A 243,793-nucleotide genomic window follows, 5' to 3' on the forward strand; every position below is an offset into this window, starting at 1 on the left:
TAAACACCCATGGTTGACTCGTGTCAGCTGACTTGGGCTTACAGGGCTGGCACTAAGGGGCTGTTTCATTGGTGTGGAGACATTATGATTCAGGCTAGAGCCCAGGCTCGGAGCTCCCATGATGGGGGTATATTGTTGCACTGCTCCAGGAGGACTGTGATTCAGAACTCCTTCCCTGCTCCCTGTTTGCTCTGTAAGTGAAAACGTTTACTGCAGCCCTCCGCAAGTGCTATTTAACCCACTGTCTGGTGTACAGGGAAGGATGGAATCAAGACAGCCCACTCCTGGCTTTGCCAGGCAGGGGTGTGTGGGAAGGGCTTACTCCAGTGGCTAGCCCTAGGAACCAAGCCATTGGTGCCTACAGTACATTTTTTACTGCTTTCTATTCCTGTCAGCCCTGCAGAGACAGTACAGTGGTGGAGCTGGGTTCTGTGCCGTATTCTGCACCACCCTCAGAACGGTTTGCAGGAGGCAGCAGGTTTGCACAGGTGTCCCTGAGGGGATCATCTGAAGCCAGTGGGTTTGCTCAAACTGGAGTACCTCATGCACTCCCATTCTCAGCCATTGCATGGTCAAGAACACCCAATGGAATAAAGCATTAGCAACTCATCGCAGCTTGGGTTCAGTCACTGGAATATGAACCATTGGATCTGGGTGCAACGGGGTGTCATTCACCTAACTGCCTTTGCTCACTTACACCAGGGAGGGATCAGGCCAGGTGTGATCTTTTTAATGTGGTGGAAATCATTACCCTCATCTTGGGTTACCAAAAGAAGATGAATTTACAGGAAAACTCAGAAACATTCACATCCTGAGTGGGTAATGCTGGATTCCCTTACCTCATCCCCATGGCCCATGCAAAGACACAGCCAGAGAAGATGAGTGGCCTTTTGGCTTGCTTTTCCCCCCACTGGTACTAGGCAGTCATTTCTCTCTTAGTAACACAGGTGCACTGTATGCTATTGCGGATACACTACCTTGCTCTCCAGTGAAGAGGGGCAATGAATAAATTCATCCTGGCTTTTCTGTACTTTTTACCCATTATAACTAGATACACATGGGCGGTGGATTCTGCTGTAGCTGTAATCATGGGACAAAGGGAGACAGATAGGGGGTCCTCCCTCCTCGCTCCCCATGTGGAGATGGCAGGAGGAGGAAGAACTTATTTGTGGGGTCTTCTCTTGGTAGAGATGGCCTCTCTTTGCACTTCCACCATGAGAAATCTACCCAAGCCCCATCTGGAATCCCTTTGTGAGGAGACCTCTTCTTCCCTGGGCTCCTGCCTGAGTGCTGGCTGTGTAAGGAATGGTCTGGGGGCTGGAAGTTCTGGTGCTCCTTGACTACCCTGATCTCAGTTCATATTTTTAGGAAATAACTCACCATGGACATTTGCTTAGCTGAATACTGTTTCAGATGAAGTGTTCCTGAGAGTCTGTCTCTATAGCCTTGAGGCCTGCTCTGGAATTGAAAATGGGCATCAATGCACAGCAGTCAACTACTGGATCAGGGCCATGGCTTGAAATCTCTACCCCATTGAAATCCTTAACACACCTGTAGGCTCTTGGCATTTCCAGACCAGATATCCAATGCCACTACCTAGCATTTGAAACTCCATCTGCTAATGCCAGGAGACATGTTTGTAATGCACACGGTAACTAACAAGGGACTACGGAGGCTGTGCTCAGGTCTAACTGGCTTGGGGTTACTCTAGGGTTTGGATTTGGGACAAAGGCTGGGGGTCACAAGCAGAACTAAACAAGAGATCAATCAATGTGCCACAATCAGAAAGAAAGAGCAGAACTCACTCAGACCAGAAATATCAGGCTGCCTGATCCCCCAGTATTGATCTGTTGAGCGGAATAGCCTTCCATGGATGACTGAGGAGAAGGAGACAGAGGCAACAGAAGAAATCAGAGCTGGGAATGGTAATTCAAATAGTGAGGTAATACCTTACTGCCTCCCTTTCCTGACATGTCCCATTGCCTGACACAATGTTTGCTGGAAATCAACAAAACAATAATCACAACATGTAACAAAGGAGAAAAGTCCACATGACATTATCCATTAGGCATGGAGTTATCAAAAGATGGTTGGGCGTTGAATGAAGGAAGCAGTGATTTCGATACCCTGGTGTGACATGGATTTTTTTTTTTTTTAAAAGGCTGTCGAAGGAAACTAGTTAGGATTAACCAAGGAGGGCTTACTGGAATTTGGGTTGTACCCCTTTCAGCCTTATGTAAATATTATTTTATGGCATTTTGTAACGAAGCACAGGGTGTCAGAGCAGTGGATGGCTTTTATCTTTATAGTTTCAGTAAGCAAATTGCAATAATAGAAACTCAATTTCTGAAAGATCACTTCCTTGTTTGGAAAAGATGCAACTGATTTCTAGACACACTTGGGATGCGGCTGAGGGAGTGAACCAAGTGCAAGTGACAGCCAGCTATTTCAGTCGCAGCGTTTAAAATTGGCCAGGATGTTGGAAAAGGACACCCTCCCCAGCCACCTATTACACTTTAATATCAGAGCCGTGTGAATCTGTCTGTGATGTGAATACTTTGCTATGTCACTTCTTGGGGTTTGTTACAAACTTTCGAGCCCAGATCTTGAGAGTTAGGCAAGGAGCTCTCTGCCCAGCTCAGGACAGGGGGAGCACAAAACACTGATTTTTACACTCCTCCAATTCTGTGACCACCCTGACTCTGGCAGGGTCCCATGGCACTATAATGGCAATTGAGCATCAGCCAGATATCAGGTAGCCTTGGAATTGTCTCTTTACCCCCAGCCATGCCTCCTGTGCTAGCCAAAAGGAAGGGATTGTACAGAGGCCACAACAGGTGGTTGGCTGCCTGGCTTTAGGGTAGCAATTTTGAGCCAGTGGAGTAGCACAGGGCTGCCCTAGTGCACCTGGGAATCGGGCTCTGTCTTGGCTGTTCAGTCCTGTGGGTATGCAGAGTGTATTTGCAGGGAGTTAGGTGTCCAACTGCAGCTAGGAATCCATTTGCATGTTGGCAACAAAATAGATGCCCACAGAAAGCAGGCAGAAAATGTGGCCCGCTAAAGATAAGCAGCCTGGGGAATTTGGAAGCTGGTTTGAGAGCCCTTGAAAATGCTCATCCTTGAAATACAACCCCGAGAATGTGGCCAGCTGGAACAGGAATATGGCTGCTGTTCATGGTGATAAAGCCTGGCAGAGTTTTTTATTTGGATTTTGCACACACAGAGCATGTTCCTTGACTTCACTGCAGGGTGTTACCCCTGATCTGTATCTTGCTTTTCCCCATCTATCTGATTATGGGTTGCAGACAATGACTAGGACAGTACATGTTACTAATACAGGACTGAACAGAGTGCGTTTACCTTATAGGTGTGAGGTGGGGGCAGTGAGGAGTTGGTCAACACAAAAAGTTAATATTTCTAATCAAATATTTGTTTCATGTCTTTGTTTTCTCTCCCCCCCGCCCCTTTGTCTAATGGGAAAAAAATGAGAAAGCGAGAGAATGAAAGTGGGGGTTAGAAAAATGAAGTGAAACAAACATTTCCAATGAGAGTTAAAACAAAAGGTTTTGGTTCCAAATGAAACAAAATGAGAAACTTCTTTTCAAATCATTTTGGTAAGAAATCACATTTCCAAGAAAATGAAATTTTTGTCCAGTTTTTTTGTGCAAAACAATGTCACTGAAACATTTTGACCCACTCTCGTACAGAGTCAGTGTTGTCCTTGGCCAGACACACCAGTACGCTAAGTGACACATCTGGCTTTGCACCAGTCACTTAACCTTTCAGTTAAGTGGGATAACAATACTCACCTGAGTGTGGGGTTGTGAGGTTCAGCTCATTGATGTTTCCGTGTTGCTTTAAGAACTTGATCCTTCACTACTGAAGGCAATAGGAGCTTTGCTACTGATTTCAGTGGGCATAGAATTAAACCTTAAGATACACAGGCAAAGGCCTTAGAGAAGGGCAAAGTATCAATGCAGTGGATGGCTGGTGGGAGGCATCCCAAGATGTGACCATCCCTATGATGCTGCAACAGTGACCCAGAACATGGAAGACTCAGAAAAGGGTGATGCAGGGGGCATGGCCTCAGGAGGAGGGGTAGCACTGGTGGCCTACCCCACTTTTAGGGAGCTTCTCCTGCTCCTGCCTTGGGCTGCTGTGTTAAGAACTCTTTATATTCCCATTTTAGGGCAGGGTACCTGGAGGCTCCCTACTCAGAGAAGGGCTGGACATGTCTATTGATAACAGGAATATCTAGACCTGTAATATTAAAGATTTAAAGCCCAAGAGCTATAAACCTCCTGCTCGAGGGCATAAACCAACCTCCAACCTAAGGGCCGTTGAAACCTTCCGAGCAAAGGCTGAAGGGCTGTTTCAGCTCCCTCTGGCTCCAGTTTCCAGATGCAGAGAGTGACTGGCAACAGCTCAGGCCCCTATAGCAGCTGATCATTAGCACAATGAAAAGGAATACTTACACAAAAGTAATTACAAATTCTCTCCTATTCAGTTCCTTAGACCGCCCTCATACTTACAGAAGCTGAGTGCATTAAGCAATGTGACTAGCATTTGTCTTGTATGGTTCTCACTTTCTCTCCCCTAGGGGAGAGCTGCAGGCTAGGGGTTAAATGAAATCTATGACAAGCACGCTGTGCTCTGCATTTTTCTTAGCAAAGGCGAGGTTTCAGAAGTGAGCCTCAAAGTAGAAGCTGGTGAGCTTTGTGGTGGTTTTTAGGGCCTGCAGGTGTATGGGCCACAATCTCAGACTGGCTCATGAGCAACCTATGTCTGCTGAACAGGTGAGAACATAAGCTTTGCCCTTATGGTGAACAGCTCCATTGTACCTAAAGAGGCAAGTTGTCAACCCTGGTTCTCATCAGAGAGCTGCAAATGTGCAGGCCCAGGCCACTGAGCACCTAGGTGATAAGGATCACCACCCAAAATCAACGTTGTTCAGTACTTCTCAAGACACAGGATCTTTGTTTAATCCTCTTTAAGAACATGACATAATTCTAAATTTTTAAAATATTTCCTATTGCAGGAAGCATGTACATGAAAACACTGAATTACTAAAGAGAATTCAATTGCATTAAGGTATACAATGGAAACACTGAATTACTAAGGCGAACAGTCTTGTAGACAGTCAGATGAGTAGATTTCTACCTCAGATATAAAGGTCTGGAAAATACTATTGATGGAAAATGTGGGAACAGCTAGAAAGGTTTGCTGGTTTATAACAGCCTATGCACAAGCCTAAATTCAATGTGACTCCTCGCATGAGTACAGTTTACTCAGCTGAAGGATGCAAGTTCTGGCTGGAAGAATGACCTGGAGGATAAGGCATTGATGTGAGACTCAGATGACCTGGGATAAAGTTCTGTGCAATGCCTCCACAAGGTGCGACACAGCACTCACAACCTGCAGATGGGGAGGCTAACACAGCTTGATGCTAATTTTGTATCCTCCCAATGCAGGGCTGCTTTGCTGCCCCAGTGTAATTTAGACAGCCCAGGCTGTCTCTGAGCACCCAGAATCGCCACTGCTCTGCATGATGCAGCCCTGCCCCTGTCATGCCCCATCCCACTTAACCCCAACAGGGTCCCTACACCACGTATCTTATGGTGTCTTCCTCAGTTTCTGCACTGAAGGAATATCCCAGCCAGATCTGGAGCTTTTATAGCCACTTTACACCATCCCAACCCTTTTATCTGCTATGAAGGGGCCACAACTGGGGATCTGACCCTGGCTTGAAAGCTCAGCCCCAGGTTTTCTGTGTGACCTTGGACAAGTACCTGGATCAAACCTGTGCTTTATCCCCATTTTACAGGAGCTTACACTTTCGGGAGCATTACAAGGATAAAATCCCTTCATGATTGCATGGCACACAGATACTGCAGTAACACGGGCTGTAAGTATCCAGCTGGACCCAAGATCTTCATATAAATTAACTGGAGGGAGGGGGAGAATAAGCAGAGCCAGCAGGTCAATTCCCATGTAGCCTTATAGAGTTGAACCTTGCATCACTGAGGTCAATGGAAGCTTACTATTGGCTTCAACGGGAGCAGGAGCATAATGCAGGAGGACATATGCTGAGTGGCTGCACTTAATGCAAGAGAAGTGTGTGAAAGTGAAATGAATTATATTAAAGAAATAGAATGAATTAAAGAATGCTGTATGTGCCTTTAACTGGAAATGAAAAGAATGCTGCGATGCAGGTGTCAGGAAAGCAGACATTAAGGTAAAACAATTGCTCCATTTAAGGGCAATTGGTGAAGTATTAGCCTTAGATCGATAAGAGTTAGCAAGGAAGTAGGATATGCATGCTGTGCCTCAGGTAATTTTACAATTTTGCTCTCTTTGTCCCTTTGTTTAGTTCCCGCCCTTTTATCTGTATAAATAAGACTGTTTGTATCTTGCATGGGGCTCACATTATCTGGATGTATTAGCAGAGCGCTGTGCTAATAAAACAGAGTGGTCTGACAAACTGTGAGTCTTGAGTCTAACTTTGACAATTTGGAGGTGCCACAGGGATGGCAACCTTCTTCACTGGGGCCATGTGATTCCTAACCGTTTTTGTGGGACGACCGTGGCAGCCGGCACCTGGCCATTTGGCCCAAGCGGTCCTTCACCAGAACGGAAAGGCAAATGACCACAGTGAAGTCTACGCCATCAAACCTGTTGGTTCCCATTCTGTTCTAGTAGGGATCCCGGGATCTGACATCAGGAATCTGGTCAGGTAATTATTTCTGTGTTTTGTCCGGACTGAGGACTGTCCTGTCTGTGTCTATCCGTCCTTTTGTGGAGTGTTTGAGTCTGAGCGCCGTCTTCATCCGGGGATCGGCCGACCAAGGGGTTCCTGTCCCCGCGGTCTGAGTGAGTGGAATCTGCACAATCGCAGCCGCACCGCACCTTGGGTAAAACCCTTGGTGTGAAAGCAAGGGCAATTGAGGCAGTAGCCTGTGGACTCCTTTTGTGTGTTGCACCCAGCATCACTCTGACAAACCCAAATTTCCTTCTTATGCGATTGGTGTGTGAAGTCTTCCTGTATGGGTAACCAGACTTCTAAGTCGGGACAGTTCCCTAAACGAACGCCGGCTCATTTTATGTATTTTAGGAAGGGTCCAGACTCTTGTAAATTTCTGGAAAAATGGTCTAGGCTAACTCAGGGGGATCCCAAAACTCAGTGGCCACTGTTAGGATCTTGGGACAAAGACCGAGTGGATGTCTTAAAAGACAAACTCGGCTAACCTAAAACTAAATTGGCTAAAGGAGAGGTTAATTGTTTCATGCAGTAGAGGGAAGAGGCAAATCGTAGGTGGACAAAATCAAAACTTGCCTCTCTCAAATATTCAGATAAGCTAAAAGCTTTATTAAAAGCCTCCTTTCCCACCATCAGACTGAGCGCTCCCCTTTACCCCGTTCTCCAAACCCCGGATCAATCCCAACCCCCTTCATACTCCCATCCAGGGCCGGCTCTAGGTTTTTTGCTGCCCCAAGCAAAAAAATTTTGGCTGCCCTCCGTCTCAGCCCTGGACTCCCCCCCGCAGCCCCCTGCTGCCCCAGTCCTGGGCTCTCCCCGCACCCACCCACACACACCCCTGCTGCCCCAGCGCTGGGCTTCCCCATTCCCCCCCACCAGTGCCCTCCTCCCAACCCCCTGCCGCCCCAGCCCTGGGCTCTCCCCCCACCCCACCTACACCCTCCTTCTGCCGCAGCCCTGGGTCACTGGTAACTCGCTCCCAGGGTGGGTCATTCAACAGGAATTTTAGATGTGCACAAAACACAGACAGGATTGGTTCCTATATGGTTACAGAACTGCAGTAAAGTGGGACAATTTTCAGCTTGTGTGATTGGAGGATATCTGGATGCATATTATAAGACTGTCCTCCAGAAATGAGGAAAAGTTGAGGTGCCTTTATTATTCTTTTGTTCCACTCTTTCCTTCTATGGGGAATTTGCCAATGCAGTATCACTGTCTTCCTTTTAAACAAGCAAACAAAAAAAAAAGGCAATGGCTGTTGAAAATAGCAATTCCAGTCCTAATAACCACTGGGAAGCATTTCTTGCTCAGTTTTATCCTACTTTTTCTACAGCAAGTTATAGTGGATTAGTATATTTGATTTGGGAGAAATGAAGTAACAGCTGCCCAAACTGAGCCTGAGCACTCTTGAATTTTGAGGTGTTCAAATCTGGAAGGCAGGTGCTGGGTGTAGGGGGTGGGGGGGCTGTGGACTCCGCAGGAGAGCACGGCAGCATGTATGCAGCAGCGTGTCTGGAGCTGCACGGAGCCAGACACGCTGGTCTGAGTGGCACGGTAAGGGACTGGGGGGTTGGAGAAGGGGTAGAGGGTTCTGAGGGGGCAGTCAAGGGACAGGGAGCAGGGGGGGTTGGATGGGTCAGAGGGGCAGTCAGGAGCAGGGAGAAGGGAGGGGTAGATAGGTCAGAAGTTTGGGGGGCAGTCAAGGGACAGGCAGTGGTTGGATTGGCATGGGAGTCCCAGGGGTTTGTAAGGGGCTAGGTAGGGGGTGGGGTCCTAGGGGGAAAGTTGGGGGGAGTCTCAGGAGGGGGCAGTTGGGGACAAGGAGAAGAGAGGCTTAGATAGGGGGTGGTGTCCCAAGGGACAGTTGGGGCAGGGGTCCCGGGAGGGGACAATCAGGTGACAAGGACCAGTGGTGCTTAGATAGGGGGTCGGGTCCTGGGGGGCAGTTAGGGGCAGGGGTCCCGGGAGGGGGTGATCAGGGAGCAGGGAGGATTGGATGGGTTGGAGTTTCTGTGGGGGGGGGCAGTCGGAGGGAGTGGATGGTGGCAGGGTGGGGCTACTCCCTCTCCCCGTGGAGCGTCCTGTTTTTTGAATGTTAAAATATGGTCTCCCTACCCTTCACAGCATTCACAGCACACTGCCGCATGAGGTCCCCCTCGTTCCTTTCCAGTTGGTAGTGGCCAAGGGAATGCTGGGAAATGTAGTTCTTTCCCTGCTCCAGGGCTGGCTCTATAGACAGGGAGCTAACCAAGGAACTACAGCTCCCAGAGCCCCCTATTGGTTCTCAGCTCCCATGCAGCCCCTGCAAAAGGGCTGCCCAAGCAGGTGTTTGCTTTGCTGGTGCCTAGAGCCGCCCCTACTCCCATCTCATGGTAAAAAGGTCAAAAAGCCCCTTGTTCTGTTCCCTTTTGTTCCACTACCAATTCATCAAGGAGAGTGGGCTCCTCAACTAGCCCTCACCCTTCCTGGTCCCTTTCCTTGAACATTTCTTTCAAAATTCTGAAATGACCACAATATCACTCACAAAAACAGTTCATTGGATAAAGCAGGATCGGGGCCCAGATAAACAGGTTGGAAGCCCTAAGGGCATAGTGTCAGGAGTAAGAAAAGCAGTAAGTGCAGGCATGAACCCCTGGAACAATACCTAAAATGGTGAAATCTGAGTTGATAAAGGTGTCATTTTGGGCGATAAAAAAATGATTTAAGAAAAGAGAGTGAAAAGTTAACTCTATAGAGGCTGGACAGAATTAAGCAGTTAAACTTTGTGAAAATGTTAAAATGGACCATGTTAAAAAGAGAGAATTCTTAGTTTCTTTGCAGCCGTTCTGAAGGGAAAATGGGCCCTTTTCCAAAAGAATGCCTGTAAATAATCCCAATTTTGTGCCCTTATTGCCAAGAAGGCTAAGGGCATTTTGCGCTGTATAAGTAGGGGCATTGCCAGCAGATTGAGGGATGTGATCATTCTCCTCTATTCGACATTGGTGAGGTCTCATCTGGAGTAGTGTGTCCAGTTTTGGGCCCCACACTACAAGAAGGATGTGGAAAAATTGGAAAGAGTCCAGTGGAGGGCAACAAAAATGATTAGGGGGCTGGAGCACATGACTTATGAGAAGAGGCTGAGGGAACTGGGATTGTTTAGTCTGCAGCAGAGAAGAATGAGCGGGGATTTGATACCTGCTTTCAACTACCTGAAAAGGGGTTCCAAAGAGGATGGATCTAGACTGTTCTCAGTGGTACCTGAGGACAGAACAAGGAGTAATGGTCTCAAGTTGCCGTGGAGGAGGTTTAGGTTGGATATTAGGAAAAACTTTTTCACTCAGAGAGTGGTGAAGCACTGGAACGGGTTACCTAGGGAGGTGGTGGAATCTCCTTCCTTAGAAGTTTTTAAGGTCAGGCTTGACAAAGCCCTGGCTGGGATGATTTAGTTGGGAAGTGGTCTTGCTTTGAGCAGGTAGTTGGACTAGATGACCTCCTGAGGTCCCTTCCAACCCTGATATTCTATGATTCTACGATTCTATGATTCAAATAAAGAGACTATCTGATTGAAATCATTTGACTATAGACAATTTAGTCAAATTCTCTAAAAAAACATGAGGGGGTTCCATGGAACTTAACTGCCTCAAATGTATAAAGGGAATTTAATCAACCCAAATGTATAAAGAGAATGTAATCTATGTACAGGATGTTAAAAACACTGAGCCTTAAAATGGCTCTGTGTAATCAGACTGTCACTTTGATACGGGTATATGAAAACTCTGTAAGAACAAAAGAAACAGTTACACCTTATGTAAAAATTAATATGGCTAATGTTTTAAAAGTTATAGTATAGAAGGAATGTGCATTTTCCCTAGGACATGTGCAGTATATATTGTAGAAAGGGGTAAAAGAAATGCAAATGAAACATGCTACTAAGGGTATGGCTACACTTGCAGCCATACAGTGCTGCCATAGGAGTGCTCCCGCGGCAGCGCTTTGAAGTGCAAGTGTGGTCGCAGCGCCAGTGCTCGGAGAGCTCTCCCAGCGCTGCAGGAATTCCACCTCCCTGTGAGGATTACCTTACAGCGCTGGGAACCACGCTCCCAGCGCTGTGGCAGTGTTTGCACCCCTGAGCGAGAAAGTTGCAGCTGTAAAGCACCAGTGTAGCCAAGACCTGAATTAAAATCCTATTAGGGCTCCAAAAATAGCAGCAATAGGCTGTGTTTTCTTTTTCAGATCTCTCTGTGTTAAGACAGAGTCTCTGAGCTCTGCTGATGGCTTTGAATCCAAAGGCCAAGCCTGTGTTGATGCAAATTACCTAACTGATAAAGAAAGGTGAGAACTGCCAGCACAAAAGAAGCTGCAAATAAAGGACATACCTGGTCAGCAAACAACTTGCCTACATAAAAGGCATGGTATAACAAGATACTTTTAATATATTTGATGCTAATGTTATTGTCAATATTAAACATTGAAATAAATTTTATGTTAATAAGCACCCCTGTAACAATGAATAGTATGTATGATTTTTGGAAAAATCCTTTAAGGTAATATGGTAATGATGCTTCTGAGCTATTACCTGTGAATAAACGTAAAGCTTAACACAGCAGGAAAAACATTACAAACTTGGTCTGCTATATAAGAAAAACTGAGGTACACCACCTCATGGATTTAATGACTAAACAGTGGGATAATTTCCCCATAACCCTTAAAAAGTTGAAGCCATTAAAACCTGGCCTGCTTATAGAACAAAAACACAGGAAAATATGGGGGTAATTCCTCTGTTTTGCCTGCAATCAGCAAGAAAGGAATCTTTTAAGCAATAATCCCGAAAGGAGTAGAAAAATGTTATTTTTGTCTTTCAGAAAATCAGAAAAAGCTAATACCAGCTGCAGAACAACCTATTACAAAAACAAATGAAAGTAAAAAAACATACTGTGATAGCTATGGAATGTACTGAAATGCAGATATTTAGAACATAAGATGTTTTGGGTAATATCAGAAAATATTAAGGTTTTGATGCATCTGTTAAAGCAAAGGAAAAGATCATTGTTTAATACCTATCAATATAAATGGATGCAGTCTGTCTCCAGTATGGTGAGACCAAATTTGTTAAGTGAAGAAATTGTAAAATCGCACACCAACAGGCTCTGGAAGCAAAGATATGGAAAGTTAGCCCACTCCCCAGATTGCACCTGGGATCCTTCTGGCTACCCCGGACCTCGAGCCAGTGGGCTGGGGAGGGAGGCAAGCTATTGGGCACCAGAAGTAGTACTAAGTGGACTCCTCAAAAGTGGATATGCTTAGCTATGCCTGTTGCTCCAAAGGCCTGTAGTAAAGACATTTCACTAGAATCCTGTATGTGGGATAAAATGAATAATGAGACCAAAGTACTGTTTAATGGGCTAAGTGTTTGTGTTAATTCTTGGGGAAAAGTGTTTTAAAAGGATAAAAGTGTTAGCAACCCACCAGTAGACAAATGTAAATGTGATATAAGTACTGAGTTTACCAATAATCACATTGACTATTTGCAACAACCAAAAAAAAAAAAGTCTCAGCTTACTGTAAGCACTGATTTAGCTGAGTTCTCTATCAATCTTGACATTGAATGGCAAAAAGTTGCCAATCATCTGTTAAAAGGCAAAAAAGTAACATAGTTCCTAGAAAAAACAATGTGGGAAACCGAACCATTCATATTATACACACAAATGGGAACATGTTAAGAATTGCCACTGCAGAAAGACATAGCAGCTTACCATTGGTATAACATTTTTTCTGGATGGTCTCCCACAACTACTGGCATACTAATGTTACTACCCCTAATTGTTTTTGGTTTTAAATTGTTTGTGTTTAATTGAAATGTTTGGAATGTGCTGTTGGATAAAACAAATGTATGCAAAGGTAGAGCCACAGGCCCAAATCACCTCCCAGTATTTTCTATTACGGAGACTAAATAAGAAGTGACACTGCCGATTAATAATCTTAGTGCCAAAAGGGGGATATGTAGGAGCAGGATTTTATAATGTCCCATAAGAATTAATGTCTGATTTGATTTCATCCTGCTAGCCACCCTTTTTGAACAGCAGAAAGAAATGACCATCTAGGACTATAGGATTCTGTTTTCCCGTATGCATTACAAATTGGGCCCTCTCTAACTCTTTGTTTTAAGATTTAGGGTATGGCTACACTTGAAATTTCAAAGCGCTGCCGCGGCAGCGCTTTGAAGTGTGAGTGTGGTCTGAGCGTCAGCGCTGGGAGAGCTCTCTCCCAGCGCTGCACGTAAACCACATCCTCTACGGGTGTAGCTTGCAGTGCTGGGAGCCGCGCTCCCAGCGCTGCGGCACTGATTACACTGAGGCTTTACAGCGCTGTATCTTGCAGCGCTTGGGGGGGTGTGTTTTTTCACACCCCTGAGCGCGAAAGTTGCAGCGCTGTAAAGTGCCAGTGTAGCCAAGGCCTTAGTTAGTAAGAGACAGGATTCTCTATTGTGTCTATGTTAAGTAAATTAGAGAAACATTGAAGGCCTGGGTCTCAATGTAAATTGTCTTGGTTATCAATTGTAAAACTTAGCAAGGTTTAATTTGCAATGCCTTTTTTTTGCTCGATATAAAATACTACTGTTTGTATTCTCAATCTGTTTGTGTGAAAGCGGAATGTATGCATCAGGAAAAGATAAGGTGTGAAGGCCATTGTTATAGCCAGAGTCAAGGAAGAAGAAGTAAAGAAACTTAAAGAACATCAAAGAATCATCAGGTACTGCTTACTACCCAGATGGCTGTTAAACTGTCTAGCATCGCAGAGTAGATACATGCTTCGCAGTGTAAGAATACACCATCCCCAGCAAACCAATCATCACCTCAGGACCACTCAGAGTCAATTTTGACTCCAGAAGAAGAGGTAGAGGAACAGCCTGCAATACCTTACAATCTGTGTTCTCGTAAGAGTTGCCAGAAGCAGATGACAACCTAAAGCAAGGCCCAAGAAGAAGCAGTAGCGAGCTTAGCACCTGCTGCCTGGTGGACATAAAACCGTGACTGTGGTTTCCTCAGTTGAGGCTGTCAGAACCAGAAGGGCCGTGCCTCCAACATGCGCCACTGGTGGCACCTGTTCCTCGGCTGCTGGTGTCTTAAGGTCTGGGGGATCCACAATGACAATTATTTTATCCAGCAGCAAGTGTGGATAGCTCAGACCCTTAATATTTCTAAATGCTGGGTCTTCAGCCACATCCCAGCCCACTCTCAAACTGGTGTTCCTGTCCTGGCTATCCTACTCAATTCCCCAGACCTCCCTGGAGGACCTCGTCCATTTAACACAATATGGAACAGCAATAACACTTGGGGGAGTAATACACCATGCAGAAAGGCTCCTGAGGATACAAGCTGTGGTTAAAATAATGGCAAATAAAACTGGAGAAAGTTTAAGAGCCCTGGCCAAAGAAACAAGGACAATCTGACAGGTGACCCTCCAAAACCGTCAGGCATTGGACATAGTGCTGGCGGCCAAAGGAGGGACCTGTGCTCTCACTGGAAAAGAATGTTATGTGTTTATACCTGACAATACCAATGAGGTAATAGATTGTGCTAGCCACTTAGAACAAATCACGTATCTTCCCCATGAAGAGCCGAGTTCTTTACGGAAGTGGCAAAGTAACCTGTTCAATTTCTCTGGCATAGGAAACTGGTTGTTTCAGGGAACCCTGACTATACTGTTTGGAATCCTAATGATTTTTGTATGTTTTCAATTAATCTCTTTTGTATCCAGAATTGTGTAAGGTATGCCACCCAAGTGACTGCCCCAAAACACAATGCTAATATGATGATGTTAAATATCACTGATGAACGAAGAGATAAAGAACAATTAATATGTGGAACCCGGTAATTGTTGATCTTTGCATAAGCTTGACCAAAAGGAGGGACTGTGAAAGTGAAATGAATTATATTAAAGAAATAGAATGAATTAAAAAATGCTGTATGTGCCTTTAAGTGGAAATGAAAAGAATGCTGCGATCCAGGTGTCAGGAAAGCAGACATTAAGGTAGAACAATTGCTCCACTTAAGGGCAATTGGTGAAGTATTAGCCTTAGATCGATAAGAGTTAGTAAGGAAGTAGGATATGCATGCTGTGCCCCAGGTAAATTTTACAATTTTGCTCTCTTTGTCCCTTTGTTTAGTTCGCGCTCTTTTATCTATATAAATAAGACTGTTTGGGTCTTGCACGGGCGCTCACATTTTCTGGGTGTTATTGGCAGAGCGCTGTGCTAATAAAACAGAGTGGTCTGACAAACTGTGAGTCCTGAGTCTAACTTTGACAAGTGTAATAACAACAGCCCAGGAACACATCACCTGGAGAGTCTTACAGTAGCTATAAAACGAAATGCAGACATGCAATAAAGGGAACTAGACACTTCTCCATCGCATCAAACAAGCTGCCTATCTGTATCTCCAAGGCCCTTCGTGGCCTATCCCCATCTTACCTAGCATCTCTCATTCACTGATTATAACTGCCTTCCCCATAATTCCTGTCAAGTAGAGGACTCAACCTTGGCAAACGTGCCCTCACTGCACCATTCCAGGATTCTCAAGCCTTTGAGCACGCTGAGTTTTCATGGTTCATTTTTAAGTCAGAGAACAAGCAAACAACGTGTGACACTTTTATTCCTCTGGGTTTTCTTGGGATCCTTGGCCAGGAACCCTCTCAAACTGAGCCTGTATTTTCTACCTTTACTCACAGCATAAACATGCTGCATGCCCAACATAGAGCCTTTCATTCATCACGCTCGGTGCTGTAAACATGTTTGTGAGGAAATACCTGGGGATGTTTCCATTTATATATCAGGTGCCAGTTATCCTGGACCAGAGCATCTGAGAGAGGAAAAGGGGCCCTGTTCTTGTTCCACGTGTGATGGGCAAACAGGGGACTTTGGTGGCATGGTGTTCATGACTTTATTTTCAGTGCCACACAGGCTAGCTTGCTGGTTTTCTCTGGGTGTTATTACTTCTCTTCCACAAGTTTCACTTCACTCGGTAAGAGGTTTCGGTGGGGGACAGGGCAGTGGCTATGGATGGTGAAATCTTACACACTCTGAACAGGAAATAACAGCCTGGAGTGGAGCTAAATGGTTGGACGGCATCTCAGGGTCCCAAGCTTGAGTGGAAACACCAGGAACGAAAGGGAAGCTTATGTAACTTTTCAGCCTTATGTACGTTAGTGAAAGTCTTACTAACTCCCAACACTGGTTCAGCGGATAGAATCCAAATACAGGGGAGGCTCCCACGCTGGACTATCCAGCCACTCTTTCTGATTAGATTTACTTTGCAGCCTGAAATAGCTCTGCTCTGCTTTTTCATGTCCTTGAGAGGCCAGAGAAATCCTTTGGGGTTTTCATACCTGAGCATGAGTGAATCAGAGTCTGGGGAGGGGAGTCACCATCCTGCAATAGTCCAGCCCAGCCTCCTTGTTCATGTCCAAGCACGTCATCTTCTGCAGGTCCTCAGTGAAGCAAAGAGTTCTGAGAGGGAGACAGTGTGAAGGGAAGAAGTGCCTAGGAGCCATCCCATCAACTGTGGATCCACCTATTGCTCCTCCAACCCAGTACAAGAATGGTCCAATGGGTGACGGGGAATGGATCACTTGATGATTAGCTGTTCTGTTCATTCCCCCTGGGGTACCTGGCATTGGCCACTGTCAGAAGGCAGGATACTTAGCTAAATGGCCCTTTGGTCTGACCTGGTATGGTCACTCTTATGTTCTTAATGGAGAGTGTGGAAATCTTCCCTAATACTCTGCTGATGCTCATCTGGGATCATCAACTCTAATGTGCGGCATTAGTCAGGCATTACCAATTGCCAGATTCCACCTGATTGTCTCTGAGCTATGCATCAGCAGAGCAGGGAGGAATGAAAAAAGGGAAAGAGCTCAGAGTTCTGAATGTTCATGGAAGTGGTCACATGGTGAATTGTAAAGTTCTTTATGGGTTCAGGAGACATCCATCCAAAAGAAAGAAACAAGACCATGTGACTTAGTTTACCAGTCACATAGTGTGAATTATTTTGAAATTATGAATAGCAAAGACTCAAAGTAACAGTCACGGGATGAAAATCACCCCTAATGTATATGGCTAGCACAAAGCCTATGGGCTACTTAGATGAAAAAAAATCAAACATGTTAGCAAATAGAACCTGGTGCTAATTTTCTTGAATGCATTGTTCTCAGCATACAGTTCCCCCCAGCTAAAAAGCTCAACAGCTCAAGAGATTGTGTGTTTGTTTTTAAAGGAAGCATTTTAAAAAAAAGATGAACATTTACAGGAAATCTCTACAGAGCTCTGCAGAATAGGATGGGAGTTTCTGGTTTTCACGATCTTGCCAGGTTCAGCCCCTTACATGACACCAAAATTGTAAATATTAACAATTCAGAGCCATATCTTCAGCTGGAGTGAGCCGATGTCTCTCCTTTGTTGTCACTGGCAATATGCCAATATACATCAGGCTGCACGGGCCTGAGCTCAATTCTGTGCCTTCTCCAGGTTTTGCTGGCTTCGTGGTAACTACTGAGCAAGAGATGTATTTGTTACCAGCTGTGATCCTCCTGATGTGATCATGAGGACAGTGTATTGCCATCTTCAGAACAGCTTCAGGGTTTTAAACCACTGTGTGCCCATCAGCAGAACGAAGCAGAAAATGAAATACAATGTCCAGGTTAACTGAGTTGTCCCTTCCAGTCCTAGAGTCTATGAATCTATGAGTTTCATCATGGGTGAGGATTGTTATTTTGTTTGGATTAATGTTTGCTCAGGAGTGGCTTTGAAGGTGTAATCAATGTGAATATCTGGGTGATTGCGCTATAATACCTGAAACTTTTCTGGTAAGCTAAGATAGGCATTTAACCAATTAAATTCCTACATCTGGCATAGAAGGGCACTAATTGTAAACCAATTGTATTATAGACAAACTCTTGGCAATTTATTGGAGATCACATTTGGCCACTGTCAGATCTCAGTGACTAACAGTCAGTCTTGTCTTACCTGGACACTTCAGCCTCTACTTGACAACAGAGATATATAATTCCTCAACAGATAAACATAGGCCAAATCCTCAGCCGTTTACTGAGTATCACCATTGGTGTAGGTATGCTGAGAGGATCTGGTCCATGAGATTCCAACATACGGACCAATGATTGATCTCAGTGTCAGACTCCTAGCTAGTCCTCTTGCATAATTATGTGTATGGTACTACCCCATCCATGGGTGTGGCCAACCATTTACTGTAAAAGCCATTATATACTTGTATAACTAAGGCCCTACTTAACCTGTGATATTGCAGAAATTGTGGATTCTGCAATATTAGACAGCAGAAGAACCCGCTTTTTGCTCCAGGTGGCCAACAGTGGAAAATCACAGAAAAGTAATAATATAAATAATAATGTCCATTATTACTTTCCTGCAATTTTCCATGGCTTGTCAGCAACTCAGCTGCAATTTTTTTGACAATCATCCCACAATTCAAGTAGACCATTATTTATAAGTATTTGGAATAAAGCAAGGATTTCTTGTGATGAATACATTGTAGCAATAAATATTTCCACAAATAAGCTTGTACTTCAAGTCTTTATTTTGAAAGAGCTGTATAAATAAAATGACATGAGAGTCTGGATTAGCAGCAATGTAGACAGTTAAAAAATAAATACGTGGCAAGGAAATTCTGTGTTTCCATGAAATCCCCCATGCTGGCAAAGGCACACGTTTGGAACTAGCCCACATCCTTAACTACAGCAGAGAATCTAGCTCTATCAAAATCATCACCAAGTAATAATATTCTGTACACGTAATTTCATCCAAGTGATATAAAATATGCCTGCATGAAAAGCATATTGGAAACATGTAGCATTACTCAATAATCCCATTTCTGCTCAATGAGCATGTTGTATACATTGTATATTCCTATATCTCCTTATATAAAGAGTGATGTGTGTCTTACCATACAGTATATAGCAGTAACCTGAAACAATGCAAGATTTTTCAGTCAAAGATTAAATTATCATACATTACATTGATCAATAGATTTACAGATCAGTTGTTGGGTCTAGAATACCTGGCTGTTGACCCTAATGCTGCCATATTTTCTGTTTGACCAGCAAAACTAACTAATAATGATCTAAAAGATGACTGGAAGAGCAGAGATGAACATTAAGAGAAATGTAAGAACATAAGAATGGCCATAGTGGGTCAGACCTATGGTCTGCCTAGTCCATTATCCTGTCTTCTGACAGGGCCAATGCCAGGTGCCCCAGAGGGACTGAACAGAACAGGTAATCATCAAGTGATCCACCCTCTGTTCCTCATTCCCAGCTTCTGGCAACAGAGGCTAGGGACACCATCCCTGCCCATCCTGGCTAATATCTATTGATGGGCCTATCCTCCATGAATGTATCTAGTTATTTTTTGAACCCTATTATAGTCTTGGCCTTCACAACATCCTGTGGCAAAGAGTTCCATAGGTTGACTGTGCAGGTGAACATTAAGATAAACACAAATTTTGGTGTTGAGAATCCTCACTGACTTATTTCTGCACAGAAATAAGTTTTAATTAATCTTTTTGGGGAAAAAAAATCTTCTGCCCCTATTGGAGATGCTGGTTCACAGATATACCAGAATGCATCATTCTTGGAGCTCAGTAAGACTTCTAGGTATTGTCTTGGGATACCTTCAGCAAATCAAGCAGCACCAAGTATTTGTTAAAACATTTTTCTCTTTCTCTTTCTCGCTCTCTCTCTCTCTCTCTCTCTCTCACACACACACACACACACACACACACACACTTTCACAGCCTAGCTAACGGGGTCATTAGGTGCTGAAATCTGTGCTTGGACTTCATTTTTGCTCTGCAGTTCACTTTGAATGATAGAAAGACTCTGTCCTTGAAAGAAGGGAATTAGTGTTCCAATGTGATGATGCTTCACTCATCAAACATCGTGCTCTTACAGGCTGGAGGCCAGCTGGGAGCTGTCTGGCAGGTTCTCCAGGTTTTCCACTGTCGTGATGATGCTGTTCACCTTGTCCTCTGGGAGCACATGAGACGCATTGGATTGGAATTTCTTCAGGAGCGATTCTCTGCTTAGGGGCTTCCTCCAGTGCCCATAGAAAGTGTCACATCTGCCTGTCAGCACATCTCCATTCTCCAGGACCAGTGCTACCTCCCCATACATCTTGTCGAAATTGGCTAAGTTGTCTTCAGGGTGCTCTACCAGCACCTTGGCGAGCAGTTCCATCAGCTCCCGACGATGGATGCAGCCATCAGTGAAGGAGTTGAGGCCCACCTCACCATCCAGCAGGGCAGTGCAGGCATTGAACTGGAAGGAGTGTCGAGCCTGGTGCTCAGACTCTGGGAAGGGCCTATTGATGTACTTGGACACTGGGATCCTCAGCAGAATGGCACGGATCAGAGAGGGAGAAAAGGAGCCGGAATAGTTGATGAGCAGGTTCCTGGCTGACGCGGCAGCATCCACAATCCAGTGCATCCCTAAGTGGGCTGGGAAACGTTTGAAAGCAACGTCTTGCTTCTCCAAGAGGAACTCGTGGCTGTTTGCTGGCAGGGGCAGCGGTTTGGGCTGATAGTCGCCATAGAACGCACTGAATCCAGAGCACCCGGGGATGTCATCCAGAATGAGGGGGCTGGCCTCCATCCCCCGGGCAGCCAGAAGCGCTGCTTCCAACCCCAGGCGGGTGGCATTGCCAATATGCAGGGGCTTGGCTTGAGTGGCTGCATTTGCCATTGGTGCCCCTGCCAGGGAGGCAGCAATTGCTAAGGCATGGGCACATTGGGTCACATTCAGAGAAAGAAGCTTTGCTGTGGCAGCTGCACTGCCCATGGTGCCCACCACAGAGGGAGGATGGAACCTGAAAGGGAAACCACAGCAATGATCTCACCACAGCAGGGGGCTGGAAAGGCCTGCCTGCCTCTTGCATAGGGAGCCCTCAAGTGCCACTGAAGGGCATGCCCATGGCATCAAGACCATTGCAAAACAGCGGGCCAGACCCTCCGCTAGTGTAAGCTGTTGCTCCACTGACACTGATGCTGATTTCCTATGAGAGTGGGAAAACACCAGAGTGAGCCTAGGCATCCCATTTTTGCTTTGAGTCATAAGAATCTAAATACATAGGGCCTGATTCCCTGCTCTCTGGCACCAGGTATCATCGCTCACATTAGCACAAAGTGGATGACAAATGCTACCGTTCTGATCTGGTGATGTTTCACACCCACGCTTGGCAGGTGCCAATGACACATGGAAGGAGACCAAGCCCTGCTATCTAATGGTGGATGTGAGTGAGTTGACAGTACAGATCCACTCTGTGACAGAACCTCTGAGGACATTAAGAACAAAGGACAAACTAGAGTGAACGGAGTGTGACTTCACCGTGACCTCGTGTTTGTTCCTCAGAACTAGTTAGCTGGCACTTGCCCCATCACAGAGGACTATAGTAAGGTCATCAGAGGTCCTTAAGGTGCAATACTGGATTAATGATGCCTAACCACCCACAAGTGTGTGGGCCAAACCATGAGTTCCTTAGTGTCAGCAATTTGGCTTCACTGGGAATTATTATTGATCAAGGATTTGGACCTAAATTTGTACACTCCTCGCTGAATCCTTTTATAAGCCCGCTAGCCCTTGTTCCACACACTGTAGCTATTGATTAAAATAGATCTGGGGAAAATTTTTCACCCCAAACTTCTTTTCAGCACAAAAAAAATGTATATTCAGTGACACCAATGTTTCATTCAACCCAAAACCAAAAAAAAATGACTTTTTGATCAGCAGAAAATTTCAAAAATGTTTGTTTTCAGGCTGACCTGAAAACAATTTTTCCCTGTTTTTCAAAATCACCAACTAACCAAAATCTCTGTTGTTCATGCAGACCTATAGATGAGATGACTATTATAATATCATTTACTGTGAGAGAGACTGGCTGTTTTGGGTTAGTGTCTCTCCTTTGCAGATTCCCAAAGACTTTAATAAGGTGGCCTCTAGACTGCAGTGCTAAGTGAATCACACATAGAATGGGTCTGGCTCTACTCCAGAATTTCTGATTTAATTTGCTATGTCGCATGCTAACTCTTGCTAAGCTGCACTGCCCTGTTCACTGAAGCACAATAGATTTACCTCTTAGGAATATTGTGAGCCTCTGTGGAGAAACGCATGAGCCTTCCTTGCACCTCAATGCCCACATTAAATGCTAGCAAGAAGTCCAGGCCATTGGGTTTGGAGCTTGGAGGTAGCATCTGTGAAGCTGCTAGAAGAGCGGGCAGTACAGCTCCTGAGGGGTGAGTGGCAGGGTGCCAGGTGTCATCAAAGTCCATAGAGTGAGCCTGCCACAGGGGAGAGGCAACAGCCAGGTGAAAATCATGTTTGTACAGCACCTAGCACAATGGAGTCCAGGTCTATGATTGGGGCTCCCAGGTGTAACTACAATACACATGCAGCTCCTAATATTAATAATGAATTTTATAACAACATCATTGGGGTATTGGTGCTAACTGGCACTCTGATAAAAGTGCCACTCACTGGAATGCAGAGCAGAGACACATGAACTTCCCTTCGGGGTCCCAATTACCTCTCCTGGTCCCAGTCACAAAAGGCCCATACCTCAGTCACGTGACGGGCCAGTACCAGTGTTTGGTGTTTCGGGTACATCATGGGGTGTGGCTATCCCAAAGCATTTTGTCCCATTAAACAGCCTCTTCTGGAAGAGAACGCCTTACCGCAATCCCATTAGTGAAGGCAGCCAGTGTAGGGGACAGCTTTAGCCCTTTCCTGCCATAGACAGAGCTAACGGCATTTGAAGCATACAGCTGCTGTAGAAAGGAGAGAATCCAGTAAGGGAGAGCAAGGCACTGTTGCATTCTGAGATTAGTAACCTAAAGCAGTTGTGCTGCCTCTGTGCCATTTTTACCACGTGGGATTCCAGGCAATGGGCACCTCTCAGGTAAACAGAGTCTTATCATAATAAAAACATAATGAAATTTCAGTTAAAGGGCTTAACTTCTTCCCCCATTAAACTAACCTGAACATCTGAAAGTATGTGGCTAGCAAAGGAATTTGCTATCAGTATATGCAGGGAAGCCAAAAACAACAATGACTTTTTCCAGTCATTGATCTCTAGGAATTTAATATCAGCCAGCACGTCCTGTTTTCTCCCTCACGGTGTTACTTGCTGCTGTTCCATAGAGAAGAGCTGTGATCCATTTGCTGGCAGCCAGAGCTTTGGTGTCAGTCTCGACATTTTCCAGGGGAAATGAGCCCATGATTGTGACTTTGTGCATTAAAAGCGCAATTTATCCTGCTGCAAGGGCTATGCATGATTACATCCTACTTACACCACAAAACAAGAGGCTTAAGCACTGCATTGACTTTGTGCTGGTTCTTTGCCCATGCAGCACAGCAGTACCATATTAATGGCAACAAGGGCATGGTTGAGTATTGCTCCTACCTGACAATACCGCAGGGCGATATTGAACACACGAGTTGTGCTGCCCACAAGGCCGACCCCAATGCTGTCAAGGATCATCCTCTTGCTCCGGTGACGAACAACTTCAGATAGGTGCTCTGGCCGGACTCCATGGATGAAGGACGCAAAGCTGCTGGTCACAGTCTCCTCTGCAGCAGTCTTCTCCAGCACTGTGGGGATAGGGAGAAAGAGGCAAGGATCAGCCAAGTTGTGGGACTGGACCCAAAGCGTTAACATGTAGGCCCCATTGTGCCACTCCTGCTCCCATGAATTAGTTCCCTGCTTGTCAAAGAGTCCTATTGTTTTCAATGGAGCTGCTCAGGGAGTGAGTCACTACCTAACGTGAGTGAATGTGGCTGAACCTCCATAGCCCTTGTTTGGAGAGGAAGGATGGTCTAGTGGTAAAGAGGTAAGCCTAGGAGTTAGGAGACCTAGTTTGTGTTCCTGCCCTGTGTGACCTTCAGCAAATCACTTAGAAGCTCTGTGCCTCAGTTTCCCATGTGTGGGGCAGAGGAGACAAATAAGATGCCTGCTCCTTTATCTGGTGAATGATTAGATATGTTTCAATAAAATAGGCTCAGTCCTGCTCCCATTGAGTTAATGTCAAAACTTACCTTGACTTCAGGAGAGCAGGGTTAGATCCAGCATCTTCTGTTGGTTTAATATGGAGCAGCATAAAGGGCTTAATCCTGCAAGGTGCTCAGCACTCTGGACCAATCCAGCAAAGCACTGAAGCCCATGATAGCCCTACTAAAGTCAATGGCGCCGTGTAATAGAAAACCCTTCCTTAAGTGCTTTGCTGGTTCAGACCAGAGCTCTCATCTCCAGGCAGGAACAAACCGAAACTGAAGAAATAGATTCAGATTGCCCAAATCTGTGTCTGTGCATGTGCGTGCGTGCATGTGTGTGTTTGGGAGGGGGGAGTCCAGTCTCTAGGTCTATGAGGTCATCTTAACGGCCAGACAAGAGGTATGGCATCCAGCCACCATGCACTGTCATTTCTATTTCTACTTCTGTTTCAATTTTAGAGTATAGCAGGTTGGAAAGTGGAATTTCTAATCTGTGGGAAACTGACATTTTGAAATTTGTTTTCATTCTGAACCATAAAGAAAAGCCAAAATATTTCCAATTTGGGACCATCAGAATGTTTTGGTTTAATAGATGTTGAATCATTTCATTTTGATAATGTCAAAACATTACAATATGATGTAACATATTACATATATAATATTACATGTATTGCATTTACAAACATACTGTTATATTGGAAGTAACATTTTATTTTAAAATTGTAGGGATTTTATTTTGAAAAACTGAAATTAATATTTTAATATAAGACCAAAATGAAATGGTTCTAAATGAGAAAGTCAGAATGAAACATTTCAACATTATTTAAATGAAATGAACATTTCATCACGATTGATATGTTCCCATAAAACATTTGGATTTTGATAAAATTGCATTTTTCGACTGAATGCTGTTCTGTCAAAATGTTTTTGAACAGCTCTAACGTGGATTAAAGTCACATTTGAAACTTTCACTTTCAAATATCATGGCAACTGATCCACAATTTGTCTAAAAATATGTATGAGTCTCACTCAAATCCAGAGGCTCATATTCCACTTGTGAAGACAGCTGTGAGTCTCATCAGTGATTCATACACGTATAGAGATTGTATAAAACATTGCACTATGAACCTACCACATGTAGCAGTTTGCAAACTTCTGCCTTACACATTTGTATCCCCTCCATAGATCTAGAGTGCATCCCATGCATGGTACAAATAAAGCATCAGTTCACTAAAAGGCAGGGAAGCAATGATGCAAAGCAACATTGTAGATATAGTAAGAAAAGCATGACTGCAGCTGCATTTCAGTAGAAATTTCTCATAGCTTCCTTCACGACAGGAAAATGTTCTCTGGGAATTCCGTGTAAAGTAATATCTATACACCCTTCCATCAGTATATAAATATTGAGAGCAGCATTTTTTTTCCCATCTGTGATATGCGCTCTATAAAAATAAGAGGTTAATAAAAAGTTCATATTTGGCTAGAGTCAATGGTTGTCCGAGGATTTTTTTTAATTACTGTATTTTTTTATTTAGTCACTTTGTTTGATCAACATTTGCTACATCTAGTGTAAACATGAAAAAAGGTAAAATGACCAACTATGAGAATCTCTAGTACTTAAAAAATATCTATACAGAAAAATTCTGCTCTCTGACGTTAGTGGAGGAACTCTGGATTTATACAACTGTAGCTGGGAATAGAATAACAGGATCATACAATGAGTAGGACCACATAGTGAATTATTCTAAACAATTTTAATAACTAGTCCTAAATCAAATATATAATAAATGACAATGCAGGAGCATAGGATAGGATAGGATAGTTACCATTTAAACATTGAAGTACATGGTTATAGTACAAGTGAAATATTCATAGTCTTTTTCCAGGCAAGATTCCCTATGACATTAGTGGGAGCTCTGCCTAATTAAAAATGGCATAATTTGGCTCTAAAATAGGTAAATGTGTGTTTTGATACAGGGCTGATAATCACCTTTATTTACCTGTATGTTATATTGTTCATGTTAATTCAGCTTGAAATGTAATAGTAATTTACTTAAACTGGTCTTTAAGTGAAATCATAACAACAATCATAATAATAATCATAATTAATACATTTTGGCTTCCAAGAATTTAAGATACTTTTCTAAGTTTAACCCAGTTCCTGTGAATTGTGTTTACATATTGACATATCAGAAGACTTTAAAAAAAGAGAGAAAGAGAAACATTTCATTAACTGAGAGATACAAACCTTGAACAGAAATTTTGTGTACCTGTCGGGAAGCTGCTAAAACCTTCTGGGATCTCTAGAGACAAGAGAAAGATACTGCTTGTCATATAAAGCAACCAGGCATTTTAAGAACACTTACATTGCTTGCACCGTAAATCCTCAGTTGTAAAAAAGTGACAGCTCAAACAAGAAGTAGGTAAATTGAACCCTGTTCCAAAGCTGTTAGCTAACTAGAAACCAGTCCGGTAAGGGTGCCAAGAACAATCAGGGAAAGAAAGCACTCTGTTGGAATTTGCAGGATCAAGTTTTTAAGATTCAGAACTGCCAGGCAAGCCCTTACAAGTGGGAGCAGGACAAATTCTGAATAGATATTAAGAATATGAAGTACAGATCATTCATAAAAACATTATACCCCTATACAGAAATACATGGAATACATTGAAGAAATAGATAAAACATGGACCATTTTAGTAGGTCAAAAGGTAGGTCAATGAAAACCAGCTAATTTTTTAAACATTGGTCAGCTCCCCAGTTACTGTAAAATTAAATGATCATAGATCCAGTGAAGTCAGTGGAATTATGACCATTTAAATCAGCTGAGGAGCTCCCCAAAACCTAATTAAAATCAAACCACCTAAACAACTGAATGAGCTAGGGATAGATTTTCAGCATGAAATAGCATTACCTGTAAAGTTGAGTAGACCATTCTGATGGTTCTAAATGTGTCTATTGATTTCTCTTAAGCACTGGGAAGGTCTCCTCAAGCGATGGTAGAGGTGTCTGTTTGGTGTCAGGGTTTATATACCCTTCCAAAGCCATTTGAATTTTGCCTTTGTGTTTGTCTACAAATGAATTTCAACACTGATGACATCAGCAGCTGGGCTGGTAGGGGCTACATATTGTGGTTTTTTCCAGTTGTGGGGCAGTAGATTGAAGGAAAACCCCTATCTTTTCAGGAAATACTAAGAAGGACAAAAACAGCTAGGACAATAAAGGAGTGATCGAATTCAAGGAAAACTCAGCTTCTAAAATACCAAAGGTGTCAATGTGTGAAGTAATCTGCCCTGACTCCTCCTACTCTCTGATGAGGACTATAAAACTGTTTCTTACCAGGAAATGATAGGGAGAAGAAAGGTTGCTGCCACTCAGCTGAAGTATCTTCATTGCAGGTAACTCATGCATGAGAGACATAGGTTTCATATGAGCTATTCTTTGCTGCAGGTTCTATTGTATTATTTTGTTTTGTTATTTGCCTTCGTTGTCTCATAATTCTGTTTCTTTCCATCATAAGCTCTTCCATTTTAGCTTTTGAGGCTCTGCAGGTTCATCATCAGATTCATCTAGAAGTCAAATCAATTTTATGTTGTACATTATTGTGGATTTTGTTTAACATTTTATTCCTATTTAACAAGTACTGTAGTCATGTCTGTACTTCAGGTCAATGACATTTTGTTTCACTGGTCCCAGAGGCAAATGGAATATGGGAAAATTTCATATTAAACAAGTTATTATATATACAGTGCTAATTTAACACAATGATTAACTCCACAGTATGACACACAGATAACCTTTAATTCCCTATCAAACATCTGCCATTGGCCAGCTCCTCAGCTAGTGTACATCAATGTAGCTCGGTTGACTTCATGCTAATTTATATCAGTTGAAGATCTGGGTCATGATACGCACTTCTTTTTTTAACCATTGTATAGTGTTGCTGTGCACTGTTAAACACCTGTCATGTAATTACCCAGAAATTGTTTAATTTCACGTCTTTGCATAGCTCTATAAAATGTCATTATCTTTATGATATAAAATGGCAGCAAACAGTCACTGGAGATAAGTGTCCCACAGTGAAACATGTGGAACAAAATTTCACTGGAATTAAAATGTATCTGATGATATTTTATGCTCTTCTATTCATCTTTGCATAGATGTACAATATTTTGTGTGAGCATCCCATTTTCTTCAGTGCAGTCCAGTAAGGTGCCACTCACTAGTAACGGTGGCAGATCCTGTGTCATTACATTTTCCTCCAAGGATGATACTGTTTGCAATGTCTTATCAGCAAGCAACAGGTCTGTCATACTTGTGAAATGTCATTGAACCAAATGAAGCTGCCGAGATGTAATAGAGAGGGATGGGGCTGGGGGGAGGAAGAGGAGATTCTTATCATAAAGATGGCAAGTTAAGGGACAGTACGGGCTGTCTAAACTGGGGAGGTGGAGATCTGCGTAGCTCATGAACTGCATAAAGGAGATACCCTCACCATAGAAAACTAAACTATATCAACCCCATCTGAGTTCAAAGCTGGGGATGTTTGTGGCTGAGGTTTGATGTTTGTGGCTGAGGTTTTCACTCACAAAATGCAACTTTCCGACTTTAGCTCAAAGGAGAGATGCTCTGGGAACCCCATCCTCACTGTGGTGCATAAGAAAGCAAGCAGAGATGTTATCAGCACTACTGATGTGCAGGCAGAGGAACAGGTACTTAGGAAGTGCCAGAGGCAGTGCCTGTCCTAAATGAAAGGTGTAGCAGTGATTAGTGACCCTGGGCATTCTTTGAATCAGCAAGTGTCTCTAATGTTTCCATGAAGCCGCTTGTTTGACATACCCCTAAAACCAGCCCAGGTCTTTCTTTATGCTGTATCCTGGACAGTATAATCTAATGAAAAGTGACAGAAGGTGTCTAGTGCTTTGGGTGAATATCAACATGCCATATGGTGTGTGATGCAGAGGTAGGACTAGTCTCTATTACCTAATGCTGGTCTCTCAGCATGAGATGGATGTAGAAATGGGGAGTCCTAGGAACCTGAAAAGGGGATGAAGAGGATTGTTATACACACATAAATGCCAAATTCCGTTTCCTGTATTTCTGTGTACCTCCTCCCACTCCCTTTCCATCTCCGCTCCCTTGCATGGGGACCTGAAGTAACAGTGAATTAATTCTCAGTTGCATTAAAATCAGTTCTACAAGAACTCAGTGGGCCTTTAACAGACTTTATCATACCCTCAGCTTTCTCTAGACATCCTATCAAACAAATGTCTTTTGCAGCACGCCTGGAAAACCACCAGATTTGATCTATTTCAGACCAAAACATCTAGAGGAGCCTAACTCTGTGGCTCAACTCCAGGTGGGTTTGTACTCAGGTGGCTAGTCCAAGCAACTGCCTATGCTACCTAGGGCTATGTTGTAATTTTTAGGATGCTAGCTCAGGCAGAGCTAGCACATGGCTATCTACCTGAGCTGGGAAGTACACTCCCAGCTGCAGTGTAGATGTACCATTCAATCCCAACTCAGGACAGCACCTAAGTACCTGCTTAAAATTAAGCATGTGTGTAAGCACTCTTCCTGAACCAAGATGCTTTCTTGAAATGGGACTTTGAAATGCTCCGTTATAAGAGTACACTCATGCAGAGGTCTAATCTTTCTTATAATTAAATAATTAACAGAATGATTACAAGGTCATAAAAGGGCAAAAAGCAGGGAGTGGGGGAGCTATTTTTAAAATGTTAACCAAAGGTTTGGGTTTTTTTCAAACTTCATGAAAGTTTTGGGTGCAGATTCGAGTCAGAGTTTTAGGTAAAGATCTGTGCAGTGTTTATTGCATCCAGGCTGGTCCATCTCTACTTAGTTTCCTGATTTTGTGAAAATACGAGCCCTTGTAATGCGTGTGAAAGGGAAGAAAAATGAGTTTTTTGTGCAGCGCACTAAGCCAGGGTTCCAGTCATTGCAATAGCACTGAGGCGTCAGTTCAGGAAGCAGAAATACTCACACATTTAAAGTTAGGCACATGCTGAAGTACCTTTGCTGAATTGGGGCCAAAGTCATTCAATTTTCCCTGCTTGTTCCTTGCCCTAGAGAAGCATCTTCCATATGCTATTTTCTCTTCTTGTATCAATAGCAGCTCTGCTTTCTTTGCATTCTTTCCAAGAGGCATATTTGGAAGTGGTTGGGAATGGGATACCATCCACCTCTCCCACTGCCAGCTCCTTAAGGTCACCTACTGCTCTAAAAACAATAATAATTTTTAAAAAGTGGGATTTTATTTTAGGCTTTGTGTCCTGAGGAAACCTCCACAGAACAAACTCCTGCTCATGAGACAGAGATGTGCAGGTGAATGGAAATTCTGGGTTTGAAATATAAGTGTTACTCATCAGGGGCTGGGAAATTCCAGCTGAAAGGGGCGGGGGGCATGGGGAAAGACAGAGAGACTAGCGCTGTACAAGGCACTATAAGCTCACAGCTCAGAATGAGAATTTAACTCTCAGCTCCAGCTCACCCATGATGGATTTATCATAACTATAACAGTCAAGACAAGAGGAAGCGATAATCAAGGGAATGAAGAGGGTCTCTCTGTAGGATTGAGACAATGCTAGAACCAAGAAGCTCTGAACTGCATGGGGATTATAATTATTTATATTGTGGTAGCAAGTAGCAACAGGACCCCATTGCGCTAGCAACTAGCAACAGGACCCCATTGTGCTAGGTGCTGTACAAACACCAAACCCAGCCACTCCTGTTCTCAAAGAGGATTCTGAATTGCTTTGATCTTGCTTCCCAAAAACACTTCCAGGAAAGCTTCCTGTTATTTGTAAAACAGGACTGGGTTACATCATGTCAGACAGATGACACCTACTGATCAAGTTATTTCTGTGACCTCCATCACTATAATAGCTGGCTCCCAGATCCAAAAGTATTTAGGCACCAAACTCTCAGTGAACTTCATGGGAGTTTGGCACCAAAATATCTTTGAGGATTTGGGCCTAAACGACTACCAAGCTTTAATGGTGTTATCCTCAATGCCCCAGGAGGCAAGGGAGTAAAAGCCCCATTTTAAAGGTGAGGGACTGAGATACAGAGAGGTTAAAGCCACGATTTTCAAAAATAGAACTGTAATTTTAGGGTCTTAAATCTTGATTTAAGCTCCTGAATAGATGAGCTAATTTTCCAAAGTGCTTTGCTCCCCAGTTAAGACTGAACCAGGATTTTTCCTTTGACCTGATTTCAAAACTTCTCTGGAGCTGAAATAGTGGCTCATTTTGACAAATATTATATTGTTCTCCTGGAAGTGGTTAATGGCTGCCCTCATGTGGGTATTTGATCTATACAGAAGCACAGGCCTGGATAAATCTGATGGGTGTGGTAACCACACTTCTTTCAGGCTAAATGGAAGGAACAATTAAGCCTACTTATGGAATAAGATAGCTAGAGCCAATAGAAGCTACTGCCCAAAGCAATGGGTTGCATTGCAAAGTCAGAGCTGGACTAAGCCATATGCTCTGAGGGGTTTCCCTGAGACTGATTATACCAAGCAATCTCCTAGACCTTGCATTTGTAAAGTGTGTATGAGAGTGATAGAGCCAAGAGACAGGCAGCAGACCATGAGAGAAGCAGTGGTGAGCATGGCCCTGAGAGGGAGCAGAGAGACCCAGCTTCTTGGAGCACAGGAGCAGCAGACTGGGCAGGCTTGAGCAAGGAAACTGCCGTAGCTGTTTATTTCTACTGTGTTCAGGGAAACAAGACTTTATATACATTCTCTGTGATTGCATCACAGAAATACCTGACTTGTATCATCAATTTCTCCTCCAGGAAACAACCCAGTAAGGTCCCAAATATTGGCCAACCATGCAGGCAAAAAGGGCAACCATGTTTTATATATATATACACACAGATTGATTAGTGATGTGACTCATTGACATTAGCCATTGTTTTGTCTGGAAGGAAGACAGGTCACAAGCGAGCATGGAGGGGTTTGCGGCTGTGTTCTACAGTGAGCCATCGGTGCTGGGGCTCCTCTCAAATGTGATCAGCGCTTTCCTCGTGTGCCTGCAGAACTTTTCCTTTGCTCACACCAACATCAGACCTGAGGGAGTAGAAAACATCCTGGCAGGTGAGTAGGAGATGGGCTCTCTTCTGGAACAATGGATCACAGTCCAATTGGCCTTAGTCTAGCAAGAAAGGCTATAGGTGAATTCTTTCTTCTGGGAGGATACACAAGAGTTGAGCCTAGACATATGTAGATTGAAGTATACAGGTTATGCACATGCTCTAGAAGAATGTCCCCCATCTTCCTGGGCGGCTGTGCCCTCCAAATTAAACCCTTGCTGTACCAGCCAGTGCCTTCCCATCTTCTGCTTAGCTGTGTGCACTAACCCACAATGGAACTTGGACTGATTGTACTGGGGGGGGGGAGGGGGCAGGAGCATTGCACCAGAGCTCAATTTAGAGACTCATCATTAAGGTAGGAAGAGAGGCTTCAGAAAACCAGTTGCCAAAGACTGCAGGACCAGTAGTAATACATGCATCAACTCTAAGTAGCTCCTGTATATTTGGCAACAGTGTTTCATTGTGCCTGTTGATTGTTTATTTGCTAATGACACTTCTATGTCATTTTGTTTGCCTCTCTTAGGAGTCCACCTCATTCTGATTGGAGGCCTGTCTCAACTCTTGGCTGGGTTCCTTGCCTTCCGGAAGTATGACCACCTGGGTGGCACAGCCTTCCTGGCATTTGCAGCTCTGTGGAGCAGTTATGGGGCCACCCGGGTCATTTCAGGGGCATATCCCCCCTTAAACAACACAACGCTAGCCTCAGAAAATGCCAGTTTTCTCCTCCACACTGATGCAGCCCAGCCCTCCACCAGTGAGAGTGTTGTTGCTGGGTTGGTGGCTTATATTTTCATTTCATTTATCCTCTCCTTCTGCTCAGCCACTGTGAACTACATCATGCCCTTCGTGTTCGGAGCCATCACCCTCACTCTGGTGTTTGAAGGGGTGGGGCTGTTTGGCCAATGGGCGCTGGTTGTGTCAGGGGTCCTGGAGCTGGTCATTGTTGTCTGTGGGCTGTACGGAGCAGTAGCTCTCCTTTTCAAAGGCATCACCCAAAGGTATGTTCTGCCAGGCTTCGGGAACCCTCTCTTCAACGTCTTGTTGCTGGGCTCAACTAACAGTGGCTCTTCCAAAACTATTGGGGAGGAGAAGAAAAAGAACACAAAGTATGCTGAGCCAATGGCCCTAAACCACTTATGTGACACCATTTCCCCCTTCATATTTGCCTTCTACGCTTTTGGGTACATGAAGACCTTCTACGTAGGAGCCATATGGGTTAGCATCATCTCCATCTGCCAGCTCTTCTCCAGCTTCTATAGCTACTTGCGAGACGATGTTTATCATACCACCAAGTTTGGTGTCCACAGTCTGTACTGGCTGGTGATGTCTTGGGAAGAGTTCACACTGACTGTCTTCATCAGCCTAGACAATGTGCAGCAAAGCAGGATGGGAATGATTGGGGACTGGTTCTTCCTGGCCACTGCTTGCATGCTGTTCCTGATGGCCTTCAATAAGGATGTTCTAGAGGTGCTGCAAAATGCTGCTTTCATTCTTCTCACTATCTCCACCATCCGACAGATTCCACTCAGAGGCACTTATGTGTTCTTTGGGGTTTCCTGTAGCCTTTACACGGCTATCTCACTCTACGCCACTTTTGCAAGCCTCATTAACTCAATAGGTGAAAAGGCACTGATCCCTGTTGGTGCCCAAGTTATGTCCAGCTCAAAGCTCCAGAGTGTACTGATGAGTGTCAAATGCTACCTCATGAGGTCTAAGAATATCCCAGGGGCCACCATCTGCGAGGTCCCTGATGCCTTGTTCTACATCTGCAATGGCCTGGCTGCACTCTCTGCCATCCAGGGTACTTTAAATGACCCCATCAGACAGCATCTCTCTATTCCCTCCGTGCTAATCCCAGGAGCCATATTTCAGCTCTATGTGTGTAGGATCCAGGTCCAAAGAGGAAGAAGATTTGGGTCCATTCTTCCATTCTGCTATGCTGCTATCTGGGCAACATGGACCTGGCTCCGGTTTGCAGGTAACAAAATTTCTTACCTATCTTGCTTATTCAGACCATGCCAATGCTTTTAAGAAGCCACTTGCCAAGTGGAATGTAATTTTCATGTCTTCTTTACACTAGCAACCTGCTTGAACCAGAAGAATTCCTATAACTTGTCCATTCAGCCAGGAGATTCCTACCCAAACCATTGCAAAGAGGCAAGAAAGTGATAACACGAGAAGTGTTCTGATTTGTGTCCACAGAAATGACCACAGCAGCAGTTGGTCTAATTGCTTCATGTTCTGACAACTTCAGAATTCTACAGTGAAATCCTGGTCCCAGTGAACTCAACTGAGTTTTGCCTTTGACTTCAGTGCAGCCAGGATCTCACCCCTAATGATTTTTGAATCAGCAATCTGACTCTCCTAAAATAAGACCTTATAAAACTTTGATTCAGGCACCAGGAAAAACTTCAACTTTATGCTTCAAAAGCCTTCCAATATTGAGTACACTTAGCTACCGTCACCAAAGCAGCTCTAATGAGGAGTGACCTTGGAAGCCAAAATTCCATTTTGTAACTCAAAGTTAGCAGCATGCTCATATAATGTCCACCCCAACTCCCATTAAAGTCAATGGCTTATCTGGAGCTGGCTGAGACCCATAGGGAGTATGGGAGAAAGCTGAATTCCTCCAAGAATGAACTATGGACTTTGTATTTCTGTCTCCCAACCCCTCTGAGAACAGCAATTCACTAAGGCTTGTCTCACCAAGAGAAGTTGGTCCAATAAAAGATATTACCTCACTCACCTTGCCTCACTTTTTACAAAGGGCAGGTAAAATGAAGTGGCTTTCTTAGCCTTCTGGCTCATTGTCACAGAATCACCAGATACTGCTTCTGTGTTAAAGACATTACACTCCAAATGCTTTTCACCTCAGATATATTCTCATCCTTTGAGTTTCTTTAAAGAGGTCACCATACACTAATTCAGATTACAATTTCCCCCGGTTCTGGTGTTGCACTGTACTTGCTTACAACCAAGTTTGCTGATGCTATTTCAGGTCACTTACTGAACATTGATGCTGCAAGTGATGGAGGATTCACAGCAGGATCCATAGCCTTTTTGGTAGTCAACATCTTTTTAATGGTTATAGGTAAGTCTTACTGCACTCATGGACTTATTTGTTTTAGGTTAGCACCAACATGCCTCAGTCTCAGCAGGGGCCCCATTGTGCTAGGCGCTGTACAAACATACCAACTCTGACTCAAAAATCTTTCATTCTAAATAGAGAAGAGACAACACAGAAGCAAAGTAACTTGTCCTAGTTCACAGAGCAGCAGAGCCAGGATTAGAACTCAGGTCTCTTGACTGCTAGGCAAACACTTTAACTATTGGAGTGGAAGCTCTTGGTTACAAAGGAATAAGCCTCTCTGAAGGTGGGTTTGGAAGGGAAAGTCACATGAACCAAGTATCATTTCAAGAGATAAGGTTCAAATAAGATTGACATGCTAGACAGAAATAAATTTCTCTCTGGTGTAACTCCACTCCAACTTCATGGCCAGCTGCTGTAAATCAGTTTATAGCCATTATACATGTTTCCATAAAATAAATAAAACAATAGAAATGAGAAATTGTGGGTTCGGTAGCATTGCTTTCAAAACCTGAGGCTTAACTAAACTGGAGCCAGAACTCATCTTCCCCCACCAAAGGGAAGGTTGATAAATACACTGATGGATCAGAAGTCCTAGGTTTGCTGTCCTCTGATTGGATTACTTTGAGTTAAGAAGTGTGGGTGTTACTGTAATATCTTTGCAGACCTTTCCATGACATGGGCCATGTTCTCTCCTGCCTCTCTTTTCACAGCTTCCTATTCGAACCTGGTGCTCCTTTGCCTGACCTTTGTGATGGAGGTTTTGATCATTTGTTTTCTGCTGTTTACGGTGGAACACCTCCCAGTGCCCCTTGAGAGTAAGTCTGGGTGAGAAGTTGCAGATCATTCCTAACTTAAGGAACACAGCACACTGTGTCTAGGTGGGGAAAGTGTTCTGAGAGTGTTCAGACTGAAAAAGAAGTAGGAAACTGCTGTGCATTCTCGATGGGAAACAAATGGTTAATGCTGTAAAATAATTCAAGCTTGCAAGAATGTGATATGCTTTGATTCCAACATGTTGCCAATGCAATTTTGCACGGGAGAATAAAAAACAGATTAATTTGCAATTATATGAAGCTGCCACACATATAACAAAGATTCCTCCAAGGAAAAGGCAGAACCTGATCCCTTCCCCACTCCCCATCTTGAGTCTTCTGTTTTTCTAGTTGTGATGCTATCTATCTTCAGTGCTATCTGCATCTATGGAGCAACGTCATCACTAGCAAACTGCATATTTGGCAAAGACCTCATAATGATGGGACCCCCTCTCTTCAGGGTAAGAGTCCAGCTACATGATATAATGAGCTTACCCTCCATTATGGATATACTAAATAAACAGTTATCCTGAGATCATCAAAACAGCCTAATGAACTCCAGTGGGATTTGGATATCTAACTCACTACAGCTGTAGCATTGCCATGTTGTAGTGGGCTATAGACTGAAAATAAGCTTTTTTCTTTCACAAATAAAGGGACGGGTGACATGGAGAGAGGAGAGGCACATTTACATATAGTTCCCACCCCTCTCAGACTCCAAAACCAGGACTCCAGGACCTAGTAGAATGAGTGGACCACAATCCAGGAGTTTTACAGTTTAAGGAATGTAGGATGCCACAAACTTTTGGGGAATGAAAAGCATCTTAAATGGGATGTTGATTCTCTTCCCAGAGTGTTCCATTGTCTCTGTTAGCTTTAAATATCCTTTACAGTATTGTAGGCATGACCAAGACTGTCCCATGTAATTAGGGTTGATTGATCCTTCCTTCCTGAGGAACTGCATTTCAGTTAAACAAGTTGGTTGTTTCTTTATGTTTAGACTAGTAAGAAAGCTCTTGAAATACAACCCTTCAACAAATATCTATGGGAATCATATGGAAATTTCCTTGACCATTTCTTTAGGACAATTTTGAATAGCAGTTGTATCCTCTGGCCACAGCATGGGATACTGGATTTAATGTGTTAGCAAGTTCATAGAGTTATGCATTTGTTGTTTCTCTGACCACTTCCAGGTTGAGATGACTAAGGAGGACACTAAAGATCCTCCACCCTGTTTCTGCCCCAGCTCCCATCGAACCAGCAGCCTGAGGAGCATTGCAAACTTGCTGAATGAAGGTGCAGTGTGTGGAGTGCCCACAGACACGGTGTATGCTCTGGCAGCTTCCTGCAAACAGCCAGAAGCCATTGAGAAAATCTACAGAATCAAGGTGTCAACACAATATCGGCTGCTGTCTTTCAACCTAGAACTTGTGCACCTATCTGTAAACTGGCCAGACCTGTACAGATGTGTGAACAGCATGCCCCTCAGTCTGTCAGTTTGGAGTCTGCCTCAACAGTGTATTTTTACTATGAAGTTTGTAAATAAGCATAACAGAAATCCATGAGCCATATCAGCTTTTAGTTACAACACTGTCAAACAGGATTCACTCATTGATTTCCATGGAGTTACTCTATACACACAGCTGTGTACTGAGAGCAGAATCTAGTCAGCTAAGAGCTGCTTCACTCTAGTTTATCTGGTAAACAGAGATGGGCCCAAAGCTAATGCCTGAATCCAAATAGCCCTAAAACTTGTGACATCTGGATCCAAATCTGAATTCATCCTCTTCCTCTATAAAGGGCTGAGCCAGAATCCTGGTTCTTAACATCCCAACATTTTGGAAAAATTCAATACACTGGATCCAGATCCAAACTTTGCAGCTTAAGCCCATCTCCACTAGTGTTTGCCTCCCCGTCTGTTCTCCATTAGGCACTTTCTTAGCTAGCCCAGAAAAACAGGAGTAATAGGCTCTCTGACCAGACATCTAGAGTAAGGTCACGTCCAGACTACCCGCCGTATCGGCGGGTTAAAATCGATTGCTCGGGGATCGATATATCACGTCTAATCTAGACGCGATATATCGATCCCCGAGCGCGCTTATATCGATTCTGGAACTCCATCAACCCCAACGGAGTTCCGGAACTGACAGGGAGAGCCGCGAACATCGATCCCGCGCGGTGTGGACGGGTGAGTAATCCGATCTTAGATATTCGACTTCAGCTACGTTATTCACGTAGCTGAAGTTGCATATCTAAGATCGATTTCCCCCCCGTAGTGTGGACCAGCCCTAAGTGTCAATAACACAGTCTCTCTTTATATTTCCTCTTTCAGTGCCAAGTCTAAGCTCTTGCAGTCAATGGGGTAGTGTAAATAGAATGTAAATACATTCCTGCTGGGTTAGTCACCTGGCTTCACCAAAAGTTATGTAACTCAAGAACTGAGCGCTCCAAAGTGTCTTTCTTTTCTCCTCCACCACAGCCTGATCTATGATATACATCAAAGCAGGTTGTGAAGACTGAGAAGTATAACTAGTACATGCTAATGCCACAGGGCTCTTCTCATGTGTATAGGTCAGAGCAGCATGGAATTGAACCAAACAGGTTTCCAGGTGCAGAATAGTTTATGAGAACTAGTGGGACTCAGTGTCATTATAGCTGATTTACACCAGTGTAAGAGAAGAAAACAATGGTCCTGGATACAAACTATTAAGAATTTGCTTGATGACTACGGGAAGGTTATTTTATACTATGCTAGTTGGGTCTAGAAAAGGGGATTTCCCATCTTTATCCAACTCAGGGCCGTAAAGATAACTCATCAAGAGCCTGAAATCTGCACCTAATGTGCACAAAATAGGGCAGGTGACACCTCTCCCTCTTCTTTAATATCCATGTATTAAACCCAGCAATGACACAAGTCCCAGTATGGAATTGTCCCTCATGCTCTGAGTATCAAGATGGTGCATTGCATGCTGGAACCCACTGTCCCTGGGAGTGGTGGCTGCAGTGCACGACTCAGCAGGTTGTGTTTGACTGCAGGGGTGCACTTTGCAGAGATTTTTGCTCTCTTTACATTTTTCTTAAAACATCTTCCTCCTCCTCTTTTTGGTTTTCACAGGACAGGCCTCAAGAGAAGCCCATATGCATCTTCATTTCAAACCTGGACCAGTTGCGAGCTGCTGCTCCCCCCTTCAGCCCTCTGCTTTGGGAATTTATGGAGAATGTTTACCCCGGAGGCATTGGCTGCATCATCAAGAAAGGAGAATGGCTGAAGAAGTTAGGTGAGTAAATTGGGCATCTTCTCTCTCATTGCTTCTTTCCTTTTCCAGGTCTCTGACTTTGCATCTTCAAAGTTCACATCTCCCCCTGGGCAATGACTTGAGAGTATTCCATCCATTGCAGCCCATGGCAAAGTTAAGGCATCTCCAGCACTGCTCTCATTCCTCTTCCTAAAAAGTTTAGCTGGAGCTTCACCACGTGTAGGTGGAGTGGGTCGATGAGGGTCATGACATCAGGAGCCAAATCAGCCTCAGCATTGACCTTTATAGGAAGGTTCAGTGTACCTGGGGCTCTCACCCCGCTGCTCTTGCTTACTGCTACTGACCTCAAGACAATGACTCCAATGTGTGGTTCAGAAATATAGGACCAAGTGGACTCTTTTATGGGGTGTTTCATACTCCTGTTTTCCAACTCAACTCCTTTAGAGTTCCCAACGAGATGCAACACCCAAGATATTTTAAAATCACATTTCTGTCAGCAGCATGAGTCACAGTCTGACCTTGTTTAAAGATGTTTCAGGGGATTATTTGAAATAAAGAATAATTAACTATTTGAGGCTAGCTCCTCAGCTGCTGGAAGTTAGCACTGTTGTGCTCAGTTCAGCTGAGCCATGCTAACCTACAGTCGCTGAAGATCTGGCTCTTTGTCTTATGTTTTATTTCACAAATTCTTTCCTCATATTTACAAAGTCACTATCCGCCGTTTCTGTTCTATGTTGCTACTAATCCTCAGCAATTCACAGTTGTTAACTTGAACAAAGATACCTGTAGTATTGGGGACTGCAAATTTTGAGGAAGTAGATATGATGCATTGTATGATGATGTACAATGTACTACCCCAAACTCTGATTTGCAAACTCGGTCTGTTTCTCTGGCAAGGGGTTGGAGCAGGCTATGACCGAGTCGGGACCAAAGACAGCATAATGATCAGAGTGCCTGACCAAACCATCACCGTCCATCTCATAGATATGACGGGCCCCTTGGCCATCACCTCTGCTAATCCTAGTGGAGAGACTGACAGCACCCACCATGACATGGTCATCTCGTGAGTATCCTGTGAATTAATCAAGGGCTACAATAGTAGCTGACATTTCTATAGCCAACGGGAAAGATAGAGGAAGTGCTTATAGCAATAGGCCTTAAGTGATGACTAGGCCTTGAGTTAGCCCTGTGCAGAGGGGTAAATCTCACCCTAAGACAGTATGAATTGGTTTGTATTTTCTCTCCTTTTTTCCACCAGGCGTCTTGGCCACAAGCTAGAGGGGGTTCTCTGTGATGGGGAATCCAACGAGGTGGTGGCATCCACAGTGGTCAACTGCACAAAGATTGATGAAGGTGAGTTTTAGAGCCACTTCGTTTTTTCTTCAGCTGCCACCATTAGCCTCAGCCACTCAGAACAGTGTGCAGAGAGAAATGGCTCTCAAGCTCTGTAAAAAAGGGAATCTCCTCTGGGATCACAGCACAGGGGATGGAAGGTGGAAACTATGGGCCATGTGAAACTTAAGGCTTATAAAAGGAACAGTGTTTCAAGTATAGAGCTAGTTTTTCTGGGGCCTGAGGAACACATCCCTTTCCAGGCTATTGGAGTAATGGTAGAACTTATAAGAGCTTGAGGACACAAGGACATAGGACTTTGCTAGCTCTTAGAAGAGCTGGGCTGTATCACTGCTAATGAAAAACTGAAGTCTAGACGGAAGGGCTGGTTCACTGGGAGGTGCAGTGTACCCTAACTAAGGGTTGACCCAATGTGTTTGTATGGTGTGTGGGGCTGCTGGCTTTCTAGAGGAGCCATCTTGCTCCTGGGTCAGCTCCAGATCCTCATGAGCTTTTCAATTATTTGCCCTATTGGGGGGTCTTTGAGAAAACTTGGCCCTAATTAACCCTTGTGGTGCTGTCTCAAGCATGCTTTCCTCCATGGGCCATTTCCTTTCCCTGCTTCTGTAACTCAGGGATCAGCAACTCACCTAATTTTCTGGTGCTTCCTCTCCAGGTGGCATCACTATCCTGAGAGAAGGCTGTGTGCCCACAGCCAAGGTGCGGCAGATATTTGAAAAGGTGAAGAACGGAGCTGCATGAAGTTGAAAGAAAATCTCACTGAACAAAGAGCAAGATGCTCTCTCCTTACACCAAGGGGGCCAATCCTTGTTTGAAAGATCTGATTCAATTAGCCTACAGTTTCTTCTACAATGTACAAGTGCATTGCTATATGTTACCTTCGAGATCCCACACTGAGGGACCTTGAGAAAGTCACAGCTTCTCTGATCATCCACTTACCTACTTTTGAAATAACAAAACCCATCCTCAACATCTCACACAGATTACATGAGGTCTAATTCATGAAGTGCTTTGAGATGCCAGGATGAAAAGTGATTAAGCAACAGCCCAATATGACTTGTAGAGGTGAACATATTGAAGTGGAGAGTCTTATTTGAGGAATTCAGACACAACTGTGGTGCAGCAGAGATCTATGTAATTCACAAACATAGGAGCCTTCATTGTATTTCTGTTTTTAGAGGTGATTCTTTTCTAGGACCGCACGCCTTAGAGCTTGTTGGAAACCAAAGTTGCCATCCCACAGGAAATTCTGATATTTCAACATTTGTTTGATCCCAAAATGGGACAAAGTGTTGAAAATTTCCACAGAATGAAATGTTCCAAAAAGAAATTCAGTTTGGAACTGTTGAAACGCAAACATAAAATTGACATTTCTAATAGAAATTATATGTTTCATTTATATATGTTATATAGGGACACTCTGGGAAGTTAATCCAAATTAACTAGAAGTATGAATTTAACATCTATAATTAACTACATTAAACACCTGTGTGGACAGTATTAGAATAAAAGTGGCCTTAATTCAGCTGAGCTTAATTCACTGGTTCTCCATTGCCCTGCACCTTGTGTTAGCATTGACCTCAATGCAGAGCAGATATAAAATGCTACCAGATCAGAGTAGTTGTGTTTTGGACCCACTTTTCACTAGTGTAAATGATTGCAAATGTGCAATGGAGATTCAGGTCCTAGGTATAGTCCTTAAATCACATCCCCCCAATCTTTCATAAGTTTATTTGGGTGCTTAGTTCAGATTTGCCTCCCTTGTTTTAAAACCATCCATGATTTTATTGCAGTCTGTGCCATGGACTCTCCCTGCTCACCAGCTCGCCTTCATAGCACTGACTTCCTCTCTGCTCTGTCACACAGTCTCACTGCTGGTGGGATGAGAGCACTGCCTTCTCTACAACCGTTGCCATCTAAAACAGGCCCCATTAACTCTCTGACTCCCGACTCATCCCCTGTATTATTGCTGTGACATTCACAGCTAGAGCCCCAGTCAGGATCAGGACCTCTGTACGCAGAAAGACAGTAGCTGCCCAAAGAGCAGGCAATCCAAACTTCCCACCTCCCTTCACATTGATACTGAGGTATCAGCTAAAGTCAAACAGATCAGAGCCCCACCCACTCGGCACTGCATACTTGTATTCTAATCTCACTTGGAAGCTCACTTTTCCTCTGTCTGCTACGTTCCTTGATGCCTCTCTCCCCTCTTATTTATTATTCTAACCTCTTCAGTACCTGAAGTTGATGTGAATTCACACGCAGCGGGCCTGCAGGATCAGGCGCTATAGTTTTATTGTGTGCATTCCCAGACTGCCTATATTTTGTGTATACCTTGGCCTGCGTATTTAATGTATATTGCTGTACTTGTTTCCATAGCACCTGAAGCCTGTATTATTTAAGGCAACCAGATTCTGTTCAATAAAATCTACTGGAAATCTAAATAAAAATCTAAAGGAAATGTTATTTCAGTTTAATTGATCTTTATAGGGGGGTTTCATCTTTTAAAAGTCATAAGATTCCCATGGCTGAAACCAGGAGCAAAGACAATGAATAAGCAGATACATTCCTTGAAAAGGACTTAGAGCAGATGATGTATTCGCACCCTGGGAAATTGAACAATGACTCCAGACACAGGTGAATTAACACAGAAGTGATCAAAGCCCTTGGCTTCAGAACCCTGATCCAAAGCCCACTGAAATTAATGGAAAGATATAAGGCAGAGAGTATGGGGAGAAAAGGTTCCACAGGGCTGCTACTCCTACTCTGTGCAGATGGATGGGGCGTGGGAAGACTGGGATAGGGGACAGGTTCAGCCACAAACTTCACCCTCAAGCACTGGCCATCAAAGCTGATACACCCTTGAGCAGGATGTAATCTGTTCCTGGTTTGGGGTAACAACCAATTAATTTCCACTGGGGCAAATGGCAACCAGACAGGAGAATGGGACTCAGAGTCAAAAACTGCAGTGTTGCCAACCCCCAAGCTTAAAACAAAACAAACAAAAAACCCAATGAGTCAGGTCCCCCCAAAATCAAAATATTGGCTTAAAAATCATTTTTCTATTTCCCTTCTGGTTTCTGAGCCTTCAGGGGGCCTTGTGTTCAAGCATTTCTCTGCATGCCCAAAAGCTAGAAACGTACTTATTAAAAAACAAACATTGAAATTGTCATCTCATCACATGATTCCAGGAGTTGGGGCTTTCAGAAAACACCAAATATCACAAGACTTACAATAAATTTGCAAAATCTGATAGTGTTATTCCTTCCCTGTGGCTGGTCTTGGGACAATGCAGCTTACGCACTGCCCTTAGCCTTTAGTAAAGGACTGCTGGCCAGGACCGTTCTTGTACTTCTCTGTCTAAACAGACATGAATACAGAAACAAGCACCATTAAAAAAAAAAGTTTCTTTCCCCTGAAATAAGGCCCCAGATGGGCAATATTCCAACCTGGAGCAAAGCAATAGCTCATAAATCTAGTGCTGGAAATGGATTCTTTCTACCATGCAGGAGTTAGGAATCACACTTTTCTGAAGGGATATGCACCCCTTATTTTCAATTCCTGGTATATCATGAGATGTTGGAGTACATGGCCCCATTATTACATGGAGGACTAGGGTGGGGCTGATCACTTCCCCCTACCCCAAGGGCTGGGCCCCTCTGCCCCACTTGTTTTCCTCCTCTTGTTCATTCCCACTCCCTTGAACCAGGCAGGGCTTATCCATCAGGAAAAGAGCTTGGCCACACTACTTCTTCTCCATGGGGCTCAGGTTACTCCCTCATCTGCTAGCTTGAAAACCCCCAGGGGCTCCTTCCTTCTAGGCCCCGCTCTCTCCCATTACCCATCTCCCTTGTAGAGCTCCTGCACTGTAAAAGCTCCTGCACTGATGAGTTGATTTGTGGCGTGGATTCCAAGTGAAGAATTTGTCCCAGGCTTTAGAATACAAGGTTCTATATAAATGTAAACAATTATTACTCCAGTTCTATTTAGCTCTAGTGTTGTTGTCCAGTTGAATTTCATGTCTGTGATAGAAGTATCCCAAGACTTGGGCCACAATTCTGTTTGCCCTGAAAAGGCACCATAAACAACAACATTCCCTCAGGCTCCAGGGGATGAGCTCTTGTTTTACTCAGGCAGCTACAAGACTCCTGGCTAAGATTCAGGCCTTGGTTTTGGTTTGCTCCTGGTGTTCCCTGCAGTCTTCAGGGAGCTGCTGTCTGCCCCCAGACAGCCAGAAGCTTCCAGCTCGCTTCATTCTTTCCAACCTGTCCAGGGCGTTCACTGCTGCCTGGCACCCAAAGCAGACATGGCAAGGAACTCCCAGCCACTCTGGGGTTTGCTGGTTCAAGCCAGCTCTGGTGGCTAAAATTAACACTTCCTGTTCCTCTTCACACACCAGCCACGAGTAGACAAGCCAACCACACCCAAAAGGCCCTTTCCCCTCTGTTGCTTTGGCTTTCCTGACCACTCTTCTATCAGAGCACGGACCTCCGGGGGATACATGGGCCCAGCTTCCCTCCTGCTCCCAGGATTCTGAGGAAATTGTGAGCAATAGGCTTATAACATGGCAAGTTGTGAGCGCTCCTCCCCCATACTGGTTTAGCTCTGCTTGCTGGCATGGTGGGACACAGTCAAAGAGCCATTCTTTCCCTGCCCACCTTGGCTGGGAGGGGTGCAAGCAGGTGTGCACTGCCCCATAGCCCTGTGCACCTCAACCAGGTAGCCCATACAAAGCAGTAAAGGGGTTCCTTACTCCCCTGATCAGGTGCTTAGTCCAAGCTCCATCTGTCCCACTGGAATCAGACAGAAAGCAGAACTAGACTCTATGGAGTTAGGCAGCATAAAACCAGAGGGAAAGCGAGGATAATCAGGTCCAATAGCAGCAGCATCACCTCTCCAGTTTCTAATCTGTTTTACCACAGGGCTCTGCCTTCCACAACTCCTCATCACTCAGACTGCTCACTTACAGTCTCACCCCCTTGCCAGGATAAATCAAGTCCTGTACATCTGTAGCCCAGCAACAGACTTATATCATTTCCAGGGCTTCTCCACCACCTTTGTCTGTGGCCAAGGAGGGGATGTAAGGGGGAACCCAGGCCCTCCATCTTCTCTGGCTTCCAGCCTAGCAACCTTGTAAGAAGTAGCCAAAGTCTGTCTATCCAGATACACTGCTTCCCACCACAGCCAGCCTCTAGGCCTTTTCAGCAGCCCCTTCCCAGGCTCACTGCTCCACAGAACCCAAAAGGAAAAAGCCCATAGTCCTGGGAACAAAGGACCTGTAAGAATCCCGTGCCAAGCCCAGTGTCTGGTTATCTTCCAACCTCACCTAGACCTTCCTTCAGTGAGCACCCACAAAAAAAACCTGTTTCTGTTTCCTCTCCCCCCCCCCCCCCGAGCTGGGTTTTTCCCCTTTTAACATCCTCCTTCCAGGCTTGGCCACTCACAGGTGAAGCAAAGGGAGTTAATTGAGCCCACAGGTTCTCATTAACCCCTTCCCAGTTAGTTGTATTGGGTTCCGGGAAGTGGGCAACTTCCCACTTAGTGCAGGGTTTGTACACTGTATCACAGCCTGAAATAACCTCATTTGAACAGAACCACTGCCACCAATCCTCTCAATTCTGTTTGCAGCCAAAAGGGAAATTATGTTATTTCAGAAACAAGTCAAAGTTTTGCTGCTTGATCGCTCCAAAACCTCTGCCTCCCACATACTCTGTCAACGTGCAGCATCTACTGCATTGCATTTAAAGAATCTCAGAAAAAATTCTGTCAAAACATTTTTTCACATAGAAGCTGGCTTTTTCCAATGCAGAATTTTTCACACACAAAAAAAATCCTTTTTCAATGGAAATTTTTGTGTGTTCAGTGAAAACCTAACATTATTTGACAAAATAATTTAGCTGAAACTTTTTCACAGGAAAAAGATCATTTCCTGGCCAGCTGTAATTGTGTTGCATCAGGGCACTGTAGTATCATCTATGGAATGTATCTGTGCTAGCCACCATCTTGGCTGATAGTAGGGATTGAACTGGTGGCCTACAGAGCTAAAAGAACAAAATGTTGTAGCTTAAGCGGTAGGCTCTAAGGTAGAGGGTGGAAAAGACTCACATCCACAAGTTGTTCATGCTCAGCATGGGCCAAGTAATATACTCACTAGCAGTTGTTATATATGCAATGTCTACTATAAAAATCATATTGCCTTGCAGGGAATGGTAAAGGAATTATCATTTATCACGCTTATAGTATGAAAAAACTGTAATTTAAAGCTGCAGCATTTTGCCTTTAGCAGATGCAGTCATAACATTTTTGGTTAAAAATGCATAAATAAATTAGATAAATAGATTAGACAGACAAAGAGCTTTAACGATCACTAATAATTAAACAGAGTAGTATGTCTTTAGCACAATGAGTTCCTTTCAGAGGACCCAGTTTAGTAAAGCATTTAATCCCAGGCTTAAATTCATTACTGTTCAGCAAAACACTTAAGCCCATGCTAAACTTTAAGAACATGGTTAAGTACCACATGCTTAAACTTAAGCACGAGCTTAAGTACCTTCAAGAACATACATAGACTGATGAATCAGGGCCATAATTACTAGATATTCAAAAATTAACTGGGTCTTTCTAAACTGTTTCTATACTGTTACCATGAATTATTGGAGCAAAAGGAGTAGCTGATAACATTTCCCTTCTCTGCCTATCATGTTGGTGGCTGTGTTCCTATCCTGGGGGAATGCCAATCAGTTATGCATCCATTCCCAAAGTCTGTTTGAAATGCTCACTGTGCTATTGGGGGGAGGGATAACTCAGTGGTTTGAGCATTACACTGCTAAACCCAGGATTGTGAGCTTAATCCTTGAGGGGACCATTTGGGGGATTATAGTTAGGAATTGGTCCTGCTTTGAGCAGGAGATTGGACTAGATGACCTCCTGAGGTCTCTCCCAATCCTGATATTCAATGATCACATAATACAAGTCATTTGCTTCCTTCAGAACCTCAGGAATTCTACCATACTTAATATAGCATGACTCTGCTTCTAATGGGATCACTGAACTCAAAGGGGATACAGTTAACATACAACCAGTCTTTGGTTTCACACTTTTAATGTATTTATTTAATAAAGCTTTTAACATTATTAATCAACTCAGAAGATTAGGGTTGGAAGAGACCTCAGGAGGTCAACTAGTCCAACCTCCTGCTCAAAGCAGGACCAATTCCCAACTAAATCATCCCATCCAGGGCTTTGTCAAGCTGGGCCTTAAAAATCTCTAAGGATAGAGATTCATCACCTCCCTAAGTAACCCATTTCAGTGCTTCACTGCCCTTCTAGTGAAATAGTTTTTTTCTAATATCCAACCTAGACTGCCCCCACTGTAACTTGAAACCATTGCTCCTTGTTCTGTCACCTGCCATCACTGAGAACAGCCTACTCCATCCACTTTGGAACCCCCCTTCAGGGAGTTGAAGGCTGCTATCAAATCACTCCTCACTCTACTCTTCTGCAGACTAAATAACCCCAGTTCCCTCAGTCTCTCCTCATAAGTCATGTGCCCTAGCCCCTAAACATTTTGGTTGCCCTTTCTCCAATTTGTCCACATCCTTTCTGTAGTGGAGGGCCCAAAACTGGATGCAATACTCCAGATGTCTCCTCAGAAGTGCCAAATAGAGGGGAATAATCTCTTCCCCCGATCTGCTGGCAATGCTCCTACTAATGCAGCCCAATATACCATTAGCCTTCTTGGCAACAAAGGCACACTATTGACTCATATCCAGCTTCTCGTCCACTGTAATCCCCAGGTCCTTTTTTGCAGAACTGCCACATAGCCAGTCAGTCCCCAGCATGTAACATTGCATGGGATTCTTCTGTCCTAAGTGCAGGATAACTTGTTCTCCTTGTTGAACCTCATCAAATTTCTTTTGGCCCAATCCTCCAATTTGTCTAGGTCACTCTGGACCCTATCCCTACCCTCCAACATATCTTCCTCTCCCCTCAGCTTAGTGTCATCCTTGAACTTGCTGAGGGTGCAATCCATCCCATCATCCAGATCATTAATGAAGATGTTGAACAAAACCAGCTCCAGGAGCAATTCCTGGGGCACGCTGCTTGATACCGGCTGCCAAGTAGACATCGAGCCATTGATCACTACCCGTTTAGCATAACGATCTATCCAGCTTTCTGTCCATGTTATAGTCCCTTCATCCATCCATACTTTTTTAACTTGCTGGCCAGAATACTGTGGGGGACCTTATCAAAAGTTTTGCTAAAGTCAAGATATAGCACGTCCACCACTTTCCCCATATCCACAGAGCCAGATATCTCATCATAGAAGGCAATCAGGTTTGTCAGGCATGACTTGCCCTTGGTGAATCCATGTTGACTGTTCCTGATCACCTTCCTTTCCTCCAAGTGCTTCAAAATGGATTCCTTAAGGACCTGCTTCATGATTTTTCCAGGGCCTGAGGTGAGGCTGACTGGTCTGTAGTTTCCTGGGTTCTCCTTCTTCCTTTTTTTAAATATGGGCACTACATTTGCCTTTTTCTAATCATGCAGGACCTCCCACAATCACCACGAGTTTTCAGAGATAATGGCCAATGGCTCTACAATCACATCAGCCAATTCCTTCAACACCCTCGGATGCATTGCATCCGGCCCCATGGACTTGTACATGTCCAGCTTTTCTAAATAATCCTTAACCTGTTCTTTCACCACTGAGGGCTGCTCACCTCCTCCCCATACTGTGCTGCCCAGTGCAGCAGTCTGGGAGCTGATCTTGTCTTTGAAGACCGAGGCAAAAAAAGCATTGAGTACTTCAGCTTTTTCCACATCCTCTGTCACTAGGTTGCCTCCCCCATTCAGTAAGGGGCCCACACTTGCCCTGACTTTCTTCTTGTAACTAACATACCTTTAGAAATCCTTCTTGTTGCCCTTCATATCCCTTGCTAGTTGCAACTCCAGTTGTGCTTTGGCCTTCCTGATTACACCTCTGCATGCTCTAGCAATATTTTTATACTCCTCCCTAGTCATCTGTCCAAGTTTCCAATTCTTGTAAGCTTCCTTTTTGTGTTTAAGATCACCGAAGATTTCTCTGTGAAGCCAAGCTGGTCGCCTGCCATATTTGCTATTCTTTCTGCCCATCAGGATGGTTTGTTCCTGCTTCTTCAATAAGGCTTCTTTAAAATACAGCCAGCTCTCCTGGACTCCTTTCCCCCTTGTGTTAGCCACCTTGGGATCCTGATCATCAGTTCCCTGAGGGAGTCAAAGTCTGCTTTTCTGAAGTCCAGACTGCTCTCCTTTCTTCCTTTTGTCAGCATCCTAAACTCAACAATCTCATGGTCACTGCTGCCCAGATTGCCACCCACTTCTACTTCCCCTACCAATTCATTCCTGTTTGTGAGCAGCAGGTCAAGAAGAACATGGCCCCTAGTTAGTTCCTCCAGCACTTGCATCAAGAAGTTGTCTCCCAACACTCCAAAAACTTCCTGGATGAAATGAGGGCAGCAATACTTACCTGCCTCATAGAAGGTTTGTTAATTAGTATTTGTACAGTGCTTTTAAGATGATCGGATGAAAGGCACTAGAGAAGAGCACAGTATGCTCATGAATGCTGGGACTGGGGAAGATATGCAAGAGGCTAATGCAGTAGCTTACCTGTCACTAGGCGTGTATAAGACACGTGCTTTGAGCAGTACACTGGGAGACAGTTGCAGTTTGAGCTATAGTCACAAATTTAAATGCCATAACTTTTTATTAAATTTAATTTTGTTAAATGAACTAGCCATCACTAAGACAAGGGCACTATATTTAATTTCCCTGACTCATCCATTTGGGTGACTAACATGTGTTTGGTTTATTTTAGCCCTGAATGTGAGGTGTGCCGCTGTCATGGCAATGGGTGCTATACAAAATCAAATAGACACATGCAAATACAACTCTATGGAATATCCTGAATGATTCAAGATAAAAACATTTCTGGCCCTTCAATCTATGGTTCTATGCTTACAATGAATCAAATTTGCCCCAGTGCAGAAGGCCAGGAAGACACCAGGGTATGTTTATATTGCAGCTGGGAGCATGCATCCTGGCCCAGGTAGACAGACTTGTTCTAGCTCCACTCGAGCTAAGGGCTAAAAATAGCAGTGTTGACACTGCAGAATGGGTGTTAGTCCAGGCTTGCCACCCACATATGGATCCAGGAGGTCAGACTGGTTGGTTCTCCATCAGCTAGCCTGTGTCACCTCCCATACTGCAACAGCCACACGGCTATTTTAGTGCACTGGCTCAGTGGAACTAGTGTGTGTCTATCAACCCAGGCTGGGAGCCACACTTCCAGCCTAAGTGCAGATATACTCCAAGGCTCCACTTAAGCCTTCAGATCAGATGTGAACTTTACCACCAAATGAATCAAATCAGAGAAGCAGGTGGATAGGAGAGGGGGGAAATTCTATTTACAACATAACATCTGGGTGTTGGGAAAGAAATGGCAAAAATGATGCCTTTGTAAAATATTGATTGTTCCAAGATTACGGTGAGGTTTTCAAATATACATAAGTGACTATGAAGTAGACCTACTGGAAATGCAGGAACCATTTTTTGTGAAATTGTCATTAAACACCCGTGCCTTTTTCTTACTGAAAAATTTCCCAACTTGAATTTTATTAACCATCTCATTCACAAGTTCCACTGACTGTCACAATTTTGGACAGTCCCTTTTTCATCCCGACCTCCTCAGTTCTACCCACCCTGGCATCGTTCTAAGGCATGTTGGAAAAAGTTCCTCCCAAGCACAGAAGTCCTTCTGTTACAGTGAGTGTGGGATCTGGCTTCTCTAGGGGTGGTGGAGCAATGTATCATTGCACTAATGGAATCCATCACAGGCTTTGAAACCTTCTAGGGTCACTGAGAGCTGGAACCAGTGACCCTTCACTCCTGCTGCTTGTGCAATGACGGATCAGGAAAAGTCTAAAGTTTATTTCTGTTACTCAACTTAGGGGAGTAAGATAAACCATCCAATCTTACGAGAACTGCACTACCTGATAGATACTGAGATATTTCCTGACACACCCAATGTGACCAGGAGCTGGGCTGAGCAGATCCTGTAGGGCTAGGTTCAAGTGGGTCACGCAAGGTAAGCAATAGACAGAGTTTCATAGGTAGATTTGTATGCCAGGAAGAGACACATCATCCTATAATGCTGCAGGCTATGTGTTTGAGAGTAGCTATGTATTAGACATGAAAATCTCAGGGAAATAATGTGCCAGCTGATACTAGGGCACAGCTCATCAGTGGTTTCCCCAGGAATTGAAATTAGGGAGGTGTTCGAATTTAGGGAGGGGAGGGTCAGGACCAATGAGATATATGAAAGAAATATGAATAAAGTAAACGTTTTGTTAGGATGATACAAATTTAACATAAGAATAATGCAAATTACACCAAAACACATAACAGGTCTAGATTTCTCAAAAAATATAAATTAAAAAAAAGTATTTAATTTAAATTGACTTTTGAAAAGTAAGCCATCATGGGATAAGAGGGAAGTTCTCTCATGGATCAGTAACTGGTTAAAAGATGGGAAACAAAGGGTAGGAATAAATTATCAGTTGTCGGAATGGAGAGAGATAAATAATGGTATTCCTGAGGGGTCTGTACTGGGACCAGTACTGCTCAACATACTCATAAATGATCTGAAAAATGGGTAAACAGTTAGGTGGCAAAATTTGGCAGATGATACAAAACTATTCAAGATAGTTAAGTCCCAAGCAGACTGTGAAGAGTTACAAAGGGATCTCACAAAACTGGGTGACTGGACAACAAAAATGGCAGATGAAATTCAGTGTTGATAAATGCAAAGTAATGCACATTGGAAAACAATCTCAATTATACATACAAAACGAAGGAGTCTGAATTAGCTGTTACCACTCAAGAAAGAGATCTTGGAGTCATTGTGGATAGTTCTCTGAAAACATCCACTCAATGTGCAGCAGCAGTCAACGATTCCCAACATCCTGTTTGCTTTTTTAAAAAGAACAGGAGTACTTGTGGCACCTTAGAGACTAACAAATGTATTTGAGCATAAGCTTTTGTGGGCTTCAGCCCACTTCTTTGGATGTAACCCACGAAAGCTTATGCCCAAATAAATTTGTTAATCTCTAAGATGCTACAAGTACTCCTGTTCTTTTTGCGATACAGACTAACACGCCTGCTACTCTGGCCTGGTCTACACTACGCGTTTAAACCGAATTTAGCAGCATTAAACCAATTTAACCCTGCACCCGTCCACACAAAGAGGCCCTTAATATCGATATAAAGGGTTCTTTGAACCGGTTTCTGTACTCCTCGTCAGCAAGAGGAGTAGCGCTGAAAGCGGTATTGCCATGTCGGATTTAGGTTTAGCGTGGCCGCAAATCGACAGTATTGGCCTCCGGGCGGTATCCCACAGTGCACCATTGTGACCGCTCTGGAAAGCAATCTGAACTCGGATGCACTGGCCAGGTAGACAGGAAAAGTCCCGCGAACTTTTGAATTTCATTTCCTGTTTGCCCAGTGTGGAGTTCTGATCAGCATGGGTGGCGATGCAGTCCCAAATCCAAAAAGAGCTCCAGCATGGACTATACAGGAGATACTGGATCTGATCACTGTATGGCGAGACAAATCTGTTCTATCAGAGCTCCATTACAGAAGACGAAATGCCAAAGCATTTGAAAAAAATCTCCAGGCTATGATACAGAGTCCACAGCACTGTGTGACAAGCATAACGGAAAGCCAAAGAATGAAATGGACGCTCATGGAGGAAGGGAGGGGGTACCGAGGACTCCAGCTATCCCACAGTCCCCGCAGTCTTCGAAAAGCATTTGCATTCTTGGCTGAGCTCCCAATGCCTGTAGGGTCAAACACATTGTCCGGGATGATTCAGGGTATATCTGGTCAATTTACCCCCCCTTTCTCCCATGAAAGAAAAGGGAAAAAAATCATTCCTTGACTTTTTTCAATGTCACTGTATGTCTACTTCATGCTGCTGATAGACGCGGTGCTGCGGCACTGAACAGCAGCATTCTCTCCACTCCTTTCCCCGGTGGCATACAGTACAGTGCAGAAGGACTGGTAGCCGTCCTCGTCATCATCCCATGAGTGCTCCTGGCTGGGCTCAGGTGAGGTCGGCCGGGGTGCCTGGGTAAAAATAGGAATGATTCTCGGTCATTCCCGGCAGGTGGTACAGAGCGGCTGGTAACCGACTTCATCATAGCAACTGGAGGCTGAGCTCCATCAGCCCCCATCACCCCTTCATGTCTAAAGAAAAGATTCTGTACTCCCTGGACTATCATAGCAGCGGGTTGCTGGGCTCCTATCCCCCCCACCGTTTAATGTCCTGCCTGGACTATCATAGCAGCTGGAGGCTGCCATCCCCTCATTTTATCTCACTAAAAACTCAGTGTTTCTTATTCCTGCATTCTTTATTACTTCATCACACAAATGGGGGGACACTGCAATGGTAGCCCAGGAGGGTTGGGGGAGGAGGGAAGCAACGGGTGTGGTTGTTGCAGGGGCACCCTCTAGAATGGCATGCAGCTCATCATTTCTGTGGGATCTGACATGGAGCGGCTGTGCTCTCCGGTACACTGGTTCTCTAGTATACTTGCCCCATATTCTAGGCAGGACTGACTCTATTTTTAGATACAACATAAAGGAGGGAATGACCCGGGGAGTCATTCCCATTTTTGTCTTTGTGCCCCTGGCCGACCTCAGTGAAGGCCAGCCAGGAGCACCCATGACAGCAGCAGACGGTACAGAATGACTGATAACCATCATCTCATCACCAATTTACAATGGCATGTCAGATGGTACAGAACGACTGATAACCGTCTCTGCTATCTTGCAAAGGCAAATGAATGCTGCTGTGTAGCGCTGCAGTACCGCCTCTGTCAGTGGCAGCCAGTACACATACGGTGACAGTGACAAAAGGCAAAACAGGCTCCATGGTTGCCATGCTATGGCATCTGCCAGGGCAATCCAAGGAAAAAGGACGCGAAATGATTGTCTGCCGTTGCTTTCACGAAGGAAGGAATGAGTGACGACATTTACTCAGAATCACCCCCGACACTGTTTTTGCACCATCATGCATTGGGATCTCAACCCAGAATTCCAATGGGCGGGGGAGACTGTGGGAACTATGAGATAGCTATGGGATAGCTACCCACAGTGCAACGCTGCAGAAATCAACGCTAGCCTCGGTACATGGACGCACACCACTGAATTAATGTGCTTAGTGTGGCTGCATGCACTCGACTTTATACAATCTGTTTTACAAAACCAGTTTATGTAAAATCAGAATAATCCCGTAGTGTGGATATACCCTCTGAAACCTTTGCTTTTTTAAAGAAAGGGATAGATAATAAGACAGAAAATATCATATTGCCTCTATATAAATCCATGGTACGTGTACATCTAGAATACTGTGTGCAGATCTGGTCACTCCATCCCAAAAATATATATATTGGAAATGGAAAAGGTACAGAGATGGGCAACTAAAATGATTAGGGGTATGAAACAGGAGGAGAAATTAAAATGACTGGGAATTTTCAGCTTAGAAAAGAGACTACTAAGGGGGGGTTATGACAGAGGTCTATAAAATCTTGACTGGTGTGAAGAAAGTGAATAAGGAAATGTTATTTAAACCTTCATATAACACAAGAACTAGCAGTCACCCAATGAAATTAATAGGCAGCAGGGTTTTTTTTTAAAAAAAAAAGGAAATACTTCTTCACACAACATAAAGTCAACCCATGGAACTCTTTGCCAGGGGATGCTGTGAAGATCAAAACTATAACAGGATTTTAAAAAGAACTAGATAAATTTCTGGAGAATAGGTCCATCAGTGACTATTAGCTAGGATGGGGAGAGATGCAACACCATGCTCTGAGTGTCCCTAGCCTGTTTGCCAGAAGCTGGGAATGGGCAACAGGGGATAGATCACTTGATGATTCCCTGTTCTGTTCATTCCCTCTGAAGAACCTGGCCTTGACCACTGTCGGAAGACAGGATACTGGGCTATATAGACCATTGGTCTGACCCAGTATGACCATTCTTATGTAAAAATTAATTATAATAATAAAAATGTTTAGTACAGAAACTCCCCAACATAATGACCTCTCAAGATAGCAACAATGTGAGATAATAACCTTGGCAAATAATGCATTTTAAAAATCTTGACCTACTAGGAAACATATTTATGTAAGTTTCCATTCCCAGTCACAAATCTAGCATTCTGGAGCAAAGTCACTAAAATATAGTCCAACAAACAAATGTTTCTTTAACATGCCCCTTACTTTTCCCTCCACCGCACCCCACTCACCAGTGTTGTCCTTGGTCAGTGGAGACTCAGAGTTCAGAGGTGCTTTCACATAGTACATCTCCCAGGTGGGGGGCAAGAAGGCACCTTACTTGTTCCTCCAGCTGCTCACTGTTCGCTCTGGCCATGACTGTTCATTGTGCTACTGTTCACTCCACCACTCTGTTGCCAATGGCTCTGTGCCATCACCTTCTGCTGCTTCCTGCCACTGTGACCTCTGCGAGTTGGTCTCTTGAGGTTCCACCCAGCTCTCAATGATTTCAGCTGAGCTCTCAGTGGGGGAACCTCGCTGCTAGTGCAGTCTGGGCTGTCTCTTCCACAGAAACACTGTACCCACAGGAACACTGTCCCCACAGCAGGACTAAGCACTTTTAGGGCTTGTCTACATCACAAAGTTGCAGCGCTGGTGAGGGGGTTACAGCGCTGCAACTTAGGAGGTGTACACATCTGCAGGGCATCACCAGCGCTGCAACTCCCTGTTTGCAGCGCTGGCCGTACTCCCGTTTTGTCTCGGGTGTAGAGGATCCAGCGCTGGTGATCCAGCGCTGGTAATCAAGTGTAGACACTTACCAGCGCTTTTCTTGACCTCCGTGGAATAAGCAGGTATCCCAGCATACCTGAGGAAGCCTCTCTGGTAATCAAGCAGGTCTCCTTCCCCGTGGTTTGCTCCGGTGTTCTCCGAATCCCCCCCCAAGCGGGTCTCCTTCCCCGCGGTTTGCAGGGGGGTTCGGGGAACGCGAGAGCAAACCGCGGGGAAGCAGGTCTCCTTCCCCGGTTTGCTCTCGCGTTCCCCGAACCCCCGAGCAAGCAGGTCTCCTTCCCCGCGGTTTGCAGGGGGGGTTGGGGAACGCGAGAGCAAACCGCGGGGAAGGAGACCTGCTTGCTCGGGAGTTCGGGGAACACTGGAGCAAACCGGGGAAGGAGACCTGCTTCCTCGCGGTTTGCTCTCGCGTTCCCCGAACCCCCCTTGAAGCCGCCCAACAGCACTGCAGTGTGGCCACATCTAACACCACTTGCAGCGCTGGTTGCTGTAAGTGTGGCCACTCTGCAGCGCTGGCCCTATACAGCTGTACTAATACAGCTGTAACAACCAGCGCTGCAAAATTGTAGATGTAGACATACCCTCAGACCTGATTATCAGTGATTTCAGCTGCAGTGGTCACTTAACAGAACAAAAGACTATCTATGGAGCCTAATCAGCTCTGTCTTTAAACAGTGGGGCGGGACAAGTCCCCACCCTCTCTTGATGCCCTCAATCAGCACAGGCTAAGTACAGTTCAACTGCCCTTTACTCATACAATAGGAACAACAACATTTCATTCCCTAACCCCCACCCTCTGCATTCAAGTGATTTGTAACCTAACCCCAGCCAAAATATATCACTTGGGCAACACAGCTCTGTTTGCTGGATACCTAGATAGCTTAGGTGTGAATGTAAATACAGTCTGGTCCTGAAGCCTTTCCCTACACCTCATTACTAGCTGTCAGGGAGAGCTCATTTAGACTTTGCTTACAAATCATCATTTGAAATGATTGCACTGACATTCTCATAAAAAACAACAGCTGTATAAGGAAGCTAGTCTACGCTCATACTTTTCAAATCTATTATACTTTCAGATACAGGTTGTCATAAACAGATAGCTAAGGGTTAATGTCTCTTTCACCTGAAGCACCTGACCAGAGGACCAATCAGGAAACCGGATTTTTTCAACTCTGGGTGGAGGGAAGTTTGTGTCTGAGTCTTTTGTCTGTCTGCCTGCTTTCTCTGAGCTTTGGAGAAGTAGTTTCTGTTTTCTAATCTTCTGTTTCTAAGTGTATGGACAAAGAGATCAGATAGTAAGTTATATGGTTTTTTTTTCTTTGGTATTTGCATGAATATAAGTGCTGGAGTGCTTTGATTTGTATTCTTTTTGAATAAGGCTGTTTATTCAATATTCTTTTAAGCAATCAACCCTGTATTTTATCACCTTAATACAGAGAGACCATTTGTATGTATTTTTCTTTCTTTTTTATGTAAAGCTTTCTTTTAAGACCTGTTGGAGTTTTTCTTTACTTCAGGGAAATTGGGTCTGTACTCACCAGGGAATTGGTGGGAGGAAGAAATCAGGGGAGATCTGTGTGTTGGATTTGCCAGCCTGATTTTGCATTCCCTCTGGGGGAATAGGAAAGTGCTTTTGGTTTCCAGGACTGGGAACGGAGAGGGGGAGTCACTCTGTTTGGATTCACAGAGCTTGTGTCTGTGTATCTCTCCAGGAGCACCTGGAGGGGGGAAGGGAAAAAGGATTATTTCCCTTGGTTGTGAGACTCAAGGGATTTGGGTCTTGGGGTCCCCAGGGAAGGTTTTTCAGGGGGACCAGAGTGCCCCAAAACACTCTAATTTTTTGGGTGGTGGCAGCAGGTACCAGGTCCAAGCTGGTAACTAAGCTTGGAGGTTTTCATGCTAACCCCCATATTTTGGACGCTAAGGTCCAAATCTGGGACTAAGGTTATGACATGGTGTAGCAGCGGTTGGGAAATAGACAGAATCCAGAAGCCAGTAGGAATATTATATTTTTCTCTTCTCTGCTAAGGGCTTTTTAGCAGAGAGAAACAGTTTGGTTTTAAAAGGGAACCAGAGAGAATTTTTTTTTCTGCTCTCTCTGGCAGTTTGTGGCTTGCATGTTAAGCAAGAAGCCATTAAGGAGCTGTTACAGGTCTTTTGTCATGCAATAGCACTCCCATTAGGAGGCAAGTACCAGCACTATATGCATGCAAATAAAGTGGTTTTTCAGGTTTACTAACATTGAAGATTAGCTAAAGGCACTGTTGCTAGGCAGACTTCAGGAGGCAACAGAGAACCTGCAGTTCAGAAGATAAACACCGGAGGGCACCCCAACACAAGAAAACAGGAACCATGACTTCTAAGGCAAAAATTGAGGCCGAAGAGCAATTCAAAGAAGCTGAACACAGGCGACAACTGGAAATAAAACAAAAAGAGATGGAGATGAAAGAAAAGGAAGAAAGCATCAAACTGGCAGCCTTCCAAAGAGAACAGGCAGCCAAAGAGGCAGCACACAAAAGAAAACTAGAAGAAGAAGAGGTGGCCCTCTGAAGGAAACAAGCAGAAGAAGAGTTGGTCCACCGCCGAGAAATGGAAAAACAACAAAAAGAAAATGAAGAGAAGGAAAAACAGAGAAAACATGAACTGGACTTGGCAAAAGCTGGGCTGCATGTGCCAGCCAACCCTAACAACCCGGCGCCAATTATTGCTCCACAGCACAGGAAATTTCCCACCTACAAGGCAGGTGATGACACCGAGGCCTTCTTGGAAAATTTTGAAAGAGCCTGTCTTGGGTACAACATCCCCGAAGACCAGTACATGGTAGAATTGAGGTCACAGCTCAGTGGACCTTTAGCAGAGGTGGCAGCTGAAATGCCTAAGCAGCAAATGAATGACTATAAACTTTTTCAAACCAAGGCCAGATACAGAATGGGGATAACCCCAGATCATGCCCGTCGGCGCTTCAGAACCCAAAAGTGAAAACCAGAGGTGTCATTTCCCAAACACGCCTACTACATTGCAAAAAACTATGAGGCCTGGATAACAGGAAACAACGTTCAAACCTTGGAAGAACTGCACCTCCTCATACAAATGGAGCAGTTCTTGGATGGTGTTCCTGAAGACATCACACGGTACATACAAGATGGAAAACCCAAAGATCTCGCTGAGGCAGGGGAGATTGGAGCCAAATGGATGGAACTGGCAGAAAGCAAGAAAGCTACTGTCAAGGGGAACGATTACCCCAGGGGGCACACAGACCATAAACCCTACAACCGAGGACAGCCAAAGACCCCACATACCACCCAAGTAAAGCCACAGACACCCTACCCTTCCACCTCACCAGTCTCTAGTAACTCACCTCGGCCCAGTGACCCATCAGATGGAAGATGCTTTAAGTGTAATGAACTGGGACATATCAAGGCCAACTGTCCCAAGAACACCATGCGAGTGCAATTCATTACACCACCATCACACCAAAGATCCCCAGGCCCGGATGCCTCTCAAATACCCTTGGAGCGAAGGGAAAATTTGAGAGTGGGCGGAAAGAAGGTTACTGCGTGGAGAGACACGGGGGCACAAGTGTCAGCTATCCACCAATCCTTCGTTGACCCCAAATTCATCAACCCAAAGGCCAAAGTTACAATTTACCCCTTCATGTCACAAGCTGTAGACTTGCCTACAGCTCAACTGCCTGTCCAGTACAAAGGCTGGTCAGGAATGTGGACTTTTGCAGTCTATGACAATTATCCTATCCCCATGCTACTGGGGGAAGACTTGGCCAACCAGGTGAGGCGGGCCAAGAGAGTGGGAATGGTTACACGTAGCCAAACCAGGCAAGCTTCCAGACCCATTCCTGTTCCTGAACCGTCCACAGACGCCCCGTCTGTGTTACCAGAGACCCAGACAGAGGTAGTGGACCCGGATTCCATGCCAACCACTGAAACAGCCACAGCACCTCCAGTCCCAGGCCCGGAACTGGAACAGCAACCAGCACCAGCAAGTGCAACCACATCTTCAAACTCAAAGCCAGAGGGCGCCAGCGAGCCAAAACTGGCAGAAGCAACAGACAGCCGTACCCAAAAGGCTCAGCCAGAGCCTCAAATACCCTCAGGTGCACCAGCGCAGAGCGGTACACCAGCAACGGAAACAACCCCATCACCTACATCGCTTCCAGAGGGACCAAGCCCAAGTCCACAGTCTGAGGAAGAACTGGTGACCCCAGCCTCAAGGGAACAGTTCCAGACTGAGCAGGAAGCAGATGACAGCCTTCAGAAAGCGTGGGCGGTGGCATGGAGCACCCCACCGCCTCTCAGCTCTTCTAATCGATCCCGGTTTGTTATAGACCAAGGACTTTTATACAAGGAAATTCTTTCTGGTGGACACCGGGAAGAATGGCAGCCACAAAAACAGTTGGTGGTTCCAACTAAGTACCGGGGGAAGCTCTTAAGCTTAGCCCATGATCAGCCCAGTGGCCATGCTGGGGTGAACAGAACCAAGGACCGGTTGGGGAAGTCCTTCCACTGGGAGGGGATGGGCAAGGACGTTGCCAAGTATGTCCGGTCTTGTGAGGTATGCCAAAGAGTGGGAAAGCCTCAAGACCAGGTCAAGGCCCCTCTCCAGCCACTCCTCATAATTGAGGTCCCATTTCAGCGAGTAGCTGTGGATATTCTGGGCCCTTTCCCAAAAAAGACGCCCAGAGAAAAGCAGTACGTACTGACTTTAGTGGACTTTGCTACCCGATGGCCGGAAGCAGTAGCTCTAGGCAACACCAGGGCTAACACTGTGTGCCTGGCCCTAACAGACATTTTTGCCAGGGTAGGTTGGCCCTCCGACATCCTTACAGATTCAGGGTCTAATTTCCTGGCAGGGACCATGGAAAAACTGTGGGAAACTCATGGGGTGAATCACTTGGTTGCCACTCCATACCACCATCAAACCAATGGCCTGGTGGAAAGGTTCAATGGAACTTTGGGGGCCATGATACGAAAATTCATCAACGAATTCTCCAATAATTGGGACCTAGTGTTGCAGCAGTTGCTGTTTGCCTACAGGGCTGTACCACATCCCAGTTTAGGGTTTTCACCGTTTGAACTTGTGTATGGTCACGAGGTTAAGGGGCCATTACAGTTGGTGAAGCAGCAATGGGAGGGGTTTACGCCTTCTCCAGGAACTAACATTCTGGACTTTGTAAGCAACCTACAAAGCACCCTCCGACACTCTTTAGCCCTTGCTAGAGAGGACCTAAAGGATGCTCAAGAAGAGCAAAAGGCCTGGTATGACAGACATGCCAGAGAACGTTCCTTCAAGGTAGGAGACCAGGTTATGGTCTTGAAGGCGCAACAGGCCCATAAGATGGAAGCATCATGGGAAGGGCCATTCACGGTCCAAGAGCGCCTGGGAGCTGTAAACTACCTCATAGCATTTCCCAATTCCTCACTAAAGCCTAAAGTGTACCATGTTAATTCTCTCAAGCCTTTCTATTCCAGAGACTTACAGGTTTGTCAGTTTACAGTCCAGGGAGATGATGCTGAGTGGCCTGACGGTGTCTACTACGACGGGAAAAAAGACGGTGGCGTGGAAGAGGTGAACCTCTCAACCACCCTGGAACGTCTGCAGCGGCAACAAATCAAGGAGCTGTGCACTAGCTTCGCCCCATTGTTCTCAGCCACCCCAGGACGGACTGAACGGGCATACCACTCCATTGATACAGGTAATGCTCACCCAATCAGAACCCCACCCTACCGGGTGTCTCCTCATGCCCAAGCTGCTATAAAACGGGAGATCCAGAACATGCTACAGATGGGTATAATCCGCTCATCTACCAGTGCATGGGCATCTCCAGTGGTTCTGGTACCCAAACCAGATGGGGAAATATGCTTTTGCGTGGACTACCGTAAGCTAAATGCTGTAACTCGTCCGGACAACTATCCAATGCCACGTACCGATGAGCTATTGGAGAAGTTGGGACGTGCCCAGTTCATCTGTACAATAGACTTAACCAAGGGGTACTGGCAAGTACCGCTAGATGAACCTGCCAAGGAGAGGTCAGCATTTGTCACCCATGCGGGGGTGTATGAATTCAATGTCCTTCCTTTCGGCCTTCGAAATGCACCCGCCACCTTCCAGAGGCTGGTAGATGGTCTACTAGCAGGACTGGGAGAATTTGCAGTTGCCTACCTCGATGATGTGGCCATTTTTTCAGACTCCTGGCCCGAACACCTACTACACCTGGAAAAGGTCTTTGAGCGCATCAGGCAGGCCGGACTAACTGTTAAGGCCAAAAAGTGTCAAATAGGCCAAAACAGAGTGACTTACCTGGGGCACCAGGTGGGTCGAGGAACCATAAACCCCCTACAGGCCAAGGTGGATGCTATCCAAAAGTGGCCTGTCCCACGGTCCAAGAAGCAGGTCCAATCCTTCTTAGGCTTGGCCGGATACTACAGGCGATTTGTACCACACTACAGCCAAATCGCTGCCCCACTGACCGACCTGACCAAAAAGACCCAGCCAAATGCAGTTAAGTGGACTGATGAGTGTCAAAAGGCCTTTACCCAGCTTAAGGCGATGCTCATGTCTGACCCTGTGCTCAGGGCCCCGGACTTTGACAAGCCATTCCTAGTAACCACAGATGCATCTGAGCGTGGTATAGGAGCAGTGCTCATGCAGGAAGCAACAGATCACAACTTCCATCCTGTCGTGTTTCTCAGCAAGAAACTGTCTGAGAGGGAAAGTCACTGGTCAGTCAGTGAAAAGGAATGCTATGCCATTGTGTACGCCCTGGAAAAGCTACGCCCATATGTTTGGGGACGGCGGTTCCAACTACAAACTGACCATGCTGCACTAAAGTGGCTTCATACTGCCAAGGGGAACAACAAGAAACTTCTTCGTTGGAGTTTAGCTCTCCAAAATTTTGATTATGAAATTCAACACATCACAGGAGCTTCTAACAAAGTTGCTGATGCTCTCTCCCGTGAGAGTTTCCCAGAATTTAGTAGTTAAAAAGTGTTCTTAAAATGTAGAAGTCTGTTAGTTATATACTTAGTAGTATATGTAAAGGTGCATGTGTTGTATTAATCTGTTTATTTTCAAGTTCTAGAAGGAAATCGCCGCCAGTGAGCTTCCCCACTGTCTGCAATTTGGGGGGCGTGTCATAAACAGATAGCTAAGGGTTAATGTCTCTTTCACCTGAAGCACCTGACCAGAGGACCAATCAGGAAACCGGATTTTTTCAACTCTGGGTGGAGGGAAGTTTGTGTCTGAGTCTTTTGTCTGTCTGCCTGCTTTCTCTGAGCTTTGGAGAAGTAGTTTCTGTTTTCTAATCTTCTGTTTCTAAGTGTATGGACAAAGAGATCAGATAGTAAGTTATATGGTTTTTTTTTCTTTGGTATTTGCATGAATATAAGTGCTGGAGTGCTTTGATTTGTATTCTTTTTGAATAAGGCTGTTTATTCAATATTCTTTTAAGCAATCGACCCTGTATTTTATCACCTTAATACAGAGAGACCATTTGTATGTATTTTTCTTTCTTTTTTATATAAAGCTTTCTTTTAAGACCTGTTGGAGTTTTTCTTTACTTCAGGGAAATTGGGTCTGTACTCACCAGGGAATTGGTGGGAGGAAGAAATCAGGGGAGATCTGTGTGTTGGATTTGCCAGCCTGATTTTGCATTCCCTCTGGGGGAATAGGAAAGTGCTTTTGGTTTCCAGGACTGGGAACGGAGAGGGGGAGTCACTCTGTTTGGATTCACAGAGCTTGTGTCTGTGTATCTCTCCAGGAGCACCTGGAGGGGGGAAGGGAAAAAGGATTATTTCCCTTGGTTGTGAGACTCAAGGGATTTGGGTCTTGGGGTCCCCAGGGAAGGTTTTTCAGGGGGACCAGAGTGCCCCAAAACACTCTAATTTTTTGGGTGGTGGCAGCAGGTACCAGGTCCAAGCTGGTAACTAAGCTTGGAGGTTTTCATGCTAACCCCCATATTTTGGACGCTAAGGTCCAAATCTGGGACTAAGGTTATGACATAGGTATTTTATCATACACTGTATATGCTTTTAAAGTGTGTATTAATGTTTCAATTTCAATTCAGATTGCCAAACAGTCACAAAATTGGTACGTTTCAGAGTAGCAGCCATGTTAGTTTGTCTCCGCAAAAAGAACAGGAGTACTTGTGGCACCCTAGAGACTAACCAGTGTATTTGTGCATAAGCTTTTGTGGGCCCACTTCATCGGATGCATAGAATGGAACTTATAGTGAGGAGATATATATACATACAGAGAACATGAAAAGGTGGGAGTTGTCCAACCAACTCTAAGAGGCTAATTAATTAAGATGTGCTATTGTCAACAGGAGAAAAAAACTTTTGTAGTGATAATCAAGATAGCCCATTTAAAATAGTTTAACAAGAAGGTGTGAGGATACTTAACGTGGGGAAATAGATTCAATGTGTGTAATGGCTCAGCCATTCCCAGTCTCTATTTAAGCCTAAATTGATTGTATCTAGTCTGCATATTAATTCAAGTTCAGCAATTTCTAGTTGGAGTCTGTTTTTGAAGCTTTTCTGTTGCAAAATGGCCACCTTTAAATCTGTTACTGAATGGCCAGAAAGGCTGAAGTGTTCTCCTACTGGTTTTTGAATGTTATGATTCCTGATGTCAGATTTGTGTCTATTTATTCTTTTGCATAGAGACTGACTGGTTTGGCCAATGTACATGGCAGAGAGGCATTGGTGGCACATGATGGCATGTACCACATTGGTAGATGTGAAGGTGAACGAGCCCCTGATGATGTGGCTAATATGACTGGGTCCTATTATGGTGTCACTTGAATAGATATGTGGACAGAGTTGGCATCGGGCTTTGTTGCAAGGATAGGCTCCTGGGTTAGTGTTTTTGTTCTGTGGTGTGTGGTTGCTAGTGAGTATGTGCTTCAGGTTGTGGGGCTGTCTGTGAGCGAGGACAGGTCTGTTTCCCAAGATCTGGGAGAGTGAGGGATCATCTTTCAGGATAGGTTGTAGATCTTTGATGATGCACTGGAGAGGTTTTAGTTGGGTGATGAAGGTAACGGCTAGTGGAGTTCTGTTATTTTCTGTGTTGGGCCTGTCTTGTAGTAGGTGACTTCTGGGTACTCTTTTGGCTCTGTCAATCTGTTTTTTCACTTCAGAAGGTGGGTATTGTAGTTTTAAGAATGCTTGATAGAGATCTGGTAGGTGTTTGTCTCTGTCTGAGAGATTGGAGGAAATGCAGTTGTATCTTAGAGCTTGGCTGTAGACAATGGACCATGTGGTGTGTTCTGGATGCAAGCTGGAGGCATGTAGGTAAGTATAGCGGTCAGTGGGTTTCCAGTATAGGGTGGTATTTATGTGACCATCACTTATTAGCACAGTAGTGTCTAGGAAATGGACCGCTTGTGTGGCTTGTTCGAGGCTGAGGTTGTTGGTGGGATGGAAATTGTTGAAATCATGGTGGAATTCCTCAGGGGCTTCTTTTCCATGAATCCAGATGATGAAGATGTCATCAATGTAGCGCAAGTAAAGTAGGTGCATTAGGGGATGAGGAAGCTTTGTTCTAAGTCAGCCATAAAAATGTTCGCATACTGTGGCGCCATGCGGGTACCCATAGCAGCGCCACTTACTTGAAGGTACATTTTGTTCCCAAATGTGAAATAGTTGTGGGTGAGGACAAAGTCGCAAAGTTCAGCCACCAGGTTTGGCATGTAACTAGTTCAAAAAACTGGGGGTGGGGGTGTTGAGGAAATTCAAGGGCGTATACACCCCCCATGGGGGGTGTAGGGAAATCACTGCATCTCACCATTCCCATGAACAGGGCAGGGAATTCAAAGCAACAACACCAGCAGCTCTTAGTTAGAAAGAGAAAAAGTAAGAAACAGAAAAACCTTGGCAAGGACAGATCCTGCACTGGAAGCCTCTCCCTGCCTGCTCAGTCAATTCTACCTGGCACTGATCTTGGGATCAAATGGGGCAAAGAGGAGGAGAAAGAGGTGGGAGACTATAAATGAGGTTGCTCACTGCTAGGCACCCCCTTATGGCCGGGCAGAAGGCACCCCCTTGTGGGGTTAAGAAGAAGTTTCTCCTATGGGCAGATTATTCCATACTTGCCTGCCACAGGTGTTTCTTGACCCTTCTCTTGAAGTAGCTGGTACTGGCGATTCTGACATTCCAACCCCTTGTTCCCCACAACCCAACTCTACTCCACTGACAAGATGTCAGCAAGCATTTACTCAATGGCCAGGAAGATTCTCAGGATCTAGATGAGAAAAGCTTATATTCCTTCCAAACCTTTAGGTATTTAAATGCTTATTATAATAACTCTGGGTTTTCTTGTTAGCCATATAAATGACCAATCTTTCTTTAAGTCCCGGTAGTCCTTGGCCTCAATGGTCTGTTGTGGCAGTGAGTTCCACAGGCCAACTGTGCATTCTGAGAAAAGTATTTCCTTTTAACAGTAGCAGATATGCTCAGTCTCACCCAAGACTTCAGTGACAGCACCTCTGCTGGGCTAGTTCATGAACTATGCAGGGCCACGCCTGATTAATACTTGGATGGGAGCTTGACCAGACACAGCTACACTTAGCAGCTTTTGCTAAGAGATTAATCAGAGCTGGCTTATAGTTCTTTCCTTCTGATGTACAAGCAAACACTGGGCTATGTCAGATACCAAGTGGTTTCTATTGAGCTGTTAGTAATTGCTTATTGTCACAGTTTCAGGGGAACTTCCCCTCCCTGCTCCACTGTGCTTTCCCCTTGCTATGGCCTTCCCACTGTCTTCCGGCTCCCCCAAAGCCCAACCAGTTTGAAGGCCCCCTGTTGCCTCCACAGGGGGCACTCACCCAGTTCCCCCTTCTCTGGGGTAGGGCCTAGTCTGGGCCCTGCAAATCACAGAATCATAGACTTTAAGGTCAGAAGGGACCATTATGATCATCTAGTCTGACCCCCTGCACAATGCAGGCCACAGAATCTCACCCACCCACTCCTGTATCAAACCTGTGTCTGAGCCATTGAATTCCTCAAATCATGGTTTAAAGACTTCAAGGTGCAGAGAACCTTTTAGCAAGTGACCCGTGCCCCACGCTGCAGAGGAAGGTGAAAAACCCAGGGCCACTGCCAATCTGCCCAGAAGGAAAATTCCTTCCCAAACCCAAATATGGCGATCAGTTAACCCTGAGCATGTGGGCAAGACTTATCAGCCAGAAACCCAGGAAAGAAGTATCTGTAGTAACTCAGATCCCGCCTCATCTAACATCCCATCACAAGCCATTGGGCATATTTACTGCTATTAGTCAAAGACAAATTAATTGCCAAAATTAGGCTATCCCATCATACCATCCCCCCTCCTTAAACTTATCTACCTTAGTCTTAAAGCCAGATATGTCTTTTGCCCCCACTACTCCCCTTGGAAGGCTGTTCCAGAACTTAACTCCTCTGATGGCTAGAAACCTTCGTCTTGTTTCAAGACTAAACTTCCTGATAGCCAGTTTATATCCATTTGTTCTTGTGTCCACATTGATACGGAGCTTAAATAATTCCTCTCCCTCCCTGGTATTTATTCCTCTGATATATTTATAGAGAGCAATCACATTCCCCCTCAGCCTTCTTTTTGTTAGGCTAAACAAGCCAAGCTCTTTGAGCCTCCTTTCATAAGATAGGTTTTCCGTTCCTTGGATCATCTTAGCAGCCCTTCTCTGAACCTGTTCCAGTTTAAATTCATCCTTCTTAAACGTGGTAGACCAGAACTGCACACAGTATTCCAGATGAGGTCTCACCAGTGCCTTGTATAACGGTACTAACACCTCCTTATCTCTACTGGAAATACCTTGCCTGATGCATCCCAACACCACATTAGCTTTTTTATGGCCATATCACATCGGTGGCTCATAGTCATCCTGTGATCAACCAATACTCCGAGGTCCTTCTCCTCCTCTGTTACTTCCAACAACTGATGCCTCCCCAGCTTATAACAATAGCTCTTGTTATTAATCTCTAAATGCATGACTTTGCACTTTTCATTATTAAATTTCATTCTATGACTATTACTCCAGTTTACAAGGTCATCCAGATCTTCCTGTATGATATCCCGGTCCTTCTCTGTATTCGCAATACCTCCCAGCTTTGTGTCATCTGCAAACTTTATTAGCACATTCCTACTTTTTGTGCCAAGGTCAGTTATAAAAAGATTAAACAAGAAGACTGGTCCCAAAACCAGTCCCTGAGGAACTCCACTAGTAACCTCCTTCCAGCCTGACAATTCACCTTTTAGTATGAGCCTTTGTAGTCTCCCCTTTAATCAGTTCCTTATCCACCTTTCAATTTTCATATTGATCCCCATCTTTTCCAATGTAGCTAATAATTCCCCATGTGGAACCATATCAAATGCCTTACTGAAATCGAGGTAAATTAGATCCACTGCATTTCCTTTGTCTAAAAAATCTGTTACCTTCTCAAAGGAGGAGATTAGGTTGGTTTGGCATGAGCTACCTTTTGTAAACCATGTTGTATTTTGTCTTAGTTACCATTGACTTCAATGTCCTTGACTACTTTTTCCTTCAAAAATTTTTTCCAAGACCTTGCATACTACAGATGTCAAACAAACAGGCCTGTAGTTGCCCGGATCACCTTTTTTCCTTTCTTAAAGATAGGAACTATGTTAGCAATTCTCCAGTTGTACGGTACAACCCGTGAGTTTACAGATTCACTAAAAATTCTTGTTAATGGGCTTGCAATTTCATGTGCCAGTTCCTTTAATATTCTTGGATGAAGATTATCTGGGCCCCCTGATTTCGCCCCTTTAAGCTGTTCCAGTTTGGCTTCTACCTAGGATGAGGTAAGATCTACCTCCATATCCTCATTCCTATTTGTCATCCTATCATTATCCTTAAGCTCCTCATTAGCCTCCTTAAAGACTGAGGCAAAGTATTTGTTTTGATATTGGGCCATGCCTAGATTACCCTTAACATCCACTCCATCCTCAGTGTTCAGCGGTCCCACTTCTTCTTTCTTTGTTTTCTTCTTATTTATATGGCTATAGAACCTTTTACTATTGGTTTTAATTCCCTTTGCAAGTTCCAAATCTACATGGCTTTTGGCCTTTCTAACTTTATCCCTACATGTTCTGACCTCAATAAGGTAGCTTTCCTTGCTGATCACTCCCATCTTCCACTCCTTGTAGGCTTTCTACTTTTTCTTAATCATCTCTCTGAGATGCTTGCTCATCCAGCTTGGTCTGCAACTCCTGCCTATGAATTTTCTCCCCTTTCTTGGGATGCAGACTTCTGATAGTTTCTGCAACTTTGACTTGAAGTAATTCCAGTCCTCCTCCTCCTTTAGATCCACTAGTTCTTTAGTCCAATCCACTTCCTTAATTTCCTTAATTCTTTAAAGTTAGCCCTTTTGAAATCAAAAACCCTAGTCATAGATTTATTTTTGTTTATCCTTCAATTTAGTTTAAACTGAATTAGCTCATGATTGCTCCAACCAAGCTTATCCCTCTGAATGTGCCCTGGTTCCCCACAGGCTCAACATGTTTAGTGCCCTGCTGTTAACTTCACAGGTGGCACTCTCCCAGTTCCTGCTTTTTCCAGGTAGGGCCTCTGTGCTCCATCCTGTTAGGGACACCCCCTTTTATAGTGTCCCAGTCGCCCATAGGTGAAACTGTTTTTGGGTCCTGGCCCCGGCCTCCAGCCCGTGGTGTCTAGCCCCCATTGAGGTCCATGTGCCCTCCCCCACAGCAACTGAAGCAGCTCCACTTGCTGCTCAGCGAGCCGGGCTACACAGGCTCTCCAGTAATAGTCCATCTCCATCTCCACCTTCCATTTCTTAATGCTTGAATCTGGGCAACAGTCCCACAGTCCTTGCCCTGCCCCTTGTATCAGGGGCAGACCGCATGTGCTTGCATTCTCCACCACAATGTCATGGGGCAGGACTCACCCCTGCGGTGCCTCCTGCTGGTCGTGCAGGGATTTAGCTCTTCCAGCTTCCAGAGCGCCCTCTGCAGGCCCATGTCCCACTTGCAGCTGGGCCTGAGTCCCTCCTGGACCCCGCTGCCCCTTTCAGGCTAGGGTGCTGCCCCCTGGCAGTATCCCCACAGATCTGGGTCTCCCCTCTCTGGGGAACCCCCACCCTCTAGCCCCACCTCGCCTCAGACTATGGCTATTGCCAGTCTCAATCTAGCTCCCTTTCACTGGGCAAGACTACAGTGTAAATGCCACTCATTACTGGCAAGAGGGGTTCGAACCTGCTGCCTCTGCCCACCCCAGGCTACCCCTCTGTATCCCCAGTACCTGTTCTTGGTCAGCAGCCTGGGAGATTTCCAGGCTGGAGCTCCCCAGCTCCTCTGGCCTTCCCCCAGCCTTGCTCCAGTCTAGGTACCCGGCTCAGCTCACAGGCCCTTGTCCCTCAAGAGCTAGAGGGAGAGTCCTGCAGGGCCGCCCGGAGGGGGTGGCAAGTGGGGCAATTTGCCCCAGGCCCCAGGCTCTGCAGGGGCCCCCATGAGACTGCCTGAGGCTCCCTCCCCAGCTCATTCAGCAGTTTGAGGCTTGCAGAAGAGCCAAGCTGTTAGCTTTTCCATTAGGGCTACCATCCCTTTCACTTCTCAAATGCCAAATTATAATCTATATTTAATTTCAGTGCCACAGGGAGATTCATGTTAGGGGAGGGTAGCTTCATTAGCCACTGGGGGAGGGATCACATGAGAAGACCACTATCCTTCCCAACCCTACCAAGGAAGACCCCCCTCCCCTGCATTCCCAGAGTCTTCAGAGGGGTTAATTCAGTGGTTCTCAAACTTTGGTACTGGTGATCCCTTTCACATAGCAAACCTTTGAGTGTAACCCCCTCCCCTTATAAATTAAAAACACTTTTTTATATATTTAACACTATTATAAATCCTGGAGGCAAAGCGGGGTTTGAAGGAGAGGCCGACAGCTCGCAACCCCCAGTAATAACCTCATGACCCCTGGAGAGGTCTCAACCTCCAGTTTGAGAACCCCTGAGTTAATTTAATTTTAGCACTCTGTGTCCATTCACTTGCATGTGCTATTTTGAGCATTTCAGTTTTCACAACGTAGGCTCATCCCAGATTCTGGAACAAGCTCAAATGCTCAGTTCGTGGAGTATGTACATAAGCTATACCAGTGGTCCCCAACCTTTTTGTCTGGCGGGCACCAGGCGAAGGACCGTGGCAGCGGTGGAGCATCTGCCAAAATGCCACAGAATTTCTGCAACATTTTGGTGGTGATGCCTTTTGATGACGCCACTTGTCAGCAGCAAGAGGCGTCATCGAGAGGCATTGCCGCCGAAATGCCACCGAAATTTGGCAGCATTTCGGTGGATGCTCCACCGCCGGCCAGGACACGGGTGCATTTAGATGCCCCTGCAGGCGCCATGGCGCCCACAGGCATCGCATTGGGGCCCCCTGAGCTATGCTAAAGACAAACCCACAGTAACTGTCTCCAGTTTGTGAGGGACCCTATGGAGCCAGTCTCTAGGAAACAGATAAATGCATGGAGGTTAAGTCCATTAATGGCTATTACCCAGGATGGGTAAGGAATGGTGTCCCTAGCCTCTGTTTGTCAGAGGGTGGAGAGGGATGGCAGGAGAGAGATCACTTGATCATTACTTGTTAGGTTTACTCCCTCTGAGGCACATTGGCCATTGTCAGTAGACAGGATGCTGGGCTGGATGGACCTTTGGTCTGACCCAGTATGGCCATTCTTATGTTCTCTCCTAAATGAACCCAAAGTTATGGAGATAGATATGAGTCAAGGAAGCCAGATTGGAAAAATCTCTGACTGGATGGGCTCAGGCATTTGGTCACAAGCTGAGGTGGTTCAAAAGTTTTGGATTTTTTTGAAGCAGAATTTTTTTATTGTTTCTTTAAACAATCAAACACAGCAAGCAGCAAATATTTGGCCACACTTCTGAAACCCCAAACCATATTCAGGTTTTGGCAGACTAATTTCAGCTTTTCAATTAAAAAAAACCACAACAAATTTTGAAGGAAAGCAGACATTGTCTGTGATTTTTTTCTGCTTTTTAGAAACCCCTAGTTTTCTATCCAGAAAAAGTTTTGACAAAAAATATTTGTGCAACCCTTTTAATGAGCTTTAGTGCCTTTTAGCACTAGCTGATGCTGAGAACCAGTGATACCTTGTAAAGAAATTTTCTCAAAACTGGGTTTGTGCTGAGATGCAGAAGGTTTATTTTTCCCAGGGCTGCCTGTGGGGGGATGAGGGAGAAAGTGGGGCAATCTGCGCCGGGCCTCGCAGGGGCCCCCATGAGAATATAGTATTTTATAGTATTGCAATTTTTTTTATGGAAGGGGCCCTTGAAATTGCTTTACCCCAGGCCCCCTGAATCCTCTGGGCAGCACTGGAGTCCTGCCCTGGCTTCTGGCCCCAGCCCTCTTATAAGGGCCACCTGATTGGGGTGTGGCCCCAGCTCAGGCCGCTTCCTCAATCCGCCTAGGTTTTTCTCTTCCCAGAGCAGCCCTCTCCCTGGGCTGTTCTAACCGCTCCAGGCAGGAGCAGGGTGACTACCTCACTACACTCTTCCTAAAAACAAAAAAAATAATAGCCCCCAAAGTGTATGTAGAGTGTCACAAAACCTACAAATCTCAGTTCCATTTAAATCAATGGTCAAACTCTCATTGATTTCAATAGGACAATGTTCCAGCCCTAAGAGATTGCTATGAATATTTTTATCAAATGAGGCTCATTGGATGAGATGATGGTTCTGTTGAAGTCAATGGTAAAACTCCTACTGATTTCAGTAGGGACACGATTTCCCCCACTGTGAATAGAACAAGTGGATTATAGATGGATCTGTAATCTAACTGGGTGAGTATACAAAAGAAATCCTAGTGCGTTTAATGGGAACGGCAAAACAAGTTACCAGGAATTCACCTTGTATAGTCAACATCAGCACCTGAATAGTAACTCCTCCATTTGAAGATATTCTCAGGAGTTGCTGAACTATATTTACAACCCAAGGGCAGTTGGTCTGCAGCCAGAGAGTAGTCCTACAGGCTGGTGTTATTAGGGAACAACACAGCCAGGTCTCCAGAACGACTCTGGGGGAACCTTAGAAAATGCTGATCTCGGCTAGAGATGGGACCCATTTTGTGCAGGCTGCCTCCTGTTGTGTTGAAACATTCATATGTGTAGACTGCAGGGTGTGTGGATGGGAGTAGGGGTTGTTGCACAGCCCACGTGAGGACATGCTGGGAGGTAGTTCAGAGGATGCCTTTCTTATCAGAGTTTGCACCAGGAAGGAAAAGCAAGCACAGTGACAGAACAACAACATAGGTCTGCAGAGTAGTTCTATTTGTGATTGCATTCCAGTGGGAGAGGAGTGTAGCCCATCACTAAGTTGGCACCCCCACGGCTGTCACAATAATGCCATTTTTCAACAGCACCATCACAATGATACATGTTGCTTGTAGACGGTAGCACTTTTTCACCTATGGATATAAAAGTGCTTCGAAGTAAGGGAGGCGTCCTTCACCCTGTTTTACAAATGAGGCAACGGATGCACAAAGGCATGAAGTGATTTGCCCAAAGTCACCCACCCCATCACAGTAGAACATAGGAACACAGGAATTGCCAGATTGGATCAGACCTGCACAATTGTCTGGTTAGAATGGAGGGAAATTTTTTGGGCAAATGTTTTTCACAAAAAAAAAAAAAGGGGAAACGGGTAGATTGGAACATTTAGCAAATTGTGATGGTGCAGGACTCACCCCTGCAGCACCTCCTGCTGGTCATCTCAGGGAATTAGCTCTTTTCCAGCCTCCAGAGCGCCCTCTGCAGGCCAGTGTCCTGCTGCCTCTGGCCCCATGCCCCTCCCAGGTCTCAGTGCCCCATGTCTTTGGGGTGCTGCCACCTGGCAATACTCCCACGGTCTCTTCATCTCTCCACCCAGGGGAACCCCCAATCCTCTATCCCCACCTTGCCTCAGTCATGGGCTACTGCTAGTCACCATTTAGCCCCTGCTCCCTGGGGCAGACTGCAGTGTAAAAGCCTCTCATCATAGGCAAGGGGGTTTGGACCTGCTGCCTCCTCTGCCTCACAGTACCTCTGTGGGCCTTGGACCAGGCCCTGCAGCCTGGGGAGTTGCCAGCCTGGAGCTCCCCTGGCTCTCCCCAGCCCTGCTTCACTCCCGGTACCCTTTCTGAAGGCAGCCAGGCCCTGCTCTCTTCCAACCTGGGGGATGCTCCTCCTGGGCCTCTGGCTCACAATCTTCTTATAAGGGCCAGCTGAGCCCTCATTAAGCCAGCCACCACTGTAGCTGCTTTCCAATCAGCCCAGCCTTTCCCCTGCCACAGCCCTCTCCCAGGGCTGTTTTACCCTGTTCAGGACAGGAGTGGGGGAACTACCCCACTACAGGTGTTCATTTGACCAAATTGTTTTGGTCCAAAAAACCCTAAAAGAATCTGAAAAAAAATCAAATTATTTTATTTTGATATCAAATGTAAAAGATTTTTTAAAGTTCAAAAACTAATTGAAGCTTTTTGTTAGATCCAAAATGAATACTTTTAGGTGGCCAAAATTTTTGAAAATATCTTGTTTTGGATAGATCCCAAATAATCTCCCCCCTCACCCCCGATTATCTGGACATGCTGGCGAATTGAAAAATCAGTTATTTGCACAGCAGTACATGTAGTCCACTAGCCTGTCTCTGACAGTGACCAGTACCAGCTGCTTCAACGGAGGGTGCAGGAACCCCTTCCATTGTGACGCTTTCTTCCTGACTCCCCATTAGTTAGACACTGGCTTGTGCCCTGAAGTTAGAGGGTTTAGATCCCCTCCAAAGTGACCGGAGAGCAACCAGGGAGGGAAGCAACAGGGCTGCTCAGAGGATTCAGTGGGCCTGGGGTAAAGCGATTTCGGGGGCCCTTCCATAAAAAAAAAGTTGCAATACTATAGAATACTGTATTCTCGTGGGGGCCCCTGTGGGACCTGGAACATGGGGCAAATTGCTCCACTTCCTCCCTCACCACACGGAGGCGGCCCTGGGAAGCAATGGGCTGGAAAGGCTGAGGGACTGGAATTGGTCTTTGCAGGACCATAGGGCCAATGCCAACGAAGGGGTGTGGGGGACGGAGAGCTAACTAACGAGTCATTAGGCAGTGAATTAATTGGGCAATTAACCAGATAATTAAACAATAAAGGAGGGAATCAGTTAAACAAAGAGTAGCTAAATTAAAACAATTTACAAGGTATAGATCAATAGGTAGAAAAACCTGAGGACTTGTCTACATGAGAAAGGTTTCATCTGTTTTACAAAATCCATTTTTGTTTAATTGATGCAATCTGGGAACTGCAGCCAATGGGAGCTGTGGGGGCGGTGCCTGTGGGTGAGAGCAGCGCATGGAGCCTCCTGCCCCACCCACATCTAGGAGCTGGACTTGCTGGCTGCTTCAGGGGCACAGCATGGAGCCAGGACAGGCAGGGAGCCTGCCTTACCCTGCTGCACTGCTGACTGGGAGCGACATGAGGTAAGCCTGTGCCCCAACCCCCTGTCCCAGCCCTGAGCCCCCTCTTGCACTCCAAGCCCCTCATCCCCAGCCCCACCCAAGAACTCGCACCCCCAGCTGAAGCCCTCACCCCTTCCTGCACCCCAACCTCCTGTCTCAATTTGCAGGCCCCTCCCACACTCCATGTCTGTCAACCCCACCCCCCAGCCTGGAGCCCCCTCCTAAACCGAAACCACTCATCCCTGGCCCCACCCTGGAGCCTGCACCCCCAGCCAGTTTCCTCACCCCTCCCACACCCCAGCTCCCTGCCCCAGCCCAGTGAAAGTGAGTGAGAGCGAGCCACTGAGAAAGGGAGAATGTAGTGAGCCAGGGCATGGCTGAAGGGAAGGGGCTAGGGTTTTGTGTGATTAGAAAGTTGGCAGCTCTAACCATAATCCTTTGCACTTCTATAGCCCCTTTTATTCAGATATCTTAACAAGTTTTACAACCATTCATTTATTTCTCTTAACATAGAATATCATGGTTGGAAGGGACCTCAGGAGGTCATCTAGTCCAACCCCCTGCTCAAAGCAGGACCAATCCCTAGACAGATTTTTACCCCAGCTTCCTAAATATGCACCCTCGAGGACTGAGCTCACCACTGTGGGTTTAGCAGGCCAATGCTCAAACCACTGAGCTAGCCTTCCCCCCTGCTATGTAAGAATTATCCCCATTACAAAGAGGGGGGAACTGAGGCACAGAAAAGGGAGTGACATGCTCAGGTTGCCACTGTCATGGAAAGAAAGCAAGATCTCCTGACTCACAATGCTGTGCTTTAACAGCAAAGCCTCCTTTATGAAAGCAGCAGCATTGCATTCAGGTTTCTTCATCTCATTAGTCATAGGCTATTCTATTGGACTTACAAGCCTTAATGAATTTAACCTCACAACTTTCTTGTGTGGTACAGAAGTAATATTATCTGTATTTCATAGGAGGGGAATTGAAACCTGGAGGTAGATGGTGATTTGCCCAAGGTCACACAAGATCTCTGTGGCAGGACCAGGAATAGAACTCAGATATCTGCTTCTCCGTTCTCTGGCATGATTTACACCAGTGCAAAGTAGTGCAAATCATGACCATTCAGATGTGGTAGGATTTTACAACCACTTTGGACTGGTATAAATAACCACGTAACGTGTAGGGCAACAGAAATTCAGACCCTGGATGTCCTGCATCTCCACTGAGTACCTTGACAGAGCTGGTCAGAAAAATTCAGACAAAACATTGTTTTGTTGCCAATGGGGCATATCAATAAATTTTGCAGAGACACTTACATTTGGCCAAAGTACCGATGGACCCCTGACTATGAGGCAGGTTTCAAAACTTGCTCATTTCCTTCCAGCTCACCCACCCGGCTCCTCCCCTGAGGAGCTTAGGTTTCCAGGCTCTGTGGCTCTGTCTTGGGCAACCTAACAGATAGACAGCCTCAGAGCCAGGAACCCCAGGCTTCAAGGGTCCACAGCTCCAGGGCACCCACATGCAGACTGTCCAGAGCAGGATGCATTCATCTTTTGTGGAGAATTTGTAAAAGTTGGTTTTCAATCCTAATCAGAAGGAAACCAGATTTTGAAATAGCCAAATCCTCCACAAAACGAGATTACCTTTTTCCACCTAGCTCTTATCTCCGAGCCTTTCTTTACTTTACATCTCTACAGGTGACCCGTAAAGAGCTGGGTTCTATTTCTTGGAGACATCCCACTTACTGAGGGTGTTACCAACAGTAAACTTCCTCCCTGGGGCCAAAGGGGTAAATAAAGTTGAGCTAATGATGGAAAAGTCAGATGTTCTGGCACATCACGCCCCGACCCTCTGGAACGTGCCTTCTACATTACCATCCTTTGGTCATTTCTCATGCTGCATACTGGGCTAGGGATATGTTCTTTCAATAGTGTAATATTTCCTTCCCCTGTCCATAAATTAGCAGAGCTATTGTGTCCAGGCACTATAGGGCGTGGGGAAAGGAGGGCTAGGACCTGTGAGGATTATAGAAAGAAGTGTTTAACAGTAACTATGAGTGAAGTGCGTGGCAAAACTAAAAATAAAGTAGAATGCCATCCACGCATTTTCAAGATCTAAGCTGTAATTACTGTGAAACTAGCTGCATAGCAACATCCCATCAGATGATTTACCTTTTCCAGTAAAACCTGAATTCCAGTCAAACATATGATAGGCTATATTCATCACTGGTGTAACTCCATTCAAATGACTGCACTGACATTGGTGCCAACTGAAACCATCCTTTTCATTTTGTTATCTAAACTTCCAGCTCTGGTAATGGTGCCCATAGAAATGTTGCTTTGAATCAGTATTTAATCTGGGGAGGGGATGGCATACTTTAACTCTGTACTGAAAAGACCCCTCTCCCTTTTTACTACTGGTGCTAAATCACCTCTGTGCAGAGATGCCTCAGCTGTGGTTTGGGGTTTACCTGTATTTCTCATACATGGGGAGTGTTCGTTAACAAGACAGCAGCATGGTCTGATCAGAGGCTTGAGGACCTTGATCCTGCATACTTAAGCTGTTGATGTTTCTTGGGTAGCCACTGAGACATCTGGAACAAAAATAAAGCAACCAAGATGCCGCATTTCAATTTCATTACATTTGCATCAACACTCCATGCCACATATTGACTCCACTTCACCTCCTACTGGTGCAATATCACCGCACCACACTGTGACCTCTATTCCTTCTCACCATCCAGAATCACTCTGAAGGCTCTTACTGCCCTTCAAACTGCCAGCATGGAACCTGAGATTGTTTCCTGTCGAATTCTGCAACACCATGGAGCATTGTCCAGTTCAAAAAAAGATCATCTAATATTACTTGATGTATCATCTATATGACATATACACAATTGGGCCAAATCCTCAGTGGGTTTCAATGGAGCTGTGCTGATTTTCACCAGTGAAGGATCTGAACCAATGTTTTCTGATTTCCTTATAAATCTGAAGGACTCTAAACAATGGATCACTTAGTTGATTACATGCACGATCAGGGCCGGCTCCAGGCACCAGCTTAGCAAGCAGGTGCTTGGGGCGGCCACTCCAGAGAGGGGCGGCACATCCAGGTATTCGGCGGCAATTTGGCAGAGGGTCCCTCGCTCCAGCTCGGAGCGAAGGACCTCCTGCTGAATTGCCGCAGATTGCGATCACAGCTTTTTTTTTTTTGGCTGCTTGGGGTGGCAAAATGGTGCGTGATGCCAGCTTGGCCACCTCCAGTTCTTCTTGGTATTCCTGCCATTGCTAAACCACCCTGTAAGTCTCTGCTTCTCTGTTTAAACTCTTCTATACCTGTGTGATCCATAGAACCGCACCATAACTGGCCATTGCCACCCCATTACCCTTGTAATTCTGCTTTTGCCTGCTAAATATAGGGTTATCAAGGGGATATTTTTCCCCGGAAAAGCACATATGCAATTCAAGCTGCTAAAGCAAGAGGAGGAACAATACACCTCAGTGACTTGGATCAATTATATAAGATTTCCTAAAGACAGCTACTGAATTTCCATAATTATACAGGCTCATCACTGAAAGTAAATCAGGACAAGGAGTGGTTAATGGCCCAGAGTAATTGTGGGAATGTCCTTGTAACTGCCCTGCAGATGACCACAGACTAGTAGGGCTCATAGAATTGCACAATTTCATTATCAAAGTAAATAACCAACATGATCCACTTTTGGCCACCTGATTTAATGTGGCTTTGAATAAAATGTCCATTAGAAAGTATTGTCTCCGGACAGTTTAGACTGTGCGAGATGCTTACCTTGCACCTTTTGTGGCCACTTGCACCAATGCAAAGTGTCTGTAAAATGTTGTCACTCTGACAGCACTTTGCACTCATGTAAATAGCTGCACAAGATGCAGGGCAATTGACAACTGGACCCACTGCATCCATTTGCAGCTGTGTGGCATCATTTCAGAGATATATAGATTTTAAGGCCAGAAGGGAACATCTAGTCCAGTGGTTCTCAAACTTTTGTACTGGTGACCCCTTTCCCATAGCAAGCCTCTGAGTATAACCAACCCCCCCACTCCCATTATCAATTGAACACTTTTTAATATATTTAACACCATTATAAATGCTGGAGGCAAAGTGGGGTTTGGGGTGTAGACTGACAGTTCATGACCCCCCATGTAATAACCTCGTGACCTTCTGAGGGGTTCCGACCCACAGTTTGAGAACCCCTGATCTAGTCTGACTTCCAGCATACAGGGCAGGCTCCAGCTTTTCTGTCGCCCAGAGCGGGAAAAAAAAAAAGACGAGCGGCAGCACTTTGGCGACAGCACAATCGCGCTACTTCTTCGGTGGCAGTTCGGCTGCGGGTCCTCCCTCTCTTCCTCTTCAGTGGCAGTTCAGCGGCGGGCCCTCCCTCTCTTCCTCTTTGGCAGCAGTTCAGCGGCGGGCCCTCCCTCTCTTCCTCTTTGGCGGTAGTTCGGCAGCAGCTCAAAGAGGAATAGAGGGAATGAAGGACCCGCTGCCAAATTTCCACCAAAGACCTGGACGTGCTGCCCCAATACTGGAGGGAGTGTCACCCCTTTGAATTGGCCACCCCAAGCACCTGCTTGCTACGTTGGTGGCTGAAGTCAGCCTTACCAGCATAATACAGGCCATAGAAATTCACCCACTAATTCCTGTATCACGCCCATTACTTCTGTTTGAGCTAGAGAATATCTTTTAGAAAGGGATACAGACTTGAGTTAAAGACTTAAAGTGATAGAGAATCCACCACATCCCTTGATAAGTTGCTCCAATGGTTAATTACTCCCACTAATGAAAATCTGAGCCTTATTTCTAGTCTCATTTTGTCTAGTTTCAGCTTCCAACATTTAGGATATTCTTATGCCTTTGCATCCTAACCTAGACTAACCGAAATCTCTTCCACATGTAGGTACTTGTAGGAGACAATCGTGTCAAATGCACTTTGAATGCATCATATCTCTTTGACCGGGATCTGTTTCATGTATTGTGAATTCCTGGCCAATATTTACCTCTACTCTGAGAAAAGCAGTTAAAACTTGAAGCTCTTGGTGCCATCTTCTTATGTGCATGCCACAAAAATACTGCAACTAATAGCCACCATCCTCATCCTCATGCATCTCTGTACTGAAAGATCCTGACGTGACATGCATCCCATGTCATGCCATTAGCTTAAGTGATCTTGCACAAGCTGTAAGTCAGGACAGGTTTTAGCCTAAAGAGAGTAAGATCAAACCAGAAGCTATTCTTTTTCCCTGCTCATAAACACTTGGTGTCAGACTGTGCATTGAGGAGAGGTTCTGTGAAGGGAAAATATGTAGCAAGTGAGATTGGTTTCTCCTCTGTTATGTCTGTGTCTTATACACCTGTCTCTTTCTGTGTCCCTTTTCTGGCTTCACTCAGACAATCTCAGAGGAGTCAGGCTGTCCTGCTGAATACTTCATGCGGTCACTCACTACTAACATCAGACATTCCGCTATCAGTTTGACTGGGATTAGAGATGAATGAATAATAGATTTTTGGGCTTGGGAACAACTTTTATAGTGGGGGTGCTGGTGATGGAAACCATGGTTTTGGTGTTTGTTATTACTACTTCAAGCCAGGTAGCACTCCTAGTTCCAGCACTACTATCTGAGGGTTAAACTGAAAAATCTGGGGAGAAAAGTTTCATTTTCAACAGAAACTGAATTTTTTCAGGGTTTTTTTGTTTGTTTGTTTTCTTTTCATTTCTGGATGTTTTTCACACTCTCTTTTCTTTAGTTTGATTTGGGCTTTAATAAATATAGCTTAATTCCTAAACAAAAATGTCATTTTGAAATGCAAAGCTGGAATGTTTTGTGTCAAAATGAACCATTTTGACTTTTGGGGGGGATTCTCTATTTTTTGGGGGAAGGTCATAACTATTTGCAGAATTGGACCCAAATTTGCTAATAATTTCAGTGCCATGGGAAATGCAATTTTGAGTGAATTTACTATTTTCAGGAAAAAAAGCACCCAGTTCTAGTTGGGATATTTGCAGTCTTTGCAATGATATGTGCTAATTTATGGAGTATGAAATTATCGTCATCATCATTTATGTCAACCATTGCAGGAAGGGAACTCTCACAGTGACACTTATATGTCAGTGTATAATCGGAGCTTCTGCTCTTTCAGTTTGACCCATACAAGTGGGCCCCATCTCCCACTGATTTCATTGGGACTCTGCATGGTCAACCCATGTGCATCAGATTACTGAAACTAGGGATTTCCCCAACTTTTGTATTGTAGGGACAAGTTCTTAATTAAGAGTGTCTCATGGATCGCTAGCACCTCTTTGGCTAGCGTGTGGGACATCTCCCCTCCCATTCACAGCTGTATGATATCCCAATAGCAACTAGAACAATTGTTTACACGGCTAAGAAATGTGATGAAAGGTTTTCATGTATTTTTAGCTGCTGTGTAATGTGATTTAGTGGCTGGAAACAAAAAGGAGAGCCAGCACCCTGGGACCAACCCATTCTCCCCAGCCCACCAGCAAGTGCTCTGTGAGGCACCAGCAGTCCCCAGAGCCCAGTTAGAGAACCTCTGATCTTGCATACTGACAAGGATGATGGAGCAATAGTGCTCCAATAAAAAGATTTTCTGCCACTTGTTTGTAAATCTCCAAGGTGCTCTCAGGGCTGATGGACAAGTACTTTTTCCATGATGCAGTATTTACTGGAGACAGAGCCCTGAGGCAACGAAATATGAGGGTTATAGCACAGTGAGAATGCGGAGAGATACTAAGGACCCAAAGAAGCTGTCATAAACAGATAGTTAAGGACATGCATCTGAAGAAGTGGGTATTCACCCACGAAAGCTCATGCTCCAAAACGTCTGTTAGTCTATAAGGTGCCACAGGATTCTTTGCTGCTTTTACAGATAGTTAAGGGTTAATAGAACAGGAGTACTTCATGTCTCTTTTGCCTGTAAAGGGTTAACAAGTTCAGTGAGCCTGGCTGTCACCTGACCAGAGGACCAATCAGGGGACAGGATACTTTCAAATCTTGAGGGTGGGAAGTCTTTGTGTGTGCTGTTAGTTTTTGTTGTTGTTCTCTCTGGGTTGTGAGAGTGACCAGATGTGCAACCAGGTTTCTCTCCAATCTCTCTGATACAGTCTCTTATATGTCCAGAATAGTAAGTACTAGGTAGATAAGGCGAGTTAGGCTTATATTTGTTTTCTTTATTTGCAAATGTGTATTTGGCTGGAAGGAGTTCAAATTTGTATTTTGCTGAAAGGATTTTAATTAGTACTTGTATACTTAGGCTGGGAGGGTATTCCCAGTGTTTATAGCTGAAAGACCCTGTAACATATTCCATCTTAAATTTACAAAGATAATTTTTACTGTTTTTTCTTTCTTTAATTAAAAGCTTTTCTTGTTTAAGAACCTGATGGTTTTTTTTTATTCTGGTGAGACCCCAGGGACTGGGTCTGGATCCACCAGGGAATTGGTGGAGAGAAAGGAGGGAAGGGGGAGAGAAAGGTTAATTTCTCTCTGTGTTAGGATTACTTTCTTTCTTAGGGAGAGTCTGGGAGGGGGAAAGAGAAGGAGGGAGGAAGGTGAATTGTCCTCTCTGTTTTGTGATTCAAGGAGTTTGAATCACAGTGATCTTCCAGGGTAACCCAGGAAGGGGAAGCCTGGGAGAGGCAACAGTGAGGGAAAGGGTTTACTTTCCTTGTGTTAAGATCCAGAGGGTCTGGGTCTTGGGGGTCCCCGGGCAAGGTTTTGGGGGGACCAGAGTGTACCAGGCACTGGAATTCCTGGTTGGTGTCAGCGCTACAAGTACTAAACTGGTAATTGAGCTTAGAGGAATTCATGCTGGTACCCCAACTTTTGGACGCTAAGGTTCAGAGTGGGGGTTTATACCATGACAGAAGCGATTAATGCTGCTGAGAAATACGGGACCCACATTGTTTAGGACTTAATATTTTGATTCACCAGTTCATAATTTATAATCCTATAAATACATACATTCTCACTGTGTTCAGTTACAGCTTCTTTGTGCCATTTCACATGCATCCCTAGGAGTTAGGCAGCCTAAATATCTTTGAAGATCTGGTCCAAAATCATCTTTGTTTCAACAAGGCAAACCTTTATCCAGAGCCATGGAAAAACAATGAACACAGAGGCCCAAATCCTCAATGGGAGCTAGGCACCTAAATATCTTTGAGGATCTGGGCCAGAGTCCCATAATTCTTTTGCAGAGTGACTTTTTCAGGTCAGAACTTCCCTTGTAGGGCAAATGCCTTATTCTGCACTCTCGCTGGTGTGCGGCCCCAATCCAACACCCACCAAAGTCAATGAGAACCTTCCCATTGGCTACAAAGAGAATCAGATCTCATCTTTAATTAGGAGTCACTTCAGTTAAATCAATTATTTACATTGCTGCAAGTGAGAGGAGGAAAATGAAGTGGAGTTTTTTTGAATAATACAATATGTCCTGGAACCAACGCTGCAGGGCAATAAGCTGCTATGGTTATATCACTCAATGGCAGGTGGTGTTCTCATCTATCCTCCTTTTTGAGGGTAAAGATCCAGGCAGGGACTCGCACATCCTGGAGATGCATTCATGGCTTCTTTGACCATGGAATGTTGCTCCGGGAAGAAGATCTACTGGCAAAGATGGTGTGAAAGTAGAATGAATTATATTGTGAAAATAGAAAGGATTAAAGAAATGCTGTCTGTACCTTTAAGTAAAACTGTTGGAATGCTGCAATCCAGGTGTCAGGAATACAGACATTCACATAGAACAATTGCACCATTTAAGGGCAACTGGTGAAGTATTAGCCTTAGATCGATAAGAGTTAGTAAGGAAATAGGATATGCATGCTATGCCCCTGGTGAATTTTACTGTTTTGCTTTCTTTGTCCCTTTGTCTAATTCCTGCTCTTTTATCTATATAAATAAGACTGTTTGGGTCTTGCACGGCCACTCACATTATCTGGGTGTTATTGGCGGAGCGCTGTGCTAATAAAACAGAGTGGTCTGACAAATTGTGAGTCCTGATTCTAACTTTGACAATTTGGAGGTTCCACTGAGATGGCAACTGTCTTCACTGGAGCTGTGTGATTCCTGACCGTTTTTGTAGGATGACCGTGGTAGCCGGCACCTGGGCATTTGGCCTGAGCAGTCCTCCACTAGAGCGGAAAGGCGCACAGCCACAGTGAGGTCTACACCATCGAACCTGTTGGTTCCTACTCTGTTCTGGTAGGGATCCCGGGATCTGACATCAGGAGTCTGGTCAGGTAATTATTTCTGTGTTTTGTCCGGACTGAGGACTGTCCTGTCTCTGTGTCTATCCATCCTCTTGTGGAGTGTTTGAGTCTGGGTGCCGTCTCCGTCCGGGGATAGGCCGACCAAGGGGTTCCTGTCCCTGTGGTCTGAGTGAGTGGAATCTGCACAATCACAGCCGCACCGCACTTTGGGTAAAACCCCTGGTGTGAAAGCAAGGGCGATTGAGGCAGTAGCCTGTGGGCTCCTTTTGTGTGTTGCACTGGGCATCGCTCTGACGAACCCGAATTTCCTTCTTGTGTGATTGGTGTGTGAAGTCCTCCTGTATTGGTAACCAGACGTCTAAGTTGGGACCGTTCCCTAAATGAACACCGGCTCATTTTATGTATTTAGGATGGGTCCAGACTCCTGTAAAAAGGGTCCAGACTCCTGTAAATTTCTGGAAAAATGGTCTAGGCTAACTCAGGGGGATCCCACAACTCAGTTGCCACTGTTAAAATCTTGAAACAAAGACTGAGTGGACGTCTTAAAGGACAAACTCAGCCAACCTAAAACTAAATTGGCTAAAGGAGAGGTTAATTGTTTCATGCAGTGGTGGCAAGAGGCAAATCATAGGTGGACAAAATCAAAACTCGCATCTCTCAAATATTCAAATAATAAGTTAAAAGCTTTATTAAAAGCCTCCTCTCCCACCACCAGACTGAGCGCTCCCCTTTACCCCGTTCTCCAAACCCCGGATCGATCCAACCCCCTTCATACTCCCATCTCATTGTAAAAAGGACAAAAAGCCCCTTGTTCTGTTCCCCTTTGTTGTCTGCCTCAAAAACTGATTCTTTAGTGTTCCACTACCAATTCAGCAAGGAGGGTGGGCTCCTCAACTAGCCCCCACCCTTCCTGGTCCCTTTCCTTGAACATTTCTTTCAAAATTCTGAAATGACCACAATATCACTCACAAAAACAGTTCATTGGAAAAAAAAAAAGCAGGATCGGGCCCAAACAAGCAGGCAAGCAACAGATAAACTGAGAAACAGGTTGAAAGGCCTAAGGGAATAGTGTCAGGAGTAAGAAAAGCAGTAAGTGCAGGCATGAACCCCTGGAACAATACTTAAAATGGTGAAATCTGAGGTGATAAAGGTGTCGTTTTGGGACATAAACAAGTGATTTAAGAAAAGAGAGTGAAAAGTTAACTCTACAGAGGCTGAAGAGAAATAAGCAGTTAAACTTTGTGGAAAATGTTAAAAAGGACCATGTTAAAAAGAAAGAATTCTTGGTTTCTTTTCAGCCATTCTGAAGGGAAAATGGGACCTTTTTCCAGAAGAATGCCTGTAAATAATCCATATATATATACAGCTATGTAAAAGCAAAGCAGTGTAAAGAAATGTTAAGGAAAAGAAAATGTGTATGTATCTATTTGTCTGTGAAAATATGTAACATTCTAAGAATCTAAACCAACACATCTGGTTTGTAAAACTCCTGTTTTCTAGGTGTGAGATAAATTGGTTTTGTTTTTGTTTCTAATGCCACTAAAAATTCATTTGACTCTTTAATTCAAAGTTGCAAAACTGACAGACCTTTTTGCAAGACCCAGGTAATTAGTGCTGTTTGGCTTTGGGATTTAGCATTTAACCCTTAAGGGGTATCTTGATTCTTTACAAAAATTAAACTATTTTTAAATAAAGACCTAGTCATGGCTGCAATAGGGCAGTCAAAATCAGGAGAATAGGGAGAGATTCTGAAGTCTTTTTGTTTGGTTGGGTTTTTTTTTTGTAAGAATAGCAGATAAAAGCTGTAATGAAAGAATAAGAAATTAACAGTGACCCTCTGAAGCAACAGCAGAGGTGAGGTGCACAAAACAAAAAGAAGCAATGTTATAAACACTGAGCCTTAAAATGGCTCTGTGTAATCAGACTGTCACTTTTATAAGGGTACATGAAAACTCTGTAAGAACAAAACAAACAGTTACATCTTATGTAAAAATTAATATGGCTAATGTTTTTAAAAAGTTGTCGTATAGAAGGAATGTGCATTTTTCCTAGGACATGTGCAGTGTATATTGTAGAAGGGGGTAAAAGAAATGCAAATGAAACGTGCTACTGAATTAAAATCCTATTAGGGCTCCAAAAAGAGCCGCAATAGGCTGTGTTTTCTTTTTCAGATCTCTGGGTATGGCTACATTTGGAATTTCAAAGCGCTGCCCCGGCAGCGCTGCGGGAGCGCTGCCACGGCAGCGCTTTGAAGTGTGAGTGTAGTCAGAGCGGCAGCGCTGGGAGAGAGCTCTCCCAGCGCTGCATGTAAACCACATCCCTTACGGGTGTAGCGTGCAGCGCTGGGAGCCGCGCTCCCAGCGCTGCTGCCCTGATTACACTGACGCTTTACAGCGCTGTATCTTGCAGCGCTCAGGGGGGTGTTTTTTCACACCCCAGTTGCAGCGCTGTAAAGTGTGAGTGTAGCCAAGGCCTCTGTTAAGACAGAGTGTCTGAGCTCTGCTGATGGCTTTGAATCCAAAGCCAACCAAGCCTGTGTTGATGCAAATTACCTAACTGATAAAGAAAGGTGAGAACTGCCAGCACAAAAGAAGCTGCAAATAAAGAACATACCTGGTCAGCAAACAAATTGCCTACATAAAAGGCATGGTATAACAAGATACCTTTAATAGATCTGATGCTAATGTTATTGTTAATATTAAACATTAAAATAAATTTGATGTTAGTAAGTACCCCTGTAACAACTTATAGTGTGTATGATTTTTGAAAAAATCCTTTAAAATAATATAGTAATGATGCTTCTCAGCTATTACCTGTGAATAAACGTAAAGTTTAACACAGCAGGAAAAACATTACAAACTTGGTCTGCTATATAAGAGGAAAAACTTGAGGTACACCACCTCATGAATTTAATAACTAAACAGTGGAATAATTTCCTCATAACCCTTAAAAAGTAGAATCAATTAAAACCTGGCCTGCCTATAAAACAAACAACAACAACAACAAAAACCCACCAAAAATATGGGGGTAATTCCTCTGTTTTGCCTGCAATCAGCAAGGGTATTTGTAAAAGAAAGGAATCTTTTAAGTAATAATCAATGCCACCCCAAGAGGGGTAGAAAAATGTTATTTTTGTCTTTCAGATAATCCTAAATACTGTATAATGGGCTATGGTATGTGTTAATTCTTGGCGAAAAGTGTTTAAAAAGTGTTAGCAATCCACCAGAAGACAAATGTAAATGTAAATGTAATGTAAGTACTGTGTTTACCAATAATCACATTTACTATTTGCCACAACAACAACAACAACAACAAAAGAGTCTCAGCTTACTGTAAGCACTGATTTAGCTCAGTTCTCTATCAAGCTTGGCGTTGAATGGCAGACAGTTACCAATCATCTGTTAAAAGGTAAAAAGGTAATGTGGAAAACTGGACCATTCATATTATACACAGAAATGGGGACATGTTAAGAATTGCCACTACAGAAAAACATAACAGCTTACAATTGGTATAACATATTTTCTAGATGGTCTCCCACAACTACTAGCATACTAATGTTACTACCCCTACTTGTGTTTGGTTTTAAATTGTATGTGTTTAATTGCAATGTTTAAAATGTGCTGTTGGATAAAATAAATGTATGCAAAGCTAAAGCCAAAGGCCCAAATCACCTCCCAGTATTTTCTATTACGCGGACTAAATAAGAAGTGACACTGGCGATTAATAATCTTAGTGTCAAAAAGGGGATATGTTGTAGGAGCAGGATTTTATAATGTCCCATAAGAATTAAAGTATAATTTGATTTCATCCTGCTAGCCACTTTTTTAAATAGCAGAAAGAAATGACCCCTTGGGACTATAAGATTCTGTTTTCCCATATGCATTACAAAATGGGCCCTCCCTTAACTCTTTAAGATTTAGTTAGTAAGGGACAGGATTCTCTATTGTGTCTATGTTAAGTAAATTAGAGAAACATTGAAGGCCTGGGTCTCAATGTAAATTGTCTTGGTTATCAATTGTAAAACTTAGCAAGGTTTAATTTGCAATGCCTTTTTTTTGCTCGATATAAAATACTACTGTTTGTATTCTCAATCTATTTGTGTGAATGAGGAATGTATGCATCAGGAAAAGATAAGGTGTGAAGGCCATTGTTATAGCCAGAGGCAAGGAAGAAGCAGTAAAGAGACTTAAAGAACATCAAAGAATCACCAGGCAGTGCTTACTATCCCAACGGCTGTTAAACTGTCTGGCATCTCAGAGTGGATACATGCTTTGCAGTGTAAGAATGCACCACCCCCAGTGAACCAATCATCACCTCAGGACCACACAGAGTCAATTTTGACTCCAGAAGAAGACGTAGAGGAACAGCCTGCAATACCTTACAATCTACGCTCTCGTAAGGGTTGCCGGAATCAGACGACTACATAAAGCAAGGCCCAAGAAGAAGCAGTAATGAGCCTAGTGCCTGCTGCCTGGTGGACATAAAACTGTGACTGCAGTTCCCTCAGTTGAGGCTGTCAGAACCAGAAGGGCCCTGCCTCCAACATGCACCTCTGGTGGTGCCTGTTCCTCGGCTGTTGATGTCTTAAGGTCTGGGGAGTCCACAATGACAATTCTTTTATCCAGCAGCAAGTGTGGATAGCTCAGACCCTTAATATTTCTATGTCTGCAACCACATCCCAGCCCACTTTTAAACTGGTGTTCCTATCCTGGCTACCCATTCAGTTCCCCAGACCTCACTGGAGGACCTTGTCCATTTAACACAATGTGGAACAGTAATGACACCTGGGCAGAGGCTATTCGCAGTTCCTTTATCCCACTTGGAGGAGTAATACACCAGGCAAAAAGGCTCCTGAGGTTACAAGCAGTAGTTGAAATAATGGCAAATGAAACCAGAGAAAGTTTAAAAACCCTGGCCAAAGAAACAGGGGCAATCCGACAGGTGGCCCTCCAAAACCGTCAGGCATTAGACATAGTGCTGGCGGCCAAAGGAGGGACCTGTGCTCTCATTGGAAAAGAATGTTGTGTGTTTATACTTGACAATACCAATGAGGTAATAGATCGCACTAGCCACTTAGAACAAATCGCATATCTTCCCCATGAAGAGTCGAGTTCTTTATGGAAGTGGCTAAGTAACCTGTTCAATTTCTCTGGCATAGGAAACTGGTTGTTTCAGGGAGCCCTAACTATCCTGTTTGGAATCTTAGTGATTTTTGTATGCTTTCAGTTAATCTCCTGTTGTATCCAGAATTGTGTCACCCAGGTGACTGCCCCAAAACAGAGTGCGAATATGATTTTTGAATATCACTGATGAACAAAGAGATAAGGAATGGTTAATTTGTGGAACCCAGTGATTGTTGGTCATGGCGTGCGCTTGACCAAAAGGAGGGATTATGAAAGTAGAATGAATTATATTGTGAAAATAGAAAGGATTAAAGAAATGCTGTCTGTACCTTTAAGTAAAATGCTGCAGTCCAGGTGTCAGGAATACAGACATTCACATAGAACAATTGCACCATTTAAGGGCAATTGATGAAGTATTAGCCTTAGATGGATAAGAGTTAGTAAGGAAATAGGATATGCATGCTGTGCCCCTGGTGAATTTTACTGTTTTGCTTTCTTTGTCCCTTTGTCTAATTCCTGCTCTTTTATCTGTATAAATAAGACTGTTTGGGTCTTGCATGGCCACTCACATTATCTGGGTGTTATTGGCGGAGCGCTGCGCTAATAAAACAGAGCGGTCTGACAAATTGTGAGTCCTGATTCTAACTTTGACAATGGTGACCGCTTGATCAAGAAGGGGAAGAGCATCTTCGTGCACCAAGTCACCAGCCTAGTGAGGAAGCCCTTAAACAAGGTTCAAAGGGCGACAAAACCCCAAAGAAGGTATAAAAAATAGTGACCATAACAGAAGGTTAGATGTGGGGGGGATTGGGGTGACATGGCAAATTACAGCAGGATCATAGAAGCAACAAGAGGGAAAATGGGGAGGAATTAGCTCAATATCCTAGATGTCTATACACAAATGGAAGGAGTGAGGGGAATAAACAAGAAGAACTGGGAGTATTAGTATATAAGATAAATTGTGACTTAATTGACTTGGTGGGGTAAATCTCATGACAGGAAAGTTAGCAGAAAAGGGTATAGACATTCAGGAAAGACAGGCAGGGAAAAAAGTGTTGCATTATACATCAAGAATATTGTGACGTTGTACTCCATAATGTTTTATGGAAATATGCTTATGAGTGTAAGTATAATATAACTGGAATATGCTTTATGCAAAAGGTCTCTTGTAAGGTATCATTACAAACCTTATAATCTACTGAGTGTGCTCATCATATTTGTATGTATGTGTCATTCTTGTATCTAAAACTAGAAACATGAAGTATAACTTTGACTTCCTATGGTAATTATGCCAAGCGTCGGCCATTAATGGTGGTTTGGAATCTTGGTGGCTCCCATTAACTAGGACAATTGGCTGTAAATGGCTCTGTTTACTTGCAAACCTTCCTGTGTATCTGTAGGCCAGCCCAGGAAGAATGGTGGCTGGGGGTCTCACAGAACATGTGACCATGTCACCTGATAGCGGAATCCATCTTAAACCTAGTACTTTTCCATTTAGAAGAGGAATGAGGACCCAGAGAGACAAAAGATTCCCACTTTGTGCCAAAGCTATAAAAGTGGGTGGAACAGAACAAAAGGGCTTCCAGTCATGAGAAAAGCCCTAGTTTCCACCTAAGATGCCTGCTGGAATTGACAAGGACTGTAACAGGGGAAAGGATTGGGCCCAGACTAGGAAGGAGACTAGTCTGTGAAAGAAGCTTATTGGAACATCTCTGAGGATGAGATTTACCTGCATTTAGTTTCCTACTGTATTAGGCCTAGACTTGCATGTTTTATTTTATTTTGCTTGGTAACTTACGTTGTTCTTTCTGTTATTACTTGGAACCACTTAAATCCTACTTTTTCTACTTAATTAAATCACTTTTGTTTATTAGTAAACCCAGAGCAAGTGATTAATACCTGGTGGGTGCAAACAGCTGCGCATATCTCTTTATCAGTGTTATAGAGAGCAGACAATTTATGAGTTTATCCTGTATAAGCTTTATACAGAGTAAAATGGATTTATTTGGGGTTTGGATCCCATTGGGAACTGAGTTTTTGGGTGCTGGAGATAGGTGACTTGCCTTGGTTAAAGTCTGCAGCTTTGGGGGCATGTGTCATAAACAGATAGCTAAGGGTTAACGTCTCTTTCACCTGGAAAGAAGTATCTGAAACACCTGACCAGAGGACCAATCAGGAAACAGGATTTTTTCAACTCTGGGTGGAGGGTTTTCTGTGTGTGAGTCCTTTGTTCTTGGGTCTTCTGCCTGACTCTCTCTCGGCTATGAGGGGATTTCTATTTCCTGCTTTCTAATCTTCTGTTTCCAAGTTGTGAGTACAGAGATCATAAAAACAATAGCGGTTATTGTTTTTTTTCTTTTGTATTTACATGTCTATAGTTGCTGGAGTGCTTTGAATTGTATTCTTTTTGAATAAGGCTGTTTATTCAATATTCTTTTAAGCAAATGACCCTGTATTTGTCACCTTAATACAGAGAGACCATTTTTATGTACTTTTTCTTTCTTTTTATATAAAGCTTTCTTTTTAAGACCTGTTGGAGTTTTTCTTTAGTGGGGGACTCCAGGGAATTGAGTCTGTGCTTACCAGAGAATTGGTGGGAGGAAGAAGTCAGGGGGAAATCTGTGTGTGTTAGTTTTACTAGCCTGACTTTGCATTCCCTCTGGGTGAAGAGGGAAGGGCTTGTGTTTCCAGGACTGGAAATAGAGAGGGTGGACTCCCTCTGTTTAGATTCATGGAGTTTGCTTCTGTGTATCTCTCCAGAAACACCTGGAGGGGGGAAGGGAAAAAATTTATTTCCCTTTGTTGTGAGACTCAAGGGATTTGGGTCTTGGGGTCCCCAGGGAAGGTTTTTGGGGGGACCAGAGTGCCCCAAAACACTCTAATTTTTTGGGTGGTGGCAGCTTTACCAGGTCCAAGCTGGTAACTAAGCTTGGAGGTTTTCATGCTAACCCCCATATTTTGGACGCTAAGGTCCAAATCTGGGACTAGGTTTATGACAGCATGGACCTGACCTGGGTCTGTGTTGCAGAAGACTAGCATGTCTGGCTCAACAAGGCAGGGTTCTGGAGTCCCAAGCTGGCAGGGAAAACGGGCTCAGCAGTAAATTCAGCATGTCAGGTGACAATCCCAAGGGGGTCTCTGTGACCGAACCTGTCACAAATATATACATGTGTTCTGAGGTCCAGAAGAAAGGGAGAGGCAGGCCAGGTGAAAGTCTCTGAGTGAAGATAAGCAGAAGGAAAAAGAGGGGTAATGTCACAGTAGGGGTCTATTATAGACCACCAAATCAGGGAGAGGCATTCACATTATGCTCCTTGTGTCACCAATGCTTGCATCAATTTAACTGCCAGTGGGGAGCATTGCGGGATGGATTTCTGAAAGGCAACAACAGTCAACGGAAACAACATAATGTCTATACTGACACTGCATCAACCTAACTACATTGACATAAGCGCTACTCCTCTCATGGAGGTGGAGTTAAGTCAGTGTAGTGGGTGAGTTACATCGGTGGGAACTCCATGTTAGTGTAGATTATGCTTCCAGAGTTAGGTAGACGAAAGATGTCTTACGTCAACCTAACTCTGTAGTGTAGACCAGGCCTCAGAGGCCCAGCCTAAGAAGGTGGTGAAGCCGCAGGGCTTACCCTGGAGTAAGAAAGAGTCTGGGCAGTGCAGGGGGTTCTCCAACAGACTGTTCCAAAGCTGGGGTTGTAGCACCAATCCTGTGCATCTGAGATACAGGCCTATTAATGAAGATGACAAATTCCCAAATGGACTGAATGGCTCAGAAGACTGGTGCTGGAGAGTGACATCCTAGTCCCATAGATGGCAAAAGACAAAACTTCCATTGACTTAAATAGGCCTAGGATTTCACCAGGGATATTTAGTCTTTCATCTCTAAGTCACTATTTAAAGTTCAGCCCATGCCACCAGTCATTGATTGACATTTCCATCTAATGGCAATTTTGTGACCACTGTGAACCAGCTGGAGATTTCAGTCTAGTGCTTTGTAAGGAGTTGTGGGCCATTATGTTATATGTTTTATGCATGCTTGTTTTGTAGAGAATTTTTAAGATAATTTCTATTTGGGAGTGAGGATGAATATCTGTTTACAACATACCGGGAAGTGAGTTCTATTTGTCAAACTCTAACCCCCACCTCTCTCCCACACCTCTTCTTTCCACCACCACAACGTCCCTTTCTCTGTCTTAGGAATGGCTGGAAATTAAGTCATGTGGCATTTAGGAAAAAACCTCCAGGTGGGTGAATCTGCTAAATATTGCCATCCCACTTTATCTATGACAGTGTCCATGTATTACAGTGACATAAGATACAGTATTGGGGGATAAGAGCTATTTGGGGGCATTTTAACTGGGATTAGCTCTGTGATTTCCTCCCCCTGCCCCCAATTTGATGAGGAAACTATTGTTAAATAGCTGTGGTGTTTTCAGTCCAAAAATACCAATGGGAGCCTCTTGCCTTTAATGTCCAGTTCTGAGCATAAGTATTGCCAGATGGGTTCAGACCTGAGGTCCATCTATCCCATTAATCCTGTCCCCAACAGAGGCCCATCCAAGATGCTTCAGAGGAAGGTGCCAAAAACAGGACCATCCTTAGGATTTATGGGCCTTACACTGGATTATTAAACTGGTGCCCCTATGTCCAACTTGCTCTAAGCAACACAAACATAAGCTTACAGTACTGGAAAATTTGCCACATGCACTTTATTAAAAACAGTTTAAGCAAATTAAGCACACTATAATACGGATGGACTATACTTGCACTAAAGAAATAGCGCTATAGAAAAAATTCTGATTTATTGACAGAATTATGTACATAATACAATTTTTTAATTTGTCTACATTTTATTGGAAATTACTATGAAGTATTGAAACACCACCAAGCTTTGTATGCAGCAGATGCTGCAGCAGCCCAGGCTCTCAGCCTGGGGGTAGGGGGAGAGGGAGGGAAGAGGCAGCAAAGGATACCAAGCCGCCTGGCCCGCCTCAGGGCACCGGAGAGTCACAGTTCCCCACAGAGACCCCAGTACCCTCTCCTTACGCAGAATGCGCTGCACTGGTGCATTCAGGTCTGCAAATATGACCTCTGCCTAAGGAGACTGCAGCACATGCTGTGAGTGTGGGAGCCGACCTGCTCTTACCTGTTGTCTTGGTGGTGCCCCAAATTTTTGGGTGCCCTATACAGCCACGTATACCTAAGGACAGCCCTGGCAAGAAACGCTGCAGTAGGCAAATGGGGGATAATCCACCCACATCCCATTAAAGATTAATCCTAATCCCTAATAATTAAAAATTGGCATAAATCTTGAAGCATGAAATTTCAGAGACTACCAAAATTTGTTAGCATTAACCATTAAAACTCTGGATATTCTTGTTAGCAGTATAGACGTCCAAGCCCCCACTGAAGGATGCTAAATTCAGGGGCTCCCATTAAATCAATAGCTAATATTTATCACTTGGTGCTACATTATCCTCTAGGAAATTCTGTTTATTCACAAAGGTGGAACCCTAGGGTGAGCTGGTACAGTTTATGTATGGACGACATGGCCGTTTGCATCTGACTGAAGTGGGGAAAGAAAGGTGGAGTGCCTCTCCATGGTCTCTTGATGGCTCACCCTTTCTAACAGATACCAGTAACAGTCTGACTTCAGAGGCAGCTCTTTGTTCCTCATGGCAGGAGAATGGGGCCGTATGCCAGCCACCTTCTGCATTTCAGCCACATACCCAACATCTCCGTCAATGCAGTTAGCACCAGGGCTCATTATCACTACCATCCAGCGTGTAGTTTCTTCTTTCCTTCCTGCTGTTGTTGTGGCAGTGAGCATTTCACCTCACTTGGAGCTACCATCTCCAAGTAGGGTTGCTAGGTCTCCAGTTTTCAACTGGAACGCCTGGTCAAAAAGGGACCCTGGCAGCTCCGGTCAACACCACTGACAGGGCTATTTAAAGTCCAGTCGGTAGCACAGCATGGCTAAGGCAGGCTCCCTGTCTGCCCTTGCTCTGTGCTGCTCATGTAGGCTTACCCGGGGGGCTCAGCATGCTGCCTGTGCCCCAAGCCTAAAGCTAGCAGGGCTGTATGTGGGCACAGGCCTGCCTGCATGGAATAACGTGCAGGATGGGGGCCTAAGCCACTCACAGGTGGAACAATAGTCCCTATGTGAGAGGGCTGATGTGCATTTGAACTTCTCCTTCAGAGAGAGGGGAAAACCACAACGTAGAGGGGAAAATTAGAATGAAGGATGGGAAAGGAAAGGAAATTTTAAACAAGGGGAAAGCAAGTTCTTATTCTATTAATGGAAAATTACACGCAAAAAGTGGTGATAAAATTGAGTCACTCTGTAAATTGTAACCAAGAAAGTAAACCCCAGACCCAGCTGGGTTTTCCCATTCACTAGCAATACAATTCTGTTCCTGCCTGAGAAATTTGAGGGTCAATGGCCTGATGCTGTATCGATGAGAGTCTTTCTGCTAGCTCCAGTGGGCATGGGACCCAGCTCTTAAAGAACAGTTTTTCTGTTATTCTTCTCATGCACTTTTCCACTGAGAACTTTTTTAACTGTTTCGCCAGATCCTCAGCTAGAATGAATGAATGTAACTCTCTTGATTTTCATGGAATTGCACCATTTTACACTAGGTAAGGATCTGCGCCCTTCCTTTAAAAAAAAAAATAAAAAGGTTAGGTGCAATGTAATTACAAGGACATCGTACCACTTCTGGGAATATTTAGAGAATGAGGGTGTTCAAACAAACACTTTGGCAGATTTTACAATAAAATCATATCAGTAAACATGATTAAAATCAAAACTTCCTGGTACGTGACTTAATTTGTCTTTTACTACCCTCACACACAAGGAACCTGGTACGGTCATATCTTTTTGGACGCACTTGTTATCAGATTGTATGTGTATGAGAGTTCCGTGTGGGAAAAGAGTGTCTGGAGCCACAAGTGACATGTCTCTCTCTCAGCCGACTGAGATTGTCCTCCTCAGTGTAATCTGGGGCACATCATAGCTCAGTGAAGTCATCTAACTCTATTTTGGGGAGTCTGTTAGTCGAAAGTGTTGCAAAGTATAACTATGTTATTTTAGGAGTTAAATGCAGTATGGAGGTGGTCTGAGAATCCCCTTTCAGTTTGATGTGGGAACTGTCAGTAGATAGTTTTCCTTCCAGAAATACCAAAATCTTTTCCTGGGGAAAATTTTTATTTTGACAAAAGCCCCATTTTCTGAACAGTTTTTCTGTTATTCTTCTCATGCACTTTTCCACTGAGAACTTTTTTAACTGTTTGGCCACATCCTCAGCTAGGATGAATGAATGTAACTCTCTTGATTTTCATGGAATTGCACCATTTTACACTAGGTGAGGATCTGCCCCCTTCCTTTTAAAAAAAAATAAAAAGGTTAGGTGCAATGTAATTACAAGGACATCGTACCACTTCTGGGAATATTTAGAGAATGAGGGTGTTCAAACAAACACTTTGGCAGATTTTACAATAAAATCATATCAGTAAACATGATTAAAATCAAAACTTCCTGGTACGTGACTTAATTTGTCTTTTACTGCCCTCACACACAAGGAATTTGGTAGAGTCATATCTGTTTGGATGCACTTGTTATCAGATTGTATGTGTATGAGAGTTCCGTGTGGGAAAAGAGTGTCTGGAGCCACAAGTGACATGTCTCTCTCTCAACCGACTGAGATTGTCCTCCTCAGTGTAATCTGGGGCACATCATAGCTCAGTGAAGTCATCTAACTCTGTTTTGGGGAGTCTGTTAGTCGAAAGTGTTGCAAAGTATAACTATGTTATTTTAGGAGTTAAATGCAGTATGGAGGTGGTCTGAGAATTCCGTTTCAGTTTGTTGTGGGAACTGTCAGTAGATAATTTTCCTTCCAGAAATACCAAAATCTTTTCCTGGGGAAAATTTTTATTTTGACAAAAGCCCCATTTTCTGACAGTAAAATGTTTTGTTTGAAACCTTTCAACCAGACAATTTATTGCAGCTCAGCCTAAGTCAATTAGGAGACCATTTAAGATAAATTGAAATAAAGTCCTCTTAAACTGGAATAACTACCTGCACAAACGTTTGCATCAGTTTGACTAAACCAGTGCAACTTTCTTAGGCAGCCATGGCCCAAATCAGTTAGGAAGGGGTTAAGCTAAATCAGTATAAGCCAGGATATCACACTAAGAGCTAATGGAATGAATGAAAGCTATTTCCATTGGTACAACTAAATTGATTTTACTTGTGCTCTAAGTCAAACCTGTGCAATTTGTATATAGCCTGAGATTCCAAATGACAGGATGGATCAAATAACCTTCAAGCTGGTTGATATGTCTGTTTGTCTACCCCCCATTCACCCCTTTGAGTCAGGGAGCAGAAGGTTAGTTATACCTTTCCCTTTGTTGTAGCATTTGCTAGACACTCTCCCAAGACTATGGGTTACAAGACTAATCCCCTAACAGCGAATGTACATCATTACAATGGAAAGTTAGATAAAACAGGAAGCTGTTAGCCTCATCTCTATTTGGAAGGGTTTGTTATCAAGCTAAACTATAGCTTGTCATTAAATGGGTATTTCCTTGCAGAAAATTTTGAGTTTTCATTAAAAAAAAAATCAATGTCTTGCTGAAAACTGAATTATTTCAATTCCAAAATGCCACTGTTGTGCCTTAGCAGAGTTGTAATTTGGGTGTCTCCTACTCCCATTTTTCTCAGCTGAGCTACTTACTCCATAGTGCACCATGGTGTCCCCCTGGCTGAGAGGAGGGAATGCATTATGGAAGTTGCCTGGTCCCAATATATCTATGGGAAAAAAGTCCAGCCGGGGAGTCCAGTCCCTAGAGGAGAATGGGAACATGAGGCATCCAAACTTCAACTCTCATGAGGCACTTCAGTGGTATTTCAGAATCAAAATATTTTAGATTTTGGCCAATCATTAAAACTTTTCAGGTATTCTGTTTTCCAGGGAAAATCTAAATTTTCCAGAGAAAGCAGACACTTTTCACAAAAGGAAAAAAACTGTTTGGTCAAAAAAATCCAGCTTTCCTTAAAAAGACAATACAGACAGAAAATATTTGACCAGCCCTAATCTGGACTTTTAAGACAGTTTGAATCTGGGAGGTGGATTGCTGTGACTGCAGTTATCAGGACATGAGTTCTCGGTCTCTCTATTTTGGCCTGGGGAAAAAGCTGAAAGGAATGGAAGTATGCCCTGATTATAATCTGCCAAATATTCTTGTTCAACTCCATTTCTGATTGGGATTCAAAGCATTGCAAAGATATGTAGCAACCCATCACCTGCTTTACCAAGCTATTTTTAGAGCTGGTCAAATTATTCAGTGAGTAATTTTTATTGTGGACCTAGCCCAGTTTATGCTGAGACTGGTTTTCTGGAGATTTCTTCAGCAAGCCAAATTCAGATGTGTCACATAAGGTGATGTAAGTTACAATGCACTAATTCCCCCTTATATTTCATTAAACTCCCTTAGATCTGATTACATCCACTGTTCTGATGTGCAAGGAAGTCTCGGTTGGTATAGCTTATGTACTGAATAGTTGGTGAAGGTCTGAGTTAAAGTAGCCCCAACTACTTTAATTTAAGTAGTCTGTAAGTTACGCCAATGTTGACTCTCATCTGCATGGGCAAGGAGAGTATAAGTAGATCTGGTGGAAAGCAAATGATTCTATATTAGTGCAAAGGCACCCAACTTACTTCACCTTGTACTTTACTTCTGAACTTGGCACATGGGCCCAGATCAATGAGAGTTAGGTACCTAAATATCTTTGAGGATTGTTTCTGACTACTCTCTGGATCATTTTAGTGAACAATTATCATATTACTATGTGTTCACAAACAGTTCCATTGAACAAATAGCAATTTATTCATCATCTATGATTGGTCACCTAAATCTCATGATCTCCATTGATTTTATTAAAGCTTTTTGAACAGGAGAACAAGAAAGATCTTTGCTGGTGCAGAAAGCCCCTTGTCTGTATAAAGATACAGATATGGACAAGAACTTTAATTCCCCAAGTATTTGTGCCAACACAAACCTATTTTCACTAATATAGCTGGTCAACATTTTTCACACACAGTTATTTTACGGCTTTTTCCCCCATAAACAAAACTTTTCACAAAAATTGTCTACATCATAGAAATTTTCTGCTTTTCAGGACATTTTCTGTATCTTTTTACCTGAAATTTTAATTGAAACTGTTAACAAAATCATTTTTGCAATTGTTCGCAGTGTTTTTCATTTTACAAAAACCTTATTTTTAAAGGTAACTAGGGGTTTGTGAAATTAAAAAAGTTACTGTAACAAGTTTGACCAAAAAATAAAAATAAAAATAAAAACATCAATAAATTATTGTGGAAAATATTGTGAAAAGAAACAGAAAATGGGTCCATTTCTAATGCTGGACGTGGAAGCATCTTTGAAATGTCAACATTTTATATTAAATCATTTTCCTATTTTTCAGCTCCATTTGCAAATACTGAGCAATACGGGAACATGAGTGAAGTCAGACTGAACTGAATAGTCATTCAGAATTCCAATGAATACCCACGGCCACCGTTTTGCAATATTTGACCTGATTTACATATGACCTTCAGCTATATGAAGGAGTGGAGGAATATAGATTCCACCAAAATGCAAGCAGGAAAATGTTCAAGGATTCTGTATAGTTATGCAGCAGGTCATCTCTGAATTATTTACAGAACAAAGGTAACAAGTATATGCTTTTCCAGGAATTTCAGGATTAAACTCTAATTGAATAGATTGATATTATGCAAATCACCTGCTTTAAATGGACTTCTGTTAAGCTCGTAAATAAATGCTTTACAATAAATATTTGCTTTGCTACATTTTGGTTGGCTGACTATACACTATGCAGTAGATAGTTGTACATAATCATCTCTTGTTATAAGTGTACTGGCACATAAGTGCAGTAAGTGATGGCATAGAGGAACCATTGTCTAGTGTTTTTTTGCACTAGCTGGGACTCAGGAGACTTGTCAATTATCTGCTCTGCCATGGACTCCCTTTTAGACCTTTGGCAGTTACTTAAACAATCTGTGCCTCCGTTCCCATCTGTAACTGCAGATAATCACATCTCCCAGCTCACAGGAGTATTTTGAGGATAAGTACATTAAAGACTGTGAAGCGCTCAGCTACCGTGGCAATGGGGGACTGATAAAGTACGTAAGGTAAATCTTGCAACGGCATTATCAAGGCCAAAGCCCAAAAATTACCAATGGCTAGATCCTACAAATCATAGGGTGCACTAGTCTTGCTTAATTCCTTTGTGAAGCTAGTTTCTGGAGGAATTCTCCTGCCCTTTGGTAACTATGTCTTCTAATGGGGTCTGGCCAAGCAGGTTGATCTGATTACAGGTGGGGTCATTGCTGATCATGGGTTGACCCTCGAAGCCCTGTTTTCATCTCTTTCCAAGCAGAGAAGACCCTTACCTCAGTAGTTCACACCTTAGTGACCTCTGGGCTTGAGGACTGTAACATTTGTTATTTGGAAGGCTAGCTGTGAAACCCATCAAACCGCAGCTGTCCCAGAATATGGCAGTCTGGCTTGTCAATGCGCCTGTGCTTGAGAATCAGTGACATCCACATCAAACTGAAGCAATATCTGCGAGCTAGTGTGTAAGTACATGCCAGTGTTTGTTGTAGGAACATAAGCCCACATTACAGTTGGGTGAATTGTGGTTTTAAGTTGAGCTGGGATATTAACATTAGCAATAAGCCCCAGCATGTGACGAAAAGAATGAGATCATGAGAAAAAAGAGTTGTTGTGTTAAACTTGTAGAGGCCCTTCAAATAAGATAATGGTATATTAAGGTTTGGGCTGAACTAATCGAAATAAAACATGGTTAATTGGGTTGCAGGTGCAGTAAATAACTAGCTACATAAGAACCTGCTTCGTCTGGCTTTAGCTAAAGTCCAGTAATTGGCAATGACATCAGCTGTTTATAAATGGTGTAAAAAAGTGAACTCTTGAAGGGTTCACTGTTAATACCTGCCTGGCCAATATGGGGCTAAGCACTCCTGGGTTTAGCCCATTCGTAAGTACCTTGATCAAATGCTTATAAATGTTTTGTTACTCTTGGATTTAGTAAATCACTTGTTATTTAGGCATGTTTAGAGCATATAATGTACATACCAAATTGCCTTTGAATTTAATAGAAGAATGGATGGTTAAATTAGTGTCATGGTAATACCTTTCATAAGTCATAATGCCAACACTTGCATATAGTATTTAACTGCCCTAAAATAATATGCTGCCAGTCTCCCTGAGGCTGTCTTATGTCTTGTTATGGAAAATGAAAGCCTTAGGGCTGAGATTACTGACAGTCCTGAGATAGAACCATGAATGGCTTTTTTTCCCCCACCAAGGGCCCACTCCTCTACAGCTCTCCTTTGGATACCTGCCAATTAATGGTCCATCCCAGGTATCCTTCAATAAGAGAATGAAACATTCTCATTTCCATGTTTATTCTGAGCTGTGTTGAGAATATTGGTATTACCTGATGTTCTGCTTTTTATTGTTCTGTTTAGTTTATTGTTCCCACATGGTGCTCAGACATCCTCGTACCAGGATGTTACTACATCAGCATTAAGGAGTCAACCTATTTTGGTGGTGAAAGACGCCTGGGAACTGTGAACATTGAGCAGCTGTTGGTGGAGATGGCACATTGAATTGTCGGGTGATTAGCAGGTGAGGAAGGGGACTGGGGCACTTCTTAGGGTACAGATGTCAAATAAGTTGGACAACTGGCCTGGAAGGACATGGTCCTTAGCGGGGCTGTAGGTGGAAGAGTGTTGAGACCCATGGGGGAGGGGGATTATGGGAGAATTATGAACCTAGGAGGGGGTCAGTCCAGTGCCAATGGGGAACAATGTATTCATTTTTCAGGACTCTTAGGCACAAGCTGATTGAAAGTAAAACCTACATGAGCAGATCTTGCTCTCACTGGAGCCAATGGGAGTCTTGCCCTTCACGGCAAAGAGGACATGACTCGGTGTGGACCAATGAACAGTATTTACGAGTCTGTCAGTAGTTTAGCAGATGAAAGAGTTAGTGTCTGGAATGAACCAGCACTGAGGTGAAGAGGGGGACAGTTACTGCCTTATCTAGTACCAATCATTTGCGTGTGAGAGAAGGAACGCAGGGCTGGCCATTTACGGTACTCACGAGAAATCTCTTGTTATGAAAGGCTTGTGTTATTTAGGCCTGGTCTACACTGTGCGTTTAAAGTGATTTTAGCAGCGTTAAACCAATTTAACGCGGCACCCGTCCACACTACGAGGCCCTTTATATCGATATAAAGGGCTCTTTACATCGGTTTCTGTACTCCTCCCCAACGAGAGGAGTAGCGCTAAAATTGATATTACCATATCGGATTAGGGTTAGTGTGGCCGCAAATCGATGGTATTGGCCTCCGGGCGGTATCCCACAGCGCACCACTGTGACCGCTCTGGACAGCAATCTGAACTCGGATGCACTGGCCAGGTATACAGGAAAAGCCCCGTGAACTTTTGAATTTCATTTCCTGTTTGGCCAGCGTGGAGCTCTGATCAGCACAGGTGACCACACAGAGCTCATCAGCACAGGTAGCAATGCAGTCTCCAGAGAATCGAAAAAGAGCTCCAGCATGGACTGCACGCGAGGTACTGGATCTGATCGCTATATGGGGAGAGGATTCAGTGCTAACAGAACTCCGTTCCAAAAGACGAAATGAAAAAATATTTGAAAAAATTTCCAAGGCTATGATAGAAAAAGCCCACACCAGGGACTCAATGCAGTGCAGAGTGAAAGTTAAGGAGCTCAGACAAGCCTACCAGAAAACCAAAGCAGCAAACGGAAGGTCCGAGTCAGGGCCGAAAACATGCCGCTTCTACGCTGAGCTGCATGCAATTTTAGGGGGCTGCGCCACCACTACCCCACCCCTGTCCGTGGATTCCGAGGTGGAGGTTGTAATCTCAAACATGGCTGAGGATTCTGCAGAGGGGGAAGATGAGGAGGAGGAGGAGGAGGAACAGGAGGACGAGCTTGCAGCGAGCACACAGCAGTCCGTTAGCCCCAACAGCTAGTAGCTTTTTGTGACCCAGACGGAATTACCCTCCCAGCCCTCCCAAGCCACTAGCCCAGACAGTGAAGCCATGGAAATGACCTCTGGTGAGTGTATCTTTGTAAATATAAAACATGGTTTAAAAGCAAGCGTTTTTTAATGATTGATTTGCCATGAGGGCTTGGGATGCATTCGTAGCCAGTAAAGTTACTGGAAAAGTTTGTTAACGTGCCTGGGGATGGAGCGGAAATCCTCCAGGGACATCTCCATGAAGCAGTCCTGGAGGTACTCCAAAAGCCTTTGCAGAAGGTTTCTGGGCAAGGCAGCCTTGTTCCGTCCATCATGGTAGGACACTTTACCACGCCATGCATGTAGCAAGTAATCAGGTATCATTGCATGACAAAGCATAGCTGCGTATGGTCCCAGTGATTGCTGGCATTCAAGAAACATCCATTCTTTATCTCACTCTGTTATCCTCAGCAGAGTGATATCGTTCATGGTAACCTAGTTGAAATTCAGGAATTTAATTAAGGGGACAGAGATGGGCATTTTCCTACTGGGCTGTTGCTTAAAAGAATTCCTTCCTTGCACGGAGCCAAGCAGGGGGAGGGGAGGAAGGATAGCGCTGAGCTTTTTTGCGTTTGTCTAGCAGGAATCTTCCCAGCTACCAGCCACGCGGTGGGGGGGGGGGCGGAAAGGGGGGTGATTAGCAGTGATCTTCCATTATACCAGCCATGCGGTGGGGGGAAGGGTAAAGCAATCATCCTAGAGAATTGGATGGGGGGTTGGCTTCTGCTTCTGCATGTTAACAGGAAAGAAGCATCAGAGGACACTGTGTATATGAAGGCTGGAGAAGCCGAAAGACAATGGCTTACCATGGCCGCATGCAAGCTGAATTCTGATGCCCGGACCTGCATCTGTGAGATCTGTAACACCAGAGCCGCGGGCACTCAATATTAAGATGCAAAATGCGACCTTGTAGTGAAATCACATGTGCTATGTAAGGTGAATAGTGTTGTTCACTATGAAAGAGTATAACCATTGTTCTGTAAATGGAACTTTTTAAATACTTCTCTCCCTTTTTTCCCTCCCTCATGCAGCTGCACATTTTTCATGCCTCCCTACTCCATCCCAAAGGCTCTCTCAGATAAGGCGGAGGAAAAAGAAGATGCGAGACGAAATGTTCTCGGAAATCATGGAAGTAACCCGCAATGAAAGAGCTCATCTGAATGAGTGGAAGGACATGGTAGCAAAGTACAGGAAAGATGCCAGTGAACGTGAGGACAGGAGGGACCAACGTGAGGACAGGAGGGACGAATGTGAGGATAGGAGAGACGCTCGAGATGAGAGGTGGCAGCAGGAAGATCAGAGGTGTAGGTAGGAAGATCAGCGGTGGTGGGATGCAACACTGGAGCTGCTGCGTGATCAAACTGATATCTTCTGACATCTGGTGGATCTTCAGGAACAGCAGCGGGGTCACAGAGTGCCGCTGCAGCCCCTATGTAACCACCCTCACCACTCACCATGTTCCATATCTTCCTCACCCAGACGTGTAAGAACACGTGGGGGAAGACTTCGTGCACCCGTCCACTCCACCCCAGTGGACAGTCCAACCAAAAGGCTGTCATTACACTGAAATGTGTTTAATGGCCTTTTCCTTCCCTCCTATCCTCCTCCCAAACCACACCCGGGATACCTTGTCAGTTCTCTGCCTCTTTTTATAATTACTTTTTAATAATGAATACATGATTTTTAAACGATAGAGACTTTATTTCCTTAAGCAAGCTGTAATCGAAGGGGGAGGGTGGGTTGCTTACAGGGAAGGAGTCAATAAAGGGGGGGCATTCATGAAGGGGAAACAAACACAGCAGTCACACCGTACCCTGGCCCATGATGAAACTCGTTTTGAAAGCTTCTCTGATGCACACCGCTTCGTGGTGTGCTCTTCTAATCACCCTGGTGTCTGGCTGCACGTAATCAGCGGCCAGGTGATTTGCCTCAGCCTCCCACCCTGCCATAAAGGTCTCCCTCTTACTCTCACAGAGATTGTGGAGCACACAGCAAGCAGCAATAACAAAGGGGACATTGGTTTGGCTGAGGTCTGAGCGAGTCAGTAATGTGCGCTAGGTCGCCTTTAAACGGCCAAATGCACATTCTACCACCATCCTGCACTTGCTCAGCCTGTAGTTGAACAGCTCCTGACGACTGTCCAGGCTGCCTATGTATGGCTTCATGAGCCATGGCATCAAGGGGTAGACTGGGTCACCCAGGATAACTACAGGCATTTCAACATCCCCAACTGTTATTTTCTGGTCTGGGAAGTAATTCCCTTGCTGCAGCAGTCTAAACAGAGCAGTGCTTCTGAAGACATGAGCGTCATGAACCCTTCCTGGCCATCCCACGTGGATGTTGGTGAAACGTCCCTTGTGATCCACCAGTGCTTGCAGCACCATTGAAAAGTACCCCTTGCGGTTTATGTACTGGGTGCCCTGGTGCTCCGGTGCCAAGATAGGGATATGGGTTCCATCTACTGCCCCCCCCAACAGTTAGGGAATCCCATTGCAGCAAATCCATCCACTATGACCTGCACATTTCCCAGAGTCACAACCTTTCGTAGCAGCAGCTTAATGATTGCTTTGGCTACTTGCATCACAGCAGCCCCCACAGTAGATTTTCCCACTCCAAATTGATTCCCGACTGACCGGTAGCTGTCTGGCGTTGCAAGCTTCCAGAGGGCTATTGCCACTCGCTTCTCCACTGTGAGGGCTGCTCTCATCTTGGTATTATGGCATTTCAGGGCAGGGCAAAGCAAGTCACAAAGTTTCATGAAAGTGCCGTTACGCATGCGAAAGTTTTGCAGTCACTGCGAATCGTCCCACACCTGCAACACTATGCGATCCCACCAGTCTGTGCTTGTTTCCCGGGCCCAAAATCGGCATTCAAAGTCTAGAACCTGCCCCCTTACCAGCAGGATCTCCAAAGCGCAGGGGCCCGCGGTTTGAGATAATTCTATGTCCATGTTCTCATCACTCTCGTCGCTGCGCTGCCGTAGCCGCCGCCTCCTCCTCGCCTGGCTTTGCAGGTCCCGGTTCAGCATAGACTGCACGAGAATGCGCGAGGTGTTTACAACGTCCATGATTGCGGTATTGATCTGAGCAAGGTCCATGCTTGCTGTGCTATGGCGTTTGCACAGTTCACCCAGGAAAAAAGGCGCGAAATGGTTGTCTGCTGCTTTCACGAAGGGAGGGGTGAGGCTGTACCCAGAACCACCCGCGACAATGATTTTTGCCCCATCAGGCACCGGGCTCTCAACCTAGAATTCTAAGGGGTGGGGGAGACTGCGGGAACTATGGGATAGCTACAGGATAGCTACCCACAGTGCAGCTCTCCAGAAATTGACACTAGCCTCGGACCATGGACGCACACCGTAGAATTAATGTGCTTAGTGTGGCCGCGTGCACTCGACTTTATACAATCTGTTTATAAAACCGGTGTATGTAAAATCGGAATAATCCTGTAGTGTAGACATACCCTTACTTCAGGGCAGACGTGGAGATTAAGGGTTCTGAGGATGAAGGTGCCTGACTTCAGATTTCTGCCTCTAAATACAGGATCCAATCCTATAGACTCCATTCATCTGGGGCACATTAGCCATATCACCTTGAAAGAGCCAGTCCAGGTTATATCTCTGCCCAGTCAGCAATTACATTCCCACTGATTTCAATTCTCATACCAGGATGCAGGACTGCAGGTCATCCCTTGGCACCCACTGGGGCTGCTCATGTGGTTAAGTACCATTTCCAGACCACTTTATCATTCAGCAGAATTCTGAATTCTTCTAACCACACAAAGTTTTGTAGACAAAGCCACAAAGGGGCCAAGATACATAGACCTTCATTTGTCAAGAACAAATCATGTCCAACCAACCAAATAGCTTTCTTTAACAGGGTAACAAGCCTTGCAGATGGCAGGGAAGAAGTGGTAGCCATGGTATATCTTGACTTTAGTGAGGCTTTTGATTCTGTCTTGCATCACCTTCTCATAAACAAACTAGGGAAATACAACCTAGATGGAGCTACTATAAAATGGGTGCATAACTGGTTGGAAAAACCATTCCCGCAGAGTAGTTATCAGCTGTTCACAGTCAAGCTGGACGGGCATATCAAGTGGAGTCCCACAGAGATCAGTTCTGTTCAATGTCTTCATTGATTATTTAGATAATGGCATAAAGTTTGTGGATGATAGCAAGCTGAAAGGGTTTGCAAGTGCTTTGGAGGACAGGATTAAAATTCAAAATGATCTGGACAAACTGGAGAAATCATTTAAAGTAAATAAGATGAAATTCAACAAGGAGAAATGCAAAATACTCCACTTAGGAAGGAACAATTAACTGTACACATACAAAATAGGAAATGACTGCCTAGGAAGAAGTACTGCGGAAAAGGATCTGGGGGTCACAGTGAATCTCAAGCTAAATATGAGTCAACAGTGCAACACTGCTGAAAAAAAAAAAGCAAACATCATTCTGGGATGTATTAGCAGCAGTATTGTAAGCAAGACATGAGAAGTAATTCTTCCGCTCTACTCTGCGCTGATTAGGCCTCAGCTGGAGTGTTGTGTCCAGTTCTAGGCACCACATTTCAGGAAAGATGTGGACAAATTGGAGAAAGTCCAGAGAAGAGCAACACAAATTATGAAAGGTCTAGACAACAGACCTATGAGGGAAGATTTGAAAAAACAGGGTTTGTTTAGTCTGGAGAAGAGAAGACTGAGAGGGAACATGGTAGCAGTTTTCAAGTACATAAAAGGGTGTTACAAGGAGGTAGGAGGTAAATTGTTCTCCTTAACCTCTGAGGATAGGACAAGAAGCAATGGACTTAGATTGCAGCAAGGGCTGTTTAGATTGGACATTAGGAAAAACTTCCTAACTGTCAGGGTGGTTAAGCACTAGAATAAATGTGGAGTCTCCATCACTGTAGATCACAGGTCGGCAACCTTCAGCATGCATGCCAAAGGTGGCACACGAGCCGATTTTTGATGGCACACAGCGGTGGACTCTGGGGTTCCAGCTGCTGCCCCATTGTCAGCTGGGGTCCCAGCTGCCGGCCCCACTCAGCACCCGCTGGTGGCCTGGGGACCCCCAGGGAACCCCAGGCTAGCAGTGGACTGAGCAAGCCGGCAGCTGAGACCCCAGCTGGCAGGAGCAAGCAGCCAGAACCCCAGAGTGGCGGTGGGCTGAGCTGCTCAGCCCACTGCTAGCCTGGGGTTCCATTCACTCAGCCGGCAGTGGGCTGAGCAGGGCTGGCGGGGGACTGAGTGGCTCAGTCTGCTGCCAGTCTGGGGTGCCGGCAGCACTCAGCCTGCTGCCAGTCTGGGCTTCCGGCTGCAGGCCCCTTGCCAGTCAGGGTCCCAACCGCTGGCCCCACTCAGCCCGCTACCAGTCTGGGTGAATGGAACTCCAGGCTGGCAGTGGGCTGAGTGGGGCCAGTGGCCGGGACCTCAGACTGGCAGCAGACTGAGCCGCTCAGCCCGCCACTGGCCCCACTCAGCCCAGACTGGCAGTGGACTGAGCAGGGCCTGGGATCCATGTCTGGGGTTCCAGCCACCAGCCCCACTCAGCCTGCTGCCAATCTGGAGTTCCATTTACTTAGCTAGCACCAGGCTGAGCGGGGCTGGTGGTGGGCTGAGTAGGGCCTCCTGGACCCCAGACCAGCAGCGGGCTGAGCCGCTCAGCCCGCTGCTGGTCTGGGGTTCCGGCTGCCAGCCCCTTACCAGCCGGAATCCCGGCCGCTGGCCCCCCTCAGCCTGCTACCAGCCTGGGGTTCTGCTCACCCAGACTGGCAGGAGGCTGAGCGGGTCCTGTGGCTGGGACCCTGACTGGCAAGGGGCCAACAGCCAGAACCCCAGACTGGCAGCGGACTGTCACTCAGCCCACCACCAGCCCACTCAGCCTGCTGCTGGCTGAGTGAATGGAACCCCAGACCAGCAGCGGGATGAGCAGGGCCAGCAGCTGGATCCCAGACTGGCAGTGGGCTGAGGGGCTGGTGGCTGGAACCCCAGATGAGGATCCCAGGCAAGGATCGCACTAAATTGATAAGAGCTGCATTTTAATTTTATTTTAAATGAAGCTTTTTAAATATTTTAAAAACCTTATTTACTTTAAAAACAATAGTTTGTTTATATAATATAGACATAGAGAGAGACCTTCTACAAACATAAAAATGTATTACTGGCATGGGAAACCTTAAATTACAGTGAACTTGGCACGCCACTTCTGAAAGGTTGCCGACCCCTGCTGTAGATTTTTAATAGCAGGCTAGACAAACACCTGTCAGGGATGGTCTAGATAATTTTAGTCCTGCTAGGAGTGCAGAGGACTGGACTATGGGGGAGGGATAGCTCAGTGGCTTAAGCATTAGTCTGTTAAACTCACAGTTACAAGCTCAATCCTTGAGGGGAGCCATTTAGGGAACTGGGGTAAAAAACTGTCTAGGGACAGGGGGTGGAGGATAATAGGAGTCCATATAAAAAAAGATTCTAGAATCAGGACATCTGGTCACCCAACCCACTTGTGCAATTCCCCAAGAAACTAATTAAATTGTTACAAGACATGTTTACATTTGGTCCATTTCCAGTAGTTCTGTGTCATTGTGTAGGCAGGTGTCATGGAAGGACATAGTAATGCCTTTCCTCCTACAAGATAACACACATCTCTCTAGCAGACAAATTTTGAGAGTTGATAAGACAAGCTTTCCCAGAATGCAGAGTCTGATTGATATTTGGCTCCATGTGTTTTACCCAATCGGGAATTTGTTCCCTTTACCAGCTCCCTGAACTAGTCTTGAATACATTTTTTGGTTGGCTGGTTTTAACAAAAATTTAAGATGAGGCCAAGGACACAATTTTCATTAACTGCCCCACTTTGGGTCACCCATGGTCACAAATTACCCTTTAAATGTTTCCTCCCCACACATCCTGGAAAAATGAGGATTAATTAATCTTCTTTCCTGCACCTTCTAACCTTCGCACCCTGAGTCTGCAATCCAAGGCATGAGAGCACCCAAGTTGCATGTCTTGATAAGATGTACAGCCCATCGGCACAGTTTGACCTTTTGGCTGTTTTCTGTGGGTGTTAATCAAGAACTCCTACTTTAGTCCTCATAGATCATTGGTATTCACAGACTTCAAGGAGTGGGAGTGAGTCACAGTCCATGAGACAGGTAGTTGATAGCACTGAACAATAATCACATGTAATTATAGAGAGGGTGTTCACAGCAGGACAGAAAGATAAGCCCAGGCTGCTGGTTCTATCTTCCTCCAAACATCTCTGTTCTCTGACTCATGGATCATATTGACATAACATTGTCCCAGACAAACAACTCACTGAAATTCACACACGAGCTGGAGGGGCCAGAGCCCTTTATGCCCTGTCATGAGGGTGCCCAGAGCAGCAGCAGGCTCAGGGGCTGCCCATGCAGAAGGCTATTCTAAGAGTAAAGCACTGGTACCGGCTATGTTTTAAAGCCACACATCTCACAAATGGCTTGTGACAAGCACCTCAAACGTTGCAAAATGAATGAATGAATGAAAGAGAACAAATCTCCTCTGGTAGGAGACCGTGCATGAAGAATTTCAAGGAGCAAAGACCTTTTATTGTGGAACTAAGTAGGTGGCTCAAAAATCAGCTGGAAAGATTTTCAACCTCAACTGTGGCATCAGTATCACAGATTTTCATCTGTGATCAGCCTTGTAGTCCTGGCTGTATTCTTGGAGAACATGGGGTTAATCAGGGCCATTTCCATTGTGGCCTCCCATCCAAGGACTATAAGCTACTGCATGTCAGCCATAGAGAAACTGATGGAGCACCCCCTTAACTACAATATTGAGCTGATGTAAACTGGAGTAGCTCCGATGGTGCTCTGAGGACCTTATTTTTCAGTGATGTATGTAACTAGACCACTCTATCTTTAAGTTATCAGAAGAATCCTAGACTTTCAGAGTTCTCAGAGACTGGAGTACCACGTGCTTGCAATTTGGCTTTTACAGTTATAACTAATGCCCTGCCAAGTTCATGGTTAAAGCCTGTGTCTTGGCAAAGGCAAATACCCTGAAGGAATTGAGTAGAACTCTCTTGTTAGCTAGATGAGAACACTGGAGTATCTCCAGTGAAGTCAATGGAGTTATAACAGCATAAAGCAGAGGAGAACCAAGGTCATTAGGCTGGAATCTGTGTTTCTTGCATCTCATCGAGTCATTTATACCAGTCCAAAATGAGTGCAAAGTAGGTGTAAAAACATCGCAGAATCAGAATAGTGATAGCATACACCCACTTTACACTAGTGTAAGTGATGCCATGTGGCACAAGGCAAGAGGCAGTCTGGCCCATAGCCTCTGAACCTGGAGTAGCAACTCTGCTTGCCCTGTGGGAGCTAACACTAGCAGCATACCTAACAAGTGACTTTAAGCCACTTTCTAAATGACAAATCTAACCAGCTAGTCTACCCTCACCTCAAAGTGATCCAACCTCAGCTCACATTCTCCATGCCAAACCCCTACAACCACCCCTCAAATGACTCAACTCTATCCCAGCTGCCGAAGCCTCCTGTCGTTCTCCCAAGCAAGTGCCCTGAGTTGAGGTCATCTCCTGGATCCGGATCCTGCTTCCAATCACAAACTTGCCAAGCCCCAAAGCTACCCACTTCCAGTAAAGCATTAAGCAATGTCACAGCCACGTTTCTTCTCTCCTCCTCCCCCCAGAAAGAGACGTGAATGCAGTGGAGTGTTTCGTTCTGTTGCTATGTGTGACAGAGGGGACTCACTACAGGTGCCGCCTCGTGGCCGGGCATGGCCTACCAGCTCTTGCCTCATCTAGCCCCCACTGCTGACAGCTGCTCTGACTCATATGGTGGTCTCTATTCTCATGATTCAGCCCTCTGGCCAGGTCACTTTAAAGTCTCTCCCCTTCAGGGGTATCAGTGTCCCCTGTAACACTAGTCATCAGTCTGGTCTCTTCTGCAGGACCCCTTTTCTGTCCTGCTCCTCTGTCAGAGCAGGGGCCCCAGGGCTTCTCCCTGGAGGCTTTAAACCAAACTCAAAAGCAAAACACAAACTACAACAAAAGCAACTTCTGCCCCCTCCCTCAGGGTCTCCTTCCCAGCTCTCCGTGCCTCTGCAGAATGCTGCCTCTCAGGGGTTGCCTCCCTGGAGTCTTGCTGTGCTCCAGTCCACCCCTAAGGCCATCTGTCTCTGGGGTGGCTTCTCTCAGGCCCACTCCAGGAGTCTCCTTCACCCCCCACTGCCCTCTTCCATCATGGCCCACCCCAGGGTGTAAACTTCCTCCTGAAGCCTCTCTTCAGTGGAACGTTGTCCTGGGTTTCTTCCCTGGAGGTCCAGGTCCTGCCCTTCTTCTAGCAAGGCTCACCACTGGAGCATGCACCACCTAGGTGGCATCTCCATATCTCTCGAGGTTCCTGTCCCTGCTAGTCACAGAGGAACTGCAGGCTTCTACCATGTCACCCTGCACCCCTTTCTACTCCAAGCTTCCCTATTGTTATAGGAACCAGCCAGCTGCTTCCCCAGCTGGACTTCATCTTTAATGAGTCCTGGCTGACCCTCCAGATGCAGCCAGGTAGCATAACTGGCCTCTCTAGTCCCCATTGATTCTTTTAGTGCCAGTGTGAGGTATACACCCCATCTTCACACTACGTATCTATATTAGAGAAGGCCAGTCAGAGCAATGTACCTTGCATTTGGACCAGAAGGTTTTGAACTCTGTGATATCCTTTAGTTCCTGGGGCAGTTCATTCCACAACCTGGGGCCCACCCCTGAGAAAGCTCTGTCTCTCACACAGATGAGCTTTACTCTTATTGTAGAGAGCTCCAAGGTGCCAGAGGAGCTAAATCGGGGGTTCTCAAACTTTTGTACTGGTGATCCCTTTCACACGGCGAGCCTCTGAGTGCAACCCCCTAATAAATTAAAAACATGTTTTTATGTATTTAACACCATTATAAATGCTGGAGACAAAGCAGGTTTGGGGTGGAGGCTGACAGCTTGCAACCCTCCATGTAATAACCATGTGACCCCCTGAGGGGTCTCAACCCCTAGTTTGAGAACCCCTGAGCTAAATTGTCATCCGTGTTCTTCATCCCAGAGCTTTACAGGGTCTTGAGATACCCTGGGCCCATGCCACAAAGTCCTTTGAAGATGAGGTGTGACAGGGCAGAGTGCTACACCCCCATCTCTTCCACCCACACAGACCACTCTGAGACCTTGTTTGTGAACACTCCCTGTAGGTTATTAAGTGTTTAATCCCTTCACCAGCACAAATCAGTGTCTCCCTACCTTTACACATCTCAGCTTTCTAATCCTTTCCCCAAAAGAGGCAGGAGGTAAGATGCCTACACAGAAAACCCCTTTGTGAGGCCCTCCTAGCCTTCTGTCTCCCTGTTTCTCTCCTTCTCTTCCCTGCTCAGCACTCCTTCTATACAGCTTCCCTGTTAATGGACTAATTGGCTCATTCACTCACTAGCCCAGTAATCAAATACATCTCTGTCCTTCTCCAGGAGAACCTAATTAGTATTAATAGTGACCAGAGTTCTGGCTAATGTGCTAGCTTTCTCTCTCTGTCACGTGGGGACTGAGCCCTGGAACTATGGGAAGCCTTCCAACAAATGATAGAGAGCCCTTTCAAAGCTGGTGTGCTCTGACCTGCACTTCATCTGGGGAGGATTGACTGGGACACAGAACTGTTCTCTGCTACTAGCCTCTAGCTGGTTGCTTTTTTTAACCCAAGGGAAAGAATTTGCAGGGGCTCCTCCACTGGCTTGATCATTCCCTGAGCTGGAAAAGTCAAAGGCTCTATGCTCTATGAGGATTGACAGTCAGTATTTTGTCAGTGTGACTAGAGGCCTTTGGGCTCAGGGATGATTTGATCAGATATGGTTTTGTTATGCAGGACTTCAACTCAACCTGTTCCCTTGCCCCTGTGTCCCTCCCCTCCTAGGACTGGTTCCCTGGAGAGGTGGATCTCATATCATGCTTTCCAGCTGAATTAGTCCATCTGGTACGGTGCTAGACCCCAGTTGCAATGCCAACAGGCCCGTTTTAAGATGTCATTGCCAACAGATCAGATACGCAGGAGCAGACGGTGAAGTTGATCTTTCCTGAGAATGACAAATACTCGTTTTGTGTTGGGTTTTGTTTTTCATTGTCATGGCTGCCTCTGCACCCCTGGGACTGCAAAGGCCAACGTGCTGCTGGAAAGGCCCTTCTGGAAGGATTAGTTCCAACCCCAGCCAGGAAGAGGAAGTATTGAAAATCTCACACGTGATTTCCAGCCAAAGTTTTCAGGCCCAAGGGATTCAGAGATGGAACCAAAATGAACCTATGGACCTTCTGAACTTATGGACCTATGTGCCCATCACTGATGATATCATGGTGTACTTTAATCACCTCCCTCTGATGGAGTTCTGAGCTTCCCTGGCCTGTGGCCCTGTGGTGCACCCAACACACTTCCTGCTGAGCAGGGTTAGAAGGGAAGCCCTCTGGAGCTCATTAACACTCTTCCCTACAGAGCCAGAAGAAGACACTGTTACAAAATGAGGCACTTGTGAGTCTTTCCAGTTGGACTTAAGGAGGTTAAGGACATAATTTAACATCATGGGGACTGGCCACTTGGTCAATGGGAGGAAAAAATCCAGACTGGGGTTTTTGAGAGGGGCCAGAATTGTCAACCCACTTTGAACTCACTGGTATAAAGGACTATTCAAAGTATATAACAATGATGAATCCAGAAGCTCTCCACTGGGACTCCTTATTAGATATGCTTGGGGAAGAGGTCTGTGATACTTAGGTACCTTTCTGTGTTAACCCTATTCAGAAACTCCTTACCTTGAACTTTATCTTCTTCAGTGATGCCTGCTTGTTATTTAACCTGGTTAAGGAATGGGGCCCACTTCATCTCAGGGGCATTATTATTAGCACACCATAGTACCTAGTAGCCCCATTGCACTAGGCGCTGTACAAATACAGAACAAAGGCCCCAAAGAGCTTACATTCAAAGTGCAATCCTATTGAAACCATCCCACAGATGAATTTTGATGTTATCTACGACCTCACTCTTATCTGAGACATGGGCAGCTTTTGTGAAGGGTACGAACAATTCCCTGCATTCTTGAGGGGTATCTGGATAACAGATTAGGGCACTGTGAAGTGTTTAAATTCATTTCAGAGCCATGGCTCCTGGTGTGCAGATGGTCTGATAATCACCATGCACGGTAATGCTGTTCAATGTTACAAGCTGTATATTTTATTAATAATGTTTTATTGATTTTTTTTGAAAAATCAATAAAAAAGTTACAATGAGAAACTGCAAAATAAATTAACTAAGTCAATGATGCAACATTCTGCCTTTGCATAGAAGGAAGCCATCTCCTCAACAAGTCAAGAAGGCCTTATTGTTCCCTCAGTATTGTAACAAAGTGGAAACTGTTGTAATATTTTTATGAAGCCTATGTGTGCCTCAGTTTCCCCATATGTCACATTGTTATCCAGTGGGGGGAAGGGGATTAAATTTGCTCTCAGGGCAGACTAAGCTACATAGGTGAGTGTCAGCTCCCTGCCAGGAGGGAATGGAGAGTTGGAACTGGTTGAACCTGACCCAAATCAACAAGGGGAACAGAGAGACAATGCAAGCTCCAATGATTCATGGATTTCCCTGTCTCTCAGCAGGGAAGCCGACCAAAGCCCCCTAGGTTAAGAACAAAAGCCTGAGAGGTTGAGGTGGGGGATATGTGTTGGTTTCTGGAGGAATCTGAGGGCTCTCTCACCTGGGAGCTGACTATGGATGTCAGACTAAGAGAGAAAATGGAGCCTCACTGCAGCTTGGTTGGACTCTGGGCAAACCAGAATGGACTCTGTTTTAACCTTCATTTCTCTGTGCTAACCTAAGCACTTCTTATGGTGTGTTCTAGTTTACTGATAAACTCGACTGTTTTGACAACACTGCCTGAGTGTCACTGTAAATGCTGGGTGAGGTGTACTTCCTGGACAGAGCTCATGATGTGAAACAGGACTGCTGGAACCCCGAAGACTCAGTCTAAGGAAGCAGTGAAGCCACTTGGCCTACTGTGATGGAAAAGTGAGACCCCTTGGGGATCTGGTACATCAAAGGGGTTCCTCCAAGAGATTTTTCCAAAGCTACTGGCGTAGCATCGATCCTCTGGATTTGTGAAATGTATACTACTATAATTCCAGACCTCACTGAATTTAACGACCAGTTCAAAGACCAATCAAACTCCTGCTGAAGTCAGCGAGGTCCTTTCCATTGACATTAGTTGGCATTTGATCAGGCCTTCACACCGATCTACGTGAGATCAGAATCAGGCTCAACACTTGTTTGGCTGGAAAAAGGAAGGGCAAGTGAAGGCAACAATAGCAGCTGAATTCCATATCCAGCTTGGGTTCATCCTGTGAACAGTTTCTCATGTGAGTTTGAATCTCCTGTTCACTTCCCCTAGCTCAGCATCCACTACTCCATATAGAACCTGCACCGGAGCCATGAAACTTGCTGTACAAATGTGCAACTTTACAGTATAAGGATATACAATGAGAGCTGCAGACTTGGATCAACGGAAACATTTTGTGAATTCATGTTGAAAAAAACTGAAATGCTTGATTCTGACATTTTCAAAATGAAACATTTTGATTCTTCAATTCAAAACAACTTTGCATTTCAAAATTTACCTCAGTTTTAATTTAAAAAATTTGAAACAAAACATTTCATTCTAAAAATTAAAATGTCCATTTTGACCTGGAACATTTGTTTGGTTCAGCCAGCAAACTGAAAAATCAATCCAAGGGTTAGGTGCTGCATTCTCAGGTTTAAGAGTTTTGATACTTCAAAAATGTGCCTGCAGTGTAAACAATATCCGCTCCCAGGGTGATATCATTCCCTCAGAAAGGAAGGTCTTTCCTGAAACTCCACTACTTCTGCAATCTTCATTTTGAGCCAAGTAGCTAAACTTTAGGTACCTGCCTCTCTTGGAAGAAGGTGCCAACATCCAGGTGCCATCTCCAGTCTACCTTGATATTTACACTGCCCTCATGACCCCTGGGTTCAAGCCTCTGAAAAGGTCTATTTGGGGTGGGGGGCAGGGTTCACCACTTGTTTCATGTATGGTTCCTCCCTAAACAAATCAATATAAGTAACATGAACAGAAAGACTTTACCAAATCAGAGGCCATATGACCAGTCTTCATATTGGGATGAAGAATAAACCCTTGAAGAAAGACCTGGGGCCCGTAAGCCATTCCAGTAAGAATGTTTGTTCACAGGGCCGGCGCAACCCATTTGGTGACCTAGGCGGTCACCTAGGGCGCTAACATTTGGGGGCCGCCGTGGTCGTCCATGGTATTTTGGGGGCGGGACCTTCCGCCACCTCTGTCGGGGGCGCCATTTCGGGGGCGGGACCTTCCGCCACCTAGAGCACCAAAAAAGCTGGTGGCACTCCTGTTTGTTCATAAATAGTATTTGGTGAAATCTGGTGGACTCCAGTGATGAAAAATAGCACTGTACATTTCTGGGTTATAAATCACCACTAGGCAGGGGCAGTTTAGCAGTATCCATAGAAGGGTGGATTCACAGCACCTGCGATAGGGATCTCTCTTCCATCCTCTATTTTTATCTGCATGGCACTTACTGGAAAGCCCTTCCCTGGTGAATGTGTAACTGGGCTGCTCAGAGCTTTCCTCCCGTCTCATCAGCGCTGAATGCACCGTTAGTGAATGATGTCAATGCACTATCTTCTGGGCTGGCAGCATGTATCCCATTGGAGATGGCATGGGAGAGGTGCTGCTGCTTCTTCTGGCCCACCATGGCGACACTGCCATTGGTATGGCCCTGCATGTGTTTCCTCTGCACCTGCTCCAGTATCTGTAGCACCTAGAGTTGACAAACAGGATTGGGAGTTGGATATTGAGCAGCAACAGCACTAGCTTCTTTTGCCATCACAAGATGCCATAATGTTTTGAAAGCCACACAGGCTGGCCCTTCTCTCTTGCAAGTTGCACCCAGGCTTCACTTCAGCTCAAAGACTCTTGGATTGGCACAAGTGAAGAATGTACACTTCAAAGTCCCAGTTGCTGACTGGCAATGGATTCCCCACCATCTTTTAATCTAGTGGAATAAGGAAAACCCTTTGCACTAACATATGAGGCACCTTTCAACCTTGGATCCCAAAGCTCTTTACATAAATGGGCAAGTATCATAACCCCCTGTTACAGATGGAGAAGCTTGTGCACAGAGAGGGGAAGTGACTTGCCCAGGATCACACCAGACTCAGGAATAGGACATGGGCACCCTAACTCTCACTCCCTGTCTCTCCAGCACTAGACTATTGGAGATATCTTTGCCTCTTTGTGGATCTAGGTGCCTCCCTGTCCTTCCAGTACCCACTTAGTGGGGAAGGGAAAGAGAGAGAGAAGGGAAAGAGAAATACAGAAAAGAGATGGCTTACCTGGGATTTGGGAACAATGCCAACCCTGAAGAACCCAATGTTTCCACTCTCAATCTTGGTGCAGTCCACAACAGTCGAGGCAATGTTCTCTGGAGAAGGCCCATCACATAAAACTGCATCCACCTTGATAGTAAGCAACACTCATATTATGGGGCCCTTCTCAGACAGTTGGTTAAAGTGCGGAGAGTTCCCCTTTCTCAATGGATTTAGCATTATCTACAGGTTCTAGCCATGCTACAGATTCCCATCCCTTCCCTCTCCTTTTTCCACCTTGCATTGGCCAAAGTCACCAGAAATCCCTGGTGATTTCCAGCAGCCACCCAGTGATCTTGGGTGACTTTGACCAATGCAAATTAGAATTAATGCACTAAGTAAAAGTCAAGGGCCAGATCCTCAGCTGGTGTAAATCGGCACCATTCCATTTACTTTAGCGGAGCTATGCTGGTTTACATCTGCAGAGCATCTCTAAGGTTGCCTTTGTATGCGTAGGACGTCAGAATGGTCAGATGTGAGAATGGTGAAAGAACAGTGGTCCCCTTTACTCTGAGCCTAAGTCATCCTCACATGAACTTGCCATTAACTTCTTGTCTCAAGTTCTGTATTTTCAGTGGGAAATATCCAGTACATTCATGAGATTACTTAAGGCATTAACTCTGCTTTCAGAGTTTAAAAACTGGAAAATACAAGAATCTGGTAATTTAATTGGCAGTACTCATGGAAGACGGGAGTCCCCTAAGATTCAGAAAGTTTTAGAATTCCCAGTGGTTCTAGTCTCTAGAGCATTAGTCATAGATTTAGAACTTTAGTTCTGAAAACTAAAACAAAAGACAACAAGGGTTCTAAAAGCTTTGACATCCCCAAGGGCTTTGGAACAGTAGAATGTCAAGGGCTTTATCACTTCTAGGTCCAGAAATGCTCCATGGCACCTTGGTTTCTCTTCAGATCCTTATGGATCTGAAGAGAAACCAACCACAGTGGTGGGTCACAGACTGTGCATTAAAAACAAAAATGTTTGTGTTAATATTGATTCTTTATTTTTCCAGCCTTCTTTCTTGCCCTCCCTGGCCCTTCTGGGATAAGCCTCAATGATCTTGTAATTTACAATCTATCTCAGGATTTTAGTCTTAACCACTGACTTGCCAGCTGGGAGCAAATCGATATTACCTTGCAATCACATCTCCCTCAGATCCCAGGATCAATGTGAAGAAGCACATGGTGATTACCTTGTCTCCCAGTTTGGCATACACCTGATTGTGGTGGGTGGTGTCTGCTTCTCCAGTTGGATTGGCTGATGTGACTGCAATGGGGCCAACCTGGTAAATGAGAGCAAAATGAGAAAGTGGGTTTTGATCAGAGGTTCCAGCACAGAAACAATAATGCTCTTGGACTCGTTTCACTTTATGCTTTGTTTGTTGAAACCCATTTTAACTGAAGGAGGATGCCAGAGTGTGAGTGTGAGGACAGCAGTACAGTGAGGAAGATATGGAAAACTAGGCTGAATTGAGGAGGTCTCATAGATTCTGCGGCCAGAAGGGACCCTTGTGATCATCTAGTCTGACCTCTTGGGCTACACAGGCCAGAGAACTGCCCCAAGATAATTCCTGGAGCACATTTCCTCAGGAAGGAATGAAACATTTTAATTACATGGGACAGTAAATTATACTGGAACCCCAATGGAAATATGGGCAGCAAGCAAATTATCAAAAGAGCAGACAGGGTGTCATGGTTTCGTCAGCAAAGGCCCACAGACACAGTGGTGGGGAAGGAGTCTGATTTGTGAAGGGTCAGGATCAGGTTCCAAATAAATTGCCTTAGTACAGCAGCACCAGCCATCCCACTGTTCTGGGCGATCAATGTGGCCCCACTTGAAGCTGTATCAATGGGGCATAGGTGCAATGGTCAGCATTGCTGTAGGAAGTTTCCCACGTGCAGCGCTCTATGCAGCTGTTATATCACTGAATTGCACCCAATCACACCTTCATTTGCTGCTGCCACCAAGAGTTCTTAAGGAAGACAGCAGAAGTGCTGAGCACCAAGGAGGAAAGGGCAAAAGCTTTTCTACCTGGCAAAGGCCAGAGGAAATGACCTTAGGGATGTATCAAATGGGAAAACAAAGAGTGTTCAGCATGTGGCATTGTGACATTAGAGAGAGGAGTTGCCTTGAGATGGTAGCTATGTGGATCACATCCTTGGACTGAGCTGTTTCTGTGACTTGGTATGATAAATACAGCTCCACCTCTGCACTATACTAACACAGGCGCACTTGGGCAGCGATATTGTCACCCCACCTACCACTGCTGGGGGTAATTTATGGAGCAATGGCATTGGTTCCATAATTTAGGTTGAATAAGCATCATTTGCTCCACAGTCCACACCTACAATCCAAAAAAGGATCATATTGCATTCAAAATATGAGGTTAGATGTGAAATGGAGGTAGAACTTTTCTAGTAAATATACAGTGAATCGGACAAGAGGGGTGATTATTATGCATTTTCTAGGTTTCTAACATTTGGATTGTTGGGTTTTTTGAAACATTCTTGTAAGCAAATGTTCAATCAAACAACTGCTATGTGTGCCTGCAACCCTAAACCTAACCTTAATGAAGATTTTGGGCTGGTAATAATAATATTCATCACTTTTCTTCCCCAGAACTTTACAGAAGAGAATATCAGATCATCTAGTCCAACCCCCTACTCAAAGCAGGATAAACTCCCAGACCTTTTTTTTTTTTAAAACCCCATTCCCTAAATGGCCCCCTCAAAGATTGAATTCACAACCCTAGGTTTAGCAGGCCAATGCTCAAACCACTGAGCTATCCCTCCCATCAAGAGCTAGGCTAGAAAGGATTGTATGATCCCATGAAAAATTTTGAGATTTTGACCATTTTCCTCCATCCTGAATCGGAATGAAATGTCAAAATCTCCAAAACTTTCAGGAACCAAAAATCCAAAAAAAATGTTGTCTTGGGTCAGTCAAAACACTTTGTTTCAATTTTGATCTTTTATGATTATTTACTCGGCTTCAATCTCAAAACAAAAAGTCATTCAGAACAGGAAAACTGGCATTTCTTGTTTTGAAAATATTGAAACAGGAGGTTTTGACACTTCCAAAACTTTTTTTTTTCAAAATCCTTTCTACTAAATGTTTTGGCTTTGACAAATCAGCAATTTTCTAACAAAAAATTCCTGACCGGCTTTACATCATCTCATTTTACATTTGGAGGAACAGTGAGGTGAAGTGACTTGCCCAAGATTAGACAGTGGCAGAGCTGGGACAAGTACCTAGGTCTCCTGACACCAGTTCCTAGCCAATGCACCATGTGCTGAATGCTAGTTGTTGACACCAAACCTGTTCATGGTGGCCCATGTGATCATTAGACCCATCACCTTTCTTGCTACTTGACCTTAGCAAGCTGAGAGAGATGTGTGTTGGTCACTCACCAGATCAATGAGATGTGTAGCGACGGAGCAGTCAGGGATACGGATGGCAATGCTCTGAGAGGTGCCGACATATTTGGCAGAGTCTTTCATCCCCAGAAAGTCCACCCATTCTCCTGTAAGGGAAAGAGCCACACAACACTTACTGATGGGGGGTCGAATCTACGAACAGCGGTGGTACCCTGTAACTATACGAGCAATGGTCCAGCACTGGTGCACAGTGTCGCTGTGTTTTGGATCAGCAGTACTCTCCGCCTTGTGGAAAGCTTGACAACAACAATATTTTCTCACCTCTGGGAACCACCAGGCTAATGGGAGATGGCCAGGCAGCCTCCATGAAATCCCACAGTATGGGGTTGAACAAATGCTTTGTAGGTTCCAGCTGCTTCAGACTAGAAATCCAGAGTGACATGGGGCGATCCTGAGCCTGGCACTTAGTCCTGGTAAGAAGACAAAAGAAAGGAACACTCTTGAGCACACAATGGGAGGTTGGGAATTATTTTGGGGGAGGTTTAGACTCAGACATGCCCTTGCACACTTCAGCCAAGCACAAGAGCCTTTGTAGTAGAAGTTGCATGGTCCAGCGGATAAAGCCCTCAGCTGGGCAGGGGGGAAGGAGAGCTGGGATATAGTCCAAGTTATGATACAGACTCATTGTGTGGCTGTGAGCAAGTCACTTAGGCCCAAATTCTCAAAAGTGTCCACTAATTTTGGGGGCCCAACATGAAAAGGAAATCAGACTCAGAGGAGGAGTTTTTCCCATGAATATGATTTTTATGTTGACAGTGCGTTCCCACTGTCTGCCCCAACTTTTTGTTCTTTGTACAGTCTTGTGATCTCCCAGCCAATTGGTTCCATCAGCTGGCAGGGGTGATGTTCCTGCTCTATGTTCTAGGGGACAATTACCAAGATAGTTGTTCCCTCTTCTAACCCGGATCTTCACCCACAGGCTTACTGCTCTTATGAGGGCTGAATCGTGGCCCTTGCACCTTCAGACCTGTTGCAGCAAGCAGACACTGCCCAACAGCAGCTGTCAGTTGCCACTTACAGCTTGTGGCTAGAGTCTCCATTAGACTATTAGAAGAAGCCCTCACCTGGGCCTGTAGTGAAGACACTTACTTGTAAGCTTTCTCTACGGCATCAGGTCGATTGCAGGCTGCCACCAGAACATACACTGTGTCTGTGGGGATGCCACAAGCTCCTCCATTCTTCATGATCTCTAAGAACAGGAAACAACCCAGAGAACTTCTGGGTGATAAACTCACAAAAGATATATAGATGGGAGAGATCTACTATGGGCCCTCGGCTTCATCCCCTGGTAGCTAAAGGGTTGCCCACTACAGTATATTTTCTACTGTTCATTAAAGGAGAGTTATAGGTTACATGCAGACAGGCAAGGAGACGTCCCACTATTCAGAGAGTAACCCTCCCCCTCTACCCCTTGAAATATCCCAGCAGTGGTTCCCAGAGGCTGTGTCATGCTGCAGTGCCAGCCAGTGGGATTTGTATGAAGCAGATAGGATGGCCCACCAGGGACAGAAACCAGGAGACATTGAACCACATAAGTGGGTGCAAAGCCATTGACTTCAATGGAATTTCTCCCATTTACACTAGTAGAGCATTTGACCCCTACTTCCCACTCTCCTGCTCTAACCATTTGACCATACTGCCTTGGTCAAAATGCCATAGTTTCTAGATTCAGACAGGGGAAAAAAATGTAGTTCTTCTATCATGACTTCCTTCAATATGAAACCCTTCAGCTAACCCCAACCCCTGTTCTCTCCACTATATATTTTCCTTACCTGCAATTTGCTTGACTGAGGAAGCTTTCCTGGCAGGCAAGTGAAGGCATTTGGTGCTTCCTCCCCCAACACCACTGAGCTGCACAATAGGCCTACCCACAGGGAAGTAGGAGCCTTCAAAGGTACTGTTGAAAAGGGCAGAAAGGAAGCAATAGAAGCTGGTAAGCCCAAAGATGACAGTGACAGCAATATCATAGCCAGCTGGCATGGAATTGACTGCATCCAGCAAGAAGCTGATGAGTATGAGTAAGAAGGTGAGGGAGTAAATGAACCAGGAAATGCTTAGGAAAACAGTGCAGAAAACAATGAAGCAGTTGAAAAGCATGAGGGCGATGATGCCTACAGCTACTTGGAAGCCCCTGCTAGTGCCATAGAGACCACCATATCTGGTAAAGCCCCAGATGATCCACATGACCCCATAGAGAATGAAGGCACTGCTCTCCAAGGTCTTACCACGGGCAAAGGCCACTGAACCACATAAAAGCTTAAGGATCCCTCCGGCTACCACCACCCAGGGTATAACAACAGTAGCAAGTGGTGCCCTTGGGTCCACTGTCACCGTGATAGCAAAGGAAGCAAGGACACTGCACGCAAAGCCAAGCACCTCGGCATCGGCATACTTGGAATAGCCAAGGTAGGGAGCGTGAAGGTCTTTCCCTTCATGAAGTTTGAGGTGACTGCTGTGGGAGAGCAAGGCCTTGACCGTTCCCTCCCCTGTAGGGATTTTGGCACTTGCCTTCATGTTGTACTGGTAAATGAGAGCCATAAGGGCCGAGGCCACAAAGATGGCCACATCCACGCCTTGGGGACCACCTTCAAAAACACCATGAGGGCGACAGGCTAGGGCGATGCAATAGGCCACGTAAAAGAGCAAATACAGGCCATCCACCAGACTTTTAATGGTGATGAAAAGGGCCAAGACAGCAAAGAGGATAGCAAAAACCACCAAGAAAGGGACAGGGAAAACCGGCTCATCCTGCTGCCAGATCTGGTACAGGAGGGAATAGCCTCCAGCAAATTTCAGCACAGAGGTGAAACCAAAGAATGTGGCAGCCAACGTATCCAGTGTACGGTAAGAGAAAATGCAGACCCCAATCTGGTAAATCCCAGCTGCCCAAAGCCAAGGTACTTGGCCCACAAATAGCTTGCTGGTCACTCCCAGGAGCCTGCAGCCAAAGACACTGGCAGACAACATGTTCAAGATCAGACCAATGACTGCCAAGTCATTCGTGTTGGCACCATTGGCCTGGACCTGCTCATTGGTTTTACTCTTGCCCAGATCTGTGCCAGGACTGATGATTTTCTTCTTGCTGAGGAAATAAAGACCCCTCCCCATAGCAAAATAGCCCCCAAGGAAGCAAACAATCATATAATTGCAAGCCACTGCCGAGGAACCGAAAGCCGTGTTATAAAGCATGGCAATTTCATGGGCACAGGCAAGCGAAATGCAAGAAGCAACCATGGCAAGGATGAGCTCTCTTTGAAGGAAGCCCACCACCCCAATGATGAGGAGCCCCAGAGTAAATGTTGCCAGGCCGGGCACCATGGCATTGCGGAAATCACCAGTGCCGTTCAGGACCCCTTGCCCTGCCAGGATGTGGATGACTCCATAGCTGCACCACAGCACTGAGATGGTCAGACACAGCGACACGAACAAGGAGGCACTTCTCAGGCTCTTCTGAACTCCTACAAGGGAAATAAACAAAGGAAGCAGGAATGCCAGGTCACTATGTCTCGGAAGCCACCAGCTCGTAGAGACACCACCAGGACAATAGGGTGTGTTTGTCAGTGTGCCAGAATGACACATCCCAGCACCACATTTTGATGTAAATTGCATCAATTCTTAATGATAATAAACTTATACAAGTTTCCACAACAAACTCTCTGCCATTTTCCACACCTCCAACCCTTGTCCATGGATGGCCCTGCCCAGTCTGGGCCCCCCCAAGTCATTATCGTCTCTTTGTCCAAATTCCATGATGCCCATAAGTCAATAATAATTATCATAATAGACTAGTACAAATAAAGTGCTGGTGCTCTCTTCTCTGGGTTTCCCAGTGCATCCTGTCCGCTCCATTTCTATCTAGTTTACATTTCCAGCCCTTTGAGGCAGAGTCTGTGTGTATTACATGTCAAGTGCAGCACGGAGCACCTTGTAGGCACTTAATAACCAGTCATTCACAAAGAAGCATAGGAACTGCCTGACCGGATCGGACCTAAGGTCAATCTAATACAGTGCCCTGTCTCCGAAAGTGAACAGAGAACTGGATTAGAGAAACTTAAAGTTGAATGTGAGTTTGAATGGAATTCAGCTATCACCCCACTTCCCCCGGAGACTGCAGTGCTCTGTCATGATTCATCACTGCCTAATATGAAGACAGCACCGGCCCACTGGGCTGAACGAAGGCTACCAACCCATTTTATGAGGACCTTCAAAAAGCTGCCTGATGCTAAGGGCCTGATCCCAAGCCCAGGGAGGCCAAACGATAGATTCCCATTGACTTCAGTGGGCTCTAGATCAGGCTTTAGGGCAGATTTGTGCCACCACTGGCCGAGAGTAGATCTGAACCCAGTACTGAGAGTTTAAAAGCTTTGTTACCCATGGCCACTCCCCTCTGGTTAGCATTTTGTTTAATATCTAGAAAAATGCCTGGACCAATACAAGACAATCCCATTAATGCCTCCCTAAAAATAAATATATTGAAACCTAAGCATCAATCTCTTCATTCCCCCTGGTGGGAAGACATGAGTAATTCCCCAGTCAGTCAAAATAGTTTGAAACTTTTTATAACCTGAGATTTCCCTCTAAACTGATTACAATCTTGGCAAACTACTTATTAACACACTGTTTAATTCACTGACTGTCCTTAAACTATCACTCTTACAGAGTTTGGACATTGTATTTATAATGAGCAAACCTCCAGTGCAGTGAACCTAACTCAGTAAATGGTTTATTTAGAACTGATGTTTCTTTCTCAAGTCCCTTTGCACATTCACAAAACTGGTGTCCTGGCATATCATTCCAGGTGAGAGAATCCATAGTCTCACAGGGTTACCTGCTGGCAAAATAGAGGCCAGTATAAAAATATGTATAAAGCTGCAGAAAGGGCTGTTAGATGCCAGTGCTCCTAGTCTTACCTGCATATGCCAAGAGAGCCGATATAACAAACAGAAGGACGCCCAGAGCCGTGCTGGGGATCAGAGGGGCTGGGCTGGTGAAGCTGTAGGAGTGCACAGCTAGCAAGAGGGATCCTGCATGGAACACACGGGAAAAGAAACATCTTAAAAGCTTTCCAGGAAAATGGCAGATGGGGAGATAAAGAAGGAACAGAAAAATGCAAAGAAAGAAGGAATCAAGAAAGAGGAATGGAAACAGAGAGCAATTGGGGAAAAGAGGGATCCAAGGAAGAGAGACAGAAGAAGAAAAGAAAGAGGAAAGTGAATCTCAATAAAGAATTATGTTAGAAACTACACTGTATTGGAAAGTTTAGGTTTGACTCCCAACCAAATGGAAAAGTTCAGCTCAGTGTTTGAAAGGCAAGACAAACATGTTATTGACTGCTTTATGCAGATTGGTTTATAGATCTGAGGGTTTTATCCAAGCAAGGAAGATTCAGAGAACCCATTGTTGGGAAGAACTCTTTCTTTCATAACAGAATCTAGTTAGTCCCTATTTAAAATGTGTAACCTCATTGTACAAGAAATTCAATTCCACCACCAGCCTCCCTTGCCAGGTAAACTTGGTTCCTACCTGAAGCAATGCCCAGGAGCCCTATGGAGTAATGAAGTGACTGGACCCGTCCCTCTGCCATGACCAAGTTTGCTGAAGACTCAAAGGCAGTATGAAATGCTGTCTCTCTCCCTTTTCCTAGCTCTTTATAATCAAACCTGCCCCACTGACTGACAGCACTCCACCCCTTTCCCTAACAGCAACAGCTTCATTTATATTTCCCTTGTGAGTAGCAGAGAAGGAAATGCAAGTGGATTGTTAAACGTAATAAACTGTAGTCTGTGACTCAGCCTATGTTGCTCCTATCTTTCCCCAAAGGCCTGTTAATTTACTCTTGATTAACTTTTGCTAAAAGGACACCTTATAAATGATTGGTAGAGGTTATTTTCATGCGCCCCTGTTGCCAATGGGACAGTTTGGGTACTGAATAAAATAGTTCTAAAAAAATCCATCTGCTGGTGCTAACAAGCACACCTTCACTCTCTGAGAGGCCCTGGGTTCCGTCATGTCTCCTGATTTCAGACTTAATATTCCCCTTAATTCCTAACACATTTAGAAAATGCCAACACTGGCTGGTGTGTGCACTGCTGTTGTTAGCTGGATGGAATCAGGCCTGCTCAAGAGTATGTGATTATGCCGCCCCCTGCAGGCTGCCCTACAAAGAGAACATGATTCCATCCAGCCTGGATGTCCTGTGTCTTTTTCTCCCACAATAAGAATGTCTTCACTGCCCCACTGCCTTTACCACTGAAACAACAGGTGCTGAGACCTAGCCTATGATGGGGTTTAACCATTGTAACTCTGAGTCATGTCAGGTGAACTCCAAACTTACCTGCACTCCTTTGTTGACATAAGGTTAGCGGAGAACTAGGTCTTAGCAAAAATGAAGCCAGTCCAAAAGGGAACCTGGCAGAGAACTGGAAAAGATAGTTCCTACCCTTCCAGATTTTCCTCAAAGCAAGTGACGATGCAGAAAAATGGGAGAGGGTGCAGTTCTGTATACGGATACCCATGGGATGGCCGGATGTGTGGGACAGCTATCCTACATTCCAGTGGGAGTGTGAATGGGGCTATAAACCGCTCGGCAAAGGCGTTTTAAAATGTCAAAGATAGCTGTGATCTGCATTAGAACGTCACATTTTTTTTACAAGAAAGTAGCTGCCAGATCAGACCATTGCCCATTATGGGATGGGTCTGTCTTATAAAAGCAACGTCATGTAAGGGCTTGGCTACACTTGCGAGTTACTGCGCATTAAAGGAGCCCTGAGAGCACTAGCTCACTACCCGTCTACACTGGCAAGGCATGTAGAGCACTCTGACTCCATGGCTAGAGCGCTCCTGGTACTCCACCTCGGCAAGCAGAATAACATTTGATGCGCCTCTGCTGGAGCACCCCAGCGTCAGTGTGAACGAAGTGTTGCATTACTGTGCTCTGATCAGCCTCTGGAAACGTCCCATAATCCCTGTAAGTCACGTGACCACTCATCATTGTTTTGGATATGCCCTTTGAAAGCTCTGTTTGCTGGCATGCTTATCTGCTCCAAGACAAAGCAACCATTACTGTGGAACGCTGTGTGTAAGAGAGAGAGGCGGAGCAGTGGGGGGGGGGGAGTTCTGCTGCTGTCTGCACTTACAAGACAGTATGCTGACATGCTCTCAGCCCCCCAAAAACCCATTCTCTCTCCTCTCACATACACACAACACACTCCCTGTCACACTCTACCCCACCCCACCCCCATTTGAAAAGCACATTGCAGCCACTTGCATTCTGGGATAGCTACCACAATACACTGCTCTCTGTGGCCGTTGCAAGAGCTGATAATGTGGCCACGCCAGTGCGCTGGCAACTGTCAGTCTGGACAGACTACAGCACTTTCCCTACTGTGCTCTACGAAGGATGGTTTAACTCAAAGTGCTCTACGTCTACAAGTGTAGCCATGCGCTTAATCTGAGAAGTTAACAGAATAGTCTCAGAGTCACATTTACTGAGCAATCACTTGATGAATACAGCTTGCTAGAGAAGTGAGCGGGCCATGGCAGAACAAGTAACAGCCACAAAAGTCAAAGATGCTCAGACAGACCATAACCAAACAGCAATTCAAGTGCTCACAGTATATAATGTATCTATTGGGCCAAATCCAGATACGGCATTAAGTGGTGATGTTAGTTACACATCGAGTGGAAGTTGGTCAGGAAACAGTGGTAAGCAGGGGCCTTAACAGAGCTTTGTGGGAAAATTTCTACAGCATTGGCCAGCATTTAAACACTTTCTCCCACCAATTTGTATCTACATAATTACTAACATAGGACCCAATCCTGAGAGGAACTGAGCTCCTGCTGAATCTCCATTGACTTTAGTTAGATTGGGGGCACTCAGCACTTCTCATGATGAGGGCTGAGTATAATCAAATGTTAGTATTTTAAGGGCTCCCAGTCCTGTGCTGTGCTTCATCCTAGAATCTCCCCTCTAGAGCCGTTTAATTCCCCATTACTGCTCCAGAGTTGGTTTTCATTAAACGCCTGAGGCAATGATTACATTTAATTATACTCACCCCTCTTTGACAGCATAATGCCCTTTCAAGTCAGTGGGATACCTTTGGGCTTGTTTACACTTGAAAGTTAATTCAGATTAACAAAGAGCGTGAATTTAAAGTGCTATAGCTATTCCTAATAACTCCATGTGTAGACACGCTTATCCAAAGTGGATTCAGATAATCTGGAGAAAGGCACTCTTATTCCAGAATAAGATTGTTACAGAATGTCTTTTCTACCCCCCGGATTGGCAGGTAGCAATCAATCCACTGGGGATCAACTTATCACGTCTAGTGTAGACATGATAAATTGACCCCCGATCGCTCTCCTGTCGACGCCTGTATTCCAGCGCCGTTAACTTAGATCTAAGTTAACTTGTGTAACTTAGATCGATCCCTCACCCTCTCCCAGGGTAGACCAGGACCCACCAAGAATAGTTTTTCTGGAGTCACTCCATCTGTAGACAATTTTAAATTTTTAATTGACTTTAACAGCGATTGGCTCAGGCCCTAATATATGATAAACAGGTGTGCAGTGGGGTAAGCACCATATAGCACGGGACGGTATTGTAAAATGGGAGACAGCTCGGCCAGATTGTAACATACACAAATGGATTATGTTTGCAGTGTGCACTAGATTTGTTTGGATCTGCCACCTTTCCCATGCTATATGTATTCAGTAATATGACTTCATCTAACTGTCTGAAGGAGGAAGAACTAATCATTTTTTCAACTACAGCATGACTTGGCAGTTTTGTATCTAAATCAGGAAGGAGTGAATTTGCACACTATTTGCATCCATAGATACCAGTTGGGTTTTTCACACCCATCATGCAGGTCACCTGCGTTGGGACTAGTAAAAGCACTGTAGGGACCAAATGTGCATTGGGATTAAATGGACCTTAATTGGACTTTTCTCCCTCTCTAATATTGGCGCTGCTTATTCTGGTTTATACATGGAATAGCCGTGAACACATGTCATTGTTTTGTAAAGTATGCCAGTAAAAACTGCAGACACAGATGCTGTGGTGATGGGCACGCTATACATACTTGTAATAAATAATTAGCACCCCAAACTGTATTTTTGCTAAAGAAAGTCTATATCTCAATAGAGACCCAAACAAGAGGTATTTCATAAATAATCTCAGGAGACTATCTAACCGTATTTAGGGCTGCTGCACGAGACTTTAAAGAATGGAAATGTAGGCACCTCTGCATGCTGAGAGCATCCCTATAAAGTGAAAGAATGGTGGGTGTATCAAAATGATGATTGCACACATTAATGAGGAGAAGAGACAGCTCAGTGGTTTGAGCATTAGCTTGCTAAACTCAGGGTTGTGAGCTCAATCCTTGAGGGGGCCATTTAGGGAACTGGGGTAAAAATCTGTCAGGGGGTTGGACTAGATGACCTCCTTAGGTCCCTTTCAACCCTAATATTCTATAGATTTTCCCAGGCCCTTGCCTCTGTAACACCACTTTTGCTGCAGTCAGTCAAGTTAAATTAGCATAAAGCTAGTGTGAAGGTGCAGAGAACCAAGCCCCTTGTTTCTAAATTCATGGCCCAAAGTCCAGAGAATTAAAGTGTCTGTAGAAAGCCTGCTGTTTGGAGACCAAGCTTAGAGATGGAGCACATTTAACAATGGAAAGGGAACACTGCCTGTGCAGCAAAAAATTTTAAAAAGTGCATCCCTGGTGTAACTGCACTGACTGGAACGGATTTAAACTGGGGGTTTAGCCCAATGCATGGCTCTTTTACATGCCATTATACATATAAAAGTCCCTGTGCATTAGTCTGCAACACAATTTAAAATTGAGAAAAGAAAGATGAGCACAGGTAGCCAACAAACAGCTCCAGCAAGCTGGGAATTCCCCCTGTGGCAATGCACAAGGAGAGCTAACAGGGAGCTGCTGATTGCACTACATTTATGTACACATCAAAGCCTGCTTTGGAGAAATAGAAAACTTCCTACCAGTAAAGGGCTCTGTCCAGCCCATACAGCCCCGCCTTGTCCTGGGGCGGGGTCTCCTGCTATAAAAAACTCAGGGCAGTGAACAGACACAGCAACTCCAGCCTAGGAGAGAATCCACCTACTTTGAGTCTGAACATGGGCAAGAAGGTAGCCATTGTCCTGTCTGGCTGTGGGGTGTATGATGGCAGTGAAATCCATGAGTCTTCTGCCGTTCTGGTGCATCTCAGCAGAGAGGGGGCACAGGTAAGAAGCATCCTGGCTCTGGAGCCAAGGTCCATCTTGGCTATATATCCTTTTGCCCTGGGCTGCTTTTTACCATCTCCTCCACTGCAGGAGTCATTTTGGGGCTCATTGGAGCAGTAAGTCATAGTTTCCTTAGGTGTTAGTTCCTGTTGCTGCTGAGATAATCAAATTGCCCTAGTGATCAGGTGGTGGGTACAGTACAAAAATCTAGATAAGATACTATCTATCTATCTATCTATCTATCTAAAATGGTGCACTGCACCCAGCACCAGCGAACTTGATCACTAGGGGAATGTGATTAAAAAAACCTAGGTAGTCTCTTATTTCTGTATCTTTCTTCTTCTATCCGGAGCTCACCACTTTAGCACCCAGAAATCTTGCAGTAGAATATGGACTGTCTGGACTGAATTGTATACATGAAAATCTAAATCTCCATAAGCAATTTCCCTAATATGCCCCTCCTCTGCTACGCTGCAGTTCTAGTGTTCTTTTTGACCTAGCCATTTGCTCACTTCTGCAGTTCTCTCTCTGTTTCTTTTAAGTGGCCAGTTGCCACACCTGCTTTTTAAATTCCTGTTTGAGGCAGAAAATAAAAACAGAAGCTACTGAAAGGGCTCTTGCCAGTTAATCTGAAACAGAAAATCACAGCAGCCAGCAAGAAGCTGATAATAGAGAATTAGTATCTATTGGGTGTCTGGGAAGTGGGTGGGCAAAGCCCGCCCACTGCTAAAGGATCCCCCCCCCAGCCTAAGGGGAGGACCCACAGGACCACAGAACCCACGGAGTTCGGGGGACAACTAATAAAAGAACAGGGACAGGAGTGAGGTCAAAGGGTCATAAGAAGGGAACCTGATGGGGACACCGAGCAGAACCTGGACAGCGCCCACTGCTCCTCGAAGGCGTCAAGGGAGCCAATGGATGCCACCCAGAGGAACTCCGCCCGGATGCGTGAACGGACCATGGATTGGAAACAAGCCCCACAGTCACCGGGGTCTCCATCGGCCAACCTCCTCTCCCTGGTCATGTAGATGGCCTTTTTAGCCAGGGCGAGGAGGAGGTTGACCAGGAGGTCCCGGGACTTCGTGGGGCCACAGATAGGGAGTGCGTAGAGAAGGAGGTGAGGGGAAAAGTGCAGCCAGAAACGTAAGAGGATGTTAATGAGGAGCCGGTGTAGGGGCTGCAACCTGGCGCACTCTAAGTAAACGTAGCCAAATTGTCTGAGTGCAAGAACACTGCATGAGATCACCCTTTGCTCCCAGCAGAGGACAAATCTGGGCCCAATCCTCAGCTTCTATAAATGACTGTTTCTCCTTTGAAGTTAATAGATCAGGGGTCGCCAGCCTTTCAGAAGTGGTGTGCCGAGTCTTCATTTTTTCACTCTAATTTAAGGTTTTGCGTGCTAGTAATGCATTTCAATGTTTTTAGAAGGTCTCTCTATAAGTCTATAATATATAACTAAACTATTGCTGTATGTAAAGTAAATAAGGTTTTTTAAAATGTTTAAGAAGCTTCATTTAAAATTAAATTAAAATGCAGAGCCCCCCAGACCGGTGGCCAGGACCTGGGCAGTGAGAGTGCTACTGAAAATCAGCTTGCATGCTGCCTTTGGCACACGTGCCATAGCTTGCCTACCCCTGCAATAGAACGATGCTGTTTTATATCAGCTAAGGGTCTAATAAAGGTTTCAAGGTTCACATTCTCAGTTCCTGTTTATAAAAAAAAGGCATCTGTCTCCCTCTTTCTGAAACTGTATTTTCTCCTCTTGTTCTTTTCTTCCTGTATTTTTCACTTTCCCTCTTTCACAAAACTGAAAGACTATTCAGAGTGCTGCAGGTCCCTTCTTCATCCCTTAACCTACGGAGCCCTCTGATGGAGGAAACTGGTATAACTTTTCCTCCATAAAATTTAGGACTACAGTAACTTCTCACTTAACGTTGTAGTTATGTTCCTGAAAAGTGCAACTTTAAGTGAAAGGATGTTGAATCCAATTTTCCCATAAGATTTAATGTAAATGCGGGGGGTAGGTTCCAAGGAAATTTGGGGGGGGGGGGTGACAGACAAAAGGCATTATATACTGCACAGTACTGTACTGTGATGGGGAGGTGCCCCTGGCTTACCCCTAGGGCTCAGGGCTGGGGGTGCAGGGTCTGGGAAGGAGTTAGAGTGTGGGAGGGCACTCGGGGTGGGGGTGCGGGAGGAGGCTCAGGGCTGGGGCAGGCAGGAGGTGCAGAGCACTTACCTGGGCAACTTCTGTTTGGTGCAGGGGGTGTGCAGGTGGCTGTGTGCAGCACAGCACTGCCCCCATGGCCATGATTCTGGGAGCCGCAATTCTGGGAGCTTCTCCCCCCCGAAGAGTGGGACTTTAGAGGCTGCAGGGCCCTGGGCTAAGGGGACCCCGGGGCCCTGGCCTGCATTATTAAAGCCCCTTTCAGAATGCGGCCCTGCAAGCATGGGCAGGAGGACTCAGGAGGAGCAGGGGCAGTCATGCAGCCAGTGGCTGGAGAGAAGGAGTGCTTTCCCCTTCAAAGTGCTGCTTCTCTCCAGCCGGCTTTGAAGGGGAAAGCGCCACTTCTTTCTAGCTGCTGGTTGCGCGGTTGCCCCTGCTCCTCCTGAGTCCTCCGGCCTGTGCTCGCAGGGCAACATTCTGAAAGGGGCTTTAGATGCAGGCTCCAGGTGTTCCGGGTGGCCCTGCCCCCAAAAAATACTATTTTGGGTAAGAACAAGAAATATTTTTTAGGGTTGTCAAGTGATTAAAAAAATTAATCACGATTAATTGCGTGATTAAAAATATTGCAATTAATCATGCGATTAATCACGCTGTTAAACAATAATAGAATACCATTTATTTAAATATTTTTTGATGTTTTCTACATTTTCAAATATATTGATTTCGATTACAACACAGAATACAAAGTGTACCGTGCTCACTTTATATTTATTTTTATTACAAATATTTGTACTGTAAAAAACAAAAGAAACAGTATTTTCAGTTCACCTAATACAAGTACTGTAGTACAATCTCTTTATCATGAAAGTTGAACTTACTAATTTAGATTTATGTACAAAAATAACTGCATTCAAAAACAAATAATGTAAACTTTAGAGCCTACAAGTCCACTCAGTCCTACTTCAGCCAATCACTCAGACAAACAAGTATGGTTACAATTTGTAGGAGATAATGCTGCCTGCTTCTTGTTCACAATGTCACCTGAAAGTGAGAACAGATGTTCTCATGGCATTATTGTCGCCAGCATTGCAAGGTATTTACGTGGCAGATGTGCTAAAGTTTCATATGTCCATATGCGTCCATGCTGATGATGGGTTCTTCTCAATAATGATCCAAAGCAGAGCAGACCAACACATGTTCATTTTTGTCATCTGAGTCAGCCACCAGCAGAAGGTTGATTTTTTTTTTTGATGGTTTGGGTTCTGTAGTGTCTGCATCTGAGTGTTGCTCTTCTAGACTTCTGAAAGCATGCTCCATACCTCGTCCCTCTCAGATTTTGGAAGGCGCTTCAGATTCTTAAACCTTGGGTTGAGTGTTGTAGCTAGTTTTAGAAATATCACATTGGTACCTTCTTTGCCTTTTGTCAAATCTGCTGTGAAAGTGTTCTTAAAACTAATGTGCTGGTTCATCATCTGAGACTGCTATACCATGAAATATATGGCAGAATGCAGGTAAAACAGAACAGGAAACATACAATTCTCCCCCAAGGAGTTCAGTCACAAATTTAATTAATGCATTGTTGTTTTTTTTAATAAGCATCATCAGCATGGAAGCGTGTCCTCTGGAATGGTGGCCGAAGCATGAAGGAACATATGAATCTTTAGCATATCTGGCATGTATATACCTTGCAATGCCAGCTACAAAAGTGCCATGCCAATGCCTGTTCTCAATTTCAGATGACATTGTAAATAAGAAGCAGGCAAAACTTGTTTGTCTTAGCAATTGGCTGAACAAGAAGTAGGACTGAATGGACTTGTAGACTCTAAAGTTCTACATTGTTTTGTTTTTTGAGTGCAGCTATGTAACAAATAAAAATCTACATTTGTAAGTTACCTTTTCTGGATAAAGAGATTGCACTACAGTACTTGTATGAGGTAAATTGAAAAATACTATTTCTTTTATTATTTTTACAGGGCAAACATTTGTAATAAAAAATAGTAATATAAAGTGAGCACTGTACACTTTGTATTCTGTGTTGTAATATAAATCAATATATTTTAAAATGTAGAAAACCATCCAAAAATATTTAATAAATTTCAATTGGTATTCTATTGTTTAGCAATGTGATTAATTTTTTTTAATCGTGATTAATTTTTTTGAGTTAATCGCATGAGTTAACTGTGATTAATTGACAGCCCTAATTTTTTTTTAATTGTTGGCAAATCAAAAAGTTGAAATTTTCATTTCAAGTCAAACAAGATGATTTGTTTTGACAAAACTGAAATGTTTTGTTTCAGCTTCAAATATTTTAAAGCATTTTTGAATGATTTAAAAAATAAAATTGGAGGAAATTTTTAAATTAAAAGTAATTTCAAAGCAGAAACTTGAAATGTTATATTTTGAAAACACTGTAACAATTTGACAGTCAACATGAATTCACACAATGTTTCAGGGTCACCAAATCTGTATTATCACTTAAAAATTTTTTCCAGCCAATGCCCAAGTTAAAAAAAAAAATCTCTCTCTTCTTCTGTCCCAGGGGGAGTTCTATGCTCCAGATGTAGAACAGATGCATGTGGTGGACCATGTGAAAGGGCAGCCAACTCAGGAGAAACGCAACGTGCTGGTCGAGAGTGCCAGAATTGCCAGAGGCAACATCAAGGACCTAGCCACGCTTAATGTCAAGGAACTGGATGCCCTGATCATACCAGGTAGGGCTGATTGTGGACTCCCAGCATGGGTAGGCAGACAAGCACTAACTCTGCTCATGCTAGCAGATTAAAAATAGCAGTGTAGCCATGGCAGCACAGGCTAGCTGCCTGGATCTGGGCAGGATTGTACTCAAGTGGCTAGCGTGAGCTGCCAAGACCACATCCCTATTTTTAGCATGCTAGCTCAAGCAGAGCTAGAGTGCATCTGCCTACCTGTGCTGAGAAACGCCCTCTCAGCTGATGCGTAGACATCCCCTTAGAGATCCCATGGAAGGGAGCAGCTCTCCATTGGCATGATCTGGAGAGGCCCCACCATGAGTCACAAGGAAGAGGAGTTTGTTTGTTGGTAGTGGTTTTTGGAGGTTGGGAGAGAAAGGATCTGTTGCCCTAAAGAAAAGCTGCAGCACACTAGGAGAGCTGCACTAACAGACTGCTTGGTATAAATGTGATTTGATGTGACTTCTATTTTGGAGGATGAAATAATAAGAGGAGGAAATAATTATACCCAGCTCTCATATACAGCTTTTCACTGGTAGATCTCAAGCACTTTACAGAGAGCATCAGTATCATTATCCCCATTTTACAGACAGGAAACTGAGGCACAGATAGGTGAAGGGACTCACTCTAAGTCACCCAACAGACCAATGGCAGAGCCAGAACTACAGCCCAGCCCTCCTGAGTGCTCTAGTCAGTGGGCCACACTACTTCTGGTCCACCACGGTACCAGCCATGCTTCTCTTTCCTTGACTTTAGTAGACAACATCAAGATGTACCTGGTACAGCCATTAGCACAGACAGGAGAATCACGGAGGGGTAGTGGAAGAGCAAATGATGAAAAGCTCAATCACTCTTGCACCTGTTGTAACTAATGGAAGTGTGGCTGTTGACTTCAATGAGCACAGGCTCAGACCCTAGATGAGGATTTAATTAGGAACTATTTTGGCAACACGTTCCACCATAACTTTAGAAAAATAAGAGAATGGAAGAGGAGTGAGTTCGTGAATAAAGCACTAATACATCTCCAGATGTTTAGAGACCACCAAGATTCTTTGCAGTTTCTATTGGACGGTAATTGGCAGCCTTGTTTGTACTACAAAAGGTTTGCCAGTATAACTGCACCAGTGGAGCTATACCAGCAAACCCATTTAGCAGAAATGCAGTTTATGCCGCCAAACAAATTCTAGTGCCAGTACAGCTTATACCAGATGCCTGCATTAAATAAGCGATACTGAATAAGGTACTCATCGGCTGGTATAACTGTCTCTACTTTTTTTTTTGCTGGCATTGTTATATCTGTCAGGAGTGTGATTTTTTTCCCCCAGTACTCCTAACTGATTTAGCTATGCCAGCAAAACTATGCCAGGCCTAAGAGGGAGCTGCAGGTATTCAGTGGATGTGGTGGTGTACTGAGGTTTTATTGAAATATGTTTGGACCATGGATAAATGCCGCACTGCACCAAATTCAGTTAAGCATTTTAGTGAAATAGCTGAGTTGGCAAAAAAAAAGAATCCTACATTCAAACAATCGCCTATTTTTAATCTCTTTCCCTATTCTGAGGTGGTTTTGGAGTGGCTAAGAACCTGAGTACTTGGGCAACACAGGGGAAGAACTGCACAATCTCTAAAGTTGTGGAGGAAACTTTGAAGGCATTCCATGCTGCCAAGAAACCCATTGGCATGTGCTGCATCTCCCCAGTCCTGGCAGCCAAAATTTTCCCAGGATGCGAGCTGACGGTTGGACAGGACAGAGAATGTGAGAAGTAAGTGTCGCAGAGTCCTAGTGCAAAATCTGACTCTGAAGGATTGACGCAGCACAACGGTCCACCTTTCTCAACCCAAGGGTAGGAAAGACACCAGGGTAGTGATTCACAATGCTCATTACATCATTTATGGTACATACTGACACAATACCTCTTCTCTTCCACTAACCAGGCCGAGACCATTGTAGTAAAGGGCCTCAACGCTGGGGCTAAATTATCCCAGTGGCAGGAAATGTATTGTGCTGGCATCTGCTGTTTGAGGGAGAGTTAACTTGTTTGAGTAGAGTTGGTCAATAACCCAATACAGGTACCTGGGGGAGGAGGGCTACTTGTAGCTTTACTGAGGGATGCTAGAGTCTTAGCCCTGTGTGGTGGGGCAGCTGCCCCACCCCTATGAGAGATTGGGCTAAGACAGGCCAGAGAGGCTGTGCACAGAGGCAGCCAATCAGAGAGGGCCTGTTAGAGAGCCAATCAGGGCTGGGCAAATGGCGGCCAATCAGGGCTGGTCTCAGCCCTATATAAAGGCTGTCCATGAGAAGAGCAGGCAGTCTCTCCCAGACTTCCAACAGGGAAGGTCTGTCTCCTGAGCCAGGAGACCAACATCTGGGACAGCGCAGCGCAGGCTCAGGGGAGCTGAAGGGAACTCCAGCCCACTACCTGCCACATTATAGGCCCTGAGGGAAGGGCCAAAAGGGTGCAAAGGGTCAGAGGGGAAGTGACCCAGGGAGAGCAGACAGCAAGCGAGGGAAGAGAAGGAGGGCAGAGGGAGGCTGCCACTAGAGGGTCCTTCAGTCAGGACCCAGAGTAGCGGGTGGGTCTGAGTCACCCCCTTCTCCCTTATATGGCAACTAGCCATGGGAAGTGGCCATATTGGACTGCACCATACCCCTGAAAGAAAGGGTTAGACTTTGGGAGCAGCTGGCCACTGTGGCAGGTGAAAGGCTGCTGTTAGCCCGCCCTCCTCCTGGAAGGGAGGTGAGAACAGACTAGGGGGCACTGCCAGAGGGCAGTGTCCTGAAGGGAACGCTGCAAGCAGAAGGGAGCAACGTGAGTCCAGGCGCCAATGGAGGGCGAAAGACGGACGGGACATCACCAGCAGAGGGCTCTCCCCATGGACTGGGCTAATTCCCAAAGTCACCAGTGGGAGGCGCCAGCAGTGGTGAGTCCCAACACTGTCACAGCCTGGTCTACACTATGAGTTTAGGTCGAATTTAGCAGCGTTAGATCGATTTAACTGTGGATCCGTCCACACGACAAAGCCATTTTTGTTGACATAAAAGGCTCTTAAAATCCATTTCTGTACTCCTCTCCGATGAGGGGATTAACACTTAAAAAGACATTGCAGGGTTGAATTTGGGGTAGTATGGACACAATTCGATGGTATTGGCCTCCAGGAGCTATCCCAGAGTGCTCCATTGTGACCACTCTGGACAGCACTCTCAACTCAGATGCACTGGCCAGGTAAACAGGAAAAAGCCCCAGGAACTTTTGAATTTCATTTCCTGTTTGGCCAGCATGGCAAGGTGATTAGCACGGGTGACCATGCGGAGCTCATCAGCACAGGTGACCATGCAGTCCTAGAATCGCAAAAGAGCTCCAGCATGGACCGAACGTGAGGTACTGGATCTGATTGCTGTTTGGGGAGATGAAGCCATGCTATCAGAACTCCATTCCAAAAGATAAAATGCCAAAACATTTGAAAAAATCTCTAAGGGCATGATGGACAGAGACTACAACAGGGACCCACAGCAGTGCCACGTGAAAATTAAGGAGCTCAGGCAAGCCTACCAAAGAGACAAACGGCTGCTCCGGGTCAGAGCCACAGACATGCCGCTTCTATGATGAGATGCATGCAATTCTAGGGGGGGCCCTACCTCTATCCATGGACACCTGCAAGGGGGGAGTCTCACACAACAGGGATGAGGATTTGGGAGATGAGGTGGAGGAGGATGAGGATAGCGCACAGCACGCAAGCAGAGAAACCATTCTCCCCAACAGCCAGGAACTGTTTATCACCCTGGAGACAATACCCTCCCAATCCAGGCTCACGGACTATGAAGCTGGAGAAGGCACCTCTGGTGAGTGTACCTTTGTAAATATAATGCATGGTTTAAAAGCAAGCGTGTTTAATGATTAATTTGCCCTGAAGACTTGGGATGGATTCACGGCCAGTACAGCCCCTCCTTTTAAATGGCCAACCCAACGGGTGCTTGGTATGGGAAAGGAGGCCGCTGCTGTTTGAAAGCATTCCCACACGTTATGAAGGTCGAAGAAGCCAAAAGACTGTGACTTACTATGGCTGCCTGCAAGCCGAATTCTGTTGCCCGGCCCTGCATGTGTGATCTCTCACACCAAACTGGCAGGCCCTCAATATAAGAGGCAAAATGTGACCTTGTACCCAAAGCACATGTGCTATGTAATGTTAACAGCTTGGTTCGCCATGAAAGAGTCTACCCATTGTTCTCTCCCTTTTTTTTTATATACTACTCTCCCTTTTTTTCCTCACGCAGCTGCAAATGTTTCAGCGCTGCCCCTATCATCTCCATCCCAGAGGCTAGCGCAGATAAGAAGGCAAAAAAATAGCACTCGCAATGAAATGTTCTCTGAGTTCATGCAGTTCTACCACAATGAAAGAGCTAGGAAGAATGTGTGGAGGCAGACAATGTCAGAGTCCAGGAAAGCAGAAAATGAACATGAGGACAGGAGGGACGAGCGAGATGAGAGCTGGCGGGAGCAAGAGGAGAGGTGGAAACAGTGCAATGAGAGGAGACAGGATGCTACGCTGAGGCTATTGGTGGATCAAACCAATATGCTCTGGCATCTGGTGGAGCTGCAGGAAATGCAGCAGGAACACAGACCGTCACTGCAGCCCCTGTGTAACCGCCTGCCCTCCTCCCCAAGTTCCATAGCCTGCTCACCCAGATGCCCAAGAACGCAGGCGGGGGGGGGGGCGCTCTGGCCACCAAACCACCCACCCCAGGCACAGGTTTTCATCAAGGCGAAACAAACAGAACTGTCACACCGTAGCCTGGTCAGTCATGAAATTGGTTTTCAAAGCTTCCTTTATGCGCAGCGCACCCTGCTGCACTCTTCTAATTGCCCTGGTGTCTGGCTGCACATAATCAGCAGCCAAGCAATTTGCCTCAATCTCCCACCCCACCATAAACGTCTCCCCCTTACTCTCACAGATTTTGTGGAGCACACAGCAAGCAGCAATAACAATTGGAATATTGGTTTCTCTGAGGTCTAACTGAATCAGTAAACTGCACCAGTGCACTTTAAACATCCACATTCTACCACCATTCTGCACTTGCTCAGCCTATAGTTTAACTGCTACTTACTACTGTCCAGGCTGCCTGTGTATGGCTTCATAAGCCATGGCATTAAGGGGTAGGTGGAGTCCCCAAGGATAACAATAAGCATTTCAACATCCCCAACAATTATATTCTGGTCTGGGAAGTAAGTCCCTTCCTGCAGCTGTTCAAACAGATCAGAGATCCTGAAGATGCGAGCGTCATGTACCTTTCCCGGCCATCCCACATTGATGTAGGTGAAACATCCCTTGTGATCCACCAGTGCTTGCAGCACCATGGAAAAGTACTCCTTGCCATTTATGTACTGGCTGCCAAGGTGGTCCGGTCCCAAGATAGGGATATGCATTCCGTCTATCGCCCCACCACAGTTAGGGAATCCTGTTGCAGCAAAGCCATCCACTATGAGCTGCACATTTCCCAGAGTCACTACCTTTAGTAGCAGCATCTCAGTGATTGCTTTGGCTACTTGCATCACAGCAGCCCCCACAGTAGATTTGCCCACTCCAAATTGATTCCCGACTGACCAGTAGCTGTCTGGCATTGCAAGCTTCCAGAGGGCTATCGCCACTTGCTTCTCCACTGTGAGGGCTGCTCTCATCTTGGTATTCTTACGCTTCAGGGCAGGAGAAAGCAAGTCACAGACTTCCATGAAAGTGCCCTTACACATGCCAAAGTTTCGCAGCCACTGGGAATCATCCCATACCTGCAACACTATGCGGTCCCACCAGTCTGTGCTTGTTTCCCAGGCCCAGAATCAGCGTGCCATGGCATGAACCTGCCCCATTACCATCATGATGTCCAAATTACCAGGGCCTGTGCTTTGAGAGAAGCCTGTGTCCATGTCCTCATCACTATCACGATCATTCTGTCATTGCCTCCTCACCTGCTTTTGCAGGTTCTGGTTCTCCACATACTGCAGGCTAATGCGTGAGGTGTTTACAATGCTCACAACAGCAGCACTGAGCTGAGTGGGCTCCATGCTTGCCGTGGTATGGCATCTGAAGGTGAGCAGGAAAGCAGAGTTGCAGCGGAATCGGTGGATGATGATGGATGCCACGAGAATAGATATTTATACCAAATGACAAGAGGACCTGAGAGGTGGATTCATGGCACCAGGAGAGCAGAGTTGCAGTGGAAGCGGTAGCAGACGACGGTTAGCACCGCACACATTTCCTGAGGACCCAGGAGCCCATGACAGACAACAGAGAAATTCGCTGTCTAGGCAATATCAGCAGAGCACAGTTGCAGCGGAATTCGTGGATGATGATGGATGCTATGAGAATAGATATTTATACTGAACGACGAGAAGACCTGTGAGGTGGATTCATGGCACCAGGAAAGCAGAGTTGCAGTGGAGCGGTGGATGACTGAACTCATTTACTCTATTGTGGTCAGTCATCATTTACTCATTTGAGACTGAGCTTGTTTACAACAGCAGAAGAGTAGAGTTGCAGCAGAAGCGGTGTATGACGATGACGATGATTTGCAGACCTACTGCACCATCTGCTGAGAGCAGCACCCAGGACAGAACAGCGGTGGTGTCGGTGAGCTGAGCGAGCTACACACTTGCTGTGGTATGGCGTCTGAAGGAGAGCAGGAAAGCAGAGTTGCAGCAGAAGCAGTGTATGACGATGACAATGGTTTGTAGTCCTATAGCACCGTCTGCTGCCAGCAGCACCCAGGAAGCACCCAGGACACAACACTGGTGGTGTCAGTGAGCTGAGCTGAGCTGAGCTGAGCAGGCTGCATGCTTGCCGTGGCATGGCATCTGCAGAGGAAAAAGGCACAAAACGATTGTCTGCTTTGCTTTCAAAGAGGGAGGGGCAACTGATGACATGTACTGAAAACGACCCGCAACAATGTTTTTGCCCCATCAGGCACTGGGAGCTTAACCCAGAATTCCAATGGGCGGCGGAGACTGAGGGAACTGTGGGATAGCTACCCACAGTGCAAAGCTCCGTAAGTCGATGCTAGCCACGGTAGTGAGACACACTCCGCCGACTTAATGCGCTTAGTGTGGACATACACAGTCAACTGTATAAAATTGATTTCTAAAAATCAACTTCTATAAAATAGACCTAATTTCGTAGTGTAGACATATCAATAAATTTAAACATTAAGGGTGTTTTTTGATTATTTTAGTGAGGGAAAGGGAGTAGTATAGAGTTTGCTTAATTCCTTGACTTCTGAGGAATTCCTCTGCCACAGTATACACTGTCTTCCACAGAGTGGTCTCTTACCTGAGGGGTATTCATTTAGCGATGGCAGACTCCTAGCTACTGCTGTGGGACGCCTAATGAGAAAGGATCCTTTCCATTGAAGGCCTTGGCAGAGTCTCTCTGTGTCAGGATCACCTACACACACTTGATCTATTCTCACTTCTTCATTTAGGTGGCCCTATGCAAAGACTGCAGAAGCCATGAAGGAACTTGGCTGCAAACACGTGAACAAGCACGTAGATGAGATTCATGTGGATGTGAAGAACAAGTTGGTGACGACCAGTGCCTTCATGTGCAATGCCCCAGTCCATGAGGTCTATGATGGTATTGGAAAGATGATCAAAGAAGTGCTGAAACTTGCCTGAATGCCTGACTACAGAACATGCTGGAAAATGATGGGAATCCAAGTCTTCTGAAATAAATTTTGTATACATAGTAATGGAGAGCAGCCACTGAGAGTGGGTCACTGCTCTTCTTCTTCCTACACCCCTGTGCCACAAAGCATATTTCTGATTACACTGGGCCCTTTCCCATTGGACTGCTGCTAGCTACCAAGGAGGGAGAGGTCTAGACTAGGGGTTCTCGCATCAAAATTTTTGGTGGCCTCAGAGTGCAGCCACCAACTCTCACTGGTGGCCACACTGACGCTTTTTTTCTAAAATACTTAATTACCTTTAGGAAAAACAATTAAATATGCACAGATACATATCCCAATCATTGTAATGTATATTTGTAGGGTTTTTTTGGCAGACTCAATAACAAAAATAATGCTGTCTCCCCCCTTTAAGTCCCCCCTCCCCCCATCCAGGGCTTAGTGCAGGGGTGGGCAAACTACAGCCTGCAGGACTGTCCTGCCCGGTCCCCGAGCTCCTGGCCTGGGAGGCTAGCCCCCAGCCTCTCCCCTGCTATTCCTCCTCCTCCGCAGCCTCAGCTCGCCCCGCCGCTGGCACAATGCTCTGCGTGGTGGGGCTGTGAGCTCCTGCGGCAGCACAGCTGCAGAGCCTGGCCTGACCCAGTGCTCTGAGCTGCATGGTGGTGGTGGCAATGTGGCTTGGCTCCAGCCGGATGGTGCGGCTGTAGCGCCGCCAGCCACCGGTGCTTCAGGCTGTGCAATAAGGGGGAAGGGAGCATGGGGTGTTGGATAGAGGCCATGGGAGTTTGGGGTTGTGGTCAGAGGGTGGGGGTGGGGCAGTTAGTGGGAAAAACAGGGGATTGAATGGTGGCAGGAGTCCCGGGAGGCAGTCAGGGGCAGGGGTTCCAGGGGCAGTCGGGACAGGGAGAAGGGGCCGTGGGATAGAGTCCCTGGGGGGCCATCAGGGAACAGGGGGGTTGGATGGGACAGGAGTCCCCAACGGGGGCAGACAGGAGGTGGAGGCTGTGTGACCAGAGCTGGGGGAGTCAGTACCCACTGCCCCACAGTCAGAGCCTGGGGCCGCACGGCCAGGTTCCTGAAGACTTGCCGCTGGAGTCTGCTGCCCAACTCCCCTCCTTACAACGTGGGTCAAGAACTCACCTTGCTCCTTCAGCGTTGTGCGCCCCCTCTCTCCAGAGGTGGTGCAGGATGGCACATCCAGGAGCAACAAGGAGGGAGGGGCTGATGCTTCCCCGACCCCCCATCACCACCCAGGAGGCTGTCGTGGCCACACGAAAAGCCCATGGTGGCGCATTTGAGAAATGTTCCTCTAGACAAACCTGGGCATCTTTATCGCTAAGATCTTGCCACCTTTACCCACAGATACCCTGTCGTACACTGGCAATGAAATGTAAGCATTGGCAATAATAATAGTACTTAGGTGCATCACAGTCTCGTGCTTATGTCAGGCTTCTAGTGGCCTGACATAGCAATTGTCATTAGGTTGCTGAATGGCAGAGGAGTTTTCTTGGGTTGTTCCAGACTCTGAGAGATTGATCTGAAATTTCCATCAGTTTATCTAAAGTCCTAGAATTTTGATATTAATGGGCTTTTTTCCCTTCTGAGATATGATGCATCTTTGCCATCTTGCCAACATATAAAGGGGTGTCACACGCAAACATAACGCTTCAGTCCCCCCCTCGGAAATGGGAAGGAATGTAAGCTTTGGAAGTTTCTTAGAAATGGGGACGTAGAGAGTAAAACCTCTAAGAAGGGAGCTATTTCCTATCAAAATTTCATTGTTGACTTTTTCTGTAGAACTTGGAAGCCAACCCAAGAAAATGTGTGTACAAAGCTCCATCTTTGGAGTCCATCATTCTCCTCCTCATCCAGGCGAAGTTAGACTTGCCTATTCTAAATCCATTTCAGGCATCTATGGCTGGGAAAGAGTATTTAATTTTTAGATGACTTAGATTCCCTTGAAAGACACTGTAGTGCTTGTATTCCCCATGAGACACCAACAACACTGATAACTAGACATGAGCTGGTATTCATTACTCAGATCAAAAACGTGTCATTTCTACTGAATAAAATTACAAACATTTTATATATGCTGGCCTCTGTTTGCTTGAACATCAGAATTTATTTGTGTATTTCACATTATATTAATGAACACTGTGCATGTCATTGCTTTGCCTTTGCTCCAGCAGAATGGGGATGGAGGGAATTACCAGTTACGTGCCCTGGGAAAACAACTTAGGCAAGAAGCTTAAAGGGTGACTTGATTACAGTCTATAGCAATGGGCTTGCACCATTGTTAGAATTTCTTTTGTGCTACAGGAGACAAACCTAGTATATATACACATGATTCATTGAAACAAATTCAAATAATACAACCACACACTTGCCTCCCAGAATGTGGTCAAACATACACCCCCACTTAGGGGTATCTCATTTCCTTTAGCCAACTGGTGAAGGCACAGCCACAGTTAGAGAGGTCCTGACTTAGCAGATCCAAAATGATCCCCCATAAATCTGGTCTTGAAAAGTGCTGCACATGATACAAAGCGTAGATAAGTTTCTGAAATGTTGGTTGTTTTCTGCTAATTAAATATTTTCCACTTATATAGCAATCTGCATTCAAAAGGATCCCGGAATGCTTTGCAAACTAGATACATATGGCACCCTCTGAAATGCAACCATCTGTGGGGAAGAAGACAAGACCCCACAGTGGAGGTCAAGGGAGATTCTGGCCAAGGATCACAGGGCCAAACCTCTGCTCTCATTTAAACTGCCCGGGGTCTTTAATATCCATACAGACCAAACAGGACCTCAATGTCATAACTTGGCTCAGCCCTCCTCCCTGGACAGACACTAGTATGTTGTGACTGGACCCAGCTTCTGGATCTACGTGCTCTTAAGCCAACTGGGTCTGATCAGAGCTTGGTCACTGTACCTAGTTCTGAGTCTTTAAGACACATTCCCAGGTAAGGCTTCATGTCTGAATCCCTTCCTTGGGACATGGGGCTCTGCAGCCCAGACACCTTAACCCTGAAACCAGTGCCTCAGCCTTCCTGAGCCCACAGTTGTTTATACACATTAGATCTGAATTCCACCATTCTGAGCTTGATTAACCCTTTTAGGGACTACATGGCAGGCAAGCAAGGAGCACAGGCTTAGCAAAGGAATTTCTTATCCGCAGATGCTTTTAACCTTAAAAGCACTAGAGAGTTACAAATTTTGGGGGAATAAACAAGAGTCCTGAATACACCCCCTAAGTCTGATCTTACCTTTCCTGCGAGTCCTAGGTTTGGCCAGAATCCATAGGCTAGGCAGTCCTTTCTGCCTTTCCTCTCCTTAGCCTGGCCATCTGGCATGTGGTGGTGGTATGTCCCCTGGCTCAGAAAATCACCAATCTTTGCCCACTTTTTGCCCATGTGTTTCATCTAGAGGAATTCCAGGCTCTAGCCCCACAAGAGACTTCCGGGTAGACAGTCATTCAAAGTCAATAGCGCTACTCATAGAAAACCCATTGTTCCACTAGAAAAGAGTCTTTCAACTTTGATGGCCCTTAATGGCTCTCTCATTGTCACATCTTTGAAGTGTCCTACAGCCAAGCGAGCGTGAACAGGACAGTGTCTAGAACAGATAGTCTTGTCAGGGCCAGGCTGGGTTTCAGCACAAACTGGGTGCCTTAATCCAATATGGAGGTTACAAGTAAAGGGATGCCCACAATGAAGGTTACAATCAGAAATTGTGTTCACAGAACAAAAAGGAGTTCACAGTTTGACACAGACATATGTTTGATACATCACACTCCACTTTTAAGGCCTCATCCAAAAACCCTATTATTAAATACCATGATGCTATGCCTGGATCTCAAGAGAACTTGCAGTGGCCAGAGTGAGCTGTATGGAGACCCTGTGCCTCTACAGTCCTTGCTCTCCAAGGCACTCTAGCATACAGAAAGCAGGAGTCCTCTCCCACTAGCCCCAGAATCGCTCTCAGTGGCTGCAGGAGTTCCACAATGCACTGGGCTTGGGTACCAAAGTTCATCCACACACCATCAGAATTAACTTTTGAGGGTAATCCCTGTGGGGTTGTGGAGGCAGCAAAGGGCTGAAATTATAAAAGGGAAACATTTAGGTGGAATATCATGCTATGGATGAAGAGTCCAAAGCAGTGGAGAGAACTAATCCATGAAGAGAAAAAGTTATAAACAAGTTTTATTGGGATACAGAAAATAATTAGCGCCAGTGGATATAACAAATGAAAACAGTGTAAAATCAGGCCAGGGGATAAAATACTGATGAAAACTCAGTGTGTACTTCAGGAAGGGTGATGACAGAGTTCACCATCTGCAATGCATCTTCTATACCAATTCACTGCACTGGGACTCTCACATTGCTAAAGTGAAACATCTCAAATTCGCACACTGGGCTAATCAAAATCAACTTAAAAGTCTCAGATACATGCACCTCACTTTCTAGGTGAATGCTACAGACAAATCAGGACCCATTCTGCAGTTGGTTCTGAATGGACAGACTCCTGCAGGAAGACCCTGTGAGGTCAGTGGGTCTCTGCATAGGCACAGGGTCCACCAGCATGGATCTGATTGCAGGATCAGGGCCTAAGTATGTGCCAGGAACAGATTTTGATCGGGTTTCTGGGATCGGTCTCTGGAATTGGCTCCTTCTTAAAAAGTACATTTTGAAAAATGTTTCTGTTATTCACGAAAGTCCGTTCCCCTGCCTTTTTGGAAGCAATTAAATGGGGAATGAAGTTATCACACTTGAACATGAAAACAATCAATAAACAAGTCAATATTTTATCTACACCCAGAATGCTACCTGAGATCATTTAAAAATTCTGCAATGGAATCCAACATTAGGATATAGACAGCTAAAAATCAGTAATTCAGTCTCACTGCAACCATGATTTTGAAAATTTCTGATAGTGATCCCTCATTTTTTAACCCCAGGAGAATGGAGAGAGGCTGGAGAAAAAACAGATGTACCTACCAACTGTATTTAAAAATGTGAGTAAAAAGAAAAGAGAAACATCTAGCTACATGCTGTTCATCCTTATAATCCGCAGGAACTCCTGTTCATTCACTTCCCCATCTCCATCCACATCTGCTTCATCAATCATTTCCTGCAGGACAATAAGGATTCAGAGACCAGATTAGGTGGGCTCAGAGAAGATGGAATTCACCCGTTCACAGAGTTTCAGCACAAGGTCTATGCAGCACTCAACATAGGACTTAAATGGGACCTAAGCAGTGCATAGGTCTTGTGCTGGAGCTCTACAAAGGGACAAACTGCATCCAGAAGAAGCACATTAAAGCAGATTAGGGGAGAGGAATGGAAAGCAAACAGGGTTTTATTCAAGCAGCTTTCACATCCAAAGTATTCAAAGCACTTACCCTATTTCAAGCTATGTACTGGGTAATACAGTGTTGGGGAAGAAGTTCCTAAGGTATTGCAACAGTGTAAATCCAGAGCACTGCAACTCCGCTAAGCCACTGGTGAGGACACAGTAAAGTCAGAGTTTAAAACTGTAAGAAGTGGCTGCAATAGTGTATGTGTTACTGAATCCTTTCACATGTTGAACTCTGTGCTCACCCAGAAAAGGGCTGTAAATGTCAGATTAAGAAGGAAAAAAAAGATTGCCAGAGGGATTTTTCCTTATCCATTTTGTTATTAAGCACAGATTTCTTGTAATCATTTTATCAGCAAGACTCTCTATGGTCAGAAAATATACTACCGGTTCTGCTAATGTCCAGGCATGTTGGTCTAAATTCCTGGAGTTTGATCAACTGTAAAATTCCAACTGCTCTGTCTTTACAATGCATTACTGATGTGAGATGATTTTTATATAAATACATACAGTTGAGAAGCACTATCATGGTCTAAGTGGTGCAAAAAAGGAGAATCGCAAAGCCAAATGAGAGTAGCCATATACTACAAATGAAACAATGCTCTCATCGGATGAGATGTAACCATAACTGGCCATGATACATCACTTTGCATTGCCCCTTCATTGCATAGGAACTGAAAAAAGTGAATGACCTTTTGGGAAATGGGAGAGTTCCAGGAAAGACTCCTAAAGCAAATAGAAAGGTAAGAAAGGGATGTTCCAGTCTTGTCATCTATTAGGGGGATGATTATTGCTTATCAGCATTAAGTAACAAATAATTTGCCACAGCAGATCCTCTGTGTGTGAAATCCAATATCCTACCTCCCTCTCTGGCCAATATTTGATGTTTCAGATGAAGGCAGAAATCCCCTCTCCCCACTTGTAACCCACGCACCTCCTGGATGTGATATTCTGTCCCATTCTAGTGGCACCAAGATCACTTAGGCTTTGTCTACACCAGGCCTGCACAACTCGTAAAGCGGCAAGGGCCACATTACTCCAAAGAAAACAGCTGAGGGCCGAAATCCCCCGGCCCCGCGGAAACACACACACCCCTGGCCCAGCGGAAAGACTCCGCCTCAGCACCGCCCAGCCCTGCGGAAACAAACCCTCCTTTTCCAGTGCCGCCCCACCAAAACAGCTGTGGGCCAAAAAGGAAGGTTGGGGGTGGGGAGGTGATACTTGATTTTAAATCAACCAGGGGCTCCCAGCTGAAGAGCTGGCTGGGCGCCCTCAGGGTCAAATTAAAGGGCCCGGGGCTCCGGCGGCTGTGGGAACCCGGAGCTTTGTGGGGCTAGGGCAGGGATTTAAAGGGCCCAGAGCTCCTGCTGCTGAGGGCAGCCCAAGCCCTTTAAATCCCAGCCCCAGCACATCCGCTGGAGCTGCCGCCGGGATTCAAAGGGCTCTGGGCTGCCCGTGGTGGTGGGGAGCCCTGAGCCCTTTAAATCTCAGCCACGGCCGAGAATCTCTGCGGGGAGCCCTGAGCCCTTTGAATCCCGGCCACGGCTGAGATTTAAAGGACTCTGGGCTCCCCATGGCTGTGGGCAGCCCAGAGCCTTTGAATCCCGTCCACAGCTGGCAGGCAGGCAGCTCAGAGCGTGGCTGGGATTTAAAGAGCTCTGGGCTCCCAGCCGCTGCGGGCAGCTCAGAGCTTTTTGAATCCAGGCCACGGCTGAGATTTAAAGAGGTCTGAGCTCCTCGCCGCTGCGGGCAGCCCATAGCCCTATGAATCCCAGCCGCGGCTGAGATTTAAATGGCTCTGAGCTCCCCGCCGTTGCGGGCAGCCCAGAACCTTTTGAATCCTGGCTGCGGCTGAGATATAAAGGGCTCTGGGCTTCCCGCCCCTGCGGGCAGCTCAGAGCCTTTTGAATCCTGCTGCGGGCCGCACAGTGAGCCTCTGTGGCCATATGTTGTGCAGGCCTGGTCTACACTACATAGCTTTTAGCTAAAATTCGTACAGTTTCGCCGCTGTTTGTTGGCTCTCCTGCCAACAAAAAACTTCCACCCTCAAGGAGCAGTATTTGCGTTGTCAGCAGGAGAGTGCTCCTGCAGACAATGTGTTGTTCACACTTGCACTTGTCGTGGTAAAACTTTTGTCGTTCAATTGTCAGTGTAGACATAGCTAGAGAGAGAGAGAGGGAGATTAAGGCAGGGGTGGGCAAACTTTTGGGTCCGAAGGCCACATCTGGGTATAGAAATTGTATGGCGGGCCACGAATGCTCAAGATATTGGGGTTGGAGTGTGGGAGAGGATGAGGGCTCTGGCTGGGCATGCAGGTTCCAGCGTGGGGCCAGAAATGAAGAGTTCAGGGTGCAGGACGGGGCTGGGGTGGAGGAGGAATGCGGGGGTGAGGGCTCTGGTTGGGGTTGCAGGACTGAGGATGTGGGGTTTGGGGTGTAGGAGGGTGCTCAGAGCTGGGATTGAGGGGTTTGGAGCGTGGGAAGGAGATCAGGGCTGAGGCAAGGGGTTGGTGCACCGGGGGCGGGAAAGACAAGGGCTCTGGCTGGGGGTCCAGGCTCTGCAGTGGGGCTGGAGATGAAGATTTTGGGATGCAGGAGGGTGCTCAGGCTGGGATCGAAGGGTTTGGAGAGCAGGAGGGGGATTGAGGCTGGGGCAAGGGGTTGGGGTGCGAGGGGGGGATGGCTCAGGGGTGCAGGCTAAGGGTGGTGCTTACCTCAAGCAGCTCCCTGAAGCAGTGGCATGTCCTCCCTCCGGCTCCTATGCGGAGGCACGGCCAGGCAGCCCTGCTGCACACTGCCCTGTCCGCAGTCTCTGCCCCTGCAGTTCCCATTGGCCATGGTTCCCGGTCCATGGGAGCTACGGGAACAGCACTTGGGGCAGGGGCAGTGTGCAGAGTAGAGCCCCCTGGCAGCCCCTACGTGTAGGAGCTGGAGAAGGAACGCATGTCCCTGCTTCTGGGAGCCGCACGTAGCAACCCTCAACCCTGCTCCCCAACTGGAGCACTGGCAAGCCCCAGACCTCATTCCCCAGTGGAAGCTTGAGGGCTGGATTAAAATGGCTGGTGGGCTGATGCAGCCCACGGGCCATAGTTTGCCCACCACTGGATTAATGAGTCTTAGGGCGACCAGACAGCAAGTATGAAAAATCGGGATGGAGGTGGGGGGTAATAGGAGCCAATATAAGAAAAAGACCCAGAAATCAGGACTATCCCTATAAAATCAGGACATCTGGTCACCCTAATGAGTCTGCTCTACAGCCTTAGCTAATAGCCACATGGCTTTTAGCTCATGCAGTAGAGTAGGGGTCTCAAACTCAGTTTATCTTAGGGCCAGTTCCAGTCCTCAAATACTCCCAGCAGGCCAATAATGTCACTTAAGATGGTGCTCACACCACCTCCCAGCCCATTTCCCAACATTTTCCCTTACTCCCTTGGCTTCATATTGTCCTGGCTGACTCTGCCCAGTAACTAGTGATGCTGCCTCCATGGCTGACTCTGCCCAGCAACTAATGATGATACCTCTGCCCCATACCCCAGCCAATGGACGCTGCGGGGGGGCGGTGCCTACAGCAGACAGGCAGCTGCCTGGCTACATGGGTCTTTCTCCTTTGTTTCTCTGCCAGCAACAGCAGGAATAGGGAACTGCTTGCAGGGAGCAGAACTGCCCGAGGTGAATGACGGGTTGCCTAGTGCAACCCCTGGGAAGGTCCTAGGAGCAGCAGGCTGGAGCAACGTTGGGGGGAAGGGCATGTGAATCTGTCCTGCCCGCTCCTCTCCCGCACCGTGCCAGCAGCCATGAGGGCCAGATGAAAGAACTTTTTAAAAAGTTTACGCAGGTTGCAGTGGGGAGGTTCTTGGGTCACAGATGGCCCGCATAAGGGCCAGCTCTAGGTTTTTTGCCACCCCAAGCAAAATATGTTGGCTGCCCCCCACCCTAGCCCTGGGCTGTCACCCCCCTTCTCCCCCACCACCACCACCAGTGCCCTCCCCCACCCACACCCCCTGCCGCGGGCTCTCTCTTCCTCCCTCCACTCATACTCCCTGCTGCCCCACTGCTGGGCTCTCCCTGCCCCAGCCCTGGGCTCCCCCCCTACCAGTGTTGACTCCGCCCACTCCCCCCTCGTCTCCAGCCGATCCAGCACTGGAAGGGTTGAGGTAAGCGGCGGGGCTCCCGGGCCGCACCTCAGCCCAGGGTTCCTCCAGCCAGGGCTCCCACCTCCAGGACTGGCCGGGACCTGGGAGGGCAGAGCCGGGGGACCGTCCCGGCAGGGGGCTGAGGAGCCAGGGCAGGGTAGCCCCAGAGGAAGCGGAGCCCCGGAGAGCGGGACACGGGCCCCGCATAGCAGCACCCTGTCCTCAATGGCCCCACTGCTGCTGCTGCTTCTGACCAACCTGCTGCAGTCCCTGGGCAGCTCGGGCCGCTTCGCCCAGTCCCAGCTGCAGCACTGGGGGGCAGCTGCCCTGCGGCACCTGTAGGCAGCTCCGTGTGCCTTGCAGGGTGGCCCTCAGCCCGAGTGTCCCTGCTCGGAGCCTACCCAGCCCAGCCACAGGGTGCAGGCACTGCTCCCCCACGGCACGAACTGCAATGGTCCCAGGGCCCCCCCGCCACGCACGACAAACTGCTGCTGCTTCCAGGGCCATCTGTAGGCTTTTGCCACCCAAAGCAAAAAAAAAAAAAAGGCCGGAATGCTGCCCCTGAAAATGTGCTGCCCCAAGCACATGCTTGGTTTGCTGGTGCCTAGAGCCAGCCCTGGCCTGTGGGCCGGGACTTTGAGACCCCTGCAGTAGAGGCTCATGCACTAAGCTTCAGAGGCCCCAGGTTCAATCCCACCTGCTGACGACCGGGGTCTGTCGGTGTTATTAGTGGGGGCTCATCTGGGATTTGAACTGGGATGTCTCTGAAGCTCAGGACATGCTTCCTCAATTAGTAGAAGTATGTAACCCACACACCTCGTGGGTGTGGTGTTCTGTCCCATCTAGTGGCACTGAGACGACTTAGAGCAGTGGTCACCAACCCGTCGATCAGATTGACTGGTCAATCCTGGGGACTCTCCCAGTCAATCGCAATCTCTGGTGGTGTAGCAGGGCTGCTGCTAAGGCAGGCTGCCTGCCTTAGCCGCAGCCCCACGCTGCTCCTGGAAGCGGCCAGTATGCCCCCACAGCCCCGGGGGGTGGGGTGTGACAGGGGTCTCTGCGTGCTGCTATTCCTACCCTGCAAGCACCACCCTCACAGCTCCCATTGGCTGGGTATGGGGAACTGTGATCAATGGGAGCTTTAGGGGGGGTGCCTGCAGAGAGGGGCAGCACGCAGAGCCACATGACCCTCCTCCCAGGGGCCGCAGGGGCGTGTTGGCCCCTTCCAGGAGCAGTGTGTGACCAGGGCAGGCAGGGAGCCTGCCTTAGCCTCACTGTGATGCCGACTGGGAGCCGCTCGTGGTAAGTGCCATCCTGCGGGAGGCCACACCCCAATCTTCAGCCCTGACCCCCCTACCAGAGCCTGCACTCCCTCCTGCACTCCAAACACCCTCCTGCACCCCAATCCCCTGACCCCCCTCCCAGAGCACCCCAACCCCCCTGCCAAACCTCAATCCTCTGCCCCAGCCCAGTGAAAGTGAGAGAGAGTCGGGGAGAGCAAGCAATGGAGAGGGGGGATATGGAATGAGTGGGACAGGGCTTTGGGGAAGGGACGGGGCTTCAGGGAAGGGGTGGGATAGATCCTGGGTTGCCCTTAAATTCAAAAAATGATCTTTGGCATAAAAAGGTTGGAGACCACTGACTTAGAGAGCGAGAGATTAATGAGTCTGCTCTACAGCCTTAGCTAATAGCCATATAGCTTTTAGCTCACTCGGAAAGGCTCCTGCACTAAGCTCCAGAGGCCACAGGTTTGATCCTGCCCACCAATGACCGTGGTTTGTCAGCATTACACACCTACAAACTAGTAACAAGAACGTGCAACTAGGAAGGTAAAATGTTTCAGAACATTGCACAGTTCCTCTAATAGTTAAATTAATCTTTCATGAAACAAAGACTCATGTCAACATTGTGCAGAGACAAAGAGATGTAGATTACAAACCTGCAGCTCCTCATCTGTGAGGTTTTCCCCAATCTCACCGGCCACACGTTTGAGATTTTGGAAAGAGATTTTGCCAGTTCCATTGTCATCAAAGAGCTTGAAGGCTTTCAGAATGTCCTCTCTGGATTCTGGCTCAGACTTAACAAAGAAGCGCAGAACAATGATATGCAAAGTGAAGGTGATCCACCAGAATTCTAACATCCCTTCTCATGCACATTATTAAGAATCTAAGCTAAGAGGATATCTTGGATGGCACCTGGCCACTGCAGAGTTCACTTGTTGCCACTATTTTACATTTGTCATTCTCTTTTATTATTTAAGGAAAAGCCATGAACAAAGTTGCAAGAAGAGTCTGAGAGACCAGGACTGGACTATCCTAGTAGTGGTCCAAACTCAGACTGAGGTGGATTAGATCTACTCAGGGAAAGGGCAGGTGTCAGAGATGGCACAACAGGTAGGCTGAAGTGTTTCAGTGGGTCTTACATAAGGATTCTCTATGGATGTTAAATTGTTCCTGTTTGTTCATCACTTGTTTGTTCATGATTGTCTTTAGCAGCCAACCTGGCTTCCCCTCTCTCTCTCTTTCTAATATTATTGAATTCTAGTTAGTATTTTGAATTGGAAATACTGGACTCTCTTAGGTCCTAAGTGCTCTAAATTCCCATCAAAGCCCTTCATATTAAGGATGCCCAGGACTTTTGTGACTAACCCGATTCACATACCATTTTCTGAGTCATTGCATACAAAAAGGAATCGAAGTTGATCTTCCCTGACCCTTCCTTATCAACTTCTGATACAATCTTCTTCATCTCTTCTTTCTTAGGTTCATACCCAAGGGCCCTTATGGACACCTGCAAACATGGAAAACATGGAAAATAGGCTGGCAATGCAAACAGAAGCGAAGAGCGGGAGACAATTGAAACCACGTTGCACGCTATGAAAAAAAATGGGGATGGTGCTATTGCAAGTCAAATAATAAACGCTAGCAAAGCAACGGACCTGACACAAGAGGTGTCCCAGATGGCCTGCGCTGCATGTGGAGCAGTTATTCCGGACTAGACCCTGATGTCTTTGACCTTATACATTTGCTTCTTGGCATTCAGAGTTAAAGCATCCAGTTTACAATACCAATGAATGATACTATACTACAACAAGCCCTGAGTCTCTCTGCCAATTTTTGAAATTTCACAATACTCCCCCCCAACCGCCACCCCAGTTTAAAATGCTTTTCTCTCCTTTGCTTCTATGTGACAGTACCAGATACACACAGGGGAAACTGATTTACCAGACAGAGAAAACAGTGAAACTGACTATTCCCAAATTGTTGTCAGAAGCACTATGTAAACAAATTGGGGGGTGGAGAGGGTGGGAACAGAAGAAAATGTTTTTCCTTCTCTAATCTGTTCAATTACACTCACCTTAGGTGATTTATATAACAGAAGTAGGTCTCACATTTTCAGACAGAAATGTGACTTTTAAGTGGCCAGTGTCCTTTAAATAGTGTATGAAAGAGAGACAGAATTTAGTAATGGTGAAACATGCCAGATCAACAGCCCTGAAGACTGAATCTGTTTATCTGGAACATAGAAAGAGATACAGAATAGACTGCATCAATGCAGACTTCTGCGATCCTGCCTTTCCAATGTGCCTCAAACTTTCCCTGGAGGGACTACCGCTAAGAGGTCTGAGCATGTTCAGTCTGCAAGGTCCATTTAAACTGGCACCTCTGCTGAGATGCCGACAATATCAATTAATGCCACTTATGGTGTGGTTTTCTATTGTGACTGGGATACCAGGACTGAGACTCTACACAATTTATTTCACTCTATTGCCTTGGGTTGGATTTGAACCAGCAATCTGGAAGTGAAAAGCACTTCATCCCATTCCCAGGCCTTTGAAGCATCTAATCCCCTCAAACACCTACCAATTATAGATGGTTAGGGAAAATGTATTTCACCACTACAGGTTATATACACAGACGAAGAAAAATAATGTGTGTTTCATTTTTACTGCAGTATTACTCCTTAGTTGTAAAGAATCACATAAAGTATATTATGCATCAGTACCTGGTTTCTGGGAACCTCAGAATAAAGTTGGGGATTGGTCCTGCTTTGAGCAGTGGTTGGACTAGATGACCTCCTGAGGTCCCTTCCAATCCTGATATTCTATGATTCTAAGAAAGTTCCTGCTGTATAGACTATATTATCTTGGTGCAGCAAATGTGAATGCGAAAGAAGAGACCTTTAATTTGGATATGAAACAAAGTGGTTTGCATGACAGTGGAAGGAGATTTCTTAGGGTATGTCTACACTACGAAATTAGGTCGAATTTATAGAAGTTGATTTTTAGGAAGCAATCAGTCGATTGTGCATGTCCCCACTAAGCGCATTAAGTCGGCGGAGTGTGTCCACAGTACCATGGCTAGCGTCGACTTTCAGAGCGTTGCACTGTGGGTAGCTATCCCACAGTTCCTGCAGTCCACTGGAATTCTGGGTTGAGCTCCCAATGCCTGATGGAGAAAAAACGTTGTGGGTGGTTTGGGGTACATGTCGTCAGTCACCCCTCCCTCTGTGAAAGCAAAGGCAGACAATCGTTTCGTGCCTTTTTTCAGTGCAGACGCCACACTGCTTTCAGCAGACAGTGCAGTAGGATTGCTAACAGTCGTCATCCAACCACTGGTTCTGCTGCAGCTCTGTTCTCCTGGTGCCATGAATCGACCTTGCAGATTCTCTCATTGTTCTTTATAAATATCTATTCTCATGGCATCCCATCATCATCCGCCACTTCCGCTGCAACTCTGCTCTCCTGCTTATGTCTCCATAGCGAATTTCCATGTTGTCTGTCATGGGCTCCCAGGAACGTGTGTTCTTCCTCAAGAAATGTGTGCGGTGCTAACTGTCGTCCACCACTTCCACTGCAACTCTGCCCTCCTGCTTTCCTGGTGCCATGAATCCACCTCACAGGTCCTCTCGTCGTTCGGTATAAATATCTATTCTCGTGGCATCCATTGCCATCCACCACTTCTGCTGCAACTCTGCTCTCCTGCTCTCCCTCAGACGCCATACCATGGCAAGCATGGAGCCCACTCAGCTCCCTGCTGCTGTTGTGATGAGGACATGGACACAGACTTCTCTCAAAGCACAGGCCCTGGCAATTTGGACATCATGGTGGTAATGGAGCAGGTTCATGCCGTGGAACGCCGATTCTGGGCCTGGGAACCAAGCACAGACTGTTGGGACTGCATAGTGTTGCGTGTCTGGGATGATTCCTTTTGAATGCATAAGGGCACTTTCATGGAATTTTGTGACTTGCTTTCCTCTGCAAGCACAAGAATACCAAGATGAGAGCAGCCCTCACAGTTCACAAGCGAGTGGCAATAGCCCTCTGGAAGCCTGCAACGCCAGACAGCCACTAGTCAGTCAGGAATCAATTTGGAGTGGGCAAATCTACTGTGGGGGCTGCTGTGATCCAAGTAGCCAAAACAATCACTGAGCTGCTGCTATCAAGGGTAGTGACTCTGGGAAATGTGCAGCTCATAGTGGATGGCTTTGCTGCAATGGGATTCCCTAACTGTGGTGCGGTGATAGACAGAACGCGTATGCCTATCTTGGGACCAGACCACCTTGGCAGCCAGTACATAAATGGCAAGGAATACTTTTCAATGGTGCTGCAATGTCCATTTCAGTGCTAATCCCCTCATCAGAGAGGAGTACAGAAATGGATTTTAAAGAGCCCTTTAAGTCAACAAAAATGGCTTCGTCATGTGGACGGGTCCAGGGTTAAATCAATCTAATGCTGCTAAATTCAACCGAAACTCGTAGTGTAGACCAGGGCTTAGACTCTAATCCACAACCTCAAAACTGAGTTTCTGGATCCATGTCCATGATTTGTCTGGTGAGCTATGCCCCAAAGAGTGATGTTGGAGAAGAAAGGGGCAGCTGGCAGAGGAGCCAGTAGCAGTCAGGTGAGAAGAATGGAGCTGGAGGAAACCCTCTAGTACCCAAGCCTCTGAGTTTTCTAGAACACACAAGTTTTTAGCATTGAAAGCTACAGCACTAGATCTGTTTTACCATCTGCTGGTCTAGGCCTTTTTGCAACAAGCACACATTGTATTTGTGATTTCTTGCTTGCCTTCAAGTCCTTCACATCGACAGTACCAGTGCCATCGGTATCAAGCAAATCAAAGGCCTCTCGCAACTGCTGTTTCTGTTCTTCAGTGAGCACCAACTTGGGTGCCACCTTCTTCTTCCGGGTCGCTGCCCCTTCCATCACTTTCTTGGGGCTGGAAGCCTTGGAAACATTAGTAGAACAAGAGACCACGTGAATGACTAGCATAAGGGACCCAGCCTGCCTGCTGCACCCTGTCTCACAAAGGGCACCTCCCACAGTATGTCTACACTGCATTACCCGAGCTTGTGGACTCAGTGTTTCCAAGCCCACACTTGAGCATCCACACTGCACTGTAAACTAGGCTTAGAATTACTGGACATGGGTCTCACAGCCATGCTAATGCATCCATACTGCACTATGCAGACCTTATTACTCAGATCTGCCTCTTGAGTTGCATCCACTCTGCAAAATGGCAAGGCTTGGACCCAAGTGTCAGGGAGACTTTCGCCCTGACCTAGCTCCACTAGCAGGACCTAGGACCCAGGCCTAGACTGCTCACTTCTTCTTAGCGTATGCACAACATGCCTCAGGTGGCACGTGACCAGGATTCACCGAATTTGGTCCACTGGTTGGATCATTAGCTTCACTCCAGTTTAGGCTGGGTACTGATGGGGAGCACGAGGTGGATGCTGATCCAGGCTCCCCAGAGCACTCACTGACTACAGTGACCATACATCCTGTTTTGGCTAGCACAGTTCCCTTTTTAAGCCCTGTCCCAGACATTCTTATTTTTTTTGGCAAAACTGGGCATTTGTCCCGTTTGCTCTTGCCAAGTGATGATCAGTTGGAAAGAGCGAACAGGACAAATGCCAATTTTTGCCCCCCTACTGAGGTGTGGAAAAACATTCAGGGGAGAAGTGAGCGGCAACGCCAGCCCGGCACAGTGGAGCTTGAGTGAGCAGCGATGACAGACATCTCAGGCCAGCCCCACATGGGTGCATGGGAACCCCCTAAGGCCAGCCCGGAGGGGGACAACCCTAAATACCACATAGTGTCTTGATTTCCCTTTAGGAAATATAGTCACCCTCATCCTATGACTGACCCAAGTCAGACCGATGTGTGTGTGGAGGGCAGGGGGCTGGGGCTCCAACCAGTACCAGATTTACCATGGCACCACTGGCACCATGGCGCTGGGCCCACAGTCCAAAGGGGCTCTGGCCTGGGCTGCTCTTCTCACCCTCCCCCCCACACTTCTCCTGTGGGGGCAGAAGCTTGATGCTGCCTGCTCCTGCTCCAGCAGGGCAGGCTCTGCCGGCAGCCAAGCTCCTCCCCCACCTCTTCCCCGGAGGGTGCTCCCCTCCCCCTCTCCCTGCCATGGATCAGCTGTTTGCCAGAAGGAGGGAGGGGGAAGAATGGAGCCTCAGCACCCTCGCTGCTCCAGGGAGGAGAAGGGGTGGGGGCAGGGCCTTCAGGAAGGGGCTGGAATTGGGGCATACCTCCTTCAGCCCCCTGCCGTGAGCACCCCCATTACCCCAGCCCACTGTCCACCCTGACTCCTGCATGCCCAACACATACCCCTAGCCCCTGCACCTCCCTCACACAATCCCAGCCCCCTGCTCTGTCCCCCACGCCCCTCACACACACCCAGCCCCCTGCTCTGACCCCTGCACCCCCTCACACGTCCCCAGCCCTGACCTGACCCCTGAATCCCCCCACACACCTCCCCCGCCCCCTGCCCTGACTCCTGCACCCCCTCACACCTCCCCAGCCCTGACTCCTACACCCCCCACATCCCCATCCCCACCCTGAGAACTAAACAGGAGCTCCTGCACACACACACCCCATTTCCACCTGCACCCCTCGCACCAAACGGAGCTGCCCCAGGTAAGCGCTCCACACCCCAACCTCCTGCCCCAACCCTGAGCCCCCTACCTCACCCTAGCTCCTGGTCAGACCCCACACCCCAACTTATTTTGCATTTTTTTAATAAAGCACTCTTATCCAAAGTGCTTTACAGTAGTAGTATTTGGAAAGATCATTAAGTGGTCTGTCGAGACCCTCCGTGATTTTCAAGTGGTCTGTGGAAAAATAAGTTAAACTCAAGAACAATCAAGGTACCTCACTTTATTTTCATTTACTTGCTATTACTGATAGGAGGAGGAAGAAGAAAAAAAGGAAGAAAAAACAGGGGCCAGAGAAGATGAGAGAATGTTCTTTTTCTCCTTCCACTAGGGTTGCGAACTTTCCAATGGCAAAAAACTGAACACTGCTGCCCGACTCCCAGACCTGCCCCTGCCCTTCCCCAAGACCCCACCCTGCTCGCTCCATCCCCCTCCCTCCGTCGCTCACTCTCCGCCACCCCCATTCACTTTCACCAGGCTGGGGCCAGAGGTTGGGGCGTGGGAGGTATGAGCTCTGGGTTCGGGATGTGGGCTTTGGGTGGGGCCAGAAATTAGGGGTTCAGGGTGCAGGAGAGGGCTCCAGGTTGGGGGGGATTGGGGTGTGGGAGGAGGTGAGGGCTCTGGCTGGGGGTGCAGGCTCTGGGATGGGGCTGAGAGGTTTGGGGTGCAGGAGAGGGCTCTGGGTTGAGGTAGGGGGCTGGGGAGGGGGTACAGGCTCCAGCTGGGGGTATGGGCTATGAATTGGGAATGGGGATGAGGGATTTGGGGTGCAGGAGGAGACTCAGGGCTGGGACAGGGGGTTAGGGTGCCAAGTCCCAGTGGCACTTATCACAGCTCCCAGGAAATGGCCACAAGGTCCCTGAAGCCCCTAGGCACATGGGTGGCCTTGGAGGTTCCGCGCGCTGCCCTCGCACCTGCAGACACCGTCCCCACAGCTCCCATTGGTCATGGTTCCTGGCCAATGGAAGCTGTGGAGCCAGCACTAAGGGTGGGGGCAGCGCGCGGAGCCTTCCTGGCCACCAGGGCTGGCTTTAGGACAGGCGAGGCCTGATTCGAAAGAGCTGCCACCGAAATGCTGCCAAAGATGGCGGCAATTCAGTGGCAGCTCAATCAGTTGCCGCTGTTTCTGCGGCACTTTGGCGGAGGGTGCAGGGCCCGATTCCCGGGAAATCACTCTAAAGCCAGCCCCGCCCTGCTGGCCACCCGCGTGTCTAGGGGCCGCAGGGACCTGGCAGCCACTTCTGGGAGTCACAGGGAGCTAAAGCAGACTCCCTGCCTGCCCTAGCCCCGGGCTCCCATTGCAGCACCGACTGGACTTTTAACGGCCAAGATCCCTTTACGACCAGGTGTTCCGGTCAACAACTGGACACCTGGCAACCCTATCTTCCGCTGCGGCCTGGCTGGGGGAGCTCTTCCTCGCCACCACGGCCCAGCTTCTGCAGCTACGGGCAGCGCAGCAGTGAGGAGCAAGTGGGGATGGGGCCATGGGGGAAGGGGCGGAGCAGGGCGGGCAGAATGGGACGGGCTGTGGGGGAAGGGGTTGAACAGGGCAAGGCTGTGGGTGGAATGGGGCGGAGCGCGGGGCCAGCCTTACGTCGCGTTGCTCCCCAGACTTGCTCCGGCCCAGGGCCCCAGGAGACCTTACTCCGCCTCTGGACACGCTCACCGAGCCGTGTGGACGCAGCGCAGGGACCGGGGAGAGGGTCCCGTATCTCCCCAGCGCTACTCACCATCCCGCCCGCTCGCGGCAGGCGCAGCAGGCCGACAACAATCCCACCCCACCCCATTGGCTAATCCGGTTCCTGCCGGTACTATGGCAACGGGAGGCGGAGCCCAGTCTGCGTAGCGATTGGCTGACGCACGGAGTGGGCGGGGCGCCTGAAGCAGCGCTGAGTGGCCGAAGCGGCGGTGACGCACCCTAGGGAAGCCCTTGGGGGTCCCGAGGAGAATCTAGCGGCCGGGAGCGCGCGTCCACCTGGAGGCGAGGTGCTCCCTGTGCCTGCACAGCTCATCTGGGACAGCACTGCCGTGCTCCGGGGCAGTCTTCTCCCCCGCCCCCCATCCCCTGGGGCTGCGAACGGGGCGCTCCGCGGGCAGCCTAGCCCGGTTCTCTCTGTGGGTTTCGGTGTTTGAGTTGTTTCCATCAGGGCATGGAGAGAAGCTCAGATACAAGAAGGTAAATGAAATAAACGGAAGCCTCCTTCATTGCAGCAGCAATCCTACTGCTGCATTCCGTGGGCATGTAGGCGGAAGGACAGCCACCCAGGGAAGCTGCACTCTCTCCCCTCCGCTGCCGCGCGAGAAGCGTCTTTCCTGCATGTGGCCCCTGCCACCACCACCCTTTTAACAGATGGCTCTCCAGAGAGGCCAGGGGACTCATTCCAGACAGGCGAGTACCCAGAGCAGTGTCTGACAGTCACCCTGCCTAGTGATTCCAGAGAAAACAAGCTGAGGACTAATTAGAAGGATAAACTGTGCCTCTCCGTGGCTGCCTTCGTGATGGGCCTGCTCCCAGCTTTTTGTGTGAGTACTGATTTCCCCTACACTGAGATTTGATGGAAATAAAGTTTACTGGAGGACTACAGCAATATGCACAGGAAACCTCTGTGGGAAATACATTCCTGTCATGTAACCGCTATCCAAAGCTCTGTATTGTTTTTTCTTTAAAGAGGTGGGGTAGAGTGGCCATGTTTAAACTTGAATTTAAACCAGCTGTGTTTTAGTTTTTAGGTATGTTCATGCATCCTGTGCTGTGTCAACACTTCATGTGACTAGGCAGCATAGCAAGATGTACTGGAATCATACCATTTGTGTGCTTCAGAGATTGTGCTGCTTTTCTAACAGTGCAGCTGGTGGAGAGAGTCCAACGTTAACCTTTAGAAACTCAGTATACTGCATTACTTGTATTGAACAGCAGAGAAGATGGAATTTCGTTAAGTGTTGCAGTCTTGTATGGGGAATGTGAATAGAAATTACAGGATAGAGGATGTATGGGGCAAATTCTGCACTGATTTACACCCTCTGCAGCAGTGGGCTTGGTCAAAGTACACACCTGGCCACTGGTACCTGCTTCCTCTCAAGATTTATCTGTATGATCATGCCATTTAATAATGGGATGAGGCCTTAAAAACTGAAGTCCTGCCTACGCTGCATGGACATTTGAAATCCCATAGCACTTTCTGTAAGAGTAGATGCATTTCTGAAGAAGAGAGAGGGAAGGCTGAGGGTCAGCAGTACAGATGGTGAATGCAGAAGCATTAAATACTGGATGATCAAATCTTTTTCATGTGTAACTTATTTACATAAGTCTCCTTATGTAATTTATAAGTAATTCCCACATTTAACTGAAAGTGGGTTTATTTTTTAAGCACTCATGTAATTAGGCTCTTTTGCCACTTGATAGCACCAGAATGTTATTTTCCTACTTATTCAGGCAACACACACACACTGCTCCAATCTCATACAGGAAGATTTCTTTAAATGAGGGATTTTTTAAATCAAATTAAACTTTAAAATGAACCCAATCATTTCAGTATGCCTTGTATTATATTTTTATATTAACTTTAGTTCCACATTGTCCCCTCTTGGCAGTATGGAAGCTAACAGTTTAGCAGCTGCTTAGGGAAAAGTTGATTATACAGACTCCTGTGGAAGGTGTGGGGACAGGGTAGGCTTGGGCAGTCAAGAAGCTGTTCAAGCTTTTGGCAGGATGGGAATGAATCTCCCCTTTGTGGATGTGGTGGAGGCAACTTTATTTGGGAGAAGGGAGACTGGGGTTTCCATGCTGAGATTAGGCCTGAGGCCCACCAGTGTCTTCCAGCTAGGGTTACTAAAGGACTCCCTGAGCTGGGGTTAGGGTTACTAATGGTTGGGGTTCCTGGGCTAGAGTTTATAGTTACTAAGGGTTGGCCTCCTGTGGCTAAAGTTAGCATTACTAAGGGTAGGGATTCCCAGGGTAAGATTAGACCTGTGGCCACTGGGGAGCCTCAATGCAGGGTTAGGGTTGCTAAAAAGAATCCACCTTAGATTAAGGCAACACAGGGGGTTGCTAGATCTGCCTGGGCTAGGAATACTAAGGATAGGGGTCCCCAGGGTATACATAAACTTTGAGCTGATAGGGATCCTTGGATTAGAGTTTTGGTGACTAAGGGTAGCAGTCGAGTTACTAAGGGTGGGATTCCTGGGATTGAGTTAGGCCTGAGGCTCATTAGTAACCCTAGCTGGGGTACCCTAAAGGAAGGTCTCTCCAGCCTAAGATTAGGCTTGCACAAGGGATGGGGCTAGCAGATCGGTGGTCATCTCCTGAAGTAGCTTGTGCTGGGGGTTGGGGGGGGCAAGGTTAGAAGGCTGGCTCAGTTTCTGTGGAGCAGTGGGGGTGGGGCTAGCATGCAGTTCCTGAGAGGGGTTTTGTTTGGCATTGGAGTAAGTTGGTTGATGGGTGACACGAGGCAGTTTGCACAAAGGGGGCAGCTCCTGAGTTGGCTGGCTCTGGGTGGTAGACTTGGTGTTGGCAGGCAGCTCCTGAGGTGCAGTGGGACGTTAAGGGGTTGGCAGGCTGCAGCTGATGTGACTTGCGCTAGGGGCCTCAGGATACTAGGGATTCCTCGCTTAAAATTGAGGTTCTAAGGATAGGAATCTCCAGTCTAGAATTACATCTGTGGCAGCAGAGATCCTCAAGATAGGGTCAGGGTTACTAATGGTAGTCCTCTCTAGGCCAGGGTCATCCCTGGCAACAGTACAGCTCCCTCAGTTAGAGTTAGGGCTCAGGTTAGGGTTACCAAGGGTAAGGGTTCCTAGGCTGTGGCCAGTAGGGTGTTTGGTGCTATGGTTAGGTTTACTAAGGGTAGGACACCCTGGACTAGAGTTAGAGTTACTTAGCATAGGCCCCTAGGAGCTAGATTTAGGCCTCAGGCCAGTAGGGCTTCCTCAATTAGTATTACAGTGATTAAGGCCAGGGATCCCCAGGCTAAGAGTAGAACTATAGCCAGTAGTGACACTCCAGCTAGGGTTAGGGTTACTAGGCCTCTCTAGAGTAGGGTTACACCTGGGGTCTGTATGATTCCCCAGACTAGGGTTAGCCTTACCAAGAGTAGTGCTTAGGGTTACCAAGTGTAGGGATCCCTGGTCTATGAGTAGGTCTGGGCCTCATAGAGCTCCCAGCTCTAGAGTTAGGGTTATTAAGGATAGGGCTCCACAGGCTAAGATTAGGCCTGTGGCCAGGAGGGATCCTCAGGCTAAGGTTAGTGTTACTAAGGGCAGGCCTCTGTGGGCTATGCCTGAGGTCACTAAGCTTCCCTGGGCTAGGGTTAACATTACCAAGGGTAAAGGTTCCCATCTTATGTTTAGATTTTGAGCCTGAAGAGATCCCTGGGCCAGAGTTAGGGTGACAAAGGGTATGGGTCTCTGGGCTAGGGTTAGGCCTCAGGTCAGTAGGGCTTCCCACCCTAGGGTTTGGGTAACTATGGGTAAAATTCCTGGGGATAGGACGGGGTTTATTATTGGTAGGGGTCCTTGTGCTAGGGTTAGGCCTGGAGCCAGCTGGGCTCCCCAAGTTAGGATTACAGTTACTAAGGGTAGGGGCCCTACAGTAGGGCTCCCTGGGTTAGGGTTATGGTTATTAAGAATATGCATCGGGTCAGTAGGGATTCCCAACCTAGGGTTAGGCTTACTAAAGGTTGGGCTCTGCAGGATGTGTTTAGATCTGGGGCCAGTAGGGCTTCCCAGGCTAGTGTTAGAGACCCAAGGGTAGGGATTCTTAGGCTAGGATTAGGCCTGTGGCCAGTAGAGTTTCCCAGGCTAGGATTAAACTTGGGGCCAGTAGGGATTCTCAGTCTCCAGTAACCTTCACTCTAGGAGTAGGTCTCTCTGGGCTCGGGCTATGCTTGGGGTCGCTAGAGCTTACCAGACTAGGGTTAAGATGACTAAGGGAAGAGATCCCCAGTCTAGGATTAGTCTTGTGGCCAGTAAAATCCTCAAGGTAGGGATTGTGTTACTAATGGTAGGCCTCTCTAGGCTAGAGTTACACCTGGGGTCAGTAGGGTTCTGCAACCTAGAGTTAGGGATACTAAGGGTAGGTGTCTGTGGGCTAGGTTTAGGCCTGGGACTATAGCAGCTTCCTGGGCTAGGTTTAAGATTCCTAATTGTAGCAATTCCCTAATAAATTAAGACTTTATATAAGCTTGTGCAGGAGAGGGTGAGGGCAGTACAAGATGCACATTTTGGGGGAAGTCTGGGAGTATACAGGGGGTCACCCTGTAGAATAATTCATGCAAGTAAAAACCTGGGTGTGACTGGCAGGTCACAAGTGCGCACAGATATAGCTGGGAGTGCTAGGTGCTGGAAGCTGCTTGTGAGCCATCCGGACTGGAGGCTACAGCAGCAAAGCAGTATAAAAGGCACCCCAGCTAAGAGGGGTGGGGTGACACAGCTATTCATCAGTCTAGATTGTACCCTGGGTATGTCACAAGGGGTTGCTGGGAGCAGCAGAGGGTGCAGGATGGGATAGCTATACTGTATTATGGATGGTATGAGGGGATTGGGAATCGGCATGGCTATACTATATAATGAGCGTTAGGGACAGGAGAGAACAAGGGATCAGGACCAGGCTGACTATATTGCATTATGGATGCTATGGGGAAGAAGACAGGGACAGTGTGGCTATACTGTATAATGGGTGCTGGGAGTGGCAGACTGTAGGGGCTAGGGTTGCTATACTGTATAATAGACACTAGGGTGCTGCAGAGAATGAGGGATTGGACAATTATACTGCACAATGGACAGTAGGGGGAAGCAGAGGACAAAGGCAGGGTAGCTGTGCTGCATAATGCATGCTAGGGGGCAACCAAGGGTGAAGAATAGATGCTGTATAGGCAGCAGAGGGCAAGAGATCAGAGGATGGAGCAGCTATGGGTGCTAGGGGCTGGCAGAGGATGAGCGACTAGGATGGCTATACTGTATAGTGGGTGCTAGGGAGCAGCAGAGGGTGAGTGTAAATGGGTTTACTCACCACCAGGGACATCTCCTCGTGACTGGATCTAAGAATCCACTCTCATAGAATCTATTGCCCCTTCCATCATTTGCTTGCCCTCGCTTGCTCTCCAGGATTCACTTTGCTGTCCCTTTGCAACAAACTACCTATAACCTGTCTCAGGCAGTCTTCAGAGCAACTTCCACATCTGTAAAACTTTCCCAGTGGCCGGTATGGGGACCTCAGCCTTCCCACTACTCCAGGTTCCAGCCCAGGGACACTATGCAGCCATAGTTTGCTCAAGCTCTTGCTGTTTCCCTTGGCCCTTTCATACCTCTCTTCCCAGTAGACTAGAGTAGCTATAAGCCTCCACACTGCAGCCTCTTCGGCTCTCATTTCCTGCTTTGATACACGCCCCTACTTACTCCTTCCCAGATGGGCTCTATCTTCAATTATTGCTTGTCAGTCAAGCCTAAATCTTCCTCTAGGTGTAGCCTACCAGGTTAATTAGTCCCTGGTGAGCCCTGTTAACCCCTTCAGGGCTGGTGTGTGGTGAACACCCCATCACTTACTCTCCCCGGCAAGACTGTAGCCCTCAGGGGCATGGATGACTCCTACCTTGCATTTGCCAGAGCTGAGCCTGAAGGTCATCTCACTCCTGCTCTAATTCCCTCACCAAGAGCAATGGTTCTCTTCCATGGTGTTCATGTACTTTTGCCAGCATGGTTGTGAGGCCTGGCTTCCCACTACAGTGTGGATGCTCAAGCTTGGGCTTGGAACTATGAGTCCACAAGCTGGAGTCCCTCAGATCTGGGCTTAGTGTGCAGTATAGATATACATAGAGGGTAAGCCCCCAGGCACCTTCCAGCTCCTTACAAAACAGCTGTTCTACATACCCTGTGGTTCTGGTCCCATTGCCAACAAAAGAGCCAAGAGGCAAGGCCCTCTTGACTAGTAGCAGCCTGACTTTAACGACAAGCAGAGCTCTCAAGTGTACTACATTTCAGCTGAAGCAGGCTCCCATGTTAGAGGACAAGGAGACACCCTCATGGAAATGCCCTTTGTCTTGGGGAAGGTTCACTGGGTCCACACAGTCACAGCTCAACTGTTCCACTTCCCAGAGCTTGTTACTCAGCAACAACCTCATACATCTCCCATATGTGGCAATCAAATATCAGCCACCTCATTTTACAAATCAGGTAACTGAGAAATTGAACAAGTTCATTTCTAGCAGACTAAGAATAGAGTTGAACCCGTTTGCTTCCACACTGCCCCTCACACAGAATCAGAATATGCTGCCTGTAACTCCTGCTCTTACCACTACATCACACTCCTCCCCCTCCCAAAGCTGAGAGTACAGGCCAAAATGTCTTACTCCTATTCCTGCTTAAACGACAAGTCCACAGCCGTCTCAGACAGCTGAGAATTAAACAGAGTCCTTAGTCCAAAGAGTGGGGGGGATGAGAGAGAGAGAGACAGACTTCCCCCTGTAGTGGGGTGGGGTGTGTGTGCGTGTGTCTTTCTTTCTCCTCTAGTGGCTGTTCCACAAAGAAGGTTACTTTTATCTCAAGTAGTAACAGTCTTGCTAAGAATATAGAAGTGCAGTGTTCAAATGGTGCTGAGGAGCTGGGATGGTGCCTAGTGGTGACTCATGGTAAAACTCCTGTTTTAAAAAGGAGTTTGTATGAATTAAAGAGAGAGTGTCCTTAAACATTTTATACTCTGTAGATTATAGCACAGTGAACAAACACAAGTGTTCCCAATGTCAGACATTTTTCATATGTTCCCGTGCCTTCTGTCACACGTTGGCAAGTCAGAAGATTGAGAAGTATGATAGCAAAGCCTTTAATAAAATGAGGCCACTTTTCTTGAGCACAGCTCCAGTCAGCTACAGTTCCATTGTTAAAAATGGGATCTGGTGGCCATCTTTACTAGGGGCACTGTCCTTCTGTCTCCCCTCACTTTCCTCCCCCGGAAGTAGTAACCACCATTACTGGCTGCCTCAATCCCACTGTAAATTATGGAAAATGACACCTATTCTGAGTAAAGGAAAATATGACTATAATGGACTATAAGGAAAATAGAAAAAAATGTTACCTTTTATTCCAGTCTAATTACTATAAATATACATTTGAGGATAATTGGCAATGAGTTTTAATTAGATGGAAATTGTGAATGACACAAACCCGCCATGTGTTAGCAAAAGGGTTATGAAAAAAGGGCAGAGGCCGAAAAACATCTCAAAGTTTCAATTTTAATTATTATTAATTTGTAATTAACTCAAACAGATGTAGTTGAAAATGCTCAGAAAATTCAGTCTTTACCCACATTTCATGAGCTGTAAATTTGGGGGAGATACATTGCATTCTCCATACAAAACAAAGACGTTGAAATCTTGCTTCAAATGAAAAACTGCATCTAATCTTAACACAGAGGTGCTACTAATATTTTATAATGGCATAAAGTTACTATTTTTAGTTTGCATATTTATTTATTTATTTTGACTTAAAAGAAAATTCAGCCAAAAGAGCTCCCATCCAAAGCTCTGGAGATGCTTACCACACATTTACAAACATAATAACCTGGGAGTTACAAAGCACCATCCAGAGCAGCACCACTTCTCCTTCCCGACCTTGTCTAACCCCCAGCCCCCCATCTTGTGTGGCCTGTCGAGCTGAAAATCCCAGTGCACTTTCCTCCTAGACAAGCCTGGCTTTAGCTGCCTCTGCTTACCCTCGTACCCATCCCATCCAATGAGCTTTCCAACATGACTTGAAAGGTCAACAGGTTGGGACTACTGGGGACCTTGTCAGTGAGTGTTCTGAAGGAAAGGGTCCCTAGCAGAGAGTGCGCTCCTTTTATAAGGGTTCAGCCCAAGGGCCTCAGCTAGTGGCAGCACAGCATGGGCAGCGATGCCTTTCAGGTAGGCAGCTCCAAGCAGGTCAGGGCTTTATAGGCCAAAACCAACACCTTAAACTCCACCCAGAAACCACCGGGCAGATCCTGGAGCGCAGGAAACGTGAGCTGCCACTAGATGCACTGCTTACGTTAGCAAGCAGGCGCCACATTCTGCACCAGCTTAGGTTTCTTGATAGATGAAAATGCAGCCCCAGGGCTTTTTAGGCTTGCTACCAGCAACAGGCACACACTGCCATCATGCCTCACAGACACACAAACTGTGCTTTTCCTGCCATTGCACACACACTGCATTCTGAACACACACACACACGCACAGAGCTTTGTGGTATGCTAACTCTCCAGCAGACTTTAACAAACAAGAATTTTACAGAAGACCCTTTAAATAACTCTACGTGTTCTGTACGTTCTTGCTAATCATTGGCGAGGCCAGGCAGGAATTCAGTGTAATGTATCCTTAGGTCTTGTCTACACTGGCAAAAATCAGAATGTAATTCCCCGGGGCAGCAGCAGCAAGTACTAATGTAGACAGGGCTCCTAAATGTTTAGCATTATCTGGTCTAGCTCTGCTATATGGCAGTGAAACATCTGTGCAGTTTATACTAGTGCCTCCCACCTGGGGAACTGCACTGATATGAATTAGAAGGCTGATAACTGCGAATGGAGAAGTCCCCTCAGAGATTTGCTTCCCAAGAGGTCCCCACTCTTTCCTGGGTGACCAAGTCTCTCTTTTTGTGGTGGACAAGTTGCCCCGTTTGGTACGTATTAAAGGTGAGGGGGGAGCTTGAGCTGCCCTGGGTCTGCCTATTCTCAATATGCAGGTTTAGGAATGAGACGTGGCTGTACAGATGCGAGGAAACCTGATTGCTTGCCAGCGTGCAGTTTTGGCTGGCCAGTAGGGAGCGAGGATGCTTCTCTGTAGATGTATCACTGTCTGTGCTTCTAGGAGAAAAGAGAAACCGTGGGTGACCTTTCAAACCACTCTGACCTTCAAGCAAGTTTCAGAAAGGCTGTCGGGAGTGGCTCCAAGCAGTGGGCTGTCTCCTCCCACTGGGCAGGCTCAGTCAGATGGCACAGCTCGTATGGGGCACTGGCAAAGCTTGCTACTACCCCTTACTGGCTAGCCTGCTTGACTGCTTTTATCTTTGCTGTTCTGGTGCCGGTCAGCACTTTTTGGAGCACTGAACTTTCCCACTCCATCCCACTGTGATCCAGGGGTCGGGCTCACCCACCAAGCACCCTCACTTTAACCAGGAAGGCGGCAGCGATGACTACAGACAAATGCACCCAAAGACATATGTACACACAAACACAGAGCCAGATGCGCGCATGCAGTGCTGACACACATGCGTACACACACAGACACAGATAGAAGCAGACACAGGCCTAGGCAAACACACAGGCCTCGCTGCGTGCATACTGCAAGGAGAATAGCTTGTATAGGCATACAGACTTTATATAAAATACACACATATTTAAAATGTATTTCATCTTGATGAGCTATACTTGTTTCTGTCACTATATAGATTTCAGATGACAAGCTGTTTCACCTAGAGACCAGTTCCAAAATAGACACTTTCCTGTAATTGCCGTGTTTGCAAGAAGAATCAGAGCATTTGTCTGTTTTTTAGAATAACAGAGAAGAAACTGTAGATGACTAAATTTATCTTAAGTATGAATTCATTTTAATTTTGCTGATGAATTAATTTATTGTTCAGTGATTGGTTCTGCTGCTAGGTTTTCCTGTTAGTTATTTTTGTATATTGAACTTTCACTCAATAAAACCAAAGGTTCTCTCACCTGTCTGAATTTTCAGCATTTCTGGAGGGTCAGAGACCAACCCTCTGGGTGGTCTCTGTGATAAGCAACCACCAGATATTTTTTAGATTGCTGGCTAAGTTGGACTTTTCCAATTGATGCTCGCTAATGCTGTCCTAATTCAAACTTGACTAAACCAGCTCACATGGTGTCAAACTGGGCCTTGCTTCTGGTTTGTCTGAAGACTAGAAGGAGAGGTACAGCAAGTGGAATTTATACACCAGAAGAACCAAGGGAAGTCCAAGAAGCATTACCTTTCCAGTCAACAAGCTCCCTAAAGGCAGGCTAACCTTGCTGAACATCCATGACTGGCCGCCTTGGGGAGAGACAGTTATGGCATCAACAGCCAGGCCACTCCAGTCTTGGATCAGCCTCCCTACCCCGAAGGAGGCCTACTAGTCAGGAGCACTCAGCCAGCAGATCATCACTCTCTGGCTCCTTGACTGCAGCTTCAGCTCCTGCTCTAGGAGAGTCCAGAAGACAGTGAGAGCTGGAGGGTTTGGAACCCCAGTGATCATAAGTATCTTATTTTACTTTTCTTTTAAAAAAAAATCTTTTGTTTATTATTAACTGGGAGACATCCCAGCATTTTAATTTTCTTTATTTTTAGGGTGTAAAGGTGGACATGTGACTGTGTGCCTGTGTTTAATCACCCATAAAGCCCACATGGGGAAGACCCCAGAAAGAAATGTTCCCAGCTTTCAACAGCCCTAAATATTGTCTCATAAACACACTCATGAAAGTGTGTTCTGTGTCTAAAGGTTCTGAGAAGTTTGAGGTGGTCATCTTTAATTTCTGGTAAATAATCGTCAAACTTCTGCTTTTCACAAATATGCTGCTAAAGTCTGTATTACAACATCTTGGGGGATGAGGGGCAGAACTTAAGTCTAAAAACAAATCCTTATAAGTGGCTTTGAAGTTGTGGTTTGGACATTAGATAATAATTTGGTTTCAGTATTAAGAGATTGAACCAGCTTTAAGTTATAGATTTCAGTGACATCCGTGAAATTCTTTACTTGGAATTTATAGCCAAGTGGACAGCCATCTCTCAGATTCTTTTGTCATTAATGTGATGATTTAACTAATTTGATGCTTGCACACCAATCCAATATAGAGACTAACTTGTTTGAGTTGTTGATTGATCATGATTTGATAGCTCCTTTATTTTTAAGTTAAATTAATACTTATTAATAATAGCTTAGGTTTGGTGATATGTTTTCTTGGTCTGATTTTAGTTTAAGTATTTTAATAAAGTGTATAAATTTGATGCAGTTACATTTCTTTTAATAAGCCACATGAGTTGAGAATCTTTGAGGCCCTGGGTGGATAGCAGACTGTCAACCTAAAAATACCTGAGCTAACTGGCCTATGAGTCTCTCAACACATAGACACAAGCAGATTGGGTAAATGGGATGAGCTGGGTAATTATAGATCTGTCAGCCTAACATCGATCCCAGGCAAGATAACGGAGCGACTGATGTGGGACTTGATTAATAAAGAATTCAAGGAGAGTGTAGTAAGAGGAGGCCTTGAGACAAACATTGGTATCAGAGGCCCAGTATGAGGCCTGAGGCCTGAACTAAAGTAATGGTCAAGACTTTGCTAACATAAAGCAAAGTTAAGCTGTGAGCCAGAGGCAGGCCCTGCTCACAGAAACTGGCAAGGAAAGGGCTGATGCTGCAAGAAGATACGTATCTAAAAGGTACTGAACACTAGAGATCAGAACATTCACATACTTGCACATCCCACACAGATAACAAGGAACAGGCTGACCCATCCCAATGACAGGGCCAAAAGGGTAATATGATGGATAGAGCTGTTTTGTTCTAACCAACATGTACAAGATGAGAGGCAGCACCTTGCTACGTAGAGGGGTTGTACCTTACTACGTAGAGGGGTTGTACCTTGCTACATAGAGGGGTTGCACTTCAATATGTCAGGAGTGATGTGTAACTTGTTTGTACCTGTGTATAAGAATGCATCCCTGGGGCGATGTCTTTGTCCGGCCGAGGGGGCAGTAGAAAGTCCTGCCACTGACTGAGCCGAGTCCATTGACTGGGGGCACATACTCGTAGTATGCCCTGAATTAGACTAAGAAATCTACAGGGAACTATTATTGTGTCCAATATGGCAATAAACCTGGCCGAAGTGCCTTCGTACCTTACTAGACTCTGTGGTCATTGAGGGTTCTCTTTGGGTCTGCTGTGGCAGCTATCTTCGGAGAGCTGAGACAGCACACAGAGGGAACACACGCACGCAGCCGAGTGATACCAACATTGGAGAGAGCAGAGCACCACACCGGTAGCATCTGACAACAGAGAGTACTATAATTAATGCCAATCAACATGGATTTATGGAAAATAGGACCGGTCAAGCTAACATGATCTCTTTTTTTGATGAAAATTACAAATTTGGGTGGTAAAGGTAATAGTTAATATACTTAGACTTCTGTAAGGCATTTGATTTGGTAACATATGACATTTTGATTAAAAAACTAAAACAATATCAAATTAACTCAACACAAATTAAGTGGATTAAAAGCTAGCTAATTGATAGGTCTCAAAAATGAATTGTAAACAAGGAATCGTCATCGAGCGGGTGTGTTACAGGTGGGGTCCTGCAGAGATCAGTTCCTGGCCCTACGCTATTTAACATTTTTATTAATGCCCTAGAAGATAACCTAAAATCATCACTGATAAAATTTCCAGATGGCACAAAGATTGGGGTGGATGGTAAATAATGAAGAGGACAGGTCACTGACGCAGAGCGATCTGGATCACTTAGTAAGATGGCCAAAAGCAAACAATGTGTGTTCTAAAACAGCTAAATGTAAATGTATCCATCTACACAAAGATTGTAGGCATCTCTACGTGATAGTGGATTCTATCCTGGGAAGTATCAGAGGGGTAGCCGTGTTAGTCTGGATCTGTAAAAGCAGCAAAGAATCCTGTGGCACCTTATAGACTAACAGACGTTTTGGAGCATGAGCTTTCGTGGGTGAATACCCACTTCCTCAGAAGCAATGACTCTGAAAAGGATCTGGGGGGGTCGTGGTGCATAATCAACTGAACATGAGCTCCTAGTGCTATGCTGTGGCCAAAAGGGCTAATACGATCCTGGGATGCATAAACAGGGGAATCTCAAGTAGGAACAGAGAGCTTATTTTACCTCCTAATTGGCACTGGTGCGGCGGCCGATGCTGGAATCCTGTGTCCAGTTCTGGTACTGACAATTCAAGTTGGATGTTGATAAATTGGAGAGGGGTCAGAGAAAAGCCACAAGAATGATTAAGCAAACATACCTTGTAGTAATAGTCTCAAGGAGTTCAATCTATTCAAAGAGTTCAAAGAGAAGGTTAAAGGGTGACTTGATCACAGTCAATAAGTATTTACACAGGGAACAAATATTTAATAATGGGCTGTCCAATCTAGTGCAGAGAGGTAAAACAATCCAGTGCCTGGAAGTTGAAGTTAGACAAATTCAGACTGGAAATAAAGCATATATTTTTAATTGTGAGAGAAATTAACCATTGGAACAATTTAACAATGGTCATGGTTGATTCTCTATCATTGGCAATTTTTAAATTGTTTGGCTGTTTTTCTGGGAATAATTTGGGAGAAGTGCTCTGGCCTATGTTATCCAGGTGGTCAAAATAGATAACAATGGTCCCTTCTGGCCTTGGAATCTAGAAATCTATGAATGTATACACAGAGGCACACATGCCCGCACATACACAAATACAGGCACAAACACAGTCTACGTATGCACACAGCCAAACTCACAGGCACAAGCATGCTTCACACAGGTGCACATAGACACTGTTAGGTGCACACGCACGTAGGCATAGGCAGACAGTAACAGGTGCATGCATACAGGCACAGACAACGTCCAGGAAGGTAGTCTGGAATGTGTTTGTGGAAGGGGTTGGAGAGGGAGAGGGTACCATAGCCTGGGCTCCAGCCCACGCTCAGACATCTATACTGCAATTTTATAGCCCCGCAGCCCGAGCTCCGCAAGCCTGAGTCAGCTGACACAGCCAGACGCAGATGTTTTATTGCAGTGTAGATGTACCCTGAGAGGTTGAGAGGAATGGAGACAGGAGGGCTGAGTGAGGGGGACACTGTAGGTGCTTGCCTCAGAGAGACACTGGGAGCAGAGGAATATTTGGGGGGGGGAGAAAACAGAAGATGGGAAGAATTTTTGTGGGGGATGAAGAGGGCAGTTTTTAGGGCAGGAAGGAGGGAATGGCCTGGGGAAGATGGAGGGGGAATGTGCTGTTTGAGGGGGACAGGAAGCAGTAGGGGTAGGGAATGTTTTGGTGAGAAGGAGGGGTCTGAGGGACAAAAGACTGGGAATTCAGAGGGAGGGGACAGAAAGTTGTTGGGGAGGAGGGAGAGAGTGAGGGTGGCAGGGAAGAGAACAGAAGGAATAATTTGCAAAATTGTCACTGATGTGAATTTGCTGCCATTTTGCAAAAAGCTTGGTTTCTGCAAAGCTAATGGCCCAGGCACCCCAGCAGCAGCACTTCAAATTCTTTCTTGACAAGGACTTACAGAGTGGTGTTGAACTTCCTGCGCAAGAGATAGTCAATGACATCAGGCTCTGTCTGAAACAGCCTCCTTAGGATGTCATGCTGCACCTCTGAAGACACCTGCAAAAGTCACAGAGACAGGTACATATGGCACTTGTTTCTGCTTGTTTTTCCTCTGAGAGGAGCAACAAGCAGAAACAACTAAGCCACTACTCTTCAAACACACAAGGGTTTGATGCAAGGCCTAAAGACTTGTGCTGTTTACCCACAAACACAATGCACTGACTTTACATGAGTATATTACTTCACACTTTTCTTAGCGAGTCTGAGCAGAGAACAAGGCTGCGTTGTCAAACTGGGAGATTACTCTGCAGGGATTCTTAGACGGTAAAGAATAGGTCATTGAACTAGTAGGACTGACAAGTGTGGTCCCGGAGCACCATGGGCCCAAACTAACTCTATTGTTGTGGTTGCACTTTCCAGCACATCTTCATGAAGCCGTGGCTTCTGGGAGATTTCAAAAGGCCTTCTGGGAGCCCATGTGGAATTGTTGGAGAAGATGTCAAACTCCCGTAAGTCCATAGGACACTCACATAAGGCCCTAGCAACAGGTATAATTTCTCAGTCTTTGTCTCAAAATAAAGGCCAGGAAGGCTCAACTTGCATGCCTTGTCACCCAGAGATTTCTGCTGGGGCTTTGAAAGTCATCGCCAGGTATCTGTGGTTCTGCAGTATGGTGGCAGAGGAGGTTGCTGCAGGACTTGTGGCGAGCCAGAGAGTGAGACCAGCAGTAAAGGGAGTTATTGTTGCAACTCCACCCCCACACCTCCTCATGGAGCCGTTTATTTTGTACCGCACTCCAGGATAGTAGTCACTGAGGCAGTGGAGCTCTGCTTACAGATCTGCCTCTTGACCACAACTGGAAGGACTGAGCTGTGAAAACTAGCTTCCCTAGACAGTTCCTCCTGGGTGCTGCTGTCATGGAAATTGGCATTTAGAGCTGGATGGAGGCTTGTAAATTCAGATCAAATTCAGCAAATAGTTTCGGGCAGTAAAAAAATGGAAAACTTTTTTTAAAAAGTCAAACATTTCATTTCAGCCATTTTGAAATTAAATGTTTGGACTTATGATATAAACACGGCATTTTGTTTAGAAATTTAATTTATTTTGTAAAAAACAAACAAAAAATGAAGAAAAAATTGTTTGGAATCAAACAAAATGTTTTGTTGAAACTGAAATTATTTTTTTCCAGTTTTCTCATTTCAGTGAGAGAAACCAAAAATAAATGCAAGTTTTTGTTTGTACCAAACTGAAATATTTTCAGGATTGTTTGGTTTGGCCTCCTGAACCAAAAAAAAATATATATCAATTTGCTCAGCTCTAGTTGCATGGCATTACATAGAAGTAGCCCCAAATCATGAAATCAAGGAAGGCCAATAAAAGTCTTGGAGGGGTTTAAATAACTGGGCTTCCCAATCTGTATTGCACTAGAGACTGAACTCATGTGCCCTTTCTGTGCCTGCAAAGATACAAGTTGTCATAACTATAAAGGGAAGGGAACAGCCTTCCTGAGTACAATACTATAAAATCCCTCCTGGCCAGAGACACCAAAAATCCTTTTACCTGTAAAGGGTTAAGAAGCTCAGGTAACCTGGCTGACACCTGACCCAAAGGACCAATAAGGGGACAAGATACTTTCACATCTTGGTGTGGGGAAGGCTTTTGTTTGTGTGCTCTTTGTTTTGGGGGTTGTTCACTCTTGGGACTAATTGGGACCAGACATCAATCCATGCTCTCCAAATCTTTCTGAACAAGTCTCTCATATTTCAAACTTGTAAGTAACAGCCACTCAAGGTGTGTTAGTTTTATCTTTGTTTTCTCAACTTGTAAATGAGGGTTTTGCTAAGAGGGTTTACCTCTGTTTGCTGTAACTTTGAACTTAAGGCTAGAGGGGGTTCCTCTGGCCTCTATGAATCTGATTACCCTGTAAAGTTATTTTCCATCCTGATTTTACAGAGATGATTTTTACCTTTCTTTCTTTAATTAAAAGCCTTCTTTTTAAGAACCTGAGTGATTTTTCCTTGTTTTAAGATCCAAAGGTTTGGATCTGTGTTCACCAGCAACTTGGTGGAGAAGTCTCTCAAGGCTACTGAGAGGGAGATAGTCTGGGGGGAAGGTAGACAGAGTTTCCCAAATAACTCTTAAAGGATTTGGGTGGTGGCAGTAAAACCAGATCTAAGCTGGTAATTAAGCTTAGAGGTTCTCATGCAGGTCCCTACATCTGTACCCTAGGGTTCAGAGTGGGGAAGGAATCTTGACACAAGCCCAGGAGAACATGGCCAAGAAGGGTACTCTTTAGTGATGTAAGCCTCAATGAATCATCACAGCAGGTTCCTGAACATGTACATAGAGTACGAGACAAAGTGCATGATACTAGAATTATTAAAAATGGGCTGAGACTGGAACTGTTTTCCCACAGCACAACATTAATGGGATCTTCATTGCTGCTTTTGCCATGGCCCATGAAGCCATCCCCAGATTACATACCTTGTGGCGCTGCAGATTCACTTATATGCACAGCTGGTGTGGGCTGCTGAAAGTCAAGTGGAGATGGCTGAGCTGTAACAGTTCAGGGACTCATGTGGTGATTGATACATCTTCCTATTGCATCATATGTGTTAAAACAAAGGTGAGTTGGAGTCAGGAGCCAACCACACTTGATGCAGTTGATGAGCAGCAAAAAGACAAGCCATGTCCCCTAAGACTTATTTCTAACTGCCAGAGCCTGCGTTTAGCATGCAGCCCAATTAGAAACACTGTGTGCACTCGGGAACTGGGGATGGAGCATACTGATCACTGAGATACAGGTACAAGTTGCCTCCAGTTGCAATTACAGCTCACTGCTTGTTGTGGGTTTTTCCTTATGTATTAGATGCAACCTTTTTTACATTTTCCCCTTGATTTGATGTTTAAGAGGAGGAAACTGATGGGTGGGCTCCTACTTTCGCTATGTAGATACCTTTCCCCTACCTAGCCTGGTCATGTCCCTGCATACCATGTTTCATCATCTAGTCACTGGCCGGCCTTTAGGCTGAACTGACCTTGGTTCTGCTTGGATTATTTTCTTTGTCATCTTTGTCATCCTTTCATTTGTTTGTCTTCTGCAGTGTCCTCCCCATCATAATTTTGTCAATTGTAGCCAATCCCGTACCTTGATTTCACTTCCTACTCTCCTTCTAACTTCTTCGTTTGTCTTTAAATTGTTCCACCCTACACCCGCCATCTTTCAAAGAACTCATCTTGACTGCCTCCAGCTTTCTGATGTCTGTTTTATTTAATGATGCTGCTTCCAGACCAGTGAGTAACCCTGATAGCACTTTGGAACCAAACAGAATGTTTTCATCAATCCATAAATTTCATCAGTTCAGCACATGTAGCTAAAGCACATTGCCTTTTAACTTCATCCTTGATGGAACCCTTGGCGGAGTGACCAAGCTTCCTTGATACACATAGCATTCTACTTGTATCACCACAGCTACCTTTCAACACTTTATCTATTATCTCTTTTCCAAGGTACAACCACTTCATCTTCTTGGCATTTATTGTACGTCCACAAGGACTACAACAATTTTCCAAAGGAGCAAAGTGTATTATCATTAATTCAAATGTGTCTGCCACTTGTACAATGTCATCTGGATAAGCAAAGGAGCTTAATTCTAGATCCTCCAATGTCACACCCTCCCACTCATCTAACATTCTTACCGTGCAGTTAAAGAACATGATGAAAAGCAAGTGGTGATTCCATGCCCCCTTCTCTTACACCAAACTTTGACTTTAACCAGTTTCTTCATTCTTACAGCACTACAGGACTCTTTTTACCTAACATTTATAATTGCAATTATCTTAGCTGGAACTCCATATGATTTTGCTATTTTCCATAATGCTTCCCTCCAAACCAAATCAAATGCCTTTGTATGATTGATGTCCTCTTCACCCAGAAATATATTTTCTGAATAGATTTTATTATACAAACCCAAACTTATAAGGCTGCATGTCTTGGAGATGCCAATTGTTTTCCCTGTCCCCGTGCAGAAGTGGAATGCCTTTAGAATAGGTGTGAGTAAGCTAGAGAGCAGGCGACAGCTCTGCATGTATTATTGACCTGCATCACTGGGCGGGTGATACAGGCACATGTGCAGAAGCTAGTTGCTACGTCAGTTGTGTTGTCATCTCCTTTGAGCCTTTAGGTAGTTTCCCCTGACCCTGTCTGTGTTCATGGGTCAGTCTTTCTTGGTCCTGAAATAGTCCATCATAAGTTCTTTCTTTGTGCCTGAATCTGTCCTGTCTTTCAAAAGCAGTCCTGATTTTCTCACTGTGGTGGAACATTTGGTCAGAGTTATTTCATGTCACTCTGCAGAGCCTGGAAATGATTTTCGCCAATTTTCATAGTTTTCATAGAATTTAAGGCCAGAAGGGACCATTGGATCATCTAGTCTGCCCTCCTGTAATCACAGGCCATCAAATTTCACCCAAATGTGAGATGCCCAGGTGATCCCAGTAGGTGATTCACACCCCATCTTGCAAAGGAAAGTGGGGGAAAAAACAAGGTCCCTGTCCATCTGTCCTGGGGAGAAGTTTCTTCCCAAATAGAAACCTAGCCATCAGTTTGACCCTGAGCATGTGAGCAAGGCACACCAGCCAAACACTTAGAAAGAAAATTCTCTGTACCAGCTCAGAGCACTGCTCCACCCTGTCTGGTGTCTCAGCTGGAGCTGTGGAGAATGTTTAATGCTTCAGAGGAAGGTGAAAAAAACCAAGCCCCAGAACAAATCTGGCCAATTGTGCAGTGGGGGGTGTACAGGGAGAAATTCTGGGATGACTCTCTGGCCTGTGCCTGCAGGAACTCAGAATAATGGCCATAAGGGTCCCTTCTGGACTATCTGTGAATGAGGACAGTGCAAGTCCCTCTCCCAGGGAGCTGGCACTGCTTGGCAGGGCAGTGCAATGGGGCTGAACCCTTGGCCCTGCCACTCCTCTCCCGCATCCAAATGACTTGGTCTCAGAAAGTGGTAAGAGGCGAGCAGCTCCTGGTCACAGGGCCTGCTCTGTGATTGGCCTTTGCATGAGCTGCAGAAGATGACAGGGGAGGGGAAAGAGGGAGAGAGTTCCTTGTATGACCTTGTGCCCCGCATCCCCCTCCCAGAGCCAGTCACGATGTGACCCAGAATGAATCTCTACCACACAACTCATATCAGCACAAGTGTAAGGGAACTGTTTTCCCCTTACTAACATTCAGTGCGGGTGTTTTGGTTGGCCAACTCCCAATACTAAATAATGGGGAGAGGCCAATGCTCCAGGTCAGCCTGATTGACAGGGCGGGCAGGCTAATCAGGGAATAAGGAGGCCAGGGTGGGTCTCATCCTCCATGTGAGTTGTAATTGCCTGGGCCAGACAGAGTGGGGCCGAGCCAAAGGGGCCAGAAAAGCAGCCTGGGAAACAGGTCAGAGCTGGGTAGGATCACCAGATGTTCCAATAATATCGGGACTGTCCTGATATTTAACCCTTTGTCCCGCATCCTGATCAATGTACGATCAAGACGCGATTAGTCCTGATTTTCAGGTAAAGAAGCGAGTGGGAGGGGAGGTGCTGACCCTGTGGGTGGTCTGGGGCTGGAGCACCCATGGGGAAAAATTGCAGCCAAGATTCCCCCCCTTTTGCTCCTCCCCCCCCAGCAATTCCTGCCTTCTAACAGCTGTTTGGTGGCACTTAGCACTTTCCAGGAGGGAGGGGGTGGAGCGGGGGCATGGTGTGCTCAGGGGAGAAGGTGGAGAAGAGGCAGGGCAGGGGCTGAGACTTGGGGGAAAGGGATGGAATTGGGGCAGGGCGAGGGCGGTGCAGCAACGGAAAGAGGCGGGGAGTGGGTGAACACCCACCCAGCAGAGGAGAAGTCGGCACTGTAGGGGTGAGTGGCAGGCATGGGGGGTAGGAGGCAAGCAGCGGGCGAGCGAGCGGGCAGGGAGGTGAGCAGTGGGTGAGGGGACTGAGGAGGGATGCAGCAAGCCAGCATCAGGCCGGGGGATGAGGAAGGGCACGGGGAGGGGGCAGGACCTGGGGCAGAGTGGGGACGGAGCCTGGGAGGAGCAGGGGTGGACTGTGGGCGGGGCGGATGGCACCCCAATGTGTCCCGATATTTCAGTGTGGTGATCTGTTCACCCTAGAGCTGGGAGCAGAATCACGGAAGCAGCCCACAGAGCAGACCCTGTGCTGGGAGCAAGGCTGCTGTCACAGAGCCAGAGGGGCCAGAGAAGCATCCCAGGGGGCTGGAGGCAGAGCAGCAGCGGCAGCAGCCGTGCTGAGGCAGGGTGGGGCCGGAGCTAGAACAGTGGAGCTGGAGCTGGAGCAGTCTGAAGCCGGGTGCGGTGAGCAACTGGGGCCAGCCAAGGGGGAACCCTGGGCAAAGGGCCCAGCACAGAAAGACACCCCCAGCCAAGGGTCATTGCAGGCCAGACTGGGAGGGGGATCTTAACCCGATGGGGGGCTGATGCTGGGAAGAAGGGTCCCACCACCCAAAGCCCGGAGCTGTGTGGCCACCACCAGAGCAAGTGTCCAACCCGCAGCATCCCTGCAGCACAGCCAGGGCCTGAGGAGGAGCCCTGGGACCTACAAGGAACAGACTGTGAATGGCCCTGACATTCCAGAGACACTGTTTGTGATGTTCCCTGCCACAGAGCGAGGTGATGTGTTTTCCTTTAATCTTTCCCATTTTCCTTATTCTTTTTTCAATTAATTGTTGATTAAATAAGTTATATTTGCTTTAAATTGTATGAAAGGATCAGTGGGTCAGGGAAGTGTCCAGTGTGGAGAGAGCACCCTGGAGTGGGGACACCCTCGTCCCTGTCCTAGGTGACCACAGCAAGGTTGGGGGTTGAGCTCCCCAGAAAACCTTGTCGGGGTTACGAGGACTCTGCCAGACAGGAGAGTGCAAGGGGCGTCCTCAAGGGCAGGGAGGCCTCTGGGTAAAGGAAGTGGGAGCAAGGACTCAGGGGGTAGTGCAGAAGCTAGGAAAGTTCCCCACAATAACAGGACCATTCCCCCGCTTACATAATGAACAAATCAAGTCTCTGAGGCCAGTTACAAAGCTCCCTACTAAGAAGGCAGGCTGTGGCTGCTGCAGCGCTCCACTGCCATGACAGGAGACTGCAAAGAGGAGGGGAAGATTAAGAAATGTGTTCATTGTAAATGCCTCCTTCCCTACCATGAACAAGGCTTCATAATTCTCAATTAAACTCTGGAGCACGAGGATGACAGAAGCACTGTTTTCGATTTCCACGGCATGGGCACTGCGGTCTCTCTCCAGAAGCTTCTCTCTTTGCAGCAGGTTGGGGCCAAAAATTGTAGCCAAATTAGAGGCTGTCATTTTATTTCCAGGAATCTAACAACCAAACACAAAAATTAGTGTCAGATATCGACCCAGTAACACAACTCGCTCCAGGTGCTCTCCCTCGCCCCATGACTGAGGTAAAAGGAAGGCTGCTGAGTACCACTTCCCAGGAGAAGAACAGGGTTGGTTCATAGCACAGAGAGACGCTCCTTCTCCACCCTAGTCTCTGCTACCCTGTAAGCAAAGACTCTATCTGCCATTATGCTGCCACTAGATCAGCAAGCAGGCCAAGAAGAATTTTTTGAGATGGCTTGCAGTGTCTGAAAGCTCCCTCCCTCCCACCTTCTATAAGCATCAGTCCAACCTTTCTACCTGTCCCACGTGCTGGGATCTCAGTTTCACAGCTCAAATAATAAAGTAATAAATAACATTTCCATAGCCCGTTCCATCCCAATACACTCTACAGCCTATATACAAGAACAACTTCACCCGCCATCTCTGAGGTGGAACATGACAATTGTTAAACAATACACAGAAACAGTGTAGAACAGTTCAGGACAGGACGTAGACAATGTCATATAATATGTATTATGCTCAATTGTGGCTGCACAGGCAATTTAAGGATGCTGCAGGTAATTCGTCCTGCCTACAGCCTCTAAATGGAAATTTAGCCAGGATACCAGGGATACTTTCGTAATTCTTGCATGAGGTCTTTAAATGACCACAGATGGTCAGGACTTCAGTTGTGTTTCTCATCTGGCACAAAGCACCTCCTGCAGCTAACTTAGTGCTGTGCTGTCAAGTGGCTCTGTGCTGACGCAGCAGGAAGGATGCTCCTGTCTAGTCACTAACACCAAATGCTACTTTGTGTAGGTTTTCTGGGGATTTTTAACCCAACCTCATTTAGCTTGCTAGATCTGACAGGCTCACAGCACAAGGTGGTATGGCTGGAGGAACACCAAGGAGCTGGGATGGCTTAGGTTGTTTTCAGTATGGGCGGAGTCTAGATTTCCATATTTAGGTTAACCATTTAGAACTATCCCTGAAACTGACTGTTTTCAAATCCACTAGTCCTTGAGCAATGTGAACAGGACTCGTGAAGAAGGACTGCAGAGTGCTGAGTGCAGAATAATTAACCAGAGCCCTTCAATTTTGACATATATTGCCACCCAGTATATAGTGCAGGAAACCAGAGGCATAGAAGTACAAGAGTAATGCCTTTTGAGGCCATGGCAGAATGTGGGAAGGATGTAGCTTATATGGGATCCAATCACAACACAAAGCCACTATTCAGAAAACCTGGGAAATCCTTTTAGAACACTGTACTCTGATGCTGCAAAAACTGAAAAAGTAAAGAGGCAAGCAACTGTCACTGTCCTTCCTATGTTACCATCCCTACAGAAGATGTCAGGGCAGTTCACAGTCTGTTCCTTGTAGGTCCCAGGCCTCCTTCTCAGGCCCTATCTGTGCTGCAGGGTGGACACTTGTGGGGGGGGGATAGCTCAGTTGTTTGAGCATTGGCCTACTAAACCCAGGGTTGTGAGCTCAGCCCTTGAGGGGGCCATTTAGGGATCTAGGGCAAAAATCTGTCAGGGACAGTACTTGGGCCCACCATGAAGGTAGGGGACTGGACTCAATGAACTTTCAAGGTCCCTTCCAGTTCTATGAGATAGGTATTTCTCCATATAATAAGATACATACAGTATCAGTGCACGAGCATTTGAAACCAGTACCTTTTGTCTCTCTGGACCTGTGGAATCCTGGGCATGCTGTGCCACCTTGTCCAGGAACTGCAGTAGCTGGTACAGGGTGTCACTGTTACAGGGAGGTAGGAGGTACACCAGCAGCTGCAGCATGGAGAGCTGGGCCATGCGTTCCATGACTATTCAGAGAAAAATGAGCAATTCAAGAGACAAGTGACTGACAAGACAGCCTGAATGTTCCAGACATTTCACTCTCACGTCAGCTTTCCTAAGCAGCCAAACAAGCAGCATATCTGTTGTTTACCAGTTTAGTAACAGGAACCCAGGCTTTCCTATAGACAGGTGATCCCATAACTGCCCCTTGCAGGGTTTCATGCACTTTCCTCTTAGAGACAGGAGATTGGGCTGGATCCAGTCTGTCAATTTCTCTCTTCTTCTGTGCCTAAGCAAGCAGTCTGGGGGTGAGAATCCTGTGGTTCTGAGGACCATCATTCTCAGCAGGATGATTCCCACAACACTGATTGTTAAAACTCACAGGGAGGGACAGTCGTAAGGTAACTGAAAACTCAGAGCATGCAGACCAATGGGAGGGGAGCAATAGGGCATGTACCCAGAACTGTGGGGGAGTGTTTGTGGGGAATTGGGGAAATAAGGGATTGTGGTTCCCTGTTAAAAGGGGCAGGTTGTCTGCAAAGCATGCCCCAGAGAGGGCTGAGGTAAAGGGAATGTTGATTGGAGCTGGTCAGAACTCAGAATTTCTATTCCATGGGAAATTCTACAATTCAAAAAGGCTTTTGTTCCAAATTAGAACAAAAACTAGAAATGTCTATGTTTCCCGAGGAACAGAAATTCCTGGAAGATGTCTTGTGAAAAACCCAAAACGTTGCACTTCAGTTATTCCAAACAAAGTTCAGCATCTGGTTGCCCCAACTCTGGGAGATGCTCTGGGCTGCCCCTAGGGAGTTGCAGACCAACTAGGAGCCCTTGGAGTGGGGGGAAGCCTGAAGAGTCCCCTGCCATGGAGCAGGGACTAGAAATCTGAGAGTCCCAGCTTGAGCTCCCAGGGTTGCCAAGGCTTTCAGACACCTGGGTGCAGGGCTCGCCATCTTGTGCTGGGCCTCCAGCACTTCCAGGCTCCCTGCCATGGAGTGGAGAACCTAGAAGCCAGAGGTGAAAGTAAGCAGGTACAGGCGGGTACGGAGGACCAGTAAGAAAAGGTGCAGTAACTACCGGCAAGAAAATGGAGCACTCTCTCCCTCTCTGACTCTGCCTCCAGCAATATTGAGGGTCCGAGCCCAGCTCCACAAATGTTCGGGGCCGGGCCTCCCTCCTGGCCCCACCTGCTGCCCTCCCCCCCGCGCCTCCCCTGAGTGTGCCCCGGTCCCCCTTTGCTGCCCCCATGCACCTCCCTGGGTCCCGGAGCAGAGTGTTTGTCTCTCCCTATCCCCTGCAGCTCCATACTCCCTGCCTGCATTAACTGCCGCCACAGGGTCCTAGTGCCCCCCCATTACTGCCAGGGCAGTCTGCCCTTCCCCCTTGAACCCTTTCATTTTCCAGGGGGACCCTCCACCAGTACAGCTGCTCCTCTTCCCTCAGTCACTGCTTTTGTCCCACGCTGGGCAAGGGGCAGCCCCAGTTAGGCTACAGTGAGGGGCAGCAGCAGGGGAGGAGGCACACATGTGATAGGAACACCCCCCGGCATGGCACCCACCACAGGGGAGGCGAGGGGGATTCTTGGACCTGAGAGGGACCCTAGGAGCACGTGCAGTGATGGGGAGGGAGAAGGAGGTCCCTACCCCAGAGCTCGCTGCTGCCAGCAGGGAGAGGGCTGGGGTGAGTCCTTCTCTCTGGCTCCAGTCCCAGGGCAGCCTGCCTGCACCCCAACCTCATCCCCAGCCCTGCCCTACCCCAGAGCCCACACCCCCAGCCAGAGCCCTCATCCCCCCGCATCCCAACCCTCTATCCTAGCCGTGAGCCTCTCCAAAACCCCAAACCCTCATCTCCAGCCCCAGCCAGAGCCCTCATTCCCATGCACCCTAACCCTCTGCCTCAGCTCTGAGTCCCCTCCCACACCCCAAACCCCTCATCCCCAGCCACATCCCAGATTCACCCCTAGCCTTACCCCACAGCCCTCACCCCTGCATCTCCTCCCTCCATACCCCCTCTTATCCCCAAACTCCCTCCCAATACCTGCACCCCCTCCCTCCACCCTCCCTCTCATCCCAAACTCCTTCCCAGAGCCTGCACCCTGCACCCCTCCTGCACCCCAGTCCCCTGCCCAGGGCCTGCACCCTAGACTTCCTTCCTCACCCAAACTCCCTCCCAGAGTCTTGGGCAGGTGGGGGATGGAGTTTGGGGGAGGGGGGGCAGGGACAGGTTCTGGGCACCATCAAAATTTCTACAAACCTACCACCCCTGCCGGCAAGAGCTGGTGCACCATACCGGGGTGGACCGGCTTCCTGAGGCAGCAATTTAAAAGGCTGGAGCCCAGGGCCCTTTAAATTGCTGCCAGAGCCCCACTGCCAGAGCCCTGGGGTAGCGTCTGTGGTGCTCAGGTGGCAATTTAAAGGGCCTAGGTCTCCTGCCGCCGCTACTGCCTTGGGCCCTTTAAATCACTGCTGGAGCCCCACTGCCACTACCCCAGGGCTCCGGGTGCAATTTAAAGGGCCCCTGGTGCCTGCTGGAGCCCTGGGGTAGCGGTAGCAGGGCTCTGGTGGCTATTGAAAGGGTTCGGGGCTCCCGCTGCCTCTACCACCCCGAGCCCTTTAAATAGCCACTGGAGTCCTGCCGCCGCTGCCCCAGGGCTCCGGCAGCAGGGCTCCAGAGACAATTTAAAGGTCCCTGGAAGGTAGCAGCAGCCAGAGCCCTGGGCCCTGCTGCTAGCACCCTGGGGCTCTGTCGGCAATTTAAAGGGCCGGGGCTCTGCTGCGGTAGCAACAGCTAGAGCTCTGGGTCCTTTAAATTGCCTCATTTAAATTGCTCCCAAACCCCAGGGCTCCCAGCCACCTCTGCAGCTAGGAGCTCAGGGGGTGATTTAAAGGGCTTGGGGCTTCCAGCTGCTGCTACCACAGCCCTAGCCCAGGATTTAAAGGACCTGGGGATTTAGAGGCTCTGCCTCTTCCGGTGGAGGCCATGCCCCTCCTCAGGATCCTGGAGTACCGGCAAGTCCTTTAAGTTACTTTCACCCGTGCTAGAAGCCCCAAAAGCCCCTGGGAACTCCAGCTGGGGCTCTCCAGGCTTCTAGATTCCTTGCTCCACGGGATGAGATTCTCCAGGCTGCCTCACTAATCAGGGGACTCCTGGGCTGCCCTGACCTCCTGGGAGTACATGGGCTTCTACATGCGGGAGGGACTCTCTACATGTGTCTAGAGGGGGTTAGTAACAGATGTCAGGAGCCTGTGCCCTGGCAGCCTGCTTCCGTGATGGTGTGGGGCCTGGCTCAGACAGCAGCAGCGATACTTCCAGCTCCAGGACTCCTGTATGATTTCCAAAGGGTGGGGGGGGTGGGTTGTTTGGTTGTTTGGTTTCAGTACTGCCCCCTCCCCCATACCCATTTGGCTGCTCAGATGTTTCTTTGGTGCAAATTCAACCAGAATCTATAATGGCAGCACATTAGCACAACAATCATATAAGGGGGTATCTGATGACATCATGACCTTATGACCCAGCTTAGCAGGGTTCCATACAGTGGCAAAAGAAGTGCCTCTTTCCCCTGTATTTGGGATGTAATCTGGTTAAGTTTGTTAAATTCCTGGCCAGTAAAACTAGCCCCAGTATGAGGATATGCTCCAACTGAGGAAGCAAAGAGGGGGAAAATCATTGTTAACTCCCCTGCAGATAGAAACTGAAGACTCAGGGTACATATACATTGGAGCTGGTATATGGGATAAATTTGCAGTGTGTCCGGGGTGGGAGAGGCAACAGCTTGGGCTAGCTGCCCAAGTATATACCCAGGTGGTCTGGTGTGATTGTACGCAGGTGGCTAGCCCTTGCGACTGCCCATGCTGCCGTGGATACACTGCTATTTTTAGGTGCTACCTTGAGTAGACCTAGTGGGGGTATGTCTATGCAAGCTGGGAATCACACCACCCAGCACAGAGGTAAACGTACCCTTAGCCGGAGCATGGGTGATCCTGTCCCTTCTCCATACCTCCCTGCCACGGACAACCTCTGTTGCAGTGATCAGCATGTGGAGCAATGACTCCTCTTTCTTTAGCTGTGTGATTTGGGCTATTGGTAGGGCCCTATCAAATTTGCGGCCATGAAAAACACATCACGGACCATGAAATCTGGTCTCCCCCCATGAAATCTGCTCTTTTGTGTGCTTTTACCCTATACTATATAGATTTCACAGGGGAGAGACTAGTGTTTCTCAAATTGGGGGTCCTGACCCAAAAGGGAGTTGCAGGGAGGTCACAAGATTATTTTAGGGGAGTCACAGTATTATCACCCTTACTTCTGCACTGCCTTCAGATCTGGGTGGCCGGAGAGCAGCAGCTGTTGGCTGGGCACCCAGCTTTGAAGGCAGCACAGCCAGCAGCAGCGCACAAGCAAGGGTGAAAATACCATACCATGCCACCCTTACTCCTGCGCTGCTGCCTTCTGAGCTGGGCAGCTGAAGAGTGGTGGCTGCTGACTGAGGGCCCAACTCTGCAAGCAGCAGTGCAGAAGTAAGGTGGCAACTTCATTGCTCTGGGTTGGACCCCAAAACATCACATCCCCTTTCTACTCACTTGCTCCCTGCCTCAAGTGCAGGGACAAATTGAGAATCAAGTCCTGTGTCTCCTTAAATGCTTCTCTATGTGTATCCCAGCTTCACAGCTCTAGCCAGGGCATGCAAACTGTGTTTCTGCACTCCTGAATTCACCCATGCACTGCTTTCTCAGGCAACTCATCTCAGATCACATCCTGGGATAGAGCCAGCTCCCCGGTTGCTGCACAGCCCCACAGTGCTGGAATAAAGTTCACAAAGGTTTCTCCAGATAATTGTTATCTGCTGCTGAAATGGGATGTGCTTTTGTAGTGTAATGAAATGTCCTAGAAGCATCATTACTGTTTCCTTGACACAACCGAACAAGAGGTTGAAAAGCTTTTCTCCAGGCTTCCTGCAGTTTCTGCAATGCAGCAGTTCTCAGATATATCTCACAGGCTATCAGCCAATGGGACGAGGTTTTTGGTAACTCGTTTTCCTGGCAACATTGCTACAATAGGACGTGGAGGAAGGGGATTTGAAAACCCCTCCCTCGCATATTCATCACTTTCATCAGTATCATGCAGGCAACATCTGTACAAAAATGCTTGGTTCCTTCAGCCATCGAAAGAGTCACCTCCTAACCGCTGCTCATTTACCTTGCAGCCAGCACGTTAGTTGAGATTTCCAAATCCAGAGAGAGGAGGTGACTGCCAAAGCCCATTACTTCTAGTGGGAACTGGTCACCCAAATACCGTAGATTGCTGCTGACATCTCTTTAGCTTATTGCTCAGGACACCAGAAGATGTCAAGAAGCCACTGTAAGATTGCAGATCTCGTTGTGTACGAGCTGTATAGAAAGAGATTCTCACCTCCCTGCTTCTCAAGGAGGTGTCTCTGCACGGGCACCTCCAAATTAAAATGACCTTTAGAAATGTCATACCGCACTGCAAAGCCATGACTAATTTGCCATGCCTTGGTCTCATCCAGCACCAGTGAATAACAGGGGGTGCTGCTAGTCAGCACTGAGATGTATTGGCAAAGCCATATGGGAGTGGGAGAGCTGGAATAGCAGGACTGGGAGGGGCATGGGAGTTCCAGGACTAAAATAACATGGTCAGGAGAGAGCTGTGGCTGTGGACTGAGGTGCCAGTGACAGAGCTGTGTGGAGGAATTTGCACAAGGGACCATGAGATTGTCTAGCCCAGTGGTTCTCAAGCTATTTACCATTGTGGGCCATGTATGCAGCTCTCTGTGTTATGTGGGCCGCATCCACACAATATATACGCTACCTGTGTGGCCCTGAGGCTGTCACATGAGCTGCCGCTGTGTACTGATTGGGCCGCAAGTGGACTGAGAACCACTGATCTAGTCTGACCTACTCCAGCTACTCCTGTATTGAGCCCAGTAACTAGCTGATCACTTTAATAAGAACTACATTGATTTACAGATTTCTTCTTTAACAAAGAAACTCAAGCCCTTAGTCCCCAGCCTAGAGAAGTGGGTCCTGGGGTGCTGGGATTCTGGCTACTTACAGGCTGTACTGACAAAGGCTGAGTAGAGTTCCTTGGGAATCAGGGAATCAGGCATGTCCCGGAAAAACTCTTTGAGCAGAGCTGCCACATCGTGGACACAATAACTATCATCCAAGAAAACATCAAATCCCTGGTCGAATTCTTCCCGCAGCTTAAATAATGGGAATAAGAGAAAAAGAAAGAGGAAAAAGGCAAGAAGCAATCAGTCACTCCTCCATCTAGCAGTCTGGGGCCCATCCCCATGAAGGCTGTGGGCATGCATTTCCCATTATAGTGAAGGGGATTAGAGTGCGTTCAGTTCACAGAATGATTAATAGATTTTAAGGTAAGATGGGACCTTTATGGTCATCTGGTTTGACTTCCTGTGTAACGCAGGCCAAAGCTGCTGGTTGGACTAGAGAATACCTTTTGGAAAGACACCTGTTGTGATTTGAAGATGACAAGTGATGGAGAATTAACCACATCTCTATGAAAATTGTCCAGTGATTAATTACCCCACTTAAAACGGGCACTTTTTTCTAGTCTGATCTAATTGGCTCAATTGGCTCTTGATCTGCTTTTGTCTGCTATTATTAAAGAGCCCTTTGCTGTTAGAATCTTCTCCCCATGCAGAGACTTCTAGACTATGATCAAGTCAGCTTTTAACCTTCTCTTTGATACACTAAATAAATTGACCATTTTAAGTCGCTTGCTCTAAGGCAGATTGTTCAGCCAGCAAATTATTTCTGGTTCTTTTCAGAACTCTTTCCAATTTTTTCAATGTCTTTTTTTTTAAACTGTGACTACAAAAGCCAGATGGTTTGTCAATGGTGACCTTACGCATTGACTTGCTTATATATCCAAGGATCACGTTCAGCCTCTTAACCACAAAAATGCACTGGGAACTGATGTTCAGCTGTCTATCCACCAAGTCCTCTTCTGAGCCACTGCTTTCCAGGATGTAACGCCCCCATTCTGTATGTGTGATGCACATTCTTTGGCACTAAATGTATGACCTTGCATTTGGCTGTATTAAAACACATATTGTTCAAATGAGGCCAGTTTACCAAGCAATCCAGATCAGTCTGTACAACTGCCCTGTACCCATTTTTACCACTCGATCAATTTCGGTGTCACCTGCTAAATTTATCAGCAGTGATTTTATGTATTCTTCTGGATCACTGATAAGACATTCAATAGTATCAGGCAGAGAACAGATCCTTGCAGGACCCCACTAGTAACACCCACACTGAATGATGATTCCCCATTTACAATTACTTTCTGAGATCAGTTAACCAGTTTTTAATACACTTAACATGGGCTGCAATGATTTTGTAGGGTACTGGGTTTTTTTAAACATAATTTTGTGTGGCACTAACTCAAATGCCTTACTGAAGTCCAAGTATATGGAGTAAACACAGTTTCTCTTATCAACCAAACTTGCCATTTTATCAAAGCACGTCAAGTTCACTTGACAAGATCTGTTTTCACAGAATCATGTGGATTGCTAAAATAACAATGCTACCATTCTTTAATTCTTTACTGGTGGCATCCTGTGTCAGCCATTCCACTGGTTTGCCCAGGCTAGCCAGCTGATAGTTATACCTGGGTCCCCAGTATTCCAAGTCTTGTTAATTATCAACATTATGGCTCAAACAATTCCCCAGCCAATTCTTTTAAAACCTTTAGGTAAGATATCTGATCCTGCAGATTTAAAAATATTTATGTTCAGTAGCAGCTGTTTAACCTCCAGTCTAGATAATGTTGGAATAGAAAATATTTGTATGTATACGCCTGTAAATACCGAACAGAAATATCTCTTGAATACTTCCTTTTCTGTATCATTATTGACAATCTTACCTCCCCTATGTATAACATTACTAGGATTTCTTTTTTTCCTGAAGTATTTAAAGAATTCCTTTTTAATTGTCATTCATTCTACTGGCCAAACATTTTTCACTTATGGTAGCAAAGGCAGAACAAATTCCAATAGCTTGAAGTTGAAGCTAGACAAATTCACAATGAGGAACATACTCTTAATAATGAAGACAATTAACCTCTGAAACATTTTACGTAGTGATATGGTGGATGCTCAATCACTTGAAATCTGGATGTCTTTCTAAAAGATAGGCTCTAGCTCAACTAACAGCTATAGGCTTGATGCGGAATCACTGGGTAAAATTCTCTGGGCTGTGTTATGCAGAAAGTCAGACTATATGATCCGAGTGGTCCCTTCTAGCCTTAATATCTATAAATCAGTTCCAAGAAATAATACAATAAAGTGAGGGGTGGAAGAATATAGTAGGGGTGATGTCTCCGGCCCCAATAAATCATCTTGGGCTACATATCAGAAGAATGATTAGCTGGAGTTCACCTTTCATTGGGGAATTGCCAGCTGGCATGGAGCCAGCTACACCAACCCTTTACAGTTCCACCCAGAGTATAGGGCATGATGGAGGCATGGCCACAGCACATAGCAATCCGGTTGTTATGAGCCAAAGTAAGTTAGAGTAGCCCCCAAGCATCTCTAAGTTATGGCAAGGGCCAAATCAGACCCCGGTTGCCTCCAAGATAGCTCAGCTGGACCCAAGGATCTAGGTTGTGTTTCCCTCTGAGCCCTTGACACTGGTTTCCTAGGCCCAGCCTCTGCACTGCGTTTTCTGCTCCTGCAGGACTATATCAATGTAATTTTAGACTCAGGTATTCCAAGCCCTACTTTATATATTCTCTACCCCTCACCAGGGCTGCCCAGAGAATTCAGGGGGCCCGGGGTCTTCAGCGGCAGGGGGACCCTGCCACTGAATTGCCGCTGAAGACCCAGCACTTCGGTGGCAGATCCCGGGGTGAAAGGACCCCCCACCGCGGGTCTTCGGGGCACTTCAGTGGTGGGTCCTGGAGCAGAAGGACCCCCTGCCACCAAATTGCCACCGAAGACCTGGAGCAGAAGAAGCTCTGGTGGCCGGGCCCCGCGAGAGTTTTCCGTGGCCTCCAGAGCAAGTGAAGGACCCCAGTCCAGGGCCCCCGAAAAACTCTCGTAGGGGTCCCTGCGGGGCTTGGGGCAAATTGCCCCACTTGCCCCCCCCCTCTGGGCATCCCTGCTCCTCACACATACTCTGGCTTCCTTCTCCTTCGCTTTCTGATCTTCTCAAGTGTCTAAGCTTTAGTCTCGTCTCCTCCCTTCATTGTCTTGTACTCATCCCTCCTTCACTGGGCCATACCGCACTTTCTTCCTCTCTCCTTCCCATGCTCTCACCCTTACCCCATTCTCTCTCCCCCACTCCTCAGCTCCATTCTCTCTTCCTTCTGCACATACTTCTCAGGGGCACAGGGCACAGAGACTGCAGGGGCAGCTGCCCTGGACACACAGGAGACAGACTCACTCCAGCTTCTTACTCTGTTTCCTATATTGTGTTTTCTTTTCTCTCCTCACCTGCCTCTTCCCAACTGCCTCCCAGCAATGCTCTCTGTACAGCACCAGCCATACTGATTTTTAACTTGCCTGTGTGATAGAGAAGAGATACAGTATAACTGGCTCAGGGAAGCATCTTCTAGCCCTGGCAGATCCTTCAGGGGGATTACTGATCCTGCCACATGGGGACATCATTTTTTTGCTGTGCACACAAGCCAGAATAAAATGTGTTACAGCACACGGGGCTCACAGCTCTGGATACAGCCATATTTAAATCTGGTTCTTATTGTAGAGTAGGCAAGTCTATGTTCCCATCTCCCATTCTCCCTCTAGGTCCCTGTGGCACTTGTCACCTATACAGATGGTTTGGTGAGCTGGGCACTCTACCTGCTGAACTCTTTTCTTAGAGCTTCCAACACGGAAAATGCCTACGGTCTGGAGTCCTGAAAGAAAAATAGGTTTGTAAACAGCTGTGTATTCAAAAGAATTTCTTTACTTATCCACAGCCCTGACTTGTCTGTGCCATGTGGAACACTGGGCTCTTTACCTTTAGCTGCAAGGGAAGACATTGCTTCACTCTGTTAACTCACAAAGAATCGGTAAATGAAAGGCTTCTCCCTGTGATGTCCTACAATCTGCCACCTCCATGCAACCCCATCCTTCATCCCCAGGGTATCATCTGCAATTAATTAACCACTCCCTGAATCTCCTGGGTCCCTGGCCTCCAGCCTGTGCTACTTCTTCTTTTATCTGAGTGTCAGAGGTGGCAGAGCCCAGACTCAAACTGAGTTTGGGGACAAAGGTTGGTTTTGAGAGTAGCTCTAGAGTTGTCTTTGGCTGGTGGAACTGAAGTTATGTCTACATTATAGGTGTTAGAGCCGCAAAGCTACAGTGCTGCAGTTGTGCTACTGTAGCACAATAGTGTAGATGTTTCCTACAGTGACAGAAGAGGGTTTTGCATCAATATAAGTAATCCACCTCTCTGAGCAGCAGTAGCCAGATTGACCTGGCTTCATCTATACCAGAGGCTAGGCTGGCTTACTACGGAGCTATGGGGTGTGACATTTTCACACCTCTGAGCAGATGTAACTAGGTTGATGTAAAGTATCAGAGGGTAGCCGTGTTAGTCTGGATCTGTAAAAGCAGCAAAGAATCCTGTGGCACCTTATAGACTAACAGACGTTTTGGAGCATGAGCTTTCGTGGGTGAATACCCACTTCCTCAGATGCATGTAATGGAAATATCCAGGGGCAGGTATATATATGTGTGCTAGCAAGCAAGCTAGAGATAACGAGGTCAGTTCAATCAGGGAGGATGAGGCCCTGTTCTAGCAGTTGAGGTGTGAAAACCAAGAGAGGAGAAACTGGTTCTGTAATTGGCAAGCCATTCACAGTCTTTGTTCAATCCTGAGCTGATGGTGTCAAATTTGCAGATGAACTGAAGATCAGCAGTTTCTCTTTGAAGTCTGGTCCTGAAGTTTTTTTGCTGTAGGATGGCCACCTTAAGGTCTGCTATAATGTGGCCAGGGAGGTTGAAGTGCTCTCCTACAGGTTTTTGTATATTGCCATTCCTAATGTCTGATTTGTGTCCATTTATCCTTTTCCGTAGAGACTGTCCAGTTTGGCCGATGTACATAGCAGAGGGGCATTGCTGGCATATGATGGCGTATATTACATTGGTGGATGTGCAGGTGAATGAACCAGTGATGGTGTGGCTGATCTGGTTAGGTCCTGTGATGGTGTCGCTGGTGTAGATATGTGGGCAGAGTTGGCATCGAGGTTTGTTGCATGGATTGGTTCCTGAGCTAGAGTTATTATGGTGTGGTGTGCAGTTACTGGTGAGAATATGTTTCAGGTTGGCAGGTTGTCTGTGGGCAAGGATTGGCCTGCCACCCAAGGCCTGTGAAAGTGTGGGATCATCGTCCAGGATGGGTTGAAGATCCTTGATGATGCGTTGGAGGGGTTTTAGCTGGGGGCTGTATGTGATGGCCAGTGGAGTCCTGTTGGTTTCTCTCTTGGGTTTGTCTTGCAGTAGGAGGCTTCTGGGTACACGTCTGGCTCTGTTGATCTGTTTCCTTATTTCCTCGTGCGGGTATTGTAGTTTTGAGAATGCTTGGTGGAGGTTTTGTAGGTGTTGGTCTCTGTCTGAGGGGTCAGAGCAGATGCGGTTGTACCTCAGTGCTTGGCTGTAGACAATGGATCGTGTGATGTGCCCGGGATGGAAGCTGGAGGCATGAAGGTAGGCATAGCGGTCGGTGAGTTTTCGATATAGGGTGGTGTTAATGTGACCATCACTTATTTGCACCGTGGTGTCAAGAAAGTGGACCTCCCGTGTAGATTGATCCAGGCTGAGGTTGATGGTGGGGTGGAAGCTGTTGAAATCATGGTGGAATTTTTCCAGAGTCTCCTTCCCATGGGTCCAGATGATGAAGATGTCATCAATGTAGCGTAGATAGAGAAGGGGTGTGAGTGGACGAGAGCTGAGGAAGCGTTGTTCCAGGTCGGCCATGAAGATATTGGCATATTGTGGGGCCATGCGGGTGCCCATAGCAGTGCCACTGATCTGGAGATATATATTGTCATCAAATTTGAAATAGTTGTGTGTAAGTATAAAGGCACAGAGCTCAGCAGCCAGTTGTGCTGTGGCATCATCAGGGATAGTGTTCCTGACAGCTTGTATTCCATCTGTGTGTGGGATGTTTGTGTAGAGAGCCTCTACATCCAAGGTGGCTAGGATGGTGTTTTCTGGGAGGTCACCAATGCATTGTAGTTTCCTCAGGAAATCAGTGGTGTCGCGGAGATAGCTGGGAGTGCTGGTGGCATAGGGTCTGAGTAGAGAGTCCATATATCCAGACAGTCCTTCAGTGAGAGTGCCAATGCCCGAGATGATGGGGCGTCCAGGATTTCCGGGTTTGTGGATCTTGGGTAGTAGATAGAATAACCCTGGTCGGGGCTCTAGGGGTATGTTGATTTCTTCTGGTGTTAGTGTAGGGAGTGTCCTGAGTAGAGGCTGTAGTTTCTTAGTGTATTCCTCAGTGGGATCTGAGGGAAGTGGCCTGTAGAATTTGGTATTGGAGAGTTGTCTGGCTGCCTCCTTTTGATAGTCAGACCTGTTCATGATGACAACGGCACCTCCTTTATCAGCCTCTTTGATGATAATGTCAGGGTGGTTTCTGAGGCTGTGGATGGCATTGCGTTCTGCACGACTTAGGTTGTGAGGCAAGCGATGTTGTTGTTCCACGATTTCTGCCTGTGCACGCCGGCGGAAGCATTCAATGTATAGGTCCAGGCTGTCATTTCGACCCTCAGGAGGAGTCCATGTGGAGTTCTTTTTCTTGTGCTGTTGGTGGGAGGGCACCCGTGTATCAGTGCACTGTTCAGTGTTGTCCTGGAAGTATTCTTTGAGTCGGAGACGGCGAAAGTAGGCTTCCAGATCGCCACAGAACTGTATCATGTTGGTGGGGGTGGCAGGGCAGAAAGAGAGTCCCCGAGATAGGACAGACTTTTCTTCTGGGCTGAGTGTGTAGTTGGATAGATTGACGATATTGCTGGGTGGGTTAGGGGTACCACTGTTGTGGCCCCATGTGGCAGGTAGGAGTTTAGACAGCTTACAGTCCTTTTTCCTTTGAAGAGAGGTGAAGTGAGTAATGTAGATCTCCTGTCTTATTCTAGTGAAGTCCGTTTGTATAGAAGTTTGGTTATTAATGAGAGTCTCCAGGTTGGAGAGCTCTTTTTTGATGTTTTCCTGTTTGCTGTATAGGATGCTGATCAGGTGGTTCCTCAGTTTTTTTGATAGAGTATGACATAATCTCTCACTGTGGTCTGTGTAGTATGTAGATAGCAGTGGATTTTTTACCTTTAGTCCATTTGGTATGATGTCCATCCGTTTGCATTTGGAAAGGAAGATGATATCTGTCTGTATTTGTGCAAGTTTCTTCATGAGGTTGATGGATTTCCATTCCATACGGCTAAATGCAGTGCCTTGCATGATGTCAAGTATCAGAGGGTAGCCGTGTTAGTCTGGATCTGTAAAAGCAGCAAAGAATCCTGTGGCACCTTATAGACTAACAGACGTTTTGGAGCATGAGCTTTCGTGGGTGAATACCCACTTCCTCAGATGCATGTAATGGAAATATCCAGGGGCAGGTATATATATGTGTGCTAGCAAGCAAGCTAGAGATAACGAGGTCAGTTCAATCAGGGAGGATGAGGCCCTGTTCTAGCAGTTGAGGTGTGAAAACCAAGAGAGGAGAAACTGGTTCTGTAATTGGCAAGCCATTCACAGTCTTTGTTCAATCCTGAGCTGATGGTGTCAAATTTGCAGATGAACTGAAGATCAGCAGTTTCTCTTTGAAGTCTGGTCCTGAAGTTTTTTTGCTGCAGGATGGCCACCTTAAGGTCTGCTATAGTGTGGCCAGGGAGGTTGAAGTGCTCTCCTACAGGTTTTTGTATATTGCCATTCCTAATGTCTGATTTGTGTCCATTTATCCTTTTCCGTAGAGACTGTCCAGTTTGGCTGATGTACATAGCAGAGGGGAATTGCTGGCATATGATGGCGTATATTACATTTGTTAGTCTATAAGGTGCCACAGGACTCTTTGTCACTTTTAACTACATTAGAATCAAAGCAAAGTTTTCTCACCACATGCTTTCAGCAGTCTTACTGACCAAACTCTGTAGGTCAGGATCTCTCCCTCAGAGTCCAACAGCTGCTTCCTTTGTTGCTTCAGGGCAGGGAGGGCATGTCTTGTGGTGTTTGTCTTTCACATTTATAGTTTCAGTTCATTTCCAGCTGAGAACCAGGAGTCAAAGAGTTGATGTGGAAGGATGTTCCCCGCTGCTTTTTTCACCTGTTTGTACTTCCTTTGTCTTTCCTTGCAGCTTGAGGTTCTGTTTATGGCTTAAATGCAACATAAGCAGAGCACACATTCCTTTGTTTAGAACAGACCTGTTTGCCAACTTCTATTTGGGCAGGACTATGGGGTTTGGAACTTGTGTCAATTTCACTATACTGGGGAGTTGCATAACTTTACATACAATGTTGCCACACATATTTTAGCAGGACAATATAGAGCAGCAGATTATGGGTTTTCAGATGATACCTTACAAGACATAACTTACACAAAACATTACAATAGTGTGTAGGTGTGAATACAGGGGTACATTTGGTCTCACTTGCATAGCCAAGGGAAACTGAGTCACTAACCCCCAATTTTCAAATCTCTGTCAAGTCACCTTTGCAACACAGCTCAGGTGTTAAAAATTACATCAACCTAAAAGCAGCAAAGAATCCAGGCGAACACGGCTACTCCTCTGATAATGTAGTTAAGTTAGGTATTAATAAATGTCTTGTCTTTATTTTTCTTGTAGCCATTTCTGACTTTTATGCCTCCTATATGCCTACTTGTACTCACTTAAAATCTCTCTCTTTGTAGTTAATAAAATTGTTTTATTGTTTTATCTAATCCACTGTGTTTAAAATGAAGTGTCTGGGCATCTCCACATGCAGTGACAAGTTATGTGGCTATTATTCTCTTAAAGAACATAAGAACAGCCATACTGGGTCAGACCAAAGGTCCATCCAGCCCAGTATCCTGTCTACTGACAATGGCCAATGTCAGGTGCCTCAGAGGGAGTGAACCTAACAGGTAATGATCAAGTGATCTCTCTCCTGCCATCCATCTCCACCGTCTGACAAACAGAGGCTAGGAACACCATTTCTTACCTATCCTGGCTAATAGCTATTAATGGACTTACCCTCCAAGTTAAGGAATAACGGATTTAATATTAACGGATTTAATATAACTTGTCCTGTCCAAGAGAGGGTTGGGCAGTACAGGACATACATTTCTATGGGAAAAGATCTAAGACTGGGGGTGTGTTGGGGTCACCCTGCAATGTAACCAAAGCTGGTGAGAGCCAGAGTGTAACCCAAGTGTGGCTGGCAGGCTGCCTTTACCCACAGACACTCAGGTGTGGCTTGCATGCTGGAGGCTGTTTGTGAGGAACCCAGAAAGGAGCTACTTCAACAAGACATTGTAAGGCACCCATGGTTGCAGGGCAGGGATGACACAGCTGCGCAATAGTCTGGATTATACCCTGGAATGTCACAAAGTGCCCCCTGTTGATCAATGAATGCAGCAATCTTGGGGGCTAGAGAAACCCAAGCAGCGTCAGAGACTCGGGAAAGGTCTTGGTTTGGATCCAGCAAAGGGGTGAAGATTTGTGGGACGACTCTGAGCCAGTTTGTCCATCCCTAAGGGAGGTTCTTATGGGCCTTGGAGTTGGAGAGGCTCTGTCTCCTCCCCACTGCTAGCAGGGGGATGGAGAGAGGAATTTTAATGGGAGAAAAATGAGATTCATAAGAATAAAAAGGTGGAATCCTTGCCAAGCCTTACCTAAGATTCTCTTCAGGCCTGAGCTGTACCCACCTTGAAAGGCCAAAGGGAAAGCTAGCTCACAAGCAAGCAAACCAAAGCTCAGAAGGTAAGGACTGGGCCTGTTCCCTGAACTCACTGGGGGTTTGTCGCTGATTTCAGGGTGCCTAGCGTGATGTCATTTCATTATTCTCAAGAAATCTCTTTGGTTAGAGGGAAAAGCTTCTTTACCATATGCCTCAATGTGCTGGCAACATCTGTCCACAACACGCGGGACCTGCCTGTAGATGGGATTGAGGCTCAACATCTTGTTCCTCTCCAAGGTTCTCCTGAGACCCAGCTCATTGGGATGTGACAGCTGCAGAGCTTCCAGCAGCCTGGAGGTGTTGTCACCCAAATCAGTGATGGAGTCCACAGACACTCCCCCCTGAAATCAGACACAGAGGTGACTTGGGTGAGCAAGGTGCTGGAGCCCTCAGTTCATAAGCCCCCGGTGCCCCCCGGTGCCCCCACAAATCCCAGAACCTCGGCACTAAAATGAACCCTCACAAGACTCCATACCCTGGCCAACAAAAGGCAGAGTCCAGGTATGGGTGACCCCAGGATGAGCAAGGGAAGTGAGAAGCCAGAGGGAGCTTTCCCATCCCAGGCACTCTGAGTACAAGCCCATCCAGCCCCCAGGCACATACTTGGGTGGCTAGCCGGTGCTGCTGCAGCCACACTGTTATTTTCAGTGTGCTAGCTCGAACACAGCTAGCAGGTGTCCATCTATCCACACTGGGAAGAACATTGCCAGTGGCTGTGCAGACAAACCCTTGTTTATACACACTGCCACTGCTGGAATTTCCCCTTCTACACACACCCCTACTGCTGCCAGAGCTGCTGGTGCCTCAGCCTAAATTCCAACCAAACTCCAGCAAAACTCCTGTTCAGAGTGAAATTTTCCATAGAGCCAAGAGTTACTTCCCTCTCACCCTACCCTGCTCTGCCTTTCCCGCTTGGCTGGAGTATCTTCTGGAGAGGCTCAATGGCCTGGAGTCCTTGTGGGAGCTGCTGGCTGATGCTGGCTCCCATATTCCCCCATTTTAATTTTCCAGGATGACGACAAGGTAATAGTTGCTCCCTCTGCCTCAGACCCATAGAAGCTCTGACAGGACAGTGCGCTGTCTGCCTGTCCTTGCCCACCCCCATGCAGCAGCAGGATCAGAAAATGCCTTTCAGGCTGGGTGCTGCCCCCTGGAGGCCCATCTCCATCACCTTGGGCTTGAGGCACCAGCCAACGTGGTAACACACTGGCTTCGTCAGGAGCAGGGACAGTAGGAAAGCGAGCTAGTTACCAGATTCGCCTGATATATTAAGTGATCTCCTGGCAGTACAATGTGCTGGATTTAGTTATTCACATTACAGTAGTGCCTAGACAGCCTGACCAAGATCAGGCCAGGGTCCAGGATCTGCTGCTCTGGAGCAGCCAAACATACAAAAAGTCTTGGGGCTCTGCTTACTTTGCAGAGAATTTCAAAATGTTTGGTTTTGGCTCCCAATCAGAACAAAACTAAAGATATCAGCATCCTGCATGGAACAGAACATGCTTCCTTGCCCAGCTGTACTCCCTGTCTCAGCCCAGCAGAGCAGGCAGAAAAACTTGCACCTTCACAACAGGCTGAGTGAATCCTTGTCCTCTTCGGCCTGGTGACCACCTCTGACACCACTGACCATGCTCTTCTCATTGAAATCTCGTCTTCCCTCAGCTTTCAGGACTCCATGCTCTGTGTGGCCCCTCCAGCCTCTCCAATCGCTTCTCAACATGTTGTCCAGGGGACGCTCCTCAGAGCTTGGATCCCCTGCTCTTCTTCTGCATTTTATCTCTGGGTAATCTCATCACCAAACACTAATGCAGCTACCATCTCTGTACTGATGGTGCACAGATCTACCTCTCTACTCCAGACCTGTCTGTGTCTGTCCAAACCGCGCGCTCAGCCTGTTTCTCTGACACCTCCTCATGGACATTCATCCATCAGTTCAAGCTCAGACGGTCAGAACAGATCCCATAATCTTGCTCTCTGAGTCCTTCCCTGTTGCTCCTCTCCCAACACCACCATCCTTCTTGTCACTCAGATTCATACCCTAGGTGTCATTTTTGACATGGCCCCCTGTCAAGTCTCGCATCCAAGCCGTATCTAAAATTTACCAGAGCTTTCTGCAGTTCTCAGAGCCACCTTTCCTCTCCATCCACAGCTAAAACCCCTGTTCAGACCTTCATCATCTTGTGTCTCAACCACTGAAACATCCTCTTCTCTGGCTTCCATAAATCCAGTCTCCATTCAGAGTGCTATTGCAAAGACCTGGCTTGTCACTTTATCATGTCACCCCTCTCTTTGCATGGCCTACCCTCACTCACCTGTCTTTGCTCAGATCTGACCAAGAGATTGACTCCCCCTATCACTGACCCATGATGCCAGCTTCCATCGCCCTCATGTTACATTTTCAAAGAAGCACCTTCATGCATTCTCCCATGCTGAACAGGTTTGTGCCAGTTTCCTTCTCCTCCCTCATCTGAATCCAGTGTTGTCGCTTGTCTTATTCTTACAGTGCAAACTGCTTAGAGCAGGGACTGTTTTATATTCTGTGTTTGCACAGTAGCCCACATGACTTGATTCTGCTGGAAGCCCCTCAGTTTCCCCAACAGAAGCCAACCCAAAGCTGAAGGCAGCCAGAGGGCCAAGCCAGCACAACTTAACCTTGTAACCAGAGCTCCTGGGAAACAGCCTCAGGTGGTTGGGGTGCCACGCCCCCCCCCTCCTGCCCGGCCTGATGGCAGCTTGCTCCCAGCACACAGTTTAGTTCTCACACAACCTGTTTTGCAGCCATACCCTTCGGTGGCTCCGGTACACAGTGTGCAGGAAAGTAGGAGAGAGCGGCTCATTGGCAAACTCTCCACTGAGCCCCAGCACGCAGCCTCCGACAAAAGGGGATTTCTTCTGAATCTGAGCTCGAAATTTAGCCACTGTCTCTTCCACCTCCAGGCAGTCTCTGCGGCTGCCTTTCACTGCTTCCTGCATTTGCTTGTGTGTCCAGTCATTGGCAATGACTTGGGAGAGCGGGATTCCAAAGGCCTGGGGACAACAGTCTGTAACAACACGAGACAGTTAGGGACTGTGACCTGTAGGCAGACAGAAACAAGACAGAGACGTAGCAGCAGTCCCATCCTCCAGCCAGGAGCCTGGGCACTCTGCAGCACAGCAGAACTACATTCTGCAGCAACAAAAGCAGAGTCAGGCAATCTGGGGTTCCCATTGTCCCACCCTATTCAAGGGGCAGTGGCAGGAGCCAAACACTAAAGAACCCTCAGCTGAGCTGCGGGCTGCTCACCACCACTCCTCTTTAAACAGCCAGGGGTCTCCCCCACCTCCAGGCCACAGCTCCCTGCCTGCAAGTGAGTCAGACTCTTTTCTGAATGAACAAGAGTTCAACTCCTACTCACAAAGCAGAGGGCTGTGGGGAGGGAATCCTACCAACACAGAAGAACCACGATAGGGTGAACCCACATACTGGGATGGTGGTGATGGGAGCATCCTCCAGTCAGATGGGCTCAGAGTCAACACCCTATGGCAATGCAACAGGGCAACTCCCCGCTCAGAGTGACTGACTCAGGCAGACGTCGCTGCATCGGTAACACTGGCCATGTGTTCAAGATTTTTCTTGCCCTCATGAGGCCCAGAAACATTTTATTTAGATAAACTTTGAGAGTCTAGTACCATGATAGGCCAGATTTCCAAGAGAGGTCAGTGCATTGGGTGCTGGGCACATTGGAAAATCTAACTTCAGTTCTGAACACCCGACCTCTTGACATCTTCAAATCCTGGATGCTTTTCTAGTACACAGTGCAACACAAATTACTTGGGCTCTGTACAGGGTTAACTGGGTGAAATTTAAAGGCTTCTGCTATGTAGGAGATCAGACTAAACCATCTAATGGCCTCTTTTGGCCTTAAAGCCAACGGAATAGCAAAACACTTTGTTAACACAGTGTTAAGGTTGCCAGGTGATGGAATGCAAGTTCAGCAAAACTGAGTTAAGGTGAATGCCCACAGAGCCTTAACCCTGCCCCCCATCCCAAGCTGGCAATAGCCACTAGGAAATACCTAAATCCACTGCAGCTGCATTCAGTGTGCTGGGTGTAGTGGTTCTGAATGGTGGAGGAATAAACTGGAGCAGCTTGGGAGAGCTGTGACTGTGACATGAGGAGATCTGTGTCTGAGACCACCGTATGTGTGTGATCAAAGGAAGGAGGTGCACATAGACCTTGAGGTTCCAGTCTGCACCATATCAATGGAGGTTGGTCTGGAACAGGGCACTGGGGTGGTCTTGCCCTGGGAATTGTCAGTCATGAGGTGGGATATAAAAGCAGGCTGGGTCTAATCATGGAGAGGGGACAGTACAGGGTTAGGTGACATCCTGTGTGAAGGGGCTGTGAAATTTTACAAGTGTGGTGTCAGGGAGTAGACTCAATGTTTGAGCGCAATGCAAGTGCAAGTAGCGTCTGTCCAATACAATGACAAGGCAGAGTGGGAGTGTGTGTGTTATGGGCATACTAGGGCATCACTCAAAGAGGTGAAGTCATGATTGTGTGGGCGTTTCCCTTAACTCTGTATTTCCTGGATGTTAGAAGTTAGAGTTTTGCTGAGCTCAATGTTCTGGAAGGGCGTGAAGTATCACCAGACAACCTTCACTCTAGGTTAACAACATTTTTTGCCATTTACTTGCCCAGTTTTTTAAACCAGAGACAGACAGATTTGTAATTTAAACCATTGTCATTCTCTCCTTGGCTAGTGTGACAGGCCCAGGCCAGTGGGGTACAGGAGTCTGGTAGAGGGCAAATATACTGGTCACTGGATGAGTAGTTTTCTGGTCCCTGAGTGACCAGAGCAGGAGCTGCACTAGAGTAATCAGGAACCTGCTAGAACCAATTAAGGCAGACAGGCTGATTAAATCACCTGCAGCCAATCAAGGCAGGCTAATCAGGGCACCTGGGTTTAAAAAGGAGCTCACTCCAGTCAGGTGAGGGGGAGCCAGAGGAGAGGAAGTGTGTGAGAGGAGCTGGGAGCAAGAGGCACAAGGAGCTGAGAGTGTGAGGATGTGCTGCTGGAGGACTAAGGAGGACAAGCATTATCAGACACCAGGAGGAAGGTTCTCTGGTGAGGAGAAAGAAGGTGTTTGGAGGAGGCCATGGGGAAATGCCCAGGGAGTTGTAGCTGTCATGCAGCTGTTACAGGAGGCACTATAGACAGCTGCAATCCACAGGGCCCTGGGCTGGAACCTGGAGTAGAGAGTGGGCCCGGGTTCCCCCCAAACCTCCCAAGTCCTGATCAGACACAGGAGGAGTTGACCCAGACTGTGGGGAAGATCACTGAGGTGAGCAAATCTGCCAATAAGCTCAGGACCCACCAAGGTAGAAGAGGAACTTTGTCACACTAGGTAATAATCCAAAGACACCGTTTTGATATCATGTTTTCACCAGTAGATCTCAAAGAATGTTTACATAATGATCCCCATTTTATAGATGAGAAACAGACACAGAGGGGTTCAGTGACTTGCCCAAGGTAACCTTCTAAACCCCCAACTTCCTCCGCTACCTCTCACAGTCTCTAAGCCCCTCTGTCTTCTCCCTCTCCCCCAACCCCTCCTGTCTCTCTTACCTGCACCCCAAACTCTCTGCCCTCCACTGCTATCCATTCCAATTACACATCAATCACTGGGAAGACCCAAGCTCCCTTCCCACCTACTTTTGCACCTTTAATTACCCTCCCCTCCCAGTGGCCATTTACATGTGTCATTCTTTTCTTTTCAAAAACAGTTCCAACACCTTCTGAGTAGGCTGCTGTACCCAGGATACATTTCTTTAAAAAAAATGATGGAGCATTTTTTCCCACAAATATTTACAGTTCATTCTCCAATTTCTTCCACGGGTGGGTTTCAAACTTCAAACTAACTTGCTAGAATCTATGAATTTAATGAAATGCTGGTGTTTTTCTGTTTTTTGGGGGTTGTGTTATTTTGGTTTTTTCTGAGGGCTGTGTCTCGGAAACTCTCTATGACCCCACATTTGGATCACTAACCCTGCCCTACACTCCCATCAGGCACAGCAAATTTCAAGACAATCATTGTAAGTTTGCAGATTTTAGAGCACTTGGAAGAGCTCTCTTTTAAACAAGAAACTGGTCTAAACCTTTAAAAAAGCTCCAACAGGTGAGGAAAAAGCAGCAGGGGACAGCCTTCCCTACAGACTCTTGGTCTCCTGAATCTCAACTGGAAATGTTTTCCAAGAGGGGGACTGGCACTATAACAAGGTCAGCTTGGGTGACCAGACAGCAAGTGTGAAAAATTGGGATGGGGTGGGGGGTAATAGGAGCCTATATAAGAAAAAGACCCAAAAATTGGGACTGCTTCTATGAAATCAGGACATCAGGTCACCCTAAGGTCAGCTGCCAAGCTGTGTGTGGAGATAGAGGGGCAGGCTGCTCAAAAACAGAAGGGAGCTCTGTTGTAGAGTTTGCCAGGGTCTGGCTGCCTTGTGGCACAGCAGCTGATGCTAAGGATGTGAGGTGAGATGTTGGGGTCAGAGCCATTGGAGCTGGGGCCATGGGGTGATTCAGCAGTGTGTGAAGGGAGGGGCTGGTTGTCGGGAAGGGTGGGGTTTCTGCACATTGGGAGCAAGAACCAAGAAAATTTGGGGAAGAGGCTCTGCAAATCACCATCCCCTGCTCTTGGGAAAATGGAGAGTTCAGAGGCCATTCCCCTCACGCTGAGCCCAATGTGCAGTAGGAACCCTGGGGCTTCCCTGTCATCCAAGTGCTGCTTCCAGCCACTAGCTGAACAGCTCACAGCCAGTCAGTTTTCCCCTCCAGCTCTTTGAGGGCCTGGAGGGACTGGGCAGGGGTTATACCTGAGGAACACCCGGGAAGCCCCTTCCCCAAACGCCTCTCAGTCATGCCATCCTCACTACTGCACTTTCTCAGAATCCAAGGGAAATTTCGTGTGCAAAACCCATAGGTAAGCTGGCATGCAGATTCCAGGTGATTCACTTTATCCTGCTCCCTGGGCCCTTTCCAAATGGAAGTGTTGAATTCCCAAAGACAAATGCTGCAAAGCCAGGACAGACACAATTCAGAACACATCTCCCACACAGAACAGCCATGCAACTTTAATTCTGCCCCTGTAGTCCCTGCCTTAAGGAGCTCCTCAGGGAGAGATCACAGTTCCGTCGCCTTCCCAAGCCTTTTTCTTCAGTGTGATCTCTGCCCCCAGCCTGGATCCATGGTGCTACCTGGAGCACAGAGGGGATCTGTTGGCACATAGAAGTAGCAGTCCTAAAGTTATGCTGGGCACAGAGAAAAATGGCATATTTGGTTGGGGAGGGCTAAGGTAACTGTATTCCTAGTTCCTCTTGCCATCCCCACAAGGGTAGAATTAAGGTTGTGCGCTTGTGTTGTGTAGGAAGAATCTCCTTATCTCTGTTCCTATTGTTCTATTATCTATGATTTGTTTAGTCTTGATAATCTTGAAGGGAAATTCCACATTTCCTGGCTTTTGCAACATTTGAGTGTTGGCAATGAACTCTTGCCTTCTGGCCAGGGCAGCTCTAGCTTTTTTGCCACCCCAAGCAATGCAGGCAGGCTGCCTTTAGCAGCATGCCTGTGGGAGGTCCCCGGTCCCGTGGATTTGGCGGCACGCCTGCGGGAGGTCAGCTGGTCCCGTGGCTTCAGCGTACCCGCCGCCGAATTGCCACCAAATCCGCGGGACTGGCGGACAGACCTCCTGCAGGCAAGCCGCCAAATCTGTGGGACCGGGGACCTCCCGCAGGCATACCACTGAAGGCTGCCTGACTGCCGCCCTCACAGGAACTGGCAGGGCACCCCCCGCGGCTTGCCGCCCCAGGCACACACTTGGAGTGCTGGTGCCTGGAGCCGCCACTGCTTCTGGCAGGGCAAGAAGAGCACAGGGCGGTGCTAAGAATACAAAGCTTTCGGTATATCAGTAGGGAACCTGGAAATATTGTATTTATGACCCTGCCCATAGAGGAAACCCATTTACAGACACCTTCCAGAAAACGGTTTGGGGCAGGAGGAATCTTTGATTTCCAGGTGATTCCTATAAGAATTCCTGTAAGAATGGTCTGTCTTTTTATTCACACACAAAAATAAAATAAACAAATGTCCCTCACAGTCAAAACCCATAAAAAGACAAACACAAACCAAAGACCAAAACCCTATCCCAAGCAGAGCCACTCCACCAATTCTGAAAAAGGAGATGGGCCAGAAACTCTATGGAGTCCCCTAGGGCCTGTGCCACTGCTGTTGATTTTCCAAGGGAAGCGCTCATATACTAGAGCAGGGGTGGCCAGCCTGTGACTCTCGAGCCACATGTAGCTCTTCAGAAGTTAATATGTGGCTCTTTGTATAGGTGCCAACTCTGGTGCTGGAGCTACAGGCACCAACTTTCCAATGTGCCGGGGAGTGCTCACTGCTCAACCCCTGGCTCTGCCACAGGCACTGCCCCCACTCCATCCCTTCCCGCCCCCTCCCCGAGCTTGCCGTGCCCTCGATCCTCCTCCCTCCACCCCAGAGCCTCCTGCACGCCACACAACAGTTGATTGGGAGGTGCAGGGAGGTGCTGATTGATGGGGCTGCTGGTGGGTGGGAGAAGCTGGAAGAAGGTGGTGGGAGCTGCTGGGAGGGCTGCTGACGTATCACTGTGGCTCTTTGGCAATGTACACTGGCAAATTCTGGCTCCTTCCCAGGCTCAGGTTGGCCACCCCTGTACTAGAGTGATGGGTGTATATGTCAGTGTGCGTGCAGTGGTATGCAAGCTTGGTTGGAGGCAGGACAAGAAGCGAGTGCCTGAAGTGAAAGAAGGAATGTTTAGGTGAAAGTTCTTAACAGCTGGAGCACCTGGATTGTACAACAGTCTCCTCAAGGGGAATCCATTGCAGGAGAGACTCTAGAACAGGCTCCCTGGGAAGTAACATGTTCACATACCAGCACTCCCTCATACCCACACATACGCACCTATGATCATATACTTATACATGCACATGCACACGCTGAAGGAGGGGGGCACTAACATGCCACAAAGGAGAAATTCACAATGGAATGCAGGTAGATAGGGTGCCTTGGCTTAGCTTATTTTTAAAGATCATGATGGCTTTGAAGCGCACAATGCCAGACTGAAATGTGGAATTCACTCACCTTTCTTCTCCTTGGAGGAGTTCTCCAGTTTCCTTCTGATGAATTTGTTGCGTTTGGGTCCAGCTGGTGGGGGGAAGGGGTGAGAAGAGTCTGCATGTCATTAGGTCATCTTCAATACACGGCCTGTCCAAATACATCCATAGCCCTTCTACCCCTGGGCTATCCCCTCTCACAGCATAAAGCCACCGTACTCAGCAAAAGAGCTACTACAGGGTTCTGTTCAAGTGTCCAAATATAAGAGGAGTAGGGGTTGCACTTCACCAGGACCTATCAGAAATCCCATCCCCCATCCCACTCTTCCCTGCAGCCACTCTTCATTATTGTCTCTTTTTGTTATAAAGATCAAGTGCCTTAATGATAAGCCCTGTGGTAGAGCGCTCCCTGCCACATCTGGTGGTGAACAGGAGGAAGAGCAGCTGCAGAGAGAGATCAGTTTGTGAAAGTAGAATGAATTATATTGTGAAAATAGAAAGGATTAAAGAAAAGTTGTCTGTATCTTTAAGCAAAGATGTTGGAATGTTGCAACCAGGTGTCAGGAATACAGACATTAACATAGAACAATTGCACCGTTTAAGGGCAATTGGTGAAGCATTAGCCTTAGATAGGTAACAGTTAGTAAGGAAATAGGATATGCATGCTGTGCCCCAGGTGAATTTTACTGTTTTGGTATCTTTGTCCCTTTGTCTAATTCCCGCTCTTTTATCTGTATGAATAAGACTGTTTGAGCCTTGCATGGGCGCTCACATATTCTGAATGTTATTGGCAGAGCGCTGTGCTAATAAAACAGAGTGGTCTGACAAATTGTGAGTCCTGATTCTAACTTTGACAATTTGGAGGTTCCACCGAGATGGCAACCGTCTTCACTGAGGCTGTGTGATTCCTGACTGTTTTTGTAGGATGACCGTGGCAGCCGGCACCTGGGCGTTTGGCCCAAGCGGTCCCCCACTAGAGCGGAAAGGCGCACAGCCACAGTGAGGTCTACGCCATCGAACCTGTTGGTTCCCACTCTGTTCTGGTAGGGATCCCGGGATCTGACATCAGGAATCTGTTCAGGTAATTATTTCTGTGTTTTATCTGGACTGAGGACTGTCCTGTCTCTGTGTCTATCTGTCCTCTTGTGGAGTGTTTGAATCTGGGTGCCGTCTCTGTCTGGGGATCGGCCGACCAAGGGGTTCCTGTCCCCGCGGTCTGAGTGAGTGAAATCTGCACAACTGCAGCCGCACCACACCTTGGGTAAAACCCTTAGTGTGAAAGCAACGGCAATTGAGGCAGTAGCCTGTGGGCTCCTTTTGTGTGTTGCAGCAGGCATCGCTCTGACGAACCCGAATTTCCTTCTTGTGTGATTGGTGTGTGAAAGTCCTCCTGTACTGGTAACCAGACGGCTAAGTCGGGACAGTTCCCTAAATGGACGCCGGCTCATTTTATGTATTTAGGATGGGTCCAGACTCCTGTAAAAAGGGTCCAGACTCTGGGAAAATGGTCTAGGCTAACTCAGAGGGATCCCAAAACTCAGTGGCCACTGTTAAAATCTTGGAACAAAGACTGAGTGGACGTCTTAAAAGACAAACTCGGCCAACCTAAAACTAAATTGGCTAAAGGAGAGGTTAATTGTTTCATGCAGTGGTGGGAAGAGGCAAATCATAGGTGGACAAAATCAAAACTGGCCTCTCTCACTTATTCAAATAATAAGTTAAAAGCTTTATTAAAAGCCTCCTCTCCCACCACTAGACCGAGCGCTCCCCTTTACCCCGTTCTCCAAACCCCGGATCGATCCAATCCCCTTCATACTCCCATCTCATTGTAAAAAGGACAAAAAGTCCCTTGTTCTGTTCCCCTTTGTTGTCTGCCTCAGAAACTGATTCTTTATAGTGTCCCACTACCAATTCAGCAAGGCTGGGGGCCGGGGGAGCTCCTCAACTAGCCCCCACCCTTCCTGGTCCCTTTCCTTGAACATTTCTTTCAAAATTGTGAAATGACCACAATATCACTCACAAATGGTTAAAAAAAATAAAAGCAGGATCGGGCCCAGACAAGCAGGCAAGCAACAGATAAAGAAACAGGTTGAAAGCCCTAAGGGAATAGTGTCAGGAGTAAGAAAAGTAGTAAGTGCAGGCATGAACCCCTGGAACAATACTTAAAATGGTGAAATCTGAGGTGATAAAGGTGTCATTTTGGGACATAAACAAGTGATTTAAGGAAAGAGAGTAAAAATTGACTCTATAGAGGCTGGAGAGAATTAAGCAGTTAAATTTTGTGGAAAATGTTAAAAAGGACCATGTTAAAGAGAGAGAATTCTTGGTTTCTTTGCAGCCATTCTGAAGGGAAAATGGGCCCTTTTCCAGAAGAGTGCCTGTAAATAATCCATATATATATATATATATATATATATATATATATATATATATATATATATATATATACAGCTATGCAAAAACAAAGCAGTGTAAAAAAAATGTTAAGGAAAAGAAAATGTGTATGTATCTATTTGTCTGTGAAAATATGTAAAGTTCTAAGAATCTAAACCAACACATCTGGTTTGTAAAACTACTGTTTTGTAGGTGTAAGATAAACTGATTTTGTTTTTGTTTTTAATGCCACTAAAAATTCATTTGACTCTTTAATTCAAAGTTGCAAAACTGACAGACCTTTTTGCAAGACACAGGTAATTAGTGTTGTTTGGCTTTGGGATTTAGCATTTAACCCTTAAGGGGTAACTTGATTCTTTACAAAAATTAAAATGTTTTTAAATAAAGACCAAGTCATGGCTGCAATAGGGCAGTCAGAATCAGGAGAATAGGTAGAGATTCTGGAGTCTTTTTGTTTGTTTGGCTTGTTTTTTTTGTAACAATAGCAGATAAAAGCTGTAATGACAGAATAAGAAATTAACAGTGACCCTCTGAAGCAACAGCAGAGGTGAGGTGCACAAAACAAAAAGAAGCAATGTTAAAAACACTGAGCCTTAAAATGACTCTGTGTAATCAGACTGTCACTTTAATAAAAGTACATGAAAACTCTGTAAAAAACAAAACAAACAGTTATACCTTATGTAAAAATTAATATGGCTAATGTTTTTGAAAAGTTATAGTATAGAAAGAATGTGCATTTTCCGTAGGACATGTGCAGCGTATATTGTAGAAAGGGATGTAAAAAAAAAAAATGCAAATGAAACATGCTGCTGAATTAAAATCCTATTAGGGCTCCAAAAAGAGCCGCAATAGGCTGTGTTTTCTTTTTCAGATCCCTGTGTGTTAAGACAGAGTCTCTGAGCTCTGCTGATGGCTTTGAATCCAAAAGCCTAGCCTGTGTTGATGCAAATTACCTAACTGATAAAGAAAGGTGAGAACTGCCAGCACAAACGAAGCTGCAAATAAAGAACATACCTGGTCAGCAAACAAACTGCCTACATAAAAGGCATGGTATAACAAGATACCTTTAATACATTTGATGCTAATGTTACTGTTAATATTAAACATTAAAATAACTTTAATGTTAGTGAGTACCCCTGTAACAACTTGTAGTGTGTATGATTTTTGGAAAAATCCTTTAAAGTAATATGGTAATGATGCTTCTCAGCTATTACCTGTGAATAAACTTAAAGCTTAACACAGCAGAAAAAACATTACAAACTTGGTCTGCTATATAAGAGGCAAAACTTGAGGTATACCACCTCATGAATTTAATAACTAAACAGTGAAATAATTTTTGCATAACCCTTAAAATGTAGAAGCCATTAAAACCTGGCCTGCCTATAAAAATAAATAAATAAATAAAAACACAGGAAAATATGGGGTAATTCCTCTGTTTTGCCTGCAGTCAGGAAGGGTATTTGTAAAAGAATGGAATCTTTAAGCAATAATCAATGCAACCCCAAAAGGGGTAGAAAACTGTTCTTTTTGTCTTTCAGATAATCCAAAGTACTGTATAATGGACTATGTGTATGTGTTAATTCTTGGGGAAAAGTGTTTAAAAAGTGTTAGCAACCCACCAGAAGACAAATGTAAATGTAATGTAAGTACTGTGTTTACCAATAATCACATTTACTATTTGCCACAACAACAACAAAAGAGTCTCAGCTTACTGTAAGCACTGATTTAGCTGAGTTCTCTATCAATCTTGGCATTGAATGGCAAACAGTTACCAATCATCTGTTAAAAGGTTAAAAGGTAACATAGTTCCTAAGAAAATAAAAATAAAATAAAAACAAATGTTGAAAACTGGACTATTCATATTATACACGCAAATGGGGACATGTTAAGAATTGCCACTGCAGAAAAGCATAACAGCTTACCATTGGTATAACATATTTTCTGGATGGTCTCCCACAACTACTGGCATACTAATGTTACTACCTCTAATTGTTTTTGGTTTTAAATTGTATGTGTTTAATTGAAATGTTTAAAATGTGCTGGTGGATAAAACAAATGTATGTAAAGCTAAAGCCACAGGCCCAAATCACCTCCCAGTATTTTCTATTACATGGACTAAATAAGAAGTGACACTGGCGATTAATAATCTTAGTGTCAAAAGGGGGATATGTAGGAGCAGGATTTTATAATGTCCCATAAGAACTAAAGTATAATTTGATTTCATCCTGCTAGCCATTTTTTTTTTAAATAGCAGAAAGAACTGACCCCCTGGGACTATAAGATTCTGTTTTCCCATATGCATTACAAATTGGGCCCTCTCTAACTCTTTGTTTTAAGATTTAGGTAGTAAGAGATAGGATTCTCTATTGTGTCTGTGTTAAATAAATTAGAGAAACATTGAAGGCCTGGGTCTCAATGTAAATTGTCTTAGTTATCAATTGTAAAACTTAGCAACGTTTAATTTGCAATGCTTTCTTTTGTTCTATATAAAATACTACTGTTTGTATTCTCAATCTGTTTGTGTGAATGAGGAATGTATGCATCAGGAAAAGACAAGGTGTGAAGGCCATTGTTACAGCCAGAGTCAAGGGACAGCTGTTAAACTGTCTGGCATCTCAGAGTGGATACATGCTTCGCAGTGTAAGAATGCACCACCCCCAGTGAACCAACCACCACCTCAGGACCACGCAGAGTCAATTTTTTTGACTCCAGAAGAAGACGTAGAGGAACAGCCTGCAATACCTTACAATCTACGCTCTCGTAAGGGTTGCCAGAAGCAGATGACTACATAAAGCAAGGCCCAAGAAGAAGCAGTAGTGAGCCTAGTGCCTGCTGTCTGGTGGACATAAAACTGTGACTGCAGTTCCCTCAGTTGAGGTTGTCAGAACCAGAAGGGCCTTGCCTCCAACATGCACTTCTGGTGGTGCCTGTTCTTCGGCTGCTGGTATCTTAAGGTCTGGGGAGTCCACAATGACAATTCTTTTATCCAGCAGCAAGTGTGGATAGCTCAGACCCTTATTATTTCTAAATGGTGGGTCTGCAGCCACATCCCAGCCCACTCTCAAACTGGTGTTCCTGTCCTGGCTATCCCACTCAATTCCCCAGACCTCACTGGAGGACCTTGTCCGTTTAACACAATATGGAACAGTCATGACACCTGGAAGAGGCTATTGGCAGTTCCTTTATCCCACTTGGGGGAGCAATACACCAGGCAAAAAAAGGCTCCTAAGTAGTTAAATAATGGCAAATAAAACCAGAGAAAGTTTAAGAGCCCTGGCCAAAGAAACAGGGGCGATCGGACAGGTGGCCCTCCAGAACCGTCAGGCATTGGACATAGTGCTGGCAGCCAAAGGAGGGACCTGTGCTCTCACTGGAAAACAATGTTGTATGTTTATACAATACCAATGAGGTAATAGATCGCTATAGCCACTTAGAACAAATCGCATATCTTCCTCATGAAGAGCTGAGTTCTTTATGGAAGTGGCTAAGTAACCTGTTCAATTTCTCTGGCATAGGAAACTGGTTGTTTCAGGGAGCGCTAACTATCCTGTTTGGAATCTTAGTGATTTTTGTATGCTTTCAGTTAATCTCCTGTTGTATCCAGAATTGTGTCACCCAGATGGCTGCCCCAAAACAGAGTGCTAATATGATGATTTTTAATATCACTGATGAACAAAGAGATAAGGAACGGTTAATTTGTGGAACCCAGTAATTGTTGGTCATGGCGTGCGCTTGACCAAAAGGAGGGATTGTGAAAGTAAAATTAATTATATTGTGAAAATAGAAAGGATTAAAGAAATTTTGTCTGTATCTTTAAGCAAAGATGTTGGAATGTTGCAACCAGGTGTCAGGAATACAGACATTAACATAGAACAATTGCACCGTTTAAGGGCAATTGGTGAAGCATTAGCCTTAGATCGATAACAGTTAGTAAGGAAATAGGATATGCATGCTGTGCCCCAGGTGAATTTTACTGTTTTGGTATCTTTGTCCCTTTGTCTAATTCCCGCTCTTTTATCTGTATAAATAAGACTGTTTGAGCCTTGCATGGGCACTCACATATTCTGAATGTTATTGGCAGAGCGCTGTGCTAATAAAACAGAGTGGTCTGACAAATTGTGAGTCCTGATTCTAACTTTGACAAGTTCCATAAGCTTTCTACCCACACATCCTCCAAGTGATACATCAAGGATTTACCAGAACTGAACACAAACTCTGAGCTGAGTGGTGTGACAAAGCGGGAATTTTTATAATATTCTTTTGAATCCTGTGTGCGCCTCGGCTTCCTTCTGTGCTTTGCATTGCTATCCAGTTGGGAGAAGGGTTAAATCTGCTCTTGGGGCAGCACAGGAGACATGACGGGGGTGGCACCTGGCTGTTTGGGGGTGCAACGAATGGGTTGTTAAGGAACTGACTGGCACCTGTTAAAAACAACCTATATCGATGCTGAATCCCAAAGAGACAATGAGAGGACCCGGTGACCAGATCACTTACACCTAGCAATCAGTGACCAAGGGGAAAGATTTCCCCCTTCGCCTCCCAGGAGGGCAGCTGAGCAAAGAACAGTTTCAGAACAAAAGGCTAAGAGCTGACAGCAGGGGATAAGATTGAGCTTCCGCAAGAAGCTCTCAGCAGGGACTGACGAAGGGTCAGAGCAGTGGTTCTCCACCTGCAGCCCATGGGCCGCTTGCAGCTCAACCCCAGATTTCTCAGGGGGTGCTTGATTCTGTGATGTGTGTTAGATTTAAGAGGAACTCCTAGACTTTTGAACCCAGCTCAAAGTGAGAGGGAAACAAGTAGAAAGCTATTCATATTCCATTCACCACATCCCCGCCAACCCACCCTGCTCCTCCCTCTGGGGCCAGTTTCCTGGTTCTTCCATCTATCCTGTACCTCCTTGTGTCAATAAAGGGGGAGTGATTGGGGCCCAGTTAAAGAAAAAACTCTGGTTTACTGTTACAACATGAACAGCCAGGTTTGGAGCTTTGCATCCAGTTATTGCTGCTGAGTCTCATTGTTAATCTTTTATTATGCACACAGCCAAAGGAGTGTCTGAAACTTCCCAAGTCAAGGCTCCCAGTGTAACACTTCTCCTTATTTTCTTCCTTTAGCTGTACAGAGTTGTTTAGAGGGGAAGTTTCTTGTTTTACTCTTTTGTAGATGATATGACGGATAAGGGCCAGATTTAGGGGCAGGCTACCCAGACGACCACCTGGGCTGCCGGGATTGAGGGAAGCTGAGCTAGGGGTGCTGTTTTTGTTGTTAGCAATAAGAGGGAAAATAGAATATTTTAAGTAAAATCTTCCAGGTATTCCATATGTGGATTCATTTTTCATTAACCTCTAGAATGTTCTGGACCTTTGAAGAATATTGTGGAACCTTCTCAGAAAGTCTGGAACTACAATTTCCTTGAACCTCTTAGCATGCTGTAAGCCATGCCCTCAGAGATGTTTCAATAAGCTTCTATCACAGACTTGACACTTTCCTAGTCTGGGCACAATCCTTTCCCCTGGTACAGTTCTTGTTCCAGCTTGAGTGGTAGCTAGGGGATTTCTCATGATTGCCGCCCCCTTTGTTCTGTTCCACCCACTTATATATCTTTTACATAAGGCAGGAATCCTTTGTCCCTCTCTGGGTTCCCACCTCTCCTTCTAAATGGAAAAGCACCAGGTTAAAGATGGATTCCAGTTCAGGTGACATGATCACGTCACTGTAAGACTTCATTGCCCACTTGCCAGCACACACGTGTACAGGAAGACACAAGCAAACAGAGCCATCTACAATCAATTGTCCTGGTTAATGGGAGCCATCAAGATTCCAAACCACCATTAATGGCCCACGCTTTGCATAATTACAATAGGCCCTCAGAGTTATATTTCATATTTCTAGTTTCAGATACAAGAATAATACATTTATACAGATAGGATGACCACACTCAGTAGATTATAAGCTTTGTAATGATACCTTACAAGAGACCTTTTGCATGAAGCATATTCCAGTTACATTATATTCATACTCATTAGCATATTTTCATATAGAGTGCAACGTCACACCGGCCCTAATAGCAACCACTATTACTAGATAAAGAAACAGATTTTAAGATAGTGAAAGAAAACTTAGTTTGATAGCATTCTGTCTGTCAAGAAATCACTTACCAATAGCTGTGGTTGTGAAATCCTCATTTCTTTATTGTTTTGTCATTGTGTTCCCCACTTCCCTATTGTTTGCCTGTATGGTCTCTTTCTGGTTCTTTAATGGTTTCTGTCTGCTGTATAATTAATGTTATTAGGTGTAAGTTAATTAGGGTAGTGGGATATAATTGATCAAAGAATTATGTTACAATATATTAGGATTGGTTAGATAGATTTCAGTAAAATGACTGGTTCAGGTACAGCTAAAAAGGACTCTAATTTCACTATATAAACTGGGGTCCAAAAGGAAGTTCTTTGGGCACCAACTCTAGGACACAGCCCCAAAGATCAGAGCTGCCAGATTTTAACACTCTGCCAAGGATACTGGGCAGAAACTAGAGTCCCCCAGATGGACCTGATTCTGACTGGCCATCAAGAAAAGTTCATCTGTCTTATTGGTAGCAATGAGCAGTGTATGTGTAGCATGTGCTGTCTGTTTTTTGGTGATTGTTAAATAAATAGAGATTATGTAGTATATTACGGTGTAAGGCTCTTTCACTGGTAAAAGGTCCTGCACACCTACACCCAGAGCCCTATGTATTGGGGAAAGGGTGTGAGTACTTAAATTGACCAGGTTACACCTTGAGCCCTACAAATTGGGTACGGGTGGCCCTAAGCCCTACGGATTGGGTAAGGGTAGGTGCTTTTTGCCTGGAGCCCTACGAATTGGGAAAAGGTGGAGGTGCCTAAATTAACCGGGTTATGCCTGGAGCCCTACGAACTGGAAAAAGGTGGCGTGCCCTAATGTGTGCAGGTAACAAATTTGGTGGAGAATGCAGGCAGCCTAAAGTCTTTTGTTCTGAACTGGTAGAGCAAAGGTGGGCAAACTATGGCCTGCAGGCCACATCTGACCCACAGGACCTTCCTGCCCGGCCCTTGAGCTCCCAGTCAGGAAGGCTAGCCCCTAGCCCCTCCTCTGCTGTTCCCCCTCCCCCACAGCCTCATCTTGTCATGCCACCAGTGCTCTGGGCGGAGGGGCTGCGAGCTCCTGCCAGGCAGCACAGCAGCGTGGCTGGCTCCAGCTAGGCAGTGCAGCTGCCAGTCCTGGTCCTCTGAGCAGCATGGTAAGGGGGCGGGGAGCAGTGCGGTTGGATAAGAGGCAGGGGGTTCCGGGGGGCAGTCAGGAGACAGGGAGCAAGGGGGACTGGATAGGCGTTGGAGTCCTGGAAAGCCTGTCGGGGATGGTGGTGTGGATAGGGGTCAGGGCAGTCAGGGGACAGAGAGAAGGGGGGTTGTATCGGGGTAGGGTCCCAGGGGGATGGTGAGGGTTCCCAGGAGGGGGAGTCAGGGGACAAGGAGCAGTGAGGATTGGATGGCTCGGCAGTTCTGAAGGGAGCATTCAGGGGATGGGAAGTGTGGATAGGGGGTGGGGGCCATGCTGTTTAGGGAGGCAAAGCCTTCACTACCCGGCCTTCCATACAGTTTCAGAACCCCAATGTGGCCCTCAGGCCAAAAAGTTTGCCCACCCCTGTGATAGAGTCTAACACAGTAAATAACAGCAGAGTACCTGTGTCTTCTGTCAGAAAGGTTCGCTATCTATCTGGCAGAATGATCGCCCCAGAACAACAAGAGAAAAAGGAAATGAAGAAAAGGGACCAGGAGGGGTGGAGGCTAGTTGAGGCACCCACCCTCCTTGCTAAATGGGTCGTGGGACAAAGCTTGTGCCCATAGGAAAGGACGGTTCAGCAAGGACAATACTTGAAATGGTGAAATCTGAGCTAATGAAGGTGTCATTTTGGGAAATAAGCAAGTGATTTAAGGAAAGAGAGTGAGAAGTTAACTCTGCAGAGGCTGGAGGGAATGAAGCAGTTGAATGTTGTGAAAATGTTAAAAAGGAGAAGTGTTATAAGAAAAGTATTCTTGGTTTCTTTGCAACCATTCTGAAGGGAAAACGGGCCCTTTTCCAAAGGACTGTCTGTAAATAAGTCAGGCAAAGAGACAATCTGATTTAAATCATTTGACTATAAACAATTTAGTAAAATTCGCTAAAAGAACATAAGGGGTTTCTGTTGGAACTTAACTGCCCCCAAATGTATACAAATGTAATCTATGTACAGCTGTGTAAAGATTAAAGCAGTGTAAAAGATGTTAAACAGAAGAATATGTATGTATCTCTGTGTGTAGATAGATAGATAGAGTGTAAATATGAGAGGTTTTAAGGACCTAAATCAACACTCCTCGTTTGGAGGTTTAAGGTGAATTGGTTTTGTTTTGTTTTGTTTTAAATAATGCCACTAAAATCCATTTGTCAGTTTTGCTACTTTGAATGAAAGATTCAGACACTTTTTGCCAGACATGGGTAACTAGTGCAACAGCATAAAGGTACAGTGAAGGTATAGCTGTCCTAATACTATCTCAGTGTAAATTACTAAAGGTTATTGGATTTGCCTGGCAGCCAAGAGGGGTGGGTAGCCTAAAAAAAAGGCTCCCAAGAAGTGTATTAAACTGCTTTGGGTAGAACTGGATTAGGAGTTGAAGTACTGGATGCTACTAACATAGAGGTAATTGCAAACAAATGAAGTTATGTTACAGCTAAAATACAAGAATTGGAAAAGCCCATCAGTGTATCCTTGTCAAAATTAGAAATGGGGCAACAATTATTTTCTAAAATACTGCCAGTATGGCAACAGCATGGAAAAAAGAATCTGTTACTTTTAGCAGGGACTATGGATACAATACAAAAAAATGTATCCTGTACACAGGCCCAGGAAATAAGTCAGTTGTTAAGTTATTCAAATAATTCAGGAAGGCATGCAAGGAAATTTGCCTTTGGAAATAAAAAAGTTGCTGTGGGAAAATGTTACAGAAAGGGAGAAGCAATTAATGGTGTGGTAAAAATTGGTAAATTTTACCCTAAATAAAGATCAAACGGTTCTACAAGCATATGTAGTAACTACACTCCCTAGTCGAACTATTAATATATATCCAGTGGTACCTATAAAAATTAAATTAACAAAAAATTTGGTTATGTATTCCACAAATCATCATTCCTGGTTTCTTTTGTGCTCACGGAGTTTTCATGTACCCTTATCAAAGCGACTGTGTGGTTACTCAGAGCCACCTTAAGGCTCAGTGTTTCTAATGTTGCTTTTTTTGTGTGTGTGCACCTCACTCCTGCTTTCCTGCCACAAGAACGAGGGGATGCCATGAATGAAAGGCAGCAGATTCCAAACTGATACAAAGAAATATTTTTTCACACAATGCAGAAATATCATATGGGACTCACTGCCACAAGATACCATTAAGGCCAGGATCTTAGTAAGGTTCTCAGCAGGACTGGCTATTTATTGGCGAAGAACAGCAGGGTTTGAAATAAATAACCAAATGCTTTGGAAGGGCTTTAAGCCCTCCCGCTTCAGCGCATCGACCAAACTCTAATTGATGAGGTGAAGAAGAAACTTTCCCAGCAACCAGACTATTCCACAGCTGCCACCATAGAGTTTGGTGAACCTTGCTCTGCAGCAGTTTTCACTGGCCGCTGTCAGAGGCAGGACACTTGAGTAGCTGGAGCCCTGGTCTGGTCTCATTTAGTCTGGCAGCTCCTATTTATGCCAAGATGCAGAGAAACTGTCTCTGTGGATCTGCTATATTTCTCTGTCAGATCGTATTAGTGACATTTCCTAGTTGTGTATTTTAATAAGTCTAACTAAGCATCAATCTCCTAGAACCAAGACTCTGTGCTGAACGCCAGGATTCTCCAAAGCAGAGCAGAGAGAATCTGTCCCATCCAACATGGATTAATTTGTTCCCATTTGAAGAATCTGCCAGAAGTTTTTACATCTGTGTGAGATTAAAGGGATCATGTCATAGGCAGAGAACAGGCAAGGTCATGTTCCCATGCTCCAAAGGAAGTGCAAGTACTATTAGCAGGGCTGATGCAGTGCGGATGACTGTGACCCAAAACAGTAACAGTTGGGTTCAAAACCAAGAAACAATTGTGCAGAGATGTCCAAAATGTCAACCAATATATTATCGTTATTATTAAAAACAGCAGCCGTAATAGATAATGACAATGACTAGAGTTATATAGTCCAGGGGTTCTCGATCTTTTTCTTTCTGAGGCCACACCAACACGCTATAAAAACTCCATGGCCCACCTGTGCCACAACAATTGTTTTTCTGCATATAAAAGCCAGGGCACACATTAGTGAGTAGCAAGCAGGGAAATTGCTCAGTGCCCCATGCCACGGGGGACTCACAAAGCTAAATTGCTTAGGCTTTGGCTTCAGCCCTGTATGGCAGGGCTCGGGGCCCTGGGCTTCAGCCCCATGCAGTGGGGCTTCGGCTTTCTGCCCTGGGTCCCAGTAAGCTTAATGCCAGCCCTGCTTGGTGGACCCCCTAAAACCTGCTTGTGGCCCCGGAGCCCTGGTTGAGAACCACTGATGGAGTCCATTGCCCTTAGATAAGGCATGTCTCCTCTCCTTACCTTTAGAAAGGCTGATACCACTGATCATGTTCTTTTTTTGCAGCTGGTAAAAAGCGATTTCTTGCAGACAGGCTCTCTCCAGCTCGGAGAGGCTATGCAGGGGCACAGGCTGCATTTTGACTCTCTGTCCCAAAATAGAAGCTTTGGTAAAATTCCCCTGAAATATAAATGAGAAAACATGGAAGATGGGAAATCGAAACTGTTTTGCCTGGGAGAGGAGTGGTAAAAATCTGACAACTGTATAGAAACTTTCGACCCCAACTACCCCCAATTACACCAAAAAAATGCATTAATGATGTTCAGGTTGCAAAGAGAAGCACTCAGAAGTGTGGAAGGCCAGCTGAGGTTCTGCAGCCAGCCTTAACTCTGGCTTCTGGGGCACATGTATCACTACAGTACAAGCCCAGATCTCTGGGTCCAGCTAAGCTGTGCATTCCTGATCCTGAGCACAGCAGAGGGCTAGTTTAGTTCTCTTCTATACACGTTTTTATACCATAGATTGAGCACCTTCCAGCAGCGCATTAAGATATGTGACTCTTCATCTCTCACATGTTGGTTGTTCTGTCATCCTCTTCCCAAGGGAAGAAGCATATGCAGTGGACTGTCTTCTTTTTGGCAGTGTGTTGTTTTATTTGTAAGTGCCATTATTGTTTTTCATTATAGCAAAGAAACAGGTCTGCTGTAGTTAAGGTCAAAACCAGCTTTCTGTTCTAAATGCTCTAAAATCTGTACAGTTATCAAATTGCCTTGAAATCTGGGATGCCTCACCAAGGTGCAAGGTAAGGGCAGTGCTCCAAATTTGGGGGCATTTAACCAAGGGGTTCCCAAAATACAGCACCCAGGATAAAACTTTTTTTTAAAAAGTTGACAGATTCTGATAACCCTTTTTGCTCACAGATAGTGAGCAAACCAGGGCTCAGATCTTCACATCAGGGTCTCCATTGCTCAAGGGTTACCCCACCAGAGTGCCTGGCCACCACAAGCCCCTTTGAGGAAATCAGATTAAAAGAGTTTGCTTCTCCATTTAGATACTTGGGAAGGCTCATTTGCCTATTCGTATGTCTAACAGATTACACTGAGCATGTGCAGAGAGAGAGGCTAGCCATCTGGAAACGACTTCTGTGTAACAGGAGCTATATTCGGCTCATTGAATCTGAGCACTGGCACTGTAAGTCCAAATCCAGTTTGGGCAGAATTCTGAAGTAAAAGAGTAAGCATATTGCGCCAATCTGCCTCCACCAAGGTTTTTTTTTTAATTATTATTTTGGGGAAGTGTAATCTAAATACAGCAGAACATTCAGAAAATGTTAAAACTGTTTTGAAAACAAACTACATAAGCACATGCTCCCTGGGTGGGGAAGGTGATCAGGGATGCAAGAACAGGTGGGAATAGGGGAAGAAGGGTTTGGGTTTGTCTCTCATTCAGGGATGCAATCCAGACTAACTAGGTATTGTGTCACCACCTGCCCTGAAACCTGGGGTGCCTCACAGTGCTTTGCTGCATAGCTCCCAACCTGGGCCACTCACAAACAGCTTGCTAGCTGACAGGTCACATCCTGAGTGTCTGTGAACAGCCACAGCCCTGGTCCAGCAACTCTGACTCCAGCAGCCTGTCTGCAATACACTGGTCATACTCTGGCTTCCACCAGCCTTGGTTACCACTTGCAGGGTGACCCCAATGCACTCCCAGTCCTGAATTTCCCCTCAAAACATGTGTCCTGCATTGTCCAGCCCTCTCCTGGAGAGTTTAGATATTTTAGGCCCATTGCCCCTGTAAGGGAAGAATATACAACAGTCTGCTACTTTAAATGGAGTTACCCAAACAATTCACAATGCTGGATTAGTTTCAATTAAGGAATAAAACAAGGTTATTGAACTACAAAGACATAGATTTTAAATGAGTACAAGGCATTAAAGTCAGAAACAGTTACAAAAAAAATAAAGATAAATGCTTTCTAGTAACTAAATTTAACAAACGAGACTTGATTCAAAGTAAAATTCTTATCACATATTTCCAGCAACATACCTGACCAAATTCTTAAATCAGGATCTGCCCCCAAAGGGCTTTTTCCTTTGTCTTCTCAGGTGAAAGAGTGAGCAAGAGAGAGAGAGGGAATCCCAATGATATTTTGCCCCTCGATTTTATAGTCCAGTCCCACTTTGAAATGCATTTTCCTGAGGTTTACCCCTACATAAAGTTCCTTCCTATGGCATCTCCTGGTTAAAGAGGTTCCATGCTATTGTTTGCTAAAATACACCTCAATATTTTCCTGCCCCCTTCCTTGCCAAAGAATGGCCACTGGACAGGTAATTGCCAGTGAAGTTTGCTGGCACCTGGGTAGAGATTATTACAATGGTGTGTAGGGTGTGAATGCATGGGTGCATTTGGTCACAGTCTGAAGTGAGGGAAGGGGTATTATGAGGAGGTGGATAATGAGAATGTGTGGTGGGGGTGGGAAGAGGGGTTGGGGGCTCAGGGAAGGGGAAGGGGAGAAGATGGGAGAGGCTGTGAATTTGAGGTAGCAGAGGAAGTTGGAGATTTAGGAGAGGGGGCCCTATCAGCCCTGAATTTGCCCCTTATATGTGTGTGCTGGGTTCAGGGAGAGTCTATCCTTCTGTAGGGTCTGAGCCATCCTCCACTCATTGCGTGCTCTGGGATCTTAGGGATCCTGCTTGTCTTGTCTCAGCCCCTCTCCCTTCCCCTCCATGTGAGCTGGGATCTGGGGTGCAGGGAATGAAGGTAAAAAATTTAAACACCTGAAATCCAGAAAATGAATAGTTAAGATACACATCCCCCTGTGTGGAGTGGGGGAGGGGACCCAGTTTGAAGGGGAGCAGGTTGGGGGCAGGGGCTAGGGCCATAGCTGGGGAAGTGTGACAGAAGCAGAGGCAGGAGTGAAGGATGAAGACGCGTAATGGGATTGAGTGGCCCAGCGTGCAGCTCTGGCTACATACCCACGGTAGGGTGCAGGCCTCCAGTGAGCTGCTGCCTGCAATATTGTACACAGCAGCACATGGCAGGAGACAGCAAGGAGCAACTTCTACCTGGTAATGGGTTCTGCAGGGCCAGCCAATGGCTTCGTGGGACAGGAATGGGAGGAGGTGGCAGAAATGTTGGAGGTGAATGGTGGGCAGAGGGTAGAGGAGGAGACACACCAGCCTGCTCTTACCTGCTGACAGTTACTGTAACAACCTGTTATAAGGTTTTGTGACAGACCACGGATAAGATTTCTCTCATTGGCCCTGTTAGCAACTATACCCCGCAAACATTTCAAAGCACAGCCAATATCCTTATTCCACTGTAACTAAACCACAGGATGGGGGAGCAGCACTTCTCTGTGCCTCAGTTTCCCATCTGTAAAATGGGAGTCAGAGCAGGGCCATGCCGTAGCTTCCGCGGGCCACGTGGTGCAGCCCCCAACCCTGCGCCCCGGCCGGAGCAGGGCCGAGCCACGTGGTGCTGCCCCGACCCTGCGCCCCAGCCAAAGTAGGGCCCAGCCGCATGATGTGGCCCCCGACCCAGTGCCCTGGCTAGGGTGGGCCCCCCCAACCCAGGGCCCCAGCTGAAGCAATGGAAAGGGGCCAAATGGCTCGCAGGCCACATCTGGCCTGCGGCCATAGTTTGCCCACCCCTGCACTATACACAAAAATGTAAGTACAATATTTATATTCCTATTATATGGTAAAAATTAGACAGTCAGCAGTTTTTTAATAACAGTGTGCTGTGACACTTCTGTATTTTTATGTCTGATTTTGTAAGCAAGTGATTTTTAAGTGAGATAAAACTTGGGGATACGCAAGACAAATCAGACGCCTAAAAGGGGTAAAGTAGTATGGAAAGGTTGAGGACCACTGCGCTAACTTAAGATAGCTTGCAATAGCCTCCTACAGGCTGAGAAACAGCTTGCAACTGCCTGAGTGACTTGCACTCCATTCATTCCCCTTCCTTCCTTCCTCAACATGCCTCCTACATACTGGGGTAGAGAAGGAAATGGCTCATCCTAGATATGTGCAATCTTAATACTTTCCCATTAGGGTGCATTCAAATCCTGGTTTTGTTTTTAAATTTAAAAACATATTTTTTTATTAAATCAAGATTTTTCTTCATTTAAATACATATTATCTAAATACATGGATTATTTACATTATTCCTTTGCTTTCATCCCATTTTATAATCTTCAATCACTTTAATTTGTTTCTTAATTGTTAGTAAAATTTTCCATTTTACACAGAGATTTCCTCTACCAAGCAATTTCACACTTAAAGCTTATCTGGGCCAAAAAAGACAAGTCCAGGATGTAGGCCTTGCTGGAGCCCTAGACATAACTAACAGTGTGAACCAAAGGCTGCAAACCAGAGCAGGCCTGGCCTTGGCAGAATAGTAACACACCAACTATTGGCTAACTGTGTCAGCACATTCCTGACCAGAGAGGATGGTACAAAGACACACAGATCTCTCAAGTAATTACATAAACAAATTCCCAGGAAATTGTACAGGAACACACCGATCCCTCATAAGAGATGGATAGAATGACAGGATAAGAGATGAGAATGTTTTGTTTAAACTAGTGCAGTGGTTCTCACTGCACTAGTTTAAACTAGTGCCTGCTTGGTAGCCCCCCGCAGGGCCAGTATTAGACTTGCTGGGGCCCAGTGTAGAAAGCTGAAGTCCCATCGCATGGGGCTGAAATTCAGAGCCCTGAGTCCCACCACCCAGGGCTGAAGCCGAACCCTGAGCAATGCAGCTTGTATATGCAGAGAACCAGTTATGGTACAGATGGACCTTGGAATTTTTAGAGCACGTTGGGGGGGCCTCGGAAAGAAAAAGGTTGAGAACTCCTGAACTAGTGGGTACAAGGAGAAGGGTGGTAACAAACATCAGGATCATAACATGTAACTTGTTTGTATCAATGTACAAAAGGGCGAGTCATAGGAGGGGTATCTTTGGATTGGCTGAGGGGACATCATCCTGTTAAGTTGATGGAGCTTTAGCTTATCATGGGCATACATGTGTTAATGTCCCTGTGACCTGTTGGACAGGGCGCTAGTACCATGCTTTGCTGACAATAAACCTGGCTGAGCGCCTTCGCCATCGAACCAAACCTGTGGTCTTTCTTTATGCATAACATGGTGGTCTGCTGAATCAGCAAACTGCACCGTCTGCTCATGCAGCTAACACTGGAGCTCCAAGAACAGCAGCACTAACAGCATTAATGATTCTGCAGCACTGGCATCATTAGCATCCTTACTGTGACTGATTCAAAAACTAAATAGATAAGCAAATAACTTGTGCTATATTTGCAACCAGCATGTCTTCCAAAACACTGAACTTCCACTTGTCAAGAAAGCTGAAATGCTCCATCCTGTGTCAGGGTAACAATGGCTGAAGTGATCCAAGAGAATGTATTTAGATACTGTCTGCTGAGCGCGCGGGGCTGAGTACTGAGGGGTGGGGTCATGTACACAGCAAGCCGACTGGCCATGCAAAAATAACTACTGAGGGAGGAGCTATTTACAAGTGTGACAAACTGATCATCCCCGTTCACTGGAATATTTGGGTACAGTCACTAGTAATACAATCTAAAGACACGAGAAAGAGCATAAGTGCCATGTGACTAGATTTGTGACAGACCCACATGGCTAAGATGAGGCTTTTTCAAGAAAAATATTCATGTAGTAACATAGGGCCATTGTGGGCTTACTCTAAAATTGCACTCAAAAGACTTGGATAGAAAGAATATGAGAGATGATACTAGATATGGTCCTGATCCAGCAGTGAATTGTGCATGACCAAACTCCAGTGCCTCTATAGAGCCGATTTTCACAGAGTCAAGGATTTTAAGGCCAGGAGGGATATTATAATCAGCTAGTCTGACTTCCTGCACAGCACAAGCCAGAGTCCCGTGGTTAAGTTAAAGAAGTGTTTCTCAACCTTTCCAGGTTGGCGACCCCTTACTGGAAATCAAAAATGTTTGCAAGCCCCGTTCCCCTGCTTATATTTACTATAAAAGTCCGAGTAAAAAATGTATCAATGAGAACAATTCTAGCCCGTGTATGTTGAGAGCTTGCCAGAGAATATTTGGTCTTGAAAGGCCTTATTTGCAGGTAGTGGGGGGAGCGAGATAGGTTTTTAATGTTTAGGCTGCTCCAAAGTTATTCTGGAAATTTTATTTTCTTTGCTTTATAATTATAATAATTTTCTGCATCTCACAGCCCCCCGATTACCTTTCCTGGTCACTTGTGGGTCGTGCCGCAGCCACTGAGGAACACTTAGTTAGAACGTACCTTTTAGAAAGCTACAACCAAGCTTGATTGAAAGACTCCACGTGACAGTGAGTCCATCCCATCCCCAGGCCAGTCGTTCAAAGGTTGTTGTTTTTTTACCCCTACTGTTAAAATTTGCACCTGGAGTTCAGTGGGGTCCCTCAAATGTGCACTGATCACCCCCGTAGCATCAGGACCTGTATGTGCAAATTCTTTCACAATAAATACATTGCAGCTGCCAGATACAAACCGCCTTATATGCAACTGCATCACATTGTTGGCTCATACCTAATTTGTGATTCAAATATAAATAAGATGTTACAATACGGCTAAACCCAAGTATTGAAAAATCACAAGTCTGGCCTCCAAAATAGAGATTGGCTTAAAATTGTCAGATTTTTAAAATAATAAGTTTTGGGTTCTTTTGAGGGGAGGGAAGGTTGAGCATTTAGGTGTTACATTTTCAGGCTTCTCTGAAACCACAAGGACTAGAAACTTCAATTTAAAAAAAGAAGAAAGTTGAGATTCCCATGAAATCACATGGCTCCAGGAGCTATGACTTTAAGGAAAACACCAAATATCTCACAACTCAGATAATATTGCAAGAGTTGGTTACACTGAACAATTTACCAAGAGTCACGGTAGATTTTCCGTCCCTGGCAATTTTAAATTAAGATTAGATGTTTTTCTGCAAAATATGTTCTAGGAATTTTTTCAGGGAAGTTCTGCGTCCTGCATTACATAGGTCAGACTAGATGATCACAATGATCCCTTCTGGCCTTGGAATCGATGAATCAGTTGGTTGCCAGAAGGCAGCAAATATTGGGCTGGGGAATTAGTGGGGAATTGAAGGTTTATTGGGGAATTACTCCAGACATTGAAGTCAGTAGCAACACCCCTTGTTTCTGTGCAGAGGAATTCACTTCAATTCCTGAAGCTGCTAAAGTGCACAAGAAGGTTGAAAAAAATGTTTATTAAACCACAATCAGATTATGGCAAAATGTTCAGAGAGCATTATGTTCAGGCTTTTCATTTTAAGACCATGTGATCATGTTAATTTAAAAAAGCTGTATCCTAAGGCAAACTCACAAGGAGACAGGATTAAGATTTCACAGGCAATTGTAATTTAGTCATTTCCTGACTTTTCAGGCCTTACTTTTCATTTCTTTTAATGTAGCTACTTTGTAAGGAATGTTCTACATTTTAAAAAAGGAAATGGAAGCAACAAAGACATTTCACGGTGTTCAACTTTTTGTTCCCCTTGCTTTGCCTCCAAATCTGTCTGCTTCTCCCATTTCTTAGTCTTTATTTTCTCTCTCTTACCCTGTTCCAGTTGCATGATGGTACTTTGCCTCTCTCCTCAAGACTGTTCCATCTCCTTGGTCAGGGTCAGCTCCAGGCACTAGCGCAGGAAGCAGGTGTTTGGAGTGGCCAATGGAAAGGGGCGGCACATCTGGGTCTTCAGCAGCAATTCAGTGGTGGGTCCCTCAGTCCCTCTCGGAGCGAAGGACCCACTGCCGAATTGCCGCCGAAGAATGAAGCGGCACAGTAGAGCTGCCACCCAAGTGCCACTTTATCTTTTTCTTTTCATTTTTTTCCGCTTCACTGTTTAGGGCAGCAAAAAAGCTGGAGCTGGCCCTGTCTTTGGTCTCTTGTGAGGCACTTTGTCAGGATTTTTTTGAAAATCCAAATAAATAATGTCACCCAGTTCTCCGTGATCTACTATTCTATGTAGAGTGACCAGACGAGAGATGTGAAATATCGGGATGAGGGGGGAAAGGAGGGTGCCAGCCGGCGGCGGAGGCAAAAACAAAAACAAAAGCAAAAAAAAACAGCTGCCGGAGCATAGGAAAAATTGGTGGGCAGCTCCATGCCCACCCCCCCCGCACCAGCTCGCCTTTGCTCTGCCTCCACCTCCCTTGAGCTGGCTGCCGCGTCCTGCTTCTCCCCTTCCCTCCAGCACCTGAACCACCATACAGCTGATTAGCGCAAGCCTGGGAGTAATGGGGGAGGAGGAGGAATGCGGTGTGCTTGGGGAAGAGGCAGGGCCAGGGCAGGGATTTGAGGAGGGATTCAATGGGGGAGAGAGGGGCAGAGTCAGGGTGGGGCCAGGATGGAGCTGGGGCAGGGGGCGCAAGCCCCCTCCACCTGTGTGCAGGAGGGCAAAACATCCGGACAATTCGCATCCCGACCGAACTTCGGTCGGGACATGGGACAAACAAGTAAATATCAGGACAGTCCTGATGAAATCGGGATGTCTGATCACCCCAATTTTATGTTCAGGTTCGAAGAACTCGGATGGACTGATGAGGTGCTATTTCCCTGTGCAGAAACCGTACTGTGTCAAAGCACCTCAGTCTGTTGCCCTGGCACTGCGATGAGGTTGAAGCAAGGAATACTCCATTCTGAAGAGCTGCCTTACAACATGCCGCTGTGTGAAAAGGGGAATTGTAGGAAACGGCAGCCATCAGCAGTATACAGCCCTGTGTAGGCAGCCACATGGATGTCCTCTGGCCTCGAGAACACTTCCAACCCTGCATAAATCCTAAACTCCCAGATTCTCCCCCCTTGCCTCAGCTCAGCACGCCTGCAGAGCTCCTAGGCACTACAGCCTTTTCTTGGCCAGGCTAGTTCTCCTGTTTCCATGGCTCACCCCCATCTTCCTTGAGTCATCTAGCCCCTGCCTAAACCTCCCCCAGTTCCATACCATTATGCCTACTCCCAGTTCCAGATACCAAGGAGCAGGAGCTGCTGTTGATCTGTGTAGTGTCTACACTGGGCTTATGCGCAGTCCTACTAAAGTCTGCAGCAGGTCCTGTGGACTTCAGGAAATTCACAGGTATGCAGTGCTGTGTGGGGAAGCAAGAGTCAAGATGTGGGATGTTGGAGCCTGAGGAGTAGTGGAGTAGAGAAGCTGACTCAGGAAAGCTCCTAACTCTCCTGGTTCCTTGATCCTTGTCTCGCCATGGATCCCTGTGTTCTATAGAACCTCCTTGCTCACCTGGTTCCACTGTTGTAGGGAAGTCAGTGGCTCCATAAGGTGCCTCAGCTTCTCCCTACCTTGATCCCAAGGCATGTCACTAACTCAGAAGGAAATCCCCACCCCAAAAATTTGACGCAGATAGAGTTAAAATTGAGAACACATACACCAAATGGAAACAGTGTCATCATCAGCCATACAGAAAAACATCCCTTGCCAGAACAGAGGTCAAAGTCAATAAGAATGCTTCCCCAAAAGGGGTTAAAATATTCAGTTAAAAGAAAAAGAAATCGAAACATCTTGAGTTAAAAACTGTGATGGAGAAAAATACTGTGAAATAGTTAATTAAAAATAAATTGCTCAAAGCGTCTGTTCTATACAGATTCAACACTACCCTCAACACCACTGTGTCTGAGGGGTAAGCCCACAACAGTAAACCTCCAGCCACAATGCTAAGTGAAATCCTCGCTCACTTGGGACGTGGGAGACCTGCTTTCATGTCCCTGCTTTGCAGGTGGGACTTAAATGAAGGTTCTTCCCCTCCCAGGGGAGTGCCCTGACCACCAGGCTACAGTGTATACCATGGAACATCTCTCTCAATCTCTCCTGCTAGAGCACTTCCACTTTGCTCCAACAAATGTTTAATTATTTTTACAGGGTCTTGAACTTCCATCTTCCACAGCCTAGTAAGTGGCCTAACCTCTAAGGTTGGGCATACACCTCACCCGCTCCGCCCCAGCTGCCTTTTATGACAGGTATCAGTCTTAGGCATGCTTTGATTATGCCTGCAGGATTGGGTCTGCTGGCAAGATAAGCAGTGGAAAGGCTTCGTTTGAGAATCCTGCCGGGGCCTAGATCTAAGGTGGCTTAGTGCATGACTGCCAGTGAAACCTTGGGCACCTACTTGAGCAGTGCTCTTGAGAATGTCCGTGGTGCCTTGCCGGTGGACTTAGAAGCAGTTTGTTATCTAGCCCAGAGCACTTTCAAATCATTCATTGAGCAAAACGATTAGCAGCTTTCATGAACAGTCACTCTTTTTCTCATGCACTTCCTCAGAGGAGAATGGGGTGTGTGGTATAGTGTGTGGTCAAGCCTATTACAGGATCCAAAAAAAGAACTAGATAAATTTCTGGAGGATAGGTCCATCAATGGCTATTAGCCAGGATGGGCAAGGATGGTGTCTCTAGCCCAGGGCCAGCTCCAGGCACAGCTTAGCAAGTAGTTGCTTGGGGCGGCCACTCCCGAGAGGGGCGGCACATCCAGATATTCAGCGGCAATTCGGTGGAGGGTCCCTCGCTCCCGCTCAGAACAAAGGACCTCCCGCTGAATTGCTGCAGATTGCGATCACGGCTTTTCTTTTCTTTCTTTCTTTCTTTCTTTTTTTTTTTTTTTTTTTGGCTGCTTAGGGTGGCCAGACCCTTGGAGCTGGCCCTGCCCTAGCCTCTGTTTGCCAGAAGCTTGGAATGGGCAACAGGGGATGGATCACTTGATCATTACCTGTTCTATTAATTCCTTCTGGGGCACCTGGCATTGGCCACTGTCGGCAGACAGGATACTGGGCTAGATGGACCTTTGGTCTGACCCAATATGGCTGTTCTTATGTTCTTATGTTTTGGTTTGATAGGGGTTTTGAATTAGTTAGTTAAAGAGACTTAGTAAAATTATATAAATTGGAAAAAGACTATTATGAGAACCTTGGCAGGGAAAAGCTAAAGGGACTGGATGTCCTGAGAAAGCCTCTTGACTCCCCAGTCTTTCAAAAGCCACAATATAGTTACATGATCCAACAGTACAGCTATTTCAAGCACAGCAGCAAATCACAGGATTTGCTAGCTAATCTTACGAAAATAAAGCAAGCCAGTAACTGCATATTCTATCTTTAAACAGAATCAAGGGAATTCATAACTAAAACTAAAGGCATTCTTCAAATAGTTCAAGTTTATTACAAAAGCTACTTTCCTCCTCTGAGTGAACAGAGGCATAAAAAGGGCAATTGGAAACTTTGGGCCAGATTTTCAAAGGTACGGAGGCACCTAAAGATGCTGATGGTTCCTAGTGAGATTTGAAAAAGCACATGGGCAGGTTAGGCTGCTGACTCCCATGGGAATCAAGGGGAGTTAGGCACCTGGCCTGCTTAGACACTGTTACAAGCCCCACTAGCCACCATCTGCATTTTAGGTGCCTACATACCTTTGAAAATCTGGCCCTTTGCTACTTAACCCCTAACACAAAAATAAAATTATTCTATGAGCAAATCACACGGGAGGCTCTTAGAAATGCCATTAAAATTCTGACTAGAGGTAAAGCCCCAAGATCAGATGGATTCAGCAGTGACTAATACAAAAAGGTTGAATATATCCAGTAAAAACCATGCTGAATATGTTTATAAAATAGCTTTGGGAATAGCAACCTACTTACTAGCTTCCCGGGGGAAGCACATACAATGTTAATGCCAAAGCCACACAAAGGCCCTATGCGATGCATGTCCGCCTATGTCATTATCAAACAGGGATGCAGAGATTTTAACAAAGGTAATAGCGGATCTCCTGGGACAGCTTTTACAATTGCTGGGGCAGGATTTGTCACAGAGAAAAGCAGCCAGTGATCTGAGCAATCTGCTTAACCGAACTCTCCACTCAAAACATTACAACAACCCATCAACTGTGATAACACACATACCACAAAGGCCTTTACATTTGGTGTAATTGCCTTTTATGATAATCACACTGCAAAAAAAATGGATGTAGGAGACTAATCTATGAAACAGAACAACACAATTCCTAACAAGCCTCTAGTCCTTAGTGGAATACATCATGTCTTTTTCAGCTAGAACCAGCTTCAAGTCAGGGCTGCCCACAACCCCTTCTCAAAGTCAACTGAAGAGGAGTATTAGCCCAGCCAGAAGATTCTCTGAAAAAGTTAGAGGTAGCAAAACAGCTGGCAAGGCACACGAAGTGGCATTGCATGGGAATGAGATGCTTGTTTCCATAACACAACTAGAGTCATTCAGAGTATAAACTAAACTACTACAAATCTGAATATCCAGACTACCTTCCTAGGAATTTCCCTCCCAAAAAGCAAAGGAGAAAATTCTAGACTTCAGAATTAAGGGATATGTATAAAGATAACTTGGCAACTAACTGTAAATATTAGGGAGGATGTTAGTAGATGGGAGATCCTCCCTCAGTCACTATTGGACAGAGCAGTGTAATAAATGTGGTTATCCTGCCCAGCTGCATCCCTTTATTTAAATACTCATATTTGTATTAGCCTAATCAGAATTGTCATTTCTCTTTTATAGCAGGGGAAGAATCACAGCAGTGAAGGACTGGAAGGGACCTCGAGAGGTCATCTAGTCCAGTCCCCTGCCCTCAAGGTAGAACTATGTAATAACTAGACCATCCCTGACAGGTGTTTCTCTAAACCATTCTTAAAAGCCTCCAGTGACAGATTCCATAACCTCCCTAGGCAATTTATTCTAGTGCCTCACTACCCTAACAGTTAGGAAGTTTTTCCTAATGTTCAACCTAAACTTCCCTTGCTGCAATTTAAGCTCATTGCTTCTTGTCCTATCCTCAGAAGTTAAGGAGAACAATTTTCAGCCTCCTCCTTGTAACAAGTTTTTATGTACTTGAAAACTGCTATCATGACTGTCTCCCCCGCTCACCCCCCAAATCTTCTCTTCGCCAGACTAAACAAACTCATTTTTTTCAATCTTTCCCAATAGGTCATGTTTTCTAGGCCTTTAATCATTTTTGTTGTTCTTCCCTGGACTTCCTCCAGTTTATCCACATCTTTCCTAAAATGTGGCACTTGGAACTGGACACGATACTCCAGCTGAGGCCTTAGCAACACAGAGTAGAGTGGAAGAATTACTTCATGTGTCTTGCTTACAGTAGTCCTGTTAATACATCCCAGAATGATGTTCACTTTTTTTCCCCCAACAGTGTGACACTGTTACTCATATTTAGCTTGTGATGCACTATAACCCCCAGATCCCTTTCCTCAGTACTCCTTCCTAGGCAGTCACTTCTGTTGTATCCTTGGGGGCAGCAGTTTTAGGAAGAAATCTCTTGAGACACCAAGAGCTGTAAACCTTAAAAGCAGCCATTTATTGCCACACACTGAATTAACCAAACCAGCCAAAATTGGTGGGGCTATCCCCTAATAATCTAACTCAGTTGCCATAGCAACAACAGGGTTCTAGTACCATGACAACCAAATATACAATATATTCCTCCCCCATTAATGAGAACATCCCCTAAATAAAACAAAAACTAAACTAGAGAAGGAAGGTAGATTGCCTCCATTCCAGGCTAAACCCCAGGGATTATTTTGCCCCATAACCGTGGGTTAGCTCTAGCTAAAGATCCAGCCATTAGGAGGCCTTCTCTATTTAGGTGGATTACAGTGGACTTCTGGTGTTATTGCATCCGAAAGTGTCTTGGGCACAGGCCTGACAACAGGCTCTGGGTTCGTAGGGCGAATGGTATCCAATGCTACCTGTATGGCACTGAGGATGTCACATAGGCTGCAGCTATGTACTGATTGGACCACAAGCATCCCACGGTCTGCAGGTTGACAACCATAGATGTAGGTTGTATTTCTCTAGTTTGTTTTTGAGAAGGTCATGTGAAACAGTATCAAAAGCCTTACTAAAGTCAAGATATACAATGTATACCGCTTCCCCCCATCCACAAGGCTTGTTACCCTGTCAAAGAAAACTATTAGGTTGGTTTGACATGATTTGTTTTTGACAAATCCATGCTATTACTTATCACCTTATTATCTTCTAGGTGTTTGCAAATTGAATGTTTAATTATTTGCTCCATTATCTTTCTGGGTACTGAAGTTAAGCTGACTGGTCTGCAACTCCCTGGGTTGTCCTTATTCCCCTTTTTATAGATTGGCACTATATTTGCCCATTTCCAGTCCTCTGAAATCTCTCCCATCTTCTATGAGTTTTCAAAGATAATCGCTAATGACTCAGATATCTCCTGAGTCAACTCCTTGAGAAATCACACATTACTTTAGAGGAACTTGGTTGCTCAAAACAGAAGGGAGATATTGGGCTATTCAGCGAGGATATATTGTGCACTGAGCCCAGAAACCAGTGGAGCACACTGGGCTGGGAAGGGCATTTTGGCCTCAGGAGCCAGTGGAGTGCACCAGGCTAGAGAATTTTTCACCTGTTCTAGCAATGATGCTTCCACTAGTGTAGACCAACCCTTCACCCTAAAAAGAATCAATGACACAGTGGTATACTACTATCACATCCACCTCTGCTGTCTGTCTCTCCATTGACCCACTACTCAGATCTGGCCAGTCAATGTCCATCCTGATACCCTCTTGACTCCATCATGCTGCCACAGATGTACTTCCCAGTGAAGATTCCTCTACTTATAACCTTTAAAGCCACCAGAGAGAAACTTCTACCCTGTAGAAGCCACTTTCCTTCTACCCAAGGCCCCCGTGGGCCACTGCAAGGGTAAAGCTAGTCTGTGCATGAGACAGAGCTTTCTTTGGGGGTGGTCTGAGACTGGAGAAATGAACTCCTCCAGGAGCTAAGCATCATCACTAACCTCCTCAGTGCACAACACACTGCTCCAACCTGCCTTTGCTAATGGAAACACAGAGCAGCATCTGCATATAAGAATAATAAAAGCACCCTACAAAACCAAAACACTCCACTGCACCCACATTTCCCCTGGGAAGAGGCTGAAAGACAGAATGAACCACATGTGACAGATGTTAGTCATGCACTTGCTGCATAACTGGAGGGTGCTCAGACTATGGAGAGGAGGGTGAGGGAAAGAACAAGGATTGATTTGGGGCTAGCTGCAGCAGACTCTCTATATAGTCCCAGTTATCTGCATGTGAAAATAGGGGGTTATAATGGAAACTCTTGAGCAATCTGAACTAGAGAGATCACAGTCAGACACTCGTTGTAACAAGGAACGCAACACTAGAGCTGAAAAACAGTTTTCCTGCCAGGGCCTGCCCCATTTGCTGTTAACCCTGTAACAGACTGCACTATGGTGCCTGCCTCCATGAGCCCCAGCAGCTCTGTAAGAGCTAGTGCATAGGTTCTGCCCACCCAAACCCTTGGTAACCCCAGTAAGGATACACCAGTGACCTAATCCACCTGACCTCCATTAACCTGCATCCTGGAATACAACATTTCAGTCTTGTTATAGCTTGACCATAGTGTATGCCCCATTATCCACATGAGAGGCTGTGCATTGAGCATACCCATTTTATCCAAGCTATTGGGATCGATCCAGGAATCACTGGGTGAGGTTCTGTCACCTGTGATTTACAAAAGATTCAGACCAGATAATCTAAGGGTACCTTGTTGCCTTAATATCTATGCCTCTGTTCACCCCATAATAGTCTGCACTGCTCTCCAGCCTCCATTAGCCCTGCAGCAAAGAAAGAGACATCAGAAGAAATTCCCATTTGCCTTCCCATGTTCACCAAGATCAGTGATGCTCATTTTTGTCCAGCAGATATAAAATTGGGTGAGAATAAACTCCAAGCAGCTAACTGGCAGCTCAGCTCTCACATCCAGCCCAGTACAGTGCCTCGCTGTCTGAAAAGCTCCTCGCACATCCCCCTGAACTCCAAAGCACACAGTGCAAGAAGCTCTAAGGCTTTAATTAGTCGGTAACTGAATGGCTGAATAGCTCCTGGAAGCTTTAAAAGCAGAAGTGCTAAGTATCCACTGCAAACTTCAGTTTGATGAATGTAAGCAAATCTTTCCCTCCAAGCGAAATTTACAGCCTCTCTCCTCTTTACAATGAAATCCTCTCCACCTGTTTTTAGGGCTGGATTTTTGTGAGATTCATCAAATCAAACAGGAAACTCTTAGATGCATCAGTTCCTCTGTTTCCAAAGCTGTTTGTAGATCCAGTTTACCCACAGTTGCGTTTGCCACTGCCCTTCAGCAGATAAATACCCTCCCCTCTACAAACAGGAACAAAGGAGTTTTGTTTACCTTACAGCTTCATTTTCAGCTCATAACTTACCTCTGGGCTCCTTTCTCAAGGTGAAGTTCTGGAAATTGTTAAGATGCTTGCTTTAAACCATTGTCACCACCCCATCCCCCCAGACACCATGCAGCGTGCATTAGATGAGCTTACCCCAACTTTAGCAGGATGAGAAGTGAGGCAGGGAAGAACAGCATCTGGCAACAGAGAAAGAAGGGGGTGGGAAAGGAAAGAGAAGAGATGAATTTCCTGCCAAGACAAATAAAAGCTAGAAACATCATGTGTAGAAGAGGGGAGGGTTAGCTTAAAAGAGAAATACAGCTCGCAGGGCTACTTGTGTATATTCCTTAGGCAAAGGGATCATTATTCATTTCTGGTCTCAGTCTTAATTCCTCCCATTCTTTTCTTACCATTAGCCATAAAAAATTAGGGAACGGGCAAAGATCCTATTAATTCATGGGCACAAAGAACTTACAAGATCCTCCTGAAATGGCCAGTATTGTTCATAATAGGCTGATTTTCAGCAGTCACTGTTGATTGCAGTCGTG

The 243,793-nt window shown here is 45.9% G+C and overlaps 5 protein-coding genes and 1 long non-coding RNA gene across 12 annotated transcripts; 2 read left to right on the forward strand and 4 right to left on the reverse strand.

Moving 5' to 3' along the window:
- Positions 1-19,568: 19,568 nt before the first annotated feature.
- On the reverse strand, positions 19,569-55,870 carry LOC127056472 (cis-aconitate decarboxylase-like). Of its 2 annotated transcripts, none has more exons than XM_050964342.1 (7): positions 55,775-55,870; positions 27,141-27,370; positions 26,052-26,106; positions 23,217-23,404; positions 22,489-22,578; positions 21,890-22,095; positions 19,569-20,627 (listed from the first exon to the last, which is right to left on the reverse strand). In XM_050964342.1, exons 2-7 carry the CDS (start codon positions 27,228-27,230, stop codon positions 19,709-19,711), a joined length of 1,548 nt encoding a protein of 515 aa, XP_050820299.1. In that variant the 5' UTR covers positions 27,231-27,370; positions 55,775-55,870; the 3' UTR covers positions 19,569-19,708. The 2 variants fall into 2 exon arrangements, with proteins under 2 accessions (XP_050820299.1, XP_050820298.1); XM_050964341.1 differs by having other exon boundaries at positions 22,489-22,581.
- A 62,457-nt stretch (positions 55,871-118,327) lies between these two features.
- On the reverse strand, positions 118,328-131,320 carry LOC127056896 (uncharacterized). Its single transcript, XM_050965229.1, has 10 exons — positions 131,305-131,320; positions 128,774-128,845; positions 128,161-128,274; positions 125,023-126,708; positions 124,340-124,439; positions 123,512-123,660; positions 123,224-123,336; positions 121,006-121,095; positions 119,783-119,905; positions 118,328-119,208 (listed from the first exon to the last, which is right to left on the reverse strand). Exons 1-10 carry the CDS (start codon positions 131,318-131,320, stop codon positions 119,005-119,007), a joined length of 2,667 nt encoding a protein of 888 aa, XP_050821186.1. The 3' UTR covers positions 118,328-119,004.
- Positions 131,321-133,344: 2,024 nt separating this feature from the next.
- Positions 133,345-146,855, forward strand: LOC127056493 (glutamine amidotransferase-like class 1 domain-containing protein 3, mitochondrial). Its single transcript, XM_050964399.1, has 4 exons — positions 133,345-133,496; positions 138,203-138,374; positions 139,933-140,134; positions 145,840-146,855. The coding sequence occupies exons 1-4, from the start codon at positions 133,389-133,391 to the stop codon at positions 146,030-146,032; spliced, it is 675 nt and encodes a 224-aa protein (XP_050820356.1). The 5' UTR covers positions 133,345-133,388; the 3' UTR covers positions 146,033-146,855.
- A 3,380-nt stretch (positions 146,856-150,235) lies between these two features.
- LOC127056498 (uncharacterized) lies at positions 150,236-161,873 on the reverse strand. Its single transcript, XM_050964405.1, has 4 exons — positions 161,601-161,873; positions 158,192-158,320; positions 157,470-157,607; positions 150,236-151,173 (listed from the first exon to the last, which is right to left on the reverse strand). The coding sequence occupies exons 1-4, from the start codon at positions 161,871-161,873 to the stop codon at positions 151,087-151,089; spliced, it is 627 nt and encodes a 208-aa protein (XP_050820362.1). The 3' UTR covers positions 150,236-151,086.
- A 3,580-nt stretch (positions 161,874-165,453) lies between these two features.
- LOC127056499 (uncharacterized) lies at positions 165,454-167,007 on the forward strand. Its single transcript, XR_007775827.1, has 2 exons — positions 165,454-166,003; positions 166,211-167,007. It is a non-coding gene; the product is annotated as an uncharacterized LOC127056499 (long non-coding RNA).
- Positions 167,008-172,610: 5,603 nt separating this feature from the next.
- Positions 172,611-243,473, reverse strand: ARHGAP36 (Rho GTPase activating protein 36). 6 transcript variants are annotated; one of them, XM_050964346.1, is made up of 11 exons: positions 243,285-243,471; positions 227,013-227,169; positions 214,030-214,092; positions 207,656-207,912; positions 205,017-205,212; positions 198,797-198,852; positions 195,022-195,172; positions 188,827-188,975; positions 186,968-187,144; positions 179,735-179,832; positions 172,611-174,302 (listed from the first exon to the last, which is right to left on the reverse strand). In XM_050964346.1, the coding sequence occupies exons 2-11, from the start codon at positions 227,125-227,127 to the stop codon at positions 174,038-174,040; spliced, it is 1,527 nt and encodes a 508-aa protein (XP_050820303.1). In that variant the 5' UTR covers positions 227,128-227,169; positions 243,285-243,471; the 3' UTR covers positions 172,611-174,037. The 6 variants fall into 6 exon arrangements, with proteins under 6 accessions (XP_050820303.1, XP_050820302.1, XP_050820300.1 ...); XM_050964345.1 differs by having other exon boundaries at positions 172,612-174,305; positions 243,399-243,472; XM_050964343.1 differs by having other exon boundaries at positions 172,612-174,305; positions 243,285-243,470.
- Between the last annotated feature and the right edge of the window lie 320 nt (positions 243,474-243,793).

This window comes from Gopherus flavomarginatus, chromosome 8, assembly GCF_025201925.1.
Source record: "Gopherus flavomarginatus isolate rGopFla2 chromosome 8, rGopFla2.mat.asm, whole genome shotgun sequence".
In the NCBI taxonomy this organism is placed as follows: domain Eukaryota; kingdom Metazoa; phylum Chordata; order Testudines; family Testudinidae; genus Gopherus; species Gopherus flavomarginatus.

Excerpts from the sequence above, each read along its gene's own strand:
- LOC127056472 (XM_050964341.1), bottom strand. The coding sequence starts at position 27,230 with ATGAAACCTATGTCTCTCATGCATGAGTTACCTGCAATGAAGATACTT. Across the intron at positions 23,405-26,051 it reads ACACAAAATTTCTGTTCAAG|TGCTGGAGAAGACTGCTGCA; the intron begins GTTTGTATCTCT and ends CTATCCCCACAG. Across the intron at positions 22,582-23,216 it reads TCGCCCTGCGGTATTGTCAG|CAGCTGTATGCTTCAAATGC; the intron begins GTAGGAGCAATA and ends TCCTTTCTACAG.
- LOC127056498 (XM_050964405.1), bottom strand. The coding sequence starts at position 161,873 with ATGCAGTGTAGACATACTGTGGGAGGTGCCCTTTGTGAGACAGGGTGC. Across the intron at positions 158,321-161,600 it reads TCGATGTGAAGGACTTGAAG|GTGTCCATAAGGGCCCTTGG; the intron begins GCAAGCAAGAAA and ends CCATGTTTGCAG. Across the intron at positions 151,174-157,469 it reads TCACAGATGAGGAGCTGCAG|GAAATGATTGATGAAGCAGA; the intron begins GTTTGTAATCTA and ends ATTGTCCTGCAG.
- ARHGAP36 (XM_050964345.1), bottom strand. The coding sequence starts at position 227,127 with ATGCAGCCTGTGCCCCTGCATAGCCTCTCCGAGCTGGAGAGAGCCTGT. Across the intron at positions 195,173-198,796 it reads CTAAGAAAAGAGTTCAGCAG|CTGCGGGAAGAATTCGACCA; the intron begins GTAGAGTGCCCA and ends CCATTATTTAAG. Across the intron at positions 187,145-188,826 it reads CAGGTCCAGAGAGACAAAAG|ATTCCTGGAAATAAAATGAC; the intron begins GTACTGGTTTCA and ends TTTGGTTGTTAG.
- LOC127056896 (XM_050965229.1), bottom strand. Across the intron at positions 128,275-128,773 it reads GCTCCTGGGCATTGCTTCAG|GATCCCTCTTGCTAGCTGTG; the intron begins GTAGGAACCAAG and ends TGTTCCATGCAG. Across the intron at positions 119,906-121,005 it reads ATGCCAAACTGGGAGACAAG|GTGGATGCAGTTTTATGTGA; the intron begins GTAATCACCATG and ends CTTACTATCAAG.
- LOC127056493 (XM_050964399.1), top strand. The coding sequence starts at position 133,389 with ATGGGCAAGAAGGTAGCCATTGTCCTGTCTGGCTGTGGGGTGTATGAT. Across the intron at positions 133,497-138,202 it reads TCAGCAGAGAGGGGGCACAG|GGGGAGTTCTATGCTCCAGA; the intron begins GTAAGAAGCATC and ends CTTCTGTCCCAG. Across the intron at positions 138,375-139,932 it reads GGATGCCCTGATCATACCAG|GTGGTTTTGGAGTGGCTAAG; the intron begins GTAGGGCTGATT and ends CCCTATTCTGAG.